General features: G+C 42.2%; 24 protein-coding genes across 33 annotated transcripts; 12 read left to right on the top strand and 12 right to left on the bottom strand.

The window, feature by feature from the left end:
* The first annotated feature begins 1,918 nt into the window (after positions 1-1,918).
* Positions 1,919-23,049, top strand: rorb (RAR-related orphan receptor B). Of its 2 annotated transcripts, none has more exons than XM_080468316.1 (10): positions 1,919-2,233; positions 17,471-17,556; positions 17,680-17,821; positions 17,974-18,405; positions 18,791-18,912; positions 19,290-19,422; positions 19,569-19,676; positions 19,909-20,019; positions 20,169-20,281; positions 20,525-23,049. In XM_080468316.1, the coding sequence occupies exons 1-10, from the start codon at positions 2,227-2,229 to the stop codon at positions 20,687-20,689; spliced, it is 1,419 nt and encodes a 472-aa protein (XP_080324442.1). In that variant the 5' UTR covers positions 1,919-2,226; the 3' UTR covers positions 20,690-23,049. The 2 variants fall into 2 exon arrangements, with proteins under 2 accessions (XP_080324442.1, XP_080324441.1); XM_080468315.1 differs by lacking the exon at positions 1,919-2,233 and adding an exon at positions 16,696-16,896.
* A 569-nt stretch (positions 23,050-23,618) lies between these two features.
* On the bottom strand, positions 23,619-43,927 carry trpm6 (transient receptor potential cation channel, subfamily M, member 6; the record flags this gene model as incomplete). The annotated part of the gene is made up of 40 exons (XM_080466579.1): positions 23,619-25,737; positions 26,519-26,631; positions 26,734-26,785; positions 26,912-27,117; positions 27,191-27,273; positions 27,836-28,134; positions 28,215-28,280; positions 28,378-28,428; positions 28,529-28,554; positions 28,640-28,704; positions 29,365-29,411; positions 29,685-29,787; positions 29,914-30,011; positions 31,397-32,093; positions 32,217-32,655; positions 33,039-33,171; positions 33,263-33,459; positions 33,539-33,653; positions 34,420-34,594; positions 34,680-34,931; positions 35,034-35,162; positions 35,317-35,472; positions 35,573-35,725; positions 36,434-36,662; positions 37,076-37,350; positions 37,428-37,550; positions 37,675-37,809; positions 37,985-38,038; positions 38,693-38,827; positions 38,953-39,053; positions 39,353-39,425; positions 39,855-39,974; positions 40,515-40,693; positions 40,779-40,950; positions 41,061-41,185; positions 41,267-41,480; positions 41,796-41,985; positions 42,519-42,557; positions 42,780-42,859; positions 43,910-43,927. 40 exons carry the CDS (start codon positions 43,925-43,927, stop codon positions 25,643-25,645), a joined length of 6,012 nt encoding a protein of 2,003 aa, XP_080322705.1. The 3' UTR covers positions 23,619-25,642.
* A 4,258-nt stretch (positions 43,928-48,185) lies between these two features.
* Positions 48,186-50,895, bottom strand: LOC308111663 (uncharacterized protein). The gene is made up of 2 exons (XM_080466641.1): positions 50,394-50,895; positions 48,186-50,165 (listed from the first exon to the last, which is right to left on the bottom strand). Exons 1-2 carry the CDS (start codon positions 50,784-50,786, stop codon positions 50,001-50,003), a joined length of 558 nt encoding a protein of 185 aa, XP_080322767.1. The 5' UTR covers positions 50,787-50,895; the 3' UTR covers positions 48,186-50,000.
* Positions 50,896-52,053: 1,158 nt separating this feature from the next.
* LOC308111618 (DNA-directed RNA polymerase III subunit RPC4-like) lies at positions 52,054-53,942 on the top strand (the record flags this gene model as incomplete). The annotated part of the gene is made up of 6 exons (XM_080466580.1): positions 52,054-52,238; positions 52,317-52,471; positions 52,587-52,711; positions 52,800-52,959; positions 53,090-53,337; positions 53,931-53,942. The coding sequence occupies 6 exons, from the start codon at positions 52,054-52,056 to the stop codon at positions 53,940-53,942; spliced, it is 885 nt and encodes a 294-aa protein (XP_080322706.1).
* Positions 53,943-54,268: 326 nt separating this feature from the next.
* carnmt1 (carnosine N-methyltransferase 1) lies at positions 54,269-58,674 on the bottom strand. The gene is made up of 8 exons (XM_080466492.1): positions 58,515-58,674; positions 58,035-58,248; positions 57,198-57,364; positions 56,826-56,966; positions 56,102-56,280; positions 55,766-55,879; positions 55,293-55,396; positions 54,269-55,197 (listed from the first exon to the last, which is right to left on the bottom strand). The coding sequence occupies exons 1-8, from the start codon at positions 58,649-58,651 to the stop codon at positions 54,955-54,957; spliced, it is 1,299 nt and encodes a 432-aa protein (XP_080322618.1). The 5' UTR covers positions 58,652-58,674; the 3' UTR covers positions 54,269-54,954.
* Positions 58,675-59,608: 934 nt separating this feature from the next.
* Positions 59,609-62,231, bottom strand: LOC308112488 (serine protease inhibitor A3K-like). Its single transcript, XM_080468045.1, has 6 exons — positions 62,145-62,231; positions 60,853-61,483; positions 60,696-60,766; positions 60,396-60,589; positions 60,143-60,290; positions 59,609-60,052 (listed from the first exon to the last, which is right to left on the bottom strand). Exons 1-6 carry the CDS (start codon positions 62,148-62,150, stop codon positions 59,855-59,857), a joined length of 1,248 nt encoding a protein of 415 aa, XP_080324171.1. The 5' UTR covers positions 62,151-62,231; the 3' UTR covers positions 59,609-59,854.
* Positions 62,232-62,427: 196 nt separating this feature from the next.
* Positions 62,428-64,191, bottom strand: LOC308112107 (dual specificity protein phosphatase 26-like). The gene is made up of 3 exons (XM_080467338.1): positions 63,745-64,191; positions 63,035-63,246; positions 62,428-62,880 (listed from the first exon to the last, which is right to left on the bottom strand). The coding sequence occupies exons 1-3, from the start codon at positions 63,921-63,923 to the stop codon at positions 62,684-62,686; spliced, it is 588 nt and encodes a 195-aa protein (XP_080323464.1). The 5' UTR covers positions 63,924-64,191; the 3' UTR covers positions 62,428-62,683.
* Positions 64,192-64,390: 199 nt separating this feature from the next.
* On the bottom strand, positions 64,391-70,240 carry bag4 (BCL2 associated athanogene 4). Its single transcript, XM_080467339.1, has 5 exons — positions 70,013-70,240; positions 68,293-68,412; positions 67,859-68,089; positions 67,439-67,708; positions 64,391-66,306 (listed from the first exon to the last, which is right to left on the bottom strand). The coding sequence occupies exons 1-5, from the start codon at positions 70,103-70,105 to the stop codon at positions 65,845-65,847; spliced, it is 1,176 nt and encodes a 391-aa protein (XP_080323465.1). The 5' UTR covers positions 70,106-70,240; the 3' UTR covers positions 64,391-65,844.
* A 59-nt stretch (positions 70,241-70,299) lies between these two features.
* Positions 70,300-75,150, top strand: lsm1 (LSM1, U6 small nuclear RNA associated). Its single transcript, XM_080467340.1, has 4 exons — positions 70,300-71,367; positions 71,484-71,552; positions 71,686-71,801; positions 73,788-75,150. Exons 1-4 carry the CDS (start codon positions 71,322-71,324, stop codon positions 73,956-73,958), a joined length of 402 nt encoding a protein of 133 aa, XP_080323466.1. The 5' UTR covers positions 70,300-71,321; the 3' UTR covers positions 73,959-75,150.
* Positions 75,151-76,969: 1,819 nt separating this feature from the next.
* On the top strand, positions 76,970-103,904 carry grk5l (G protein-coupled receptor kinase 5 like). The gene is made up of 17 exons (XM_080467788.1): positions 76,970-77,009; positions 77,356-77,455; positions 90,930-91,025; positions 91,132-91,244; positions 97,173-97,250; positions 97,504-97,601; positions 98,168-98,260; positions 99,481-99,544; positions 99,629-99,769; positions 99,848-100,038; positions 100,169-100,206; positions 100,395-100,484; positions 100,562-100,770; positions 100,880-101,017; positions 101,281-101,418; positions 101,539-101,670; positions 101,760-103,904. Exons 2-17 carry the CDS (start codon positions 77,404-77,406, stop codon positions 101,841-101,843), a joined length of 1,755 nt encoding a protein of 584 aa, XP_080323914.1. The 5' UTR covers positions 76,970-77,009; positions 77,356-77,403; the 3' UTR covers positions 101,844-103,904.
* A 9,776-nt stretch (positions 103,905-113,680) lies between these two features.
* star (steroidogenic acute regulatory protein) lies at positions 113,681-117,205 on the top strand. Its single transcript, XM_080466748.1, has 7 exons — positions 113,681-113,892; positions 114,165-114,272; positions 114,428-114,555; positions 114,762-114,920; positions 115,024-115,208; positions 115,780-115,873; positions 116,017-117,205. Exons 1-7 carry the CDS (start codon positions 113,829-113,831, stop codon positions 116,134-116,136), a joined length of 858 nt encoding a protein of 285 aa, XP_080322874.1. The 5' UTR covers positions 113,681-113,828; the 3' UTR covers positions 116,137-117,205.
* A 2,906-nt stretch (positions 117,206-120,111) lies between these two features.
* On the top strand, positions 120,112-128,613 carry elmod3 (ELMO/CED-12 domain containing 3). Of its 2 annotated transcripts, XM_080467829.1 has the most exons (13): positions 120,112-120,181; positions 121,473-122,228; positions 122,933-123,004; positions 123,104-123,178; positions 123,261-123,327; positions 123,664-123,732; positions 123,811-123,899; positions 124,340-124,463; positions 124,583-124,705; positions 124,874-125,004; positions 126,146-126,222; positions 126,336-126,463; positions 126,686-128,613. In XM_080467829.1, the coding sequence occupies exons 2-13, from the start codon at positions 122,193-122,195 to the stop codon at positions 126,934-126,936; spliced, it is 1,242 nt and encodes a 413-aa protein (XP_080323955.1). In that variant the 5' UTR covers positions 120,112-120,181; positions 121,473-122,192; the 3' UTR covers positions 126,937-128,613. The 2 variants fall into 2 exon arrangements, with proteins under 2 accessions (XP_080323955.1, XP_080323956.1); XM_080467830.1 differs by lacking the exon at positions 120,112-120,181 and having other exon boundaries at positions 124,343-124,463.
* Positions 128,614-134,965: 6,352 nt separating this feature from the next.
* Positions 134,966-149,641, top strand: aebp1b (AE binding protein 1b). The gene is made up of 22 exons (XM_080467384.1): positions 134,966-135,781; positions 137,004-137,174; positions 137,262-137,324; positions 138,117-138,530; positions 139,308-139,382; positions 139,865-139,930; positions 140,189-140,260; positions 142,213-142,284; positions 142,394-142,503; positions 142,885-143,024; positions 143,451-143,535; positions 143,620-143,764; positions 143,858-143,946; positions 144,899-145,022; positions 145,289-145,485; positions 145,600-145,776; positions 145,967-146,130; positions 146,280-146,872; positions 146,965-147,104; positions 148,302-148,401; positions 148,531-148,697; positions 148,769-149,641. The coding sequence occupies exons 1-22, from the start codon at positions 135,529-135,531 to the stop codon at positions 149,138-149,140; spliced, it is 3,789 nt and encodes a 1,262-aa protein (XP_080323510.1). The 5' UTR covers positions 134,966-135,528; the 3' UTR covers positions 149,141-149,641.
* pold2 (polymerase (DNA directed), delta 2, regulatory subunit) lies at positions 149,394-154,226 on the bottom strand. 2 transcript variants are annotated; one of them, XM_080467385.1, is made up of 11 exons: positions 153,401-153,727; positions 153,040-153,275; positions 152,371-152,492; positions 152,148-152,271; positions 151,950-152,064; positions 151,669-151,867; positions 151,483-151,563; positions 151,033-151,190; positions 150,812-150,939; positions 150,621-150,722; positions 149,394-150,007 (listed from the first exon to the last, which is right to left on the bottom strand). In XM_080467385.1, exons 2-11 carry the CDS (start codon positions 153,266-153,268, stop codon positions 149,847-149,849), a joined length of 1,419 nt encoding a protein of 472 aa, XP_080323511.1. In that variant the 5' UTR covers positions 153,269-153,275; positions 153,401-153,727; the 3' UTR covers positions 149,394-149,846. The 2 variants fall into 2 exon arrangements, with proteins under 2 accessions (XP_080323511.1, XP_080323512.1); XM_080467386.1 differs by lacking the exon at positions 153,401-153,727 and adding an exon at positions 154,085-154,226 and having other exon boundaries at positions 149,427-150,007.
* On the top strand, positions 153,752-155,482 carry LOC308112136 (non-POU domain-containing octamer-binding protein-like). The gene has a single exon (XM_080467387.1). It carries the CDS (start codon positions 153,870-153,872, stop codon positions 155,202-155,204), a length of 1,335 nt encoding a protein of 444 aa, XP_080323513.1. The 5' UTR covers positions 153,752-153,869; the 3' UTR covers positions 155,205-155,482.
* A 3,925-nt stretch (positions 155,483-159,407) lies between these two features.
* On the top strand, positions 159,408-171,338 carry npc1l1 (NPC1-like 1). Its single transcript, XM_080468329.1, has 21 exons — positions 159,408-159,603; positions 161,178-161,339; positions 162,590-163,480; positions 163,661-163,954; positions 164,043-164,266; positions 164,365-164,465; positions 164,551-164,723; positions 165,080-165,208; positions 165,501-165,683; positions 165,782-165,896; positions 166,008-166,273; positions 166,406-166,495; positions 166,580-166,770; positions 167,895-168,022; positions 168,126-168,255; positions 168,397-168,452; positions 168,569-168,719; positions 168,831-169,062; positions 169,793-169,906; positions 170,062-170,224; positions 170,323-171,338. The coding sequence occupies exons 1-21, from the start codon at positions 159,562-159,564 to the stop codon at positions 170,541-170,543; spliced, it is 4,056 nt and encodes a 1,351-aa protein (XP_080324455.1). The 5' UTR covers positions 159,408-159,561; the 3' UTR covers positions 170,544-171,338.
* A 1,097-nt stretch (positions 171,339-172,435) lies between these two features.
* Positions 172,436-193,835, bottom strand: LOC308111637 (rapamycin-insensitive companion of mTOR-like). Its single transcript, XM_080466602.1, has 37 exons — positions 193,760-193,835; positions 193,587-193,634; positions 191,747-191,844; positions 189,171-189,235; positions 188,915-189,046; positions 188,740-188,803; positions 188,033-188,159; positions 186,939-187,108; positions 186,336-186,403; positions 185,854-185,921; positions 185,675-185,757; positions 184,891-184,978; positions 184,557-184,647; positions 184,403-184,469; positions 184,111-184,191; positions 183,811-183,911; positions 183,447-183,612; positions 183,025-183,126; positions 182,899-182,945; positions 182,672-182,807; positions 182,388-182,587; positions 182,167-182,293; positions 181,389-181,553; positions 181,181-181,257; positions 180,973-181,051; positions 180,747-180,856; positions 180,570-180,657; positions 180,378-180,470; positions 180,184-180,290; positions 179,830-180,059; positions 178,599-179,694; positions 176,013-176,272; positions 175,682-175,888; positions 175,421-175,573; positions 174,518-174,641; positions 174,291-174,429; positions 172,436-174,210 (listed from the first exon to the last, which is right to left on the bottom strand). The coding sequence occupies exons 1-37, from the start codon at positions 193,806-193,808 to the stop codon at positions 174,130-174,132; spliced, it is 5,187 nt and encodes a 1,728-aa protein (XP_080322728.1). The 5' UTR covers positions 193,809-193,835; the 3' UTR covers positions 172,436-174,129.
* Positions 193,836-195,489: 1,654 nt separating this feature from the next.
* On the bottom strand, positions 195,490-198,268 carry cUnh5orf34 (chromosome Un C5orf34 homolog). Its single transcript, XM_080467665.1, has 11 exons — positions 197,994-198,268; positions 197,827-197,916; positions 197,355-197,651; positions 197,015-197,277; positions 196,845-196,937; positions 196,516-196,636; positions 196,328-196,419; positions 196,170-196,239; positions 195,994-196,091; positions 195,859-195,905; positions 195,490-195,773 (listed from the first exon to the last, which is right to left on the bottom strand). The coding sequence occupies exons 1-11, from the start codon at positions 198,195-198,197 to the stop codon at positions 195,595-195,597; spliced, it is 1,554 nt and encodes a 517-aa protein (XP_080323791.1). The 5' UTR covers positions 198,198-198,268; the 3' UTR covers positions 195,490-195,594.
* A 1,271-nt stretch (positions 198,269-199,539) lies between these two features.
* rnf34a (ring finger protein 34a) lies at positions 199,540-207,165 on the top strand. The gene is made up of 7 exons (XM_080466998.1): positions 199,540-199,707; positions 200,141-200,359; positions 201,128-201,514; positions 202,096-202,158; positions 203,248-203,449; positions 203,624-203,653; positions 205,265-207,165. Exons 1-7 carry the CDS (start codon positions 199,702-199,704, stop codon positions 205,450-205,452), a joined length of 1,095 nt encoding a protein of 364 aa, XP_080323124.1. The 5' UTR covers positions 199,540-199,701; the 3' UTR covers positions 205,453-207,165.
* Positions 207,166-208,183: 1,018 nt separating this feature from the next.
* On the bottom strand, positions 208,184-218,880 carry kdm2ba (lysine (K)-specific demethylase 2Ba). Of its 7 annotated transcripts, none has more exons than XM_080467005.1 (11): positions 218,799-218,880; positions 215,506-215,730; positions 215,238-215,381; positions 214,133-214,219; positions 213,460-213,744; positions 212,529-213,343; positions 212,213-212,376; positions 211,964-212,125; positions 211,451-211,669; positions 210,380-210,404; positions 208,184-209,350 (listed from the first exon to the last, which is right to left on the bottom strand). In XM_080467005.1, exons 1-11 carry the CDS (start codon positions 218,850-218,852, stop codon positions 209,344-209,346), a joined length of 2,187 nt encoding a protein of 728 aa, XP_080323131.1. In that variant the 5' UTR covers positions 218,853-218,880; the 3' UTR covers positions 208,184-209,343. The 7 variants fall into 7 exon arrangements, with proteins under 7 accessions (XP_080323131.1, XP_080323129.1, XP_080323130.1 ...); XM_080467003.1 differs by having other exon boundaries at positions 210,380-210,422; XM_080467004.1 differs by having other exon boundaries at positions 213,460-213,751; positions 214,131-214,219.
* A 6,781-nt stretch (positions 218,881-225,661) lies between these two features.
* LOC308112275 (calcium release-activated calcium channel protein 1-like) lies at positions 225,662-231,191 on the top strand. Its single transcript, XM_080467681.1, has 2 exons — positions 225,662-225,990; positions 228,510-231,191. The coding sequence occupies exons 1-2, from the start codon at positions 225,877-225,879 to the stop codon at positions 229,056-229,058; spliced, it is 663 nt and encodes a 220-aa protein (XP_080323807.1). The 5' UTR covers positions 225,662-225,876; the 3' UTR covers positions 229,059-231,191.
* Positions 231,192-234,041: 2,850 nt separating this feature from the next.
* On the top strand, positions 234,042-242,444 carry LOC308111619 (uncharacterized protein; the record flags this gene model as incomplete). The annotated part of the gene is made up of 13 exons (XM_080466581.1): positions 234,042-234,113; positions 234,213-234,311; positions 235,629-235,899; positions 235,986-236,098; positions 236,207-236,478; positions 239,020-239,393; positions 239,772-240,002; positions 240,375-240,809; positions 241,056-241,213; positions 241,298-241,423; positions 241,660-241,779; positions 242,020-242,157; positions 242,271-242,444. Exons 3-13 carry the CDS (start codon positions 235,719-235,721, stop codon positions 242,442-242,444), a joined length of 2,322 nt encoding a protein of 773 aa, XP_080322707.1. The 5' UTR covers positions 234,042-234,113; positions 234,213-234,311; positions 235,629-235,718.
* Positions 242,445-243,035: 591 nt separating this feature from the next.
* LOC308111969 (4-hydroxyphenylpyruvate dioxygenase-like) lies at positions 243,036-247,294 on the bottom strand. The gene is made up of 14 exons (XM_080467128.1): positions 247,024-247,294; positions 246,824-246,850; positions 246,617-246,679; positions 246,257-246,361; positions 246,021-246,063; positions 245,461-245,543; positions 245,239-245,328; positions 244,996-245,099; positions 244,806-244,883; positions 244,125-244,287; positions 243,969-244,040; positions 243,777-243,899; positions 243,449-243,565; positions 243,036-243,331 (listed from the first exon to the last, which is right to left on the bottom strand). The coding sequence occupies exons 1-14, from the start codon at positions 247,024-247,026 to the stop codon at positions 243,221-243,223; spliced, it is 1,182 nt and encodes a 393-aa protein (XP_080323254.1). The 5' UTR covers positions 247,027-247,294; the 3' UTR covers positions 243,036-243,220.
* A 9,545-nt stretch (positions 247,295-256,839) lies between these two features.
* On the bottom strand, positions 256,840-258,814 carry aplnra (apelin receptor a). The gene has a single exon (XM_080466493.1). It carries the CDS (start codon positions 258,734-258,736, stop codon positions 257,651-257,653), a length of 1,086 nt encoding a protein of 361 aa, XP_080322619.1. The 5' UTR covers positions 258,737-258,814; the 3' UTR covers positions 256,840-257,650.
* Positions 258,815-281,404: the final 22,590 nt, after the last annotated feature.

A 281,404-nucleotide genomic window follows, 5' to 3' on the forward strand; every position in this document is an offset into this window, starting at 1 on the left:
GCGACAGATGAAATGTAGGTCAGTGGAGATGTGCTTGGGGCAGTTTCTCTCTCTCTCTCTCTCTCTCTCTCTGTTTCTCTCTGTGTCTCCCCCTCTCTCTCCCTGGGCCACAGCTAAAGAGGCTAAAAGAGACCGGGGGTGAAAGTGCCTCTCTCCCACACCTGTCTCGATGCTGCTACCTCGCGCAGACTGGCAGAAGCTCAGAAGCTCAGACAGCGTTATCCCTGAGAAAACCACTCCGATGACAGAGGAGCTGAAGACTGGGCGTGATGCTAACCGCCAGTGACAGGAGTGGCTCTTTTTGACACTGACAGAACAGAAACCCTTCTGCACATTCATGGTCATATTCTACATTTTGTTGAGGTTTCATTGAACCTGCAGCGGTCGACAGGAGTCAACCTCGGTCATAAAAAAAACCAACAAACCCTGGTGGGGTGTCTTTTTTGCTTAACTCCTTTATGTTAGCAGGTGCAGTGTATTAGAATATGAACATAGACGACCAACACTGAAAATCAATACCAGTAAAATAACACTTTCAGCTCACGTGATGATCCCTAAAAATGATGTAAGCATCATAACTCACCATTTATATTGTACAACGTAAAATATATAGACTCATTGGCCTTTCAAGAACAAGCAAATTGCAACACAAACTATCCCCTCATATATCAAATGTACAGGAACACATTGGGATAAATGATATATGGTTTTACTTGACAAGTCTTCTTGAAAGTATCTGTTACAAAATGTGAAAGATATGTTGTGAAAATATGGTGAAAGATCACCACAGGAACAGAAACGAGTCAAGCAGCACACCACGGACTAGAACACAGACACATTTCAGATAAGCATATTTACAATAGGTCTGTACATTTCATCCCACGACAAAGTGATGAGTCTTTATGATTAGTTCCGATCGTACTCCATACATTTTGCCGCCACACCCTGCAGCCTGCACTGGGTCAGTCATTGTACTGTACAGTGCAGTGATGGTCCGATGTGGACCTGCTCTTTCATGTTCCAGGTCAGTATTTCAATGTTTCTCGAGAGGAAGGAACAGACCCCACCCAGAAAACCATCCTGCGGACACCTGAGACAAATGTGTTATTTGAGCTGCTCTTCTTTCTGTGACATAAGATCTATTAACCCCTATATACAGTAAGCTATATAACCTTTTTGGGACAAGTGTGAATTTATTTATTTATTTATGATTAAGTAGGTATATCTACTTAATAACTGTATCTCAGATTAAAAAGTTGTTGAGATGCATGTATGTTATGCATCTTAATCAAATGCCCATCAAAATATACTTTCAGCTTATATGCAGCGTGTACAAATAATCCATCTACTTTGATATGTTTTCTGCTTCCAATGATGGTTTTTATTATTTTTTGCATTCACAATATTCATTATTGTCCGTGTAAATCCAATACCAATAGTTAACTAATTGAAAAGAAATGTATCAAATATTGTCAGTTTGTTAAATCATGTTTTTTTTTTAATTATGCCTGGAATAAAAGAAAGAAACAACAGGCTCATGTGTGACTTTAAATCACAAAATCAATCATAAATTCTGATCACACTGAGCCGGAGGTGTCAGAAATACACACAAACAGATTTAAGCTTGACTTCTTCTCTGTTCATGCATGAATTGCACGGGACTGACTAAATGTGGAAGGTGACATAAAAAAAAAAAAAAAAAAAAAAAAAAAAACTTCCCTGAGTCTGTCTGTGTGCCGCAGCGGCAGAGTGCGCTCGGGCTGCGCGTGTGCGTCCGAGCGTGTGCGTGCAGACTCCGGGGCTGCCGGCTGAGCAAGAGAGAGTGGGAGGAGCGGAAAGTGCTCCAGTCCAATCCGGGCCCCCGGGTAAAGCCGCTCTTCCCTCCCTCAGCCCGCAGAAAACAGTGAAACCCTCCCATAGAGGTGAGAGCGCAGATGTCATGAGAAAAGCGGCCACACGACCAGAGCGCACCGACCGACGCACCGACAGACCTCAGCCCGCCGCCCTGCGCCCCGCTCTGGGATGCTTTTAGCGCAGAGACGCTTCCACTCAGGGCAGCCAGTGGACGTCGACGCAGATCAGACGCACTCTTTTCGTTCTTGTTGTTGTTTTTCACCGAGGATCTTTCCCCCAGCAACCCCCCGTTTTTAAGTGTTTATGTTTGTTTCTTCATGACTGCTGCTTTGGGAAGCGAGCCTCAGCACCAGCTCCAGCAACGCCAGCACGATGCGAGGTAAGACATCCATCACACAGCTCAAGACACCGCCGCACTTTCCCCAAAGCTTCACGTCTAACACATATGAAGAAACACACACACACGCACACACACTGCAGGTTTTCTTCTCAAATGTTGGAAATAGAAGTTTTGATCACTTTTTATGTAAGGCGGTTGGATCTCTGAAGCCTCAGGCACTTGACTTATTAAAAGTTTATTTTTAGGATGTGCATGCACGTGTGCATTAAGTTTGTAGACTACAGTTGTGCAGTGCATCAGAAGCTGGAGTTAGTGGGAATGAAGAGTGCTGCATGATGTTTGGCTTTAATGACTTGAGCTCCACACCAGCGGAAATTACAGACAACTCCACCGGATCAGATTATGTGAAGGGGGATAAAAAAAATTTTTTTTAATGAATAAAAACTTTTATTTATTAGTTTGTGTTAATAAACTTTATCGAATATGTTATGGATAGGCTGCATTTCAAGCGCTCTACTAACCCATTTCCGTTCTGTGCACCGAGCCGGGGATGTTGAAACTCAATGTCAATGTCGTACAGTGCGCGCACCGTGTGTCACACACACACACACACACACACACACACACACACACACACACACACACACACACACACACACACACACACACACACACACACACACACACACTCACACACACACACACACACACACACACACACACACACACACACACACACACACACACACACACACACAGCTCATTCTACCCTGACTAAGCCTTTCAGTGCAGTTAAATTCCTCCAAAAGGACAAAGTTTATTTTTTTTCGTTGCTCCTCGGTCATAATTTGCGGTTCCGTTAGGAGTCCGGCACAAAGGCTTTAATATTTAACCTTATTACCACCAGCTTAGTGTTGTGGGGTTTGTTTTATTTGCTGTTCTTTATGTTGTGCAATTATCGCTGACGCAAAGTTGCAACACTTCGCTCAGCTGGGAGATCTTGAACTGCGTTTTATAAATCTGCCTGTTTCACCTGGTTGGAACCCCCCAGGCTGCTCCAGGACTCGAATTAGTTTAAAAACTAAACAGGATGTCTGCTTGGCCACAAATGACATCAAATTAGAGAAAATGTTTTTTGATCCACCTGTGGAAAGTATAAACTTCCACTAAAAGGTAAATTATGTGTTGTGGAATTTAATGTTATTGTTAAAAATAAAATTAACTTGATGCCTAACACTTAATTTTTGGAATAAGATACTGACACAATTTAATATTTCCATACAAGATATTAATTCCAACCAAATTATTAGTCATTGAACCGACTATTTAATAGACATTAAAGAGATAGTCACAGTAAACCAGTTATTATAGCTCTATCTATCTATCTATCTATCTATCTATCTATCTATCTATCTATCTATCTATCTATCTATCTATCTATCTATCTATCTATCTATCTATCTATCTATCTATCTATCTATCTATCTATCTATCTATCTCTAATGTTTGAGTGGTATAAAGCTATGTGCTGCCTCAGCTTCAGGCCATTAAACCTTGAGCAAAAAAAAACATGAGAAGGCCAAACATGCCCTTCTCTCTCTCTCTCTCTCTCTCTCTCTCACTCACTCACACTCTCTCGCTCTCTGAACCTGTGGCAAACTCCTCTGTCATGCACCTTGTATTTTATCCACATTTTAATGGGCCTTGCGACCACTCTCGCGCATGCGAGGCTTTGGGGGGGGTGCACCAAAAGCTCCTGCTTTCACTTTACAGCCGTGGTTGGCAGAAGAGGCCCCTGAAGCGTCTCTCTCACCCCTCTTTCACTGTGTCTCTCTCTCTCTCCATCTTCCTCTCTCCCTCTGCACGCCCCAAAGGGTTTTGTCAGATAGAATTAAATCAGTGTGGGCCGTGCGGCCCCCACTCCCAACCTGAGTGTGTGTGTGTGTGTGTGTAGTCTCGGCTGCTCTTACATAGAAATGTGCTCACAACCACAAGGTTATAAAAAATAGAGGCCCCTCATGAGCGGTGGTAATTATCATTTAACAATAGCCACAACTCTTGAAGCCCTGGCTGAAGATGATGTCACCCCGTTGCCCGGCCTGGAAAAGCCAAGAGAAAAACACACAGAATATCATCATCAAGGCCTTTTGTGCATCTCATAAAATTGAGTTTTGTCTGTGTGTGCTTCTTTTTCAGTGTGGCTTAGTGTGGTATATGACGCTGATGGAGACTGGATAATTACTTCAGTTTTTTAGAAATCTTGATGCTGTGCTGTCAAAGGCGACAAGAACAGTTGTGTAATACAGGTATATTAGTAAAAGTTAGAAAAAATATGTTTTGGAATACAATTTTATTTTTAAGCAGCACCCGCCAACAAAATATACAAATAAATACATAGAATCGTCAAAGTGGTGATAAGCAGTTTAATTGTAGTAATCTTTTCTGATTCAATCTGATAGTTTAATAATTCTACGATGCTGGAAAAATGTCACCACACAAAACATGGTTTGTTATTGTAGACAAGCGTTTACCGGTGATCCTCATCGTCAACCTCATTAGCCTGTCTCTGTGTATGCTTTGTATCAGTGTTGTAAGTCTTTTGCGTCACATAGATGCACTTGAGTCAGACAGGTCAAAGAGTTCAGTATTGGAGGGACAAACAAGGGGAGACGAGTTCATCGCGCCATTTGATCTCCTCTGTTCGCGATGTGTGTCAATCACAATCTCCCACGACAGGATGACAGGACCCGAAAGAATGTGAGGGGGGCCGTGAAGTAGTGAGGTGATGCCGAGCGGCATCAAAAGAAGAAAAGAGGACCAGGACCCACTGAAAATGTTCAACTGGAAATCTGCGACAAATTGCCGATAATTATTTCACCTCCGACGTTATTTGCACTAACTGTCAAGATATCAAGCGGGCGCATACAAAAGCTAAAAGCACTGAGACACACACACACACACACACACACACACACACACACACACACAGCAATACTACGCATGACGGCCTCATGCCAATAGAATTAGTCCCATCCTGCTTTGCTTCAGAGGCTTGTGTGTGCATTGATTTGTCCCGTTCGAAAGCTTCCCGGGATCAATTTTTAGTCAAAGCCAACGGAAGCAGTCTGTTTAGATAAATCTATGGCACATAACTGCAACGGCTTCAGATTTAATGCTTAAATATTTGCACCTTTTACGAATTAGATCAATTCAAAGTCATGCTAGATTTCTAAATGGTTTGTAATGTTTGTTGCTCCGATTTGTTGTAATAATAGAAACAAACACTCCATAACTGTCACCATTTAGCATTTATAAGCTTTGTCAACAGCTCGTTCTTTGAGAGCTCACAAGTGCAAGCTGTTGTATAAACAGGTAATCAAGCGTAAAGCACAATTGAGAAGTTATAATTGTTGCAGCTTGTACACACCAGTAATTGTCCTTGCGTCAAAACACAACCTCAATTTACGGTGGTATTAATCATTTATTTCATGATTCATTAAAAAAATAAAATAAAAGGCTGTGAAAGTGAACACTTCAGGCTGAATATATTGCCTATTTTTAACAGCCACAGTAACACTACGCCTGATAATGCTGCCCAGTCGGACACGGCAGGTTAGCGTGCAGCTTTTCTCACTGAATCACTGTTTTCCTCTCGTCACCATAAAATCACTCTCTGCAAACTAAAGTGGGCACCTGGCCCGAGCGAACCTCTTCTCCTCACTGCCATCAGCCCGTGCATGTGTGTGTGTGTGTGTGTGTGTGTGTGTGTGTGTGTGTGTGTGTGTGTGTGTGTGTGTGTGTGTGTGTGTGTGTGTGTGTGTGTGTGTGTGTGTGTGTGTGTGTGTGTGTGTGTGTGTGTGTGTGTGTGTGTGTGTGAGAGTGTTGCTTGTTGTCGAGCACGGTGTTGTTGATTGTGTTGTTTATTGTGTGTTTGTGCTGACTAATGGCCCAGTGTTATGTAAGAAGAGAGGAGAGATTACCCCAAGCCCATGCAGGCCACACTGTTAATCCCTCAGCACAGCCCTAGTGACTGACTGAGGTCCCGGCAGAGTGCTGTTACAACACGCACATGCTCACACACACACTCACACTCACACACACCATCTTGTATTCAAGACTCACTTCCTTCTGCCTCCTCGGATACACACAGTCTCCTCCTCACCTAGTGAGTCTGCCTGACCTCTTTTTTCTGAGCCGGCTACTAAAAACATCCCACCATGCTGGGTGTGTGGCCTGGATGGCACTTCTATGGTCCCACTGAGCCGCTATCATAGCCCGTGTTTGTTTAGCATGTGCTCAGCATGCACTCCATGTTGGTTTTATCCCTCCGCGGCAGTCTAGGGGCGACAATGCGAACAGATTCCCCTCAGTCAATTTCTCCCTCTTTTTCTAAATCTTTATGCACACAAAAGCGTGGGCTATACGGCACGCTTTGGTTTGTGTCTCTACTTTATCTTAGCCGGGAGGGATTTCAGCCCGAACCACTCCTAAACTCTAAATCTGCCTTGAAGTCATAGAGTCCTCTGACAGCTCCTTCTGTTTTGTCAGTTTTACTCATCCATGAAGGCAGCGTGTCTCAGTGGACGCACAATGATATTCAATTCAATATTCACATTTTCCGACAATTTACATTGAAGTAAAAGCTGGGGGAAGAGGGTGACTGCGCTTATTAAACGTCGAAACTGATAAAATATGAACAAAAAGACTGATAACTTTGGGGGTGTAGCTTTTCTTTATGTGTATGCATCAAGAGTGAAAATTATCATATTATTATTACAAGTCTGGTTTTGTGTTTGATGGTCCAAAGTCAGGCCGTATAATCACCTGCACTTGTGCACTAAACTCTGGTTTTACATGACATGGTTATGAGGGCAACTTGGAGAACGGAGTTGAGAAAACATAAATGTAACCAATTCATCTGGTTTAGAAGTGACAGGACATTCTGATTCTTAATGTTTGTTTGTTGTTGTTTTTTCCTGCACCTGTTTGAGTATTGTGAACTGAGTTCAAAATCTAATCCTCCATTTAAATAGGAGCCAAACAGAGAGTAGAAAGGACAGACTGGGAGTGAGTGAATGAGTGAGATAAGGAAAAAGAGGGCAAGTAAAAGAGACTTAGGAGTTATATAATAGTGCAATCGCAGATGTGTGCGCATGTTTGCTTGAGCAAGAGAGGGCCTACATGAAACAATGGGGGAAAACAGTGACAAAAACTTAGCGTGCACACACACACACACACACACACACACACACACACACACACACACACACACACACACACACACACACACACACACACACACACACACACACACACACACACACACACACACACACACACACACACACACACACACACACACACACTAAAGACTTTTCTGTCCTCAGATTGCTTTGCACAGAGTATCTAGAATAAGTAATAAAGAACAGCAGCACCTGTAATAGCTGAATCCAAAGTCCACTCTTGCAAACCACCTTTTAGATCTTAGCCACTCAAAGCAGATTAGTCCATATACTGTGGGTGTGTCTGTGAAACATTCCAGCCTCTACCCATAATCATACCCAAGTGCATATAAATGCAACAACCAGAATGAATATATATATACGTATATATATCTAAAAATGTTCATTAAAGGGACTGAAAAATGCCTACTGTAATATTTTTGTCTAATCGCACACAAACTACTATATTGTTCTCACAGGGACTTTGTAAGGAAAAGGTATAATTTGCTTCCTCACTATTGCTATAAAGGTGTAAAAAAGACATCAACTTGCAAATTGCTTGCACTACCGTGAAGGTGTCCGGTGCTGGCAGGTGAATAGCACACACCAGCTACAATAAGCCTATAATATGACTTAGCCTACTGCGGCATCTTTTCTTAATGACAAAGATTAGCTTGTTTTAGTGCTTGTAATCTCATTGAAGGGACTCTTATTAGGTCTACCTTTCTTTCCCTCCACCCCCCTCCTCCTCCTCTCTCTTTTACTGTGTCCAAATCCTTAGATACCTCTCTTTACCCTGCGTGAGCATGGGTGTCTGCTCCAGTGTGTGTGTGTGTGTGTCTGTGTGAGACCTAAGTAGTAGCTGTTAATGTGAGGTCTCCCACCATTCAGAAGGAGAATGCAATTATGAAACCAAGACTGCTGCTGCTGCTAGTTCTGCACTCACATTTAATGCTCATAACGCATTCTGTTAAATCATCCCACTAGAGAGAGAGAGAGAGAGAGAGAGAGAGAGAGAGAGAGAGAGAGAGAGAGAGAGAGAGCAGGTGAAGAGCGATGCTGGCTGGGTCGAGCTGAGCTGAGCTGTGTGATAGTCTTTGTGATCAATTTGCCTCTGTGAGAGATGCCCCTGGGGCCACTTTGGGGAGAACCTTGTTAGGCTGAGTTAAATTGTTGCCCGAGGCGAGCTATTAGCGGCCATCCCTGGGAGAGGACACACACATACAATCACACATGTGCATGCTCACACACTCGCTTAAACAGACACACGTGAATTTCAAGATCTCCTTTAAAACACACATGAGCTCAACTGGGAACTCCTTCATATGCTCGCGTTCACTCTCAAGCAGACAGCCTCTTTCACTCCGAGAGACACATCAACTGGCAAGCAGCGGAGCTGGAATATTTGCTCAAGTGGTAGTAACACTGAGGAGTTGCGTTCTTGAAAGGTGCTGCATAAACAGACACAGTCGCAACTGAAAATACTGTCTTGCCAATGTATGCTGAGTATGATTTAATTTAGAAAAATAGGGAACTTCATTCGGAACAACCAAATTCAGGCGCAAGAGCATCGTAAAGGTAATGGTCTGCAAAAATATAAAGTGCATGCTAGTTTTTGACCCAAAAATAAAGTAAATGACCTGTTTGATCCTTTGAAGAAACTCAATAGAAGAATAATTACATGTGAGGGAAGTTGTTCACTTGCTCATAAAAGATCTTTCAAAAATAAATTATTGTGTTTATTTAATATCGTAAATATCAATGATAATTCAAATATTAATGGTCATTTATATTTCCATACTGTTTCAATGTGCACAGGCATAATGGTCAAACATGTTTTTCAGAGAAAGAGAACTCAATGTCAATAGATTCTGTCTGGATTAGTTGAATTACTTACCTTACACCAGATCCAGTAACAGTAACCTCAGTTATTCGATCAAAGGATGTGAAATCAATGGATCTTATATTTCATGATTTAGTCCTTATTAAGGATCTTGGATTCACAGAGTTTGTTTGGTATTAATTCTCACCACATACAAATATTTATATCATCCGACCAAAATTTCATATGTACAGTATATCGTACTGAAGAAATAAATAGGATGAATAAGTATTTACTTCTTACAGATATTGTGAAGCCTGATATGAATATTTCCTTGGTCTAGTGTCATCTGCTGATATAAGATCATAAGTTTTGTACGTAAACCTTGCAAAGTACGAACAAGTGTCATTATATGTAATGAAGTCGATGGAGGTTTGTTCTAGATAAGTACATCTATCATAAAACTGGTATTAAAAAAAATCTCAATAATTGTTCAAGGAATGAATTTTTTTTGCATGTGGAGACAGTAGAGTTTATAAATGTTTGCACGGTATAATCCAGTCTCAGCTCTTCATGTACATCGGCTTGTATAAACAATTTCTACAATATCTCATCAGGTTTGGAGGGAAACACAGACACGGTCTCGCTTATTGATTGGATTCTATTAGCGATCAACAAAAGAGCTTTTCAGTCTGATTATTGCATTAAAGTTCATTCATCCTGATAGTTTTTTTCCTCTGCTTTTATCAGACCAGCCAACAGCTATCACCGGAGAAAATGTCCCTCCAACAAAACCGAGGGAACATTTCTCTTTACCTTATGTAAGAACTGAACAGTTTTCTGTCTTTCTCTGGACGTCTCCCTCTTTCTGTTTCTCTCCACAAGAGGATAGCCACCTTTCGTCTCCCTTCCCCCTCAAAGACACACACACACACATACACACTGTCATCTACAATTAGGCTCAAGAGAAACACCATAGTAGGAGGAGCGAGTAAGGTTAAGCGAGGATGGCCACCGCCAAGGAAATGTTATTTTATTATCCCAGATATGAAACAACAGGATCTCAGTCAGCGTGAGCTCATCCCCACACTGATTCTCCTTCACCCAAACAAAGCAAGAACACTGCTCAGTGTGCAATCGCTCAATGTGCACACATGCATGTCTGCTAACAAGAGGGCAAAGGCGTGAGAGGAAATGAAAAGGAATATGAGAGACAAAGACAGTCTTAAACACTTATTGTACAAGCGTGTGTTTGTTTTCCTGTGCATGTTTGCGCGTTGGCTTCGGCAGCAGCAGCGCCTCTGTGTGTGTGTGTATGTGCGTGTGTGTGCATTCTCATGGTTGATTTCAGGACGGTAATGACCAGATGCAGGCCTCTCACACTTGGACTTGTTCCTTCCACACTGATGCACTCTCTTGGTCCTCAAGAAAAAGGTCAGAGGCCGTCAGGGTCCTACAGGTCACCTGGGGGGTTCGAGTTTGAGCGCACGCCTGCGTGTACGTGTGTGCGTACAGTGACCATGAGAGGCAGATCTGAGGGGGCAGATGGACAGACTGTGTGTGTTCAGGCAGGGGTTGGGTTTACCCTGTGGATTTTTTCCCACGCCTCCTACTTTTCTTATCTATGAGAGGACACATGCTGCACTGACGATATGTGTGTGTGTGCGTGTGTGTGCATGCGTGCGTGCGTGCGTGCGTGTGTGTGTGTGTGTGTTAAAGGTGGAATGGGGGGGTGTAGGCATAAAAAATCATTCAATAAAGAGCGTTTTTTTAAAAAAGTAGTTTGCAGTTATGCATGCACTGAAGCATGTCTGAATGTTTGCTTCTGTCTGTCTGAATATGTCTCGTGTGTGTGTGCGTGCGTGCGTGCGTGCGTGCATGTGCGCGTGCGTGCATGCCTGTGCATGTGAATCGATGCACTGGATGACAGCCAGTGGCCCCCTTCTGTTCTCTCGCCGCGACGTCCAATCAAGCCACGGCACAATATTCTATGAGCAAACCGCAGCTGATCCCAGACCTGCTATCTGAGCAATTACCCAGAGTGCTTTGGGGCCGCATGGCAAGCTGGACAAGCTCATGCCCTCTGACATACAGCATGGGGGGAGGGCAGGAACGACTGTTTTTCTGACTGTTTGTAAGTGTGAGTGTGTGTTGGCAAAACGAGGGGGGGGAGTGGGGGTGGCGATGACGATGGACTGATGGGAAAGCGGAGGCTGGGGGTGGTGGATGTATGCTCGTACAGCAACACTGTGACTGACTATATTACAGAGTGGACAAAGACAAGCTTGGCGGCAGTCGATGGAGATGGGGGAGGGGAGACGAGACCACTGCATGGCATTATGATTATTACTGTAATGCACCACACAGCAGACCGTAAAAACAAAGAGAGCCGAGGTTGGTGGTCCTCATCACATATATTGATGATACGTTTCACGTCAGTATGTCGCCCCTATGCTTCAGTTAGCTCAGGCCCAATTTAGTTTAGAGGGATTACCACCATCACTTTGACTTTGCCGCTGTTATCTAGGTCGTAAAGTTAGATTTGTTTTCACGATCAGTTTTCACATAGTCAAGTAAATATCAGAAAACAATACCGCCTGTCTATCATGTTCCCAATTGTTCAAACGCTTGAGAACAATAACTGATCGGTGGTTCACTGAAATGGTTTCTAATTATTTTTCACCAACAAGTTAATAAATACATAAATTGGGGAAGCTCCACTGATTTTGGGAAGCCGATCATTAATGCAATAAATAAACATGTGAGGTGGGCATCAGCAAAATAATGACAAAATTTAAATTTAAGAAAAACATCGCATAACCATACATCGATCCACTACACTCATTTTATCCAAGAGGGTGATGTGCAGGCATTGAATGTAATAAATGTCCGCTCAAAAAAAAAACTTTAAATCTGAGTTGTGAAAACTGTTGAATATTAAACTGAGAAACAGGCAGTAAAGACTGAAGAATGAGATGCATCACGAGGCCCCAGCTGGACTTCATGATAATGTCTTCAGCTCTTTAATCTCAAAAGCCACAGGACTTCCAAACAATGACATTTTAATACTGTATGATAGCGTTTCAATCGCAAAGAGAAGAAAAGAGGAGATATAGAATGCAAGACAGATGAAAAAGGGTAAAGTATAATTTACTTCTTTTTTTTTTTTTTTTTCATTTATTCAAGTAAAGCAGCTCGTCCACCACATTTCAATATGTACTTTTATAGACGTTTCAGACGGAAAAAAAGACAGGAAAGACAGAAAAGTATGACAGCACATAGCAGAAGTCCGTTTGAAACCGTGTGCGGTGGCAGTGTTTCATTGATTTTAATGGGACAGTATGATGTGGAAACATGACAGGAGACACAGGGGAGATAACCCAAGCAGCACTGCTATACGCTATTCCCAGCAGTGTGCATTAATCCACTCAGCGATCACGCCAACAAAAGTTTTCTCAGTGTTTTTCATCATTGGCAGAGAGAGTGGGGGTGGGGGGGTGGCTTGTTCCTCTCTTAGCTTGACGAGACAAGGAAAACAGAATTTCGCTGAGAGATGGAAATAGATCATGAAATACAGAAACAGAAATGATTTCCCAGTCACACAGCCACTTACAGCGAGGAGGAACAAATGAAAAAGTCAAACAGACTGAAGCGGAGTGGATAGCGAACATGATTCACAGTATATAGACATCTAAGACCAGCGCCTGAGTTGCTGAGTTTTAACAAGGAGTGGTGGGGGGTAAAGTGCCGATCTCTTTCATTTTTCCCAAAAGATATCTAGTTAATCGGAAAGAAGCTACAGTATATGCATATTTTTTTAATGAAGTGAAGAAACCACCCACATTCATCCCCCAACAAATCAACCCCTGGGACTACAGTAGCAGCCGTGTTTGCATTTCTGAAGTGAGTCTCACTGGCAAAAGTTATGGTAGAAAGTGATTTCAATTGTTCCGTAAACTGCGATACTACATCACCAACCTCTAATGTAAAGTGTTCCGGAATAATATTGTGTGTTGCTTTAGAGATCTTTCTGTTGTAGACTCAAGCTGTAGGCGAAATGAATGAAACATGCATGTCCAGTCTGACCCTTTAGACACACACACATCCATCATGTCTTCACCCCCAAAAAAAGCAATAAATACAATACAGGTCTTCAAACATATACACCCAAGACACGTGCACTAACTTAACATGTATAGCAACACCTAGTGGCCCTAATTTGCAGCTGCTTTGCCAGTATAGAAGGTATGAAATTACTATTTGAAAACAGCCACTTCGTTCTTGTGTATCCATGAGTGTATAACTTTCGCAACCCTGTTTGAGCTACTTATGCGCTTCAGAGTAAAGTATTGCTATATTATTAGTGCAAGACTGCTACTTTTTTTTCTGCAGTGCAATGTAGATAATTAGGACTCTATTTAGAGAAAGGGCCAGCCCAGGAAATACACAGGAGATTCTCACTTCATTAAAAATCAATTATCACAACACACGTGCCAGCGCAATACAACCCTCATGGCCACGATCGACTACGCACACAGTGTGCAACTCCCACATTACACTAACTATCTTTGCCTTGTTCTTTTGTGAAATTCATTTTGAGTTCTTTCCCTCTCAAGAGATTGTGCAGGCCTGATCCTCCTCTTAGCTGCCGAATCGCCAGCGTTGCAGTCCGGCTCTTACATAATAACCCCAGGATAACGCTCACGCTCCCGCTGGCTGGCGGCGCTGTCAGTCACTCCGCTCCGACGGGGTCAACACAACCTGGTTGCGCCCACATCTTGCGAAAGACATGACGAAGCCCAAACAAATATCACAAAAACAGATAATGAGTAGCTTTTAACATTAAAGTTTTGTTTGGGAAATGATGTTAGTTGGACATGTTGGACTCCTTTCTCTGGAGTTCTGCACCACTTCAGGATTCCACTTTTTCTGCAGCTTTTAATCTCCAAGTTTCCCTTTGGAAAGGAAAACCATGAAATCCAACACCCACAATACATTATCATAACACCTAACTTTTTCAACAATAGCAGCACAGTTGTTGTTTTTTTTTCCAATCACAGCAGATAAATGCATCTTATTGCTGCTAGATGTATAATCCACCGCTGCAGCTGCCGTGTAGACGGCAGTCGGCAGGTATTGTCGACTGGATGAGGAAGTGGGAGTCCTTTAGTAAACAATTCACAAAGCCTGCACTGCTGAGCGGGAGCGACAAGACCGTCGGTGATGATACACCAAGTTGGCTCCACACACACACACACACACACACACATGACATCACTTCCGTTAAGCATGTGACAGCTTAGCACATCATCGCTGTGACAGCCAGACGAGTGCAGCGAGTGGGTGGTCACCCTGGCAACAGCAATGCTGTCATGACCGTCTCCCTATATCCTACCTGACAGTCCCCACTGGCAAAGAACAAAACATACTCGCACACACTCAACAATGCACACACCCACACACACATACGCACACTTTATCAGGCACACATTGATATATGTGCACATACTTTATCTTTCTCTGTCTTTTTTTTTTTTTTTTTTTTAAGTGAAACATTCACTCAAATCTCCACAGAACCGCGCACAATGTACATGCCCACACGCCCATGCCCACACGCCCATGCTCTCTTGGGAATAATTACGTGATACAAAGAGAGAGTACAATCTCCCATGGAGTAAAAAAAAAAAAAAAGTCAAAATATAATGTAATTACTGTAAAGAAACTGCAAACACAAACTCCTCTAAGGTGGAAACATCTTCTATAGAACATTTATACAAATATATATCTGCATTACCCTGCAGCAGGTGTAGGCTGAACACTTTTAGATTGTCTAAACCAAGAAATTAAGTTGTTTCATGATTAACATTTAAATCAAAGGGGTTTTTTTTGAAAAAAGGGAGACTTTACTGTCACAATCCCAAAAAGTAAGGATGGTGAGAAGGAAGATGATATGATGCACAGCTGACACACAGTCGCCCTGTCATCTGTTCACTGCCTGTGTATATGTGGTCTTCAGATAGCATCCATGTCCTGGGTGCAACTGACCTGTTTTACAGACTATAAATAGGCGTTGCAGGCCACATTCATTGACAGGCTTGTGTATGGAGCCCTACGTGTAGTCCCGGACCAGCGCTCTGCTCTGACCCAGTTTGGAGGCAGCTGGTCGAGAATTGGTGGAAATGGGTCACATCTTGGGCCGCGCCACAACTCAGAGCATGAAGTAACTTAAACTTACAGTCCGACACCATGTTTCATCACCTGTCAACACGGGCCGGGTGTCACCACGCTGTCCACTTAGATTGACACAAGTATCTATTGTTGAATTTGAGATATTTATAGGTGGATTATAAATGGACATGAACTAAATAGAGACATGTTCACACTTTCTCTGACTACTATGAAGATGTGTTTGTATACCGGCTCATTAACGCATGGTCCAAGGTCATGGCATGTGAGATGTCATGTAGACAGCGCCCGCCTATCAACAGCCACCAGGGGGCAGATAGGCTAGTGTGTAAATTAAAGGTGAACAGAAATTATTTTCGAGAGTTTGGTTTTGGTTTTCAGAATAAATAGGATCACGTTATTTGTAATTTTCTACTATGTTGAAATGTGTCTCTACGAAGCACTGAGGTTAATTTAAAGGGAAAGTCTGGCCACGGGTATATCCTTTAAATATACCGCTTGACGCGTGGTTGAAGATATATGGAACAATGCTGCTCAGAAGAGCAACTTATGTCTTGTGTGGTTTTTCAAGAACAGAACATTCCAATTACAAAAAAACACATTTACACCTTGAAACAGCAAACCTGTAAATCCAGCAAACATAGAATAATATTACATTTTAATTTAAAATGCGAGTGCTCAATTATGACACAAAGTCTTGAATTTCTTGTTCGCCTCTAAAACCTGCATTGCAGGGTATAATGCAAAATCATTCCATGTTGATCTCATTTGTAATTTAGAAAAAGTCTTGCAACTGGTCATGAACAGGTCAGACTCCCTGAGGTGCAGATGGATTGTTTAGTCCATACCTGCTCGGCTGCTAGACAGACAGAACTGCTTTCATTGATCCTCAAGAGAGATTATCCAATTATGTATACTGCATACTCATTCCAGCAAAGACAGTTAAAACACACACACACACACACACACACACACACACACACACTCAAGACATGCAGACGTGCTTTTGTTTTTTAAAGTTAAACAATATGCAAAATGAAGACTAATTACGGAAAAACCTCAAGCAAACATGCACATACAGATTTGTTTGTCAGCTGTGTCTAGCCATCTCAGAATATTCATAAAACCATGCAAATTTCCCACAGGTGGAACTACGCAAGGAGATTACATGCAAATGGCTATTTCAGCTGAGGCTAAGCTAGTGCTCAGCAGAGGAGGGAACCAGCTCGTCGGGAAATAATTTAGGATTAGATAGGCTGTCTAATCTCTTTATAGACTGTGCCATCTCAGCAGCATACCTGCCTGCCTCTACATCCATGTCATATCTGTTAACAGCAACTGCAGCTTTCGCTTTCCATACATTATGGATAGTATGTTCCACGACAGGAGAAAGAAGTGCTTCTGAGAGTCGTAGTTTCTGTTGAGCCTTTCTGTGCCTTTGGTGTGACATTACATGGAGCTGCCTATACACAGTGAGTATGATGGCAACAGTAGTCATATTATGTGAGGACAAGGTTATATGCACAGCAGTGCATGCCAGTGTGTGTATACACAGAAAAGATAGGACTAACAAGTGATTGTGCTCTTTTGCTGATATAACAGCTTTTATCGTTGTACAAAATCATTCTAACCCGGGGGGGTCTCTTCTCAATGTGTATTCAGGATGTGTGTGTGTGTGTAGTGTAGAGTAGTGTTCTGTGGTGTAATGTGCACATATGCGGTACTCAATGTTCAAGTCATTACAAGATCTTTCACAAGGACATTCTGTAATGAGTGTCTGCGTGTCACTGTGCCCTTGTGAAGCTGAAGTGGAAGTCACACAAATACTGAATAAAGACATAGTGTAAGCCCATTTGTGTTGCACAGCCGAGCAGGTTAGGTAAAGTTTTTAACCTCAAATGAGACCCCCAGCTGGACACGAGCATCGTACAGGGTTTACTGCGCAAGGAGTCGTTCACAAAGCTGAAGAAGATATTTACACCGTGTTCCAAATTAAAGAAAATTGATTTGCTCACACTTTTTCTATTCTTTTTCTTTTCCTTACAGCCCAAATCGAAGTTATACCATGCAAAATCTGCGGAGACAAATCATCAGGTATCCACTACGGAGTCATTACGTGTGAAGGATGTAAGGTGAGATTCGACCGTGTGACTGAAGCATGTTTTTTTGTTTTTTTTAGTCTATGCTAAAACATGCTGGATTTAGTCTGTGCTTCGCGTATCTGAAAGCTGTATACTTTGTTGATTTATAACCAGGGTTTCTTCAGACGAAGCCAGCAGAACAATGCCTCCTACTCCTGCCCTCGTCAGAGGAACTGCCTCATCGACAGAACGAACCGCAACCGCTGCCAACACTGCCGTCTGCAGAAATGTCTCGCTCTAGGAATGTCCAGAGATGGTGAGGCCCAGCGTTCTGAACACATACACAGAGCAACTGAGTTCCTAAGATATCTTATGTTGTAGTTTAATCTTCAAAGAATGTTCATTAAACTGCAGTCTTGAATAGGAGTTGATTCTTAAATTTTTTTTTGCATTTTCTGCCCCTTGCAGCGGTAAAATTTGGCCGCATGTCCAAGAAGCAACGCGATAGCCTGTATGCAGAAGTCCAAAAGCACCAGGCTCGACTGCAGGAGCAGAGGCAACAGCAGACGGGTGAAGCAGAAGCTCTGGCGCGCGTTTACTCGTCAAGCCTCACCAACGGACTGTCCACCCTCAACCACGAGATTGGGGGCACCTATGCCAATGGCCACGTAATTGAGTTACCCAAAGGTGGCCATGGCAATGGAGGAGGAGTCCCAGGAGGATACTATGGGATGGATTCCACCCAGCCGTCTCCAGACCAGTCAGGTTTGGACATGTCGGGCATGAAGCACATTAAGCAAGAGCCAGTGTATGACCTGACGCCAGTACCCAACCTGTTCAGCTACGGAGGATACCAGGAAAGTCAGCTGGGGCCGAACAATGTCAGCATGGGAGAACTAGGTAAAGGCCACATTTCACCACATTTCTCCGATTTAAAATTTCACATGAATAATCCTAATGGAAAACTAGCGATTGAGTCAGACTCCTAATCTGAGAACAGAACAGATCAGACAGGCTTACACACCTGCCTGATAAGAGTGCCATACCACTGTATGCACAGCTCAGGCTGATACCATAACGTTTTGGTGAAATAAGTGATGAATGCATCCCAATTTAAAAAAGGAAAATCGCTTTAATTTTTTAAATGTTCACCACATGAGCTAGAGAATACACTGAGGCTTTAGTTCCCTCTAACGCTTCCACACATATGCATACACTGTTGTATGAAACTGCACAATACATAAATGAACATGGAAAGGAATAAATGACTGATCCTCTCTTTCAGACCGTATTGCTCAGAATATCATAAAGTCTCACTTGGAGACATGTCAGTACACGACGGACGAGCTGCAGCAGCTAGCCTGGCAGACACATTCCTACGAAGAGGTCAAGATGTATCAGAGCAAGGTGAGGTTTTTCTTATGACACTAGAAACTACAGAGTGTGATATTTACAGTAATAATAGCTGTCATGTGCATTTATCTTGAAATTACTTTAACAAGATACCTATGCTGTAATACATGTTTATGGCATTTGTGGCCAATAGTGTGCAAGTCTTTGTTGATATTCAGTGGATAAAACATGATTGGAAATATTTTTCTTTTTTTTTTTTTCCACTTAAGGAACTTGTTATTTAAAAACAATTTGTGTCTCACCATTTTAATTCAGTTCAACTTGCATTTTTCTCATGAAATTGGGAATAAAACATAGTTGTGGCCTCTCGGTGAATGAAGATATCTTGGAGTTTGGTGTGTTTACTCTAACCTCTGTGTCTTTGGTTGCAGCCGCGGGATGTGCTGTGGCAGCAGTGTGCCATTCAGATCACCCATGCAATCCAGTACGTGGTGGAGTTCGCCAAGCGCATCTCAGGGTTCATGGAATTGTGCCAGAATGACCAGATCCTCCTCCTAAAGTCTGGTGAGTGGACGGTACAGACATTCCCAAGATGGTCCCGTCTTTTGGTTTTAGCACGTTGCTCAGGGAAAAGAGCACGTGTCTTATTATTGCTCTGGCTCTTTCAGTCACGTATCAGCTGGAATATCCTTTCTTTGTGATTTTTCCAGGTTGTTTGGAGGTGGTCTTGGTGCGGATGTGCAGGGCATTCAACCCTCTCAACAACACTGTACTCTTTGAGGGGAAGTACGGAGGCATGCAGATGTTCAAAGCTCTCGGTAAGACAATGCTCCCTAACATATTTTGTCTTATTCAGTAGAAATGACATACATGGGCTGGAACTGAGCAAAAAAACCCCAAAAAAAACACGTCTTATCCTGAAATAATGAAAAAAAAAAAGAAAAGTCATCTTTCTCTCTAAGGTATTTTTGTTCATCAGCACATACATGACCAGAATAAGTGTAATGAAATGTTCTCTTTTTTGTCTGCCCTTCTGTGTTTCCCTCCAAGGTTGTGACGACTTAGTAAGCGCAGTGTTTGACTTTGCCAAGAGTTTGTGTTCGCTGCAGCTGACAGAAGAGGAGATCGCTCTGTTCTCAGCGGCTGTACTCATTTCCACAGGTCAGTGTAACGTGAAGGGAAAAGGCAATGTGCATCAAAATGTCATATTTCCACGTAAGAGTGCAAAAAAAAAAAGCAACATAAGACAAGCAAAATGACAATACTTTAAAGTTCTAACTCAAAGTGTGAACATGTTTGGTTTTATTTAGATCGGCCCTGGCTAATGGAGCCTCGGAAAGTCCAGAAGCTCCAGGAGAAGATCTACTTTGCTCTGCAGCACATAATGCAGAAGAACCACATGGATGAAGACGCACTGGCGAAGGTAGGTCAAGTCTTTGCAGTGAGATAAATCACATCAAGACAGCCCCTGAGGCGTGAAGTACATGAATCCTTAGAGTAAAGGAATAGATAAATCAAAGTGAGACAGCCTCAAGGAGAAGTGCAGCAGATAAACCACACAACAAAGTAAACTGTTCTACAAAACACTGACTTCTAACCTCCTCTGTTTGTAATTTATCAGTCTAAATTTTCTTGTCCTTGACCCTCTCTCCTTTCCATCTGGCAGCTCATCAGCCGAATCCCAACGTTGTCAGCCTTGTGCACGCTTCACACCGAGGAGCTCCAGGCCTTTCAGCAGCTCCACCCGGAGACAGTCAACGTCCTCTTCCCTCCACTCTACAAAGAACTCTTCAATCCAGACCCAAACTCCACCATGGCCATGCCCAAGTGACTGCCTGTGGTCCAAACGCAACAAACGGCGCCAGCAGAGGACCAAGAAAATAAGCAATCCACGTGTGACGAGACAATGGCGCCTGTGTCAACCATGTCGTCGTCGTCGTCGTGGCACCCACATATTTCCAAGCTCCCCCAGACACATTTCAGACTGGAGGGTGTGGAGTCGTCTGCTAAAAGCTCAGACTCACCGCCAACAGTACTAGGAATGTCCAGCACTTATTCCATCTCGTTCACCGATACAGTCTGAAGAATGTATATATAAATGAAACGCACCCCGAGCCACCACCCGAGCGGGGCTTCCACCTGAACTGAACTGACTGACCAGAAATGTACAGACTTTAAAACATCTAGGAACAGTTTTAAGCTGTCAAATCTTTTAAGGAAAAAAAAAAAAATGGGTAAGTTAATTTGATTTAACTTTGAAAAAAATTGTTTTGGCTTATTTCATTTGTTTTTGTTCATATGAAGACATTGTGAATTTGAAGAAGCTGGATGGGGGAGGGAATTGTGGATTTAGAGAAGCTACTGTAGATATTCTTCTAGTGGAGAGCGGATTCCAGTATTACTTCTTGTTCTGTTAAAATAAGTTAGTCCTAATTTAAATATACAGCAGTCCAGTGTGGCTGGCTATACCATGTCTATGTGTTTTTATTTTATTTGATAGTTTCTTGTGTACAGAATTTGTAAAATTGAGACTTGTAAAAGAATACTGGGTAAAAACCGGGAACTGATTTGGGTTTGTTGATATATAGAAGCCTTGTCTGGACTTTGTTCATATGTAAAGAAGGTATTGCATCCTTCTGATCAGACCTTATAGAAATGTAAAGAGAGCATATGAAGGATTTTAAAATGAAAAAAAAATAATGGCTACTACTTTTCAATGTGAAAATATATACATAAATATTCTATTTTGCAAGAAAAAGAAGAATCTGGCAGATTTGCCATCCTATCAATCATTTATTTCTCGCTGCAATAATTACGTCCAATAAAACCTGGACTGCTTTTGAACAATCAACCAGAGACAAATAATAAGAGACCAGGACCTCGCATACATCCCGACACTTCTTCCCATAATCCTCCAACCCTACCCTGTAACTCTTATGTATTAGGACCTTGAGAACAGGAATTGGCCGACAGAAGTGGATTTTAAATCACAATGAAGAAATGTTTTAATATTCCAACAACAACTTGAATTAAATTCACATAACTTGCACTTGCAAGAGTGCTTTAAACCCTCATTCATCCAATCACTATTTGCACAATCCAGTGCATGGATGTCAATATGAAGGGCCCCTTTCTCTAAAGAGCAATAACTTTCACACTGCCTTTCTGATCTTATTCCTCTCGTCTCCTCTTCCTCGGTTTCAGCTAAACAGAACAGTGTAGCAGTTAAACGACAATGCACTATATTTCCCTCCTGACCACTGATTTGGTCTGAAAATAATGAATTTCTACAGATGGTACTCATTTCATCACAGGCACTGTCGTGTTTTCGGCGCGACAAAAGCTTTGCCTTGAGAAATTTGTAACGTCACTCGGAGGTGTTACTCTATGTTAACAATTTATATAGTTAACTGCAATAGACAATCCTTTTTTGTTTTCCTTTTAATCATCAGACTGTTTCTGCTGTTGCTTTTTCTGTGACGCACATTTGGCCACTGTAAAAATAAGCAGGCACTACTGAGCATTTACATCTGGTATTATTACTATCTTTTTTTTTTTTAAATGACAAACGGTCACTTTAAATTGAGGATTTGTGTTTCATGAAATTGTGCTTGTAGCCACTAAATGTGTTCAGGAAAAGAAAAATGTCACAGAAATAATTGTTATGCTGGTCTTGCTTTATTTTGTCATTACCTATCAGCATGTCGGTCAAAATGACTTTTACCTCAACTTGGAATGTGACGACTGGTTGACACTACTGGCTGTAGTTTTATTCCAGCAGTCGGAAGAAGAATTTACTCCTGTTTATTACACAGTGGCCAAACGCTTAACTTCATACGAGGACAGTAAACACTCATAGGTTTCTTTCATGTGAAAAAAGAAAATCCATGTCAATAGTATAGCCAACCAAAAACAACTTTGAGCATTTCAAACCTTCAGCGTCCATCCGCCTAGTGCTGCTTTATTGATCAAATTACAGGCTCCTTAAAAATCCAGCATATTTCCCTCCATCCAACCCCCCCCCCCCCCCACCAACCCCCGCCCCCACCCCGACACCCAACAACAGATCAGAGGCCAGTGACTCTTACAGACAATCACTTGCTCATAAAGGCTTGATGCACTACAAAGCATCTCTCAGGGAGCAGCTCTTTTTCTGACTTTGCATTAAAAGAGGGTTTAATATTTTTGCAAATTTACAAAAAAAATAATTATTAATTATAAAGAAAACCTTTGTAGGATTAAAAAAAAAAAAAAAAAAAGTAGCATACACTGCTGCAACTGTATGCCGGAGACACAATCTGCCCAGACAAGGCTTTGATAGGTGTATATCTGTGTGTATGTGCGTACAGAGCATGAATTCACTGTCCAAATTTCTTTATAGAGCCCAGATTATATGAGAAGCACCATTATGTAGCACAGGAAGACAAAAAAAAAAGAAAAAGAAACAAAAGAACACTACAAGTCAACGTGCTCTTCTTGTCATCGTCATACACTCATGTTTACATCTTATTCTGCTGCTTTCGGGACAGTGAGGGAAGTCCACTAGTAAGCTGTGATTCAAGCACCATCACAACTGCCCTGGGACAGTGAATTTCACACTCTGAATATGAAGTTTTTGTGTATGATGTTTTTTTTTTCCCCCCTTGTTAGACTGTGAATCAGCGGGGTGGGATGGGACTGTGAGGGGGGGTATGTGCAGGCAAGAACGAGTGGCAAAACAACACTGTAAGTAAGATACTGTAGCAATAAGAACTGGAGGCATTTACTACTGTCATGTTTGCATTGTAAGATTATTTTTTATTTTATTACTATTTACTATTATTATTGTTCTTATTATGACTACTATTCTTCTATTACTATTAGCCTATTGTTGTTCTGTTCTATTTGCATGACGTTTCATTGCAATGAAACATTTGGGGCTTATTTGTGTTTTCTCTTCTCATGATAATGTTGATTTCATAGGAGCAGGTTTATTTTGGCAGGGTGGGCGACGGGTTTTAGGGCAAAGTCCACATCAATTCAGTCAGTTCAAGGCGATTTTTTTTCACAAGCTGAATTTTTAAATAAAATGCTCTAATTTATACAAAACCAATTTTAAATTTGTTGTCAGATTTGAAATCTTTTTTTTTTTTTTTTTTTAACTTTCTCAACCTCTGAATGTGTGAGTTGGTACAATCAAGTCAGCAAACAGCCCTTTCTGAACTGGCCTTATTGACCCGGATCTGAGACCCTGAAACTGCCGTGGGAGGGAACGATGTGGGGAGGGTTATCTATTCTGAATGTTATGGAGTAGCCTGTTCAGTGTGAGGGGCTGAACGCATCATGCGCCTTTACCACTCCATCAACACAGAATGACATCACAAGACCACACAATAATCATAGTCGTCAGCCTCTGCGGCGACTCAGAAGAATTGCGCAGACATTTTTAATACACTCTGGTTTGAGATGCATTTCCTACACTTAGTCAAATATACTCCGAACCTCCTTCTCCAGTTCCTAAGAAAACCTGTGTGAGCTTAAGTGTGAATGTGTGTGAGACATAAAAGAGAGTGAGACCATGTTTGCTCTACCAATGCTTTGTAAACTTTCTTGATGCAAAACACGTGTGCAATTGGAGTAGTGTTGAAAATTGTTAATTTATTCTTTAGAATGTCTTTGCGTCCCAGCAAGAGCAAATAAAACAAAATGTAGCAATCTGTAACCCCAAACCTGAAAGGTACTTGGGGAAACAGAACCTCTTTTACACAGGACTAACAAAACAAAACAGCAAAACAAAAAAAAAAAAGACAAAAAAAAAAAGTACAGGACATTTTGTTTGTTTTCAAAGTGCCATAGCTAGTGAGGAGAGGACGGATTGGCAGAGAGGGGCGTAGATGCTTTACCGTGTGAGTTTACATGAGAAACCAATCAAAAGGGGAACTCCAAGGAAAATGTGTATTTGATTACACTGACAAACAGTTTTTACATTTTATGCTTTTGTTTTTATTTTATTTTTTGGTGAGGACTCTGCCAGACTCTGAACTCTAACTCCATGTATAAATCCATGAACTCTACTTTTCATTTACACATGACAATGGAAGTGTGTGTGTGTGTGTGTGTGTGTGTGTGTGTGTGCGTGCGCATGCATACGGGCGTGCATGTGTGTGTGTATTTGCAATAACAAGAGCCACAGACACCCTCAGCTGATGGAGCAGACTGGGTTGAAGTTCAGAGCTATGCAGGGGCCTTAGTGAGTCCTCCTTTGAGATGTATATACAATGTGAAGGTCTGAAGTGATTTTTGTTAAATTCTATATTTTATCGCTTTTGTAGACATTTTGTTGTGGGAAGAAAAAAAATAAAATAAATTTTATGGGTGCATTTCTGGCTTCTTTTTCTGATTCATGCCTGCATGTAGTTCGATTTATCATGTTTCAACAAATGCTTCATTCTTATTTTAACTATACATCAAGTAATAGCTAGTTAATATTCCATAGGCTGTGGGAGTATAATTCTATGAACTATTTTAAAGCTGGCTCTAATTCAAGAATTTATTGAAATTCTTTTAATCACAGTGGGAAAATCTTCTTACTTACAACGGGCTGTATTGAGGGATTTAGCTTAAAAGCCTTTGTTGCACATTTTGAATTATTTGAATAACTTAAACTGTCCCGACACTAAACTTCCATATATTATTTCCCTTTTTGACTGCAAAGGGTCAGCGACAGTCCTGCGTCAGCACAAACACAATGTCTGTGTAAGTGAAATTGCACCTGTCCACTTGTCCCTACGTCCTCAGTCAAAGGTCACATCCTGGTTTCGTTGTCTACTTGTGCGTCTTTCCTTGACACCGGCTCTTCCTCGCCGCCGCTCTCACAGCTGTCCGGACGCTTCCTTAAATCTGAACAACAAAAAAACACCAGTTAGCGACGCGTCGCTCCAATAACACAGTCATTACCACAAGAAAGAGAATACTGACAGGCCTGGGAGGAAGTCCATGCATCCAGCATGAATAATTTGGTTTGATTTGTTGGGAAAATCTTGGAGAGGACACAAGAAGAGGAAGAGGAAACACAACGCACCTTTGAAATATCAAAACAACTGTGTCTGAATGTTTGTGTTTGTTTGCTGGGCTTGTTTGTTTTTGAGCACAGTTTCTTTCCGCGCAGTTATCCTCTAGATGCCGGTATCATGTCTACCCAGAGACATTAATTAATAGCTAATCAAAGCTAATGTCTCAGCAGCACATCGCCAGCACAAAGACATGATTAATACGTAATCAAAGGCCATGCAGCACAACGCACAAAGCAGGGCCCACCCCCATGCCTCAAACACTACTGTTGTTATAGAAATAAACGAACACTCGTGGCTTAATTAGCTGGCTGTTGGAGTGTGCTGTCTTCATTTGAAGTTGCTGGGGATTTCTCTGAGCCAAGGTGGCCTCCTGAGTGACGACACATAGGTGACATACAAATACATGCATATGCAGGCATCCACAGGAGGAAAGCATTGACACTGATGAAGAACCCCCCCCCCCCCCCCCCCCCCCTCACCACCACCAAAAAAACCCAAAAAAACAACCCTCTATATCTTATGCAAATGTGATGTTTGTCTTGCACTCAGTTAAACTAAACTCTGGCACATTCTTTTACCCCGTGTCCCTGATAACGTTAATTCCTGACCTTTGAGTCCCAGTTTGTGGCAGCGCACATTGCAATTGTGTTTCTGAAGGAAGCCATTGATCGCAGCCTCTCCAAGGTTATCAGGACCAAAGAGCATCTCACTCCTGCTGCCACTGCAACAAAGTCAGATACATCACAACATTTAAAAACCGATCCAAATGATTTCTGAAATCAGGTGTTACAAAAAATGTGTCTGGCAGAAATGATTACTGTACCTTTGGTCATCTGCCATAATAACAGTTGGATCAGTCAGCTCCTCTCCCACTCCTGACAATAACACAACAAACAACACAAACAGAAAGAAACATAAAGACAGCTGTACATGCAACGGCGTATGTTTGCAGACATACACACGCGTGCCAAAAACACACAAGAAGAAGTGGGAACATGTGCCTTGGATGTCGAGCACGAGGAGCTCTCTGCGCGAGTACTCAAAGGTCCAGTGGGAGAACGCGAGCAGCATTTCCTCCAGTGAACAGCAGGGGGTGATCTCCTCCCCTGTGTTGTTATTGTATTTTCTGAATTCTCCAGACATGTTCCTCTCAATGGTCAGCCACTGGCCATTTGAATGCCGGAGGACCAGTGACACATCCAGAAATCTAAAAAACAGACAAAAGCATATTTCAAATGCCAGAAACTACAGAGAAATGTACAGAAAACAAAAATGCACACCTTGGGGAGTGATGCATGTCATCAGGTTTGACCTGGTTAAACATCTGTATCATCTTCTGAGCCGCCCTCTGTTGCTGGATTTCCTTTTAGGAGGTGAGGGAAAGGTTTATCTAGCTTCAATTTCTTGCCCACATGCAGTTCAACCCCTCAAAGGGCATCTATATACAGTAAATAGGGTGTTATTACGATGCGTTTCACTCAGAAAGAAAACAACCATGTTTAAATGCCTCTATAATACAATGCAATTTGTGGGTAAGAGTGTAATTGCCAGTGTCATATATATGCCATTGTTTAATGATACAAATGGTATATAAGTCGATATATTTCTCTAAGGAACATTTACACTCTTAACTAGACATTCTATATGCTGTTATGTAAAAAATATTACATAAAATAATATTGTATTTATTTACTCAGCAGAAAAGTACCCTAAATATGACTGGCAAAAGCAACGCTTATATAATGTTGAGAAGAGTGAAGCAGACATGTGATGTGTTTTCATCATGCATCTTGTCATTTTTACACAAAAATCCTTCAAGGGAAATACCGATCTGAATGTTATGACTAACACATTTTTGAAAATGAGAGGAAACAAACGAGAGCAAGTTGAATATTATAATGTTAAGCTGCTATGAACGTACTCACCCTTAAACAAAGCTGCAGTGCTGTGTTGTCATGGAAATACCTTTGCCATGCACGGACCACCTCCTGCCTGAATGCTTTGACTATGTATATCAGACCAGGTTTGAGCACCTCCTGTTCTGCCCAGGTACACAGCATCCTGCAGCCCCGCCGGAGACCCCCATCCAGGGAGCCCTCTTCACTGGGGAGGGGCTGCAGCATAGCAGAAAGGCCTCGCGATGACCAGGACGTTGCAGAGCTGGATTGAGGATCAGCATCAGAAGGAACTTCCTCCAGGATGTAGACGCTCACCTCCTCGCCTCCTGCTCAGAGAGAAGTAGGGAAAGACATTTTTAAATAACTGAAACACCAGAGAAACGGCCAACTCAAATCGGGTATTTACGCAGAAGTGAAACAGGAGTGAAGGGGATGGTGTGAGCCAATCTCATCAGATTGTTTCTCTCCATCGCTGTTACAACAGAAGAAACATGTTCAAGTATTCAACAAGCACTTCTCATCTCAATCAGAATCATCCGACACATGATTTTGCCATATTATGTCAATACCTGAGTAGTGTGGGTATAAATTTTCAGTGGACTGGAAGGATGAGCTTTTGGCTGCAGACAGAAAAATAAAAGTAAATCTCAGGATAATCAACAAACTCACTCCCTTGATATATTTTATGGAATTTTGTCAAAGCTGTCAGCTGAGTGCTACCTTCGGGTGCCATTGAACTCTGTAAGCTGCCACAGCCACATAAAGAGAAATGTATCATGTAAGTTTTATTATAAAGTGTAATTGAATTCATGTTTTTTACAGAAGACTTACGAAGATCTGCGGCTCATGGATCTGGCCCAGCTGTTCCATGCTGAATGAGTTGGACTCCACATATCCTTAATGTCGATGCAACAGAAAGCAAGTCAACAACATAATATACACATAATTCATATTTCAAGTATTACTTCTAATTATACTGTTTCTAATGTTACGCCAAACGTCTGCAGCAGGGGTGCCAAACAAATAAACTCATTCTGGCCTTCAGGATGAACTCAAATGTAAACAAAAAAATTTGGTTATTTGTTTAAGAAAAATAAACACTGTTTCTGATTTAATCAGTGGTTGTTGCACAGTTAAAGTAGATGCAGTAGAAATAACATCACAATGAAATCTAAGGCCCAGGCTGAGATCAGTGACGCAGCAGTGAAAGCCAGTGACCTTTTAGTCATGAAAGTGTCCACAAAGCCATATTGTGAGGATCACTTTGTAAAAATATGCATGCTGAAGGCTGCAGAAACCATGTCTGAAGTACTGAAGATATAGATCTTTCAGTCGATTTGCCAAATAGAACATTCAGAAATTTGTTGGATCTGAATGCAACAAAATGGAAAGATAAAAAAACAAGCACAAAAGGAGGATTTAGTGAAAGGATGTTGAATCAACTGCATTGTACTGGTACTGTTAAACAATAAAACATGTAGTGTTGTCATCATTTATTTGTTGCTTTGCTAAAATTCTACTGATCCAACCCACTCAAGTTGTACCCCACAACATACCTTAGAGGGAAAAACCTGTTTCTGCAACAGATCCATGGGTTCAAAATCTGAAATAAAATTTACAATCATCAACTGTGCATAAGAAAACAAGCTGTTTGTATATTATTCATGGAATTCATTACTGCTGCACTTGTATGCTGGGGTAGTTGCATAATAAACGTGGGATATTTTAATGACATTATATTATCATATACATATTTGCCTGAAGCTACTGAGCACATACATTCAACTAGGTGATGCCTATTTACAACAGCTGAGTGAATATCCTACTTGCTGATACAGTATGTACTCTTAATATGAACATGGCCGTAGGTCCTTACTGAGCTGACTGAGGCTGGTCGAAGCTGACCAGCATGCGGGTTCTCCTCTTGACTTTTGAGGGTGTCTCCAGGAGGCATCAGACAGATGGGTTTGCATGGTAACCTATCACTCATAAGAAAGAAAGAGATGCAGATGAAGAATCACTGAATTCATAAAAAGATCATCATTCAGGGTTGAATATTCTGATCTGCAGTCAGGCTTTGAATGACAAATCTTGTCTCGCATTACAGGATCGGGACCGGTTTCCTGTATCTTCACCGTCTTCCTGTTCTGGTTTTTGCCTCGACCGTCAATAACGTGCATGAAGTCAGAGGACTTGTACCACTCTGTTGAAACACACACACACGCACGCACATACACACAAACACACAAACACACACGCACACAATCAACTACAATGATTGTGAATATGTTAAACAAAAATAAACACAGCCATAAAAAGATATAACATACAGCAGATTTACCATTGTAATCCACTCTACCTCATTTAGTTTTGAACTGATGTTATGAAATTTGAATGAATTCGGTTTGATTTCTTTTTAAATTGTGAAATACTTTGAGCTGGATTTTATGTATGAAAGCATTTCATGCAATATAAATAAAGTTGTTGTGATGATGATGATAATTATTATTATTATTATTATTATTATTATTATTATTATTATTATTATTATTATTACACCACTTTAGAGTGGAGGATGTTGAAGTTTATTTTGGAAAGGAGCAGGATGACAGGATTAAAAAATTAGTAAGTTAGAGGAGCAGATCCTGCTCTAGCCTTCAGTGGGAAAGTAAGAGAGATGAGGTCGTGACGGTTTGGTCATGTATGAAGGAGAAATGTTGGCTGTGAAGAAAAAGGATGCTGAGGATTGAGCTGCCAGACAAGAAGCGAAGAGGAAGGTCAGTTTGGTTTATGGATGCATGGAGGGATGCATGGAGGGATGCATGGAGGGATGCATGGAGGGATGCATGCAGGTTTTTGGTGTGAGGTCGTAGGATACAGGAGACACAGAATTGGAGGATGGCCCATTGTGGCAGGAAAAAATACCAAAAAGAAGACATATTTTATTTTACTAGCTGATTTATTGTTACTTTCCTTCTGATTATTAACACATTTATTGGATTATATTTTTGTAATATTGGTGCTTTTAATTGTATTTTATCATTTACCAATTTATACATTCATGCTTTTATTTTGCAATTTAATGTATTGTTTCGCATTTATTCCAACTTTTGTGGTTATGTGTTTTATTTCACATTCATAAAAAGTGAAAAAAAAAATTGGAATTTTCTGTGATACTTATGGCCTTTGGATGAACATCTGATCTTAAGCCACAAACTAGCAATATATTTTCATAAATTGTAAATACAAGTGACATGATTTCTAGGCTAAAATTACTGAGAGTTTTTAAAAAATGTCATAAGTCTAAAACACATGGAAGTTTATCTTAGTGAATACAATTATGGGAAAATGAAAAATACTGTTTAATTCTCATTACGTCTTTTGCCTAACCTAAAATTTGTCAATCATACATTTTCAATTGTATTATAATAGCAGTGTGTAATATTGTAGGAGTGACAGGGAGGGTGGGTGGATGGATGGATGGATGGATGGATGGATGGATGGATGGATGGATGGATGGATGGATGGATGGATGGATGGATGGATGGATGGATGGATGGATGGATGGATGGATGGATGGATCCATACCTTGGCTCCTGCTGCAGTGCAGTGTTGCACCATCCATAAAGCTCCTCCCACCAGACAAACTTTCTTTGTTTAACGGTTTGTTGAGAGAAGGAAACGATCCCCTCATCAGACTGACGGGGGCTCCAGAAAAAGTGATATTCTCCACACTGGATGACAGAGACCTGCAGTGTCCGTACGGGCGGTCTCTGGACACACATGCCCACCTTTGGGATTTTGTGGGTCTTCTGGAGTGGATGGAATATTTGGGCCGGGACGTTGGCTGGCTATCACCCAGAGAAAAGGCCGGATTTATCAAACCCTCTGGGATGTCTCGAGGATCAGACAGCAGGAAAGCTTTGCTGGAGGTTCTGCTTACTCTTATATTCGACTGTGGTCTCTGTGGTTCTTCCTCTTTCAGCTCTTCTGTGTCTTCACCTTCTTCATCCACCTCTTCTTCTCCCTCGTCCATAGAGGTTTCCTCCTGACTAGGATATAAATATGGATCACATGTCCATAGTTTAGGATAAGGTGACTCCAGGCCTCTGGGAGAAAGGGGTGATCCACAGCGGGATAATTCACAGGATTCACAGGGAGTATGATCCTGAACAGTGGGGTAAAGTCCAGTAGCATAAAAGTGGGAGAAGGAAGGATGGGATGTAGATCTAGAAAGCCCCATCCAGTTCTCATAGTGATGGTGTATAGTAGGAGACTGTAGATCCTATAAAAGAATAACGTGTTGAAATAGCTTAAACTGTTAGTCTTTGACAGATTACCCTCCAATTCTAAATTCATAATTGCAACATCATGATGAAATGACAAGCCTTAAATAAACAATAAGTACCTCCTTTTGTCTGTCCTCTGACTCATCAGTGTGTCCGTGTCTGCCCCCCCTGGCCCCCCGGGGTCCCACGTGAAACTCCTGTGACGGACGTCTGCTCGCTGCCAGAGTGCAGCCCTTCAGTAGAGAGGGTGGAGTGCTTTTACAAGACTTGGCCATCAGGCGGCGTGCATTAGGAACATCACTGTCTGCTCTATTTCGATGTGGGAGACTCCAGCTGTGAGGGACGACGTGCCGGGGCGGTGTGAGGACTTTACACTGAGCCAGGCGAGTGCCCTCCTGATGCAGGCTGTCGGAGGCAGAAAGCACAGTGAGGGTGTCCACGGCGAGAACAGAAAGGTCCTGAAGCTGACCCAGCTGACAGTCCAACTCCGAGAGGCTGTCCTGAATGAAGTTGACTTTCTCTGAGACCTCGACCACCATCTTGCACATCTCCTCTGCTCTGTTGGAAAAGAAATACATAAATAAACATGTGCGAAACTGAAACCTCTTTCTAAAACGACTTCACACAGCGTCACACATAGTTTTCTGCTTTGACACAAATGCTTGACCTCACATTTCTCACAATAAGAACCGGACTAAACATTCACTTTATTACACTGCATCGAAACCAATACATACATTTCTATTTAGGTTTTTTTAATTATTAGTTGTAATTACAGGGGAAACTTTTATAGTCACTTCAATCTAAGCTCAACAGTTTATGAAATCTTAAAGTCTCATACTCTGCAATGATCCAAACAAAACAGGAAAGCAGTTATTGTTAAGTCCCAGGCACATTTGTCAATCCTGCTTAATACTGATCGACAAGCTGATCAGCCCAACCTGTCAGCTGTGGCTCTGATCCTGTTGGTTTCAGTGCTGTGGAGACCTTCACTCTTCTCATGAAAGTGGGCCTCTACACATTTCTCTTCAAATTCGTGAAGCTTTTTGCGATCCTGATGGCCAAGATAGAGCTCTGGTAAAGAAATGCAACAAAAGAGAAGCACATTTATTGCCTTTTTATATTTGTGTAGATAATTGCTGAACATACAAGCCGTGGTACTCACTGAGTCCAGAACATCTCTCTTCTCTCTCAGAGTCTCCACTGAGCTTTCTGTAGATGGCCCTTAATCCGACTGTGAAGTGACTGAAGAGGATAAGAGGTGGCGGAAGCCATGGCCTCTCCAGGTAGGTCATTATGTACCGATAACGATTGTACTTCCACAGCTTGTTGGATGTTGATGCCATGTCAAAGTAGATGTTGCTGTTAATAAGAACATTAGCTCATCTCACTGTAAGTCTTCCACCAGAGAACAAAAACTACAAAGTACAAGCATGCTTACTTAAAAAAGGCAATGAGGACATTGACCATGATGATATACTGGAAGAACATGTAAACTGCCTGCAGGAACGGCGTGAGGAAAGACGCCGCGGGACATGGCTGCCCATCGTCACACGCTGTTGGCACAGACACAACGAGACATGACACAGACAAAATGCCGTCGTCGATTGCTGAGCTCCTCACTCAATTCAACTTGTAACCACCATCTCATCCTTTCCGTCATGACCCAAAGTTTATGATCATATGTGAGGGTGACTAACATCCAGCCCGTTGAATCTGCAGCCAATATCACAGTTGCACCTCAGATCACACGTGAATTCCAGTGCAAATTGTAAAGGGAAATTGGGGGATCACCTTTTTGTAAGCAATTTTCTATATACTGCATTTCATAGATCACAGGTTAGCAGAACTATTAAATAATTAGTTAATGTCTATGCAGAGAACCATAACTTTATTATGTCCTACTTGTGCTTGTACTTGGAGTCCTTTTGATACTTAAGAAGTCGTTTGGCACAAACCCAGCTTCCTCTAAATACACTATATATCAATTATCATATAGAATTGTTTCTTGTTTATTTTGCACTTGTGCATGCGTCAATGTTCGATATTGATTAGTTATCCAAGGTCTGAAAGGAAAGGTATAACCCACCTCTTCTTTATCCTGCAGTCAATAGTCAACACTGTAATACAAAGGTAATTCAAGCAAGCATCACTCACTCGGGTGAGTATGGCAAACAAAGACTGAGTGGTATTTTAACCTTGCAGCAATTTGTTAACAAACACTCCCAGTAGAAAACTCATGACAAACCCAAAGGTTGAACTCCCTGGCTTTAAACAAACATAGGTTAATAATTATGGAGGCTTTCCTATTGAGTCGCTTACGATTTATCTTTGTTGCGTACACTTCTCCATAGATCATCCAGTAGGGCTGGAACACGATGTCTCGGGCGAGACTCCAGGACGGCTCCTCATCCGGGGACAGGATGGCTTTCCTGGACACACCGAAGCTCAGCAGCACGATCGCCATCATAACCACGATGAAGAACATGTTACTAGTCTGGGTAGGAGGAGGGAGAGGAGGAGGAGAATGTTGACCAAAAATGTTGCGACTTTCTACTACAAGTCTTTCAGTCTCTACCCACCATCTTTGTGATCATGGTGAGGTAAGGGCCTGCATGCTTATTGACAGCCAGCAGGTCCATGACTCTGACAAACCAGAAGATGATGTCTAGACAGTACGCGATGCGCCCGGCTGTCAGGTAGGGATCAGCATACCAACGCATGGTCAGTCCAGCCATGAAAAGGAGGATGGCAGTGAAATCTGAGATGTTCCAGTACTCCGAGAACCAGACTTTCAACTTCTGACTCAGCTTCCTTGGTTCAGACATTAGAACCTAATTAGGAGAAAAGAAAATGTATATATATAATGTCACCTGTCATCATCTCTCATTGATTATCAACACAAAGGGAAGCAAAGGAGAAAGCATGTCTCTTGCCTCTCTGGTTTTCTCCACTGCGGTGGATAAAATGTATGCTATGACCAACCACTCCTGAATGCTGGGGTATCCCTCCATCTTCACCAGGACCACATAGGAAAATAACATCAAAAAGGCCAAGTAGGACATCTATAGTTGAGACAGAAAAGTCAGAGATAAATAACGCATGCATTTAAATACCACCTGCCAAAAATAAAACAACAAAAAACATCAGTGCAATGCATGTTGAGAAGCATGAATATTCAACATGTATTTACTAATACATCAAGATCCATCCACCTACTGTGTGAAACCAGAACTTGACGACAGGAGCCGTGTAGAAGTCATAGAGTCTTGTGAGCCAGGACAGACACTGCAGAGTGATGGAGGACATGGTCTCGGCCACAGGACCAAGATATTTGTCATGGAAGGAGGAGCCTCGCTCTGCATCCTCACCGTCCTGTGAAAGCAGAGGACCCAATGAGAGCAGTGTGATATGACGGCGATTACAATAACAGGCATAGCTTGACAATATCGTATGAAAATAACTGGCACCTAACCGTGTGATCAGTTATCTCAGTGGCTGGAGCTGACTTCACTGGGTCAAGTCCGAACAGAATGATCTCATGGGTTTGTGGGACATGGCACATTTCGGCTTTGCTTTTAAACTCAAGTAATAAGATGGCAGGAGGCAGAAGAAGGCTCAGAATGATCTGAAACATAGAGATGTGTTTTGTAAGGGTTTATACAAGTGTCTATACAAGCAACATACCACAACATATAAATTACCAATAAAAGAAATGAGGCATTACATTACAAGTTTCAGCAAAGCTGTGGTTGCTCTGTCTTTACTACTTGAGCTCTTGTTGAACCTGCTCCCTCTGTACCTCAGAGGCCCGCACTTTTACAAATGGGTTTGATGTTCATGGGCTGGATGTGTGATATCGTGCTCTATTGAGGTTGTAATGCGTATACTGGGCTTTATCTTTTCCCCACAACAACATCAAGAATGAAAAGATTTATAATTTTGAAAGCAGTGTTGGTTACCTATGTGAGTATGAGGTAATTTTAACAGAAATACATGCTGCAAATGTCGGTAGAACAAAATGTAACAAATAACACTTACAGCAGCAATAAAAGGATCTAGTCGTTAAATTGTTCTTAAATCTGGATGGATCCGTTAGATCCATGAAATGGGCTGCTATTGATATGTGCTTCACTAGTTTATGATTTTAATTTGTTTGTGGTATATAAATGGATTTCTTCATTTCCATTCAATAACTTTGATTTAGTGACAAATGTGAGGAATAATGTAAAATGTAATGGTTAATTAGACACCACTTTATAGCTGTGATCAAATTAACATTATGTGAGTATTAAGTGGGTACGCCTACATTCTCTTCAACGTCTTCCGGGTTTACCTTCAGAAAAGAGTTTTTCCTCATGTTGAGCGGACCAGTCCAGAGATCGGTGAGGAGAGTCTGTGTGCAGGAGTGTGAAACAAACGGCCTGTGACACGAGGACACGGCCATCTGCAGACAGGTGAAATGACTCCACGCCTCCATCTCTGAAGTCAACAGCTTCATGGCCATTTGCTCATTCTGGCGAAATGCACAATCCAACACATCCACCGCCAGCTGACCGAAGTCACTGAGGGTCAGAGACAAAGACAGGGGAGACGGACAGGCTGCCATGAATCAATTACATTACATTAAATATATATATTATTTAAAGAAATCTTATGACCACTCCAAATTTTTGCTGTTTGTTTCAGACCTCTGAATTTTGGAGTTAAAAAAACAAACACAAATGACTATTATAATGATTTATATTGATTTTCTGGTTGGAGAAATGTCAAAGCTGTGCAATGACTCACTTTTTCCAAGACAAGTTCCACTTTAAATATCTAGTGGTTATTCAATATTAAGCATATACAATATATACAATATAATTTTGTGATTGGAGCATTTTATTTGTGAAGACTACATCACCTTCATCTGTAGATCTTGTTTCCAGACATTTTCTTGTTACTCATCTAAATACGTCAGTGACAAGATACTCACAGGGAATAAGTCTTGAATCGCTCAGTGATGTCGTCGTCCATGCTGCTCTGCCGTGCCTTGAAGGCCATAGAGCGGTAAAGCTTGCAGGCCACAGTGGCCCGCGCCAAAGCCTCTTCGCCGTGTTGCCACAGGAAAAGTGCCATCTGCTGGCGCTGCTGAAGCACGGCCCACACAAACAGGTCGTTGAAGTTGAAAGAAACCAGGAGCGACGTATCACTCAGCACTGGACTCGACGTGGACACCTCTCCACCACCTGCTGGTGACCCATCCCGCTCCTCGGAGGAAGAGGGTGTGAACGTTAACATTCAAAGAGACACAGAAACCTGTATAAAAACAAAAAAACATGACCTACTTTGCGTTTGTACGGCTGAGCCGTCCTGAAGAACTGCAGGTCCTGCAGACTCCTGTTCCTCCTGGAGTTTATCAGCAGCCCTCGGCGGTGTTTAGAAAATGAGCCAGCACGGCCTTGTTTTCCCTTCCACAAACAACAATGAGACTGTTTGAATTCTGATGTAACTGAATGAAGACAAATCAATTTTTCAGGACATTCATGAGGAGTTACGATAAAAAATTAAAAACACACATTGATCATAACTTACTTTGTCCTGCATGCGGCTGTACGCAGCTCTGAAGTGTTTTCGTGTGTAGGTGCTGCGGTACGCTCCTCCAATGAGGCACTCTATCACGAGGCCCATATCGATGAGCGAGAGACGGTAACCTAAGGGAAGAGATGTCTACGCACACACGTAGAAACGCTCTACAGAGGGCTGCTTCAAAAAGTCAAACTATCTGAATATAATAATAAACCGAATCTGCAAAACATGAATCCATTGCAACTTTATACACTGAGTAAACTACATTATGGTCAGAGTGACGAACATGAGAGGAAATTCCCCTCTCATAACTCACCTGTTTCGCGTCTTCAACAAGGTGATGGAGGAAGTGGTGTGTCTGTCCATGAGGCTGAGGAAAGATATCTGTGTTATTATCTTGGGATTCAAAAATACATAAGAGAAAGAATATAAATCATAAAATAAGAGCAAACAAAACACAACTGGTTACTTTTCAGCACGGATGCATAATGCAGAAACAGCAGCAGTGCTGTGATTGTTAAGACTGTTTCTTAGAGGGTCTTATTTTTAAAGAGTTATGAATAAATAAACAGGCTTTAAGGGACAGAAGATGAAGGGATTGTTGAGAAAGCCAAGCGTGAATGCATGACAAAGAGTTCTGGGATTTCACAAGCATCTAAAAACAACAACTGGGAAAATATCCCGAAAGAGATTGACCACGAAGACACAGTGCCAAACACTTACAGTACATTACTGTGAATTCTATCAAAGCTACACTTTTCAAATTTGTGCTTCAAAAATGACAAACAAAAGAATTTAAATTGTCTGGTTTGTTTAGCAAAGTGAGAGTCAAGGGACAAGAAGACAGGAAACAGTGCAGCAAAACAAACAAACAAGACAAACTATCAGAAGACGCTATTATCTGAAAAAAAGAAAAATTAAATGCTTTGTTTAAAGAAAAAAATGGTTGTTTTTAAACAATGAAATCCCATCAGTGGCAGAATTTTAAACTTTAAAGCTTGGTAGTTAAATCCATGATATTAACCATGTTGTAGAGCTCCTCAAGGCGATCCACAGTGAGGAAGCGGCTCATTGTCATTCCGTTATCAATCAGCAGTTTGACAAAACTCACACGGTCCATCACCAGAGCATCCAGCATGGCTTGCTCCAAAGAGCCCACCTGTGCACAGCATATTAAATGAATCACAATCAGAATGAAAGTAAGAATGTCCCATTTTTCTCATCTGGATTAACAAGATGAAATGAGATTTTATTTTTGCAGCACCGATTGAATGTCGCAGTCACCTGCCAGTGCTGTCCATACACCAAGACGTCTTTCTGAGCGATGTCAGCCCTGTCCCAAGCCAGTGCCATACTCAGCTGCTCTGCAGGACTGGCCTTGGTCCCTGTTTTACAATTAGGCCGAAAACAAATGTGAATTTCATGCATTAAGAAACCAGTTGAATTTTTCTTAAAGAAATCATTACAAGAAAAACTTGATAATCCTTTTAATCTGTATTTATTCCAGTTAAATTACACCTTAAGAAGTTCATCATTTGAAAATCAGGCCCTCTGGGGGCCTATCTTCATGATTCCCACTGCAATTATGACTTATGATTTCCTGTTATAACATGACAAACTATGTCAAGAGAAATTTACTGTATCTATGTATCTCGAGTCAAAATCAAAAGGAGAAAACATGTACCCTTGAGAGCGGTAGTCAAAATGGCTGCATCTGGTGCCAACTGATCCTCAGACTCTGAGTCAAAGATGGTAATCTGTTGTTAAAAAACAAACTGAATGATTAGTCAGTGTCTTCTGCACTTAAAAAAATCAACTATGCCATTTTTCAGTTTACGTATCAGAAATGTGTTTGATTAACATGAGCATATTGAGTTTCTTGTTGTTAAATGGTTCATTCTAACACATGTTGTTCAGATAATATGAATAAATGGGATTCAATCTACTTAATATGAATAGATGGAAATGTGTGACATGATTAAATTCCATTAACTCAACAAATTATTTTTGTGTTTGTGGAAATGACTGAGAATTCCTTTTTTTCAGTGTGTAACAACAAGAATCAGTGGTGTCTAACCGTCATCCCCGAGAGCTGATGTCCTGCTTATCTTAGATGTATCGCTGCTTCAGAACACCTGATTACATCAGCAACACCACAAACATACAGGACAGGACGCTTCACTCACAGACTTTCTGTGATCCATGCATTGCAGCAGCAGAGTGTAGAGATGAGTGGCTTCTGTCCGCTCCACTCCAAACACATGCTCAATCCGCACCAGGAAGTCTTCTTTGATATCAGCATCCAACTGCCTAGAAATAGTTGGATGCTTTAGTAGATAAAGACACAAGATGCAAGTCCTAAAAAAAGTCGTAAACAAATCTGTAAAGAAAGTCTTTGAGATGATTGTGTTTTGGCATATTCTTTTTAATTTTATCTGTATGAGTATTTTGTTTAAATTCCCTCTGGTGATGCACTGGTTCAAGCTTTGATCTGCAGCAATAACATCCGGACAATAAACCAGTTACATCCAGGGTGGAAGTTGCAGTAACTGTTGTTACTCCTATAGAAAGGAGAAGCCGCGTAGACTCCACTATGTGAGTATTATTTGTATAAAACATATTTTTCATGTCGCTTCCCCCTACAGCTTGCAAAACCATAACTTTGTGTGTGGATTCATTTAAAATAAATTCCAGAGAGTAAATTCCTTTTCTTTTTTTACTCTAAGGTGTGTGGCTACTTCCCTGAAAGCAGGTCACTCTGATCAACTGTTATGGCCCATGAAGGTGATATTCTGGTATCGAACTCCTGCATTGTCCAGTCTGCTATAACAGAAATGTGACACAACATGCCTGTCCATAGCAGTCTGCTTGTGTAAGAAGGCCAGCAGGTCAGCAGCTCTGCCCGAGCCTTCGAAAACAAACACTGGCACCGGCGGAACGTTGCTAACATAATCCAGCACTGTGGACACAATAGCAGGACCTCCTTCCACCACCACACACACCACAGGCACTCCCTGGTTTAGTCCTGCAAACAAGGAATGAAAGGACCATGTAACTTCAGTCCGATCAAACGCATGTTTTCTACTAATACAGACACGCTCTAAACTCACGAGGATGTATTTTCTGAAGGTGGATCTGTTTCTCCAGTTTTTTCTTGAGACCGTGCTGACAGCCAGATTTTCCAAGTGTTCCGTCATCCACCAGCAGAAAGTGGGAGTGGAAACCATTGAGACAGGACCTTTTGCTCAAAGGGTTCCCCAGCGGCTGGTAGGGCCTGAACACCTGAAATCATGTGAATTTAAATCGATGGAATCAAGCAAAATTAAGTCAGATACAAACAAAACGAGGAGGAATGACATTGATACATCAAAAAAGAGGGTATTAGTACTGACATCTCGGCCTATAAGGTCCGTGTTATTGTCAATCACCCCCCATGGTGTTAGGCCAACTGTGTTTCTCTTTCTCAGGTCGTGGCCTCCAAAATTCTTGACGGCCTCACCTACATACTTGGACACACCTAGAGAGTATGTGAAAATCAGCTGAATGCAGCGCAAGATTTGATACATTAAAGAATAATAAAACATTTGAAAGTATTTACCAGTATTAATGCCATCAGTGAGTATCCACGCCCCCGTGCTGAGGGCAGCTGTCATCAGCCCTTTGCTGAACGCCTGACTGACCTTGGGGGGGAGAGTGAAGTTTTCTGAGCCTCCCTGGATCGTCAGCAGCAGCTTGGGTCTTTCCATCTGCCATTCCCTCAGCATCAGCTGTAGCAGCGCTTCAGGTTTAGAATCCACCGCAACACGGACGTACTGGGTAAAAAAAAACACAGAGCTGCTCGGAATCTGGAAGAATTTTATCAAACACTGGTGGTCTGACTGCAACACACACCTACAGCAGACCTACAGTAATATACACTAATAATCACATTTAGAGGCCATTTTGAATGACAGATTAGTCATAAATGCATGTTTTTGGATTATTGGAGAAAACATGAGAAAACCCACACCCAGGTACCCAGGTATGCTGAACACTACACCACTGTGTAGTCCCTCATTATGTCCTTCGTGTTAACTTCAACTTCGGTTGTCCTATTTTAAATTATTTTAATCGGTGATGTGACAGACCTTGGCCCGACACACACGTGTGGCAGTATCTTTGAAGTCCACAATCCCGTAGGCGTCAGTGGGACTGGCTGTGGTGTGAAGCTCAACCGACCAATCCTGCCCTCCGTCCTGACCGGGACCGGGATAGAGCGACACCGGAGGAGGAGACTCCTGCCAGGAGTGTTCCCCCACCAGACGGCCACAGCAACATCTACCACAAAAAAAAAAAAAAAAAAGTAAAGGGATCAAGCAGTAAAGGATTTTGGAGGAGTTTCTCATACAAAGCTAAAATAGTGAAGTGCTGTTTTCATCTCAGCTTTGTCAGAGTGACATCTGTGTCTGTGTGACAGTGGCGTACAGTTTTGAAAGAAAATACTCAAACATTTGCGACTTTTAGCCTGTGACAAATCTTAATTTGGTATTTCCTTTAGATTAGTTGGGAGTGATATGATCGGCTGCTACACTTATTCAGCTTCCTGTCTTTTGCTCGTTCTCCACAGCTTTCACCAGCCTTGAGTTCAGCTATCGCTTTACGGCCCACAAATTCACACCTCTACTAATTTAAACCCTTTCACTGATTATTCTATTTCAAAACATGTTAGAAGTTTTAAAAAAAAATGTCGAAAGAAGCAAAAAAACTAGAAAATGAGAGAATGTGAATTTCTTGGGGTGAAGGTGTGAAGCTGGGTTGTTATGTCGGTGTTTAACAAAGATAAAAAGATCCAAAATATCAATAAAAGGTACCTGATCAAGTTTTGGCACACTTGACAAACTGGAATACATCTGTAAGAAACAGGAAATAAAGTTTCATCAAATAAGCCACATGATTCCATTCAAGGAAGGAGAGACGGAATGCCAAATAGCTCTCAGTAAAGCAGTTTCCAGCCATTGACAACATTAACAATACAGTACATGCCTAGAAAACAAAGTGTCCACAAACAATAACATTCCAGAGAAAAGTGAAAACTTTGCAATGTAATTCCTGCATTGGGTTTTTAAGCTTACCTGTGCAAGTCCCAAGACAAGGGAATAAACTTCACACACTCTCGTTTGGAGAAGTTCTCCTCTATCCAAGGCTTTCGTGGCTGGAATAAGTAGATACAGTTTTACTTACAGTATTAAAATCCTGGATCAATCAAGTACTACATTCCCATCTTAATTAGCAGACTCCTCCTGTTGACAAACTGGAGGAGTCAAAAACAAAAAAAGAGGAGTGAGTGACCTTCTCAGTGAAGCTCATAGTAATGCCGGCAGCAGTTCACATGATGAACTAACGTGGAACTAAGTTTAGATCGCTCCTCGTCATACCCGCACTGCACTCTTCAAAACGCTTACACACTGACAGGACGTGAGTAATAATAGTCAACCCCTCATTTCCCTTCAGGAAAATATTTTCTTCAAGTTCCTCAAGTTTTTTTGTTTAGCTTTTTTTTATAGTCTGTGCTCTGTTTCCTCGCCAGTTTTAACAATGGCCTCAGCTAAAGAGAACACTGTTAGTAGGAAACATACACAACATCCCTTTCCTGAGATTAGACCACACGGCTGAGGAGCTGCTGCTCTGCCTCGCTGAGTCCGGCTGTGTAAACAACCAAACAGCACGCTGAAACACATCTGATGCTGCTCAGAGTTTATGCACATGGACCGACATGGAGTTCAGCTCTAACATATATTCCCCACATATAAATCAAGATCCTGAAACCTGTGTGGTAATTTTCAAGTATTTAAATAGTTGTGCAGAGGCTTATTTATGACTTTTACCCAAGAGCCGTTCCTGACCAGTCAACATGACGTCAGTGAGAAATTCCGAGTCAAACAAAAATTCCCATACATGATGCAATATGCATACAACACAATTTCAAGAGCACAGGAAATACTCATAGCAGGTCGTATGAATTGCTTTCAAACTTTCTTAAAGTAAACTACTACAGAGTGACGTCTTCTCTTCCAACATGGAACATTCATTATTTCTGTCTCTCTTTCTGAGAGTTAAGTTTGCACACTTTTGTTGCACATTTTTTTTCCATCTTAATCCCACCTTACAGTATGTTTGAGGATTCGATGGGCAGGGCTGTTTAATGAATACTTGATCCCCCACAACATGCTGCATATTGGTGTAGTTAGTGATCTTTCCTCACATATGTGGGGGCGCCCATGTTCTCCTGCTGTGGAGATTTCCTCCCATAGTCTAAAAATATGTACTTGACGTAATTGTTCTAAAACTAAATTCAACTCAAATAAAATAGCTTATCCCACTCAAGTGACGTACTTTTAATAAATGGGCCACTCGGCAAAAGTTATTTGCCCACTTCATTTATTGACAGATCAATGATTGCAGGCTGCATCTTTGATTTTTATTTTGTCAATACACTGCATTATCAATGCAGTGTATCATAAAAATGTTCAGGCAATGATCCTTCACTCAACATTTGTAAAAGGGACCATGTCAATTCTCAATTAAGAAATGCAGTTGGAACAATTATCGTGTTAGCTCCTCATTGATTCTCAACAAATAAACACAGATTGCGTCATATTGGTGCAGCTCACAGCACTATGATAAAAAAGAAATGTCCGGCTGCTAAAAGTTCATGTAAGAAGTGCAATAAGAAGGGGCATTGGGCTCGTGTATGCCGTTCCAAAGTCGTCAATGAAGTCAGTGAAAGCACCCAGTATCCGTTCTTAGGTGAAGTTACTGGCCCAGCTCATCTGGATAAATGGACTGTCACATTAGACATTGCCAATGTCCCCTTGACTTTCAAAATAGATACAGGGGCAGATGCAAGTGTCATCGGAGACTAAATGTTCAGTCTAGTCAACAAGAAATACAAATTGAGTCCTACAACAACACCCTTCTCGGGGCCCGGAGGTCCACTCAAGTGTTTTGGGATGTTTGAGGCCAGAACAGAATAAAAAGGTGAAAACTACTCATTTCCAGTGTATGTAATCAGAGGAAACAGATGTCTGCTCAGCCGCATAGAAGCAGTCGAGATGGGACTGGTGAGAGTAGAAGTGGTCAGTGCTGTGGTCAGAACCAGTGGCTTGTTGAAGACTGAACCTGTGGAAATCCTACTCAAAGACAATACATAGCCATATGCAGTCGATGTGGCTAGAAGAGTCCCACTCCTGTTCATGCCACTTGTTAAAAAGGAGCTACAAAGATTGGAGACTGAGGGCATCATAGAAAAAGTGACCGAGCCCACTGAGTGGTGCTCAGCAATGGTGCCAGTCCTAAAGCCCAACAAGGTGGAAGTAAGATGATGTGCGGACTAAAGAAAACTGAACAAAGCAGTGGCAAGAGAGAAATACGTGTTACCCCCAATGGAAGAAATAATGCCCAGACTCACAGGATCCAAAGTCTAAACGTCCCTGGAACCGAGTTCTACCAAATTCTGCTTCCCAAAGACAGTCGCAAACTAACCACATTCATCACTCCTTTGGGAGAAATGCCTTTTGCCGACTTCCATTTGGCCTATCGAGCACCCCGGAGATATTTCAGCACAAGATGGCGGAGACACTACAGGGGCTGGAAGGCACGGAGGTGTATATGGACAACATCCTGGTCCATGGAGACACAGAAGAGGAACATGACAAGCACTTGGAACAGGTCCTGAGAATGATCGAGGCAGCCGGTCTGAAACTGAACAAATGCAAGTGCAAATTCAAACAGAGACAGATCCGATTCCTGGAGCACATAATTGATGAAAATGGGGTGAAACCAGACCCAGCAAAAGTAGAAGGGATTGAAAATTTCCCCAGACCCCAGAATGTTGCTGCGCTAAGACACTTTATCGGTATGGTTACCTACCTCGCCAAGTTTATTCCGGAGATGTCTGCAGTTGGACAACCGTCAGTGGTCGGCGGGTTGATTGTAAGAGGAAGCCTTACAGTCATTCCCACCTCCATGAGAGCCAAGATAATAGAGAATTCACGATGGTCACCAAGGCTTAGTAAAGTGTAGAGAGCGAGCCCAGCAGTCAGTGTGGTGGCCAGGGATGTCAAAAGGCATAAAAGCCAAAGTTGCACAGTGTGATTGTTGAAACAAAAACAGACACACTCAGAATAAAGAGCCACTCGTGTCAACACTACTGCCAGATAGGCCATGGCAAAAAAGTGGGTGTAGACTTATGCAAGTACAAGAAGCAAACCTATTTGGTAGCTTCTGATTATTACTCTTGTTACCTTGAAATACTGAACTTACCAGCAGCCACAACCACTGAGGTCATTAGCAAGCGAGCAGCTACATTTGCAGGATTTGGGGTTCCAGAAGAGCTTGTTAGTGACAATGGGGCTCAGTTTACTGCCGAGAAGTTCAGGAGGTTTACAGGGAGTTTGATTTTGTCCACAATACATCCAGTTCACATTACACTCAAAGCAATGGGCATGCAGACAGAGCAGTGCAGATAGCAAAAGGTATCCTCTTATGGTTTATAGGAGTACTCCCAACGCTTCTACAGGTTTCAGCCCAGCAGAGCTGCTGATGGGCCACAAGGTCAGAACGACACTGCTCACATTGTCCACTAACCTGGATCCAAGCTGGCCAGACAGGGAGGAGATGCACTCTGTAGATGCTCCAGCTAAGCTGAAACAAGCATTCTACTCCAACCGCAGGAATGCTGTTCGAAACCTGCCACCAGGTAACCGTTCTGCCCCAAGGTCATATGCTGTGGTGACACCCAAGGGGGGCTGTTACAAACCGAAACCCAGCTACTTATTGCAAGTGCCTGCTGCTTCCACCAATCCAGCTACCAGCGGGTCACCAGAAGATCCACCAGTCCCGAGCAGTGATGTCACTCCCAGTAATAGTGCAGAAACACCACCACCAAAGACAGGGACGGTTACAGTCGCTCGTTCAGGCCGAGTGTGTAAGCCACCACCTAAGTTAGACCTGTAGTTACTAAAAGAGAAGTTCAGTTTCATGAGTTACGGTATGTTCCAGAATGAGATATTTTGAAACCTTTAGCATGCCTTATGTTTGAAGAAAAGCAGTAATGTAATGTTGTAACCTATTTAAAGTAGGGCTCTTTAGGAGCCACCTTGAAGTTACCAGTTAAATATATTGGCCATTCTGTTTTGGTATTTTGACCTACACTGGATTAGTATGTTTGCAGTGACGGGTTTGAAAAAAAACTACTAAAATCTAATGTGGACATTGCTATCTCAAAAAGAGGGGGAGATGTAATTAATGGAAATGTATTTACCCACGCTAAGTGGTCAGTAAACGCACCACTCGGTATCCTGAGATGTTCCTATGCAGCAGGGTGACACAATAAACCACCAGCTCTGGTTCAGTAAGCTTTTGCTTCGTTTTTCTGATGTCAAGGCGACATTACATTCTCTAATAAACACACTCAGCAACTTAAACTCATTGCACTAGTTGCATTATCTTGGTCATTTGCTTTGCTGAACATTACATTTACTGATAAGCTCACATGCATGGGAACATGAGTGAATAAACAAAATAAAGTCAAAACTATCATAAACAGTCCTGGACTCTTCAGTGCACAGATGCATTAGTGAGAAGTATAAAAACGTACCATTATTAGTTAAGTAACAGGTCCAAAACAGAGGTCTTCAGTCAGTCACTTCATCTTAACTCTGCTTTTATCAGCCCCTGGTCCAAAGGGCGCAGAGAGGCTCCGAAGAGCCTTGAAGAGTTCATGACCTCCTTCTTCTTCCAACAGCCGAGAAGGACTGGAGGAACACCCGTGAACCACAGCCACAGAGAGGAGGTCTGAAAACCCCACAGGACAAAAAAAAAAAAAACATGATGTGGGGACAAACATTAACAACGTCCTCGGTCAGCAGCTAAAAGACTCCATTAATGCTCACCTCCTTCCATTTATTCCTCCTCTGTACCGCTTCATCCAGTTCAGGGCGCGTCCTCGCACGTCCTGCTGTCACCGGCACCACAGTTAGGACAAAACAAGCGCCGCGCGGAGCAGGATGGATCATTTAATTACAGACTTTATAGTCTTTCTAGTTTTTCTGTAATTAAAATTCCTCATTTGTAGGTAATTTATTTTCTTTACATGAAACTGTATCTTTATTGCAAAATAAACGGTTCACGTGGAACGACATGTGTCTGGAGCCACAGAAATGAAATAATATTCAAATAAATAAACAAATAAATGAAATCATGAATATATGTATGCCCATATAACTGTAACTTAATTTAAATTGCAGTTATTACTTTTCATAATCACAATGAATGACAGACGTGTTTTTCTGGATTGAATTATTTCAATTTTTTTTAGCTTTCTTTTCCTTTTCATCTTTAACTATTTTTAGCTGTTTAACTGCTGTGTTTGTTTCTTCATAGTTTTGTCAATATTTCTAGGTTTTGTTATTTGTTGTTTTGTTTTTTAATCATTTAATCAATAGGCAATATGAGTCGTGATGGTCAGGTCTGCAAATGAAAGACTTAAGAAATAAGGTTTATTTATGAATACTTTTATGAAAGTTTCAGGGAGCTGCTACAGAAGGACTACAGAGCCACATGTGGCTGCAAGACAGAGAAACCTGCATCATACTACTCCATTTTTCTATCCTTTAATCCAACAGCATATTCTAAACAGAATAGTATAAACAGAACTGTATATTTCATGTTTGTAAAACTGACAAGAACCTGAATCTGACGAGGTCACATGGGTCATGAAATGAAAACATTTCAGGATTTGGAAATGTGTTTTATGTTAAGTGTATTTGCTGGTGGGGAATCACTTTTCAAAACAGTATCAACAGTAAACACATAATACAAATTTAATTCAACATCGCTGGCCTCACAGGAGAGCGGTGATTAGCACTCTATCAGTCCTTTACTGGTCCATATTCTACCGGTCCTTGATTTACACCCTTCTTTCTTCAATGACATGGGACAATATCCAGTTGCAGCTCTGACTTGTCTGTATGTTTGTGCATGTGTGTGTCTAAATATTCAGTCTCCCTATGAGTATTTCAAGATCCTCCATTTCTCACTTCACACACAATGGACCTCTGTCTGTTATCTCTGCTAGTGTAATCTGTCCTTCAAGGCTTAAAAGCTGAATATGTGATAAACATGTGAAAAAAACACCAATATAAATGATTGACTCTTTGTGTATTAGCAGAATCAAACTGAACTCTACTTTGATTTTAGTGTGTGAGTATATTATGTAATCTTACTTAATGTTCCGTTACATGCTTTACAACTGTGAAGTAGACAGTGTGTCCACAAAGTGCTCAGTCGTCTGTTGATAGGACAGCAGTACAGATGTGGATGTGTGTGTGTGTATACACACTAGCAAAATTAGATGTTCCTTTCTAGAGGCCTGGCTCTTTTAACCACATTGGTCCTTTGTACCATGAGACTAATGATCGATTCACTTCCCATTGATCCAACAGGCCTCACACCTCTATTCATGCACAGTGCTTGAAAACATATAACCATGGACAAATTCAAATAATGTAACAAGCATTAAGAGTCACTCCAGCATGAAGTTCAATTTCCAACAATGAAATGTGAAATAAAAACACCAATACAGCCTCCCAAAAAACTTTCAATTACGTGTATTTATCTTGTACATTCTTAACATCTACCTAAACAAGCTCTGAAAAACAACAGTGGCGCTTTGAGGCTCAGTGGGTAGAGCAGTCATCTCCTAATTGGAGGTTGTAGGTTCAACTCCCCATTTCTACATGAATGGACTGAGTGCCTTGCCCGGCTGCTGCCTCTATTTGTGTGTGAGACAGTGTTACACACTTTGCGGACTGCTCAAGCAGTTGAAAAGGGTGATACAAGTGAAGTCTGTTTACAATACTACTGCGAGTTTTCTGTGCCAGCCAAGTTAAGTCCTTAAACAGAATTGTGTACATTTGTTTGTAATAAAAACACTTGCATCAAAATACACTTATGAATTCCACTATAGGATTGTAACATGGAAATTGAACGTGAACAAAATGCAGCAGTGATGCTCTAACATTAGATTGTCCTAAACACCATTTATATCCAAGGTTCAACAACAGATCAACATTGGTTCATCAAGATCCCTAACATCTCAGAACTGTTTGAACTGCAGCTTCCTCATCAAACTGTAAGATTTGTTCTCCAACTTTAAGCTCAATAAAACATTGTGTATCTCTCCGGCAGTGTGTCATTGCATCTCCACAGATGCATTTCAAACAGTTTTCTTATATTCACAAAAACATCTCAATGTGACGTACTGCTGACCGCAGAGATTGTATCAATAATTTTCAGGTCTCCATGGCATCAGAAGAAGAGTCTTTGAGTTTTGTGCTTTTAGTTTGAGGGTCATGACTTCCTTCCTCCAGCAGAGAAAGGTCTAGCTCGGGTAAGGGCACTCTCCAGTATTGGAAGGAGTTGTAGGTGGAGTCCTCCGTGTTTGTCTCTTTATCATCCTAAGGGAAAATAAGAATCATTAGTTCAACAGAAAAGTGCAAATAAACAAATTAAAAAAAAAAAAAAAACATTTTGTAATGATAAATTGCACAAGCGTTGAGACCGCTATGAACCATGAAGCGGGTAATTGCTGACATCTAGTGGACATTTACTATCATTACACCCACTTTCACCCAATGGCCTTAGCATCGCGTAGCTCATTTCTGGTAATGCAGTCAGTAACTTACTTTATCAGCAGGCCCGTGAATATTGGTTTCTGAACTCTTGGAGTCAGTCCGAGGTCGTTTCGGAGGATTTGTGTCCAGGCCGGAGGAGATGTGTCGCTCCTGGAAACTTCCAGAAACGTGCACAGTCGCAACATCTGCATGCTTCTTGTCGTTGCAGTGCGTGGCTTTATCACGCAGCGCTGTTTTCGTTTCTGCTGGGCTGTCCGGGTCTTCGAAGTGACGCGGCCTCTTTCTGCAGTGGCTGTCCAACAAAGCGAGCACGGCCGGCGGACTCACGCCTCTGCTGGTTGCAGCCATGCTGTCCAGCGGCATATCAACACGACGTAGGCGAGCACAGCACCGCTTGGAGGGAGACTCGAAAAGCAGACAGTCCTCAGCACGTCTCTTTGTCATTAACGTCCATTCAACACGTGGCTGAGAGAAGAAAACTCTTTACTTTTCTGCGGTGTCGAGGTGCGCACTACGCAGTGATGCGTTCAGGTACAGAACACTGGGTACCGGAAACGATAGGAGTCGTAAGAACCAATCAGAGGGCAGCTACGCTATCTAACCCCGCCCTCCCCCACTGGACTTCCTGTGGCGGCATATTTACGACTGAGTTTACAATCACTTACAAAAGACTGAGTTTACAAAATTTCAAGTACTTTCATTCTTTATTCAACCACTCCGCTACACAGAATTCTTTTCATTGAATATGTTTGTTTCTGAAGTTGGTGACTAAAATATGTTGATTCATGGGGACAATACTTTTTTGTCCAAAACTACACTCCAATATTTATAACGTAGCAGCATGGTTGGTACTCTGGTCTTGGCAAGAATGTGAGTTGGAATACAGGCCTGCCTCCTGTGTGGAGTTTGCATGTTCTCTCTGCAGGCTTGAGTTCCCGCACACAGTCCAAAAACAATGCATGTGAGGCTAGTAAGGGGCTATTTTAGTAGCAAAATTATATGGGTTTTACATTTATCTGTGTGGCTTTAAAACTGGATTGTGGAAGAAACAACGGTTTAGGTATGGAGGGTCACCTTTGAGAAGCATTTTAGTATTTTTATCTTTGATTAAAGAAACGAAAAAGGTGCTATTTTTATCCACACAGAGCAGGCATACTGTAAATATACTTAAATTATGAGACATCTTTGAGTATTGTTTAAGTATCTGGGGGCTTGGCCAGGTGTCCTCCTTTAAATTTTGAAATGAAAAAATGTTCACACTAAATAAGATAATGAAATGAATTAATATTTGTTTAGGGGTTGTTGTTGTCGTATCCTCATGAAAATAAAGAGCTAGACTAGTTCATTGAATAAGTGAGGGCTGTGAACTTTATTGTCAAAATAATCACTTTGATGATTATTTCCTTGGATGGAATTATGCATTCAGTTACAAATAGTCAATAGTGCTTCAATTTCAACCTCCATGGCAAGTTTAGATAGAAGTGTTAGTTTCTGAAGTAAGCAAATAGAAAGTAAGTAAAACACGGAGGTATGGATGACACTACTGAATGTAAATAAAGATAAGGTCTATACAGATCCAACTATATGAGAATAATTCACAAAGTTTTGGGAGATTTTTTATTTTTTTTGCAATAGCAGACCTATTGACCACATCTAAAAGTTCTTAGAGTATGAACGATATGATTTATTTTTATTTTTGAAACAGTTCATGATGGCTGACTCGGGAGACTCCAGCGGCCAACGTGCTCCAAACCCTGGACTGCTGACGGGCCGGCGAAACACGGCTGGCATGGCTGCTGCCCGTCTGCCTTCAATGAGATCCAGAGATCTCACCCTGGGAGGAGTGAAGAAGGTAATGTTGTTGTTTTTTATTCTCACTACAGACATCTACAGCCAGTGTTTGAAAGAATGACACACATTTTCTTTCTTCATGTTGCATTGATTATTGACCTTTGTCACTTTCTGTCTCACCAGAGCAAAAGCTGAAAGCGATCTTAGGTCAGAGAGGAGGGATGCAGGTCGGGGTCGGGGAGCGAGAGACCGGGGACGGGGTCGAGGTCGTCCAGAGGTCATCCAGTCCAACTCTATCTTTGAACAGGGACCTGCAGAGATGATGCTGAAGAAGAAAGGTGGGGCTCCAGAGGGTTAAACATTAGTGTTATTGTTCTTCTCTCAGGCATGAACGTCGTCACTCAGACATTCTTGCCGAATCTTGGTTGAGGTGAATCTCCTTGTCTTTCACAGGTAGCTATAACAGCGAGGCTGACGCGCCGAGCGTGGGCCCTTCACCCATCATTAATATTAAAAAGGAGAAACGAGAGACTGAGGAGGAGACGAAGGAGATTCTCCGCAGTCTGGAGCGAGACAACGTGAGTCCCTCGGTCGTCAGTCATTTTCATTGAGCGGGTTTATTGTGCCGTTTCTGAAAGTTTGACTTTCCTTTTGTGTGACATTCAGTTTATAGATGACCCTTACCTCAAGAGTGAGCAGAGGAGCTGCCCTGTCCAGCTTCCCCTCGCCGTGTCCGGATGGGGCTTCAAGGAGGAGTTTTCCAAGCCTGCTATTAAAGTGGAGAAGGAAGAGGAAGATTGTGAACCCATGGAGGTCGCAGTTCAAGGTATTTTCATTATGTGACTTAGTAATTTCACAAAACACAATCGATGTATTTTCACTCCATTTCCATACAAAATAACTTACAAGTGTTTCATCTAAGTTGTTTTTTCCAATACACACCAACTTGTCTTCAGTGAAACAAGAGCCAGAAGAAGTGGAGATCAAGAAGACCGAGGCCATTTTCAGGCCTCCTCCTCTCCCCGATCCCGAGGTTCTTCCCGACCTGCTGCACCAGTGGAGTTTGAGTAAAGCCGAGGAGCTGTTCTTCATAAAGATGCCGGACTCGCTGCCTGGACAACCTCCCACCAAAGAGCACAAGCCCGTGAAAACTGAGGTGCAGTCCGAGGATGGGCAGTCTATGCTGCTGAAAACAGAGACGCAGGTAGATACACCTATTCTTTTAATTGTAGTCTGGTTGTATGGCTGTAGAAAAGTAAAAGAACGTGCCGTGAATAAGCTCTTCTGTGTATTTTTCCAAGATAACTTCAGTATCTCACCTTCTTTTTATTTTGGAATGTCCTTCATAGTGTTAGTGAAAGTTAGTCTTTTTCCAAAATGGCTCAATTTCAGCCGCACAATTTCAAACAGGGAAACCTTGTAAATTTTGGATTTCCTAAGAAAAAAAGCTGGGGGACTCTGAGGAGCAGCAACAGAAGGTGATCCAGATCGGTTGTGGCTTCTGTCTAAAGGTAATGTCGATAAGCTGTATTGTTAATATTCAGCACTGTTTTACATGTGGAATTCCATTTGTGTGTGTATGGATTTGTGCATATCTATAAGGTCCTACATTTTTCATTTGCATACAAATCACGACACAATTTTGCTACAGTAATAGCCCCATCTATCCCGTAGTCTATCTCCACATTTGCCCTATCAAAAAGATGACAATCATGTGAGAACTGACTTTCCTCTGAATCCCTTAAAGAACAAAAAAAATATGTATAAAAAACCTTCTTCCTTTTCTCTTAAACACAGCTACAAAAGTAACACTTATATTTGCCGAATAATCAAATTATTTTATACCCAAAGGTACAGGATGAAAAGAACACGTGACAAAGGGGGTTTTAAAAAATGTTTTTTTAAACATAATTCAAAAATTACTTGTTAGCATTTAACCCATTCTTCTCAGTTATCCTTAACTACACATTCGAAACAGTTGGTCGTCATACAGCCAGGATCCTGCTCAAAGAGCCACTGTGGTAACCTGTTGGCAATGAGATTCAAACATGTAAACCTCCAATCTTAAATCTGCTTCTCTAACTTCTAGGCAATCACTAAATTCTAAAAAAGTTGATTCAGTAAAACCAGAGATTGATGTTTTAAAATGAAATGTGCTGTTTTTATTCCAAAGTGTGATTAAAAAACAAACAAAAACAAAAAAAGGTGCTGGGATTAATTTTCAACTTTAAAACAAGTTTTTTCTTTTTGTCTTTAACTGAACAAGTGAAGCTGTACTAATGTGAATGAGTAAATAGATTCATTGGCAACAAAAATGAAAAGAATAGATTCCAAAGGCAAAAATATTCACAATACGCTCTCCTTCAACATGGCACACACACACTTTCATGCAGCGAGAATCGATGAAGTGTAGGTCCTCAATAGTTAAGTGAAAAACGATATCCATGGCTTACAGATCAAACAAAACCACTCAAAACAAAAGCAGCAAAAAGTGACCGATTCATCTCAAACTCACGGTTTCATCCTGGGCTGTGAAGCGTTTTTTTATCCTGACGTTACAGACAAAATATTACTGCTAAACTTCATCTTACATTCTACATTTAAGCCATTAACAGCTGTGTTTTCCATCCAACAAAGAACACGGGCTCTGTAAGTGAGAACAATGTTCCAAGAGAGCCATCGTAGAGATTTTTTGAAAAAAGAATACAACGTCCACTTTTTTCTCCTCCTGGGTCCATGTACTTGTTTTTTTGTTTTTTTGTCAAGTTCTTCACAAGTCTTGCTCTGCCAACATCAATGTTTACGTCACCGGTTCTTCTTGTCACGTAAGGCAGTCAAAATCCTCCCGCCGCGGCGACTTCGCAGCCGACGGTGAAATTTCCTGTTGGTCGTCGTCTTCGTCGTCGTCATCTTCGTCGTCGTCGTCTTCGTCGTCGTCGTCGTCTTCACCGTTTGAGAACAGCTCTGCAGGTTTTCGAGCCACGAAGAAGACGCAGTCATAAACATACCTCAGCATCGAGCGGTCGTTCTCTGTGTAGGTGGTCTGCATCGACTGCTTCTCCACCTGCAGAAAAATATGAGTTCAGCCAATAGCATGATGGCATTTTGCGAAGGAAAAAGGTCAGATGTGATAAATACCGATAAAAGTTCTTGGTTTACCTCAATGTTGAAGCCAAAGTTGATCATCGCAGTTCGAATGTCTTCGTAACTAAGCTCAATTGAGAGCTCGTTGGCCATGTTCTCAAAGTGGTACAGCAGTGGGCCTGAAGACGTTTCAGAGGTTTGAACACTGGCGTCAAGTCATGATTCACTTTAAAACACATTGTGACAATCTTTTATGTCCAGGTCAAAAGTGGAAATCTCAAGAAGAAGAAAAAAGTCTTCTGAAAAGTGACGTTTTCTGTATCTCTTTGTAACAGTTTAAAAGAAACAAGACAAATATGGAAGTAATCACAGGAAGCTTCATGCCACTCATTACCTCACTTTAACTGGACAATACTAATACTCACTATTTTGAGTTTACAAACACAAATTCCTCAAGATCTTTTAAATATTTGTAAAATATTCCAGTGAGATAAGGTAGAAATCTAACTAATAAATAAATGCATATCTCTTACGAATGCTGAACTCACCTAGGTTAATCCACACTCCCCCTGGTTTAAGAATCTTCCAGATGGTCTCCACATACTCTATGACATTATGAGCTGTATCAATAAAGAAACAGGTGGCCACACAGTCCCAGGACTCTGACGGAAATATAAACATACAGAACAATCAGGCAAAATAATATTTACTAATTTATTTAGAATTTACCGTATGTATGAGTCACTGTGTCCTTGGAAGAAGAAACTTCAGTATGCAAGTCTACTACAGTAGGAAACTGCAGTAGACGTGCAATTTCTTCAAACCAAATATTTTTCCGGCTGCATTCTGTGTGTCTTAACTGGATAAAATACATGTATATTTACCTTGCTCACTGTAGACCTCCACAAAATCCCCTGCAACCATGGAGAAGTCTGAAGTTAATGGCAAGCTCTGGGGATTAACGTCAGGGAATGTGATCGGCCGTGTTTGGTCGCAGGATTTCTTGTTGTTGCTGAACTGATGGATCCAGGGGTAGAGGGTCAAAGAGTTCACATTTTCACACCTGGATATAGAAAGCACAACGTTTCAGCAAAGATTCAACCAAAAAAGTGCTTCACATAGCGTCTGAAAATCTTATTTGCAATTTTTTTTTGCGTAACATATATGCAGATGCAAAAAGAAATTAGTTTAAACAATTTGAATGCAACCAAGCAAAAAAAACAAAAGAAAAGCAAACGCCCATATCATGTTGATGCTGTCACTCAATTTACTTGCAAGCTTTTCTTATAAAAATACGACTGTTAAAAACTCGCTTTCACAACAAATGTTTGTTTTGGTGATCTTTGTTTTATATTTTGTGTTAAAACTGTAAAGTCAGGGGAAGACGCTACTAAAATAATGAAAGATGACACATGCAAGCCTCCTTCCATTCACTCGTATTAATGTTTATATGTTCACTACAACAACAACAACAAAATATCTGGAATTGTGAACATTTGGAAGCCTGGATTAGATCTGTGTTAATGTGATTGCGGGATGTCAATGATCTAAATGTACTAGTTGAGGCAACAAGAATCACAGCAGTGTTAATGCACACGTATTCATTACCTATTAAGAACAAAGTTTGAAGAAAAGAGCATGAAGAAACTCCATTCATTGCCCTGGCATATATAACCCAGTCGAGCTATCTCCCAGGCCAGACGGCCAAGTCCGGCACCCGGGACCAGCACGCTCACCCTAGACACATCACTGACATAATAAAATGCACAGAATGCACATATCACATAGAAAACACAAAGTAAATATCACAGCAACAACAACAACAAGATTATTTGAAACCAAAGAATAACAAATGTGTATTACTATGTGGTCATACTTAATTATCTGTTATTTCTTAAAAAAAAATTAATAAAACAGGAAAAACAATACTATCTTCATACACAATGTCATGCAGGATAAATAAACATGAACGTTTCCTACTATTGGTCCCTTGGGAAGAGCCTTTGTATCTCTTGGATGATCGGCCTATAACAGGAGTCCCTCTCAGCCCGGCCTGTGTCACTCCAGTCTCTGACAAACTGCTTTATAGTGGACTTCAATTTGTCCATGTCAAATGTAGAGGATGGACGTGTCTTCTTCGAATCCTCCTGGTGAAAGAATGCAAGCCAAATAACACTGTCAAAGCATTGACAGTCAGTCAACAGTAGTATCAGTTGGGCATGTTAAAATTTAATTGTTATAAACTGACTATGCATGAATGTAGATGTAGTTTATTTTCTTTGCTGTGCACGTGACGATAAACATCTTAAATCTTGAATATAAATTATGAGTATAAATTCCACGCTGATAGTCAACTGAGTTTAGTTGTTATAATATGAATCTGATGCATGTGTTGTTACAGAGAAGTATTTATAAGGAGGAACTACTGAAACCTGAGCCTTCATGTAAACTAAAGACGATGAGTTGATGTTTTTTTACTGACTGCAGTCATTTGGTCAAAAGATACCATGAAAGAATTCAACACAGCGTAAGCAGAGCTTACCATTGTCTGAAGGCTTTTACATCTCCTTCTATTTGGCGGAAGTCACACTGAATCTACGTAAAGGTGTAGGAAACTAAGGTTGTCAGTTGCTACTGTAGCTTCATTTACCTAATGCTGCATTCATGTGTCTTCAGAGCTATTCAGAAGATAGTGCATTACAACTGAAAAACGCTTGCTTAAGAATATGCTGTGAAATGGGAATTTGCCACACTTGGAAAATGAAAATCTGAGTATCTTAATGAGGTTAAAGAGTGAAAATGTTCAGACAACTGTACCTGCTGTTCGAGCCCTACCCTCTCACTGTACTCCATGTTCTCAAACATGTGGAGGCTGTTGTGAATGATGGCCTGCAGCACCTCCTGGTTGTGTTCTGCACACTGGCTGATGCGGGCCAGGTTGGACAAAACGCTGGGCAGTAAATCCTGGTGGTGTTGTGGGAGACTGAGGAACTGGCGCTCGGCGCGCTGGACTCGCTCCTGGACATGGATCCTGGTGAGAAAGCAGACAATTGGAAGCTAAAGCTAACAAATAAACTGACGTCTGGTGAAGGAGGTAACGTGCAATTAGCTCCCGTTTTTCTACTCCTTGTGTGGTTTAACAATATGATTGACTTATCAAAGAGAAATACGCTCAACTTAAACGCTTTTAACTGCAACCATTTATCTGCTCTGAGCTATTTTCATAGACTGAAATGATCGTCAACAGACACTGTCGCTGCCGTTTACGTATTCTCATCCAAAACACGTTTCTTCAACCTGTAAAACTTGAAAGCGTTGATTATCCTCCAGAAGTGCTGCCTCTCCAGCCTGGCCTCCTCCTCTGGGCTGTATTTTATTCTTTCTTTCTGGATAAACTTTCCGGCCGGCGCTCCCTCCTCTGTTGGTTCGGCCATTTTTGAAACAATCTCCACATCAGCCAATCAGATCGCAGCATTCCCTTCTTCGTGACATTTGCTGCTTTCAGCGGCTCAAATACAACGATGCGTTTTATCGCCATCTGCAGTGTGATGTATGTACTGCAACCAGTTGCTCCAATAACGCAGAGATAAATACAATTAAATACAATTAAGAGCGCTTACGACTGCCCCAACATGCACCCCCATTGTAGATTCCATACAATTAAAATCAGAACACACATTAAAAGACAGAATATGCATTAGATCATCTGGGGTAGGAGCAGTGTATAATGTATTTGGCTTCCTGCAGAACTTTTTTTGGCTCTGTTTGCTAGCCTTTCTGCCAGTGCCCTCATAATCCTGAGTCTGACAGGAGTTACGGTGATAAAAATTGTTTGTTTTTTTAAAAAAGACATTGACGGTTGTGAGTGCAGTAAGATGTGATCTTTTTGGCTCTGTTTTCTCAGCTGAGAAAAATGGATAACATTCATTGATGAGAGAGAGAGGCGCCAATGATCTCTGAAGTGGTCCTGATGATCAGCTACAGGTTTTCCATCTCCTCTGGAGTGCAGCTGGAGAACCACACCATGCAACCACCACCCAGGTCACGTTCAGTGGGGCACCAGAAGTCGGCAAGATTCTTCTGAGGGAATCTAGATTTTCTTTGGGGCTCCAGGAAGAACAGTCTTGGCTGGATCTTTTTCACCAATCTGTAGTATTCATCCCCACATGAGGTGTCTGCAGAGACAATTCTAATCCTGCGATACATGCCTGTTACCAATGTGGCATCATTTAAAAAGGAAATATTCAGTCTTTTTAATAGTGTAAGATTGATTAACTAGAAGTATTTTTGCCAAACCAAGTAAAATAACATACAGCATTGAGGGAAAGAATTCTCAAAAAGTACTTTACAAACCGTAAATTCTTATTTATGCATGAAACTACAAAGCAAAAGATCACAAACGAAAATTTATTTAGGTGGGGATTTTTATTGCACATTGCATCATTTGTGAGTGAACACAAAGTTTTCAGTTTGAGTTAAGAAAGATGTTCACACATTCCCCAAAGTCTTGTTAACAATAGTATTTTATCAGATAATAATGTGGCTAACAGACTTGAGTTAGGTGTTCAGTCATTACTCTGTGCAATTGATGTTGTTCTTTGATAGCATCACACAAACAATGTCCCTGCCCAGATTTACTATTCAGCAGCTGGGTTCATGATCCTGCCCATGAAAAGATAGTCGCCTGCGTTGCGTTCAATGATGACCACCATAAATGGACGGTTGAACTTCAGGACGGGGATGTGCTGGAAAGACATAAGTGTGATACCAATGCCTGTGGCAGCGGTCGCTGTGGCTCCGGCCTCATCAACATCCAGGGTCGCTTGGTGAACAACCTACAGCACAATTGGTAAAGAATGAGAAGAAGATGATTAGAAAACAGTGAAGACAGTGTGGGTTCAGCCACATATGCACTTTGTTTTAACCTCTGAGACTGCCAGCTTCTGTCCCTCTGAAATGCCAGTGAGATTCGCACGATCCCCAAACATGTCTGTCATTCCCATTTGAATCAGCATGTCATTCAATGAGTAAGAAGACTTGATGGAGAACTTTGGAACAGAGATATCATATCTCCTAAAAAAAAAAGAGTAAAACAAACAAACAAACAATTAGATTTTAACTCATCATGCCAAACTTTCATATCAATAATATAGAATTTGAAAATCCAAAAATTTCAACCTTGGCCTCATCCACTTCAGCCATTTGGTGACGTGGCCTGGGCAAATAGCGTTCTCCAGTGTTGCCATGTCATCTGGCAACAGCAGAAGCATGGAGTAGGAGCTGTTGAAGGGAAGGTGGAGGACCGATGTGTTGATTGACACGTCATAATATGTTTCAAAGCTGTCTTCCATATTCATCATCTTGACTGGAACCTGAAACATGACCGTTACAACTGCTTTAATTTGAATAAAACGTTGCACAATAATTCATACGTTACGAGATTTCAATCTGTACGCAATATGTTGTGTGACTTTCAACCTTTTTGTTCTCATCCACATTGAAAATGTCCTCCTTGGTCAACTGAGGCTCAAATGGAGTGGCCCACTTTCCTATGGCACAGTGACGAGCTCATTAAATTAGAAAATATCAATGAAAACAAAAGTACAAACGTGTATTATTTCATGCAAACTTTTACCTTTGAAGTAGATGTAGCTGATGAGATACATGACAGTGTTTTGGTCCAAGCTTTCAACCAGCTTTTCAATCTTCCCGTGGGTCTTATCTGACACATACTTATTGATGGTGTTTGCACTCTCAGTGGTTTTAGTAAAGTCAACATTGAAGCCCTCTGCAAAATATGACTGTTTCAGGACATCCAGGAACTCTGCATGCGGCTTGAAGCGTTGATCCACAAACACCGCCGTCCCTTCATTGGTGTCTTCAGGAGACATCTCATTGGACCTTTCCAGGAGTGTGTGAAAAGCTCGGTCCACATCTGTTTGTGTCAGCTGGGAATTGTTGAAACCCAAACTGCTGTGAAGCTGCGTCTGGGTCTCCCCCCGTGCTCCTGCAGACAAGGCAGCCAAGGCAACAGAAACACTGCGCGGGGAGAAGAAGATGTTTTTGCCTTGGGTGTCAGCATGAGCGGACAGTTTCTTGTACAGATGGAAGGCAAACTGTTTGTTGGCTGAAATCACGGCTGGGACGCTGCTGTCAGCGGCAGTGTCTTGAGCCCCCGAGTGATGACCTTCATGATGGTCAGCGGTCCCCTCACACACCAGAGCTGATAAGATCCAGATACCCAGAGCTGCACCTAACATGGCGAACTGAGACAAAAGTCCACAATTGTGGGATTGTTTAATCAGCTTTCGCAATGTTTGTTATTACAATTACTAATGCACCAATAGCTGGAGGCTGCCATGTCACGTCGAAGGCCTTGCTGCATCTTACAATGAGCTTTTAGTTTCTATGTTATGGGTAAAATTTGCCCGAGTGAGAAGAGTTAAAAATTCAGTTTTACAGGTTATAAAAGTGGGCATGGCCACTCCGAACACGTCACAAGCTATAATGTAGCAATGAGGAGTAGGTATCAATAAAATCCGAATCCGAATTAAATTCGTGATGAAAAGATAACTGATGTCAATTGACCTGAATTTGCAGGATATAGTGATTGAGATTTCTTTTAATGTAAAAGAAAATATCTGTAGATTTGAGCTATGATTTTAAGTTCTTGATTTTAAATTCAAATAACAACTCTGAGCCTACATCAAAGAAAAGAGGCTAATTAGTAAAGCAAGTGGAAAATTTACATTTACCCTCCACAACCATGAGATCTTAAAAATAATGTTGCATACCAATCCAGTAGAATTGTTTAAGATGATTTGCATACTGCATATATTGTATATGTATTTAGATATGATATATGAATTAAATTAAACAGAAATGAAACAAGTGAATGTAGCTTAACAGATCCTTTAAGTCTCTTACCTTCATTTCACCAGCTTTTTCTTCACCTACCAGAGAGAGAACAGCACAGGCCGAACAGACAGAGGGCTCCTGTTTATAAGATTGATTGAAGCTGAACTTTGGCTTTGTTTATTCTCTGTTGCAATGTCTTATTTGCTGGGCCAATGTGTTTGTTCTGTGTAATGATTCCCTTCTCAGCACAGCAGCAAACGCAGGGAGTTCAGTGTCCATTTGAAAAGCTGCTGCTTCAGCAATTTAGTAAAATGGTTCTATAAAATAAAAAGAGCCCTAATGGATACCTGTTCAAATCAGTTCAGATATTTAATGCAGCCTCCATTTATTAAAGATTAACAAACTGGTAAATACGTTAGTTTATCCTTTTTTATTAAGAGGAACACATGAACAAATTTGATGACACACAAGTATAAAAGCTACATGCTGTCACATATCAAAATTGATGCACTGTTTGTTTTTTTGTTTTTTACTGAATCCATAATGTTTCCTCCAGATTATGGATCCCCCCCAAAAAAAGAAAGAGCAGTAAACGTCTCAGGCGGGGTTCAGGAATGTCTGCCGAAGAGCTGCCCATCCAGGGTGATAAGCTGTCGGAGGAAACCTCGATTGGGGATCACACCCCGGTGGCTTTTCACAGCACAAATAGCCTCCACAAGTGTCAGGTTCTGCTTCAGCATCAGGTAAGCCAACACCAGGGTGGCAGAACGACTCACTCCAACATGACAATGGACCAGCACTTTTCCTGGGAATCACACAGAAAGACATTTTATGATATCGGTTCCTGCCCAGGCTGTATCCGGTCTTCACCCTGGCCAGATTTGGTTCCAGCGCCACACGACTCTAAGCTGGCTCAATTGAGACACCAAAATCAAACGTTTATGTCGTCTTTCTCCTACCTCCTCTGCTCAGAGCGCTGTTGATAAAGTCAGCTGCTGCCTGGAAGTTAATGCTCATGTCAAAATTACATGAGTCATGAGCCTCTATGCCCATGTAGGTGATGTTCATTCTCTCATACAAATCTGGTCGTCCTCTGCGTTTACTGTGAGCTGCATTCAGGATGTGAGTGATACCATGGACAGACAGATCTGCCTGGTTCTCTGCACTGTGTCTGGGGAAAAAACAAAACAAAACAAACAAACACAACACTGTGTATTTACTGACACAATATGGCAATACCAAATGATATACAGTCAGAACTGCAGGTGTTCCCAGATATGTGTCGTGCATTCAACATGCGTATTTCACCCGGATGGACTTTTGACTTGGATAAACACTTCAGGCATGCGAGTTCATGCTTTTAAAAGATCTGAGACATGAAAAGGCATCTGTGGAAACTCTGGTATAGGGTAGCTACAGTTTACGCAAGTTCTCACGGTGGAATGCAGAATGCAAAGTCTCAGGTTACATATGCTGGTTTAAATCTGATTTGTTAGTTGTTCCACTTTATCTCAAAGTTGACAAACCCTAAGTCCATGTAAGTGTTTATTAATGGGGTCAACAGTGTTCACTCTGTCATTTAGCAAATATTAGTGAAGTTCTGATGTTAGGAAAGTATGGTTTACACTAGTTTCAGGTTTTCATCAAAAATAAAAAGTGGATTACTTACTGGTCACCAATGTAAAGCCTCGGCCACACTTCATCTGCATGACTAATAATGGCTTTGCCCGTGAACAAAAGCCTTTCCAACTCAAACACTGCTAATCCAGGCGAGCTGAGGTCAATTTCCACTTTGCGAGGCAGGGGCTCATCTTTCCAGGATGCTGGCAGTTTAGATCTATACGACATCGCCTTTTTTTGTTCACGTAGAAGTCCGATGAGTTTGTTGTTTTTGTACAGTGATTAAAATTGAACACAAAGCCTTCCAATTAAAAGTGCTCCTTTAGTTTGTAATCCCTGATCTTTACAGGTCTGCTGTTTGAGAAATAAATCCAAGCGGAAACTCAGCAGCGACAGGAAGAGACCAGACTGGTGAACGTGGCCTCAGATTCACTGGCCGCAGGGTGTCTCGAGTGTTGTCAGGGCATTTGACCCATGAATTAAATCCAGGCTGTGTGAGCCTCAAGCCTCTGGGGGCATGTGTTATGCTTTTGAATCAAAATAGCAATCTATTTAGAGATCTGAATGCTGCCCGGCGGTGCATTGGCAACTGAACTGCATTACTACCTACAACAAAGTAAAACAAAAACATTTGAATGAAATTGCATCCAATGTAAAAAAGGTGATTAAAATATATAAAATTCAGAGCACAGGGTAAAAAATATACTGAAATTTAATGTTTTCTTTGTTTAGTTTTTTTTTTTCTTCTCTTCAGTCAGTTGATAATTTCAGTATTTATCAGGCAAAGATTCCTATCTTGTGTTGGAAACATGCATTACATCTGAACTACACACAACCAGAAACTTAAAAGAACAAGGAAAAAAAACACATATGACAGATGATCCCCCCCCCCCCCCCCCATGCAAACCATATGATTCTATCTTTTATTTTATTCATAGAAAACCATCCTTTAAAATATGGCACTGCTTTCTTTGTTCAAAAAAATCAACTTGAGAAAATAAATGCACTACATAAGACAATGGATTGTGGTTCAAAGCTCATTCTGAATCAATAATATTTGTTCCAAGAGAAAACAAAAACAAGTTAAACTAAATTCCTCAAATTGCGGTGTCAAACATTGTCCACACTTTATATTACTTTAACGGTCCAAGTAGACCATTTTCTTTCTATACAAGTGATTAAAGAAAAAGGGAGTTAACTTCAAGTAATTCTTAAGCTTGTTCTTACCTATTTGTAATAACAGTGGTTCCTAAAGTAAAATACACGGCATTCATAAGTAGGTCTGATTCTAGGTCTGCGCTTAGGAAGCTTAATCATCCAAAGGATGGAGTAATGGGGACAGTGATCTTCTGGGGGTTCTTCACTAATTTGCTACACTCGAGGCTCAATTATGAGCCTGGAGGTGTCAAGACTTCATCGAATGCTTATCTGATATCAAAGTGCATGCGGGGCTGGGAGCACAAGTGAAAAAGAAAAGCACTGTGCCTTCGCAGAGAGAAGGAAGTGACCTATAGGAAAACTACATGTATTGAGATGATCAGGAGGAGGGAACAATGTCGAGAACATGCAAATGGCAGCAAAACGGAATCGTGGACAGCAAAGGAAGTGCACATGTTGTTAAATGTAGGGTCAGACTGAAGCCAACCCTCGATCCTGAGGGACAGAATGATGATAATCTGAGTCTCTATCACAAGTTAGAGACCGCCAGCAGTTGAAATGTGCCACCGAAACAAGTCATCTTCCAGTGACTCCGCCTGGCATTATGCTGGCAAAGGCATGACGGAAAAAAAAAAAGATATGCCGAGTAAGAGTCGCGTCGCCAACAAGTCACTCGCTGACGGTCACTTTCAATTCGTACAGCCGTCAGCCTTCACGTGTAATGCCACCATATCAGCTATACTCGCACAGTAGGACTTTAAAGACTGATTCCATGTGACAATAACTGCTCGGTCTTCCTCTTGGGTCCATGTCACTTTTATCAAGCAAGTAACAATATCATGGAGGTGGAAAAAAAAAAGACTAACTAAAAGATAACAACAGCTACAAAGAACAGGACTAAACCCTTGACATGTCCATGGAAGATCTGGAAGAAACCTTGACTTGCCCATCCACAAGCAAAAAAAAAAAAAAAAAAAAATCTAAGTCTAAATCAGAAGGCTTTTTTCTCCAGCTGGTCCAGAATGGCCTGGATTCTCTGTACTGCCTCTTTTCGAGCTTGTCGGACGACCTCTTGTCCCTGAGTCTCCACGGAGTCCAGCACCAGCAGCTCTTTGGTAAGCAGTTCTTCCAAATAACGGTAACTCTTGTCTGCTTTTTTGCCAACAAACTCATCAACGTCTTCCTGAAGCAGGAGAACTCTGCCCATGACTTGCTGAACTTTAGCTAAGCCGGGGTTATAGCTCAGGGGCTGCTGAGGTCCAGCGTGACCCGGGGCCGGAGATGGAGCGGAGGGTGAGGGATCGCCTGGCGTGGCATTGGGATCATTTCTGCCCGTTTTGATGTACATTTGGGGAGGGGAACTTATTTCAGCTGGCTTTCCATTGGGGGGGTTTGGGGATGGTGCTGGTCTTGGTCTGGGTCCCACTTGCGGGGCTCGCTGGTGCAGTTGATCCTGCGTCGACATGAAAATTAAAAAAGAAGTTGTACATCATTTCTTATTAGGCAGTCGATCGTCTCAAGAACATCATGATCCACTGTACTGACAAACAAATGCATAGTGTACTGATGCACATGTCATGTATCTGCTGTCACCTTATAACAGTATAAACACCATGTTATTTACCTTGACCAATGAAAGTTGAGCCATGAAAGGGATGTTTTCATCGGAGTGTATTTATTTGTTATGTATGTATGTATTTTACCAACTTTTCGCAAAAACGACTCACAGGGATTGCATGAAATTATCAGGGATGGTAGGTCATCATCCAATGACAAATCGATTAGATGTTGGGACGTTAACAACGAACTGTTTCTGAATAAATCTAAAAAGAAGAACTGCAAAAATAAAATCCCATACAAAGTGGATGGCAGAAGCACCTCGTGGAGGAGATCTAAGGAGAACAGCGTCTGTTGCCATGGAGACGCACCCTGCTTCACACAGTGATGTAGCTACCTGACCTACCTAGTTAGCATTGGTATGAGCTAACGGCTATCATGATGCTAACTCAGTTCTGGAAACAAATGTGGCGTTGGTGAAAGTATGCTCTCTCTCCTGACTGCCTGTTCTAGTCTATTAAAGCAATCTAAAGCAATACAGCAACAGAATATTTTTAGTTGGAACATCTTGCTATTTCTTCTAACAACCATGTTGTGCATTCAGACCAGACGTGTACAAAGATTTGATGATATAATTCACATGAACCCATTTACACTTGAAGCAGCACAAATCTCTCGTTAAGAGTTGGATCTGATGTATGTAACTTATGATTATTTTGAAAATCTGTGATCAAATACTTTGATAATATGTCCGAAAACATGAAATTATGCCAAACCCAACTAAACCCACAGAAAACAATATCTGCATTCATAATAGACACAAATTCATGTGTGAAGCTCCACTGGATTACAAGTGTGATGATTGATCCAAATATATTAATACTATTTTATTTTAAGAGGTTTAAAGCGATTGTGTTGTTTAATATCTAATTATTTCTGCTTTCTAGCAGGCTGATTTCCATTTTTCAGTCACCAAGACAAAAAAGAATTTGGAGCATAAAAACAACATATTGACTGTAGAGTCTTACCTTGGGCTGGTATGGTGGTGGTGCTCCAGTTCCTGTTCCTGGCCATGCTGGAGGATGTAGAGGACGGACAGGATTCCCGTAGTGGTTTTGTGGAGGTTGCTGACCGGGCTGCCACTGCTGCTGGGAAGGTGCGTACGGCCCAGAGTGCGCCCATGCATCCGCCTGTTGGCTGTGATGGAGAGACTGGTTGGTGGGATACGGGGGATGTTGGGGCATCGCATGTCCGCCTTCACTGTAGTGTGGGTATGGTCCAGGAGGATACCCGGGACCCTGAGAACAGAAGCAAAATGGGTACGTTTTATTAAAGAAAGCTGTTCTATGATGTGGGGGTAATTATGATTTAGACGATTATTCTTCAATGTGGAACAGGTTACGTCTCAGCTGTGACTAACTCTGGCAGCAGAACTAAAATAAACTCACTCCTTGACAGTGTGGTCCAGCATAGTGATGATGTTGGTGTTGAGAGTGTGGCTGCCCAGACGGCCCGCCGCTCTGCTCTGCTGGACAGCCCTGATTAGGATAAGAGCCTAGAGCAGGGCGCTGAGGGTCAGCACAGTAGAAAGGGTTGGACGGATGGAAACCACTCGTTGAGTATTGACTCTGTGCTGGGCTGTACACTCCATGGCCATTCGGATAACCTCCAGGCACTACCTACATAAAAGGCACAGAAGAGAAAGGTTAATGACCAGGTCTTCTGCTGAGTGGAAATGTCTCATTGTGGTGATGTAAGAGTTTCAACTATTTGAACATGCATGGGAAAGGTTAAAGCACTTAAGAGACTTAGGATAATGAGATGATTCACACCTACATCCTAGGATTAAACAGGATAGGCCATATTACATAATGAGCTGTACCTGCGGGTTGTACTGTGGCTGAACATCTGATCCCGAGGGATAGGAATTTGCATAGTGCCCTGTGGAATGAGCCTGAGGGTACCAGTAGTGTGAGGGGTAGCCTGGATACTGAGGAGTGTCCTGTGAACACAGTAAATCACAAAGGAAAGTCACATTTAATGTGGACACATCACAGTAATCCAAGGGTTGAATTTAGTTACTATGTGGCTCCAATGACTCAGAAACCTACACACCTTACATTACATTTTTACAACCGCACACACTGCGACATGCACAAACCTGCACGCCATTACATCATACAAAGGCATGCAAACAAGTATGACATAATCTCCCAATGGGTACCAAATGCTTTTGTATATAATCATCAGGTATAGCAGACATTATCTCATCCTGGAGCTGTGAGTTCACCCTGAACACAATCCAATCTGACAACTATTACCCGTTACCACCAGCAGGGCCTACCCATCATACTGCTGCATTATTGGTCAGTCCACAGCCTCTATACATAACTTCCGTTGGAGTAACAGAACAGAGCGGAGGTTAATTGGTGATGGTCTGTCTCTCCGTGTATTCCGTGTATATCTCCCCGAGTTGGACTGGCAAACTGTCCTAGTTGTACCATGGTCAAAGGCTAAAACTTGTGTTGACATTGGATGGATGTGTGAACTCTCCGTACACAAACGCTGAGACATTCAGTAACCTCTTTACACGGCATGACTGGTGTCTCCACTTTGGTCATGTCAGCTCCTGTTATGCCACATGTCCATAACCAATAATCACAATTCTATACAACTTTATTTAAATTGCGCCAAATAACACAGTCATTTCAAGGCACTTTTGCAGAGTAAACACAACAATTCCACATGAGCAAGAAAAAGTGATTTTTATAGGAAGAAACCTTTGAGGAACCAGGCTCAGAGGTGGCAGCTTTCTGCTATTCTGGTTGGGGGGAGGAGAAAGAAGGAGAGAAAAGGAGAGGACAGACAAGACAAGAGGTCCACTTGCTGCAGGAGGCTTGAGCTACACTAATATATCAACTTGTACCATGTGTTGCATCATCAACTTCTTCTGACCTATTCGGAAAGGGGGGGGGGGGGGGGGGGTATGTTTAACCTGACTGCACACAATTGTCACACAACCTGATCAAGTAGGACTCATATTTCAAAGACTTTGGCAGCTTTATCTCCTCTCAAAACCACAAATCTCCACCACATGTAATTCAGTCCCATTTATTCAGGTGTCACTCATCCCTTTTCGCCAGAATAGGAAAAGTATCCGGAGGAGTGTGAGGCCCATGCTTTCATCGGTTGTGACCCAAGTCTGAAAGAAAATGGTAAACAAAGACATTATTTGTCCCGGGTGGAACCGGTTTGTCTCGGTGCAGCAGCCCCGGTGCAGCTGAGCGGAAACGGGCCAGGCTGGCTGGACATCGCAGAGGAAGAACTCGGCGGCTGAAACATATATGATCTGACACCGCCGTGCAAAGATCAGCAGCGTTGTCACGTCAAGACAAACGTGACAAACTCGGATAAGGACTGAACTCGCAGGATCGCCGTAACTCTTACATAATGGCAGCTAGCTCCTTTAGCCGTCCGGCTAACGTGGACAGATTCACTCTCGCGAGCCGCCTCACAATGGTTCGTCTGCAAAGTTTCACAGGAATAAAACACGGAAGAAAAGAAAACAGCCCGGGGTGTGTTTCAGCGGTCTGTTCACTCACCATTGTGTTGCTCCAGTTGCCGTGGTTGTCTCCGGAGTTACACGTCGAGGGCCAGCCAGGTTTCAGGTTGGGCTGCATTTGATGATGATGCATCAGCTAAGCTCGCGCCCCGGCGGCCGCCCCGTCATCTGTCATTGTAAACAAAACGAACCGTGAACCTGCAAACGGGGAGTTTTCCGAGCCGTCCCCGGTCCCCGCCTGTTATCAACAAGAGCTGCCCTTTTCCTCAGAGACTCGAGTCGCCAGATGGGAAGCAGGAAATGAGCGAATGACGCGCAGCTCGCGCGCTCTGTCGCCGTCTCCTTAAGGAAGAGCTCGTGTCGAACTGAAGACGACTCACTTCGATAACTTTTTTTTTAAGGGTCAGCACTGAGATCTAAACCACTGTCACTGCACGTGTCATAACTGGACAAGTTAAAATGAGGAATAGAGAACTCCTCCTATTATAAAGGTATATTGGCTGAACCGCAATATTCAAATTAATACATTTTACTGTGGTCTGCAACTTAATATTTCAAGACTAATGATGTATTATAGTAGTGTAATCGGGGAAAAGCATGCATCCATCCATCCATCCATCCATAAAAGAGTAGTGGGGGTCCAGAAGTTTATTCACACAGACTGATGGTGAAGGCAGGATGCTCTGTGGGCAGACCACCAGTCCATCAAAAAAAAAAAAAAAACACCTCTGTGTTCACATGAGGAATTTACTATAGCCACTTGGCCTCAAATGTGTGTTTTTGTACTGTGACAGAAAAGTGGAGGGCATGGAGAAAACCCCACACATGCAAAGGAGAGAAAATGCAAACACCACAGAGAAAGACTCCCAGACAGACTTAAACCTGGGTTAGTCCTGCAGAGGAGAGCACTAACCACCAGATCCATGTGCGGCCCCGAATGTCACCTGACTTCAAACGCGTGTCGATTTCCTGTAGTATAGACGATCTTTGCCATTGCGCTCACGTCACGGAGCGCGATTAGCCAATGAGGAAAAACTTCATACAATTTTATTACATTTTGCAACAATGTCTAAAAACCTGATCTTGAAAAACGAAGAATATGTGGTTTCGCTTTTTATTTCGAGATGCGATGAGATTTTATTTTGTGCGGACGTTTTCCAGAAAATCCCGAACAGAAATGTCGCGAGTCAGAAGCACAACGAAGGGTTAAACACTTACAGGAAGTCGGTCCTGAGCACGTATAAAGACGCTTCCTGTGCTCCACTTGAAAGAAACATATTTTGAAACATTCATGGCTTGACGATCCACAAAAGATCAGCAACTGTAAGTAAATAAAACAGCAGCCCAAGATGAACTACGTACCAGGGACTGCAAGCCTCATCGACGACATCGATAGTGAGTTTGATGGAGGCTCGAGTCCTCAGTGTGTGAAGATCTGCCATCGTGTCGGACACATTGAAACCCGGGTGAACTTGTGATTTAACATGAATGTGTTTGGCTGCGTTCTGCAGAGAAACACCTGGTGCTGCTCCGGGATGGCAGGACTCTGATCGGTTACCTGAGAAGCATTGATCAGTTTGGTACAACTTATTTCATTTTTTTCACAGCTTGGGTTTTATTTTCTCCCTCAAAGCGGTTTTATTTGAGGGCACAGTCAATCTCCTAATCTCTATGTCTTTGTGTTTAATTGGTGTCTGCTTCTTTTCCCACCAGCCAATTTAGTTTTCCACCAGACAGTTGAGCGCATCCACGTGGGTAAAAAGTTTGGCGACATCCCCAGAGGAATCTTCATTGTGAGAGGAGAAAATGTGGTGCTGCTCGGAGAGATAGTAAGTACCACTGCCTTCATTGTATTACAAGTCGAGCTCCATCCCCTGTAATGATACTGAATCGTTGGCAGTGGCATATTGGCTCACATTAAAACATAGTGTGGGTGGCGATAATCAGTTAAGGACGCAAAGAAATTTAAAGTGTTAATGGATGGTATTTATTTTATTACTCGTTCAATTTCTTGACGTGGTCAAATAGGTGGTGGTTAACATGTAGGCCGGATCTGCTGTTAAAGATTGACTTTTTTTTTTTTTTTTTTCAGGAGAAGTTGGATGTAATAAAGTACACATACCAGTTAGTGAAGGTTATCGTTGCCTATGCTGTACTTATGGATAAATTACGACTTTTTTTTTTTTTTTTCCACAATATTTTATATCATTAAATCTCAAGTCTTTTTCATTAAGCGTCTCATCCAGATGCTCTGAGTTAGAATGGGCTTGCTGGTTATTTTGCACAGAGTTTGCATTAGATTATTTCTAAATGGTGACTCTGAAAATAAATGTGAAAACTAGTGTTTGTCTTGTGATGGACTGGTGGTCTGTTCAAGGTGAATCCTGCTTTTCCACGTAGTCAGCTGCGACTGGCTCCAGGTCCCCCTGTTGGATAAGCTACATCGCTGGATCTTTTAAGCGTTTTGGTTGTAATTCAACCTTTATCTTTCCGTGTCTGTCAGACGGATTATCGCCTTAAATAAAAGTCACAAAACTCCATTCAATAAGATGATTAGACAGATGGTTAAGGAATTGAGATTTAATTATGGAATAAAAGTACTTTTCAAAGTAGTTAAAATTCAACATTGATAAAATTTAGAATCACATTCCTTGTTTAAAAATATTTGAACTTGTTTGCTTGAAAACCAAACGTATTGTAGAGATTCTCAGCAAGGGGCCTGTGCCAAAAGTTTTATAGTGAGAGTACCTTTCAGAGCATGCAGTCTTGCCTGGCTTGAATTGAAACTGGACTCATAACTGCCCCTCCTAATTATATTGTTACATGCTTTACTAACGAGGATGCACTTTATTAATCCAGGTTTAATACTTATGGAGCGTACATGAGGATTAAAGTGACACACTGATATGATTTCCCTTGTCATAGTCCCTCTTCTCTAATGTATGCATATAAAAGTGACATATGACCTTCTTGGCGAACGTACAGAGCCATCATGACTCATGAGCCGAGACTAATCTCGCTCAATGAATATGCATAATGCATTCAGTCACAAATCTGTGCTTCAGACTGCAGTGCCGTCTCCTTCTGTTAAGATCGGCAGCATGTTGAGGGTCACAGTTTGTACACGGAGGGTTTGAGCTGTGCTGCAGACGATGACTTGAAATAATTAATGTCCGTGTTTGGCTCACTTATTTTGGTGTGGGTTTTAATCTTGATATTGTTCAGCATGCTTTGCAGCACTGTATTAAGTGTGGGTGCCAATCAGCGAGGTGAAGTCATGAAATATGTGTTAAATGCTGCAAAAATAGGTGTTTTTTTGATAAAGTGTGACGATATTGTGGCCGATTACAAATCTTTCGCCACACCGAGCTGAAGCTTATTCACATTGTTGCATTTTTTTGTTGCCAAATTCAAAGGGATAATATAGGAGTTAAATGTAAAACATACTGGGGTTTTTGTTGTTGTTTTACACTCGACTGTATTTTTACTGTGTAAAAAAAAAAAAAAAAAAAAACGTTGAAATTGCACATGTTCCAAGTTGATCAGGCTTTTGAAAAATGTCCTTTTCATCAAACAAGTTTTTCAGAATCAAGCAGTCTGTTGTACAACAAATGATGGATATGATATTCTTTTCACTTAAGATGTAAAATGCCATAATTATACTACTGTCACTTTAGATTCAAAATCTCATCAGGCAGATTTACCAAGCGCGTGTTTGTATGCGTTAAAGCCACAGGCGTTCAACTGTAAAAGGGGTAATGACGTAAATCGCATGCAACGACTTTCATCCGTTGTGCTCTTGTCTCTGTTTGTAGGACGTGGATAAACCCTGCGACACAGTCCTGCAGCAGGTTTCCATCGAGGAGATTCTGGAGGAGCAACGGTTGCAGCAGCAAGCAAAGCAGGAGACGGAGAAAGTCAAAATGCAGGTCCTGAAGGACCGAGGCCTTTCTATACCAAAAGCTGATAACTTGGATGAATACTAACTCGGCCTTTCTCTGTTTATCAGACTGTTTTATGTTGAAACACACCTGGTTTATTTTTTATTTTTTTTCCCAGAATGAAGCATCAGGCGGCGTCTACACTAGTTTACTGTATTGATTTGAATTATATGGAGAAAAACAATTGTGATCGCCTTCAGTTCTGCACTCGATGAGAGAAGAGTATTAAAGAAACATGTTTCTGAGATCACTATGATGGAAATTTAGCAGTTGTTTTACAGCAGCACTTTGTATTTTGTCACAATATTGTAGTGGGTTGTTTGATTTGGAGATGCGTGAATCTGCTATTGACAAGAAAACTGCTGCTTTGGTCCATTAAAGAGTTTAGTTTTTCACTGTGGAACGTCTGCTTGGCGAGTATATGTGGCATTGCATCATGTTGTACTCATTTTAATTAAAAGGTGAACCTGTTTGGGTTAGATGTGGACCCTTCTCTTCAGTAAGACCACTTTGCACGCTGCAGTCTGAGTCCAGACATGAGTTGTGCAGTTATTGTACCATCTGAGCGCAAAGCGCATCGTTCACAGTGGTAATTCAATTGATACAGGCTGAATATCACTACATCAGACAGCCTCATGTCCTGTTTACAGACATGGGAGGGCGTCCGGAGAAATTGATCCTATCTGCCTCCATCAGTCAATAAGCTTGTTAATTGCTTGAACTGATGCAGTGAACGTGATGTGAAACGGCTTGCTGACCTCTTTTATCAGCATTGTGGTAACGAATTTCATTGTACATGTACACAATTTTTTATTTTAACCTTGAGTAAATTCAAATCATACCTGGTTAAAATATCTATCAACCTCTCATACCAGTTATAATTGCTGGCTGGAATTTGCTTGTGTAATCTGTAAAGCAGCCAACAAGCAGAAATAAACTTCTTGAAAGTGATCAATTTTCATACTAAGATAATATCTGGTCATTCTTCAGAATATAGGTCCTCTAAATCATAATTTGCGGTTCTGCGTGCAATGGGCGTACACAGAGGCAGTCCATGTTAATAGTCTGGTGACTGAATTGGATGAATTCATTTTAAGAATAATTTTTGAAGATTTAGTCAGCTGTGTGTTTGTAAAGAAAAAACTTTGAAGGTACTTAGACAAAGAACACAAGTATTAAACTGCAATAGTTTCCTGTAATGTATAAAATATTGAATAAATGCATTGTTAGATATTTCAAACTTTAGAAGCCTTTAGGAAAAGAGTTTAGTTACACCTTTTAGGCTAATCAAACACTTTCAGTTTAGGTTTTTACAATGTTTCATGGTGCCAGACACACTCTAGTCTTCAGCTGTATCAAAAAAAAAAGGCAATAAGTACATTATTTTTCGTGGGCTGCATGGTGATCTAGTAGTTAGCACTCTGGCCTCACAGTGGAAATATCTCAGCTTAGGGCCCTTTCTTGTTTGCATGTTCTCCCTCTAAATGCATGTTTTCATTCTGTGGGAGGAAACTGGAGAAAACCCATGCACACAAAGTTAATTTAATGATTGAAATGACTCCCAACTCTATACTTGATAAACACAGATGGTAAAATGTATTTGCTTTGTGAAAATACTCTGTTTCTAAAATCTACATGGATACAAATGACCTCAAGCTTTAACACGGAGCCATGGAGTAAAGACATTTAATAGAAAAACAAGTAAACTTCATGTCGATAATAAGTGTGGCATCAAAACATGTCAATGCCTTCTGTGGCTCAGCTTTACTCGACCACTAGAGGGCGTCCCGCTGCCTTTCTGCTCGGTATTTCATCATCCTGCATGGTTATAATTTACGAGTTGCTCTAATTACGGTTCCACGAACGCAGACAGACACTTGATGCTCAACGGCAACGGACCTCTTTTTAGAAAAAACCCCGTATTGTTACAGATTTAATGAATATTCCGGTATGGCTTGGTGGAGTTGTGGTTAGACTATGACCTGATGGGGATGCTTTGCCTTCAATCAAGTCAGATGCGAATGGCTCCAACACTCAGGGACCATATGTTGGATGAAACCTGAAGATGGAGATTCTCCCTTATACAGACACTGAAACCATTAATTCATACCTGTGTTGGTGACTATAACCAACGATTAGTATACACCTTTTGCATCATTTGGTATGCATTGTTTGTATTCCTGCAAGCGTAATATTACTTTGACACAGTTTACATCTGGTCAATATGTGGTCATGTCCTTTGTCTGACTCCGTGTTCCATTTGTATATAATGGCAGGAACCATTGCAACCTAACAGAAGTCCAGTGTTCTGCCCAAAGACATTTCAACAGATGGGCAGGGTGGGATGGGGGATCAAATGCCAGCCTTTGGTTAGAGAAATGGCCACTTCAAGTCTAAGATACTTGTTGTAAAACTGAAGAATTGCTGGACTACAGCTGAAATGATCCATCAGTGGAGGACCACTGTCATGCATGGGTTGGTAGTTCCCTGCTCCAACATACAGCCACATTTCTGTCAAGTGTGAAGATGTGTGAGTGCATGGTAAACTGTTTTGGGCTGAGTCCAAGTAGGTTGGACTTTTCATATGAATGCATTTTTTCGATGCACCGAGAACCAAAAAATGTGACAATAAACCAAAAATATTTCATGTGTGGACTGTTAGTGGATAAACAACATTTTTTGGCTTCATCTCAGGTTTCTAAAGAACCAGTGGACTTTCTTCCCCATTTTCTGACATATTAAAAACAGATTGATAATTGACAAAATGCAGAGGTTAACCAATGAAGTGTGGCTGTTTTTAATCAGCAGAGGTTTATGGTTGCTTTACAAGTGCGTAAATAATTTACGATGCCTTTTATCTTGAACATTTGATGAAGGTTGTAATGTGCCATGAGTCACGACGAGAAGGAAACAAGTACGCCTGACTCTCCGCTTTTATTTTGCGGACAACTCTGCTGAACTTTAGCAGGAGTTGGTACTTGTGGCTTGACGCAGCGCTGCCCGAGAGGCCCGGCCTATTTTGATTACGCACCGACAGGGGGAGGGGGCGCGCTGATGTCCTCTCTGGTGCACCCAGCCAACCGCTGCTGTTGTAAGGTAAAAAAGCTGCTGCTACCCTGGCGTACAGTTGGAAGAAGAAGCTGGCTTGCATACATCGGAGATCCCGAATCTGTTTATATTTTTCTTTCTGCCAGTCGGGAGAGATTTCGCACAACATTTACGCATGGAATGGTTTTGGGGGGATTGGACTAGAAATGCAGCGCCGCACTTCCAGCTAATAACAAGAACCATGCCCAGCTTACACTGCAAGCAAATCTATGACATCCTGTTTCATCCTTTACGACTTTGATATGAGTGATTTTGTCTCGGTCGCCGACGAGGAGCAGAGAGCGTAAGCGCACTAGGAGTGGAAAGACGCTGATTTTTCTTTTTCTTGCTGCAGACGCTTGTGTACCGAAAACCATCTGCATTTAGGAATTCTTTTTCTTTGATGGAGCTGGAGAACATTGTAGCCAACACTGTACTGCTGAAAGCGAGAGAGGGTAAGTTGAGACATCAAGAAAAAAAAAAAAAAAGTGCAAATATTAGGCAATCCTGGCTGTGTGACATTTGGCGCTCACTATGTAGAAAAGGTGGGAATAAACGTAATGATGACGGCAGCCTGCGGCTCAGAACAGCAGGTAGACTCCACAGATGCAACAGTAAAGAGTCGACATTTAGTGTTTTAACACGCAGCATCCACACATCCGCGGAACGGCTCATCTAATAACCTTGAAGCAACCTCACGGATTATCTTATGTTCACCCAATTGTGGCAGATTGTATGCGTTTTTCCCACATATGTAGGCGAGGGTGGGGAGTGTAGGGGAGGGGGAGGGGGGGTGGGGGTCTGCCTCCCACATCCGCTTTCGCTGTCTGTGCAAATGAAAGCGCTCTTTCGCAACATTTTGCATGCTGAAGCACACACACTGAGGCTGGGAATAACTCATTTCTGCAGAGGGGATAAATGAGTGTAGGCTGGCTGGCATTTGAACAGTGATCTGATGACGTGCCTGGTGTTGAAATCTATGTAAAGGGCCTGTAAAGAGAAGGAGAGGGAGAGAGGGAGTCTTGTTATCAGTGCAGAACAGTAACCAAGAAGGCCTTATGCAGTTTGGCAATGGGATTTGAAATACGAAGGCATATAGTGTCATCAATAGCTCCTATTGTGAAATACAGGGTCGAGCTGAGGGCAGCAGGAAGGCCTGGAGGTAAACACTGTGCATTGTGACTCCATGATTGTTTCTCATCAATGGTTATCTGTGGATTAGGGGTATGAAGACACCTACCTTACAGTTTTAAAGTCTATTATTGTGCAGATTAATTGCAGCATAACTTAAGCTAGATCATTCGTCTTCTACATCAGGGCGGACTGGAACCAATCGAAGTTGAGTGTGGGAGAAGGTATATTGCAGCCTAGACGGGTCACCAGTCCGTCACAGGGCAAACAGAGACAGACAGTAAAGTACATACTCACATTCACACCTACATGGAAATTTAAAGTCACTAATTATCCTCTAAATGCATGTTTTTACACTGGGAGGAAACCGGAGCATCCGTAGAAAACCACCACATGCACAAAAAGTCCACCTCACACCAGAGTGCTCACCACTACACTACCAAGGGGCCCGCACTCCGCACAGTGAGGTTTTTCTTTTTAGTTCTGGACAAGGGAACAAAAATGTTCTGACAAATTGGTAAGACTGTCATACATACTCACATAGTGAACAAGTCACATCATTGTTTACCAGCGTTACTCTTAACTTTGAGTTGACTCAGTTTTGTGTTTGTGTTGAGTCGGCCCTCGTTCTCACAAGCGCATCCACAAGTTTGCTTGTGGGCTGCGCATGGTTTCACGTGGGAACGGTCTCTGAGATGTTTCAAGCTGATGCATGACAGAACTCTGGCCGAATCCTTTCATCGATTGTGTGGTACAAAGATGACACGATGTGGAAAAAGCACTAGATCTGTGCTGAAGAATGAGGATGTTTATTGAGATATAATGGGGGTATATATTTAACCACAAAGCTGACATGCTGTCAAAACCACCCTTGTGAAGAAGGCTGTGGGTCAGACTAGACGTTTGTTTTCTTGGAGCAGAGCACGAATGGCTCGAGCGAATCAGGCTTCATGAATTAATAAGAGCAGTTAATGACCCATGACAGATCTTGCTTGTCTCAGCTGCTCCATTGGTGCTCATCCATTCCCTGCCCTAACTGTGTGTGGGAGAAAGAAAAAGGCCTTTTACAATTATGGGATGAGATGGTTCTTTGAGTTAATAGCTGAAGCATGACTTTCTCAGCAGCTTTATCCATGTCCCTGTAAAAGCAGCCACGTGAAACTGATTTAACAATTGAATATTTGTTACAGTGGACACACCGAGACTTGTCACAGGCTGCCATGAGTGTTGTGTCTTTTAACTGCCTGAATCATTATAAGGGTTGTATTCCAGGGCCCGGTGCCAAAAGTTGAGCTGTTCTCATTTGTATGTATTGCAGAGTACGGTATACACATAGCAGAGGCTCATTTTAGGTCACATACTTGCTACAGAGGAAGAATGCGAACGGAGCAAATAAAGAGTGTTTATTCCTGTTTGTTTATGCTGGTGCATCTCGAGCAAGAGCTGAACCGAGAGGCAAGCATCCCCGGTCCAAACGCTCCCAGCTACGCACAACAGGAAGGCCCAGTTTACTCTGCAGTCTTTGAGCTGTTTATGCCAGCGTTCTCACACCTCCCAAATCAGTCAAACAGCGAGAGTGGCAGCACCACACAGAAAAAAGAAGAAGAAGAAGAAGAAGCAACTATTGATATTCCTCAGGCCAAGAGGGGCAAAGCAGGCATTGTGCAAACCTCACTCGGCTCTTTGGCTCTTCTGTGTCAGCAATGACTGCTCGGGGCTTTACTGCCAGAATCCTGCTCGCGCTCGTCATTGATTACAAGGGCCTCGAGATTACCTTGAGATTAAATCCAGCTGGACCTTGGTGAAAACTTTTGGACCAAGAGAATTTACGATCAATGTGGTCCTCTACGTTAAGAGCTGGAAAATGTAACTCATTCTGACTTCTATTGAGGGGGGGGGGGCACCTCTGACCAAATTGAACCATCTCGTTAAGTGACTGCTGTCTTACATAAAGCAAAATGGTATTATGCACTATCAGTTAGATGCAGCCCATAAGCTATTTAATCAAATTGATTGTTACATAACAAACTGAGTGGGCTACTGCCATCCGAGCTCCATCTTCCTGTGGAGCTGCTCTCCGGTCTCTGTGGAAGATACTTTATGGCTGATGAGTATGCGGTAAAATGAAACACCCCAATCTCCAGCACGGTCATCCGAGTATCATCTGACAGCTGCAGATCCGTTTACAAATTTTCCGTGTCGAAGCAGCAGGAAATGCTGATGTGCTGATCTAAAAGGCTCTGCTGTCTGTGTGGGTTCTGTCAGCCGAGGAAATCGAGAGTCGCAGCAGATCAAAAAGAAACAGAGGTGCCCGGGCCTGACACGTTTCCGTGGGATCCGATGGCTTGTGGCTCTTTAGCGTTATAGTGACTGACGCGGAGGATTAATATACCGGAGCATACTCCAGATTTATGTGTCTGTTAGTGGATGAGGGGTGTGGGGATGAATTCCTTTGTTTAAATGTAACCCGAACTTAGCCACTGTGACGCGAGCAACGTGTGTGTGTGTGTGTGTGTGTGTGTGTGTGTGTGTGTGTGTGTGTGTGTGTGTGTGTGTGTGTGTGTGTGTGTGTGTGTGTGTGTGTGTGTGTGTGTGTGTGTGTGTGTGTGTGTGTGTGTGTGTGTGTGTGTGTGTGTGTGTGTGTGTGTGTGTGTGTGTGTGTGTGTGTGTGTGTGTGTGTGTGTGTGTGTGTGTTCCCATTCACAACTCCTGCTGGCAGCAGTTGTAGATTCCAAGCCAGGCAAGAGAACGTCATCGGCTGTCGAACTGAATGAGTGGAAGGGGGAAAAACTGCATTGCTGCATCCAGATGCCTTTCTTGAATTGCGGTATCAGAGCTGGGGTATTTAGTTTGGGCGACTAGACTGAATTCCATGCTGCTGCCTGTGGGCTTTCTCATTTGGGCTGCTATGTTTTGGGATGTCACAGTTACATAAGTAAGGAAGGGGAGGAATCTATTAAAGATCACTACAAATCCAAACTTGTGGAAGTGATTTATACAGTTGAGCCTGTTTAATACAACTGATACAAACACAGAAGACTGAAGGGACGCTAGGATCTGTGTTATTTGTCACTTCCCTACACTTCATTGAAAGATAAGTCTAGAAGGGAAAATCATAATAATTCTTAGGTTTCCAGAATTTAGTTTATTTTGTGCATCGCCAAGCCAGTAATCATGCAGCATTTGATACTGTCTGCTGCTTTTCTGTGCAAAAGCACGAGTGCAACAACACAAAGGTAAACACAATCCTTGCAGGATCATTAACTGAAAATGCTTGTATCCAAATATTTGAGGTTCTCCAAACTGTAGATGGTTTGAGGATCAAATCCAGATTGCAACAAACTGACTGGCTTCGTTTTTCAGTTCTACCATGTTCTGCCCCATCGCACATTGATAAGGCCAGACATCACAGACGGACTGATTAGTCACTCTAAGGAGGTTTGCACGAGATAACAACAAGGCATGAGGTATTTGTCTTTCAAACTGATTTGTGTTGTGCACTGAGCATGCCTCCTTACCCCTGTTGGGGGTGGGGTGTGTGTGTGTGTGTGTGTGTGGGGGGGGGTGTTCAGAGTCACACGGCAAGTCGAAGCAAGCCGAAATAACTGTAGTGATTACCACAAACAGAAGTTTAGTGAAATGAGCCGGCACCCTGAACTTTCAAACACGCAGCATTGATTTCTGTTGTCCCATCCACCTGCCAGCTAATGATAATGTGAGTATAAACAAGATACAGTAGACTCTTTGTCTCCGTTGTGGCATACAAACCAGAAAACACTCGCCTGGAGTGCTCCTCCCACAGGACCCCTCTGAAAGGACAGAGCCATGGAATAATGCTGTCAACTTTTATTGGGTAGAGAGCCTTAATGGAGGGGAGAGTAAAATACTCTGGAGGGAAAGCAGAGTGCCATTTCCTCGCTGGGTTCTTTTGACAGAAAAGTCAACCTGCACTGAAGGTTTAGCACTAATAGCTGCAGGGCTGTTCATGGTTCACGCTTCCATTATTAAAGCAAAAACAGTTTCTTTAAAATTTCATTCCCCTGGATCCATGCTTCTGCAGCACTCCAACAAACCTCAAGCCACCGCATCGTTTGGCAGTCACAGTTAATACTTCTCATATAAGATAAGAGACTGAAATTCAATGTTTCTGTTTGGACCCATGTTGTGCAGACTGAAGTATTTCAACCATTGCATGGATTTCCTTAAAATGTTCTATGAACCTGATAGGATGAAGTAACCTGAGGTCTACAAGAAATCATCCATATAATTATTTTTAAGGAGTTTAGTCTGTAAAAAATACACTTTGGTTAATTTTTCAATTCACAATATAATATTGACTGCACTGTGTGGTGAAAACTATCCAATATTAGCACACTACTATGAAGCAACATTTCTCTAATATGATATAATATGCGAGTGATATTGGTAGGTATATTGGCATATTTGCTAGGTAGAGAGTTTTTACTTTTACATTTTAGTTATATGGTCAACCATCCCGATGCTCTCAAAAGCAATTTCTTTTTTTTAACCAAATTAGCAAGCAATACCCTGAATCCTCTACATTTAAAACCAACAGTATTGTTTCCTTTAGTCCAAGGCTGCTCATCATCTTTCCATCAGTTACACATGGAGATGCAAAGCGGTGGCAGAGATACCCATCGACAACACACCATAAGGCTCACTGTGTTTTGAGTAGGAGTGTGACTCATTTTATTTCTTGAGTAGAAAAATACAGCTCTCTGGCTCCTACTATCTCTATTGTTATTGCTGCCGCTACCCACACATACAGTATACGTAACTCAGCTGGATGCAACAAGTTCACGCCTGTTCTCCGGGGGTTGTCGAGTGGAATTCTGGGAAACATAGGAGGCAGTTTTCTGAAGTGGACAAGGTGGACCGAGGGGAAAAAGTGGATGCGGGGAAAAAAAAAAAAAAAAAAGCCCCTTGAATGCTTGTTATTAGAATACTCCAGGAAAGCCAGGGGAGAAGCCCGGCTGATAATATCTTTTCCCCCCATTGTCAGACGTACAGGTGACCACTCATGCAGCATTTCATTGTGTCTGGATGTGTTTCCTGTCTTCTGCACAGCTGGCGTATCTCTTTAATGGAACATACTCTGAATATTTGATGTGCATTAATCATATAATCAATACTATAACTTTTGAACCTTCCTCTCTAATGTGTCTTGTTGTGTGGGGAGATACATGCCAGACTGGATGGATGTACAGAAAAAAAAAGAAAATAAATGCACAAACACATGCATACACACGCTTCCAAGGTTAGACAGTTCATGGAGGACTTTATAGTTTTTTCATCGACGAGACACAAAGTGTTCTTTTATGTTTTCTGGTGAAGGCAACATCATGCATGTGCATCAGCGGCATTACGCCAGCTTATAGAGCATTCAATACAGCAAAATAATACTTCTCGTTGCATAGTTTTGTTTCAAGGGGTGTTGCAGTAGTGCAGACAAAAGAACACAGATTGTCAACACAGCAGCAAGACAAGAAACAAATATCTTCATGTGGCTTGTGCATGTGTGTGTGTGCATGTGTAAAAGGGAAACTGAAAACAAATAGAAAGGGCAGAGACAGTAAGAAGGGCAACATAATCACTTTAACCTGTCTTCAGGGAAGGTTTTTTCTAAAAATGTATGTACATGTATTAAAAAGTACACTCTATAATACCAGGCCACGTACAATACACCATGCACTCCATCAGTTGGATAAGCTGAAGTCTTTGTTTTTATTGCAGGCACCTTTTCCCATGTTTACTCGCTTGTGATGTAACTGCAGAGTTACATCTGCACAAAAATCTGGACCAAAAAAAGACTATCCTTTGAGGACGAGTAGAGAAATACATGGCAGTAATGTTCTCTCTATCAAAACATTTATGAAGGTGAACAAACACCACAGTGCCCTGTCAGAGCGTAGGAGCGTTCTGTTACAGCGTGCTTCATGTGGACTATGCTCTGTCCTCCTGGATCTTTATGGATGAGCAAACAGCATGTATTACCCAGCATGCCCCGCGCTGTGTGTGGTCCTTTGATCGCACGGCCTGGTTGGTTATATAATTTCAGTCTTTTTGATGTCTTTCCCCCTTTCAAATTCCATATTTTTTGTATTTATAGAACAGGAAACCTGTGGCACCTGACTGTTCCCAGACAGGATACGTACCCTGCCTTCTGCTGTTTTTGTGAGATTTCTGCCCTTTGTGTGCAGGTTTTCACACTGAGGCTCTTCCTGCACACTGCGGCGCACATGTGAGCACATACCCTCTCAGGGACACAGTTACTCTAGCGACAACTGTCACCGCTCACCAGCTCTGAGGTCACGGACCGGTTTGACCACATCGGTCTGTGTTAGTGCGCCACTGCTGCTGCCCTTGAGTTGCTCGCTATTTATAGCACTAATGTTTACAAGGACCTATAGATATGGGGAAAATGTCCCTGTGGTGTATTTTCTTCTTGAAGCTTTGTGCAGATGTATATCTATGGGCTACATGCTGCATGTTGAGATTATAGCAATCTTACAGCATGTGAGCGTGTTGCTCTCTCAGTAAATAGGACTTCATTGTTGAGATCAGATAGGGTTTGGTTGTTGTTGTCAGTGCAGCATTTTCACTGGTCAGGACACAGCTGTCTGCCAGCATCAATACAGCTGATAAGATCATACTTCATTGTCTATGACTGATTTTGAGTTTACCCCCCCCCCCCCCCCCCCCCCATTAAGTGATTTAACATGTGACCCCCCCCCACAGCAGACAGAAGAATAGTCAAGTGTTGCCAGGTAAAAGCCGCACGTCACAAATATTTGCTTTTAAGCAGCTTCGCAGATGTTACAGCGAGATCGTCCGTGTTTTTATTGCATTAATGAGAAATACGTGGACGCAGAGCGTTGTTCAGGGATGGTCAAAAGGAGGCTGGACAGAGGGACCGACATGGTGGAACAGGCCAACAAAGAGGGTCTTCCTGCTATAGTCCTTCCCGTCTGCTCAGGTCTGGGCAACGTTTCCCCCCACGGCTTCCTGTGGCACACACACACACACACACACACACACACACACACACACTGAGTGTGTGCGTGCGTGTGTCGTGGACTAACTCTTCAGTAAACTATTTTTTACACATAAGGATAATTCCATTCTGAAATAAGAGCCTAAGTTATTGATAATAATAATAATAATTAATAAATGTTATTTGCTTTGTGCTTTTCAAGGCACTCAGACACTTTACTCATATAATATCAACAAGCATAAAATGGAGAAACACCATAAAAAGAGTCATAAAAGCACATAATAAAAGAAATAGATTTGTGCTAAGCATTAAAAGGAGTTCTGAACTGGTGATGAGTTGAAGGTGTTCGGTACAGTACAGTACAGTAGGTTTAGTAAACAGTTAAATAGAAGTCAAATACAGCAAATGGGGTAAATACAAATGAGTTCCCAAAGGTCAAAAAAGAAAGTAATGTAACTTTTCGAATTGTTGAGAGCTCACAGTTTACGTCTTTGCTTTCCTTTCTGATTAAATCGTATCGGTCGGTCATAGAGAGCCTACTGACCTAATGCTGCAGGAGGAGCAATACATCAAAAGTTAGTGGGTTGTTTTTCAGTTGCATGCTCATGGATTTTATTCCCCCATGTCAAAGTGTCCTTGAGCAAGACACTGAACTCAAACTTGTTCTCAATGGAGGTTGCATGTCTTGACTAGTGTATGAATGTGTGATTGAAGGAATGCGACTCACAATGTGTAAAAGAGGTATATAAGTGGCATTCATTTCCCATTCCCATATGCTGTTCATCTTCCAGGTCAGGATTTGGCCCGGGGCTCTAGCACATGAGAGAACACTGTCTCATTTCACTTTCATCTCGACTTCTCACTGCATTATCACTGTGTCTTAGTTGGAAGCAGAAAAGTACTTTTAAAGTCAATCTTTAATGTTTCATTCATTTTTTTTTTCCTGGAGTGTAAATGTAGTGTGAAGAAAGTGTAGTAAAGAAAATTAATAAGGACTTTTCCAAGATTCTTGGCCAACTTGCAAATCATCTGACTTTTCTGCAACAATATTGCTCATGCTGTTTTGTTTAAGAAAAATGTTTTGGTTCCTCTCGTGTTACCAAGTATTCAGTCTTTCCATCTATATTTAACTCTACTTTCCTGTTCCTGTAGCTGCACAACATTCGCACACAACATGCCGTGCAACTCGCAAAAAGCGCAGCCTGAAAAGGTGTGATTTATTATCATTCAGCTGATCTTCAGCCTTTCTAACAGATGGATATGTAGCACAGTGTCATCACTGATCAAGATGTTTGTTCTGATAAATGAAAACCCGGCTAAGAATCACCGCGGGGCCCTGAGAAGCAGGAAAAGGATGACTTCATGCACAAGTGCATCGGTTCTTTCCATGAAAACCAACCCAGTTTTGTTTATCACTCACGTTTTGCATACACAAAAACACCAGCCTTCGCCTGCAACCCGCATGCAAATGCTTTTCCAGGTAATCGCACCATTGGGCATTGTGGGGGAGTTGACCGTCACCATATGTTGACCATCACGTTTTGACTCAACCGCGAGGCCAACGTTTAACGGATCAGACAAAGAAAAACTGAGAATAAGCAAGACTCTGATATTCACACACAAATAATCAGTTGTTTGTGAGCTCAGGGAGGAGATGAGTGTGAAGAGTCACAGAAACCGACAAGCATCATTGCTCAGTGAAGACGCATTCACGGCGCTTCGCTCTGCCAGCTTCTGCTCTGCCAGCTTCTGCTCTCACGTCACACCCCGGGTTACAGATGTTCCTACGTACAGTAGCTATATACCAGATGTATATCTTGGCTGTCAGGATGTGGTTTGACAGGCCGTCCTCAGGAGAACGAACCTAAAGCTCAGAGTGACGATGTAAGTGGAGAATATTTTTTTCAACCTCAGAGGCCGAGTATGTGAGCTACTAGCAGTTTAATGGTCAGGTGTGTGTGTGTGTGTGTGTGTGTGTGTGTGTGTGTGTGTGTGTGTGTGTGTGTGTGTGTGTGTGTGTGTGTGTGTGTGTGTGTGTGTGTGTGTGTGTGTGTGTGTGTGTGTCAACACTTTATGAATATAACCTCCCAGTTAAGCCGAGACGTTTTTGAATGTGTGGATTGATGAGGCCTGCAGGACGGCCCGAGTTGGTTAAATTGAGCATGAGGACATTACTAGAGAGAGGTCACAGTAGAAACACTGTGCACACACACAAATGTTTGGGATGCCGGTAACCCCCTGGTGTAGCGCCAGACGGATGTCGTTGCCTCTCTGACCTTATTTTTGCTTCACTTGACAAGCCTTTGTGATGTCAGAGCAGAAACATAAATAAAGGGTGGCGACCACACGGCCCACATGGAATGAATTAGACTGACAAGTTCCTGTGTGCAGCGGATCCACGGAGCAGTGCATATTTCAGCTCATGTGTAAGTGACAGACCTTCTGAAAGTGAGAGCTCCTCTGTGGGGAAAGAAATGAAACAAAGGGCTGAGAGCAAGATTTTATGAAGGACATTTATGGGCATAACCTTACTTTTAATAATCCAGATCTAAACAGGAGCTTTTAAAATCATTGTACTTCCTTGAACATGAGCATTTCTATTCCCTTTTTTAAACTTCCTTCAAGGCTTGGTTGATTATTTCCTCCTTTTATAGCAGTGTACTTGTACACAAAAGCGATGCAGCACAATAAGCTACTTTGAATTGATTAAAAGTGTTTTGTTTTTTTTAGGCCTTGGACACACAGACCAAAATCTCTGAGGGATTAGTATTCAAGTCAAGGACGGATAATATATGCAGAGTATTTGCATGTCTGAAGGAGTGGTTGGATGTGCTCACGGGTCTCTGCACGAAACCTTCCGGACAAATTAAATATGCTGACAAAGATGCAGGAAAGTGATTGGCTGGCACTTCTATATTTGCTGAAAAGAATAAACTGCCTGAACTTCATTATCTTTCTCTCTCGGTGGTTTTCACTCTCTGGGTCTGGAAAGCAACTCTGAACCAAACGTGAGTCATGAGACAACAGGTTAAGACTGCAGGAAAAAAGAGCCTCTCTTCTTTTATAACTATTTTAGTGGCTTTAGGCAAGTGTGGAAATAATAATGGAGCAACTGTAAGGTTTGCGTATATTCTCTGCAGGATTCAATTTAATTTACTTACATAGTGATGAAAGCCACTTCAAGAGGAGATCAGCCCAAAAAAAAAAAAAGTCTTAACAAAAACCTTTTAAACTAAACAGTAAATAAAGCAACTCATGCAATAAACTCTGAAGTCCCGCCACATTCCATTCCCCTCACATCAAATAGGTTCACGTTGAATGTTGGATTGTCAGTAGTTGACCTGTGGGCAACAAATTAAATCCCCATGTGGCTTAAATTTAATTTAAATTCCTGGTACAATACTAACCTGACTGGAACATTTCCCATTCATGGCCGGTTGAATAACTGAAACCACACCCATCTTTAAAGACTTACTTTTTAGTTTTTTGACTTTGAATACAGTTTGCCTGTAGTTTTCAAATGTTCAATTCATATTTTTTTCTCCACAAGTATCTGTACTTCTGCTTAAATGAAGAATGTGTAAGTATTTGAACCCGTCTGTCACAGAGTTGAGAAAGCCAAATACAAACTTTACTTGGAATAAAATAAAATCAAGTGAACAGCTGATATTTTTCATTTGCTTTCTGCTTGAGCTCTAAGCTCATGACCTTATTTAACCCTAAAGCAGAGGGGACTGAGGTCCCTGAAGCAGGAGCAACTCACCACGAGGTAGAGGTGATGACTAGAGCCTGACCGAGGCAAAATTATTACAATGAGCAGAATAGTATTCCGGGACAAATGAGGTGCAACAAGAAAAGAGAGTTGAATGAAGGGAGAGAAATAGAAATGTGGCGAGAGGACTGAAAATAGGACCAGAGGAAACTAGAGGAGCTAAGAGGAATATCTCAGCATTGTGTAGAAGTTGAATGCATGGGTGGAGCGCCGATGTTTGGTACAATTATCTGACATGGGTTTGACCCTTCACAGGAAATCGGTGCCATTTCATGGACGCGTCTTTCCACAAACTCCTCACAGTAGCACGAGTGCGTTCATTTTTAGCTTGGTGGCCCTGTGGGGGATGACCTTCTCCACTCGCTGCACTGTTGAGCTTTTTTGGCAGTCGCCATGTTTTTATTAAAAGAGATTGGAATATTGGACCACACAGCAAAGCAGGCCGATGTCTTGTTGGGCAGCACAACTGCGTGTTAACTGTTTCCAAAGAACAACTGGTGCTTCAGTAAGGAAGTGTGCCTGCTTATAGCTTGTTTGGTCTACGGTGATGTTGATGAGCAGCAGGTGCTGTGAGTTAATGATTCTCTCAGGATAGTCTCACTTGAGTTATTAATACGGTCATGCTTAGTGTTTGCCCATGGTGATACGACTTCCATTCTGTGTGCTTGAGCTCTGGTGACGTTCTGTCGCTTAGTTTGAAAACAGATTCTGCCTGAAGTATAATAAGGAGCCCTTGCAAGCTTTCAAAATGTTTTTTCAAAAGTATATTGCCTATTGTAATTTAGGAATTTATTCTACTTTTGTTAATCACAGGGTCAAACAAAAACAGGGTTACAACATCTAATCAATTGCCGTTCTGCCTTTTAGTGCCTTTTTTTTCTTGTCTTGTTGTTGCCTTTCTTAAATTAATGTTCCACACTTAGGATCTGAAAGCCTGCTAAATTGTTAATTAGATTTTTATGTGGTAGCTTCACCATGACCTGAAAATAATAAGGCCTGCATTCGGTCTAAACTCACGCCAACTCTTTGGCTAATCTGCGACCTTAACATTTACTCCGCAATTTGAAGTTCTCGTGTTATACGACATTACGCAAGTACGCATTGTGTATTTGATGAACAGATGTGTCTCCAACAGCAGAAGAGGAACAGATGAGGCAGTGAATCTGCAGGAATGATGGGAAAACTGCAAAAGCTTCTACTCTGTCTCCCGCATGACGTAGTGCCTCTCACATTCCTGGGTTATTACTTAAAGACGTCTGCTTGTCATTGCTTCTCCTCTGTGCTGCTTCTCACACTGGGCTCGCGATCTGGTTGCTGCAAATTTCCACCGCACAGAGCGGGGGAAGGAAATCCCTGCCGGTTCATCAGAGCCGTCAATACACATTAAGAAAGAGCTATAATGGATGACGTAGGGTTCAACATGCTGTCTGGGGGGAAAAAACACAGAAAAACAGTTTGTTTAATACCTAATAATTATCAGTAGAAGAGAGAACAAAGCATAGATTATACCACAATTTTGATATAAGTACATCATAATAGTAAATGATAAAGTGACCGTGCATAACCATTTTTTGTAAAGTGTTTATTCAAGACGTTGAGCGGGAAGCTGATTATTCAGTGCTTTGGAATCTAGTCTGGAAAAAGTCCTTCTGGTTCTGATGGGAACTGAAACGGTCAGAAGAGGCTTTTCTGCCTGTGTGGACACAAACACATGCAAACACACACATTAAACACACACTGTTACACTTTTCTGAAAAGCTACTGAGTGAGGAAGAACGTCAGTGGAGTGAGGAGAGATTTACGGAGGAAGTGAGACATAATCTATGAATTATATATACACACTGAGACTATGATTTCATTCGGGGGGGAGAGCCCACACACAAACCACTGCTTTTAGCCATTAGCCGTCCATTCTCCTCAGTGATGAAAACTGACTTTGACAACTTTATGAAGTTCTTTCATTAAAACATTTTCACCTCATGTGTTTTTTTGTTTTTTTTTGTCACCGCAGGTGGAGGAGGAAAGAGGAAAGGACGGAGCAAAAAATGGAAGGAGATCCTTCGCTTCCCCCACATAAGCCAGTGTACTGAACTGGGAAACAGCATCGGTGTGTGTTTGTGCACTCTTCGAGTGTATTTGAATATTCATGTTACCCTTGAGCTGTGTTTTCTTTTTGTTTTTAATTTGCATGTTGTTGTTTTTTATCTCTACAGAGAAGGACTATGTCAACATCTGTGAGAAACAGCCTATTGGACGGCTTCTTTTCCGTATTTACTGTGAGACCAAACCTAAACTGCAACGATGCATCCAGCTACTGGACGCAATGGTATACACACACACACACACACACACACACACGCGCACACTCATTTGCATACAGACTCACACAAACATCACAACTACTTGTTGAAAAAACTAAACTTTGTCCAACTTTGAAGGCCCAATGTAGAGGTTGAACAACAAGCAACATAACAATGCCTCAAAGTAAAGCACACATGTTCCTGATTTAATTGGCATTTACATTAATTACACACCCCACCAGTTTGACCTGTTATTGGAAACCCCTGCAGTCGGTGTTGACAAATCTTTCATATATTTGCTTTCTCATTTTCATAAAGTGGATATGCAAAGTCATTTTGGTTCCCACAACAGTAGTAAATAGATGCATACATACACCTTAAATGGGTGTGACTTTACTAGAAGTTGGCTGATGAGAATACCATACGAAAGCACAAAGTGGCATTTTTTTCCCTTGAAAAACAAATTCTATTTATTTATTTATTTTTTCATTTTTTTGTTATTGGTATTTTCATAGTTCACAAAATTCTCCACATAACATTTTGCCTTTATAGCATTCATCTGTGCATTACGGTTAAATCTCCACAACACATCCAAACCTGTATAAATAGTACATAAATGAATGATTGGTCCTTCCACCATCTTATAATTCACACTCTGACTAAAACCTTACCACTAAATAACTACACTCCATAGAACAGGGAAACATGGGTGCACACTGGTATTATTAACAAATAAATGAAGTGAACCTGGCCAGAACATGAAAAAGGAACCATACCCTGTATTATTACACAGAAGATGGCCTCACTGGTTTAATATACTTGATCCATCTTTCCCATCTTTTCAAAAACACATTTTGTTGAAGTGTTATTGCAAATGTAATTCTTTCCATCTTAAAAACATCATATATGTCATCAATCCACTCGTCCACTGTTGGTTTTTCTGGTTTCAACCACTTTCTTGTAATTGCCTTCCTGCCGGCTGCACAAAGTATCTGAAACAGATATTTATCCTTAAAGGAGAAGTTATCAGTTGGGAGGGCCCAGAGACACAGAGAAGCAAACTCGAATGGAATGTCTGTCATAAATATGCTCTGAATAATTTTTTAAACCTCCATTGATAAACAAATTCAACAGCTAATAATGAACAGGCCTCTGAAATCCATCTCTGAACACCAATTGCCCAAACAAGCTTGAGAGGAATAAACTAATCTGCGTGTTGTCATTATCATTTGCTAACATGACTACTGATAACAGTAATTATTTTTTGTGATTTACTTCCAACCAGGAATTATCAACTGTATGTTTGCCAGAATGGCCGAATATCATACAGCAGAGTATCTGCAACAGCTCTGCGCTTTCTACTTTGAATTAAGTTTATTTAAGACTTCCACAGTGTGGGCCAAATTGCCCTAAATATTTTTAATCGTACTGATTCTTTTCTTAGGTCAGAGTAAACTATTTGAATGTACAAAAGTACAAGTATATCTTCGGTAATATGTCTTCAACTTTATCTTCAGGCATCATCTTACAGTTTGTAGGTACCTGAGATATCTGAAACATGCAGCCTTAGCCTATTTTTGTAGCATTGTATATTAATTCAGTCACCATAAGCACATTTGAATCCCATTTTAGTATCAGACTCAAAACAAATAAACAAGTCAAGTTGAGTGTGAATTCAGAGTTTTATTGCTAATATTAGCTCATGCTACCGCTGACAAAATGCAGATAAGACAAGACACCCTTTATTAGTTTTACCATGTAGAAAATTGCATTGTGAAAGCAGCAAAGTTGACAGTAAGACACATAAGATAGGGATTAAAAAAGGAGCAACAAAAGAAATAATACTACAAAGGCAGTGACATTAAAGTGACAATTTAACAGTTAAAGTATACATGTAATGTGAAACTGTGTAATATATTAGTATTTGAGTGGTGTTTCTAGGGAAGAAAACATTTGGATTTGATTCAATAATGTCTGTGATCTGTCAGCTAAAGATTTTTATATGCTGTATATATTTTTTTTTTACTTTTACATGAAATCAAGGAATTTTTTTAAACGACATGGAATTTTCTCCACTGTGAACTACACGTGGTCAGTACTTTAATCGTCGGCTTGTATCCAGGTGTGAATGTTATTGAAGATTTTGTTAAATAATGGATAACCGTCGCTCGCAACACAGACCGTCCACACTTGGTCATCGTGTACTCATGTTGATTACATAGTTGCCTGAAAATACACCCGTACTGGGTCATTGCAGTCGGAGGAGACAATTAAACTGAGTAGTGATTATTCAACCAGCCAGATCCCTACAGCCTCCCGGCTTGTTGCCTCACCCTTCCACCCCTTCTCTCTTCCCTTCTCTGCGTCTAGACGAAATACCTCCCACATGACACATTTAAGTCTTTATCTATCTATGCCCAGAATATCTTTGCGGCCATGTGACGGGACAGAAAGGACAGCATTGTTTCCCTCATCACCCCTTCCAATCCCAACACCCCGCTACCCCCCACCTCTTCCTGGCCTCCTTTTAAACCACCCAGCCCTAAAAGTGACCAACACCCCCAGCAAGGGGGAAAACACTCTTTCGGCGGCCCACGTTATGAGCGCCGAGGCCACGTTCAGAAAGTTGTACACTACACTTGATAATAAAACCAGGTGAAAGGACTTTTTTTTTTTTTTTAAGGAGATAAATACATGTGAGTTCTTGCAGATATGATATATACTGGACTATTATGTTATGTATTTGTGGTATGTCTAATTGTTCAGTGGCTTCAAACGGCAAAGCACAAATGCATTGTGAGTGAATATTCAAGTAAATGAACTTCAGTATTTATTGTTTAGGCCTGTTTTTGTTGTATTTCCTCCATTTTAAAACTGGGATGTGGTTTGAGGAAACTAATTATATATGTATAGTTTATATTTTTGATTGCAGTTTAAAGTTGGTACTTTTTCATCCATCCTTCCATCTTCTATACAACTTTATCCAACTGAGGGTCACTGAGGCTGACGATTGGTGACTTGAGGATATCTTCAGTATAGGTTCTTACCAGTCAGAGCACAAAAACGTGAATTTAAAAAAAAAAGTATATATTTTTACCATTCTGGCGGTGTGTGTGCGTGTGTGTGTGCGTGTGCGTGTGTGTGTGCGTGTGCGTGTGCGCGTGCGTGCGTGCGTGTGTGTGTGTGTGTTTTAAAGGGGTGTCTCATATCCCCTTTGGCTGACCCCCCGCCGGCAAAGGGTGGGAGTCAGACAGCTCATTTACTCTGTTTGTGTGTGTGTGTGTGTAATTTCTCTGGAGCCTCCGATAACAAAGCCCGAGTTAATCAACACTTGGCACCCTTTGCAACGCTCTCTCTTCTTCCGATCGCCCTCTCTCTGTCTTTCAGTCACACTCCTTTATATTGTCATGTGTTCAGCTCCAGCCTTCTTTTTGTCTTTGAGCTGAACTGGGAGTGACGCCGTGGCTTTTTTACACCCAGATCCAACCCGAGCCCCGAGCTTTTGTGTGTATGTGCTCCGTATATACGGACGTGTGTGCATGTGTGTTTTGTAGTGGAAAGCTGGTAACGCTGGCGTGACATGCTGTGACACTCCAGGACCTCAAGGAATCCCACCGTGTTTACTGTGGGGTTGCCAGGCAACGCAGGACCATGTTGGAAAAAAACCCAGTAATAGAGTCGAGGCAGCGTGCGGCGCAGTCGCCATGTTGCTTTCCTCGCTGTTCAGAAGTTGAAAGCTCTGGCTACGAAATGCGTCACCGCGGATTTTCATGTCGCCGCTTCCTCGAGATGTCCGGCATCTCCAGTGTGCGATGGTCAAACCTTTTTGTGTCAACGACGACATACGTTCAGAACCTGGAGGCAAAAGTAGCATATGTCATTGTGAGAGCGACGGTGACGAAGAAATGCTGGGACTTTTCACCACCAAAACAGAAAATCTAGTATTTCTGATCAAATTTTGACAGAGGCGTGAAGTTGTTCTTTTACCACAGCCGGACAGTGTAGATTTGAACATTTTCTTGATGAATTGAAGAACATTCGGTTAAAATGGTTACGTCGCTGGACATGCTCACAGACATGCCATCTTATATAGGAAACCAATGCCACCTGTTCCAAGAGAATTAAAACATTTGGAGTCATGACACCTAACTATGTGAAATAAAGAATTGTTGGACAAATCCAAGCATTTGAAAAAGCAAGGATGCACATCAAAAATATAGGCCTCCAGGTTGATTTTATTTCAATTAACAAGATGCAAAGTGAAAGAACAGAAGGAAGATCAGTTTTCAGAGACCTTTTGTCCTCCAAGCAGTTTTCTTTTCGTCTCAGTACACTTGCACACAGTATTTTCGAGGACTTCTGCAGGGAGGACAGAGGAGGATATAAACCTAATGAATTTCTTTGTCTCTTCCTTGTTGGGTTTACATTACTACTTCCTGGACTCATTTATCTAATTTCAGGACTGGTGTCCTCAGTTGCAGCATATATTTGAAGCCTATAAAAAGCTTTCCTTGTGACTTTAGTTATGGCATTTTCGTACGTTTAGTAGGAAAAAAGTGCCACAAATTAAAGTGTAAATCACTTCATATGGTTGCTTAGAGGCAGCCAAACTTATCCACAAATATGATGATGAAATTCCTTTCTCCCTTTCACATTTCTGTTTTTTAAAGCCTCCATTATTAAATAGAAAGTCATGCATTTGTCACAAAACACACTCAAGTTTAGCCTCCATTAGATTTGTGTGTTTGCATATTTCATTAATAAAAATATACAAACATTTTATTTAAATTGCCCAGTTGTCATTTATTTCCAATGAGAAATTATTTAATATACATTTTATGGAAATAATAAACTTTCATAAATATTTACCTTTTGAAGCCATGGTGAACACACTACGAAAATCGCACCTTATAAATAATCCACTCAGATTCATGGGGTGAGGGATGGTGTTGGTGTCAGAATGGTGTTTTGTGGTCGAGGGTCTCAGAAAGCAAATGTTTCACAGAGCTGTTCATAACAAACATACATGATTTGACCAAATAAAACCAGCAACTTGTGTTGTATTTGCTACTTCCAGTAGGTTCACAAACAATGCCCACCATTGAAGCGGGATCAGTCATGACATAAAGGCAGATGTGACACCGTAGCCTTTATAGATGTTTCTATTGTTCTGGTAAAGAAGGTTTGACCTGCTTCATACAAAGATTCTCCTCAAATTATGCATTTTTTTTTCCCAACAAGGCAATGGCAGTTGGCAGTCGTGCAATGATGGATATTTTCAGCAGAGTTTATTCCCAAAGTGGCAGACTGCAAGCTATTTACACAGATGGAGAGACTTCAATTTCATCATCAGCCCAAGTCTGCAGAATCGGCACAGACCCTCCTGCTGTCGTCTGCGTACAGGCTGAAAAGTGTCTGACCGCGTTGAGGCATTGCAAGAGTTGTGGCTTTACGAAAAGGAAATTATGATTATGATTTATGCTGGAAGGAACTAGATAGATTTTTCACTTATTGTACAATAAAAAACGTAAGAACAGACAAAATTCATCTGGAGAAGGAAGTAAATCTGCTGTTTTGCTTGTAAGCCGCTAATAAAATGCTTTTACGACAGTTTCCCAAATGAGTGTTAATAAATGTTTTCCATATGAGGAAGAGACGTTCAGTACAAATGCAGAAAGGATTTACAACCTCGCAATGGAAATGCCAATCATACACGTTTTACATTTGAGTTAAATATTTTGTAAATTACTGATCAACCAGTGATTAAATTTTTTTTACTTCCAGTTGCGCCCACAAATATAAAAACTAAAAACACATGCGCCAAAAGGTAGATGGGGGAGAAAAAGCAAATGTTTACACGGAAAGACACTTTTTGATTTACAAGTATTCCTATTGATGATCTATGGATGAAAGGATCTGATTTTGTTAATCACACCACAATATTTCTTTTATAGGAAGACTATGAGGTGACTCCTGATGAAAAAAGAAAAAGCAGAGGAGACCAAATCCTCAAGACTTTTCTTTCAAAACAAGTAAGTTTCTTTACTTTTCTACCTTCTCTGCCTTCTGTACTACACAATTAAAGTCATATTACTAACTTTTAAATGTGATCTATGTTTAAAACAGACATTGATGTTGAGTTACTGCCCAATGGAAGCTTGCAAAGCTACTTTTAAGGGTGCAATAAATCACATGTGCAACAAAGTAATGGTTGTTCAGATAATAAAAAGTGATGTATTATTTGTGTGTGTGTCTGTGTGTGTCTGTTTATATGTGTTGATGTAGTCGCCTCAGCGTGTGGACATAGCTGAGGTTTTTGCAGACCAGTGCAGAGAGAATCTGGAGCTCAGTCCATGTAAGGAGATCTTCAGCAACTGCCGCAAGTGAGTCGATTCCTCATTCATTCACTCACTCATTCATTCATTTATTCAGTCACTCAGTCACTCACTTGCTCACTCTCTCGGTCAGTCGGTCAGTCACTCACAAGTCACTCACTTGCTCACTCTGTCGGTTCCTCACTCACTCACTCACTCACTCACTCACTCACTCACTCACTCACAAGTCATTCACTTGCTCACTCTGTCGGTCACTCACTCACTCGGTTACTCACCAAGTTGCTCACTTACTCACTTGCTCATTTGTCAGTCACTCACTTACTCATTCACTCACTCACTCGCTCGGTCAGTCACTCACTTGCTCATTCTGTCGGTCACTCACTTACTCACTCACTCACTCACTCACTCACTCACTCACTCACTCACTCACTCACTCACAAGTCACTCACTCACTAAGTTGCTTGATGACTCAGTTGCCCACTAACTCCCTCACTCGCTCATTCGATCAGTCACTCGCTGACTCACCAGTTATATTTTTGCTGTACTTTGCAAACCAAATGTTATCCTCCCTGGTGCTCTCGGCTGAGTGTGAGATGACTTGTGTGTTGGATCAGGACCGTCCACGACTACCTGAGCGGAGCTTCATTCGCAGACTACCAGAACAGCATGTACTTTGACCGCTTCCTGCAGTGGAAAATGCTCGAGAGGTGAGTTGGGATTTTTTTGGGGTGTTTGCACAATTATAAAATGTATTGTGTGGAAAGGTAAACTGGGTATTTGATGAGCCCAACCTACAACTAAAAATCTATATTATTGCTGTAGGAAATATTAGATATATTTAGCTTCATTAAAGTCTTAGCAGGATTACAATGCAATTGAAGGAGGTGAAGGAGAAGCCAATTTAACCTTTTAGGATGTGTTTTAGTTTACTTACACTATATACATCCATCTTCGATACTGCCTTATCCAATTCAGGGTCACAGGCCACCGGAGCCGATCCCAGGTAACAGTGGGTGAAGGCAGGATACACCCAGGACAGATGGACAGAAGCAGACAACCACACTGAGGCGCATTTATTAGCATTAAATGCAAGATTTTGGATGAAAATACCCATGCACACACTGAGAAATGTTTATCGCTATTCCACTGTGTAGCTCTTAGGCTGTATCATATTCTATTTTAGATTATACAGTCACCAGTCACAGCATTAGGCATACCTTGTGAGTATTGATTGAAACTCTCGCTTTGCCTTCAGAGCTGCTTTCATTCTTCTGGCAGTGATTGAACAAGGTGCTGGAAGATTTAAATACAATTTTAGATTACAACATAATACTTATGCTGTAGAGGAATATAGGCTACACATCCATAACATGCTTTATTGCAGGAGTTAAGTTTTGGCAAGTCAGACATCAGAAATCCACAACCTTTCTTAGATGTTATCTGAATTGTCTCCAGGGTAAAACGTTTGGGAATTGCTGCATGAATATTAAAACATAGTGAATGTCAAGGCAAATTTTTTTTTTCAAACTTAAGAATCCAGTTTAGATGACTCATCCTTTGTGGTGTTCAAGAGGTTCTTTACAAAAGGTGCAAAGGCATTAATGTCACATGAATTAATTGGCATATTTGAAGTTTATAGAGGAGAATAGTTTGCTGCCGACATGAGTAGGCCAACATTTTAAAGTAGTGTGATGACTCCAGACAGGAAAATATTTTATGCAAAGTGCCTATCAATAGCAGTTAGACATAAACAGCAAGCTTTCAGAGGAGCCTTAATTGGGCCCGTGTCTGGAAAGTGAAATTATGTACAGGAGGCCCTACCCTCTGTCCAGGAAGCAGAATCGAAATGGCATTGAGCTGTGCAGGTATTATCTCTGTCTTAATCAATAAACGTGTATTAATGGATCTTGTGTCTGTGTTCTGTCAGGCAACCAATCACTAAAGACACATTTAGGCAGTACCGAGTACTGGGAAAAGGAGGATTCGGGGAGGTGAGAGATGTGACGATAAGTACTGATGATGATAATGATGCTTGCCATGTAGTAATGGAGATGCAATGTCAATTTTCTCCACAGGTATGCGCCTGCCAGGTCAGAGCCACGGGGAAGATGTATGCCTGCAAGAAGCTGGAGAAGAAGAGAATCAAGAAGAGGAAAGGAGAGTCCATGGCTCTCAACGAGAAGCAGATTCTGGAGAAAGTCAACAGTAGATTTGTTGTGAGTGGATGTATGATAGATGTCTTTTTCGTACACGTCTCTGCAGTTTTCACAACTCCTAACACAGTTTTCTTGTAGGTGAGTTTAGCGTATGCGTACGAGACCAAAGACGCTCTGTGTCTGGTGCTGACCATCATGAACGGCGGGGACCTGAAGTTTCACATCTACAATATGGGCACTCCGGGCTTCGACAAAGACAGGGTCCAGTTTTACGCTGCACAAATTGGATGTGGACTTGAGCATTTGCACAGGGAATTTATAGTCTACAGGTAACATTGCTCATGTTAACATGTGTTTGAAATGTTGGTTGGGTCATGCAAATTCTGACAGAAGGGAAATTTCTGTATGACATTGCCATGACCTTTTTTTAAACACGCTCGTATGTTGTTTTATTTGTAGGGATCTGAAACCAGAGAATATCCTATTAGATGACAATGGTGAGTTTACAATCTTCAGCAGATCAGATTTCAGATATTTCTCGCACTGTGCAGCACATAGTTTGTTAAACTGCACCACCAGAGGTTCATAATCATCTGCAGGAATGTATAAAATCAGGCTCCTCAAGCAGTTTTTAAGGAAAGATAAACATGTCTTAGTCTAAACCTCACTTGCTGTTGTTCTGCAGGACACATCCGTATTTCTGACCTGGGGCTGGCCATCAAAGTGCCTGATGGGGAACTCATCAGAGGCAGGGTTGGAACAGTTGGCTACATGGGTAAGACACAGTACAATCAACATCTCAGGCAGGAAATTTTCTGCTAAAATGAAACCAATTTGTTCATTTATCTCCAGCTCCGGAGGTGATAAATAATGAAAAATACGGCATGAGTCCTGATTGGTGGGGACTGGGCTGCCTGGTTTACGAGATGACTGCAGGACGATCGCCCTTCCGTGCCCGCAAAGAACGAGTAAAACGGGAGGAAGTGGAGAGGAGAGTGCAGGAGGAAGAGGAGGAGTACAACGACAAGTTTACAGAGGACGCCAAGGCCATCTGTAGAATGGTGATGCTCAATAAAAACTTGTTTGTATGGAGGGAGCGGGGGATTGAGGGAGGGAGGGAAATGAATGATGAATAATTGAATGATTCAATCTCTGCTTCTTCTCGCCCAGCTGCTCACCAAAGACCCGAAGCAGAGGCTGGGGTGCAAGGCGGATGGAGCGGCAGGAATCAAGGCCCACTCGTTTTTCAAAAACATCAACTTCAAGAGGATGGAGGCTGGAATAGTGGACCCTCCCTTTGTGCCTGATGTGAGTAGTACACGCTGCATGTTCAAATCAGTCTCACTGCTGACAACTTGTTAAAAAAATGCTGCTAATCTTGCTGTTATCAGTATGAGTTCATTTTAATCACTGCTGCAGTAAGAATAGTCAAAAACGGATACCCCAAGGGGAAAAATTCTTTTTAAGGACAGCATGTTAGTCTCTGAAAAAGCAAAATTATATAATAAGACAAACTTGTCTCTTGTTTTGATTCTCAACTTCATTTTTTTATGGTCATTGCCCTCTCCCAGCCTCGGGCAGTGTACTGTAAGGATGTTCTGGACATAGAGCAGTTCTCCACAGTCAAGGGGGTAAATTTGGACCAAACTGACAACGATTTCTACTCCAAGTTTGCTACGGGCAGCGTTTCCATCCCATGGCAGAATGAGGCAAGTGTGTGCACTTTGACATTTTTACACCGAGCAGAGTGTATTTTCACCACCTGTAACTCCCACCTTCACCTCGTCTTACATTTCCATCTCTTTTTTTTTTCCCCCTTCTCACTTCAGATGATAGAAACTGAGTGTTTCAGAGATTTGAATGTGTTTGGGTCTCAAGGAACGAGACCTCCAGACCTGGACTGGAATCAGCCGCCCGAGCCACCTCGACGCAGCCTGCTGGACAGGATCTTCAGGAGACATGTGGGTGACGACACGGAAACGTTCATAAACCCAGACACACTTGTTCAAATCAACTCACGCCGATCTCCTTCTCTCTTCATCTCCTGCAGCACCCAGAGGTGTCCATTTCCAACAGCCGAGTGCAGTCTTCCAGTGTAAACTCTGTGGACTCCATGTCCAACTCTGCCCCCTAGTGGCACCGTTACTGTGTGGGAGCCACATACACACAAAGGGAAAGAGTGCTGAGGGGCTTCCCTGCTGCTGATTGGTCCACAGCTGGGGCCTGAGCAGCAGCCAGAGACAGTCTGTCTAAAAGCCTAAATGGTCAGCCCATGGGGAGGGAGGGGGGATGACCAGACCCTGAGACCCTGGGCATTTGAAGTTGGATGGTCAGTGTTGCAGAGATGTTTGGAAATAATGAGACAAACTTTACTTACCCTCAGGATTGTTGGACTATAGAACAGAGCCACTGATGTTGATGAAAACCGAAAAAGGATAGTAACCAAGCTAATATTCAGGGGATCCACTGTATAATAAAGACCACCACAGGGAATAGAAGATGGGGTCTTGGTGAATTTACTTTTTGTTTGTCTGTTTTTCCAGAAAAAAAAAATCTTTTTTCATTTTCAGTCTTTCTGGCCTGTATCTTGTACCAATAACTGTCCATCTGTTAACATCCCCACCTTCCAAGTGGTACCATCTGCACAACTCATACTCTTAACTTATTCTTTGTCTGTATTTCACCTCCCATACCTCAGATCACTCCTAAACATTCAGAAGACATCACCTCAACAACCTCAACACATAATGTACATTGCCTTGCGTACACTCAGGCCAAAGATTACAGTTTAGTTTTGTGATACTGTCGTCATGTTGGAGGATTCTTTTTTTTTTTGTTTGTTTTTTTGAGGTTTTTAGCTGTCCTGTAGAACCACAGGAGGGTCAGAATGTGTGATCCGTTTTATACACTTTCTCTAAATATGAGCCTGCAAACATATCATACTGCTTAAAGCTCACATGCATACAGTACATACAAAAATCTGATAGACGCACACACTCAAGAGTTGTGAGAACTGTGTCGTGTTTTCATTGCATGGACAAGTGTAAGTATGGACAGCTGTATCCCTTTTGCTTCTGCATACCTCATTCCACTGATGTTGCCATCGTATACACACTCCCTCGGTTTACAGTTTCACTTTATATTTGACATTAAGTGGAATTTTAAAATCTAATTATAAGCTGTACAGAAACACAAATCCTTTTTTTTTTGAGTGTATGTGTTCAGCTTTCTGCAAAGTCCCACGGAGTGGAAAGGAACACATGCACTCAGCCTGACTTACAAGTTGCACAATTTAAAATAATGTCATGCTGTTTTGTTACCAAATGAAAATGTTTTACCTCTGATCATTAAGGCACATTCTTGTATCGATATTGTCACATGCCGCTTGTTTTCTACATCCAAAACTAAAGTGTTCTTGTTCTCCCTTTGCCTTTTCCCTCTGAAATATTGCTGCCTCGCCATTGTTGTCTAATGTACAGATATTTTTCTGTAGTTTGCCCCGTGACACTTTACCCTTAACATGCTCTTCAAGATGCCTCACAAATCTAAAGGGTCTTCCTCTTGTTCTGTGTCCAAGCGTAATCAAAGACACGGGGTATCAGCAGCTATGAAAGGTGTAATTTTCTTTAATCCATGGGAGAGCGGAGTATGAGGGGAAGGACCCAGAGGACCCTACAAGCACCACATAAAGAAGTGGCCTTCTCGCAGCAGCACAGCCAATCAAAAGAGAAGAGCCCAGTCTCTTCTGATTGTTTTAAGAATGTGGTAGTATCCCTATATGAGATAGTGAAAGCTGGTCCATGCAGTAATTCTGATCATTCCTACTGATCTCTCGCGAGCCTGTTTTTTCTTTATCTGCATACTTGACATTTAAAAAAAAATTTATAAAAAAATTGAATCAGACTAAAGTGCCTCCTTGTTAGCATGCTCTCCCAGACAATGCCCACACAGACATCAGCACTTTGTTCATTCTCTGACTGTCATACTCTGTTTGCTTTGCCGAGGAACGCATCAGTACCAATACACAGACTTAGTATGTTAGAAATGAAGGGAAGGAGGAGAGGAGGGAGTTGATGAGGGACTTTTCCTTCTTAATGTGATGTACAGCGAAGTGCTGAGTGCATGTGAAAGCCAAACCCACTGTGTCTTTCAAGTCCCAATAAACTCTGTACTATAGTTTGAGTACTCTACTGTTTGTTTGCCTCGTTATTCCCCTGTCTGTTATTTATGTGACCAAAGACATGTTCAATATACAATACAATTTGATATTCATTTCTTTCATGAATGTATGAATATATTTTTTAGGAATAGCATTATGGATTGCTGTTTTATTGTTTGGATCAAATATCTGACGACAAATCTTATATCTTGTAATTTATTTAAAGAGATGTAACGATCCCATGCTCCAAAATATACTCCAATTCCTCAACTTGCCTGGATTTTGAAGATTACACCATTTACAGTAAAAAGGAATCAAGATCATTGAGCAATTCAGGGAATCTGGAGAATAAGTGATAAGGCCCAAAGTAAATATCACTATGATATTGGCAGCACTACATTGGAGAAGGATTCTGTAATGGAAACCATGGCATGGCCCCAGGAACCATTTAAAAATTCATATTCAGTCAAATCTTTTATGAGCAAATGCAATTCCAATTTGTTTCATGCAAAAACAATAAATGAAAGTTACTCTAATATTGTGGGCTACTTAAACATAGTAAATATACTTTAAAAAAAAAAAAAGGATATAGAGGTTTCGCACAAACATTCTAGGTGTTCCTGTCTCTCTTAGGGAAGCTGTCATAGCTTAGAAAGACAATTGTCGACCACAGACTGCATCCATCACAACAACATGCTGTAATTTCTCAGTGGAAGAGTCCAGGTGCTGGACTTTTCATCAATAAAGAACGCTTCAGTTCAATTCAGTCACTTTATTTCCCTTCTAAGGGGCAATTGAAGGCTCATTGAGCAGCAGCATGAAAACATTTGGCACGTCATCGAAATAAAACTGAAAGATTTAAAGAAGCCACAGGACTAGAATCTTGCATTGGACTGAAAGTGGACAACACTGATCACCTAAATAAAACTCTAAAACTGCTCCCCTCACCTTCCAGGCATTTACAGACTGTTGTTTGAAGAATAGAGGATATCACACAAGATCTCATCCCAACTTTTGTTGCTGTCATCATTGTCACATTCATCTAATATCTATCATGAAATAATCAGTTTCAGCTGGTTACACAACATTTTACTTAACAACTGTCTGTACAGAACAAACGTATCTAAATGTAATATTTATTACATAGAAAACCTTTACTGCATTGCCAATGGTTTGCTTTTGGCAGCAACATGGTAACTACTAGTAGACAAATTGATAATTATTGAAGTTTCAGGAGGATTGTTACTTTTGTCAAACATTAAAACTGCTTTTTTTCTCTGTTTTTTTTTTTTTTTTTTTTTAATTGACCAAAGCTGTTGTCCTAATAGTTTATGTTTGATTAACCTCATCTTCATTGGAGGCGGAGTGCCTCTTCAATACTGAATTAACTCAGTTCTCCTGGGAGCAACATGTAAGATGTTTGACTGCTAGTCACAAGGAAAGTAAACAGATGATCTGAACAGGATCAGATTCAAATCCAAAAAAGAATCATAAACAATCTGTACTGTCCAAAAAAATCCCAATAGAAACAAAACTAAAAGCCAAACTAAACAGGGAGCTCCAAACAGATGGTGCAGGCGGGGATGGGAATGAGGCGGGGATAACGACAGGGTCTACCATGAAGCCCGACTGAGACTGAGCAACTAACCAGACCAGAAACCAGGACACAAACCTGACACCTGCATGCACACATGAGGAGAAAGGGATGAACAATGCACAGATGGAAGACACTAACCTGCACATGGAAACACACCACAGACACAAAACCCGTGAAATCAGACCTAAACATCCACATTGAGATGAGTTTCACAAGCAAATATGACAACAGATAAATAACCAGGTGATGCTACAAGACTTGACCTCTCTGGATAATTGAGTGTAACTAAGAGATGAAAATGCATGCATCATGACTTTCAAGATTAACAGATCAAACACCTGCTTGTCAATATTTAAATGACATAACAAGAATAATCATCAAGGAGGGTTCGAAACAACAAGACCAGACAAGTAAGACACCCGGAACCATGTGGAAATCAAACATAAGGGAAACACACTGGGAAAACAAGTAAAATACAAAACACAACATCATGGCCATGAATATTACACTAACATGAGCCTGTATTCACAGTATTGGTGATGTACATTATAAGCAGCAAACAAGGTTAGCGCACCATGAAAGCATCTATGTTAATTTATACAGGTCTTCTTCAACATGAGAGTTGCTTTTCAAATTCTTTTTGGTTTTCAGCAACAAGTAAAGTAACAGCATCACTTTTCCCAGATCTAACATGTAGCAGTAATTGAGAACTTGTCTTGAATATCTTGCACCACATTGCATTTAAAATTCAGAAAACCACATGTAAAGCCAACCCTCCTGTTCTTTAATACACATCATCAGTTTGTAATGATTACATTATCTGGAAATCAAAAGCTACAGCACTTATAGAAAGGCACTTACATTTCTGAGTCAGTTTTATGGGATAAACTCTGTAACCTTCAGGTTGTAAGACCTTTTGCCAGCGCAGGATCCACTTTAGAGAAATGCAGTTTGTATCAGGACTGATGCTCATTAAAATATAATGCTGCTTTTTGCCAAACAGGGAGCCATTAAGAGCAGGCATATGAACCACGATGACTGATGAGTCGTTGTCTCAAAAAATAAAAAACACAGAGAATGAGAGCGAGAGAGAGAGAGAGAGAGAGAGAGAGAGAGAGAGAGAGAGAGAGAGAGATTTCCAATGTGGAGATGTGGACATGTAATTGGTCGAATAGTACTGGGCCTGTGTGTTCTCATGTTAAATGACTGAGTTCACCTTGTAGAAGGCCGGTGGGTCTGATGAATGGGTCCAGTCATCCAACCAGAGGGACACGAGGTCTCAGGTTAAGGTGACTTCAGTCTTTCTTTGGGATTTATGAACCCGTTAAGTTTCTCTGAGCTCATTCGCATTTACTAATCAGATGGCCTCATACTCTCCTGACAGGTTTCCCTTAGTGTGTGTGTGTGTGTGTGTGTGTGTGTGTGTGTGTGTGTGTGTGTGTGTGTGTGTGTGTGTGTGTGTGTGTGTGTGTGTGTGTGTGTGTGTGTGTGTGTGTGTGTGTGTGTGTGTGTGTGTGTGTGTGTGTGAGCCCGTTGAGACAATATTAATCTAAGATAGCTCAGACTTCTCTTGGATGAAGTAAGCAAGGTTCCCAAAACATGTGAGCAGCTAAACAAAACATGTTATTCGCAGATGGTGGCGTGCCATTTGACGCTCAGCCAAGCTTCCTGGAACAACTTCCATACAGAGTGTGATTCAACTGACAGAGAGGCAGAATGGTGCAGATGAAGTTATGCTGTCGGCATGATGAAATGGGATGTGTTTGACAAGTTTTAACGATGGAAAAACTGTTTCCCACTCCAAGTAACTCTATTTAACCTCATATAAGGTCAGCTTGGAGAGGGTCCTGCTTGTTTACTTTGTAACATCCTGTTTTCTGTATTATGCTTTTAATGTTTTTTTTCGTCTCTATTACAATTTGTATGGGAAAATAAATCTGTATGTCCTGAAATAGTTTAGGCTACTTAACTAAAGAAATAAACAAAACAAGCAGCGTTGGCCAGGACCTCACCCCCTGGCCCGTCGGGGTCGGCCCATTTAAATGTTATATACCTGAAAATAGAATTAAGGACATAATTTTTACATGTCCATAATTCTATTGCCAGTCTTGATGAGTGTGCCAAATTTGAGCGTGTTTAGTAGGTCAAATTTGGGCTAATAGCCGAATTTTCTGGAGTGAAAGAAAACATAAGAAGAAACGCACGAAATACAATAGGGTCCTGGCCTTTCGAGCTCAGTCCCTGAGAAAAGCTACAAGCAGCCTTGATCTGGATTTTGTACTAATCATGGCCTCATGTTATTCACCCAGTCACACACACCAATGGAGGCTGCAGGGCGCTGCCACTCCAATGGGGGTGGTTTGGGATTCAGTGTCTTGCCCAAGGACACTTTTGCACACAAGCAGGTGGAGATGGGATTTGAATCTGCAATCTACCGATTGGGAGACGACCGCTCTACTGACCCAAGCCTGGCTATCTGGACGTCATAACAACGTCCAAACCTTTAGATGACATGACACAATGGGGGGAGTGACACCACCTGGGATTGAACCCAAACCTCTTTCATGAGAGGTATGTTTCCTAACCACTAGACCAACAGTGCACATGTGCATATGTCAAATCTGACAATGCATTTGTAAACATGTCACTTATATATGACAAGCTCAAAAAAGTATTATGAATCTATGTGATCTAGGGCACACGTTTAGTCACAATACTTTTTTGACTGATTACATTTATATCAAAATAGTGATTACATTTATATAAAAGTTTAAAGAGAATCTGTTTTGTATTTGATGTGGGAGGAGAAGGGATTTGTTGGGTTTTTCTCTGTTTAAAGCACCTATAAATGACTGTTGTATTTGGTGCTTTATAAATAAAGTTGAATTGAATTGAATTAATTAAGCCATTTCTTTTTTGTGGCTTTATGATTTCATGTTTGGTGATGAAAGACTATGATGACACAATTGTACTTCAAAGACACCTTTTGATCTTTATTTCCTTTGACTTCAGTTAAATTGTCAGTTCACCTGCCAGCGGTTGTGAGACACGTCTGACCTTTTTACAGAGAGACAGACCTTTTCACCGAGAGACCCTTTCACTACTACATTGTTCGCAAAGGCTTACTTCTAGAGAGCATTATTTATTCACATCAATACTGTGAGTAGAATGAAAAAAAGGTATACGTTTTCTCCTGGAAATGCAAACCTCTAGTTTCACTTTAATTTCAGATTGACTGTCAGCTCACCTGCCAGTGGTTGTGTGAGACTTAATCCACATTGAGATTGTTCCAGACTCCATTTATTCACATCAATAATGTGAGTAGAATGAAAAAAAAGTACATTTGGTGAACTTGCATGGCTCATGAAAAGCAATTTTTTTGGGATAAAAGAAGATCATTATCGATGTGTAATTACTATGAGTGTGTTGCCGATTTTCTGTGAAATATTGACAATACATTATTAAGAATATTTGTTCCAGATTATAGTGACGAAATGGAAAACCTGACGTTACTTCCAGAAATGGACACCAACGAGGGTCAAATCCTCCACGACATGCTCCAGATTTTGAATGTAAGTTGTTGTTAAATACATTTTATAAGTCATAAGTATTTCCAGTAGAACCATGTAGTTTTGGATGTAAAAGAAATGAGAGGGAGATTGAAGACCACAATAACATTTACTAAAGTACTGTAGAAATGAAATTGATCAGGTCTAATGATTGTCTTTGCTTGTGTTTTACAGTATATTTGTGGCGCTCCCACTATAGACAGACAAATTCTGGCGACACAAGTAATGGGAGTCGCAGCAAAGAGTTTGAAAACTCTAAACAACAACAAACAGAAAATCACCTCACTCGAACAGGAGCTAAAAAACCTGAGTGAAGAAGTGAAATCTTCTGGGAAAGACATGGAGGTGGTGTGCACCTCTGATAGAGAGCAGGAGGAGGAGCAGCAGGAGGAGGAACAGCAGCTGGAGGAGCAGCTGGAGGAGAAACAGCTGTTGGAGCAGCAGCTGGAGGAGCAGCTGGTGGAGCAGCACCTGCTGGAGCAGCTGGAGGAGAAACAGCTGTTGGAGCAGCAGCTGGAGGAGAAACAGCTGGTGGAGCAGCTAGAGGAGATGCAGCTGGAGGAGGAGCAGCTGGAGGAGATGCAGCAGGAGGAGCAACAGCTGAAGGAGAAACAGCTGGTGGAGCAGCTGGAGGAGGAGGAGCAGCAGCTGGAGGAGATACAGCTGGAGGAGCAGCAGCTGGAGGAGGAGGAGCAGCAGCTGGAGGAGGAGCAGCAGCTGGAGGAGCAGCAGCTGGAGGAGATACAGCTGGAGGAGCAGCAGCTGGAGGAGGAGGAACAGCTGGAGGAGGAGCTGCTGGAGGAGATTCAGCTAGAGGAGGAGCTGCTGGAGGAGAAGCAGTTGGAGGAGGAGCCGCTGGAGGAGGAGCTACTGGAGGAGGAGCTGCTGGAAGAGCCGCTAGAGGAGCAGCTGGAGGAGGAGCAGCTGGAGGAGGAGCAGCAGGAGGAGGAGCTGCTGGAGGAGGAGCAGCTGGAGGAGGAGCAGCTGGAGGAGGAGCAGCTGGAGGAGCCGCTAGAGGAACAGCTGGAGGAGGAGCTGCTGGAAGAGCCGCTAGAGGAGCAGCTGGAGGAGGAGCTGCGAGACAAACAGCTGGAGGAGGAGCCGCTGGAGGAGGAGCTGCTGGAGGAGCCGCTAGAGAAACAGCTGGAGGAGGAGCTGCTGGAAGAGCCGCTAGAGGAGCAGCTGGAGGAGGAGCAGCTGGAGGAGGAGCAGCAGGAGGAGGAGCTGCTGGAGGAGGAGCAGCTGGAGGAGGAGCAGCTGGAGGAGCCGCTAGAGGAACAGCTGGAGAAGGAGCAGCTGGAGGAGGAGCAGCTGGAGGAGGAGCCGCTAGAGGAACAGCTGGAGAAGGAGCAGCTGGAGGAGGAGCAGCTGGAGGAGGAGCTGCTGGAGGAGCCCCTAGAGGAACAGCTGGAGGAGGAGCAGCTGGAGGAGGAGCTGCTGGAGGAGCCGCTAGAGAAACAGCTGGAGGAGGAGCAGCAGGAGGAGGAGCTGCTGGAGGAGCCGCTAAAGGAACAGCTGGAGGAGGAGAAGCTGGAGGAGGAGCAGCTGGAGGAGGAGCAGCTGGAGAAGGAGCTGCTGGAGGAGAAACAGCAGGAGGAGAAGCTGTTGGAGGAGGAGTCGCTGGAGGAGGAGCAGCTGGAGGAGGAGGAGGAGCAGCTGGAGGAGAAGCTGTTGGAGGAGGAGCCGCTGGAGGAGGAGCAGCTGGAGGAGGAGCAGCTGGAGGAGGAGGAGCAGCTGGAGGAGAAGAAGCTGGAGGATGAGCAGCTGGAGGAGGAGCAGCTGGAGAAGGAGCTGCTGGAGAAGGAGCTGCTGGAGGAGAAACAGCAGGAGGAGAAGCTGTTGGAGGAGGAGCCGCTGGAGGAGGAGCAGCTGGAGGAGGAGGAGGAGCAGCTGGAGGAGGAGGAGGAGCAGCTGGAGGAGAAGAAGCTAACCCTATCGCCAGTGAAGAGCACGGAAACCCGCAGAAACACTTGTTTCTCAGAGTGGAAGGAAAGACTGGAGAGATTCAGGAGTGAGCGATGCGAGAGACTAAAGAAGCAGGAGAAAGAGGGGAGTGAAGGAGAGAGGCGGGAGGGAGAGAGAGGAGGGAGAAAAAGGAGAGGCAGGAAGAAGAGGAGAGGGAGAGGGAAGAGAGAGGAGGAGAGAGAGAAGACGGAGAGGCAGGAAGAAGACTTGAAAAAATAAATATTCTCCTGTCAAAAATGTTCGTCCATACTGGATTTTTTGGGGGAATAAATTCTGTCTGATTTTCTTTCTGTATTTTTCTTTTGTATTCATGAATATATTAATATTTACTCATCTAGTGACACTCCTGCAGCATACATACACAGACAGCACAACTTGTGCTGAAAACAAAACAAGTCTAATACATGGTTATGCGTCACAGGGTTAAGGTTTTACATAGCACATAGCGTCAGTGGCATTTCTATATGTAAATCCTTGGTGGGGCAAGATTTTATTTCAGGTCTATTGACACCACTGGATGCCAAAGTAAAGGTGCACAACTGAATAACCAATCAAACAGAACAGCAAGACGAGACCAATAACCAGGAAGTACAGTCCTCCCTTACTTTGTTCAATTTGGGAGGAAGATTTATTCACAGACAAGGAAATATTGTTGATAATTTTAAAGAATTAACAACATCATTTGCATGCAGTCCTTTCTCATGACACCTTTCTATCAAAAGAGCCCGTTGAAGAAGATTGGAGTTTCTTCCTGGGACGAGTTTGCACTAGAAAATTTGGAGACAATCTGATACAACAGAATACCACACACTATTCATGTAGTTTATATTCAAAATTTTTTAATCATTACTTTGTTTAAATGTATGTATTGTCAAAACATGAGAAACCTGATGCTCATGGGACCAAACTGGCCCGCAAGTAAATTGAAGGTTTTTGGGATATTTCACTGACTTTTGCACTTGAAGGTTTCATCAACCTTTGATTCTGGACTGAGGAATGAAGAAGAGCTGCGCGAGCCTCTCGCCACACTCTACGTGCCACATATTGGTTTAGTTTCATCAACCCTTGAGCAGGGTTGTTGGTGAAATCTGTGCTCAAAGCCGCGTGGAGGAGCCGGCGGAATTCGGCATTCGGAACTTTGATGGCGAATTCAAAAAAAATCACTGGACTAGTCAAAAAGTTGAACATAATTATTGAGCAGTAGAGTCTCCTCTATCATCTCATAGTATTTTGAAGGCGATCCGATATTCGCCCTCAGAGGAGATAACGTTTAAACTGCGGCGAGAAGGCGAAATTTGGTGTTCGGAACTTTGATGGCGACTAAAAACAAAAAAAAATATTCGGGATTCTTGAGGAGGAGAGTCTCCTCTGTCATTTGATACGTTTTTGAAGTCCATAGATATTCGCGCTCAGAGCAGCTAGCGATTGCAAATCTTAATTTGAAAGGCAAATTGTAGACTTCCTGTCGGATTTAGGTCAGGGGTACCGAGACGTGATTTGTAGGGCTCGATGAGACGAACAATTGAGTGTTTGGTTTGATCTCGCCTCGACATTCCTACGGGCCGTGGTGGCTGTTTAAGTATTTTTGGTAGCCTTTGTAGTGTTTGTAGGTGGCGCTAGAGAGTACATTTTGGCACGCTGGGGGTTAATTTTTACATTTCCTTAATTCTATTGCCAGTCTTTATGAGCGTGCAACATTTGGTGAGTTTTTGAGCAAGTTTGCTCCAATAAAGGAATAATGATAAGAAGAAACACTACAAAAACAATAGGGTCCTGGCCTCCAGGCCCGAGCCTCGTCCTTTCTCCTCCGTCCCTAATTATTGATGCAATGATACATCTTATATTTATTTTTTTCAGTGTGAAAATAACCAGAATATAAGCACAAGTGTGATGTAATTTGAAATACCCTCTCTGTAACTAACCTTGACTTTTGCCTTCAAAATTTGCTTTTTCATTATTTCAGAGATTATAGAAAAATCAACCAATTCTTAATATTAAATTGCTTTGTTTGTTTTATTCTCCTCCTCAGCTTGTTAAAACATCACACATATTAGACACAGCATTATACTAATTAAAGTACCGCTTTGGATGTAATCTGGGTTCTTTTTTTTAAAAGGAACTATAACCTTGTCACAAGCAGAAAATTGGATTCAGAAGCAGTTTTGATGTGATAAAAGTGTATTGAAAATCTTTCTTGAGCTCTCTGAGAGTTCAGGGTCATCAGATCCCAAAACAGAACAGCAAAGTTAACGACTCGTTTCTACTCTGTTTAAAAGCTACGATAAATGTGTTGTATTAATGCTGAGAAATAAGTCATGATTGGGAACAAACAGCCCAAACTCAATGGAAAATTGTTGCCCTTAAATCTCATTGAGTTTCACGGCTCATGGAGGAGTGGATGAGTCACTCAGGGTCTCCTCATGATGCTCACTGGTATGGGAATGTTTGTTTGTGTATGTGTGTGTGTGTGGGGGGGGGGGGTGGTGCTCAGCACTGGATGTTATCTATCTTACACCGTGTTGGTGAGACTCTGAAACATACTCATGCTCATAATGTTCAGCGACCTTGGTGACATGGCCATTGGAAAAGTGAGGTGATGTGGGTGTGTGTTTATCTACGTGATGATAGCGCAGTGGCCTTGTGGGAAGTGCTCTTATATATACGCACAGTGTCGAACGTCTGCAGACCGAGGAATAATCTCTACGGCTCTCTCACCCATTTTGCCACTACTTCGCTCTCTAGATTATCTGCACCACAAGCAGAATCTGAATCTTTTGTGACTCAGTTGATTTTCTACTTTTAAGCTCCTTAAAACTTCTAGAAGGGAAAATGCTGCCTGCAACTTTTAAACTGTGTGCTGGCATCTCCTATCGACACATGAGGAATATGACAGGTGAGTGAGGAAAAACCCAGTTTTTTAAAAGTATTTCTTTATTAAAGTATTTCAGGTTTTCTCTATTATACTTTGTGTTACAAATGCTCAATTTTAATCTTCAGGTCCACAAATGTCCAGCATCAAAGCTCTAAATGACTTAAAATAGATGAATTTGATTTATTTATTTATTTTATTTTTTTAGTATCTCTCATTTGTGTTTTCTCATCGTTCTCACTGCAGAATGTGAAATGTGATGAATGATCACAGTCGTGTCTGTCCATGTTTTCCAGGTTTGAGAAGGAATGCCATGGTTGCCATTCATCATGAGCTGAGCAGACTCTCTGGTCCAGGGCCCAGCAACTGGATCAGCCAAGTCCGTCGACGCAGCTCCCTCCTCAGTGAGTTGTTGCCATTACAGAGGCAGTTTAATTCCATACAGATGCTCAGAATATAAGCGATGGACATAATAAACCGTGTGATGATTCCTTCTGAAACACAACAACATGACTGTGGGACGTTCCCATGATTTAGTAACTTGCTGTTCTCTTTTCAGGCTCTCGGATCGAAGAGAATGTGCACAGCGAGGAGGAGATGTCCTACGTGAAGCAGGGTGAGAACGCACTGCAGAAAGCCATCGGCATCCTCAGCGAGCAGGACGGCTGGACCATCGAAACTGTAGCTGTGAGTACAAACTCACACACCGGGCAGAGTGATTGTCCTCAGAGGCATTGAGTCATTTAGAAAGTCACGACTGCAGGTGCTCGAGCCGGGATGATCACAGAAGGGCGTCTTATGATTCACGGTTCCTTTGGGAACATTGGATAGCCCTTCCTGGTCTCAGATGATGTACTTTTCTGATTAGTTCCCGTTTCAACCATTTTTTGCAGCCCAATGGGGACAAAGTCCTGAGTAAGGTGCTGCCTGATGTTGGGAAGGTGTTCAAGCTGGAGGTGGTGTTGGAGCAACACCCGGACAATCTGTATGAAGAGCTGGTGGGAAACATGGAGCAAATGGGGGAATGGAATCCAAATGTGAAAGAAGTCAAAGTAAGTGCTTCAAAAATATTCCTCGTTTATATTCAAAATCCCCAATCAGCACAGCAAATGCTGACTTCTTTGTCATTAAAAATGTTTCTCTTTGATGCATCAGATTCTTCAAAAGATTGGCAAGGACACAATGGTCACCCATGAGGTGTCTGCAGAAACACCAGGTAATCTGGTGGGACCGAGGGACTTTGTCAGCGTCCGCTGCGCCAAACGTCGAGGCTCCACCTGCTTCCTGGCTGGGATGTCTACTCAGCACCCAAAAATGCCCGAACAGAAGGGCGTTGTCAGGTAAATTAATCTGTCAGTCAGGTGTGCTACATATTTTAACAGCAGTGACATGTGCATGCATGTATGTGTGGAGAGAAATTGATTTTTGTTTCAGCAGCACGTTAGAAGATTCCTGACCAAACTGCCAGATCCTCTATTGTTGCCCTGTTCGTACACTAAAGACGTACATTTTTTCCCTTCTTATATCCCATGGCTTGGAACAAACTGCGTGCCTATATAAGGCAAACAACTATATTAGATAGTTTAAGGACACAGTTATTTGAATGGCTTTTATTTTGCACATTTTTTTTATCCAAATTGTTTTGTCATTTATGCGTTATCTTCTGCCCTAATTTGGACTCCTCTGTTTTAATGTTATCTTTTAAAATGAGTTTTTATAAAATAAACTGATCCTGTCCTTTAAAGTCTTTGTCACTGTTTTGAGTGTTTTCCTATTTTATGCGGAGGATTTTGGAGTGCAGGTTGTGTAAGCATTCAATATAAATACAGATTGTTACTAGGAAAACTACTTGTGTGCAAAGAATGAATAACTATTTGTTGTCTCATGATGTTTAATTACCTCTATTTTCAGAGCGGAGAACGGGCCCACCTGTATTGTTATGAAGCATTGTGCTGACGATCCAAATAAAACCAAATTCACCTGGTTACTAAGTCTAGACCTAAAGGTAAATCAATACATATAACTTATATCTATATGTGATACCTAACTGTCATGACTGCCTTCTTTGTAATAGAATTTCAAATCAATCTCTCTGTGAAACGTATTTGAGAAAATAAAATTAACCAAACTATGATTTTGTCTCATCAGGGCTGGATCCCCAAGACAATCATAAACAAAGTGCTCTCCCAGACGCAGGTGGACTTTGCCAACCACCTCAGGCAAAGGATGGCTGATAATGTTTCTATGGGGATGGCGCCTGCTTGCTGACACACGACGTCTCCTGAGCTTTGACACTGTGCACTGAAGAGTGGCAGAAAAACAACCACTGCTCATTAAAGAAATCAAGTAAATCTGTTAAAAAAATAAAATAAAAATACTGTAATTCTGAGTGTATTCAGAAAATCAGATGAAGATTGTGCTTTTCTGAGGTTTTATACAAATTGTAGCTTCCAGAAATAGAAAATATGTCAGAAGGTGTAACATCTCTGACCAAAGCCTTGTAGTTTGATTTTTTATTTTCTAGCAATGGCCAGGATTAGATCATGTGTGTTCCTATTAAGTACCGAGACCCATATTTGCACATTTTAGAACAACAAATAAACTTTTCTGATCAAGTTTTGAAATGGCTTGTTTAGGATTTGCCTCCTTGAGTCTATAAGTAAAATCTCTTATTGGATGGATGACTCTACCTGTTCATGGATCACAGACTTAATAATCAGACAAAGTTGAATAATTTTTATATTTTGTGATTGTTTGCTGGCTTTGACAATCAGTTTTGTGTAATTCTCTGCCTCACATTCTTCATAATGGGTTCAACAACAATATAAGTAAAATGTAGGTAGACTTGATGAATTTTAATGAATTTACACAGTTGAAGGTTGTATTTTTTACACAGTCCTATTTTGTACACAGTTCAGAGTTCTAAAGGTTAATGATAGCAAACCTCTTCAAATACAGTACATGTTTTAAAGTGAATGTCTCACTGATGCCTCCTGCTGGTGAAATTAAAGGCTGCAATTTGCCAACTCATTGATGAGCTCTCTGCTCAACCTGGTCAGAAAACAGAGGGCACCACTAACTCATATTGTTTCATTGTAAAAAACGTTTGTGTTATTGTTGCTCCCTTTGCCATGAAATTGCACTTTTATTTCAATGTATTATTTATTGATATCGCATAGACGCATAACATTACAGCCACTCTACAAGACAACGGTGTTCTCTAAATATGTATGATGTATGCTTTTATTGTGGTGGTGGAAAAGTAGATTTACAGTTGAAAGAGTTGTTGTTGATGCACACGAACTTAAATAAAATGCCATTATTCTCATATTCATTTAATTGGTTGTTAACATGATTGCAAAAACAATATATTTGTGAATCTTTACCCACACGCTTGCTTTGTTGCAAAGATGTTTTTTTTCCTTGCCTTGTGCCAAAAAGAAATTTCCCTCAAGCGAAAGATAAATCAAAGATACTCCTTCACATACAAACATTGTTGTTAGGATTTTATGGCTCTTTACAAAGAAAGAAAAGAAAATTGTGCTTCACAAAAAGTGTTTTTCTGATCCATGATGAGTTTTCACACTGACATTTTGCCAGAATGAGCAGGTGTTTGGCCGTTGAGATGTGTGAGAAGCTCAGCAGCTATAGCAGCTCAGCGTGAGCCAGCAGCGCATTCCCTAAGATCGAGTAACAGTGGATTTCATCCCAAACAGGAAATCTGTCCTCTATTATTGCCAGTTGTGTAACATTTCTCCCATTTCGTGTAGTTTTGTTGGATCCAAAGAACTGTTTTGTAACAACTCATTTCCTTGGAATCAAAGCAGACTACAGGGGCTGTGCAGGATCAGTTAGGAAAACCAATAACGGTGTCACTGGCTGTCTTACATAATCAAGATATTCACTGGCACTACTTCAATACTATGCAATAATGTCTGATCAAGAAGACCTGAAGTGGGATTCTGAAGTCAATTTGAAAGTGAGCTGACCACTGAGGTAGCCATTTTTCTACTTTTTCCAGAAATAATTCCTGAGATAAAATGTGGAGTTTTGCTGATCCTGACTCATTTGTGCTTCAAAAGACATTCGTGTTCAAGTAGATTGGTTTGAAGTCCTGTTTGCGTAATGCAAAGCAAAGACTTTTTATCCCTGGAAGAATATATGAGGAAGTAATAACTGACATCTGCTCAGAAACCTTAAAATAATCTGAACATAACCAGATGTGACTTAAACTGTCTGCATTCAGAGATCTTATTCCACTCTTTGTGCGTAATGAGAGGAGACGAGAAATCCATGGCGCAGGAAAGAGACAATTATATTAAGTTGTGTAATAAGACTGGGAAGACAAAACAATGAATCCTTGGCAATGATGACAGCCTTGATTAATTTGTTTTCTCGTAAGTATTTGTTTTCATTCCCTCAATATCCATCTCTGCATCCTTGACCAGAGCTCAGCTGTAAACAAAAAGCTTTTTCTAACAGACAAGAAATGTAGACAAATCCACATTCCTGATATTAAAAGGCAACTCCAAACACTCTCAAGAGGTAAGACCCAATCTCTACAAGGGCTGAAAAGACAGTCGGTGGGTAGAAAGCTCTGTTTATTAAAGCAATAGGGAGGGCTGCTGCTGTAGTGGTGAGCATGCACCCTGCACAGCGAGAGGATCCCCAGATTGAACCCGGGTTCAGGGTCGGTGTGAACATGAACCTGAGTGACTGTCTATCTGTGTTTGTCCTGTGATGGCCTACAAACCCTGTGACCCTGCGGGATGAACTGTTTAGAAGATGTTTGGATGGATGCAAAAGAGATGTAAATGAGAGATTTAAAACAACCCAAGAAGCCAAATTGCAGCAAGGAAATGCAAAATGGAAACAAAAACATCACTGAAAATGCATAACAAAATGCAAAAATGACCACAAAGATACATGGTGGCTACAAACAGACGTGAAACCAACAGCAGACTGAAAAAGTGACACAGAGGTAGTAGTGGATCAATAGTGAATCAATCACGTTCAAAGGGATAAGAAATAAACAAAACTGTAAATAAAAGAAACATGTAAAATACTATGACGCAAAATCATAACATAGAAATGCAAATAGTGGGAACTTTAACCAATAATGACATGGAAAATAGCCAAAAGACAAAAAATTCTCATGAAAAAAATGTCAAACCCACAGAGAGGCAAAGAGCAACAAGTAAGTGTGAATGGACAAAAATGTGATGTGTCAGTAATAACATGTGCAACAGAAACAAACAAACAAAACCTGCCCCAGACAGAAGGGAAGAAGTTGATTTAAAGATAAAAAAAAAAAAAGCATCTAGAAATCAAAATCATTTCGATTAATCCAAAGAAAGAAAACAACAATACACAAAACAACCATGTTTTAACCACATAGACGTGGCCAAGGTGAGACACAAAATAACTAAAATTAGACCAAATTAGTTTTTTTAACATCATTCAAAATGACCCCAAAATGACACAAAATTATGTAAAACATTTGCAACATAGGCACTGAGTGACAAAAAATAGCTCAAGCTCATTATCATATTTTTAATGTTTCAGTCAGCCTTGATGAGATGCATAGGAAACACATACTATGTCTCTAGCCAGCGCCCCATGTTTTAAAAACAGCACCTATTAAAAAAAGAAGGCCAGAGTCTGTATCTACACTTTATTTTAATGCTGAGCGATTGAAGAGAAATTTGTCCCAGCAGTTCAGCCGTGTGTTTATACTTGAAGGCCAGAGGTCAGTCATTGTTTCTCAGCTTGAGGTAAAAATGCAACACAAAACAACCATGAGAAGAGAACCATGGTCGTCTGTGTGCAATGGGGCCAGGTTTCATATTCCACACCTGCCCTTGGAGGTTTCAGTAAAACTGGTTATTTTATTTCTAAAATGATGTTGTCATAATTCAGATTATGAAAAAGCCTGGGCTATGTCTATGGAGAATATTAACCCTAAAAGCATTTCTGTGATCAGGGCCCATGTTTCATGATTGGCACGTGTCATGAGGAGGTTAGATCAAAATATGCTATTGTTATCTATGAAATTATTAATAATATACCACATTTAATAATGTAATTCATCTCAAACCAGGAGAACTGTGGCTGTAATCGGAGCATGGTTGCGTCGATTGGGAAAAAAAAGGAGGTCGCAGTCAGGCTCCGTTGAGCGAGGGAAAAGCAATGACGTAATGAAGCTGATGTCGGACGGGAAACTACAATTCCCATGATGCACTGGGAAATTACCGTGGCCACTGGACGGGGGAAGGGAAGCTGAGATTGGAGGGAGAAACAATCAGAAACTGAGGTACTTTTTAAAAAAAGAATCAACCTACAATTCATCTTAAAACTGCCCGACAGGCCGCGGTGACGCAATGTTTCCAGCGTGTTCAGCAGGCGGCGGAGACTAAAGCTGCCTTATTGCCGCCGGATTTGAGGACAGACTCCTCCATCCCCGTTACAGTCCAGTAGAGCTCCGGTTAGCCCCGTTAGTTAGCCTGGCAGCTGGCGCCTCTCCGTCCGCCGGCTCTCCGCTACTTTCAATCACGGGCGGACTCCGTGACGTAGCTGGTTCCTGGGTGCTCGTCGCAGATTCGGTTCGGGTGGCGTCGGTTCCGTGCAGCGGTTGTGCGTTTTCCGCTGGAAGCCGCGGAGCTGCGTCTTTTGTGCCCGCGGGGCTGCTAGCTGACATGTTTGCTAAACCGTCGCCCGTTCCGGAGAGCAACGGGAGCCGCTGTCACCGCCGCGGCGTGTCCCTGTCCACGGCTGTCACCTGGAGACAATGAAAATAAAAAATAAGGAGGGTTTCGTGTAGTTTTGTCGACATTTCTCCGGACCGAGTCTGCAGCGCTTTGGCTGCGGGTTGAACTTTAAGAGTGTGCAGAGCTGCAACGTTGCGCATTGAAAATACTCAGTTACAAATAAAACTCGGAAGTGTGGTAAGTACATCGTGCATCTAATATACTATATTACACCCCCGTGCAGGCTTTAAGACCTTTTGCAGAAAAGATGGAAACATTTGTTTGCCTGTAATGTTTTAATTGGCAATCGTGGGTTCAATCTATTGTGCATATTAAACAATGTAAAGTGTTAGTAATACAGGTTTTAAATAGGGATTGTCTTCATCTGGATGACGACACACTTTATTGGGGTAGTTTTCCTAGCAATGTTGTAATCCCCTTGCATAAAGAGAAATAAAATCCAGCAAGTCATCACAGCAGAACAGTGCTGCAATAAAAGCAGCAGAAGGAATATATATATATTTGAAAATTCTAACAATAGCAAGGCAATATTATGAAGTCTGAAACATTTATATATTAAGAGGTAAGAATGTTGGTTATAAAAGAAGGTCAGTGTCCAGCTTAACATTCTGACTACAAGCATTCTTCTCTTACTTGTTATTTGCTGCTTATCAGGATAAAATGTTCCTCTAAATCGGTTTTGTCATGGTTAGACATCGGTCTTTCTTGACTTTTTTTTTTTTTTTTTTTTTAAACATTCCTGTGTATACAGTAGGTAATGGTGGATTTGTGTGTTGCTTGCAACGTGGATTTATTAACTTTGTTTTGTTGAATAATTGTTTTTGGTCTACCTTTCAGGGCCTGTGTGCTTGTGACCATCCCCCCTGAGGAGTTTGGCAATACGAGACCTCCCCCCGACCCACGTCCCTCTAAACTCTGACAATTTTTACTTTTTCTACCTGAGCTTCTGGGTTTTGTTTTTCTGTTTGGCGGGGGAAGGTGGAGGATTCAACACAGCTTTGGTGCAAGTAAAATAAAAGGATACTACCCATAGATGCACACTAGACTATTCCGGAGTGCCAAAGTAATGAAGTTTCTTGGACTAGGAGACCCCAGCCCTGAAGAGCAATGTCATTGTCCAGCTTCTGTGTACCTGTGGTGGGGTTGAGGAGTGGGGCAGATCTTTGGAGGAGAGGAAGGAGGCAGGTTTCCAGGAAACGTGTATATTGATGGATAACCCTTTACTCCAGCCAGCACTTGTGGACTGATACCTGCACGTTACCCCACGATCAAACCAGACTGCCATAAAAAAAACTACACAATCATCCGTCGCTGTTACGCAATATGAGGTGCTCTGCAGTGGTTTCCTCCAGCAGCTGATAAATGTGGACATCAAGATATCCATGTATGAGGAGAAAATGAGTCCACTATAGAGACTTTGAGTCACCACAGGTGTGTGCACAACAGAAACCATGGTGGTCCTTGCATCAGCTCTTCAACCCATCCCTGCTTATCACTTCAGAAGCCTTTAGAGGCCGGCATCAGGAACGCGCTCATTCACCGACACGCTCACATGCAATGGAGGAAGACATTGATGTCACCACCCGCATTGAGGTAACCTCAATTGATCCTTTGTTTCGTTAAATTAAAACAGATAGCGACACACTTCTGTGTTGGTCAGTCAAACAGGCGCACCATCTGACCGCTGTTGCCGTCTTGATCTCGTCACACTCGCGGGGGTAAATAGAAACCTTCCTGGTCCACACTATGTTTTAATGCTGGGCAATTAAGAGGTCATTTGTTTAAGCAGTTCTGTCACATGTGTTTACCTTAAAGTCCAAGATCAACGGTTCCTTCTCGTCTTTAGCTCTAATCTCTGATTTGGCATGTTGCTTGCGGTGGCAGCTGACGGGGTGATTCCTTTATCCCCGGCTTGATTTTCTAGCCATAACATTACCTCTCGCTCCCCAACGTTTATCCTTGTGTAATTCTTCATTTGTAAACAGCAAGCAAAGTATGTTCCTCTCCACGCTTGAGAGCAATGTGACCAGGCAAGGACATTTTCTTTTCCTCAAAGGAAATGGACTCTTAATTTCTTTTTCATATTTTCATTCTGCCTGTCTGCCAACACAAAAAAAATACTAATATACAGAAGTTTAAAGATTTAATTGAGCTTTTTTTGTACAAGTAATTTTTTTGGGGGGTGTGCAATGATATTGAAATATAATGAAGCATGTGTTTATAATGAATTACCAGTCTTGTTTCAGACACTGTGTACACGTCTTAAGCATCTTTCATGTGTCGCCTCCCTCCGCTAGGGTCTGAATGGTTTGTCCTGTGAATGCAAACCGTTTGAGGAGATCACCAATGGACACTCCAACCATAAACCTGTGAGTGCAGCTAAAGACCAATTTGTACAGATTCATTCTAGAAATTTTTTTTTTATTTATTTATTTTTATTCAGAAATTGCTTGTTTATTTCCGCGCAGGTCATGAATGGAGTAGTTATAGGTCATAATGTCAAAGACCACACCAATGGAAGTGCGCCTCTCAGATCATTGCCGGTAATTAAATAATTTTCTTGGTATCTCCCTCGGAACATTGAGGCTCTTCTTGATTGTGATTTATCGCTTGTTTCTGCTCCAGATTTCAGCACTGAAGCAGAACGGTCTCCTACAGACACTGGCAGCCGAGGACCAGCCAAAGCCTGCAGGTAAACGTACACAGCTTCTGGTTTTGTCATGCATCTACTTAGCACAGGAGTTTGGGTGTGTCTCCTGGATACAAAGCAGCAGTTGCAGGTAAAAGCTCACTCAGGAGTAAAGGTTGCCTCCTTGGAGGAGGCAGGGGCTCTTAGAGGCACTCTAGAGGATCAATCGGCCAGGAGGGATTTATGACCGAGAATGGATGAGATGGATGTCACAATTTCAGCACAGCTCATTGGTGGAGTATGTGCTCATCCCGTTTGAGTGCTACATTAAAGTTTGTGTGTGAACATCTTAGTGAATTAGATTTTTTTTTCATCTCACGTCTGTCATTTTCTTTGCAGATGAAACTGAAAATTCTGAGTTGGAAAAGGCCAGGCAGGAGTGGGACGCTTTGGAGAACATTCAACCAGGTCAGATTCGACTTGCGCGTTTGTGTAATTATGATCAAACTAAGACTTTGTCAGCATCTCGATGGTGTGTCTTCACAGTTCTGACTGAAGACTCAAACCCAACCCCGCTCATCCCCTTCAATGAGGCCCTGCAGTACTTTCAGACCACAGACCTCGGGGACTTGCTGGTAAGGAATGCAACATGGAGGAACCACAAATTAAAGCATCAAACGTTATAAGACAATGGGCTTTTAAAATGAGGAACATCTCATTGAAAGCAGAAGCACAAGCGTGAAAAAGAGAAATGGTCATTGATCCGCAGTGACATCCAGCAGCTGTGAAACTGCACATATATCTGAACAATGAACTGTAATCACAACTTTATTTTATTATTGTGCCAATAAAACACACAGTGCCATGACAAAGACATAGACCTTTGACAGAGAAGCAGAAGTTAAACTACAATTAAAATATCGACGAACAAGTAAGCTACTGAGGTAGAAAACACAAGTAAAACAGAATACTTTGGGTCATGAGTATTAATTGTGGATAAGATAATTAAAGAACAAACTGTAATGAGACGTTTAACTGTAACTTTAAAGTTGTTTTTTTTTTTTACTTTTTGTAGAAGAACATCCAGCCAACCATCCGCAGGACTGGACTGGCTGCAATCACACACTTTCTCTTCGGGCCTCCGCGGCTGCACAGGGAACTCCTGGAGGAGAGGGATCTGGTGTTTGCCATCGCACAGTGTGAGTGCGCCGTTTGTCAGTCTGTTTGTGTTCGTCCTGCCAGGTGTAAAGCTCATGACTGCCGGTAATAGAGGTTTTTTCCCCTTGAGCATATTTATGTCTGCGTGTGTCTCTTATAGGCCATGTGGACAACAGCCAACCAGTCCACATGCGTGTCCTCCAGACCATCTATAAGAGGCTGATTGGCAGCAGACTGGACTGCCCTCGCTACGGTTCACACTGGGAAAACATTGGCTTTCAGGGTGAGACGCCGACACAGTGGACTCCTGCTCTTTGAATTTAAAGACTAATATTGTGTGTGCGTGTGTGAAGGGTATTTCTCAAATGATGTCAATACGAAATCTCTTTAAAAGGAACCCATGATTTTAAGTTGTGTTCATCTTTCTTTGTGTTTGTTTTCTGCACTGCAGGTACAGATCCAGCCACTGACCTGCGTGGTACAGGTTTCCTGGGACTGATGCATACTTTGTACTTTGTGATGGACCCAGAAACTCTACCGCTGGCTAGAGACATTTACAAGTTATCACAACACCCTACACAGGTATCACTTTAAAAAAACAAAAAAAAAAACGTTTTAACTCATCAAGCATGTCTGTAGTTATATTTCTTTTGGCAGTTTGGTTCCTTTTTATATACAAGGTGGCAAAATCTCCACAGCGATGCTGGGTATCACTGCAAATGCACTTGTGGGATTATTACCAGCTGAGAGTGCACGGCAGCTTATATAATGTTTATTATTGGTAAAACAGCGGGAATTCTTTCACTGCGCACACCAGCAAAGATCGCTTGCAAGGAGAAGGCGGTTCTGGTTTTGGTCGCATCTATTGTTCGATCCATTAAAATGTTCTATGCTGCATTAATAATGCATTTTAAATGGACCACGGTTCACTTCAAGGATTCCAAAGTGGACTGAGAGTTTCTGCCCTCGAGTGGTGTACATGACATTTTTACATATGATTTATATTTACGGTGGGGTTTCTTCATTAGATTGCATCGTTGGAAAAGCGTGCAAACATAATGTTGTGCGCAAACACGTGTGAAAGCAGGTCTAATAACTCGGTTCACTGAGGATTGTGTCTGATCAATGGAAAAGTAGCACTATTGATTTGGTGTATTTTCCTATTGTATATGCATTATCAGGTATTTATACAAGAGCCCTCAAAAACTGGGAAACGCTAAAGCCAATAGATTAATTCATCATGCACAAGGTGATTTACAACACTTTGATGTTCATGATTCTGTGAATCGGCTCACTTTTATACAAACATTCTGGTGTTGATGTGTTGAAAGATATTTCCTCAGCTGAACTTCACCCGCCAACACTTCAAACTCCGTGTTATTAAACTTCACTTTGTGCTCGAGGGGAACTCCGTTTCCCATGCAAACATCCTGTGCGGATGCACGTAATAATAAGCAGAGCCCCTCATTCAGATGGTTCTTGTGCGCGTGTTTTGTCGAGCGCGCCAATACGCTTCGTTCACCTGCAAACTGCACACAAACTAAATGTGCTGTTTGCGTGATTTCAGAATCTAAGGCTTTTTGCCGGTCTTGTTTTAAATGCCTGTTTAATATGGGTCACTAAAGCTTCTCACCAACATGTGCAGCTATGAAGTGGAGTGGGACCTCTCCAAATATTGTCTCTATTTTACCTTCTTTTATTTTTTTTTGTCTTAATTTTTCAGAACTTTCCATTCAGTGTGATGTCAATCAACATGACCCGCATCGCTCTCCAAGTACTCAGAGAGGAGGCCTTGTCCAAGTGAGTCCCTCTTCAGTTCATACCTCACGGCGTCTTCCTGTTGTGTCCAGATTGCATCTCTGTCATGCAGCATCTCCCCATAACGCGTCCCTCTCTGCCTTTGGTCGTGCCAGGGAGTGCAATCGTCGTCAGCAAGTGGTTGGTGTGCTTAATGAGTTCTACGTTGCCACTTACCTGCACCTGTACCAACTGTGGAAGACCCAGCAGAAGACCATCGCTGACTCTGGTTTTGTACTAAAAGGTGGAGAAATCTTGCTCTTAATTAAGTCCAGTTTCACCATAAGCTTATAATTTTAGCCAGCAGCTAAGTATTACACTTAAATGTGTGAGTGCTGCGAGGAAACTGTATTTTCCTTAAGCAAAAATAATGTTAAAACCGAACGTTCACACTGCGGAAGCACGGTTTGATTCCAGATTGTCGTCCCGGCGTGAGTCCCACAATTTTCTGTTTCCTCTCCCTCAGAAGTGGAGCTGTTAGCCAAAAAGAACCCCAAGCAGATGCTGCGCCGACTAGAGGTCTTCCTGAAAGAGAGGCGGGCAGGTGGAATTCCCCGTGGGACGTCGCCAGACCCTCAGGCCCAGCAGCCCTCTCCCAGCCTGGGAGAGCGCGGGGCCAAAGCTGGGACGGGACAGGGAAGCAAGGGAAAGGAGATGCACTTCACAGGAGTGTGTGATCTACCGCCAGACATGGAGGGAGAGGCCAGACTCATCTAAGCTAGACTCTGTGTGTGTGTGTGTGTGTGTATGTGTGTGTCTTACTCGGAGCTAGAAGAAGAGCCCCACCAGATTTAGGACCTGCTAGCTGAACCTATTCAAACACTTCCACTCCTTCCACTGAGGCTGGGGTGCTGCACTTTGATTCAATTTAGCATGTCAATCTTTCAGAGTTATATTTGAATTTTTTATTTTTTTTTTTTTTCATTATTTATTTTTTAAACCAGTGAATTATATAAAGCCAGTAACGCAAGATGTCACAATAACAAAAGGAAATGGATACTTGCACTTTTCTGTGGATTTAGTAGCCAAATCGATAGCTGCCAAATTCAACCAGGAGCGAAGGTGTATCTCTCTCTCTCTATGTGTGTGTGTGTGTGTGTGTGTGTGTGGTGGGGGGGGGGCTTTTCAAAAGGTTTTTGCCTCTGCTCTCGTTCAGAGATGCAGCTTTATCACACGCAGTGCGACCAAGGGCAGCCTCCTTCTGCGTATTGTTGAACGCTCTGTTAATTTTATGGTGATGAGAAGAAAAATGAATGGCGCCGAAGCCCTGCTAGAGAGCAAACGGGAGCAGGTTTTCAATCGGCACGAAAGGAGAGAGCAAGAGAGGAAAAAAATCCAGAAAGTTCTGAGCAGGTGGCAGAAATGTGCAACTAGACATTGTTCTTATAAAAAAAAAGCCACACGTTGGGCTTTAAATGCAGCTTGTTTTGAAGGTCTGATCTCTTTGCCTTCTGCGTTAGTGTGGTAGAAATGTGTCAACAAAATACAGAACGGACTCTGGGTACAGATGTGTGGAGGTCCAGCCAGTTGTTTGTTTCCAGGGGTCTGATAGACTAGGTCCAGAGCTCCCCAAGTAAAGTGGGAATATATTTTAAATAACTAGAAAAAGAAAAAAAATACTATTTAGTCCTTTCTGAAGGGGGCAGCTGTCCCTTTAAGCATAACTTCTCTGTTATGACTATAAGCACTTCAGAGTTTTGTTATCAATCTTCAGGCTGACCGTGAAAAGGGGTCCACGTTGTTGAGTTTCATCCGAACGTCTACAAAGTCCGACTTTTCGTCTTTTCATGATTAAAGCGACGGAAATGCTTCATGCCGGAGCCCCGTGCGCTTGGGCGCAAGCCGAAAGTCTGGAATGAGCTTTCTCTACATTCCGTTAAAAGCATGTGATTGTAATTTTTCTTTTTTTTCTTTTTTTTTGACCAGTTAAAAAATTTATTCCTAAGTGTGTTTGTGTGTATGCGCGCTTGTGAGTGTGATTGTGTGTGTGTGTGTGTGTCTGTTAAAATAAATGAGCTGATATTGACGAAGGGTGCCTCTCCTCAGGGATGCAGGAGATGTATGGTACAGTATGCAATCCCAGCTCTTACTCTATGATAATCAAAACGCTAGTGCTGTGTGATGATAGAAATCGTTCCTAACTTCAGGGTTTGTGCACTCGTGCAAGCGAATGTGTGCGTGCGTGCGTGTGTGTGTGTGTGCGTGCGTGCGTGTGTTTCATATGACAGGAACTGACTACAGATGGGGTGCTTTCCTCTGCACACAATAAGCCAGCTTTACTAAGTACTTGATCCACCAAGCTGCAAAGACGGCACCTTTGTCCTTTTAAAAGAAATGGTACATGGCAGTGTAAGGACGATATTTAACCCAAAATGACACGTTGTTGATTTGCTTAATAAAAAGAAAGAAGAAGGAAAAAAAATAAGACCACGTGTTGGCTCTGAACACAGCTGGAGTCGGTGGTTCTGTGGCCTGGGATGGGTAGAGCTCAGCAAAGCTGGTTTCTGCTCTGTGCTCGCGTGAAACCGTCCCCCATCGTTGTAGTCTCAATCTGTAGCATGTTCAGGTAGCACTAGTACTGTAGCATCCTATAGTCTCCTCCTCCTCCTCTTCGTAAAGCTTGTTGATGTCATGTCTCAGTTACAGTCTGTAGTGTCAATGAGTGCGCAAACTGTTACTACTATAGCACATACATTTCATCGTTTTTATCGAGCCTCCGCCGGTAGACACACATTTAGGTGGCACAGTGTTTGTTTTCGGAGAGATGTGGGATTGGCTTGACGTGGTCTTGAGCTCAAACTTGTCTTCTAAGAAGGTGATAGTAAATTTGGTGCCTATGTCCAGTCGAGCCACGCGGTGTAGAGTGCTGGTTTGTCCTCTCTTCCATTTTATTATGTTTTTCTCCTCTCTTTCATTTGAGCCATCGTGCCACAGTAGACTTCCTCCATTAATGTAACGCAGTAAGCCGGGTTGACGTTACTCCCTGGAACTTGCCGGCCTGGCGAATTAGATCGCAGGCATCTTAACAAATTTTCGATGTCAACTCAGCACAGTTGTTTTTAACTGTGCCCCAACATGTAAACTTCTAAGATGAGCTGGTGTAGATTTGCCAATTGTTTGCAAGTGTTTTAATCGGTCAGGAAAATTTGCACTGTTGTAGATATTTGATAGTATGTGTGACGTATGCAAGAGGAAACGGGCCATCTTCAATAGCCATATTGTAATATTCACTATCGTCCGCCTCATTAAGAAGTCAGACCCCCTTTCCCTCCCCCCCCATTCTAAAAGACGTTGCACCGCTGATATGATCTCATTTTCTTTTCTTTTTTGTTTTATTGAATTTTAAACTGAGGAGCAGTACAGTGTATGTAAATCAGGAAGTTTGTATATAGAGAATTAATGATTGTAACTGTATGATTGTCTGTAGGGCATTATACTGAAACACATTGCTTACCTCAAAACCTGAGACAAATCTCTTCTTTCTCTCTCCTGATGTTTGTTTGGCCTCTCAGTCCGATTCTTCTCTTTACGTTCTCTTCTACCTAGGCCTTTTCTCATACTAATTGGACATATATAATGTATATTCACCCCCTGAAGCACTACGTTATAGCAAACTAACACAAAGGCTGGTCAATGTTACGTGTACTCTATTTAAAGACACATTTATAGACACTATATGGGCCCTCACATGCTCTGATGCACACCTGCAGATTAAAAACTCCTTTTCAAACTGGTCTACAATTGGCTGATGTTTACCCTGTCGAAATGAGCTGGTTTTCTTGTGGCTTCAGTGGTAGTACAGTATACTTTTGCAGTGATTAAGTGTTTGATGTCAGGAAAAACACTCAAAACAATCCTGTCTTTACAGCTCCTGTCACAAGCAAACTGTTTAATATATGATTGTAAAGATATAGGCTTGACTAGCAGTCATAATACTGTGTATGCTTTTTACCTTGGTATATAGTCAGTATCCAAACAAGGCCTGATTTATCCTGTCACATTACCAAAACTTATATTTTCAGCAGATGTAATAGATCATATTCTTATGCGTTGTTCATCGTTTGGAGTCTTCTAAGTTGAGAAACCAGAACCAAGAGAAAAATTGGATTTAAAAAAAAAAGAAAGGAAAAGAAAAACGGGTTCTTGCAGGATGTCGGATGCTCTGAGAGGTGTGGTCTGAAGTTCTGCTTCCTACAGCAGCTCGGCAAATACAATCACTTCTCTCAATATCCTGCGCTTTATATGAAGGTGTTTTACTGTTGCCGTCGTCATGTCCCTCAGAGCATTTTATGACTGTACCTTGATTGTAGAAGCCCTATTTTATACTGAGAGTTATTTCAGAATACAGTATGTGCTGTTGTACATTAAATGTATTGTATGGAGAAAGCTAAATAAATGCTGTTTAAAAACTAACCCGCTGATTCTGCCTTGACTTTTCTACATGGTGAGTGGCCTCTCTGGTATTATCCTCATAGTGGCTCCGTGAAGCTTCAACAAGATGAAGTGTAAATAAACATCAAACCACAAGAACAGACAGAAAGGAACAAAATTCAATTGTGAAATAGAAATATATGAAAACAAATCTTAGCCTTAATATCTAAGAAAAAAAGAATGGCGAAACAACTTTATGCGGTTGAAATCACCAAAAATGTCACAAAAAGCAAAAGTTGTGGCTCCAGTTTAGTTTCACTTGATGAAAAGTCTCAAAATATAATCTTGATCATAAAGGTTGTAGAGTCCCAGATTGAGCCCCCAAATGTCACAGTGCCCATCCATCCTCACACTTAGTAGTACTCTTTAATGTGTGCTTAGTGCAAACATGTCAACACATAAAGGTACTCAAAATATTCTAAGTGTTTAACGTATCTGAACACTTTCCAAAGCAGTTTTTGTTAAGTTTAATTGATGGATGATTCCTTTAGACAGCTCTCTTCTTTTTTGTAATTTGCATATCAACATGTTGATAGTGCTCAGAAATACTGTTCTGTCTGGAATAGGCGGCACAGTTGTAAATAGATTAGCTTTTCTTTAATCCAACCACTAGAGTGCACACTTTAATTGTTTCTATTGGTGCTACATATTTCTACAGCCTCATTGGGGGGGCGATGAGGCTGTAAAATAAACTACCTAAACACATAAACTTGTCAAACTAATGATTTTTGCATCAAAAGTACCACCATTAATCAATCTTTTTTTCACGATGTTTTTAAATCCCAAACAATCCTGGTTTATTGTTATCTTGGAGGTTTGCTGTTGTAGTGAAGCTAATTTCTGATAAATCTTCTGTGCAGACCATTTATATTAAACAGTTACTGTTAAAAGTCTTTTACTGACAAAATTCCAAGCTTCAGTGTTAAAAAAAAGATAATGCCCCCGGGCAGCAATTAAGGTTAAACTTCTTGTTGCTGCAATTTGCTCCTTTCCAGCACAAGGTTGGGATGTTCTTGTTGGTGGGTCAGTAAGGTTGGTGTGCCTCCAAACGACTCGTGATGCTGCCTGCTTCCACATCTGTGCTTAATCAGACCCGTGGCTCCAGTCCCACAGTGCCAGATGACTGGATATGTGGTGACCTGCTGACTCATAGCAAACACTGCATGGAAAAATTAGTTCAGCCATTTATTTTGGTTTTTTTTCCTCAATCACTGAACCGGTTCAGAATTATGGTTCCATAAGCACACTTTCAAACTTCCTAATCATCCGCCAAGCAGGCAGTCTTTACAGAGCACGACTTAAATTCTGCTTTTAGTAAGCTGCCCTTTGTTCGCTTCATGTCTCTCAGGAGCCCTTTAAAGGGTTAAAAAACGTAGCAGACAGAAATCAGCTACATATCAGATGTCCTGCTGAAGTGTGAAAACATGTGGGTGCCCTATGAGAGTGAGGGGGAGCAGAGCAGCATTACGGTCTATAAAAGCTGCTTCCATTTGTACCTAGTGAGCCTGCTGGATTACAGCACTTTTCTCTCACTTTGACGCTCTCCTTCCCTCCCCCAACTCTGTTCTTCACTCTCTCTCTCTCTCTCTCTCTCCCTCCCTCCCTCACTCTCTCCCTCTCTCTCTTTCTCTGATGTCATTGTTTCCTGCCCTGCATATCCTGATGCTCCACTCAGGGCTATGTGCACAGACACTTCACATAATGCACACTCCTCCGCTTATGCTGACGTGTGGGAATTTAAAGGCAGTGCAATGGTGTGTGTGTGTGTGTGTGTGTGTGTGTGTGTGTGTGTGTGTGTGTGTGTGTGTGTGTGTGTGTGCACGCGCGCTACCTGCAACCTGTGGGAGTGAGGGATTCCCAGGGTTGTTGAGGTTGTGCATTGTGGTGTAGTGGTTGGCACTCTCGCCTCACAGTGAGCTATTTCCAGTTTGAGTCCAGTTGGAGGCCCTTCTGTGAAGAATTGCATGTTCTTCTCATGTGTGTCTGTTTTTTCACTTGTGGTTTCCTCCTAAAGACCAAAAACATGTTTTTGAGGTTAGGTGGTGACTTTGAATTGTTCATAGTGTCTCTCAGTCTTCACCCTTTGTTCGCTGGAAGCGGGTCCAAAGCAACATGACCCTGAATTGGATAAAGTGGTGTCGAAGACAGATGAGGTCAATGTCCAGTTTAACTTTTTCATTTTCCTCAATGAATGTGAATAAACTGAACAACTCGTTGATGTCTGATCAGTTGGTTTAACATCCTCTCACTGAATTACATGTAGCTTAAAAGTTTTTACCCATTACATAGAAAATAACTTAAAAAAGTATTAATAATTATGTCAATAATCAAAAATGCAGGATTACCATAAACTACAGTAGTATTAAAACAGATGAAATTAAATATAAAACTAAATGAAGAAATAATGCAAAATAAAGTCAAATAAAATAAATTATAGATAATGTATACTGGCTGTAGTGTTTAGTATTTCAATTGATTGATATTGATATTGATATTTCAGAACTTGTCATAAGTTTAATATAATAGCCAATCATAATCATATAATAGCCATTCATAATAAAAAATATATTTTTTTTCACTTTTTTCCTCCTAAAACTAGTTAGTTTACCATCATTTCTGTATATATCTGTCTAAGCTTAATCACAATATTACTACAACTAATGATCTAAATGTATGAGTCACAAAAAAACTATTAATATGAAAATAATGCTGTTGACATCTGTGAAATTTAAAAACATAACTTATTGAAACAGTTTCTCCCACTTTGGAATTACAGATAGAGTTTACTATCAAATATTTTCCTTCTTTTCAATATACACAAAGCAAATACTGTCAACAGACATAAATTAGCAGTAAAATGTAAAGAAGTGAATGCTTAATCACACACAATGACTGGAATGGATTCAAAATAGCTTAACGTTCAGTCTTTGAGGTCATTAAACCTCCTCGTTAAGAGTGTCCTCCCTCCATCAGAAGGCAGCAGACGTTACTCATCACAAATTGGCCATTTGTCTCAGATCATTGATGTGATTCACAGTTTATTTTCCAGTGCTTTTGCTGTTGGCCTTGATGTTTTCCATGTACGCAGCTCCCCTGCGTCTGGTCTGTATCTTTTGCCAGCTGGAAAAGCCTCTGCATGACCTTACTGTATATTCAGTGATCTGCTTCCCTCCTCACAATGGTCATCATATCCTCCATAGATGCAATCCTCTTCAGTCTATTTGACCACAGTGAGCAATAGCATGCAGTGGATTGTTTTAGCAGCTTTTCATGCGCCATGTAGTGTTTGTGCCTGTGTGAGTGCGTCTGGTCGGTCTCAGCTTGAAACTCATTCAGAGGAAATTATTTTTATGGCTCGGGTTGAGGGGAGTTAATAGGACGTCAGTGGGCTGTGCAGTATTTTGATTACACTGCTTTATTTCAACATCAGACATTTCGAGATAATAAACCTCCTCGTGCTGACTTCCATGAAAAAATATTGCGAAATGAGATCATTGCTTTGTAGAATTGTCCGCCTGAGCAAGCAGAGCTAACGTATCTATCTTAGACAGCTTTTGCTTTTTTTTCTTCTTTTTTCGTTTGTCTTTATTTACATTCTTATGGCTTAGTCGAGAAATAAAGAAAAAAAATAGTAAAGCTATTTAACTTGTCGTGAAAAACTCATGAAATATTCATCTAGAGTTACATCTTCAAGTCAAAATAAATCAATCGTATCACCTTCTCTCCCGGGGGATCAGATTGGATGTTAACCTTGACCAGTCTAGAGGTGAAGTATTTAAAACATTCAGCTCTTCAGGAGCCTGACAGGTTCTCCAAACAGCAAACTGAAGAGGAGACTGGTAGGGGGAGGGCAAAGAAAACACCAAATCTGAAAAGGTTATAATTCTGTCATCTGCTCAAACAATTCTCTTGTCCTGTGTGTGTGTGTGTGTGTGTGTGTGTGTGTGTGTGTGTGTGTGTGTGTGTGTGTGTGTGTGTGTGTGTGTGTGTGTGTGTGTGTGTGTGTGTGTGTGTGTGTGTGTGTTCCCCCCACAGCCCCCCTCTGCCTGCCTAACTTTCTTTCCAGAAAGAAGAAACTGAACTATACACACAGCACCCTGGAGAAAAGTATGACCGAGGGCCACAGCGAGAAGAGGTCCAACCAAAACAAGTTCTGGAGCGAAAATGATTTTCTGTTTTACTCCTGCCTGTTTTCATTTTCTTTGACTATTAGTCCTGTTTGGTCTGGTTAAAACACACAAACCCTCGCCTCCCCCTTTTGGCCCTTATTCTCCTCCTCCTCTTCTGGAATTCAACTTCCTAGGAATCACTCCTCTCTCCTGCTGTTCAGCTCTGTGGTGAGTCTGCAGCACGACAACTTAAGGAATTGATCAGGAGGTGCACACAAGTGGAAGTTAACCCTTCTTTTTCCAATGCAAGCTGTACAGTTTGGAGCCTTACCTGCCCTCCCTCAACCTCCTGCACCCTCTAATCTCCAGTCTGAGCACTGCACCTGTTGTGACTCGTCGGCCAGGTGAAGGGGATCCTCTGGCCTCACCCTGTTTTCTCAGCTGACCGCAGCTGTGGGGCATTTGGGAGCTCGGTCTATTCATTTGAAAGGCTTGCTGCTTGGTGTTGTATCTCTCTCCTTGCCTGCCTCTCCGAACCCACCTCCTCCCTGCCTCTCCCCTACCCCCCTCCCACTGCAGCTCTGTCTCGCCCAGTCTCAGTCTGGTTGACACTGTGGCTGTGGGGACGAGTGGAGCTGCTCAGACTCAAGTCAACGTGTGGATCCCATGGAGAACACACAGTGAGACTTCAACCTTCTGGGGGATAAACTGAAAGAGAGAGAGAGCAAACTCCAAACCAAAGGATTCTGTAGTTGGAAGAGCAGCAGGTATGAAAATCCAGACTGTGAGTGTGTGTGCGTCTCTGCTGGCCCTGTGCTGCCTGCTGGTGATCCCCAAAGGAGGGCAGAGCGCTGGGGGGATCGCTGCTCTGCGACGGTCTGAAGAGAGGGAGAAGGCAGAGAATCAGCCACAACGCGAGTCTCTGGATGACCCAGAAAATGAGCAGGAGCTTGCGGTGGATGAACACCTACTACAAAGGAGCATCAAGGCCAAAAGAGACACAGAGGGAGCTGCACAAGAAGGTAAGTGCAGGAGAAGATTTCTGTTTTGAACTTTACAAATACAAACCGTTACTCAGACGTGACATTAAAGTGGTGTTATGACATTTCTCGAAAGAGCAAGTGCAGACAAAAACACAAACTTTCACATTTGGCAGCTCCAACAAGCTCGACAAAGCCCAGATGGTCACCTGTCCTCTGCTGCTTCTCCACAGCACCGACTCAATAAACCACATGCAGACGATGTAGACACCGAGTGGAGCATCTTGCACACAGATTTCTATGACACTGATCTTTTCCACTGCCTCCGTAGCCACACGCCAGCATGATTAATACTGACCCCGATGTACATTCACCCTGCAGGAATGAGTTTGAGGAGTTCTTCCAAAATGTATTACACATGAGTCCAAGTCATTAATGGATCTGCTGAGGTGAGAGTGAGATGTTTATTGGGTACCTGGACGGATTTTTTGCCATTAAGACTAAGTAGTAAATAGAGCGCAACTCATGGAAAGAGAGAGACGCGTTTTCCATGACAGTGTCTGAGGAATTCAGAACACCTCAGCAGGAAATACTGATGGACCTCAAGCAACCACTGAAATGCGTCTGGCAGATTGTCGCCGGCAGCACTGCGTTTCTGACAATGCAGGGAGGAAATAGTTGCTTAATTCAATTTTCAAAAGAATCGCTCATGAATTATACAAGCAAAGCTACAACCTAATTGGGTTTTTTAATGTGTATAAGCAGTATGAATACCAATTGATTAATAATTCAACATATATTTGGCATTTTGTGACCCCTTGACCCTGTATAGGACATATGGATAACATGATCACATTTATTGGAGAGTACAAAACAGACTGTTTTGAAAACATTTCATCTGGATTTCTATGGAAAGTTCACATTCCATTCTATACACTACTGAATGCTGCTATCTTACACTGATATCTTTTATTAGTTTGAAAATAACAACCCAAAATATAACTCAATGGACTGAACATATTGTATGTTTTGCATCACGACTATTATGTATTAGCAACTTAGGATGTATTTCTTTCATTCATTTTCTATGGATTGTTTGGAATACATTACATAGAGTATTGGAAGTAGCAGGTCTACCTGAATATTATTGGATTATTCAACAGCCAGAAGTTTAAATAGAGTCAACAGAGATCTGGTTACAATTGCTTTAACTAAATGAGGTGTGGAAAACGTCCCTCCTCTCTTGTTGTCTTGGATTTGACAGGTATTGTGGGCAGGGTGAGGAGAGCACCAGAGGAAGGCAAGAAGAAGAAGAAGAAGGACAAGAACAAAGAGCCAAAGGACCCAAATGCCACTAAAAAGCCCAAATCTGCGAAGAAGGGGAAAAAGAAGGACAAGCACACAACGACCACAACTGTTCCGCCCACCACTACACGTGAGCAGAGAACAAAGCGGCCATGTTGGTGAATGAAATGTTTGATGTTGACTGAGACATTTTGACTTTGGTTTTGAATGTTTTCAGCAATCCCAACTGAACCGCCAACTGAACAAGAATCATACACAGACTACCCATATCCTGATGTTGGTGAGTGGCAGACATATGGGAGGTTTTGTTTTTTGTTTGCGGTTGATATTTCTGTTGTGTTACGACCTGACGTTGGTCACATGCAGACTGTCAGTCAGGATGACAGACCTCTTTTCTGTCCTCACAATGACGCTCGATTCGACCTGACGAGGCCTTGCCTCATTACCAGTAGCTCAGGGCAGAGGTCTGCAACCTTTGCATCCAAACGAGACATTCCCCCCACCTACTAGAATGTGTCTGTGGGCTACAAAACATATTCAAAACAAGAATGATGCAACAAACGAGTATATAAGTGAAAAAGTTGGAAAAAAACAGCTTGTCCTAATATCTTTTGTGGCTTCAATGGAACATGGAAAGTTGAGTGTTACATGGGAAACTCTGTAGAAGCAGAGGGGAAAGACACACTGATTTATAGTTTCAGATGTCAATAAATTAATAACGACATGGTTATGAAATCTGTGTTCCATTTCAGCAGATAGATATCTTTGCTCCGGAGAACTGGAAACCAAACAGAATTGCGGCGAATAACCTTCTTTCTTTAAGTGTTGCTGTAAAGTGGTGAGAAGGTTTTAGTCCTCCTGGCTTCACTTCACTTCACTTCACTTCACTCCCACAGTCAGTTACTGAATCGTACATTTACAAAAAAGACCAGCTTGTTGTTTGCCCAGTATGAAAACAAAGCCCTGCCAAATAAAAGGGTCCATAAAAACAACCCTGGGCCTCATAAAGCCCTCTCTTGTCTAGACATCTAAGCCTGCCATCAGCGAGCCTTACCATTTGTTCTGTTGACAGACTCTGATTATTGGAAACCTGACGACGACTACTGGGAAGCCGAGGCCACCGCGTCCAGTCCTAAGGCCGAGACCTCAATCACAGATCCTCCAGACGACTACTGGAAGCCAGATGAGGAAGATCCAGCTGCTCCGGTGACAGACGGCTACGATGACTACTGGAAACCAGACGAGAAAGATCCTTCACCTTCCGCGCCCAACATTTATGATGACTACTGGAAACCAGACGAGAAGGAGCCGTCGCCCTCATCGCCCAGTGTTTATGATGACTACTGGAAACCAGAGGAGAAAGACCCATACCCCTCTGTGACCGATAACTATGACAGCTACTGGAAAGAAGCGGAGACGACACCCACCGCCCCTGAGGTTGATGGAAAGGTCGGGACAGATGACGACGATTACTGGGAGGCCACATGTATGTCTGGGTCCTTTTCTTCTCTCTGCTTTGTTTTCATTCGGGATGTTTGGGGTTGTGACAGTATATAAAACCCGATCAGGATTAAATACCAACAATCTCGGTGGGATAAACACACAAGACAAGAACAAAAATAACGATCTGACCAAAAAGACACTTTTTGAAACTTAATTGCTTCTGGTATATTTTTCACATCAGAGTGTATTTGCACCAAAGACTGATTTCAAAACAAAACAATAAGCTGAGAAAATTGACTAAATTACAATTTTTTTTTTTTTTTTTTTACTAAAGCCAGCTTCATCAATACCTCATCACAGCGTCCTTTTATTAATTTTCTGTTTCAGACCAGTGTTTTGTGCAAAAATCAATTTTCTCCTTGATTTATAGTGTTTGCAGATTATTAGTTTCAGGTAACATGTTATTTGTGTAAGAGGCTGAAATGGCTTGATAGACATACATACGCAGACCGAATGTTGAACACCTTTATTATGGTTCTGTGGCCTTTTCAGCTGAAGTCAAAGGAACTTTTTTTTTCCACGGCATTAGAAGCTGGAAACAGTGCGGCCCTGAGACACGCGCTCTCATTACTCTGTCTTTCCACCATAATGCACTACCTATACTCTTCCAGCATTTCCACTAATTTTGTCACACCGGCCTGATTTACCCTTTCTCTTACTTTCTCCTATTTCTCCATCTGTTAGTAACCTTTAAATCATATCCCACACTTTGCCTTTTTGAAAATCGTCCCACTACTTTTCCTTTTTTTTTCATCTGCAGTTGAGCTGCCAGACAACCTGCCGTTTCCTGATGGCAAAGAGGTCAGCCCTGAAATAGTAATAGAAACTCTACCAGGTAACAGCCAATCACTCAAACATGTTAGAAGTTTAACTAAAACTGATCAAACTCTCAGCCAGACGATTTTACTATACAAAAATGGGCAGAGGAGCACATGTGAAGAACATTACAGAGTCCGTGAAATAATCGGCCCTTCTTGCGTGGGTTTGCTTTACGTCACAGTCAGGAAGAACTTTCCATAGTTTTGTTGTGGCGTAAAGAAGTAACAAGCCCTGTCATCAGATCCCAGCTCGGTTGTTATTCTTATAAATGTGAACTAAATATTTAACAGTTCTATTACATGGGCAGGCGTCAGTGGAATCCAAATATATAGAGCGACTCTTGTGGTGTAATTCAGGGCAGTGCTAACGTGTAAAATTTAGCAGATTAAACCATATCATCTCATAAAGTTGTGCGTGTAATGCTAAGGCTTCTGTAAATCATTCAATGAAATGTCTAACTTGGTGTTTTGGGTTTTGTTTTTTGTTTTTTTTACACAGAGGAGCCAACCGTGGCGGCACCTTATGAGGATACGTGGTACGATGAATACGACGAATACGGAATGAGTGCGTGCACACATGGGAAACATATCCATACACAAATCTTTTCTCTTGGATTCATTTATTAAGACACAATGAATGTACACCAGCACCAGCAAAGAGCAAGTAGAACAGGATAAACAGCAGTCAGTGTAATAATTTTCAAGATTTACAAAGATCCCTTGCAGCCTTTTAACTCTTTATGAATCCTAATGCACACACGCAGTATAGTCTGGTCTATTGTTACCGCTTAAACATTATCTGTGATTTTATTGTTTTCTACAGGGAAGAAAGAGGACAAATGGATGGAGAAGGAGCGAGAAAGAGCAGCAAAAGAAAGAGAGAGGGAAGAGAAAGGTAAGAATATCCAGCTGTGGATTTTCTTGCATCACAGTATTCTGCACAATCATGTCAGATGTCATACAATACTGCAGTTGCCAAAGCAAAGAATGTGATCTGTGACCTGAGTGCAAAAGTACTGACAGATAACAGCACAGTACTCTAACATGCTCACTCCCCCTTTTCACGTTTCTCTTATAAGAGTTTGCAGATGTTGCACTCCCTCCATACAAATGTGTTGGTCTGTGGAACTTGCTCACACTTGCATGGCAGGGACAAAAGTTCATCTCATCTAAACAAAAATGAAGATTAGGGATGCAAAATATTCAGAAATCCCCTCATGAGCTGGACTGAAAAAAGAGGAGGAGGGAGAACAATCGAAAAGGATCCGTGTGCATCAGATTAGAGTGAGTGATAAGCAGAACCAGACAACAGGGGGGAGCGATCAGGCCGGGAATTTCGTAATACATAAGTCAGAGCTCTTTTTGTTTCTACCTGTCTGCTGCATGTCATGAGGTCAGCTGGTGGTCGAGGAGTCAATGATGTATGACACTGTCAGGACTGGTGTCAAAAGGTCACTTCCTGAGTGCACGGGTCACTGCAGTCAAGGTTGAAAATGAAAAGATCCTGACTTGAAGTATAAAGGAAAAGTTTTAGAGAGTCTTTCTGGGGCATATGAACAAACCTGCAGGTTCAAAAGAGGGTTGATGGATGCATGCAAAGGTGTTAGATGTGCATTCTACACCTGAGTTCAAGTTCAGCTAATAGTGTGTAAAAACTCTTCTGTTCAGCGATGTCGGCTCAAACTGTGTACTAAAAGAAGTGCCATCTCTGAAAGGCACTGTTTTAAAGACATTTTTATTGGCCCATTCCTTGAGACTGTTAACATCAAACGTCTCTCCTACGAACAGTCATAAGCGGGGGTTGTCTTGCTGTTCTGAAAGTTCAGTTTAGCCATGTCCCTCAGTTCTTAATCTCACTGACATCTCATTCAGTGTGACAGTAGTGTAGAGGTTAGCTATGAGGCTCGATAATACTTTGCTTATGTATTGCTATCGCCCACGGTCCAAAAACATGCATATGTTTAATTTATCACTTTAAAATGCCTGTAGGAGTCAGAGTGTGGGATTGTTTGCAATGGTCCCTGCTGGGATCGGCTCCAGCAGCCAACGACCCTGAGTTAGATAAAGAGGTCTAGAAGATGGATGGATGGATGGATGGATGGATGGATGGACAATAAGATACAATAAAGCATAAATGCTCCCTTCATCGAAATGAAAAATAAAGAAACAAACTAAACTACCGGAGGTATAGAAATCAGGTGTCTGTGTCAGAATTAAAGGAGAAAGTTGCTAGAAAAACTAACTTCAGGACAGTTACTACATGTGCACAGTTGGCGACTTCTCATTTGTGTGAGTGAGTGTGTGTGTGTGTGTGTGTGTATGTGTGTGTGTGTGTGTGTGTATGTGTGTGTGTGTGTGTGTGTGTGTGTGTGTGTGTGCGTGCGTGCGTGCGTGCGTGCGTGCGTGCGTGCGTGCGTGCGTGCGTGTGCGTGTGCGTGTATTGTAGACAAATGAGCTTACAACATGGTTTACAGTGTAAAACTGTCAGTAAAACATCTGGCATCTGTGCTACCAGTAATAAACTACAGTGTGTCAATTCCCCACATGGTTTATGCGTCAAAATATGAAAAAGGAATGGACCTTCGATTCTGGAGTCTTCTTCAGCTAGTAAACCTCTGAGTCAGGATGGTCTCTGTATTTTATTAGAGCTCGGTCACACTGGAGCCAATCTCAACATCTGGGCTTCTTCTGAGCTCCAATTCCTCCTGGGGTTTTCTGGCATAGAATATGTTAAAACGAGGATGTGTTCCTAGATCACTCATGGGCAGAAAGAGAAAGAAACAGAACTTTCAGCCAAGATGGAGCAGTTTTGTTTTGTATTACGACCATTTTTCTGAATTTTGACAGAGAGAGCGCAGAAGCTGAAGGAGGCAGAGGAGCGAGCCAGGAACAGGCCACGTGTCTTCAAAGAGCCAAAGAGTGAGTCAACAGCGGTTTGGATCTGGCAGACGTTCATTCAAACAATATCCATTAATGTGAATAACACCACATTTGTCATCCTTTTGCTGTGTATCTGTGTATGCGGCAGAGTGTCCTCCCCTGGGAATGGAGTCGCACAGGATTGAGTCAGACCAGCTTTCAGCCTCCTCTGTGTCTCAGTATAGATTTGCACCTCCGAGGGCGCGCCTCAACATGCAGGTACACAACAATCAGAGCAGACTGGCTTTCATTGTCAACAATTAGTTACACTGTAGCCATCACTTACCCACAGGCAGACTTTGAAATAACCACCGGCTACCGGCAACACCAGAAAACACTGCTTTTGTTCAGTCTGTCACTTCTATTAGCTTCTTTTGCAGTTTGGTACCTCATCCTATAGTCAAAGAATCTATTTTGCATTGAAATAATTTCTTCAGTAGATAAATCTGCTTTTCCACTAAACACATCTGTGTAAATGAATTCATGATAAACAGATATTTTCTTTAAACTTGTACAGAAGTATATGCGAAAGGGCGCGTTACAAATGTCAATGAATGTGAGAGGTCAAGCAGCATTTTTTAGGGTCTCTGTGGTTCCCAGGGCTCAGACGACGAGGAAAGCATGAGAGGAGGAGCGTGGTGCGCAAACGCAGAGGACAAGATCCATTGGCTGGAGTTCGATGCTCGCAAGGAGACAGAGTTCACAGGAGTCGTAACTCAAGGAAGAGACTCCCATAATGAGTGAGACACACACACACACACACACACACACACACACACACACACACACACACACACACACACACGGAGAGCAGTGTGTATGACTACGAGCCAGCCTTTCCTGTGTGGAGTTTGCATGTTCTTCGTGTATGTGTGTGTGTGTGTGTGTGTGTGTGTGTGTGTGTGTGTGTGTACTCCAGTTTCCCTCCACAATCAGAAAATATGCTTTCTGAGTTCAAATTGTGATTCTAAATCAACCATGAATGTGTTGTTGTTGTTGTTTATTTTGCTGTTTTCCCTGTGATGGACTGATGACCTCTCCATGGTGTGTGCTGCCTCTGGTATCTGCGATCAGCTTCAGCCGCCCGTAACCCTGAATTAGATAAAGTGAAAATATAAATTGGAGGAATTCAGTTCGAGATCCAACATTATGTTTTGTTGTCTCAGGAGTGACTTCGTGACGTCCTACTTCCTGGCTTTTAGCAACGACACCAGAGAATGGACCACTATTCATGATGGATACGCTGACTGGGTGAGTTCCTATAGTTGTGTCACACTATTTTATGCATCCCTTCCTGTTACTTCATGTTTCTCCCTCTAACCTCCACTTGTCTAGTTGTTTTTTGGAAACAGCGATACGGACACCCCTGTGATGAACCAGCTCGCAGAGCCTGTGCTGGCCCGCTACATGCGCATCATCCCTCAGAGCTGGAACGGCTCGCTCTGCTTGAGGATGGAGATCCTGGGCTGCCCCGTACCTGGTGAGGCCCCCACCTCCAATCACACTTAGACTGGCACAAAGTGAAGCACCTACAATTCATAATATAGTTCTCTTCTTTTTTTTTAACCCTCAGATCCTGTCAATGTCCAGTACAGACAAAATGAAGTGACTCCAGTGGATTACTTGGAGTTCAAGCACCACAGCTACTCAGAAATGGTTGCAGTGAGTATGACCATCTGCCAGTGGGTTTGGATTTAATTCCTACAAAGATGTTTGCTATTTTTCCTCCCAAAGACTAAAGCTTTCCCAGAAACAAATAAAGGCGTTCACACACAATTTGCAATATGACCGAGAAACTAAACACTGTGAACTGTAAACTATGTTTCTGTGTTATGATGAAATATGTAATTTTAGATTGTTACGACGGAGAATGGTAGCAAATTAACAAAAACAAACATTGTGTGTGTTTAAAAAAAAAAAAGGTTGTTGCGTAATTTAGTGCTTCCAAAATTCTACCGTTCCGTTGAGTTTCTCCTCCCTTTGAACTGTGCATGCTTGTGAGTTGGAGCTTTACAAACTGCAAAGACCACGGTGCTCATTTTCACAATCATACTGATTATGACTCTAACAAACATTCTGAAATATCAGCAGTCTAACCGCTGTCAAGGCTCCATATGTACTGCCTCCATCCTCTGTTATTTGCACTTATGTGTCACACTAATTTATTCGATAGAAACAGTGCTCATTAATAAAACTAAACCGTGAATGAGCAAGAAATGTTATTTAAAAAAAATAGACATACAAAAAGGGATTATAAGATTAGTGAAAATATTGAAACTGTACTCTTTCCATTTCAACTTACAGATACAGATAAAATAATACAAAAGTAAATATATCCACAGAGACCATACCGCCCAGCCTGGTTCAATACATACCCACTTTCTCTTGGCAGTGTGAGCATGAACATTATATGAGGCAGACGTACCTCTCCTGTCTATATCTCCCACTTTTGTAAGAGCTAGTTCAGCCTCACTCATTCACATTGTGCTACATGCTGCTCTTTTCTGGCATTTTATTTACAGTTCAGCTTGAAGTTTGAGTTTGCCTTGGAGATAATTGTAAAATATGCCCAGTACATCTCCCACTGACTGTTTGTTTCCTCTCACGCGTTCAGCTCATGAAGTCAGTGAATGAGGAATGTCCCAACATCACCAACATCTACAGCCTCGGGCGCAGCTCCAAGGGACGGGAGATTTTGGCCGTGGTCATTTCTGGAAACCCCACCGAACACGAAATAGGTGAGAAAGCCAACAGTGCAGATACAACGGTTTGTATTGCAACAAGACGTGTTTCCCCATTTATGAGCAATACTGGAAAAAATGTTTTTCATTCCAAACAGCTGTTTTTGCTCAAATGTTCCTGTTGTCTCAGATGTTGATCAAGTCAAACTTTGCAGAGCCTTGTTTTCCGCACTGTTGATGCCTTCGTCGAAATCCCAACACCAGATGCAACCCAGCAGATTGTAGTTAACAGCAATTACAGTCCTGCCCTGTTGTCTCTGCAGGTGAGCCCGAATTTCGCTTCACGGCCGGTCTCCATGGCAACGAGGTGGTGGGTCGGGAGATGCTCCTGCTTCTTATGCAGTACCTGTGCAAGGAGTATAAAGACCGAAATCCCAGAGCCCAACGTCTGGTGGAGGGAATCCGCATTCACCTGGTGCCCTCGCTCAACCCAGACGGACATGAAGAAGCTTTTGAAGTGGTATTTAAATTTTTTTTTAAATAAAATAAGTGAAAGAGAAGCATGCATGAAATAGTCATAGTCATAGTGAGTAATCTGTGCCAATGTGTCCTTCCTACAATTTCTCCCCTGCAGGGATCGGAGCTGAGTAGTTGGACCACAGGACACTTCACCGAGGGCGGCTTTGATATCTTCCAGAACTTCCCCGACCTGAACAGTATCCTGTGGGATGCTGAAGACAAGGGCATGGTGCCCAAACTCACCCCCAACCATCACGTACCCATACCAGAGAGCTATGAAACTAACACCTCGGTAAAGAAACAAGAGATGAAACATTAACATGATTACAGATTCTGACAATACACAGCCTTCATTAAAGGCCACCATAGTATATGCGGAATATGGAGTATGAATTTACAAGACAATTTTTCCTTTACAAACACAGTTGTGGGTTTACTTCTCTTCCGTTTGTGTGATCATGATCTTCCTTCCTTTGTTGCAGATTGCTGTGGAGACCAGGGCCATAATCTCCTGGATGAAAAGCCATCCATTTGTGTTGGGTGCAAACTTCCAGGGTGGGGAGACAATTGTGGCCTATCCTTATGACAGCTTACGTCTCAACAAGCCTGCTGACAGCCACAAACCCCACAGTCGCAAGAAGAGACAGTGAGACAGTTCATTTCTTTTTTCTGTTTGTGCTCGGCGGTTGCTACCTGGATCCTGCACTTATATACACACATTCAAATCTTTTCACATTTTTTGTGCATTTGTCAAACACAACAATATCAAAGAGGTGAAACAATCATTCTTCACAGGTATGACGAGGAGGGCTTTGATGTGGCCGAGTGGGGAAGGGGCTACCATGAGGAGCCAGAAGAAAACTGGAGGAGCAGAGGATACTCCGAGCCAGAGGAGGAGTGGCGAGGGCATGGCTACGATCAGGGTTATGACCGTGGGTACAACCCTGGCTATGACCAGGGGCACAGCCAGGGTTATGACCGCAACCAGGGCTATGAGCACGGCCAAGGGTACGACCATGGCCAGGGGTACGACCATGGCCAGGGGTACGACCACGGCCAGGGGTATGACCACGGTCAAGGGTACGACCACGGTCAAGGGTACGACCACGGCCAGGGGTACGACCACGGTCAAGGGTACGACCACGGTCAAGGGTATGGGCGCAGGGAGGAAGAGGAGGATGACAGAAGAGGTGGCGGCTACCAGTATGCAGAGCCTGAAGACGAGCCGAAAGTGATTGCAGACGAGTCGCTCTTTAGGTGGCTCGCCGTCTCCTACGCATCCACACACCTCTCCATGTCACATAACTACCTGGGCTCGTGCCACGGAGACATGACCCCTGGGGGCCAGGGGATCGTCAACAGGGCCAAATGGAAACCTGTCACAGGCAGTGAGTAGTGGCGACTGCATGGCAGCGTCCCCTGCTGGACAGTATGTGCATCACAGTGTCTGAGGTCAGTGTGCGTGTGATCCTCTTCTCAGGTATGAATGACTTCAGCTACCTGCACACCAACTGTTTTGAGCTGTCCGTGTTCCTGGGCTGTGATAAGTTTCCTCATAAGAGTGAGTTGGTGTACGAGTGGGAGAAGAACAGAGAAGCAATGCTCATCTTCATGGAGCAGGTCAGTCACACACAAACACAGAACACAACGGTTTCTGGCCGCATTGAGGGCAGAAACTGTATGGGCATCCGTCTCAACATACAGTACGAGGGACTTCTATCTGATTTAAACTCTGAGGAATTAGGAATCTGCCTGGAACTGTCATTGCAACTGTCAACGTTGCAGTTTTACAGTTTCTTTGAAAACCTTTGCAAACACATATTTTTCCCTTTTTTCCCTCATATCTATACTTCACTTTAGAAATTCTATTACATTTACTGCATAGCACACGTTTGAGGACTTCATTCCAATATTTTTTATATTATAGATTCTGTTTTCATTTGAAGATACCTGGACTTCTCCAAATGTTATCGAACGGGAAAATGACATCAAAAAGATTATTTCTTCATATATTCATCACGGATATCAATGGACAACAGACATGAAAATACTGAAATTATTAGACTGTTGAAGGGGATTACTGTGAGGTTGAATTTGTTGACAAGTCCCTGAAGATGAACCCAAATGATTCAGAACTTCAACAGAGACTGAGGTTGTTGGCATGAGGGACAGAAATTGATGTGTGACAAACTTTTTAAAGCTTTTGTCTCCAAGGCAGTTCAGAGTCTACCTTTTTCAATAAAAAGTCATTTATTTCCCCCCCTATACACTTGAAGCTATATTCATATCGATTTCAAACCGATTGCGACTACTTTGGATTCTATTTTTTTATAATTAAACAAAATCTTTTTATTCATCCATCTTTAGTAGACATTTCTTTGTATGATAGGAGGGTGCTAGTCTGGATAGAACATGCAACCTCCAGACAGGGAGGCCCTGTCTCGATCTGAACCTCTACCTTTCATGGTGTGACCGTGCTGACTAACCACTACAGAACCATTCTGCCCAGACAGCCTTTAGCAACAATCTGACTGTTGACCCCATACTGTAGTTATCTTGAATTACAAGGCAATTCCATTTACCACAAATCTCTTCCTGTTTGGGCAGAGCTGTGTAAACACAGCTGTTGTATGTAATTCTCACCTTCACAATTGTAACTGAGCGAAATATTCCTTTAAAAAATGTATTCATGAAAGAGCAGAAAGATTAATTGTACAGAACAGTTACAGACGTGCTATTTAAGCGCAGCAACATGAGGCTTTTTTGATTATATAGGTGGTTGGCTCCTTCACTAATTCTCTGACACCTGCTCTTCAGGTACATCGTGGCATTAGAGGGGTTGTGAAGGACCAGCAGGGGAACGCCATCGCAAACGCCACCATATCTGTGGAGGGGATAAACCACGACGTCACCACAGGTCAGCCTCCTGCTCAAAACACAAATCAATTCTTTTCTTCTTCTTCGGCTGCTCCTTTCAGCGTTCACCACGGTCGACTGTCTGCCTCCTGTGATTTAACAACACCCATCTCCTTTTGCTTTATTGAAGCACCTACAGGGGATTACTGGCGTCTGCTGAACCCGGGGGAGTACCGTGTGACAGCTCGGGCTGAGGGCTTCTCCTCCGTGACTAAACTGTGTGTGGTGGGTTATCAGGCAGGAGCGACTGCGTGCAGCTTTAACCTGGCCAAGTCCAACTGGGACCGCATCAAACAGGTGAGACCGTCCTCCCCTCATTTCACACTGGACCAACAGTACTTGATTAAAGTGTCATAATTCCTCTGCAGATAATGGCTCTCCATGGAAACAAGCCAATTCGACTCAGCTACGGTAACAACAGAGCACAACATCCTGCAGGAGGCAATGGCCAGAGACGTGTGGTCGACAACAGAAATGGGTATTCCCCAAATCCACAGCCCAGTGCCGAAAGGCAGAGGAGGCTCAGGATCGCTCGTCTCCGCCGCCTTCGGCAGCTGAAATTAATGAGGCTAAGATCCACGACGACATTACCCCCGACGACCACGATTCCCACAACACCAGAGACCACGACGGCCTGGTACGACTCGTGGATCATAGGGGAGGGACAGTCCTCAACGCCTGGTGGGTTCACAGAGTCCTTCCTGGATTATAACTACGAATACAAGATTGATGACTATTAACACAAACACACACGACTTGTTTCACTTAAAAACCACCCTCTCCCTATAGTACTTCTCATTACCAGGTTGTACCTTCAACTGTTTTAGCAGTCAAACAAACCGTCATTGTATGGCATAAACAATGAGAATGTAGGAAATTAACTCCATTAAAGATAGTCTGTTACTTAACACTTCACATTGAGACCTCTTTACAGGAAAAGACCCAAATAACAAAGAGGTTCTCAGTTTGAGATTTCACACTGCACGTTTCTGTCTCTATCAGTCTTTTAATGAATGCTGTCTGTTTGGCTTCATGAAAAGTTGTTTATTGTGGATAAAGAAACAGCTGGATTATTTACAGTCCTCATTCACGGTAGAAATGTTTTTACAGTATCTGTCACGGAAAATGTGTGAAAACAGGTCACGGTTGGTAACAGACAGAGAGGAAGAGTTTTCTGTCATGTTTCCTCAGACACAGCTGAGGTAGAAGAGTTATTTTTCGAATAAAGGCTTGTTAATACACACGTGTCTCTTCCTGCTTTTTTCACAACACCTGGTGTCTACTAGGGATAAATATGTGCCGTTACAGCAGGAGCAACTCTTAACAGTGATTTCAATAAAAACACCGACATCACACTTGCATCCATTTCGCAGCGATTATATTTCTTGCTTAAAAAAATTGATGTGATGAGTTTGTGATCGGAGATGTCAACACGTTGGAGGACTTTCAGTGGCTGATGTTCATCTCACTTTCCTCGTCTTCTCCGGCGGAGAACGCCGAGAACCTGACTGGCTTACATTCAAGGGTGCGTAAATTGACCAGGCACGCCGTCTGAGTGCTGCTGAACTCCGGAACAGTGACCAGGAGCACTTCCTGACCATCAGCACCTGCCATAGGGAAAACAAATACACTCAGCACACTTTGATGGCAATAAAAACACGATAACTGACAGTAATTAGATAATTATGACGATCGCTTCTGACTGTGGTAATAGAAGAACCTAAAATGTTTCGGTCGTTCGTTCGGATATTAAAATCACACAGAGATTAAAAATCTGTTATTTTCTAAATATTGGGTCTTACCATTTGTTTTGAGGGAATTCAATGCTCCAATTTAGAAATAGTAAAGTGTATTGCTTTTTGCTGTTTACATGAGCACAAGAATAATCTGATAACTACAAAAATCCACTCACTTTGTGCATCTTGAGCCACAGGAAATCTTTGTTTTCTTTCTACATGTTACTCTTTTATATTAAAGCTGGGGACTTGGAGCTGTGTGGTGTTCAGCTGTATTCATAAAACAGCTTTGATGTATTATTGTCATCAGAAATTAGGTTAAGAATGAATATCCTCGAATTAAGTGAGAAAAGAAACCATTGAAATACACCTTACAGAATACTTTTGCTCTTGACTCATTATTCAAATATCGTGTGGAATCTGGTGGACTGTGGGATACTCTGTTATGTGGATGTGCACACTTCACCAATATCAACACACTCACCTTTAATGAGTTTGGACTCAAACGTCGGGGCATTGCCACTGAAGTAAACATGGGGACACTCTTCCAAGATGAAAGGATCTTTTAGGTAAAACGGGTAACAACCTGGTTGAGAAAAAGTTCTCTAATGTGAATACACTTGCATTAGGCTCAGAGCTGATGGAGACCTTGTTTTATGCTCTGCAGAAACTCACCAAGAGTATCAGGTGCAGTGGGAGCGAGGTGTCTGAGCCGCAGCGTTTCCTCCAATATATCCAGGTGGCTGTCCAAACTGCTGTACTTCTGAATATCACACACATTTTGACCCGATGTGCCCAAAAACCTTTGTTGGAAGACACACAAAAAAAAAACATTGTTGTGAACGTATCAATATTTGATGGAACATGACCCGAGTGACGGGCGTGTGACTGTGTACCTCACTCCATCGATGTCAGCCTGATATGGATTGGAGACGAGTTGTAGTGTTGGGTAGGCAGAGGACAGGGGAAACATACACCGGTGAAGAGGCTGCTGTGGCAGGGTGAAGTTGGAGGGATCATACTGGCCCGGCATCACATCCACAGGAACAGAAGCCTTCATCACACAGAAAACATCACATAATCATGTCAGTGGTTTGGTGGCAAAAACCTAAAGAGATGCTTTTGCAGATGATCTAGCTTTAGATTACAAAGAAAAAAAGAAGAAAAAAAAAAAAAGGAGTTTCACTAACCTAAAGGTCACTTAAGTCGACCTGACATGATATAAACAATGTGTCTGATAAACTTCACTAATCCAAGTATCTCAACTTTGCTTCGTAAAGACTAATTCTGTCTATATGTAGTAAAAAAAAACAAAAAAAACAATTCTTGCATATGGACAGACTCACCACCAGCTGAAGCAGCAGCTCATCCAACATACGAATAGCATCCACACTGCCAGCCTGAGTCTTCTTTGTGAGATATTTGGCCTGTAAACAAACAAACGAACAAACCAAAGTGTGATTGTCCAGAAACAGTTGAATTAAAGTATCAATAAGGAATTGTGTGTTAAGTTAATGTCTTCCTCTTCGTACCTTCGTAGAGGCATCCTTCTCCTGGGTGCTTTGGCTCAGGAGGTTTCCTGCCAGCAGGACCCTGGAAATGGTTGCTGCGCCGCTCTGCTCACCGAGGTCACCAAGCTGACCGGTTATCATGTCAACCAGCAACTGTAGCCCCAACATGCTGTCTGCACTACTGCTTCCCAGGCCGAGGCCAGACGCAAGAAGCACAAACCTGAAGAGAAACAAAGTAAATTCATTCTGTTATCATTAAAAACCTGGGCTCTAATCTGTGCATGCCGGGGGCCCGTGTTTACCCGTCAGTGCAGAGCTCAGGTCTCTCAGTCTGCAACGGGAGGTCCGCCGTGCAAAAGTCCTCAACTGTGAATTTTCCGTTATTCCTTTCAGCTCCGTATATTGCGATAACACTCCCTGAGTTTGGATGAAAGAAATGCCTTTAAATTCTCAACATGTGTTGACAGACATGCCAGTGACGTCCAAAAACAAATACTAACCTGTGACACACTTGTCTTTGTCAATTTTTCCTTCTAGTTTGATTCTCTGCAGTTCATCCTCCAGAATAAGCTCATCTGTGTCTGTGATGTATTTGGATGGTGTAGGCTGGGGCAAGAGGTTGTGCTGACAAGAGGGAAAGCAAAAAATTATATTGTCCATGTCGAGATTTTTTTATTTTATCCATTGTGAATGCAGTGAGTTGAATTCAGGGTGCTCGCCAACCTCCTCGCTGATTTCTTTGAGAATAGATGGCTGCAACTCCATTCGCTTAAACAGAGTCCCCACGATGCAACACTGCTCCCCTGTTTCTAGATCACACAACTTCCTGATGCACACATCAGACCCTGGAGGAGGAAAACAAAACATCGGAAAATATAATCATGACTGGATTATGACACAATGGCATATTGTGCATAAACAATTAAAACAGTTAAATAAAAAGTCATCACATGCAATCTGCCTCTCCCTTGAAAGATCACTTTTTTAGAACTGCTTTTATCCCATTCACATCACCTGACAGATCATCACAGTCATTCTTCAAGGTTTTTTCTATTGTCTTTCAGAAAACGTCAAGGGTACGTGGCCCTTCTGAGCCAAACATTAAGTTGTTTGGCATTTCTGCTGACTTTGTACCACATTTGTGATTCTATACGTTATTAATCCAGCTGTTATTGTGTTCTCACATAATCGTGGTTCTATTATACACTTTTGCATAGCAATATGTGTCACGTTTAAGACATTATGTGTCTTTGAGGGAGTCTGTTTCTGAGTATATCCATTCATCCTCTGTGCCACTTTATAAGCCCAGTGGACCTCTTCTGTAATCTACCCTTAAATATACTGTACAGTAAACTAAACATTGCATCTGTTGGACACCATGGCTGTTCTCACCCCACTTCTGCTGGGCTCTCTCTGACAGCAGCGGCCTCATCTGCATGAGCCGGGCGGCGTAGATATGGGCGTACTGGCGATTGAAGCTCCGCTCCCCGACTTTGTAGCGCTCGGCGCAGGATGTATAGGCCAGCGACACCCTCTCAAACACCGCCGGAGCCTGGTCCTCGGAGGGAGGGTAGGACAGCAGAGAGGAGCCATCCTTCTGGGCGCTCAGGTCGGAGAACATGCCTGTCCTGATGCAGATACAAAGGAAAGAGTAGAGATGAGCCTGGTGGGTTTATCGATCCACTGTCAGTGCTCCTACCAAACATTACGTCACAGACGATCAAGGCCAGAGTAACATGCGTAACGACCTCACCTTGGTTGGGTGTAGTTACACACTTTAAACCTGGTTTTAAGTTATCCTTGGATTTTGCTGCAGCCCACCGGAGAGCAACAGAAACTGTTCCCGCGAAATCACCCTCCTGACGTCACCGCGTTGTTTATGTCGAGACGAATTATCGCGAGAACCTTTTCGAAAAACAATATAAAGCACAATGTTTAGTTCACGCAAGAAAGACAGTGACTGACGTCCAGGGATACCTAAACTACACGGTTCACGCCTAAATGAGAGGTAGTTTTGGTAAAATAGGGGCATAAACGCGTCTCGAGGTGTCGCACATATTTTACGTCACTTATTCAAAAAGAAAAGTCGCACGGAGATGAGGTCACAATAGCGTCGCGGCCGTGTCGCCATTTTCGCTTCTCTTTGTGCGCACGGTCGGCTCAGAGTTAGCCTGATTTTAACGAGTTATTTCTGCATCGTGTTTTAATTCTGTGACGGTGAAATGCAAGGTAACAGAGGCCCCCAGCACAACCACGGCCCCAACCGCCCGGGGGAGCAGAAGAAGCCCGGAGGGATGGACACGAACGGTCAGCAGCCGGATCCCTGCGACCCGACCAACCCGAACGAGGCCTTAACCCTGGACCTGCAGAGCTTTAGGAAGCCCGGCGAGAAGACCTTCACCCAGCGGAGCAGGCTGTTCGTGGGGAACCTGCCTACCGGGATGAGCGAGGAGGAGCTGGAGAAGCTGTTCGCCAAGTACGGTAAAGCGAGCGAGATCTTCATCAACAAGGATCGAGGCTTCGGGTTCATCCGTCTGGAGACGCGGATCATCGCAGAGATCGCCCGAGCCGAGCTGGATGACACCCCCTTCAGGGGCAGGCCAATACGTGTGAGGTTTGCAACACACGGAGCCGCTTTGACTGTTAAGAATCTGCCCGATTTTGTGTCCAATGAGCTGCTGGAGGAGGCCTTCGCCGTGTTCGGTCAGATAGAAAGAGCAGTGGTTATAGTGGATGACCGAGGGAGGCCCACGGGGAAGGGGATCGTGGAGTACACCTCCAAACCAGCTGCAAGGAAGGCTCTGGATAAGTGTGCTGATGGTGCCTATCTTCTCACAGCCTTCCCTCGACCCATCATAGTGGAGCCCATGGACCAGTATGATGAGGACGAAGGGCTGCCTGAAAAGCTAATAAACAAAAACCAGCAGTTCCACAAAGAGCGAGAGCAGCCACCTCGATTCGCCCAGCCAGGCTCCTTCGAGTACGAGTACGCCATGCGTTGGAAGGCCCTGATGGAGATGGAGAAGCAGCAGTACGACATGGTCGACCGCAACATGAAAGAGGCCCAGGAGAAGCTGGAAGCCGAGATGGAGGCTGCCCGACACGAGCATCAGGTGATGCTGATGAGGCAGGACCTGCTGAGGCGGCAGGAGGAGCTGCGGAGGATGGAGGAGCTCCACAGCCAGGAGGTGCAGAAGAGGAAACTGGCCGAGCAGCGGCAGGAGGAGGAGCGCCGGAGGAGAGAGGAGGAGATGAGGATGCGGAACGAGGAGATGATGAAGAGGCAGCAGGAGGGCTTCAGAGGCAACTTCCCAGAGAACAGAGAGCAAGACATAAGGATGCATATGGGCGGCCACGGGATTCCCATGAACAGAAACTCACTGGGTGGCAATTCCGGTCCCGCTGCTGCAGCGAGCTTGAATGCAGAGAATACCCCAATGATGGCCGGGTCAGGAAACAACAACAACAACAACATGCCTGGAGGAGGCCAGGGTGGCTTCCCCAGAGGCCTCCCTGGAGCCGGAGACTATGGACCCAATAAGCAGCGCAGATTTTGAAAAAGATGTCTAGTTTTTTCCTCCCTTTTCATACTCACTGTATTCATTTCATGTAGTGAGAGTTACTTTTGAACTGCGGTAACGGCATGTATTTTTTATTTTTTTTTTTTTTGTACTTTTTTTTTTTTTTTTTGTACTTGCAAAATATGTTTTAAAACTAAAATGTCAACGAGCCATGTGTTTTACTTAATTTCTCACAGCAATGTAATTTTTTTTCCCATAGGGATAGAAAATGTTTTTGTCCTAAACATGTCAACTTTTCTGGAATAAATCCATGATTCCCTATCGGTGCAGTTTTCTTCAGACACTCAAGATCTCTCAAAGTTTTTAAAAGCACAGCTCAAACTTACAGAAAACATTGAACCAAACATTGTCATTTTTATAGAGCTGTAATTGATAAGTTCATCAAATATGGAATGAACAAAATGCGATGGAAACATATTGATTGATTTCAGGCACAATATAGTGAAAAGGTTATGAATGCATTGAACATGCAACACATAACTGAATTATTGAATGAATGGAGATGTCCAGACTCCACACTTTCTGATGTGAGTTTCTTAACAGATGCAATTACTTGAACTGAGCCGGTTAAGAGCATTTTTTTGCAGAGGCCCAGCTGACCACACAGTGATGTCAAGCAGCAGTAAGAATATAAATTCCCACTTTTTAGCAGGAAAAGCGCACCTGTAAATAATACAGTAATCACAGTAAAGGAGGGCTGCATCCATTCATTTAACTTCTGCACCAGTAGGTGGAGTCATTGTTAATGTTATTCACAACAGCGCTGTCCTTTCCAGATTATCCTTTTAAAGTTTTGTGTCCAAACATGCAGTAACAACCACAGTAAGGCTTCCAGCTGCACACTGTTCAATAGGAATGACACATTTCCCTGCACTACATTTAGGGAGATTCAATAAATGGTACTTAATATAACAGAAATACTTGCAGGGGGAAAATCTTTTCAAGCATCCCTCCACACTAAATAGAAAAATTTGATATTGAATAAACATGGTACTAGTTAACATAAGAAAAGGGTGAAGGGTAAGGGCTCTATTCTAAATCATCTGTTTCACAAACTATCAAAGCTGACAGAGACTTCTTAAGTAAATCAATTCCTGCAGCTTCCCCTCTGAGAGAATCTTAACCACAACACTCTGAAGCCACCCTGGAGGGAGGTGGTTATCGAGGCCTATTTGAGCTCTTCATCTTGGTTTAAAGTAGATTCAGAGTGTCTGTGAACAACAGAAAGGCCACCATGGGGATGTGGAATCAATGACATGCTGCACCTGACCCTTTGAAGCCCTTCTTCCTCAACACCACCTCACATTAGTATATTAGTACAAGAATTTGTCTCTAAAGTGGTTTATAACAGGACCTGTTTGAGTCATTCAAGTCAATCCTATGCGACTTCATGAGAATACTAAAGTGTTTGTTGCCAAACTACCGACACTTCACTAAAGAACAGTCAGCAACTTTGGCAAATTAATCTGTCAACCTGCTGCAGTGCAAAATGTCATACTCATCTTTGCCTTACAGCCTAGATGGCAGAAGGAGAGTGCTATAAATGATGGCTGATAAAGCGACAACTGTAAAGAGGGTGAAACTGCATGTTGTCTTGGTTTGACATCAGACGTTTATGATGATATCTTGACTGTATCTCGCCAAACAGCTTCTCGGTTCATTTAGATCATAAATGTGATCCCTTCCAAACTCCACCTGTGAAATTCACACTGATTTACGTACATGATTATGAACACATAATTGTTAAACCTTCAAAAACATTTGAACAATTAAATTAGGGTAAAATACCTTTGGCTATATTATGTTGGAACGTGTGTAGTCGTCATTCAGTGTAAAAACGAATTGAGTGCAACAGAACCCCCGTTAAAGGAAGCACATGTTTTCACGTGATTCTTTCAGTTATTCTACATTTTATGTAGACCAAGAATAAATGATACAATTATTGCATACACATGGAAATTGATCTGTTTGTAGAAGTTGCTGCTAATGTGTCAAAATCAAACAAGAAAACTGTAAAAATAAGAATAAGAATAAAATCAAACTGCTTTTCAAAACAAGCAGTGTTCTAGTAGCAAAGTGACAGATTTCATTTGGATAATAAATTATATATACACAGAGAGCTGAGTCTTCCACTCATTTAGACTGTCAATACTTTTTATTTTAATCTATGTGGATTTATTAGGATATCTTTGGGGAGCTACACTACAGCACCCAGGGAGACTTGCTGGGTTAAGGGCCTCGTTGGGGGGCCCACAGTGTCAACCAGTCAGCAGTAAGAGTTGAACCCCAACTCTCTAGTCAAACACCCACCAAGTCCATGTTTGTGGAACTTGTTGCACTCGCAGTAAGTTGACTTTTAGTTCTATCTCTCATCTACTTGTAAACTGAAACGATGCAAACACTCTAATGTGTAATCAAGGGGGTTTCCTCTGCCTTACAGGCCCTCTTGCTCTGCAGGTCCCCTTCACATTGAAGCGTAATGAGGAGAGATTTAAGATTGACCGCATAATCATTTGTTTAATGCTGCCCATTGATATTGACACAGACGTGGATGGAGGCATTCTTTATGTAATGGTTGCAGCCCTTTACGTTGCTCAATTCCTGTTATCATGAGCCGGTTATCACCATCGTGATATCGCGAGCTGCACTGACCACTTTCTATATGTTGTGCCTGTGAGGGACGTCTCAATACTTAGGATTGTTAAAAGGCCATCTTGATCACTGAAGGTTTTGGGCTTTTGTGTGTGTGTGTGTGTGTGTGTGTGTGTGTGTGTGTGTGTGTGTGTGTGTGTGTGTGTGTGTGTGTGTACGCTCGTAGACGAGATGTCAAAGAAGGAGCTGCAGTGGATATAACCCTAACCCAAGAGACGCATGCGGTGGATCATGATCCCGACAACAGTTCACAGCAGCACCACAGAGTCTGATGACGGTAGAAATAAACAACCTGCCACCAAATCATCCATCAAGATGACCCAACAAGAAATCTGCTACAGTGAATTCAGGGTTTTCTGGTCACTGATGTCATCAGTGTGCTCAATAAAGTGAATGTATATTGAATACGTCCCATCTTAACCTGAATTTAACTGAGCTGTATGTATTTGTCTGGGATTTTGCCAGTGAACTTGCTATCTGCAGTGAATTGATATTGTAAATATGGAGTTACACTTGTTTCAAATTACAAGCTGTGAATGTACACAACAAGGAAGAATTAAATAAACTTGCGTAATGTGACTTACTGGAGTCACTGCAGACTAAAGGTGAGGATGCACTGGTTCTGACAAAAATGGCCCAGGTGTGTCGTAGTATTTCACATAACTGAAAAAGTTACAAAATCTTGACGTGACTTATCAGCGTACGACCGTGCAAGGAACAACATCATATCTGCCCCATTTTTTTCTTGTCGTTTTTTTACCATCTTAGTTTATGGCAAATTTTGATCCGTGTGCACCTTCACCCTGATATCTCAGACGATGTCGCTCAGTTGCAAGCTTTATCTCTGTTTCTGACCTTGACATGTGATAAGAGCATTAATGACACTGTTGATATAGAAGCCGTGGGATGTGACGCGGTAAGATGATAAGTCTGGGTTTCCTCGTGTGGCTTCTTACTACTGTCTGCTGGCCGTCGCTGTGGAGATGTTCTGAAACTGTAGCAACAGTAAAAAGTATACTGTGTTGGAACAAAGCGCATCAGAGGCATCAGCTAATATAAAGTCCTCTCCGCACCTCAAAGGTCAAATAACCGGCATACAGCATTGTTAACTGTGGTCCAGAGGTCACATCCAAGATCACTGCTTGTCGTATGTTTGCAGCTCAGAGAGCCATAATTACAATAGAAGGGGTATAACTGCTGCCACAAATCATCGTTGTGATTCATATGAACCATCATTCACTATGTAGATCTGTTGTCAACATAAACAACAGAGGTTCCAAAGGCCACGGTGTATAATCAGACACCTGTAGGAGAGGAACTGGGTGTGGTCATCATATTGGATTCCCCCTCATAGTTTCTCCCTCTCGGTTTGATCAGACCACTGACTCAATCAGTCCCTCCCATGCAAACAGTGGAATTGCCGTTCCATGGCTCTGATTGGACAGCAGTCACATCAGGCCAGATAAGACCGAAATGCTTACGTAGGACATGTCTTCATGCTTTTCCAACACCAGCTCTGACGCTATCAGACGGACAGACGGACAAACAGACAGACGACAGGAGGAAGAGGAGACTCAGACGAAACTGTCTTCGTCTGAGGAATCTTCCAGGAAAACAGTGACCATTATACACTCCAATTTACTGTATGTGAGGACTTTGACTCGTCTGTTGCTCAGGAATCATGATTCGTGTTTCAGCTCTCATCACTTTTCTGACTTGTGTGGTAAGTTGGCCTTTAAATGAGTGATTATTTCACAGTAGTGTTCTGTTATATACAGCTACGCCAATACTGTCCACTTGTTTTGATATAACAATAACTTGCAACAGTTTCGTCGCAAAGTCCATCATTACAAGTCAACAGTTTTTACCAGGATCTACGAGCTGAGCCTGAATAATCCGTAAAATTGTTTGGGAACTGCTTGTCAAATAATACTTACATTCGCTCCTGATCAGTTTAAGATCAAACTTCATGATCTAGCAAATGTTCCAGCCTTGATGAAACGTGTCTCATCAAGTTCATTTCATTTTGTTTATTTGTGATTATGATTAATTTGTGTTGGGAGCATTTGGTAAAATATATATCTTTGTATCACAAATGTGAAAACAGACATGATATTCCAACATGTCAAGACTTATTTCCACCCAAAACTGAGATTAGAGAAGAGTTTATGGAAGCAGCAGAGATTCAATTAGTTACATAGATAAATGGGGAAAAAAATAAACATTTTCTGAGGGTTTTAGCAGTGATTTTGAGAATATGGATTTGATACTAATTCAAAATTCTAAAATATTATAAAAATGACTTAAAGGTAACACAGAAGTAAAGTGTTGGACAACACATTTGTGACTGTATATTTTTTTTTCTGTGATTTGTGTCTATAAAGTTTTTAACATATTGAATACTTTTAGAAGACCTGATAAAAATGAACTTATGAATAAATATTGATAGTCTTTATAAATACTCTCTCAATAACATATTGTGTAATTGAGACAACCATTAGAAAAATACCACACTAGTTTTAGTTCGATCGTAAAGAAAAGAAATCACGTATAGTATGTCATAACATACATGAACTCACATTTTTGATTTTATATAGTTATAACCATATATATATATATATATATGAGAATTTGTCTTCTCTTCTCTTACCAGAGGTAATATTAAACAACCTTGGACATATCAAGCTTACTTTATTACTTTCTACTTTATTGTTCCTCCAAGGTGCCACTGAGTAGCGCATTGGGTGGGACTACATGTCACCATGATATTCATAGATTGTTTCTGATAGCAGACATGATAAACTTATCAATGAACGAACCAAGGTTGATCTTGTTCTTTGTTTACAGTAGTCATTATGAAAAATATTTACTAATGAATCCCGTTTTGTAAGACATGAAAAGTGACTTGCTGACTAAATACAAACGAAGTATGCGAATTTTGTCCTTTTATTTAATACTCTTAAAAAGAAGCTAATACATGAAAACAACAATCACGATAGCGTGCTGTTGCTGTCTGTGTCTTGCTGTAGGGACTGAAGTGAGTTAAGCAAATTCTGATGAGCCCACTATCAAGAGGAACTGGTGAGGTTAGGCAGAGGTTAGGTGAAGAACTCATCAACCAACCTTATGGGCACATGCTTTACCACAGAGGAAGAAGAGAATAAAATCAAATAGCAGAAGTGGTGATAGCCATATTTTAGAAGCAGCACCTAAGGTATGAGTTCAAAGTGCATTTCAAACAGAGTTTTTCCACACTGTCATGTGCCATGTTTGTGACCCATTCTGTTTTCCACACAGGTGCTCTCTGAGGCGCAGCACGAGGCCGGCTACTGTTCTTTCTATGACGAGTGCGGTCGTAACCCTTTGATAGAGGACTCCTTCATCGTTCCCATCGTCCCATGTTTGAATTACAGCAGGGCCCGACTTCTCGCTGGTGAACACTACAAGAAGCTCAAACAGGTCTGTAGATTCGGCTCAGTGTCTCACAAGAGACACGAGTTCCTTAGAACCAAAACTGCTGCACAGCAGGGGGTTGCTTTTTATATAGAGTGAGCACTAAGTTCCAGTAAATTCTGCTCCATTTTAATGTACACCATTATTATTCAAAAAGACGAAAAAAGCAGACGGATTTGAAAAGCTACTTGCTTTGCATCAGGCAAAGTTTTGTATTTCTTTACGTCTCTTGTCTTTTGGAATAAGAGTGATTCACATTGCAATTTTTCAATACACGAGAAAAGATACAAAACCCAGAGCTTGAAATAAACTGGAACAATATGAATGTCACCTTCATAAGAGCAGCAAAGCTGTTGGAATGCATGCATCGGATACATTATCATTGATACTCCTTTTTATTTTTGTCATTGTTGTTTTTTTGTTTTATGATTCCCATTGGGTGACAGCTGTTCTTCCTGGGGTTTTACAAAATTATAGATTCAATACACAATACTCATAGATCTCGGAAAATACCATAAGAGCCTACAGCATGAACAACACACACGAACAGTACAAAACATTGTACCAGAACAGACACATTCACAGGATAATCAACCAAACCAGGACACACTTTTGTTCATAGTCCCACTCCCAGAATTTACACTCACTTTTCTCCACTGGCTGATCTGGTTCCCGCAACACCTTTTAGTTTCAAACAAAGATCAAAATAGATGCAACTTAACTTCCTTATTCACAGCTGTTTCATTAATTTTCTTTTTATAATAATATAATAATAATGATAATACATCAAACCTATAAAGCGCATTTTTCACACTAAAAGAGGCTTAAAGATGCTTAAAGACGTTTTTTGACAACTGCTTTCGTGCTCACCAGTGATATTTGTGGTGGTCCACTCTCAGTGTTTGGTACTATGTATAACTACACTGGGCATCAATTAGGGAAATAGGCAGATGGCTTTCTGGAGACTATAAATGCTACTTAGTTGTAGGAAAAGGCTGCATTCTCGTCTTTCATGCATCCTTGTTACTCCAAACAGTGCAATGAAGTGCAGGTTTAGCAGGCAGCAGCCATTTTGGGACGAGACTAATGACTGGATAACATCCACACCTTAATATTGCAAGATAACGCATGATAAAACTGACCATAGTTCTCACTCTTTGCCTGTTGACAATATCTTAGAAGCCTCTCCTCAGTTCAAGAATTGAGCATGCGCTTCAACTGGTCACTTCATGGAATAACCCCTGTCCCTGCTTCAGGTGTGCCCCATTTTGGACCATGGAGAAGGCCAAACTCTTGCCTGCTGTTCCTACCAACAGCTGCGGTCTCTGGAAACCAGCTTGACCCTGTCCAAGGCCGTATTGAACCGCTGCCCCTCATGCGCTGAAAACTTTGCCCACTTGCACTGCATCAACACCTGCAGCCCCGATCAGAGCCAGAAGATCAACATCACCAAGGTCATGAATGTGACCAACTTGGGCAGGACCAGGGAGGCCGTGGTGGGTTACCAGTCATACATCACCACCGACTTCGCAAATGCAGCCTTCGACTCCTGTAAAAATGTCAGGATTCCCGCAACGGGAGGTTTTGCGATTGCCACTATGTGCGGCCGCTATGGCGCCAAACTGTGCACCCCTCAACGCTGGTATGACTTTCAAGGAGACTCCAGTAACGGCTTGGCTCCACTCGACCTCGACTTCAAGCTTTTGAAAGAGGGAGACACTTCAGGAGTGCCAGAGGGTGTGATCCCCTACGATGGAAAAGCTCTGAGCTGTAACGAGACAACACCTTCAGGGGGTCAGGGCTGCTCCTGCCAAGACTGCCAGGAGGCGTGTCCCAGTATGCCCAACCCACCGCTACCCGCTGAACCCTTCAGAATCCTGGGCGCTGACGGTTTTCTGGTGATTTCTATCATCTTATTCTGTCTCCTGATAATCGCCCTCCTGCTTTACCTGACTGTCTCGTACGCCATATCTGGAAAGATGAAAGGAAACACAAAGCAGAAAAACCAGAATGTTAATGTTGTAAATGAGAGGATCATCCAGCCAGAAGAGGTGACCTGTCTTGATAGAAACAGCTTGGCTGCTCAAGCTTTCCTGAGCTCACAGTTTCGGTTCTGGGGAACAACGATGGCCACTTATCCTCTCATCGTGAGTATTTTTTAAGTATCAGAATGAATCTTTTCTGTTTTGTAATCATTAGTTTAAAAGACGCCACAGACTTATCGTGGCTCTCCGGACCGATTAGATTGAACAATTCTGAAGATCTTAGTGAAAGCAACAGAAGGTATTATTTGTAACATAATAAAGAATTTCTTATCCTTATACAAGGTACTCCTGGCGTCAGCAGTCATCGTGGCTGTTTTAGCCGCTGGCCTGAAGTCCATCGAGCTCACCACTGATCCGGTTGAGCTGTGGTCTGCTCCCAACAGCCGTGCACGTCAAGAGAAAGACTTCCACGACACGCACTTTGACCCTTTCTTCAGGACTAACCAGCTGATTTTGACAGCACCTGACAGAAACGGCCACATTTACGACTCGTTGCTGTTTGGCCAGCAGAACTTCAGCGGCATTGTATCCAAAGAGCTCATCATTGAGCTTCTTGAGCTCCAGCAAAAAATAGTGGTACAGAAACAGTCAAAGATGACATTTGAGAGTGTTTGTAAATTACTGCTTGACTCACTAGTGCTTTTTTTTTCTTTGCCATTTTCAGAACATCTCGTTCTGGTCAGACGACCTGAACAGAACAGCGACTCTGAAGGATGTGTGTTTCGCACCACTAAACCCATCCAATGCGTCCTTAAGTGACTGTGCAGTCAACAGCATAACGCAGTACTTCCAGAATAGTCTGGACAACATTAATGCAAAGGTGAACATGACCGAGCTGGGAGTGACCAGAGAGGTGGATTGGAGAGACCATCTGATCTACTGCCTTGGGTGAGTATTCGTCCAGTAAATGGCATTTTCATGGATTTATTTATTTTTTTTAATCATCAAACTTGGAACCTCACTTTCTCTCTCTGTCCCGTCTGCAGCTCTCCGCTGTCGTTCAAAGACATCACGGATTTAGGCATGAGCTGTATGGCTGATTACGGAGCTCCAGTCTTTCCATTTCTGGCAGTAGGAGGCTATAATAGTGAGTGACTTCGGGCACCATGTTCGCACAAAAGCCACGGTTTCTAAACTCCGAATTAACCCCTTGTGTGTCTTGTGTTTTCCAGATGATGACTATACAAACGCAGAAGCTTTCATCCTGACCTTCTCGCTCAACAACTACGCTCGGAACAACACCAAGTTCAAAGTGGCTTTGCAGTGGGAGACAGAGTTTCTGAAAATTGTCCAGGACTACCAGAAAAACCCAGAAGCCAACTTTACCTTTGCATACATGGCTGAGGTATAGTACATCAGGGGATCTTAGAAGAGAGCTTGTTTACCTTTTTTTAATTGCATTGCCTCAGGAGACTTTTATTGCAGTAGTGTTTGAAAGTTATTTGGCCCTGTGGCATGATGATGGAATCTGGGGCCATTTTTATGTATTTCATATATATTATTGCTTCTCTTTTTTTTTAATCTTGTTAAGGAAAAGTCATTAGACAGAAGACAGCAAACAAAGTAATCAGCAGTTTCACCCATAAAAGACTCGCTGCTTCAGCTTTTCAGGGGGTGCCCTGAGGTCTTACCTCAGGTAAGGTTCTGTCATCTCACTATCTGACAGAAAATAACTAATGCTTCTCTTCTCTGCCCCTGCAGAGATCTCTTGAGGACGAGATTAATCGAACGACAGCAGAGGATATTCCAATCTTCATGATCAGCTATGCTGTGATCTTCATCTACATCGCTGTGGCACTGGGAGAATATTCTTCATTTTCACGCATACTGGTAAAGCTATGCCTTTTTTTTAATTACAAATTGTTCATATTTTGCTTTAAAAACACAAGTATAGCATTCAGCTGCTATAGTACAGATACTTATCACTGCACATGATAAGGGCATGTTGTCATAATGTGGCTGTCAGCTATACAGTCCTTATCTTTACAGTAAAGCAGATAGATTAATGCCTGGGAAGTTATACAAGACAGAAAAGCACAAAACAGCAAAAAGATAAGAAACCGACAAAAAAGGTAGAGTTTAATTGGGCTGGATTCCTTATTTTTTTGTTGTTGTCCTGCAGGTGGATTCCAAGTTTCTGGTGGGTCTGGGTGGGATCCTGGTGGTCGGTTGTTCTGTCCTGGCCTCCATGGGCTTCTACTCATGGATCGGCATCCCCTCTTCGCTGGTGATTCTGCAAGTCGTACCCTTCTTGGTGCTCGCCGTTGGAGCTGACAACATCTTCATTTTCGTTTTAGAGTACCAGGTGTGTAACCATGTGTACCCTGAATGTGTACAATTGCTGACGAGCTAAAACATTTTCTCTAATTGCGTAATAATACGATCGTCCCCTCGCCCCGACAGAGAGATGTTCGGAGGCCTGGAGAAAAGCGGGAGGAGCAGATTGGTCGTGTGCTGGGAAACGTGGCTCCCAGCATGCTCCTGTGCAGTCTTTCCGAATCTATTTGCTTCTTTTTAGGTAAAATCTTTGATATTTTTAACATGACAAGAAAAACACAAAGTGCCATTGTGGAAGAAATAAAAGTTGGCCCAACAGTTTGTTAGAGTGTTTCTCTGGCTTTCCTTCCAGGGGGCCTGTCAACCATGCCAGCAGTGAAGTCCTTTGCCCTGTATGCAGCTCTGGCTGTGCTCATGGACTTTATTCTGCAGATGACAGCGTTTGTAGCGCTGCTGTCCTTAGACGCCCGGCGCCAAGACAGCAACCGCTGTGAACTGGTCTGCTGTGTGAAAGTGTCAAAAGAGCGCTCAAACAAGCCCAATGAGGGCTTCCTGCTGCCCGTCATGAGGAAATACTATGCTCCTTTTCTACTGCACAGCTACACCAGGGTCACAGTGGTAAAGCGACTAACCTCACACACCTCACACTCACACTATTCTTTACATTTCACCACCGAGCCTGTAACGAAAAATGGGATTTAATCTGATCTGGCTATTTGTTAAATACACTTTATTCTGTGTTGCTTTCAGATGCTGGTTTTCATCTTCATGTTTTGTGCGTCTATATTCCTCATGCTGAATGTGACAGTCGGTCTGGATCAGGAGCTGGCGATGCCGCAGGTCAATAAGCGAGGCTGTTTAAACAAGAATGAAAGCCAACACTTTCTGTGCAATCTAACTGAAGTTACTCTGTTTGCTGTGCAGGGCTCCTACATGCTGGACTATTTCCAGTACCTGTACAAATACTTTGAAGTCGGAGTCCCTGTTTACTTTGTTACAAAAAGAGGCTACAACTTCTCCACCGTGGAGGGCATGAATGGCGTCTGCTCCAGCGTGGGCTGCGATCAGTTCTCAATGACCCAGAAGATCCAGTATGCTGCCAACTATCCTAACCTGTGAGTCAAGGTCTTTTTATTCATATTATTAAATTTAAGTTTTTAGATAACTTGCACATTGTTCCTGCTCAGTTCTGCTTATTCATCATAAAGTGTCTTCTCCTGTTGGGTCTTTATATCATCGTCCTTCACTGAGAGCCTTGAACCTGCTGTTATCACTGAAGCAGCCTCAAACACGATAGCCCTTTGGATAAGATAATGATGAGCTTTAGTCGCTGAGCACTAAAAGATGCCTCCGGCTGATTATTCCACGCAAGAAAAGCACAAATAGAAATAATAAGAAATGGATTATTTCGATCTTTTTAATAGATGAGAAATGTGGAGGTGTCATTCAATCAAACAAGATATACATTTCAGAAGTTAAAAGTATTCATTTTTGCCATATAGCATCCAACCAGATTAATTCCAAATGAGTATGTGCATAAATCATACCCCACTGCTTTGTTTTTTTAATTTTGTGCTCATACAAGTTTTATTTCAATTTATCACTGGCACTAACGGTTGGCAAACAGCAAACCTCTTCTATTAAGGGGGATAATAACATTACAGATAAGGATTAATTAAAATATACCGAGAGGGTTTCTTCCTTTAAATGTGTTTGTAAACACAACAGCAATCTATCACAGAAAACCTGCACGCAGCAGAGCTTTTCCTTTTTTGTTTTTTACACTTCTGCGTTTCCCCGTGTACTAATCTGATTTAATACAGTGATTACAGATCGTTCAGATTTTTAGTGGATCTCTTTTAATATGGCAGGCTGTTTAACTAATATTATATCAATCTTTAGACTATCATTTAGTAGAGGTAGATTTAAAGTCAGACAGTAGGTATATCTTTGAGGTTCTTGCAGAGATAGAGTCAAATTGTAACTTACCTAGATTAAAAAGAGGTTCCTTATCAGTTTTATTAAGATATGCAAGTCTTGTTTTGATAAGAGTATCACAGATACACGTGATCTCTGGTTACTCTTGAAGGATGTTTCCTAAAATGAATCAAAAGGAAGGGACTATTAGAGCTCTGTGGAGTCATTTGGTACAGGAAATCAATGAAACCTTCAAAAACACATTTGCTTTCAGATATTTTTTAATTTTTTTTTATTCGCTATGTATCCTTGTGATTTATAGATCTTATGTGGGCATTCCTGCAAACTCATGGGTGGACGACTTTGTGGACTGGTTGAATCCTGGATCCACTTGTTGTCGCATTTACACCTCCGGTCCAAATAAAGGAAAATTCTGTCCCGCAAGTGAAAGTGAGGATCACTGCTGAGAAAACAACATGTACTCACCCATTCTCTCTCAGCTGTGAATTCATTGACTTTAATCACTCCTTCCATTACTCCCACGTCTCTATAGATGCTCTTCGCTGCCTTAAGAAGTGTATGGAAAGACCCACAGATGGAGTTCTCAGGCCTGATGAGGAAAACTTTGCCCGCTTCCTCCCTGATTTCCTGGGTAACAGGCCCGACCTGCAGTGTCCCAAAGGGTGAGTTATTGTTGGGCCATACAGCCACATGAAAACATCACCAACCAACCCATCACATCATGCTGTGACATCTGAGATTCAAACACTCTGGGATTCATTCATTCATTGACAGTCTTGCTTTCTGCCGTTCTTTCTAACCAGTGGTCTTGGAGCTTATGACACGGCTGTGGTGAGAGATGAGAACGGAGAAATAATAGGTAAGTCACCTGAACTCATCAGACAAAGTCCAGCGATGACGGATTGGTTTGAACTGAAATGATTTGAGTGGATGATTTATTTTGAAAAAAAATTTTTACGTACGTGTGCCCTTCAGCCTCACGTTTCATGGCCTACCACACACCGCTGGTCAACTCTCAGGAGTTCACCGCTGCGCTCCAAAAGTCCAGAGAGCTGGCTTACAATATAACCTTGGGCATGAGACAAGTAAACGACACCTCATCTGACTTTGAAGTATTTCCTTACACGTATGTACTCTTGTCCTCTCCAGTTCTGTGGAATGACCCTTCAAAATAACCACTGATTGTCAAGACGTCTGTACGTTTCCGACCGTTGCTTTGCTCATCTGCATCTTCCAGGGTAACTAATGTGTTCTACGAGCAGTACCTGACCATCGTGTCAGAGGGACTCTTTAACATCTCGCTGTGTCTGCTGCCGACCTTCGTGGTGTGCTGCCTGCTGCTGGGCTTGGACCTGCGCTCGGGCCTGCTCAACCTCCTCACCATCATCATGATCACAGTGGACACCGTGGGAGTCATGACTCTGTGGAGCATCGATTATAATGCGGTGGCCCTCATCAACCTGGTGACGGTGAGAACGTCTCTGTGAAGAGAGACACTCCTCACCTCTCTGGATGCTGACAGCAGGATGATCTTTAACCGCGTTTCACTCACTCAGATTGTCAGACATTGAAAAGTATAATGTAAATAATCAAATGTCATTCAAGACTTTTGAAATTTCTGATATTTTAAGCTAAATGCATTAATCAGATCCAACCAAGCAATAACTGGGAGATGCTGCAGCTTTGCAAAGCAAAGCCACTAGTGAGAGCAGTAATAATAATAATATAAGCAGTGTGAAGCGTAAGTACCTTTTACACAATTTCTAGAAATCCCACACAAGGCAACACCTACAGCCCAAGTACTTGTGAAAAGGATTCATATCTATTTTAATCTCTTTAATCATAAAATGTCTTGTGTGTTTAATAAATGTTTGTATTGTTCACTTGAATTTCCCCTATGTCCTTCAGACGCTGAACATTGCTCAATATACTTTCAATTTCTAATGAATAAATGACCAATTCTAGATAACAATCCACATCATCAGCTTAATGTTCAGTGTTTTTATTGTGATTTTATTTCTATTACTGGGTACAAATTTGTTTACTATGTTATCGCTCAATTTCTGATGCCAGTTTTTAAAAGACCATGAAGCAAATCCTGACAGGAACATTCATTTCTCTCAATTCATTTTTTGACTTGATTGATATAATAACAGATTTCTTTCACTTGCTAATGTACATTTTCAATGCTATTTGCAGGCGGTGGGCATCTCGGTGGAGTTTGTGTCCCATATAACACGATCCTTTGCTCTCAGCACGAGGCCCACGCATGTGGAAAGAGCAAAGGAAGCTGCGGCCAATATGGGAAGTGCGGTGAGTGGACTAAAGGGCAATCTGGAGGTGCCCGTTTTTATAAAACCAAAACGTCAAGTACTGTTTACATTAGGGGTGTCAAGAGACGCAAAGCTAATCCGGTGAAATTCCAGCTCAAAACAGCACATAGTAAGAATTTACTTTGTGTTCTGAAGGTGCTTGCTGGTGTTGCCATGACGAACCTGCCAGGCATCCTCGTGCTGGCGTTCGCCAAAGCGCAGCTCATCCAGATCTTCTTCTTCCGGTTGAACCTGATTATTACTCTCCTGGGGATGGTTCACGGACTTGTGTTCCTCCCTGTGCTGCTCAGCTATTTTGGTATGTGCTGTTTGTTTTGTTTTGTTTGTTCCCCTGCAACAGAGAGCACAACTGGCACCCGGAGTCGGCGCTGACTGTCTGTGCCTTCTTTGTTCCAGGCCCCGGTGTAAATAAGGCATTGCTGCTGCAGCTCCAACAGGCCAGGGCGAAGGAGAGCCAGGAGCAGGAGATGAAGAGACAAGTGTATGATAACTTAAGCTACCAAGGGAATGAGCATAAGCAGGACCCGAGCTCACACACCACAAACGGTCCCACTGAACCCAGCAGCCCTTCTAAAATGGCAGGATACACAGGGGAGGTGAGGATCGACAGGCTCTGAGCGCCGACCATGAAAACTGTTTTCACGCTCCGATGAGGAAATGAATGAATGTGTAACACACCAAGCGAGGAAGAGGACAGAAAAATACGCACGGCAAACAAGAGGACATGTTTTGGGCTTCACGTGGAAATCACTGACTTATCTATGAACCTCAATCAAAAAGTGACCGGCGGGACGGCGGATAACGAAACACACTTGTGCAATATTTTGTGGCCTTCTGCAATGGATTCACCTTTCCTGTCTCGTGAGAAAACTACAGCTGCGGGAATATCTGACAGGAGTTTACAGAGGTTCCTCGAATAGTTTTTTTTATTTGCATTGCATGTAATTGTTTTGTGTTTGTGTGGAAGCTTCACAGTGGCACTGGTTAGGGTAATCTGAATTCACCGATGCACACACTCCAGCCCTTCACTGTGCAGTTTCGTGATTTAGCTGTGTGCAGTCAGTAAAGAAAAAGAAATTATCCAATAACATAAAACCTCACAGTTGCCATAAGATTGATAACAGACAATTATAAGCTATTGATATGGATTAGTCTTTAGGACAGTTTTCAAATATTTTGTTTTTATTTAATACATATTTTTGCCTGCTTATTTTAACAAAGCTGTTGTCATTTTAAAATTGTTCTTTTAACATTTAGAAAATGCTTTTTTCAAATGTAAGTCTGTGCAATGTGAAACAATGAGACCAATTTGGGACTTGTCTGTATTTTTTTTTTTCTAACTTCATGAGATGGTTAAAGACATAAATAAAGGGAGCTTTCCTTTACACGGTTGTGAGTCAATGTAAATGATGAAAATATTGTTGTATATGTTTGTTTTTTCCTGGATCCTCTGCCAACTTCACACACCACCTGATTTCAATCTATAAATCATCAGTTTTATTCAGGGTTACACAGCGCTGTAATGCATGTGAGGTCCTGAATTGGCCGTCAGTATGAATTTGCCTTATGATTGGCTGGTGGCCTGTCCAGACCTGTCCAGACCTATCCAGACCTGTCCAGACCTGTCCAGACCTGTCCCCCGGAGTTGTTTTTCAAGAACGGTCTGCAAATAACAAATTTAACTGTTACTTTAAAAAAAAGAAAGTTATTATCAAATTACCCAAAATGAGAAAACTTGATGTGTCCATGAAGAATCTCTGTCGTCCAGGTCGCGGTCTGGTCAGGTCTGCACACATGCCGAAGTGTCCTTGGGCAAGACACCGAACCCCAAATTGCTCCCATTGGAATGGTGGCGCCTTGCATGACCGCAGCCTCCATTGGTGTGTGAATGTGTGTGTATGGGTGAATGTGATTAACGATGTAAAGCGCGTTGGGGTTGCTCACACAGTTGAACAAGCCTATAGAAGTGAAATCAATTGACCCTTCAGAGATCTTGTCAAAAAGGAAACTGGACTTGCTTGAAATTTCAAAGATGTTTCAGTTCTCAGCTATAAGTTTTTGTCAGTCGTGAACTGAGTAGTCTAGTATTTATGTCAAGTGTCTGTGTGTTGCTCAGGTTAACAAAAGAACCAGATATCAACTACTACCACAGGAATTAAACAGTATAAATGTTGGACCCTCGCTTGAGGGTCTTTTAAGCAAATGTGACTCCTGTTGACAGGATTTGCCACAGCAGTGAATAATAATTATTGACTTCATTTACAAAGTGCTTCCAATCTTTAAAATTAAAATTTAAGGAAAAGCAGACAAAAAGTAAAAAATGACCAATACAGCCCAATAAGTCGCGGTTAAAGTGAGACGTTCTCTAATTAAGAGTTTGGGCTTGGGAGCTTTTCAGAGTGGAGACGGCGTCTGCGTTGAGTTTCTGTTCCAGCTTCCTTCCATACCCTGAAAACAGGTTAATTGTTGACTCGGAAAATAAATTTTAAATGCAGACCATGTTAGGTATTTCAAATTTTCTTTTATTAACAATGCATCCCTTTGATAGGATCGTATGTTTCTTCAGGTCATCAATGCCCCCCAAAACATACTGTACACATTATACAAGGGTAACCACGATTCAGGCAAAAACAAAAAAAAAAAAAAAAAAAAAAAAAAACTTTTTAAATTATAATACAGTCTTGAGGAAAAAATATAAATAACTTTTTCTTCTCTGGTTGAGCTCACTCTATGGTACAGACATATAATAAATAGATCGGATCTGAAGTCTCTCAGCTGATCTATGAATCATCTCTCTATGAGTCCATTTGTGTAGCAGCATTATAGCAAAAACAAGCCAATGGAAACGGAGATCTCCGTTTCCCTGGAAACCTATTACAAATCCTTAAGTCATCGCAGCCCCTCAAATCCCCTCCGTCTCTCCCAATGACAGACAGTGATATTGCATTGTGGAAACAGCTCCAGGGATAATTGTATTCCTACAATGTAATGGCAGCATGTAATGGCAACCTATAATTTTTTTCTCTTCTTTGCTTTAAAAAAAAAAAAAAAAAAAAGTTTTACAAGCTAGAAACACGCTAAGATGACGTTACAACTCTGCCATGCTCGTTTGACATGCAGTGGAGGTGAAGCACAGAGGTAAGAAGGCATAGTGACAGGCAGCCGCTGAGTTTCTGCAGGATCTGAAAGCAGAGTTTGGTGCTAAATCTGTAATGAATCAATCTACAGATAACGGTGCAACTGAGCATCTTTCCACAGACCAACACGCCTCCTGAGAAGCTCACTAAGAATGCATTGGCTGAAAAAAAACAAACATTGAAGGTCCCACACAGGTAAAGAATGGCATTAACTTGCATTAAATCACATGCTATTCTCCTTAGGTACTGTGTACGGGTGGTAGATATAATTAGAAAATACCATACTACTGATGTTTGATTGTCTGAGATACAAGAAATAGAAAAGTAATTGGCTGTTTGTGCTGAAAAGAGGCTACAGGTTGTAGGAAGTGGTGAGGCAAGAGAAGCAAAAAGCACATATCTGGCTAGAACAGATCACAGGTCGGGGGGGGGGGGGGGGGGGGGAGCAGGGAAGGTCCAGAATTTCTTTCTTTTTTGTTTAAAAAACAGCAGGATTCCCTGTGTAGTGTTTTGTCAGAGAGAAGAACACAAACAATCCGAGGAATCACTGGGTAGACACGACAACATGCCTTATTCATTACAGAAAAACATCACCTCTTGAAAAAGAGATAAAATGATCCAATTTTTCTTAAAACACAAACTCCAGTCTTTTGTCTTAATGATCCAGCTCGTCCTTTAGCAGTATGTCGATGTATTATTGAGTGTTGCCAACCCATCTGAAAACAGTATTTGGTTAAACTGCTGCCCCTTTATCCTGTTACAAAACAAAACAAAACAAAACAAAAAAAAAAAAAATTTATTCCGAAACAGTAACAGGCGTGTTGGGTTACTTTTGTTTACAGATACTGAGGTCCTTCGTTTCCAGCTCGTACTTGCTAGAAGGAAGGTGAGTGACGACCAAGCCCTCCTGCTCCTCGGCTAAGGGACTCTTTATTTTTTGAGCAACATAAATGGACCAAATATTTCCTCATCCATAAGATGTACTTGTATTATTTCAGTCTTTACATGATTGCAAGGAGCCAGGGCCGCGACTGTGCATTGAACACGAGTGGAGAAAAGAAAAGGATCAGGATTCTGCCGGAGGGTCAACGTCCGCTTCAACGGGTTTTGGTAACTTCGTCAGAATTGCCTCTGCTTCGTCGTACATCTGAAATAAAAGGAGAGAATATTATATGACGTGTCGTCCAGGTTCCAGACGGGGGGGGGGGGACTTGTTTCAGTTCTTACTGGCAAAAATTGCACGTCCTGGAAGAGTTCCTGTATGAAGCGTCTCGAGGTCAGCCGGAACATACAGTGAGCCAGCAGGTGGGAAACCTCGGAGTACAGGCAAATGTCGTCAAACGCGTAAGGAAACTTCTCCTTTATCCTGAAGAGAGGAGGCGTTTTACAGACGTTAGGAAAACACCTCTACTGTTAATTACTGGTCATTATTAAAGACAAAGAGAGGCCGTTACGTCAGCAGTCCGGTTTCGTGGCCTTTGGTTCCGACAGAGGAGCTCAGGTTGATGATGAGACGGAGCACCTCCTTCCTCAACAACACTCGAGAGGCGGGGCCATCTTCTGATATCGCTTTACCGCCTGAAAGACACACAAGAGTGTGTGATAGTCACTGTAATGCTATTCTGTTGCAAGTAAGTCTTTATTTAACCAAGACACACTCATTGAGATTGAATATCTTTTGTTTCCCCCAAAGGCCTGGTCCAGACAGCAACAACACAGCACACCAATCATAAAACAATAAAACAAACACATTGAAACACAAAAACCATGAACATAAAAGGTTGGACTGATACACCATCAAACACAATCATGTGAAAGACTGATCGAGATACCAGCAATCTCAGTGTTTTCACAAGTGTCCCAGACGTACAAGACGTTTTAGCTGAAGATCAGTGTGAAGTTTCCATGAATTTGTTGCAGCACAAAATATTCTTATTCATAATATGTCTTATTTAAAAACAAGTATTTTTCCCGTCTTTCCAGTGAATTTTTTATTTTTTTTTACCTTATCTTTGATAGCTGATAGTTAGAGACATAAAGTCGTAAATCATACTATGAACTCTGCCAGTTTGGAATATACCCAAAAGGTCATGGCAGATAAACTCATTAATCCTGCAACCATTGAATTAATCTGGATCACAGCAACTTCTACAGCACCTTTGACATTTTAAATTAATTCCTCTAAACTGACCCTATAGAGCTTTGCATACCAAGAAATATGATGGCACTCTTAAAATGTCCTCGATACGTCCACATAATGAACTCCTCAGACGCTCCAGAATGAAGTGAAGCACCAAAAAGGAGACTGTGCTGATGTTCAATTAACAAGAAACCTGGGATGAGACTTTTATTTTTACCGATGACGATGTCCCCGGGTGTGGGCGTGCTGCAGATTGAGCTTTGTGACACAGCAGCGTCGCTGCAGCCCGACACGCCGGAAAACTTGGACTGAGGCATCACTTCGAGACGATGCCCGCTCTGTCCTCCCCATGACGGGAAGTCAACATAATCTGGCAGGATGAAAAATAAATCAATAAAAAAAAGTCACTTTGTGTATTTTATTAAGCAAATTGTGCATCTGAATCCAAACGGGTGAACGTCATCAGGTGTCAGCTCACCTGTTCGGGGATGCGTGCTGTTGATCGGTGGCTGTGTGGGGTAACCGAGGACCGAGGAGCCGACGCAGTACAGGCAGTTTTCTTCCGTGTGTTCCTGCAGGCCCGTCTCTTCCGACCCGATCACGTGGTTCGGGTTGTCTCCGCGGCAAACGATCAGCTCGGAGATACTAAACTGTTGTTTTAGCACGGGGACAGCGGGGCGATCGCCTACAGGGAGCGGGGGGAAAGAAACCAAAAAAACCAACATACATTGAATTGAGAATCATTTCTTGTCCAGAGTTTGAAATATTCTATCATAATATAATATAATCAGGCATGAAGCTGCTTTTACCGTCTCCGTCACCGAAAAGGAAGCGTTTGCGCTCTTCTGAGGGTGGGCTGATTCTCTGCTGAAAGTAGGCCGAGTCTCTGATGTGGAACATGTCATTGATGTCCATTGGCAGCGCGAGGCCAATGTAGTCGTCGTTACACCCGAAGGTGGCGCTAGAGACCATGGAGCGAACTGAAGAGCAGCGATGCAAGGTGCTTTGGTTGATGGGACTGAGGAGCTCCTCTTTGTCCAGGGAGGCGAAGCTAAGAGCTTTCAGAAACCTAGGGAGGGCAAGAGGAGAGGTGCGTGAGAGGATCCGGGGAGAGAGACTGGGACAGAAAAGGAGCACAGGGAGCGAATAAAAAAAAGAAAAGAAATGTTGGACAGAAGCACAGAGAAAGGGCAAATTAATGGGATCTAAAGATTGATAAGGAATAGCAGCAGTACCAACTAAAAACCAAACTGAAATACTAACAATGTGGAGGCAGACCTTTAAAGAAACACTGTTTTCTTCAAACGTCAAGGTTCACAAAATGTTTATTTCAGTTGGTCCAGGCGCAGCATCTAATGCAGTGTGAACGAAACCACCAGGATGAGAAGCAACCGCCTCGCTTCCTCCACAAGCCGAGTTCGAACGGTATCCAGCCAGATGAGCTACGCTTAAGATTCTCAAACTGTGGTACCCAATCACCAGTGGTACGTGAGCTCCCTCTAGTGGTAAATAAAATTTACTTTACTTTACAAAATAGTACAAAACATAGAATTAATTATTTTTTTTTTTAAATCTGATTAAATTTTGTATTTGAAATTAGTACATAGATACAAGGTAAGCCTTCACTACTGTATGTTCAGTTCAGCCAGAATGGTGGAGAGATCCATAGATCCTCAGGTGGAACAAACTGAGGTTTGAGAACTACTTTTGTAGAATGAGTGACAGTGTTAAAATGTGACAGTTTTAAAATGTGTGACAGTTTTAGAATTTGACAGAATGTGTGAGTTTTAAAATGCTTGAGACCTTTAGAACTGTGATTGTCAAACTACGGTACACGGCAAGTCATAAATATGTATTTAATCAAATTGATTTGGAAATATATAAAATTATAACACCTAGAATAAAAAAATATTTAAGTATTCTTACTACCTAAATATGAAAAATACCTAATATTACCTGGTGTGCGACACCTAATATCTACCTGGGTAATTGAGTACATTCAAACTAGCCCAGCATTGCACTGTGCATACTGTTTATATGCGGGTTTTTTTTTTATTCTCTTGATTCTCAATCACACTGGATTAATTTGTTTTTTGATGAGAAAACACTCCAGACAGAAATATCCAGGACAGATTTGAAACCACAACCTTCTCGCTGTAAAGCCAGAGCACTAACCTCTGCTCTACCGTACGGCTCTATACCAACTATAATTTGTGTGAAAGCACCGTGTTCAAAAACTGAACAAAAACATTTTGTGTTTTCCTGCATGTGTCACTTTCAAAACAACAATCTTAGAGAATTGACTTTTATTTTTGCCGCCCGCAAATGTAATGAAACTCTACTAAACTGCTGTGCATTATTCTGCTTGGTAAGATTAAAGTTAGTACCAATGCCTCACTAATGAGATTAGATTTGACAGACGGTACATAGGGAACAGAATTAGGAGATTCTATGATTTGACTTTAGAGATTGAGGATATTCTGGAACAGTCCTCACACTCACACTCAATCTCACATTGTTGCATCCTGCTTTCTGCAGCATTTACACCAGGGGTGTCAAACTCAGATCCTCGTGGGCCGCAGCCCTGCACGTTTTCAATGTCTCCCTCCCCTGAATGTCCTGATGGTTCATCATCACATTCAGCACAAAGCCAGATAACGAGCTGCTCATTGCAATCAGCTGTGTTGAAGCTGGGAGACATGCAAAACGTGCAGGGCTGCGGCCCTCGAGGCCTGGAGTTCGACACGTGTGATTTACACAGTCGATTCCACCAACTGTTGTATTTACATGTATCAGTGACTAAACCACCAAAATCCAGTGGAGAACCAGAACAAACAGTACAGTTACATTTACAACACAGCACCTGCCTCACACCTGTGCGAGGTTTATAATTTCTTGAAAAGGCTCCAGGAAGCGACGAGACAGTGAGATCTACGAGGGATTTTCTCAAACTACAAATCAAAGCAGAGACAGACTAATTGATGGAGAGGAGCCACAGCTACTCTAATAAGTGTGTCTGAATTGGATCTAGACGCTACATCTCTACAGGAGGAGGACTCTGGCTGGTCCACCCACCGCGGTACAAGTGTTCTGGACAGCCTGCGATGTGGACTTATGGTGTTGGCTTCTGGACAGGTACACCTCCTATCTGATATCCTGACAGACAGCAGAAGGCACACGTGTGATTATCAAACAAACTAAAGCCAAATCCAGGCAGGGAGCTGCCGTGGATACAACAGCATGTTCGTTTGGAAGGTCTCTTCTCCTTGGTGTTATCTTTTCCTTCATTCATTAACAAACATGAATTGAAAAACATAAAAATTACGTTGATGTTACACACACACGCGCTGCAACGTCTACCGTCTATATGAAGGGTCTGCAGCGATGGCTCTTACCTGCGAGGAGTTAACCGGGAGTCTAGGCTGCCAGTTTTCATGGTGATGGTGTCGGTGAACAGCACATCTTTGGCAGGTGACGCCAGCGCCTCACTGTGAGACAACGACGGGTGTATCCTCTGCTGCTGCAGCCTCTTTAAAGTAGCATAACCCAGAGCGTCTCTTGGGCTGGTGTACATGAAGCTGCAGTCAGCCAGGCTTTTGATGGTGGTTACCGAGGGGGACTTGAGGGACTGAGCTCGGCGGGGCAGAGTGTGCGAGGAGCCGGGCGGTACCAGAGAGACCGTGGAGGACTTCGACGTGGACATGTGGTTGGTCTGAGCCTGCGGGGTGAGGGAGGAAAGTGTCTTTACAGTCTTGGCGGACACCACCGTGTTGAGGCTGACACAGTCAGAAGAGTCCGGTTCAGGGTCTGGATGCTCGGGGTTTCCAACGGTCTCCCGCGACGGGCTGGAGCTCATGGAGCTGATGCCGCTGGTTGTGGTGTCCGTGTTAAAGCTTTGACTGCGGCTTTTAAATTGAGTACCTCCGCCGCTGCCCACGTTTCCTCCACCCGAGGAGGAGCCACCGTCTCCCGCCAGGCGTTCTCGGCTGGTCTGTTCCCGCTCTCGGGGGTGGTGCTCCACATTCCCGTGGCCTCCCAGACCACTGAGTCCAAGACCTGAGCCTCCTCCTCCCCGGGCCAGCCTGCCATCCACAAGCTGCTCCTCTGAGCCCCCCCTGGTGCCCACAAAGGACGTTTCCAGGCTGACTGTGGGACTTTTTGGCATTCCTCTGCCATTAAACACGGGGGTGAAGACGTCCCCCTGGTTGGGGCTGTAGATGGAGGGCTCCGTCACTGTCCTGTTCCGCCTCATACTCCCAATCTTGAGCTCAGTCGGAGTGCGCGAGCCTGACGGAGTCTTAGGGTCACTGGTGGAGCGCACTTTCTTGCTCGGCAAGGAGAGGGAGTTGAGGAAGCGAGCGCGAACGAAGCGTGTGGAAGCCAGGATTGTGAAGGGGCTGCGGTCTTTAACTGGTTTGGAGTGTAGATATATTGAAGGCTCATCTGACTGGTCCAGAATGTCACGATTGTCATCGTCCAGGATGTACATGTCTAAGAGCACAGAGACAAAATCTCAATCTCAATGTGGACCAAAAGAGAGCTATGGCCAGAAAAGCCAAACACATTACGAACTACTAGATTACATTAGCTGTGTAAAATAATAGTGACTGTCAAGGTGCAACATACTTGGTTGAGACTCGCTCTCACTGTTGTGGCGGGAGCTGGTGGATTCCGAGTTCAGACTGAGCGTGCTGGGTACAGACGAAAGTTCAGCGGTCAGCTGTGTGTCCACCTCGTCGGGAGTGACAGGCCACAGCGTCCTGCGACTGTGTCTGACTGCGTCCCAACCGTACTGCTTCAGCACCTCGCAGCCCTGCCTGGTCTTGGAGATCACGCCCAGCACATAGATACACGTTCTGTGGATGGAAGGCGACCGCAGCGTTAAACTCGCTCAGTCCAAACGATCCTTCAATGGAGCAGAGGGTTTTTTTTTTCTCCAAAAAGGACATAGTTTGCCAAAACTGAAAGAAAACAACTTACCCTCGCACTGACAACACCTCACAGTGCTGAGCCAACGCTAGGATGTCAGGAATCACATTCTCCTCCTGCAGGAGATTCAGACCCCAGTTGGAGGAGCCAATGTTCCCCTAAAAGACAAAAAAATTCAATGCCATTTCTGGGTTCACTTTTTTTTTTTTTTTAAGAGCCACAGTGAAATAAATAGTGTTACTGACTAGCGCCCAGAGAGCAGCCTTCAGCTGTTTAATGCCCTCCCAGGTGTCCAGCATCGGGGAGCGAACTGTGTAGCTGAGGTCAGGAACTACGCTCTGAAGACAGAAGAAAAAACACACAGGAGAGAGAACGTAAGTAATAAAAAACATTTTGTAAAACAGCTCAGAAAAAGGTTGCATAAATAATTCCTTTACCTGAGCCTCTAAAAGATGACAGCCTGTTTTATCATGGACTAGTTGGCCGTACAAGTGCACAGGGAGATAGACATTTGGTCTTTGTAACCTGAAAACACAATTGTAGAAATTATACACACTGAAAAATTATTTCACTTCAGTGACTCATCGATTTCAAAAAGCAAACTCCCATTTCACCTTTGGTTGCTACGTCTGACGTAGTTGTCTCCATCAACAGGTTTGCGGTAAGTCGTGAGAGCCTCGTTGAGCTGCTCCTCTATCAGATCCACATACTTCAGGTTGTACTCCTACGATAAAGAATAGAGGGACACTTCTTTTAGGATGTGATCAAATTATAGTCAAATCAAGGGAACTGCATGAGGTGCTTTTTGTTTTGTATTGTCCTCCGATATCTTAACAATACCTTCTGCCATTTATCCAGCTGTTTGCTGACATAACCTCTCTCATTGAGGTAGGAGAACCCTTTAGGAATGGACAAGAACCTAAACAGGACAGACAAAAAGCAAGTGTCTTCAAAAAAGCATATAACACGAGAAGTGCTTGACTTCACAGACAGAAATATCAAATGTGACAGATTCCTGTGAAAGAGTACTGCTGTGTAAAACCCCCACCTAAGAAGCAGCAGCAGGCCTTTGTCTCCCAGGTGGGACACGGCCGGTTTCAGTTGGATAAGAGCGTGAAGATTGGCCTGTGAAACAGCACAATCAATATACAGTCAGAAGAGCGAGCAGCTTAATTTATCAAACACGTTCCGATTCAATATGCGCCTCATCCTGTAACTACAGCAATCCAACCAAATCGTGTTTTTCCATTGCTCACCTTGTCTTCACAGGCCTCATCCAGTATGTCCAGGGCCTCCATGGACACAGCCTTGCTGTGGTCGTGAAGCTGAGTGACCAGCAGCTCCATGCCCCAACTGCTGAAGAACTCCACGCCAGCACGCAGCAGCACGCGGAGGTGCTTGGTAGCATATAGCCTGCAAATCTGCTCAGAAGAGAAGTATTGTGTGATAAGGAGAGGGGAGTCATAGAATTACGTTTAGGTGCAAAGAATAGGCGTTTACTAAGTGATGGGATAAAAATCTTAATGCAATGAAAAATATTCCCATAGTTTTTGTATTTTGCCGAAAATCAGTTAACTCAGGATCTGTGTGTGTCAAATAATCATCACAATATTTAATATCATATTTTTAACCATCAATCCTTCAAACCAGACTCATTCCCATAATCATGTCTCTCTCCTTTTCATCTTGGGTTCAGGGTGTCCTATTTTTGAGGCTGCAATTAAAATGTAGTTCAGTGGTTCCCAGTGCTGCTCAAGGACCGCTGCCCTGCCCGTTTTAGATGTTTCCTGCTCCAACACACCTGACTCAAATGAATTGCTCAATATGAGGTGCCTGCAAAGCTTGATGAAAAGTGTGTTGTAGCAGAGAGGCATCTAGAACATGTAGGACAGTGGTCCTTGAGACGCAGCGTTAGGAACAGCTGATGTAGTTAATTTAAAAAATGTTTTAAAAATAATCCTCCAAAGACGATGGCTTCACCATTCTACACATTTTATGCATGAAGCTTTCCAGCGCCTGTGTTGGCAGTCTTACGTCAGTAGCAGCAGTGAGGATCTTGGAGAGGATCACTCTGGCCAGACCATCTCTGCTGTAGTCCAGTGTGGACACAGCGAGTTTCAGCACAGCGTCCTGGTTCTTTACAGAGCAAAGATTCAGCAGGCTGCAAACAGAGGCAAATATGAGCAGGTTTCATTTTGAGCCGTTTCCAGAATCAGCCATCAAACAAACATGGGTGACTGGCGGTCCTTTCTCACCACTGAAACAGGCCACATTTTTCAAGCAGTTTGACTCCCTGTGGATGTGCAGAGAGAGTCCCTAAGAAGAGGAAGTAGTGCTGGCTGAGTGTGGTGAGCAGGCCGTTACTCTGCAGGCAGCGTTCAGGCTTCAGCCCCGAAGAGGAGGAGAGCCACAACACCATGTCCTTCACGAGGTCCTCCAGGTAACCGTGGCCATCCTGGTGAGAGCAAAGGAAATAGCAGAAAAATGCTGAGACATGTACAAAACAAGAAACAGTCTGGTTTGTGTAACCTTCTCTAACCTCATCCGAGTCCATGAGAAACTCCACAAACTGACAGCCAACCACAGTGAGTTGTCGGGCCTTCAGGTGATCCAACGCAAGCCCAGCATACAATTTACTACTCGGCTTGTAGAAGTACAGCAATCTCCGAACGAACCTACGTTACAAAAGGAATAAATATTTAATACAAGAAAATTCACAAAAGCAACTCCAACCGTTTAAAATATTGCAGTGGTGTGTGGGCGTACCTGTGCATCTGTTCATCTTTGTTGTTCCTGAGGTTTACATGTGGCCACTGGAGGAGACAAGTTGCATTTTACGAAAAACAAAACCAGAAGAATGAAATATGTGCTGCGGCAGGAGGTCAGTCTGACCTTGAGGATGGTGGCAATGAGCAACCAGTTCCACTCCAGGTTCTGCTTGTGGTTGAGGATGTGACTGTCTCTCAGGTTCATCATCAGTGCTTCTTCTGTGTCCTGAACATGCAAACAAGACATTTTAGATACTTCGAAATAAATATGGACCGTAAACATCAGAAATGATCACAGATCCTAAAACAATGATGAATTTGCATGTGCTTCAGTTTGTTTATCAAAACTACTCCTCAAAAGAGCTCACATGGAGCGACATTAAACACAGAGCAAACCTTCAAAGTGACCACACAGACGCAGTTTACATCAACTTGAGTGAAAAAAACAACATGTTTTTCTAATTGAATTTCTTAAAACTTGATATGTTGAGTCACAAAAGAAGATGAAATTCATATCCAGATTGTGAAAAGCCCACAAGCGTTTACCTTTATGACATAGATGTCCCTGTGGGAGCGCGAGTGTGACTCTCTGCGGTTATGCGACGTCCCGGCCTTGCGAATGATGTGGTCCAGGTAAAGACTGTGTGGTTTCAAGCCTTTCTTCTTCTTCTCGTGGAAACGTTTCAGATTGGTGACTGCTGCACTTGCCCGACTAGACATAACAATACAGATGTGATTGATTGTTAAACCAATTTGAATTCTAACACAAATTCATTCTGCCACATGATCTGTTGAACCAGTACTGCTGAACCAGCCACTCGTCCCGACAAGAAAGAAAATACAGTTCTCAGGGATTTGTTTTTGTAATAACAAAAACATTTTCCTGATGTGTGTGTCAGACTGAACTCACAGTCGTTTCTCCTGGGGGATGTCGAAGGAGGCTGCCATGTTGATGAGGGTGGGAAGGCAGTGCAGGTGGTGGCTGTGAGAATGAGGAAGTATGGTGTTTGCCTATGAGGAAGAGAGATTGTTGAAGATGTAAATAAAACTGACCACAGTCAATACATCCATTTCATCATTCATCTCATTCTTCTTAACAGTGACAAAAAAAAGGGTTTATTTCTACTTTAGTGCTGTATGTCAACGTAGCAAACAATATTTCTTTAAAGTACTTAAAAAAAACCTCATAATCTGTCGAATTGTATTTTACCATGTGCAGAAGTTCTCCCAAAAGGATGGTGGCTCTCACAGCAAGCGTGGCATCGCTACTGGTCACAACTTCAACAAGACCCTGCAGCCACAAGAATGAGGGCAGAAAGGCAGATATGGCCTGTGAGAAGGCTGCGAAAACACAATTCTGGCTGGTTCTTTGAAAAAGAAAATCGTTTCAGTAGTCTGCACAAACGATAGGCAATGTGCATTCATGTCTGAATATATCAGCCATAAAAGTTCCAAAAATGTTTTTGGAATAAAATCTGAACAATCCTTCAGCATTAGTTCACCTCTAGCAGCCCACTGGTGATGAAGGCAGAAAGAACAAATGCCAGGTAGTTGTCCATCAGGTCAGGTCTAAGTGAGCAAAAAAACATTTCATGGGTTATTGAAGTAAAGAAGTGGTTCTCTTATCATTTCTCTACACTGTCAATAATGTCTCACCTCGAGCGAGCCCGGTGGGGCAGAACGACTTTGGCCTCAGCAGCAATAAACCCATCAGAGAGTCTCCAAGTGTCCTGAAACCGGGCAGCGTCTAAAGGACACCACAGTGAAGATTAGACTCCATCCTCAGCATAAAATAAACAAGCTTTGTTTTCTTAGAAGGAGGAGACGCCTTAATGTGAAACACACAGATACGCTTCAGTCTTGAGATGATGAGATCAATCAATTGGATGAATAAGCTGTATGGATGGATGGTCAACAACAAATCACTGGATATAACAGGATTTCAAAAAAGTTTTTAAGTTGCATACAGAATATAAAGACATGTTCTTACCAACACTTAAAAGAGCTTCCGTGAAGTCTTGAGTTACAATGGGCACAGGGAGCCTGAATATCTCATATAGCACCTCTAACAAGCCTTTCTGCAGAGCAAATGATAACAACAACAAAAAGTCAGAAAGAAACCTGGATGTGGCAAAAGTTAAACGCTGCTGAAACAGGAACACATCTAATGCTGTACGGTTAGTGCACTGAAAGAGAAAGACATATGTGCTAAAACTGCTTATATAAGGCAGTTTATAGGTAAACTGTTGCAGAGTAATACACATGAGCTTTTATACGGGTAACAATGTTGTGTTTTACATTTCATTCATCAACTTCATGCTCATTTTAGATAGTCTGCAGCGGGGTTGAGCCTGTCTGCGTTATAATTAAAAGGTGCCTCTAATAGCCTGCCTCACTTGTGTACGTTGAAAACATCAACAACCTATTAGTATCTGGGAGACAGACATTATAACAGGGGTGTTAAATAGCGCACAGTTGCTGGAGGATCACTGTCCTGCATGTTTGCAACATGTTCTTAGACCAAGTTTCTTCACCAAGGTCTGCAGAAAGACTGATGAAGTGTGTTGGACCAGGAAATGATCAAAAACATGCAGGACTGTGGCCCCCAAGGACCAGTGTGCAGCACATCTGCAATGTGCCAGGACATGCCAAATCCCTCTATACTTTAAAACTTCAAAAAGACTCCAGACAAAAGACAGGGTGTTGAGTGTATTTTGCAGTTTCAAGAACAAAAACTTTAGACTAAAGCAGTAAGTAGCCACCAAAATACTCACCCTCACTTCCATATTTGGTATGCAAAGTAAGCCAATTAAAGACTGGATACCAGAATTTCCAGCTTTGCATAAGTTGATGATCCCTAAGATTAAAAAGGAGAAGAAAGAAGATATTGAACTCCATGTCTCCACCAGTAAACACACTTTAATTTACAGTCAAATTGCATCAATGTCCTCACCGGACCACGAACGGAAGGCAGCCACTATGGCCATTCTGCTCGACAGGAAACGAGACTCTCTGTCCTCCCTGTGAACATGACAAGACAACCAAGACCTGAAATACTGAACACCTGGTTCCTCACACACACACACGACATATTTGTGATCTCTGTAAAAGAACTTCATACTATACAACAAAACTTTGAGTGGACAACACAATCAAAATATAGTAGAATAAAGGAGAATCAACAAAAAACCTTTGAAGATAAAGTAAATCTGAGTTTGGGCATTAAAAAGCTTCATTCAAAATTCTCCAGCCAGGTTTTCTGCAGTCGGGCAGCCCTGATAACAAAAACTCCACACAAGCCGTCAACTTTCTCAAGAAATTATGTTTCCAATATTGGAACACAGCAAACAGTTTACAAAAGGGTAAATGTCAGACACTCAATCTTTTTGTTTTTACTGTAACAGACGCCCTTTATGCTGCCCCACACACACTCACTTGAGTTGCCCTTCAGCCGTGTCTGCATTGTGACGATAGTGAAAATCTGTGAAAGGCGCGAGGATTTGCTGGAGGACAGAACACAAGGCACACAAGAGATGGAAACGTACAAATAAAAATCACAACAGACTTTAGGGCATGTCATTACCATTGATAAATGCGAAATGAAGCATAAATGCCGACACTTAAAATATCCTCTCCCAACGTAACTGCAGCTTTAATTAACCTGTTATGGATCTCATATGACACCCTTGTGGATATTATGGCTGGGGTGATGAGGTGCTTCCGTCCAAGGTGTCGGTTTAGGGACAATGAGGCTTTAGAGAAGTGTTGTAACCGATTACTGTAAGCTCCATGGGAGAGAGAGGCAACCTCAGGCTGCTAATCCTGATTGGAGTGGCTCCCAGCACACCGACTGGTTTAGAAACATCAGTTCCCTTTCATTATGCGTGTGTGTGTGTGTGTGTGTGTGTGTGTGTGTGTGTGTGTGTGTGTGTGTGTGTGTGTGTGTGTGTGTGTGTGTGTGTGTGTGTGTGTGTGTGTGTGTGTGTGTGTGTGTGTGTGTGTGTGTGTGTGTGTGTGTGTGTATTCACGTCTGTGTACCTCCAGCTCGACGTCAACACGCACATACTGTCGGGTACGTGGGTGGTTGAGCAGATGAAGGACGGTGGTGATCAGTGCTTCGTTGATGCGGCTCAGCTGACAGTCAATCACATTCTTGAGGATTGTACTGAGGCCTCCTCGTTTGGCGACTACCTCTGGGTTCTTCAAGGCTTCAAAAAAAACACAATAAAATATAGAGTTTTACTTCATGCACTAAAAAATTTATTTATATAGAAGCCTCGACTTTTGTTTGAATAAAATTTGAACTTCTTTTTTTAACTCATGCTAATCAAAGATAATTAATAAAAGTCTTCAAATAGTCCCTTTATGATCCAACAGCAAAGATTATATTGATTTCCAAGCTGTTGTGTTGGTTGTGACACAAAGAAGCCTTCACATTGGCCTAGAGTTGATGGTGAATTAATTTATGAAAAATTAAATGTTGATTTAAAATTTCGTTTTTAAATTCTCATAAAAATTAATTGTGAAAGGATTTGCAGCTTTTCATGTGATTTTTACAACAAAATGCCGGAAACTACTAAATTTACAAGTTGTGGACTTGAAGGAAGAATATAAAAACAGCAGCGAACCACCTTGCAAATTATGGGTTCAATTACTGTAAAAAAAAACAACAACCTGTGATCGCCACATTTCAGGAAAGAATTAATCACAAGAAACGTTATGAAACTGCAATCACCTGATTTTTTTTTTTTTTACCGTTTTTGTAACACTGCATTTTTGAAGTAATCATATTTTTAAAAAATCAAGTATTAACCAACATCAGTTATGAATAACTCCTTTGATTGGAAACAGCATGCAGTGAGAAAATAAACCAAGTGGCTAAAACAAACAGTACAGTACCTAAAATATGTCCAACTAAATTATCTTTTAACTGGACTGACAATATCGTTTGTATTTGAACATTGTTCACTATCACAACAACGTTCAGAATCAGATTATCCATGAGATATTCCATGCATACGGTTTATTTCTTCACATCAGGTGTCTGGATACAACAGTGAGTTATTGTGTCTTCACCACATGGAAATGAGATGGTTCTTGCGTATCGCCACCTCAACAAGGCAGGTCCTCACCTAGCTCACACACGATGGCAATGGCAGCACGAACCATGCGGTCCCTCTCCTGCAGTCCATCGGTCCCCACAGCAATGAGAGAGTTCGCAATAGAGGTGGGGAAAAGCATCGCATTGACAGTGATAATCTACAGAGAGAGGGAGGGAGGGAGGGAGGGAGGGAGAGAGAGAGAGAGAGAGAGAGAGAAGCGAAACATGAGTCACCAAACAAGTCTGGACAAACAAGAAGCAAAAAATAACTACAGGTTTTTAGTTTTTTTTTTTAAATGGCGACTTTTTCTAGGACTCCAAAGAAAATAGATCAACTTTTGAAATGTAAAAATAGAGACCGATTGTGTTTTGTATTATATTTTCCCAAATTATAAATCATCATGATAATGCCTATTTAGTCAATAGTCTGTTTGTTAAACCACAGCCTGACTCTCTGTTTAGTGTGTGTGTGTGTGTGCGCGTGTGTGTGTGACAGAGAGAAGGAAGTTTACAGTAAACTACAGAATGAGCTATAAATAACTGTGCCTGCAGACTCGTGCAAACCATCTCCACTGATACTGCTGCTAACCCAGAGATCTTTTTGTTGGCACAGTGCTGACTACGAGGCTGCTGAGCCATGAGGGCAAATTCCTTCAGTGACATGACACTGACTCTGTAAATGCTCAGACAGAGCAAAATTATATATAAAAAAAAAAAACAAACAACATGTTATTTTACCTTCCGGACGAGTCGCAGGGCCTGAGTTCTCTCCCCCTCATTGCTCTGCTGGATGTCAATGCACCTGAAACAACCCACACCAGTATTTAGGACCTAAATTCTCTTCTATATAGGGGCAGGAGAAATTAAGCATCTGTCAAATTATTAAATGATTTCGTCCACAACGTGAACTTACCTGGCTATCAAGTAATCCACCTGGAGTCTGAGGACCTTCTGCAGCACGGGGGTGTCTCTAATGAGATAGCGCAGCGCCCGCAACCCTGCAGCGCGAACTTCCTTGGCCTCATTTAGTAGAGCTAGTCGTAGACTGAGGTTGGAAGAAATAACACACTCATGACAAATTACAGATATTTACATGAGCCGGATCGTGACCAAGAAAGAAAATGAATGTTCAAAATGAACTCTTTCACCAACTGAATGCTGTAACTTACCAAACAATGATTTCTTCATATGTAAACCCAAAGTTATCCTCACAGTGCCCACTGCTGCACAGCAACTACAACAGAGAAAATACTTTCGATTAGTTTCATGCCTGCATTAGAACACCTCTGAATAAAGATAAGCCACGCTAACCAGATGCTTCTCCAGTTGTTTTTAAGCGAGTTCATCTTCTTGAATGAACTGACTATACAATTATCAAACAGCTCGACACACTTTTGCAGGTGGCTGCAGGAGCCAAGCAAGGGTGTGTTTGGAGTCGGTCTGCAATGGATAAATGATGGCGTGATTTGACTGGACACGAGTGGATCCACCTGTATGAACATACTGGCGTGTGGCGTGACCCATGAAAACAAAGATGACAAAACGTCTTCAATGTTTCGATTGACTTTACGTTCACACATGTTGAGTAGTTTGTTTTTCCAAACAGACAGATGACCAAGAGATGTGAAGACACGGTGTCATGTGAAAGTAACTTCATAAAGACAACAATACTGTGTGCTGGGCTGAATGCACCGGTGATGTTGAGGCAATTGTCACCAGTTGAGAACCGCTTGTGAAATGAGAAGTGAAAACAGCAGTAGAAAATTTTAAGTTGCACTTAACAACAAAGATCGAGCGCGAGAAGTGGCGCCCCATCGGACCAAACCAGAGTCCGTTTAAAGTGGACAACTGTCGTCTTTTCATGGTTGTTTGGCGTGAACACATCTTATTCATGTCAGATTCTCCTGTCTACATCTCGGCTGTTTCACAACGGTCTCGACTAGGGTTGGATGATATGAGGAGCAAATACCCTGTCGAGTAATAACAATATGATCAGCGCTAAATGCAAACACTTATGCAGGTTGTGTTCAAGTCTTTGGACTGTGAGATCTGTTCTTCCAAAATAACACTTGTCTTTCTCTTTCCCCTAATCCACACCATCTGCGTGACTTTTATTTTTTCCCCCTATTTGCTTTATATTTCCCGACTCCAGAGTTAGTTTTCCTTTGTAGTCTTTGAATTTTCCAACGCTGGATTTTCTGTTAACAATAAGATGAAGAAGTGGCATTGAAAGTGTCTTGAATGTAAACACTTGGCCTCTATAAATCATTTATGTCTGTTTCCAGCATAAACGCCTACATTTCCTTGGTCCTCTGCCACCAGCGGGACACACATGCACATCCACTGGTGTCAAAACCAAAGACAGCACTGTTGAAAGCACAGTCTACAAACACACCACCGGGGATGCGACTATTCTGGAGCTGATACCTTTATCATAAGCACCCAGAAGCAACCTGGTACCCCTAATAACTTAATATTACCCCCATCAGTGTCACTCAGTCCACAACCTACTGATCCTGACGCTTCTAGCTGAGTTGATTTAAAGAAGTATTTTTAAATTGTCCCTCAAAAGCGGGGCTTCGTTCTCCTTCACCCAACACCATATAGCAGAGCGGGAGATGAGCCGAAGCAAGATGGAATGGGTGATTCTAAACCAGCTGTGATGTCAGAGCCCAAGCAGGCGGGAGGAGGGAAGAGGAGATGAGGAAGGGGGCATGTGACGCTCTCCTGAGGAGGGGGAGTTAGGTCACCCTCACTGTCCTGGAACCCTTATAAGGCATCAGAGTCACGGAGCTCAAACAGACGTACGCTCACACACAAACACGCGTCACGGCTATTACCCTCCAGTCAGTTGTAAACAAGCGAGTTAGGTGTGAGGATTACAGACGCACACGCAGCCAAAAGTCAGGATGCTTCCAGTGTGAGCAGCACAGTTATTGGAAAACCAACAAACTGACACAGCCACCAACAATTGTTTGCAATATGTCCGTGACAGACAGTCGGAGTAGTTCAGGGTGACGAGCAGCTCAACAGACACCAACAAATGTCTCAATGGCAGCGGTAGTTCGAGTCGAGTGCTGCTGAATTAGACAGTTGTACGAATGGCTCTGACATTTCTCAGTGAGGTGACAATGAACAAAAGCAGTGAGGACAAATATGCACGGTTTTTTTCTTTCTTCTCTCTATGCAGAGAAGAGGACAAACAACCTCATTTTCGTCACTAGCCTCCCCTTTTAAACACATCTTCTGATGCCTGCCCACAATAACGCTTCGTTCTTCAGATCATTGGAATACGCACAAATGTCCCATCAATACAATTTGCATGTACATAAAGCAGTATGTGCTAGAAAACCTGGGGGGGGAGGTTAGGATTAACCCAGGCTTATAACTCAATAATTACACATTAATAATCTCTGGTTTCAAAGCCACACTGCTGTTCTTGATGCACATTAGATCCAAGTGCTTTCCCATCCCCAGAGCTCCCGATACGTTCACTGTCAGCATCACAATGTCGAGCGGAGCTCAGCCTGCTGGCAGCAGCACCCAGGAGGAGAGGCTCAAGGAGAGGTCAGCAGTGACACTCCAGCAAAGGGGAGGCTAATCAATCTTCCCAGACATCTGAACCGAGTCAGACCACCGGAAACACAATCTGTTGTGCTTTCACTAAATTCAAACTTCGTTTCTGCTTACGTGAATAACGAAATGAAAATAATGGGGTAAAAAGATCATCATGTGACCGCGTTACCTTGATGAAGTTGTTCAGGTGGCCCAGTTTGCGCATGTTACTGACTCCATGCGATTTGGCCACATTTTGCAGGATTTCACGGAAGTTTTCTGACGGTTCTGCGGGACAAGCAAAGGGAAATACAATGTAACCAACGGAAGCATTAAGTGTATTGCCAAAATAGCAGTCAATGAACCATATTTGATGTGTTGCAGGAAGGAAGTTAGGTTTTCAGGTCTAACTAATTTCATGTGTACAGTAAAAACAAGGTCTAGACAGTAGAACGCAAGAAAGACTTGAGCAGAGAAGTGGTTTTGTTGTTGGTACCTGTCCACCATCAATTGTGAAGATATAGATTTTGAAGTGAGGCAGCTTTAAATCGAGTAGTCAAGTGGATCGTGGCAGTCAAAGGTAGGGCGATGAAACGCATTCATTATTTTTTGTGCCCAGAGCACACAGAGAAACCTTGATGTACGAGTGCTGCATGAATTAGAATTAAGAGCTTGCTATTCATTTTGCATAACCATACGTCATTGTGAGATGAATGTTCTACAAATAACATCTTTATGAATTGTACAGACCATTTTCTCTATGAAACTTTTAATGTTTAGGAAGTTTCAGCCAATGCCACAAAGCAGGGTTCACAATCTCTGAGTCTGACACTGAACGTCACCTTAAAACATAAAACTTTGCATTTTGGAGATCAGATTAGTTGATTTGGGTCAGTTCATTTAACTGTGAATATATTCACTATTAACAAAGCCACCAACAGTGGTGTTCCAAAAACACTATTCACATAACTGACAAGATGTTTTCCGTGTTTCCATACTTTTGAAGTTAATTTCAAATAGAACAAGCAACAGACGATGGAGCGACAGCTTGGCAATGAAGAAAATTACAGTTTCATTGGATGTACAGATTTTAATGACTTATTTCACAAAACACGCTGACAAGTGATGGAATAATATTGAATGAGATCGACTTTTCATTCAGTTTCCGATCACATACATTGAACGCATCTGGGCACAAATTAAAGCGAAAAAGACTTAGAAGGGTGTTCAAAGAGGTTGCACATATTTTTATTCGATTTGTAGACTCATGGTTTTCACAAAAACCCTCAAAAGAATAAGACACAAGGAGTTTTAGTTAAATCCGTTTCGACTGCTTTTGTTTTTGTGGATGTCACTAGTGATCTGTTGTGTCGTGACAGCTTTCAGCACTGCGTGCCCCTTCTGTGGAAGAGAACAAGTGACCTCAACCCAAACCGCTCAGACTTTGAGGGGCACGGGATGCCTCATGAACCGAGAGATAGAATTGTGCCATTCATACGCCTGGTCGACAGAGCTGTAATGAAACCAGCAGAGATCCGAGCGGCGCCGATCCGAGTAAACAAACTGGAATGCGGCGATGTTGCTGGAGAAGAGAACCTGACCGAGCGAAACCCCTCGGCTGGACCAGCCCGCACTGCCGACATACTGCACCGCCAAAACGGCCTCGATAGCGACATTTGGCAAGCAAAAACGATGCGCGGCCACTCCGGCCGCAGCAGTCTGGTTTAGTAACCGGCTGAGATGCCCACTCACACGGATCAAAACAACAGAGCGTCGTCATGGCTGGTTAGCAGCGGCAGCTAGCCGCCGCTAACCCCGCTAGTGAGTTAGCTCGCCGCCGCCTGCGGTCTCGAGAACAACGTTATTCACATTAAAACACTGAACAGGGGAGAGGCGGCGAGGTCACGGCGCGGGAGTTGCACCGAGCGTGTGGATTTCCACTGTGTCGGACTAGTGTTTGCAAAGGAATTGCCTCCATCCATTTTGAAGAATAATGGCTTTGAGGGTGATGTGATGAAGCCTCTGCTTACCTCTGGTCAGATCCAGCGGGACGTTTTCTTCCCCGCTGTCATTCCGACCTGTGAAAAACACACACCGGGGACAGGTTCCGGGATCACTGCGGGATCCACGCGTGCTCCAGAAAGTCTATTTCTGCAATATGCTGTCGGTGCGGTCGCCGGTGTGTCGAGTTTTACACGCTTACCTCGCATCCGAAGACTCCGGATAGGACGGCCGCGGAAGCTGGCCGCCATGTTTCCAGGAACATACACAACACCGGAAACTTCGCGGCTTCTCGCGAGATAACAGGGAGCCGGGTTTGTCGCAGCAGGAGCGGCTCCGCAGCAGCAGACCAACTGATCACTCACCAAGATAACTTTAGTTTATCATTTAACCATTTATATCTCTGGATATTTCAACACTTCTGCGTAAAACTCCCCTCTGTCCTATTCACACACCCATAATAAAGTTTTACAAGGACAACGTCAGAAAGTGTTTACTATTCCAGCTAATAATTCAATACATTGCCTAATTTTATTTTCTAGATTTTGTTGTGAAAAACAAGAATATTCAAAGCAACATTACAAAATGTTGAGTGAAACAAACTCAAACCAATCCTAAGGTTGATGGAGAAACCCCCTATCGATAAGAGAGCTTAACTAGTCTTCTGTCAATGTTACCACCTTCTGTAAGTGGAATGCAACTATTCCACTATTCAACTATAAAATGCGTTTAATGTTAATGCATGTTAGTACCATCTGTATTATTGTTTGAATAACTGCAAATGAACAGCCACTTTACCATTATATAGTTGAATTTGGATTAAAGCATCGTACAATCTAACGATCAATGCAAATACATATACTTTATCAATACAAACTCTGGAGAATAGTTCATTTGAAAAACCAAAATGGAAGCAAATCATTGCAGCAGCAATTCATTTTCTCGCCACTAGGCATCACTCCTTCATAACTAAACATTTTGTACGTGTGGCCTTAACGTGATTTCAGCTTCACTGTAAGAAATAATTACTGAAACACTGCAGGACTGTTCAAAGGAAATCTTTCGCATAGGTATACCTTGGTTGAATTTGGTTTGAATTAATAAACACCCCATTCAGAAAGGAATTTGTGGAATGATCACAAAGCATCATTTCAAAAAAAGATGCTAGTGTAACTTGCAAGTAATTTGTCATAATTTCAATATAGTGTGAACTCTTACAAGTAGAACTAAAGAAAATCACATACTAGGACAGGGCAGCTAACTAAAACACTGCTTACAATGCAAAATGCAGATGTTTAAGAGTATCATTCCTGGACGTGTTATGGTTTGGAGAATTTGAACAAAAGTACGTCATAAAGACAGCAGGCCAATTAGAAATCTAAAAAAAAAAAAAAAAAAAGAATTCTCTTAATAATTACCTCACACTTGTAAATCTCTGCGTAAAACACAGTATTAGGCTTGTCCACCCCCCCCCCCCCCCCCCCCCCCCTCCCCGTTTGTGTTATTTCCATACCACACATTAAACATTTTCTAAATATGATTAAATAATGTGAAGGATGATTTTTGCCCATTTGGACAGCATGTTGAGAGGCAACCTGCTACAAGGTAATGTTATTGGACTATCACAGTGTAATATTGAAAACAGTGCCACCCAGAGGTTTTAAAAAAAAAGATTGCACTAGGCCAAGTGGACATTCACCTCCTAAGTGTACTGTACTCTTTTATCTGGATGAGTAATAGTTTGTACACAAAGATTTCCCTCTGGGATTACTAAAGTACTTTCAGTTCTATTGATATATTAAAAAGGTCTCTTCCTGTCGGGAAGGGGCGGTTTTGAAATAAATCCTGCAAATGTGAAGAATTTGAATTATGCACATTTCCACCCCTGTATGTGCACATTTGTAAAGCCAGAGCAAACAAAACAGAAAGTTAAGTTCCACCATCACATCAGAAACTTTTATTTCAGTTCAAATTCTTACAAAGCAGCCTTAGTTTTATACATATAAAAAATGTATCTTCTAAAAACTGAGGACAAGTTCAAGTCATTTTGGCAGCAAATATGACAGCGTCGATGTCTTGAATAGCTTTTGAGGTCCTTTGAAGAGCTTCAGTGATGCAGTTTTCATTCAATGGTTGAGGAATGACGTCTGCAGAGTTCCCTTCCAGGTCTGCACAGCCTTTCTCTACGCCAAGCACACGACTGTTCTCCAGCAGAACTGGGCGCATGTAGTTAAAGTTTGCATAATGTCATCCTTAATACATTCATGACTATGGTTCTACTATATAAGAATCGAAGGATACAATTAAATCGCTTTATTTTCTCCAGTTCTGCAGCGACAAGCTCTGACCTGAAAGGAACAGAAGACAGAGTTAAACTCTTACCACAGTATTATATTTTCTGTAGGAACACCGACTGAGAGAAAAGAAGTAACTCACCGACTCTCTGCACTTTGTTTGATACTCATGTCTTGGTCAACAGGTAAAGCATCTGCCTGTTTTTCTTCAAACAGTTTTGTCTTAAAAAAATGATTCTCCTGTAAATAAGACGGTACATTATGACTCATTTACAGATGCTGCAGATTTTAGCACAGATGTTAGTATAAACAGGCAACCTCTTGTAAGCAGCTTGGCGTCACACTGAACTTCAATAACTGCAGGGTCTGGTTGTGGCAATCAAGGATCCTGTAAAACAGGTACGCAATGGGAAAAAGACCTAAATAAATAAAAATGCTAATGCAGGTAAAGCGACTTTATTCAATCAGTGGCTTACCTACTAGCCCGACCCACAATGGAGGATACAGAGTAAGGCTGCCCAGGAACATCAGGTGGAAGACTGCTCACGTGATAAGTTACCTCTTTCACCTGTACGGTAAACACAAACATTTGATAACAATAAACAAGCTCACTTATATAATATTGGACTTTTTAGATTATTTGTGGTGTCGAAATCAGATATACCTGTTTTGAGTGAAGCTCTGGTTTGTGATGGGTAAAATACGAGTTCAGGACGCCATTAGACTGGATGACTGATCCGTCTCCAGGGGAAATCTCCATGACTGACACGTCACCACTCACAAGTCTACATAGCAGAGATTAGACAATGGAAAATAAAAATTGCAATAATGAAGAAAGGAAGGGGAAATTATACACTTTAATAATTGATCCAACAGTATTGTAAAGTAACCAGAATTAGTTTGTTCTGAAGAGTTACTTCCTCTCCTCCCAAAGAATTAACATACCATTACAGTGTTTAGTCACTTGTTAAACAAGAAGACTTCCATATTTACCTGTAAGTGACACCTTGACACCACATTACTTTTACCAGCTCTGATGGAAGGTCTGTGGGTTCTTCTTTGGCCAGGGGATTTTTAGCTACCCACCTTAAACGCATAAGTTAAGTCAGCTATAATCATTCACTGAACTCAGCTACCAAGATGCCTCCTATTAATCTGCAGACCTGTGCCGATGAGGTGACGGACATGTTAGAGGCAGCGCCTGAGGAAGTTGAGACCTCCTTTCTTCATTGGGTGTATTCGACGTGCTTTCGCCACTATCGGCCTGGCGAGAACTGCCTGTTTTCTCAGTTTCAGCATTGTTACACTCAGAGAAGTGAGTTTTCCAGTGACGGCAAGCCAAGGAGAGAGGGTAGACCCACATTGGAGGCACAGCAGAGCAGGAGTGATGTTGAATCACTGTGACTGACTGATACATCTGTTCAGGCTGGGGGGAAAAGGGGGAAGTCAAATTTGCCATCAAAACTAAGTACACATGATGAATACTATAAAGAAACACATTACCTTTAAGTGTTCAGAGCAAATCATCTGAGGAGAACAAGATCTTGATCTAGTCGATTCTTTCGTCTTGCTTATGGTTCCATGTTGATCACTGCTGGTATCAGGATCTCTGTGGGGCTGCTTTTGAGCCTGACTGACGAGGCACAGGAACTTGACCGAGAACTCCCCGCCTGATGGCGACAGCACCAACTCAGCTCGCCCCTCCTCTGAAGTGATTCTGGTCTCCCCCGCTGGTGTGAGGTTGGCTCCGCTGGCTGACCACTCAGGCCACTGCACACCCGAATCAATGCTGAAAAAAGGCTGCAAGAGCAAATGCAGAAACTGACATCCGTGCAAACATTCTCTTTACCAATGGCTTGCAAAGTGGGAGATGAAGCATGAGGTGGTGCACATAAAAAATGTAGAGGTCTTCCTATTTGTGGAAACAGTGCCTACCACATCAGCACTGTCAACAACAGCCGAGGGGTAATATTACCTTCTTCTGGTCTGCAGGGATGAGTTCCTCTGGTAGGTAGGGTCGACTGGCGTATTTATTTCTAAAAGTCAATGCAGACACCATCAGCTCCTGGAAGAGAACGGGAGACAGTGCGGTGGCGTGAAATCACCTTGGACCAAAGTGAAGCCTAATCTTGATGTTTGTACCTTGTACGTGCTGATGGTGAACCTGGTCCTCTGTCGGACTCTCTCGGTGGGCTGCAGCGGATGACTGCGGGGGTCCGCGGCTTTCACCAGCACGAACTCACTGCCACATGGGGACAGCTGTAACTGCGCTCCGTTACTGTAACGGACATCCACCGACTCGTCCTCGTACATGATCATCAAACTCACTCCTGCGTTGGCTTCCATGGCGGAACAGCGTCGACTTTATCATGAACGGTTGCCGCGTCGCAACTCAAAACACGGAAATTGGGTCCACTGCGTAATGACGTCACCAATTACTTGTTTGTGATTGGCTGAGAGGTCGGGAGGTGGAAGCCACAGGAACGGTCTCATTATTTTATTTTATTTTATTTTATTTTATTTTATTTTATTTTATTTATATCAGCAACGTTCCCCTGCCAATGGTCAGTTGCCACCTTGAATGACAGATTTTTCACTGATAATTTATGTATTTACTTCGCCGGCTCTTTGTATTTCATTCTTCTTTGCCTTATACCACTTTACACTTATTGTTCAGTCTCATGGCTATTTTTATATTTCCTGTGCCTGCCTTAGTGGCAGGACGCAAAGTTTACTATACTAGGCGGCTATTTCACTTTGCTATTGTCATTCTTATTATTTTTCTACTGTTCTTCTGCGAGTAACTAGTCCGGCACCGTTGGGAGCACGGACACACAAAGCACATCAAAATGTTCGGGAATATGTTGCTATGACGTTTATTAATGATTTGGCTAACCGTTTCCAAAGAAATCTCAACAAAACAGTGAAAAAACGTATCATACAGGCGGATGGGACAGGAACCTCATGGAAGAGATGAAAGTAGATCAGAGGGGATCAGTGTCTGTTGCCAGGGAGATGCTGAGATAAAACGAGAGGCAGGCACACTAAAGTTTCCCTGGAATTTCTTTCAAAGTTACATGTAACATCCTTTTTCTATTTCATTGATCATATCAGTAGTTAATTTACCCACCAGTATGATTATGGTTACCATGATCCATCTATCATCCATCTATACCGGTCACAAGGCACTTGAGCTGATCCCAGCTGACTTGGTGAAGGCAGGATACACCCTGGACAGGTGATGAGTCCATCGAAGTGTCAATAAAGGGAAATACACACAATCACAAACATTCACATTTACATTTAGGTTCATGTTAGTGTCACCAATTAACCCACATGCATGTCTTTGGACTGTAGGAGGAAACCAACACACAGAGGGAGAACTTGCAATGCCCACACAGAAATGCCTGGCCGGTATATAAACCAGCATTCAACTTAACATTTTTGTTGTTTCAACACATACAGGCAAACCAACATTGTTTGCAGTGAAAGCAAGCGAGACGGCCCATGTTTATTTTCTTTCAAGACTTTTTTTGTTTTTATATATAAGTTTATTTCGATTGAATCATAGTTATCTTATCAAGAGGTACATTTGGAAACTTAACATTTCTACAGGAGTCAGTGCGCTGCTGCCGGTAACACCGGTAGGGGGCGCGCGAGCTCCGCCTGCTGGTGATTCGTCATGCGCAGAAGAAGCAGCAGCAGTGGGAGTCAGACGATGCTGTGAGCTCGGTCGCAGGTCTCGTCGCACCTTCACGCATCCCCACACTTCAGCTGGCTAAGAGACGCCACTCACCGCAATGGTGACCCCGCGGAGCTGCTCTTTCCCAGAAGACACCCCGGAGCTGCAATGAAGGTGCGTGTTTCTGTCTCCATTGAGCTGCTCTCCGGACTGGAGCTAGCAGCTAACCTTAGCTCCCGATCTAGCTCCTCCAGCTTCATGTTATTCTGTGACAACTTGTCAGTTAACATCGACTGAACAATGATCAGAAGCGTCACATTATTCCGCCTAGGGCTCTTTACAAAAGTGCATATTTTGTTAATTTGTGCTGCAGGAACATTGCATGCACATTGATTTATATTTGCAGGTTTTTCTACATGTTCCTTTTGTATAACCAGCTGTTTTATTATTTCTGATCTAATTCTTCTATAATTGGCAGAGAGATGTGGCTTCTATACAACCTGTGGAGCTTGTTTCTGTGATAGCTATGGTGCATCTTATCCATCTTGATAGCGATCGTCATTACTAATATGAAGATACTGGAGTAAAGCTGCTTTGTAATTTGCAGGCAGGGGCATCGTCCATGTGGGCTTCATGTTGTGGTCTGCTGAATGAAGTCATGGGTACTGGGGCAGTCAGAGGCCAGCAGCCAGGGTTTGGGGCCGGTGCTGGACCCTTCAGATTTGCCCCCAGTGCGGGATACTCCACGTATCCGCCCACCAGCTCAGGGAGTCCCAGTCTTGTATGCAAGGCCTGTGGCCAGGCCTTCTCAGTCTTCAGGAGGAAGGTGGGTATCTGGATGATCTGTGTGTGAATCCAGAAATGGTTTGTTAACTCGCCTTATCTCGAAATGACACCAAAACTTAGCATGCTTAGAGGCTCGGTTAATATGTCTTTACTTCTAAAGAAATGCTGTCATGAACATCCCATCTTAATTCTAAAACTAATGATATACACACAGTATCTATAATCAAGAAGAAGGTTGAAACTGCATCAGCGTGAGTGATCAGTAAGTGAAGCAGGATGTGTTCAAATTGGTTGAAGATAGATGAAGCAACACTCTGCTACTTCAATATCGTCTTTGAACGCTCATGTTCTTGTATGGCTCTCTGTGTCTCGCTCTCTCTGAACCCCGTTCTTCACTCGCTCACCGTGAGCAGTCTAAATCCCACGTTATGCATTTATTACTGTTTGATGTTTGTCACTTAAAAGAAAGTGCCTCCTGCTTCTGTGCCTTGAGAGGTAGAACATATGTGAGTGATTGGAAAAAAATACAAGGTCTTCTGGCACTGATATGCCTTTCAGTGATCTCCTAAATGATGTGTCTATATTTAATGATTTGTCTCTCATTTCTATGAAATAATCATTAATTTCACATAACCTCAAAGATAAAAAAAAAAAAGAGAGATCACAGTAAAAAAAAAAAATTTTTTGTGAATAGCACCAGATCCTGTCTTAAGGGGCTTTGGGCCCTAACACATGGTAGAGGGTGGGATGAAATTAACTAATTGCCTAATTTCCATCGCCTTGCCTTTTCACTCTGTTTCTCCCCCAGTATATTTGCTGCGACTGCAAGAAGAGCTTCTGCTCTTTGTGCTCGGTACTTCAGGAGAATCTACGCATTTGTGCCACATGCCACTTGCTGAAGGCCACGGCCTTTCAGCGGCCGCGGCTAATGCGTTTGCGAGTGCGGGACCTGCGCCAATACTTGCTGCTGCGTAACATCCCCACCGACACCTGCAGGGAAAAGGAAGACCTGGTGGACCTGGTGCTGTGTCACCAGGGCATCGAAGAGGAGGAGGACCCCGAAACGGCCAGTCTCCACTCGCGCTCCCTGTATTCGCCGACCCCTTCTACCACACAGTCTGCCTCGGAGCTGTCTGCCTTGGCTGCTTCCCACGAGGAGCAGCTCAGCAGGAGCGATAGCTCTGATACCAACCAGGTGAGGACCAGCAGTGATGCATACTGGAACCGCTCTTATCAGCCTCTCTCCTGTAATTATACCCCGAGGCACTGAGCCATAACTCTTCATTTAGTTTTGTCATTACATGGACCTTCTTGTTTGTTTCCAAAAAATGAATTAGCAGTTAAGGTTATTAAGAAATTAGGATTTTTTTTTTGTGTGTGTGTAATTGTGGCCTGGAGGCATGAATGTTACATTTTTGAAGAATCTACATCAGTATTCTGGTAATGGGTGTAGGACATCCGCTTGAAATGCCACGATAGCCAAAGTATAAACAAATGTTAGAGAGATCCAGATTTTACCTAAAAGAAGGGAATAAAAGACATGCCTGCTACCTAAAAAGTAGCTCAGTAGTTCCAAGCAACTGCTATAAATACTTGTACCTTGTACTCGGCCCGCTTTTGGAGCAGTAATCTTTCCTATGAATGGAAGGAGCTCGGCATTGTTGTTTCCAGTGGCATCAATGGGCTGGTTTAAGAGCGTCTAATCCTAATCCTCAGTGGACTAGTATGACACTCACATGTACTGTACACTGACGTTGTGTTTCTTTTGCTGTACAGGATATGGGCGATGCCACGTCAGTCTCTCTCCTCAACTTAGATCCCAGTGAACACACTCCTGAGGTGACTTTCGTACTCATATTAATCTTTATCAAAACACGTTTTATGTGGATCGTTATTATGTGGTGCAGTGTTTACAGCGTATTGTTAATTTAGGAACAATGTGAATTTATAAAATGTGTTTTAATGACATGGCAGTGCAAGTAAGCAAATATTGTGAAAAGAAATTAGATGTTAGTGCTTGCAATTTTTTCAAGATGAGATTTTTTTTTGCCGATCTACTGATCATTTACAGCTTGTTTATTCAATAGTCATATTTTATTCTTGGTTCTACCTTATTTTGGACACTGTAGTAAAAATCGTACCTCCCCTATAATCGAAGTGTTTTAGTGATTTCTCTCTCAATGGTGCACTCATGCAATACACACGTATTTTTTACGACTGCTTTCATCCATACTACAGCTAATCCCGGTTTACATTGGTCAGATTGCAGGTTAACTCTGGACATGTTGCCAGCCCACCACAGCACTCCTCACAGAGAGACAGGCACACATGCATAATCCCATTTATGGCCAGTTTAAAGTCATCAGTTAACTTAACAGATGTGTCTTTTAACTAGAGAAATCTACAGAACACACCCACACCCGCACACGCACACGCACACGCACACGCACACGCACACGCACACGCACACACACACACACACACACACACACACACACACACACACACACACACACACACACACACACTCTCTCTCCACATAAAGACTAGAAATGAGGCTTGATGTTTGCACTGTGAGTTGATAGTGCTGAACTAGAACACTGAGCCATGCGGGAGAGGGGCAGTACTATTAATGTCATATATAGCCAGTTTTGTGGCATTTTCTTAAATCAAGCATTTTGACACCTGAACTACTCATCAGTTTTACGGAAATGTTCAATCTGAGTTGTTACTAATACTCATTTTACAGATTATGTGGAGTGATGTGCTGACAGTGTTGTGAATTCCATGATTGCAGCACTATTTTTGTGTTTGGATTCACACTACCTTGTGCACAGATCAAGCTGTTTTAAATGGCATCATATTGTCGAATGAGCTAAAAAAAAGAAGAAGAAATGAGGTTATTGAGAACTGGTTCCCCTCCTGTAGGTGAGTCCTCAGACGCGACGTCGGGCCCGGGCATCCCTCTCGGACATCTCCAGTTTGAGGGACATCGAGGGTCTGTCCGTGAGGCAGCTGAAGGAGATTCTGGCCAGGAATTTTGTGAACTATTCAGGGTGCTGTGAGAAGTGGGAGCTGGTGGAGCGTGTCGGCAGACTGTACAGAGAGACGGAGGAGAACAGGAAGTCGTGTGGGTATTAACTTCCCTACTCTTGAATAATGCAATGTGTTTCTCTTTCATAAGCTCCTTACTCTGATACGTCCCGATTCACTCAGTTCGCCACTGACGCCACCTGGTGAACACATCTGTAGACTGTAGTCTAAGATAACCTGCCGTAGTAAATTTGATTTGTTTTTCTTGCAGTGGAGAATGTGAGCAGAACTGTCGCCACAGGTAAGCCATCACTCAGTCTATGCACTGTCTTAGATAGCTCTGCTAGATTACCACTTCCTGTTTTGAACCACAGAAACCAACCGCTGCTTCTTTCAATATCATAATGTTTAGTCGGTCAGAATTAGTTCCTCCTTTAGAATCAAAGTAAAATGTCCCATGCTTGCTTTGCTCCTCCCGCACCAAAGTGATGGCCTTCCCCCCCCCTCCAATCTGCAACGGTGCTATCGGAGGTAAGGCTGGTAGGTTCTTCGACATCATCGCTCGCGTCTCCTCCCTCTGTGACTCTCGCCTCCCATCATGTGATCCCACGCTCATTTCCACCACGTCTGTATCCACCGTGAGCTCGATGTCATTTGCTTTCCAGCCCATTTCTTTGCAACGTCCCCGAATGTGGCGTTTTCCCGTGTCGTGGCGTTCACTGCGAGGTTGAAAATGAATGCTCATTTATTTCATCTTGGAACATACATTTACATATTCCATTTCCCCTGCTCAAGAAGCCTTCATCCACCATGAGATCAGCTTCCCTCCTTCATCTATTCATGTGTTGAACATGTGATGGTAATTATAGGGAGACTTGTGGCGTGTTAGCCCCGCCATATTCATTCTCTCAGCTGCACGCCTCCCGTCCTAACGACTGTGTGGTTGTCATAGAAACCTCTTGACTCAGCCATAATAGACATTGACATTTTGCTGGGGATTGTGAGCATGACCTTACACTGAGAAGGTGCACTAGATCAGATGAGACGCTTCAGTAAGCTGTTGAGTTGTTTTTTTGTTTTTTCTCTGCAATACCTCAGAGCACGATACACCAGTCAGCCAGAATATTATTACCACCTACCTAATATTGTATTAGCTGCCAAAATCACAGTGCACGACCGACACATTCACTCCTCTGAACCTCTCGGGTTGTAAACGGCAGGTCTTGAGTTTGAGGCCTTGCTTGTCGCGCACATCCAACAGATGCTCAAATGGATTGAGATCTGTGGGCCAAGTCACCACTTAAAATCCATTGTGATTCTTGAATACTTTGTGGTGTGTGGGAGTGCCTGATCCTGCTGAAACCAGGCACTGCCATCAGAAAATATTACTTTCATAATACCCATACATAGTCTTCAACGAAGCTTAAATAGGTGGTACTCATCGAAGTACCATACACATGGACTGAAGGTTTCCCTGAAGCATCATAGCGCCTGGACCCGACCATGCAGTCTTTTTCTGGAACAAACTTTGATGCAGTGTCATTTTAAAAATGTTTCTATTCGAGTCAGCTTTAACTTCTGCAGCAGTTTGAGTCTGTTGGATTGGACCACATGGGGTGAGCCTTTACTTCCCTCCTGAATCAATAAGTTGCTTGGAGATGATTAGTCCCTAATAAAACTTGCTCAAGTCCTTACCTGCTCCGAGCACATCTACTTTGAGGACAAAATATTCAATAGCTGTCTAAATATCCGTCCCACAAACTTATAGTTCTATTTCAAAATCTCATTGAGAGACATGTTCTTATTCAGAAGAAGCATGGCTGATCGATGTATGATTGTTTTCAGTTTAATCTTCCAAGGTATTTCAACATTGCCAATCACCGTCTTTCAATCTGCATCTTCCACCTCGCAGATGGCGAGAACTGCCCGCTGACGATTCACGACGACAACCTCTGCAGGATCTGCATGGACGCCATGATTGACTGCGTCCTCCTGGAGTGCGGTCACATGGTCACCTGCACCAAGTGCGGGAAGCGGATGAACGAATGCCCAATCTGCAGGCAGTATGTCGTGAGGGCCGTGCATGTCTTCAAATCCTAACGCACCACCGCACCTGCATCAGACTGAGACTGTACCTTCAACTCAACAATGCAGCTCACGACCCTCGACTCCCCAAAAGACTTATTTTGTGGATGTTTGTACTCCATGAAATTACACATTATTTGCACATTCAAATTAGAGATTTTTTTAATAGTTTTTTTTTTTTTTTTTTTACTTGGACTAATTCAGTTACACCACTTGGCTGGATGAAACTTTACCATCCTTACTTAAGTCATTCCTTAAGTAAACATGTCGTATTCATTTTTAAGTGCATTTTTAATTATTTTTAATGACAATATCTCAAAGCAAAGAATGTGTGGCACAAGCCACGTGCAGTTTTGTTGGACACAACACATCACCCTCAGTTCTGCCTCTAAACTGTAGCTGGCACCTTCAGAGCGCCTCCTCACAAGTGCTGCAAGTGACGACAAATCTTAGTAACGACGACGAGGACAGACACACACACTGAACCTCGGTGCAGGAGAGAGGGAGAGGAGGTGAGGTAACCAGGTGCCAAATAACGGGAGGGTCACGCCCTCGACGCTTCTCACCCGTTTATTCCTCCTCATCTGTCGGGGAGGGCCTGTGTGTGCCTGTTGATTCTCAGCATGGTAGATAAGAAAGCACTTTGTTCACACTGTGTTTTAATGCACCACTTCTCACGACACACTGCAAACTAACCAGTAGTGGTGACTAGAGTCACCTGGACTAACTATTGAATGCTTGTTTTGCTGCTTCTTCTTTTTTTTTTTTTTTTTTTAAAGGCCACAAGTAGAGAGAAAAGCAGCTTAATTGAAGGTTTCTCGAAGTTTCTGGTGATTTTAATACATTATTACTTTTACTAACTTATTTTGCTCGGTCAGCACTTATGCATTAGAGGATCATGTAGAGTCTGTCATTACAGCAATAGCGAACGTCGGCTGTCACCTCTGACCTGTCTCGACACTCCACTGGAGATGAGACCAAAACCGGTGCTAAGTTATCCATCCTCCCATCTTCCCCCTTTTCCATCTGAACTGTGGATGTGAAACTGAATGTTTTTAGGGTTTTGTTTTTCTTGTCACATATCGTCGGGAGTGGAATGAAGTGTCTTAATGCTTTTTGGTTGAATTTCTAACGTAGGAGTAACGTATTGAACAAACTACTCAAATATTTACAGTAGCTCTGAGTTTACTGACCTGTGGTATAAAAAAAAAAAAAAGTATATAGAAATGACTTGCTAATGTACATTTGCATATATTGATCCATATGAGATATATATATCTATATTTTTTTCCATTTGATTTAAATTGTGTAATAGATAATTGAATTGTCCCTGGGATTGGGTGGTTGAATTATTACAGGGATTTTTTTTTCTTTTTTCTTTTTTCAAATGTGCTCGATCTGCGTTAGTTTGCTCGAACTGTTTTCCCACATCAACCAGAGCATGACGAGAAGCTTTACGACACTGGTTATGTTACAACCCCGTCCTTAACTCAACTGTTGAACCATTTCCCTGCCCCCCACCCACCGACCCCGTCCACAAAGTCAACAATGCTGCTATTACAGAAGAGATGTCCCCTACAATCATGAACCACGGTGGAGCAGACGGCACTTTTCCTTTCGAGAGAGGGTGTTATTGTGTGCAAGGTTTGGTCTTTGTATTTGGGAATGTTGAACTTTTTATTTTGGTAATTAAAGATTTTAATTAAAGTCTGTTTTTGTATAATCCCACATCACAAGCTGTGTCCCTGTACTGTTTTGGGTAAATGAAGGATTTCCGGGGGGTTGGGTGTAGTGCTTGGGATATAAATATTTTTGTAAGATGTTGCTTAGTGTTTGTTGACAGAATCCGATAAAGCTGAAGTTTTTACTAACAAATCACCTTCTACATATAGCCCAGGTAAATAACGTTTTAATTATATGATCCTGTACATCGTATTTACGGTGTTTTGGACAGTCTTTCACTTCAATATTCAGCCATAATTTCAACATAAAGATGTACTTAATCGGTCAGTATTTAAGGAATAATTGCATAATAATGGCTCCTCTAACTCTTGACATTTCTGTCTTGCTTGGTGTGAAATAGTGATTTTATATTAATTTCTGTAAATTGTTCTTGTATACCAGTGAGGCTCTGGGCTTTCAGTGCCACAGTTTGCATCCAAATATGCTCAACAGTAGATATTCTGAGATGTTTAACATCCTTAAGTAGCAAAAAAAAGAGGAAAACTTAAGTTTTAGCCACGTGAAACCTGAAGGCTTATGGCAGTGAACAAAATGTGAGTTTAAACTGAAGTGGACCAACTTTACAGTAAATGAAAGATTCATTGTTTTCTCAATTCTTGATAGATATCAAGTGTTCAAGCATTTAAAAAAAAAACTGGGGAAATGATGCACCTTTAAGAAAAAAATATTTCACTGTTTAAGAAAAGAGCTTTTCCATTATATTCAGATTTTTGTTTTAATAGTGTCCATCTCTGAAGTGGGTAAAGCAGCATAGACAACATAAATGGGTCGGTCAATCATCCACTAGGGGCTCTAATGACAAAGCTTCAATCACAGTGAGAAAGTTAATCTTCACCCTCCAATGGTTGACACTTCAACCACAAAGGTATGCGAGGATTGTTGATGTGTAGAAAGACCCGGGGAAAATGTTTCAGGTGCTTCGTGCCAGTGGTCCTTATTGGCCCGAAAATGAGATTTTTTTTTTGCCACCCTGTACGTTAAAGAGACTTGACAAGACTCAATCAATGGTACAAATGAATTTCTTTTAATGCATATTAGCACTTCATTTTCAGATTTACAAATATAAACATCACATTCACCTGAGGTGATCGATTACAGCACAACACCCAAATACAACACCGACTGTATGGAGTATATTTTCAAATGTAAGAAAATGAGTCATTTGCATGGGTCATAATTTTGCTGCTTATATAAAGCGGTATAGAGAAACCAGACGTGTGGGGTGGACTTCTGACGCCAGTCATGATTGCTACCGACTTTTAGAGTGCTGAACCCAAACCAATGGAGTGCTGCGAAAAGGCTCAATCCACCCTGATAAATTATTTGCACACATTTGACGTAGCTGCGTGAGACATCCAAGTCAAGTTGCTGAATAAATGAATAAATACAAAACTAATAATAAAAACAATCAATAAATTAATGTTGAAATATTGATGAAAAACCCCATCAAATAAAACACTCCACAAAGTATCAACCTAAACAAAATGCAGGAAGGTGTAACAGGAGTATGTAATCACTTAACTATTTCATCATCCAAATACATTCTAAATATTTATCATCGTTAAATCAGATATTACTGTACATGCATTTTCTCCCCGATATTGAAGTGACTTTATTGTCAGATCTTGGCACAGACACTGTTGTATGAAGGCAAACTGAAAGGAGGGATTTTCAGTTCACATGCTGTACAGTCTCTCTGCGACGTTTAGCTCCTGAGACACTGTAAACTCGTGAAATGATGCTGGTATAAAAATACTGTTTTACAATATTTCAAAGAATAAAAATAACCCAACAATAACAAGCACATCTTTATAAAAAAAAAAAAAAAAGAAGAAAGAAAAAAGTAAAAGCCTCAACAGAAATGCATGCATGCCATTATGTGTCCAGTGAACATTTATCATCTCCATCCAGAGACTCATCACAGGACCGGTTGTTCCAATAAGTGCAAAGACATCGCTTCAATCCTCTTTGTTTTGTCCTGCTAGGAACTAGCTGGCCTTCTGCAGCAGTTTGTCCTCTTTCAGTCTGAAAGGCACGCTCACAGACATCTCTGCGATGAACCTTTCGCAGGCCGTCTTGGTCACCTGCTTGCAGAAGCGAAGGTCGATCTGACAGATGCTTCCGCAGCGCTTGAAAAAGTTCAGGGAATGATCTGTGACTCGGTTACAAACTGAAAGCAAAAAAGGAGAAACAGATTCAGGAAGACAATTCTGCTGAGACACGTTTCTCTCCTATTTTTTTCCTTCTTAATTGTGAAGCCTACAGATTCCAGGAAGCACATTCATTACGGGAATTGTCAGTAATCGTCAAAATCCCGTCATAATTTGTATTATCTCCAATCTGAGTCATACACCAAAGTATAGCTAATCCCACAAACCAGTAAATCACACTGATGATCTAAATAATTGTGTTAGTCCGAATACAAGACAAGCTTTTTTTTTCCCCCCTGAAAAATACGGTCTGAAAAAGTGGGGTCCTCTTATGTTTGGGGTCTTAACTTCAGCTCCAGCATGAAAGCCTCAGAAATAAGAAGAACATGTTGGAGGAAATCTGTAAACGACGGGGAGTGTGTCTCTGGAGAAAACATCAGAGTTGCACTGGTGAGCACATCCCATCAACTGGTATGTAGAAATATCTATGAAAACATTTTGTCTGCAAAACATCTACTAAAACACGAGCCCTATAATCAGGGATCGTCTTCTATTTGGACCAATACAGTGTAAACCTATACTATCTGTTCTCTCTGTGGGTGTGTACAGACATTCACCTCCACTGACCGCACTCCCAACACAAATACTTGTTGCACTCGCTTGTCAAGAGGAGTAACATTTTTACTCCCTAATTTCTTTTGGGTGGAGCTCTGTCATCATTACATAAGTCCCCAAATAAAATAGAGAAGTGAACAGAAGTCTAATCTGACTGATGTTTTATCCACTCGTGCGTTACAGAGTGTGTTTGCTCCTATTTCAGTGCGTCTAATAACTCGGATCAATGAAGTGCAGCCCGCAGCCTTTAAGTAATTTGCCATCAGATTTGACAGATCTTCATTGAAAGCATTGCATTAAGGTAAAAATACTACATCCACTTCCTCTGTGGTTACTACAACTCTACGTTGGGAAAGCACAGATTGAATACATTTGACAGTCATTTCAATGCATTTATCTACAGTGCACAGCAAGAATAAATGTAAAGGCATAACCTTAGATGGCCTCTTCTTCCTGCAGCTGCAAATAGATAACCAACTGTGAAACAGCAAAAACTGTGATAGTGGTTGTTTCATGTAATAAAAATAGAGATCTTTTCCATGAAAGACAATGTATACACATTTGGCCCCGTCAAACTGAAGCACAATTTGGTGTTATTTGCACCAGTATTGTGGATTTTGGCTCGTTGTTGCATATCAGGCTTCCTCATGATCCTCACAGCTATTAGTAACACCGGTGCGTTTCCAGGGTCTGTTTTAACGTTTGGTAAAAGAAGAAAAAACAGGCAGTCTGCTCCTAATCCAGTAGCCTAACAGAGCAGCTACGAGTAGCAAATGATTTGCATCTGCCTCAGTTGTAAACATTAAACAGAAGATTATTTATATAGATTACTTGCTGTTTTACTAAGCAAAACTTGAACTGATATATACTCAAGTCCATTTTCATTATGAACACGCCTGCAGTTTAATGTGAACTTAGAAAAAACTGATAATTCTGGCAGGGGAAGGGAAGTAATTGATCAATGACAAAAACTTAATTGTACAACAACACTGTTATTTTTCTTCTTCCTTTTTTAAATGCCATGAATCAATACAAGCCCTTGGGGTGAGCCTAAGAGCAGTAGAGCACAGTAGAACTTTGATTCTACTCCTATTACATTGATCAGAATACAATATGACCCCAATCATAAGACAATCTCGCCTTTTCAGACATATTTCCAGGAAGAAACCTGCCTTGAATTTAGACCAATAAAGTATATTCTATAATCCTTCAGAAGTTCAAGTTATTACTACTGCAAAATTCAAGTACTTTGAGTCTTAGATATGAGTTATAAGTTAAAACTGCACATTATACACATTGAAAGGGCAGCATTTACAGTGAGGGGAGTGGTCTGCCTCAAACAACTGTGTTGGGCCACTCCTACCTAAAGCATGTGACAACTGTGCCACAAGTAAATTCAGGGCGGTCCCACACTCCCACACCCCCACCCCCCCACTTAAATCTCGGTCTCCTGTACTTGAGCCAATGTCTTCCTACCATGCAGCTTCGCAGGTCCGAGTTCTCACCTGATAGGTTGATTTCTGTGAGCGAGTCTCTGGTGGTGGTGCCGGCTGCGGTCAGCAGGTTGACGGACTGGTCGTTGATATGGTTGCAGTAACTCAGGTCCAGCCTGGACAGCAGAGGCATCTGTCGACTGATGAGACGAAGAGATGTGTCGGTGATGTCCAGCCCCGCCAGGCGCAGGTCTTCCACGTTTCGCAACTTGCAGCGATTATCTAACTGACCTGTTAGTTGGACAATAGAAGAAGAAGAAAAAAGAGAACAAAAATCACAAATTGGCACTTTGGCAACAGGTAATAATAGTAAAGACTGCAACACACAATGACTAATTCACCTGCAGGAATCTCACACAGTCTAGTTCACAATAGTTTACATCAAGAGATATGTAATCACTATGACATATTATGAGATTAATCAGCAATTGACACGTGTATGATGCTTTAACTGAACAATTCAGACACTTTAACATGGCATGTAACGATTTAAAAATGTAATTCGTGGCACCGCTCGTGTTTCACCTGGCCTGTTGTCTGTCGTCGGTGAGAGGAGGTCCCTCATCTGTGGGTCTTTCAACCCCTCCACCCACTGGACGTCCAGGGTACGCAGCAGAGGGCAGCTCGAGGTGCAGAGCGCCGATACAGCCGCCCACGAACACCCTGACAACTTTAACACCCGCAGGCCTGAAAGACACAAACGCACTTTAAAAAAAAAACTGATACAGAATGACAGAGACGGAGAAATAGATCAGCTTTACGTTAGTGAAATACCTGGTAACCGATTGATAAGCCAGCTTAATTGTTTCTTGGAAATGTTGGTCCAGCTGAGGTCCAGACACACCGGCTGCCGTCTGATGATCCCACTGAGCATCAGCGGAGTGATCGAGATGCAGCGGTTCAGATCGATTCTTGTCCAAAGTCTCTTATCACAACACCTGTAGGGAGGAAGTTTGTTATGGTCCAGTCACGTCTTGGAGAACACTCAGAAGGAAGCTCTAATTGCTCCTTCACACTTCAGTGGTTTGTTTCTCTGCAGCAACATAAGAGTGTAAACATGCTGCTTTGTGTGTGTTTGCTGTCTATTTACCATCTGTTCCACGTCTTGCAGACTCTCATGCAGACACAGAGATCCTGGTGTGGGAGATGGTGAAATATCGTCATCCAGACTTCTCGCTGTAGGATGTGTGTTTTCCCGTCTTTCAGAGGCAGCCTGTCAGGCGGGGGGCTTATCGGAGGAGGCCGGATGACGTGCCGCTCCATTTGGACACATTTGGGTGGAGAGCGAGGCGGCACCGGTCGAGTGGTCGGGGTGCTCCGGTTGAAGCCCAGCGGGGTGATTGGACTCGGGTAGAAGTGGCGCAGCTCCCACGGCGTCCCGTTCATCTCTTTGGTCTTGAGATGGGGCCTCTGCTCGCCGAGTTCATTGCCATTGCGGAACAGCCTCTTGGGTTCTTCGTTCTCCGTCTCGGGCTCCACCTTCACGGGCTGACGGTTCTCGTTGGCCAGGCAGTCTTCCGTCTTCTGGATCTCCTGGTTCAGTGCTTTGCTGAGCTCTCGGCTCAGCTCTCGGTTCGGTAAACGCCGCTTACGGCGGGTTTTTTGGCGCGGGCCTTTTTCCTGCGTCTCGCTGCCGCCCTCGCTGCTGGGGCCGGCCTGTGGAGAGCTGCAGAGCGACTGGTCGCTGTCTGCAACCGGCGTCTTAATGCAGATGTTTAAAGGGTCGATCTTCGAGTCCCTGTAATCGTCTTCCTCTGTGTCTCCGAAGCGACCCCTCTTCTCTGCACCAGAGCGGGAATGAGGCTCCCTCACCTCGTCACCGTCGTCCTCATAACCATCTTCATCCTCTTCTTCTGTCTTGATATGGTGCAGGAGTTTGGAAAAATAAGGATCATCTGACTTTTCCTGCAGGAAATCATATAGAAATTAGGATCACTACTCTGATTCTGGAAACGGTAAATTATCTCTAAACTGTTTTTTTTTAATCTACACCGTTTACATTAAGTCACATTATAACTTACACAAATCTTCTTCCTCGCACTCAGGTCATCGTCGTCATCATCCTCAAAGAGCTTCCGCTTCTTCCTCAGTTTGTCTTCAGGCCGGGGCCGTGGCAGGCTGCTGGGCGAGAGCAGTGGTGGCTGTCGGTGCAGAGAGTCCTCAGGTCTGTATCGGGGCGTCTCCTCTCTGTCCGGTCTTTTCTTGGGCGCAGAAGAAACATCTCCCTCCTCCCTCACTGGCTTCTGTTCCCTCAGCAACGAGCCAGGGAGGTTGGAAGCGTATTTGAACCCTGGACCCCTTTTTTGCTTCAGTACCAAAAGGGACAAACGTTGCAAGACAACTTTATACCTTCAGCTTATCGGAACAATGGTAACAAACAGTATCTGGTGCACCGACACTTTAAAACTTTTCTCACTCTGACCAAAACATAACAGGTTTCATACCACTAGTTTCCTGCTTCCAACACTAATACAGTCACATGGCAAAGCCTTATATAAACAAGCAAAGCACAAACAGGAAGTGGCAAACTGATCAAGACGCAAAGAGAAAAACCTACAAATGAGGAAAGAGAGTCATGCAAAAACTCCCCAATTCCATTTATTATTTATGCATTTTTCCAAAACACTTACAATAGACATGCACTTAGTGAGCTGGCTAACACAAATCATTTGACTCTCATACATTTCTACTCACTTTTCCACTTTTGCCTGCGTGGTTGCATTTGGGGCACTCCCAGCAGTTTGGAAGCTCATCATTCACCACTCCAGAGGCATCGCTCACCTGACAAATCCAAAGGAAAATGAGCTGAACAAGCTTTAACTTAGTCTTGTCCACTCTACACCGACTACAGAGGAGAGGAGGGAAGTGAAAGTGACTGTTGTAATGACTGCTTGTTGTTGGGCAGGTCAGCACAGTTCAACATTAAATGCACAGTTTTACTTCGAGGGAAAAATGAAATGTTAAAGATAAACACTTAAAGCACAAATGGCTGGAATGCATTTTGCAGCATGACAATAGCCAAAGGACTCAAGGAAACAGATTACAAGCCTCACAATAACCCATTTTCAATATTTAGGTTGTCCCAAAATCAAGAAGAAAGAAAAGTGTGGACGGTTTCCAAACCGCATGGAAAACTTAACAACCTCCAAGTGCTATACACAAATGTACCACGACAGAAGTAGTATTTAAGGAAAAGAGTGGCCACACAGACTACGGAGTAGATCATATTTTCTTATTCTCGAAAGAAGAAGTATTAAAAACAACACAACAACAGTCATAGTGTTATCCTTAACGTCTGAGGCAGGCAAAACAACTAGACAGAGCATGTTTAAAAAAAACTGGTTGGACCAATCCTTTCCTGAAAACCACACGCTGTGTTTTTGACACAACAATTACAAACAGGGTGTGTGCTGCTTCACCCTTTCGTCCTCATTGACGAAAACATACTCAGCATTTTAACTCGCAAAGTCACACATGATACCTTTTGTGGCCACGTTCAGTGTGTATTCGTCTCTGGTGACTCTTTATGCCGACTGTTTAGTGAAAGTCCATTCCATAAACACGATGGTATCACGGCTGAGTCACAAAAAAACTGTGGTCCCGCGGAAGACTGACGTGTGCTTCTTGTTACATAAACAATGTGATTTCCCCCATCCAATTAACTTCAGCGAGTATAGTCCAACGGTCTGAGTCACTCCCTTCATGTTACAATGACCTGGCATTCCTGACAAACCGAGTCACCATGGGAATGATTCGACTGAGGTGGGAGCAGTACTAATGTTCACTGGTGTCTCTGTACCTTGAGGCAGTTGGGATGGACGATCTCGTTGCAGATAGAGCACTCCATGAGCATGAAGTTAAACTTGTCCTCCTCGTCCTCCAATGTGTCTTCCTTCCCTGCTTCTTTACACACCACACACACGGCTGTGTGAGGCAGGACTGGCTGTATGGATCACAGACGAGGAGAACAAAAACAATAAACAAACTGGCATTAGATTTAATCCATTCTAATCAGTAAAACACACAGAGTACTTCATTACTGTCACACTGATTACGTTCAGACTCACCGCTATGCATTGCCTCATAATGCACGACTGCTTCATGCGCCCCGGACCGCCAAATTTCTTCATGTCCTTACAGAAGTGACACTCTCCACACTCGGTCCGCATGCAGGCCTCACACTTCCGGCACCGTGTCCTCCTGCGCCGGGCCCCGGACGAGCTGCGGTTGGACGGCAGCTTGACAGCGGAGGTCGTCCCCATCTTGGGCTTCGGCCGGTTGGCTGCCCGCTGCTGGAAAACAAACGGCGAAAGCAGCGGAAGTAACTATTTGGCCAGGGTGATGATTTCCAGCTTAATTGTACAACACTGCCGAAACAGGCAGACATGACTTCAAGGCTGGCATCACAATCATTTACTTTCTTGAAAGACAAAAGGCTCGTCATACGGACAATTCGTTTTTATAATAGGAGCCGCCTACTATATAAATTTCCAAGACCGGAATGACGTCTCCATTCACCAACAGGTGAAACCGGTAGTGACAAACAACATTTAAACTGTTCTGTCAAGCTATAGAGTAACAACTGTCCCTGAGTGCAAATAAAATATCTGCTGCTTCTCAAACCTAAAGGTTGTTTGGTATAAATCCACGTAAACATATAGACCAAATAAATATATATGAGGTCATATTTTAGAAACGTAAAAAGTCAAATGTTGACTATTTTGCATAAAAATTACTAAATAAAAGCTTTTATTATCAGAGGTTTCTTTAGCTTGACAATCGGCTAATTAACTTGTTGGATGTAACTTAGACTCTATTAACAACTCCACTGTCAGTAGAAACCTTAACTAATTTGGTTATTTTGCTTACTGCATTGTATTCACCTTCTCTGTGAAACAAGGCTCATTTCTACTTCCCCCCAAAAAATCTCACAGATGCTACATCTGTGAGATTTTTTTTATTTTTTTAATTGTCACAACAAACATAGAAGGATCTGCATGAAATCAATTGGATATGAACAAATAGGGTTGCAAATGCCAAGTCCAGAGCTTCAAGGATCATTTAAATGGCAAATCAATCATTTATTTGCATCCCTGTCAAGTAACCAATAAACTCAACTCACTACATCCACGATAGTGAATTTCTCGTGTTTCCATGGTGTCATCCCTGCTGCCTTGGCAGAACTACAAAGCGCGATGGAAATAAGACAAATCAGAGACCATTGCTGTGCTTCTTGTTCCAGCAGGAGACGTTACCTTGGCAACACATTTGCCTTGCTGGTGGCAACTGTTTGAATAGGGGACTGCAAGAGATGGATAAAAATAAGCTCACAGGAGGAGGTTATGATTTACAGTGAGGCTGCAAGGAATTAACCGATGCCGTTTATTTCATCACTGATAACTGCACGTGGCCCACATGCGACACATGAACGTAGCCCTTTGAGTAATTAGAACTCATATTCATGACAACAGTAGCATTTAATCAATGTGAGATTTAATGTGGATTTTCTTTTTTTTTTTTTTTATCCTCTGCAACACAAAGCTGGAGCGTGGTGTGCTAGTCAGACAGGTAGAACAAGATGGAAAAAAGAACAAGCCATGCCAGGCCAACAACAATCCCATCAAATGCTTCCTGAATAACAAAGAGGAGAAACCAGTCCTGTTTGTGTCAGCTGTAACAAAGAACAGGGCAATCAAAAATAGCAATCTCCACCACACGTTGGTTCATGTACAAGTCATATTTACTCAATTCATGCTTTCATACAACTGAAATCAAACTATTTATTTTGTTTTCCCCGATTGAGGAGTTGGTGCTGTACAGAGTTTAGGCAAAACAGGTCTTTTCTCTACTTTCCATAAACCTGACTACTGTCAGACGATGGGAAGGACATTCTCAAAAGAAAGGAGGTGTCTTTCACTGTCACTATCACACACTGTCTAGGCTCATCTTTACTTTCTTGACCTTATCTGACACAAAATGTCTCAGCCATTCATTTCATCAATAAACATATTTGACCTTTATCCCTCTTACATGCGAGTAGTGCATATAATCACGGTGGCTAAAAAAAGCTTTGAAAAGCTTGGTCCTGAACACAACTATCAGCTGACTCGTCTTTACTGTAACTCTTGTGCAATAATATGTCAGGAATTTGGGATTGGTTGCTCGGGCATGTGAACAAAAACATGGCCTATATTCCTCAGCCGGGTCTTCTGACTCAGCTCCTCAGTGGGTTTCAAGTGGGAGGAAGTCACAAGGCTCGTCATCTGCTGCTGCCTGTGTCCAGTGGTCCTCAATACAAATAAAACCATGTGTTACAACAAGATCACCACCTTCAGTGATTGCATTATTGCACTGCATGTGCCTGTTGTGGGTGTAAACATTGTGCAAGCACAAAGACGAAGCTCTCAAATCAATACGTCTCAGATTTCACCCTGAATCATACATGTCAGCTTTCTAATGGAGGCTCCTGCAGAATATCTCCCATTAGAAGGGCTGAGCGATGCACTGCAGACCAAAACTTTGTTTAAGTTAATGAACCACACGAGGCTTCAGTGCGAAGTTGGTGTTGCACACAGTTAAAAGATAACACCGAGGAAGAGCAATGTTTAACAGGAGGTCACGGAGGGTCAATTTAAGGAACCACTGGACCACCGAGCCACAGCAGCATAAGAGCCTCTGCATTGTTCCCTCTCCCCATCCCCCCTCCGCCCCCCCTGTTCCTCGGTCCCTGCCCCGACAACCCTCTGCCCCCGAAGCCTCCTTAAAGGCGCAGGCCGGTGGGAACAACTTTTAGGAAGTGCGGGGGAAATCAATCAGTGTGGAGGAAAGTCTGTTCAATGTGGCGGGTTCCGTGTGGCAGCGGAACCCCGCGCAGATGTGGTCGGCGTGAAGGTAAATACCGAGGATCGGCTCCCAGCCACCGGTTCGTATTTTGACTGGAGGAAGCGGTCGTGTTAAAGAGGTGGTCAGCGGCACAAAATGGGTCAGTTTGTGGTGAACAATGATACCCAGAGGGAGAGGACCACAGGCGTGTTGTCGCAAACTGTTACGGGGAGTTCGCTCAGTCACATCCCCTCTCCACAACGTGTTCGCCTCTATAACCCAGAGGTGACTCGAAGAAAAAGCTCCCGGGAAAAAAACCCAAAACACACCTTTCTCCTTTTCGCCCCAGAGGAGAGGAGCGGGTGAGGACCCAACGTTAACCCGAAGCAACCGACGGTAAAAACCGCTCACATATCGGGCTTCAATCTTCACACCACATGTTGGCAAAACGCGCGCAGGCAGAAACCGGAGCTGGTGTGGAAAATGAAGTATGTGTGTGGGGGATTAAAAAAAAAAAAGAAAAAGAATAAGCTCGTACCTGCTCAGACTCTGAATCATATTCCTCATCGTCTCCGCTCAATGACAAGGCCATGACTCCTCTCTCTCATCGTCTGTAGAACAGCTCAGAAAACTAACATGGCTGAACAAGCCTGCAGCTCCTCCCCCTCCTCCTCCCCTCGCGCGCAGCTGCTGGCTCCGGTTCACACTGCTGCCTTCACCGACCCTGGAAAACGCGGTCTTTCGTGGTTACTCAACACTCCAGCGGCATGCATCTCCAAAATAATCTGCCACGACTGGATGTAAAAACAATACTTAACGTATTTTAAACATGAAAATCTGAAAAATCTCAATTAAATTTCCTTCCAAATGAACGCATTGTTACACGTATAGATTACTAACGTATATCCTGAAGGCATCACAGGAGTAACAGAGAGCAAAGACGCGCAGGTAGAACAAGAGGAGTCACTCCCACGCCAGTGCGTGTTCGCTTTCTGCTGCTTCACGAGGGCCGCATGAGTCACTGCGGGTAGATTAAATTCTTCAAAGGTTGATTAAATTTATCTAACGTTTTAATCCCCAAGGGTTTAGCAGGGGACCAATGGTCTCAAAATACGCAGCTATGTCGTTGACACAGTTTGCTTGACATTTTGTGTAATGCTTATTCATGTCTTTGAACGCAGCAGCCTGGTGCTGATCAGGTGTTTCACCTTCTGAGGGGCAAACTGAAGGTGATAACTCCCCCAGATGTGTAAAGAAATGCAGAGTGGAAACTATCAAGCGCTTATTGAATCAATCATTTCAATTTTAGTAAACTTAAAAATGAGGACTCTGTAGAACCTGGTAATTAATCTGAATTATATTGTTAAATATTGCATCCCCCCCTCCCACACACACACAAATCACATCTGGTAGATATTTATATTTACACACATTTCAAACCAGCCACCTAAATTTCAAAATGCTGATATTTGTCTCATAGCCATGGACTATGACTTCCCTTGAAAAGAGACTCAGCACAAGCAGAAACGTGTCAGTGGCTTATCCAGTTTGAGAACATATTATATAATTCTGGTGATAGAACAGTAAGTTGTGTAAAGCCACTGGTGCGTATTTGAAAATGGTTTACTCTGGCGCCACCCAGCGTGTAGAGCAAGCTGCATGCCCTGCTGGTCAAAGCTGCATTTCTTTCCTTGTTGTGAAGAAAGTTAGTCAGTAAAAGCACCACGAATCTCTGTTCAAAATGAATATGTCTATATCAGATGAGCTCGTAATGCCTGCAGTTTTACCTAAACAGTATATTTATCACCTTGATGATATCATTAACTATTCATTTGAAAACTTGAGTGACGTCTTGATAAACATAGGTAATCTGAAACAGCTGTTATGGATAGTACACATAAACCTGCATTTTGTCATCCATCATTTTGCTCTGTTAATCAAATTCCATAAAACAAAGAGAACTTCACATCTCTGGTTTTGTCTGAAGGGTTATTATTCTGCTCTATCATTGAGGGACAAACTGAAAAACTCCATTTACTTCGACCCCTCCACCATCTACAAATTTGCTGTTTCAGATGCAATGATGTGTGCAGTTTATTTCTGTACCGTTGGAGCATAATAACTACAACCCAGGATATCTGCATATCCTAGTTTGAGCTGATGTGTGATAATGTTAGTGTTAAACATCCTCACTAAAATCTCAACATGAGATATGAAGATGTGAACAAAAACCACAGATTTGCTGCAGTACACCAGACTTTATTGAATGATCGCAATCCTGGCCAAAAACCCGTCTCTTTTTGTATTTTAGTATAACTCCTATACATCTAAAGTTGCCTTGCATGTTCAGCAAAATAGACTTTATGATTTTAAATCTGAAACAAGTACATTTAGGACACCCCCATCACAAAATGTCCACTACCTTTAAAATCACAAGTTGACAGAATGTAAGCACACACCCAGTTGATCTATATGTTTTCTTTTTTGCAACAATATGTTTGTCATTTTTGCCAGAGAAATGTTCTGTTTTTTTTACCCACAAAGGTTTACAAAACAAATTCAATACAGTAATTTGTATCCAATCTTTTGTTTGATTAATATAGATATTCTGGATGAGAACATTGGCTTGAAGGCTTACTATTGAGATGGCATGTAAATGGTGTTGAAGACTATCAAATATTTGAGTAGTTTTGAGGAGAGTAAATTAACAAAATACTAATACTTAATAATAATGTATTAGAATGTACATTATAACAGTGTGTATATAAGTAGAAGTATTCGGTTGCTGCTCTTCCCACCCCTGTAAAACGGCAATTGCCACAAGTGCAATGAAATAAAACTCCACAACACTCTGAATTTTGATGCTATTGTAACTGTAATTACAGCACGTATTAGACTGTTGGGGGGTTAAATTTATTACTTAAGTTATTCTGTGAAGCAGCTTTGAGTTCCCACACTCTTCGCCTGTGGAACAAACTTCCTGCTGACGCACTCATTTCTGTTAAATCAGGCTTTGAAATGTTATTTGCTCATGCGTTCCATTAAACACTATACTTTTCTTATTTCACTACCTAATTAAGCTTTTACTTTATTTATTGCTCTTTTTATGCCTTTCTTAGCTGCCTAATTTGACAGTTTTTCATAATTTGAATCATTTAGGATAAGATTCCTTAATCGACTTGTTTTAATGCGGTTCCTTTATTTTCCTGTAAAACACCATGAATTGCCTCGTGTCTGAATGGTGAATTGGGTTTTATTATTCAAGTTTATATATATATGAATGAGGAAAATAAAATTATTCATCAAAGATAAATAGATAAACAAATATGGGTAGACCAGTGGTGAATAGTGCACATAAACAGTATTTACGAGGCAATGTGGCGGGGTGTATTTTTCTCAGCTCAGCAGGCGAACAGCCTGAAGGACGAATCTCCTCCTCATCCTCTCGATGGCTCTGGTTGTGATGGTGCTCCGCCAAGCAGCCCACCTTCCTCAGGGCCAAGACGTCCTGCTGGATGCTGCTGCTGCCCATCTAGGTGATGATACTCCAGCCAAGACACTCTCAATGGGCCAGGTGTAAAAGTCTCTGAGCACCTTGAGAGGGAGTTCGAAGTCCCTCAGACGTCTGAGGTGGAGGAGACGCTGTTGAGCTTCTTCACCAGGGATGTGGCAGGACCACGTCAGGTCCTGTGTGATGTTGACACCCAGGTACTTGAAGCTCTCCACTCTCTCCACCTTGCTCCCGTTGATTCTAAGTGGGTGGTATTTCCTCTGGTGCTTCTTGCTGTAATCCACAATCAGCCTCATCATGAACATCAACAAGACCAAGGAGCTGTTGTCTCTGCACCAGTCCACCAGGTGGCTGACCTCCATCAGGTACTCCTTCTCGTTGTTGTTGGAGATCAAACCCACCACTACTGTGTCCCCAGCAAACTTGACGGTGGTGTCATAAGGGTACAGTGAGTCCAGCAGAGGGCTCAACACACAGCCCTGGGGGGGCTCCGATGTTCAGGGTGTGTGAGTGGGACAGGTGATTTCCCACTCGAACCACCTGTTACCTGCAGGTCAGAAAGCTGCAGACCCACTTGCACAGGGAGGAGGTGAGTCCGATGTCCTGCAGCTTAAGCATGGCACACACTAGGGGATTCTTAAAATCTTCACAGATTTAGAGACCAAACACTTGATGATCACAAAAGACAGATCGCACAAGATCTTCCTCCTCTGATCTGACAGTGTGTGGTGTGACGATGGAGCTCACCACACACCAACCGATTCTTCAGCAGAGTATAAGGTTCTGCACCATAGACTTCTATAAAACTATATACAGTATATATACAGAGTTTAGTGTAAAATGCGACATGTAGATGTAAACTAACATGTTGCCACAAATCAACTGCGGGCCTATCTTATGACTCAGGATTTTCTTCTATCAAGATAATTTCAGGATTAACCCTGGGATGTCCGTACTGGGAAGCGGACTCGCCACTTACTGGGATAAAGCACTCTAGTAAATAAACAAACACAGAGGGTTTTATCTCTGTTGATAATATTTTCTGATTGTAATTCTGAGTAGAGGAGATCTTTCTCTGAGGAGGAGGACTGTTCAGCCATGGAGCGCAGCAGGGTGGAGTTATGTGATGCACATGAACGCATCACCCATGAATTATCGGCATGAAGCTCGTTTACTAGTGGAAATCTATAAATTAGCCACATTGTTTAAGCTGCTGGTTTCAGAGCGTGTGAGAAAAGTCGCGGCTTATAGTCCGGAAATTACGGAAAGTTCCGGTATGCGGAATCTGCTGGACAATGTTTAAAATAACCCCTGCATGGAGCAGTGAGACGTGGCGAGACTCTGTTCTGCCTGATAATGCAGGTTTCATGTGCGTCAGGAAATGTTGGACTGTTTTTACCTTCACCAACAACCGCTGGGGCGAAGGTTGTGTTTTTGTCCACGTGTATCTATTCATTGGCTTGCATGTATATATTTTGCCAACTTCACATAAAAACTCCTGACACGGAAATTGTAAAATGTGTACATCTAAGTCACATAATGATAATAACATGAAGCGATTCAATCGGCCATGACCAGTCACGCCTTTTTCAACCACGACTCTCTGTGTTTGTCTTGTGGCCCCAACATATGCTGGGTTCATCTTGTTGACAGAGTTGTGCAAGTAATGTCTTACCAAACACTGTTGACTGATGACTTTGACAAGTGTTGAGACACAAATTGGGTCAAAGAGAAGGAGTCGACACTCCTAAAATGTGAGATTGACTCAGATAGGGAAAAACTATTTGCCCCTTTCTCAAATCCTTTTTTGTGGTGCATATTTTCCCCATTTCAATGTTTAAAATCATCAAAAAAATCTAAATATCAGACAAAGACAACTAAAGTAAATACAAAATACACTTTTTAAAAGTAATTGGCCTTAAACCTAATAACCAATCCAACTTTATTTATAAAGCACATCCAAGACACCACAGTGGACCAAAGAACCGCACAAAGAATAATAAAGATGTAAAAGTCTTTAGTTCACACGTTTACATAAATCAGATAAAAGATACAGACAACACAATAAACTAACAGTAAAACAAAGTGAAATGAATTAAAACCTGGGTAAAGTAAAAGACATTAAGATATGAGTAAAAACCTTATAGAATAAAAAATCAACAGCTCACGTGGCGTCGAAGGCTGAAGAGAAAAGGTGGGTTGTAAGGCTTGACTGGTCGTGCCGCCCTCAGCAGCAACAGCTGAAATCAAACGTTTTCTATAACTGGCAATGAGTCTCTCACTTCTCTGGAGATATTGTGGCCCACTCTTCTTGGTAGAATTGTTTCAATTCAGTAACACTGGAGGGTTTTAGAGCACAAACTGTCTTTTTAAGGTCATATTGTGGCACTTTGATCAGATTCAAGTCCGGACTTTACCAAAGCTGCTCCAAAAACCTTCATTTAGTTTTTTAAGCTCCATAGCCTCCAGCAGTTTCTGCATGGAGGAATCTCGCGACCGAGAAAGAAACGTTCTACGTTGGGAGCTGGTATGAAAACTTTATGGATGCAATGGATCCGCACACCGGTGTCGTGTAAACAGACCCTCCAAAAGTGAAGATAGTTTTGCAGATACGCTCGTATTCATTGTCGTGTAAACGGGACCTGAATCAAGATGAAGCGTCTGAATTCCTCTGGGGACGAAGAGAAATGGCGACATCTGCTGGACAATGTTAAACATAACACCTGCATGGAGCAGTGAGACGTGGTGGGACTCTGTTCTGCTTGATAATGAAGGTTCCATGTGCATCAGGAAATGTTGGACTGTTTTTACCTTCACCAACAACCGCTGGGGCGAAGGTTATGTGTTTGTCCACGTGTATCTATTTATTGGTTTGTTTGTATTGTGTATTGTATTGTGAATTGCCAACTTTACACAAAAACTCCTGACCGAAATTGCATGAAAGTTTCAGGGATGATTTGTCTTTTGGGCCGCATGGTGGTTAGCGCTCGCCTCACGAGAAAGTCGTGGGTTCAAGTATGACACAGGGACTTGTGTGAAGTTTGCATGTTCTCCCCATGTGTGGGTGGGTATACTCAGGGTACTCCGGCTTCCTCCAACGTTCCAAAAACATGCATGTGAGGTCAATTGGCAATGCTAAATTGCCCCAAGGTGTGAGTGTGAGTGTTCCCTATCCATTAATATGCCACATGATGCAGTGACATCATTATCCTGGTGAGAAGCTGGGGGTCAAATGTCAGGGCGGGTCATATAGAAATTGTAATATGTGTATACAGCTCTGTCAAACAGTGATAACATAAAGCAATTCAAACAACCATGACAAATAAAAGAAGTGGTGTGGTGAATCAAATAGCTTTCTAATCATTGGTTTCCATGGTGCCCGTTCTCGTTGTTCTTTATTTCAATTAAAAAACAGTGTGCTGACATGGTTGTGCCATCGTGAAACACTGCATGTCATTGGGAAATGGTTTGACAAGATTGATGGAAATAGTTTTCACAATTGGAAGAAGAAAATTAGTTTTGTTGAGTAACGAATGAAGACTCTGTCAGCAGTACTATATACTCATGGAATAGGCAAAAAAAAAAATAATCATAAATAAAGAATCACACAAATCAGCCAGGAAGAAGTGGAGAACGCCCACATTCAGGAAATGAAGGTTGCACTGTTTTGTTTTTTTCCAGCAATATTCTCCTCTCTGAAAACCAGTCTTATTCTTCAGATTCTAAACTTTTTGCTTTGCATAAAGAAGTTGCACGGAAAGATTGCTGCAGAGTGTGCATTCATGGTGACATAAAAAGTGAAGTCAGTGTGTAAGAGGCTGCAGAGTCCGTACAGAGCAGACAGAGTGGAGCACGGGATTGTGGGTATCTTGTGTTTCCTCCTGGGCTGTGACAGTCAGTCAGCTGTTGCGGCGAACTTTTGACATACTTTTAACAGCTCTGTTTATCCGCTGCGTTTGGATGGTGGATCACACCGGAAACACATTTTCTGCGTTTTCACCGGTCACCGAGCGCCGTCCCGTGAAGCTGCACGGGTCTGTGAGGTAATAGCGATATACTTTAGGGTGGAAAAGAAGAAGAAGAAAAGAAGCCCAGCGCTGTCGGAATGAGTCTGAACGAGCACTCCCTTCAGGCTCTGTCGTGGAGAAAACTCTACTTGAGTCGAGCCAAGTTAAAAGCCACCAGTCGCACCTCCGCGCTCCTGTCGGGCTTCGCCATGGTGAGTTTTGACTTTATTGAGTGTTTCCTGCGCGAGGACGCGTTCGCGTTCGCGCTCAGGGCCGCCGCCGCCGCCGCCGCCGTGCAGCGCACAAAGTGACGCAGATGATTGTTTCCCAGCAGAGGCGAGAGCGTATCGTTTTACAGGCCTGCAACACGGCTACTGTACACGTCTCTGCTCCGTAAAGCAGCGTTAAAAACAGGGTAAAGTGCAATAGAACTCAACTAGAAGGACAGCAAGTGAGAATTAAATCCACCGGACGTGCGCGTGGGAGATTCTAAACTTTCACTGTGCGTAAAAACACTCAAGTTAACTTCAGTGTTCTGAAGAAACCACAGAGCAGCACCAAATAACACACCAGGGCTGGGAGGAGTTATACGTTTGGGAACTTTCTCTTTAATGGCTGTTGGGTAAAAGGTGCCTGTCATATGGTTTCTTTTATTACGTACATTTCCCATTTACTTTATGGGGTTTTCATGTTATTGTTTTTAAATTCCCTTTTTATACACACATTTTATATAAACCAGTCAATAACTACACGGTCTGACAACATTTTCCCTCGCTATACTTGGCAGGATGTTTGGAGTAAGAGACATTATTAACAGTAGGGGTGAAAGTAATGGATTACAATAGTTAACTTGTATGTTTGTGTATTTGAAGTGATGAGTGGGCAGGTCTTTCACGTCCTTTCTCGAGATTATTTACTTGCCTGGGTTTTCTCATCATTTAGAGTCGTATGGAAATTATTTCTCTTAAATCTTGAATTGTTCTTGAAATTAATTGATACTGTAAAATCACAACGGGTAAAACAGAAAGATTACAGTTTTTCAGATGACTGTATTTATAAGTCGCATGTTTGGGAAATTGTATCATTAATATTAATGATAATTTGTGAGAAGAGAAGTCTTTCACTGTCCAGCCTTTTCTTTTACAGCTTACACCATGCATTACTTCTTCATTAACATGACTTAATACCCATAGTTTATTGATTTCTACACACAAGTATCTTTACTACTAGCTCATGTTAATTTGTGCCACCTCTGTTGTCAAGCACATATTGTGCACATCTTGACAACACGTTTATTTATAATTAACAGGGACAAGACACGTTAAGGTTTGATTAAAATGAGACAAACTATAACTCGTTTTTTTTTGTTTTTTTTAATAATTTTCTTAAATCTTTCTCATAATACAAAGTGTCTGTGCTACTGTGCAACTGCTCCTCATCAACACTATGCAGTGAAAAGACGATTACCAGTGGGGTTAGAATGACTGGCAGTAATATGATTACAAATAATCATATTACTGTAGTGTGGAAGTCGCAAAAGATGAGAGAGACGGAGGAGCCGAGTCTTTCATTACATCCATCCATCCATTTTCTCCCCCTTACCTGTTTCCGGGTTGCGGGGGTGACAGTCTGAGCACCGTCACCCAGATCACATTGCACCATTAAGAACCTTCCTGCAGGTGGTGAGCCCACAGGAAGGTGGCGCCCGGCGTGGGACACGAACCCTCTACCTAGAGATTATGAGTCTCATGCTCTACCAACTGAGCTCGCCGGGGGATTCCTTCATTACATTCAACCAGTTTCTCTGTACAACACATCCACCCTGTGCTCCTACTTCCTAATTTACCCGTTCTACTAACTCCGCCCCCTTACCACCATTCGGATGTGGGGTTAATCCTTTTAACTGTACACAGTAGTATGTTATGCTACTGGTACTTGTATTACTATGTTGTGAAATATGTAATTTTACTACTTTTACTTTAATTTACATCATGTCACCGACTTAACCTTTAATATTCCTAAGACACATCTACATTTTTTTTTTTTTTTTACAAAATATTTACCATGGTCATATTGTTTATGTACTTTGATAGTCTGAGAAATGTACTTTGAAATATATTTGATACAAACAAATTGACTCAAATGTCCGTTAAACATGCAATTAAATGGGGGTGAAAAGCCACTAATACTCTGTAGCTCTACAAGAGGTTACTTGTTCTTTCACTTGAATATTTATTTACCCAGGGTACCTTTATTTCTAATTCTGTGAATTTTAAGTGTACTAGTTGTACTCGAGTGTAAATTGGCGCTCATTCAACTTTAGACCGATGCACTTACCAGTTCCTACAAATATAAAACGTATTATCCAATAGTGGAACCAGATATTTTTAGCACTCCCTGGCAAAATTGTTTGCTGTTGTGAGGAACCAAGTCAAATACATTTAGTACTACTACAACAACAACAACAACTAACCCCTCTACTACTACTGCTAATACTAATACGTGTATTGTTAAATCTCCTTTCATAAAAGGCGTCTCCGGTCAGCCTTGAAAGCAGCACCACATGTAGCAGAGTCATAGAAACTTGATATGTACTGTATAACCATGTTACTGATGCTTCCAGTGAAATGAGCTTTAAAATTGTGACATATAATACCGCTCTTATCTGTAACTGAGTTTCACAACCTTGTTACAATATTAAAAAAAATCTACTGTTTGATTTTTTTCCCAGGTTGCCATGGTGGAGGTGCAGCTGGAGCCGGAACATCAGTATCCTCCGGGCCTGCTCATAGCGTTCAGTGCCTGCACCACCGTTCTGGTTGCAGTGCACCTCTTTGCCCTCATGATCAGCACATGCATCCTCCCCAACCTGGAAGCTGTGAGCAACGTGCACAACCTCAACTCTGTCAACGAGTCCCCCCACGAGCGCATGCACCGCCACATAGAACTGGCCTGGGCTTTCTCCACGGTGATTGGCACGCTGCTCTTCCTGACGGAGGTGATGCTGTTATGCTGGGTGAAGTTCCTGCCGCTCGACAACAAGTCGGACAAAAACAACGGCACCATAAGCTCCGGCGAGGCAGCTGCCATCGCTTCCACATGCATCATGGTGCCGTTTGGAATAGTTTTTATCGTCTTTGCCGTCCACTTTTACCGCACGCTCGTCAGTCACAAAACGGACCGGCAGATCCGAGAGCTGGAGCAGGTCATTCGGCTCCAGAACCAGCTGGACCACAGACCAGAAAATGACGACCTGAAGGCTGTTGTCCATTTTCCCTGATTGGAGCCAACGGTCGTACACAAGCAAGAGACATTCAGCAGTGCCCTCAGTATGAAAAACCATTTTAAAAGCTTTATTTCATATGTCTTTCTTCTGAAATTGCAAGCTGGGTCTGTTCATTGTTGTGCATTTTGGCTCAGTCCTCTTTTGGATGTTGAATGTTTGAAACCTTTGACATTATTTATATTAGTTAAACCATCAAGATTGTCTGAAGGTCCTTTGTTTTCTGGAGTTACCAGTTCTGTGACTTGAAGAATGAAATGTCAAAATCCTCATCCTCATCAGTGTCAGACTGATCCTATTAAGGCTGCATGCTGGTGTAGTGGTTAACCCTCTGGCCTCACAGCCAGACGATCCTTGGTTTGAATCCATCTGGTGGATTTCTGTTTGAAGTCGGTACGTTTCCCCACATGCGTGGCTTTTCTTTTAGTGTGCCAGTTTTTTTCCCCCACAGTCCAAAGAAAATCATACGTTTGAGGTCACTGGTCACTAAAATGCCTCTTAAGATGATGAATGTGAGAGTGTGTGTTCGTCTGCCTCTCTGTGTTTTCCCTGTGATGGACTATTGAGCCGTCCAGGGTGGAACCTGCCGTCGACCAGTTGACTGGGATTGGCTGGTCTGCTTGGCTTTACATGAAGTGTTGTATAGAGGTGACACCAAAGATTTCTTATCAACTCCGATGTTTATAATGAAAACATTATATTGTCAGGCTACTTTTTTTTAGTCTGACAGGTTTGTTACACAGTCTCGTCTACTGCCTGCACAACTCCTCATATTCGTTTTTTTTGCCTTATCAGCTTTTCTGGTTCTGTTTACTCATTTTCGTCATCACGTTTGATATTTTCATGATTCTCTTTTGAGAAACTTTAAAACCTCTATGCATAGGGAAAGATGCTCAAATGAAGTCTGTGGTTAAACAAAAAGCTAAAATTCTGCAGGATCGGTGTTTGCAAAAGAATACCAAAGGATAAATACAAATACTTTTATCCAAAGTTTGTTCTTACGTCACTTACAAAAAGGGTCAAAGTGAATCCAAAAAGGTATTAAGGGCATCATATCAATACCTTGTTTGCATTTAACACTTGTGTCTTATCTGGTTATAAAATTCATTTTACTTAGTGATTTGACTTTTTTTTTTCTTTGTCATTTGATCTTCACTTTTATTATTTAAATTCACTGGAAAACCCTACAAAGAATGGTGACCCCTTTTGAAGACACGTTGTTGAATGTTCAACAACAAAGCACCAACATTTTGAATGATGTTTTGCTACTTTTCATAGTTTACATTGTGGAGCATGTTCACACTCTGGTGTTAAGTTATAGATTTATGAGTGGAATCTGTGATGTGGTTCTGTTTGTCTTGTGGCACGTCACTCAATTATTTTCTTGTTTTTGGACATTTTCTTCTCTTTACTGTAACATTGGTACATACAACACATATGACATGCTTCATTTTTATGTTGTTTAATGATACCCGAAAACATTTACCCCCCCCCCCCCCCAACAATTTTATATTTTCATTTTAGGTTCTGAATTAAATATCATTACTTAATGTTCCTAGGTCAAAGTAATGCTGTGAAGTTATTGCAGTACCACTCTTCTGTACTTTATACTGATTCATGGTAATGCAATACTTTCTGTAGACTAAATTTGCATTCATATTGTTTGGACCACATGATAAACATCCCTGAGACACACTGCAGAAACAAAGAGCTGAAACAGCTTGGTGGTTGGCATACGATGTACTAAAATGGTCATTACTCCATTGACAATGTTATTTTTAGACTTTTCACAGTCGGGGGGGAAAAAAGGACTGAAGTTGATTCAGGTTGACTGCACAGTCTGAAACACTTCTGATTGGAATTATCATGCATGCATTCTTACATAAAAATTAGCCGAACAATACAAGTGAAGGCATTTTACTTTGGTTCATTTTGTGGTGTATTTATTTTACCAAATGTATCTTACTGTATATAAAGTGTCAGTGGACTGCTTTAAACTGATTTTTCAGTTAAAGCTGTATTTTGTTTTTCTTTGCTATGTATATTGTTGGTGCCAAATTGTCGACCTGGTCAGAGTCACCATGGCTTTTTGTGCTGCTTGTTTTGGGAATAAAAATAAATGTAACTGGATTTGTGTTTCTTATCTTTAGAACTGCTTTGGTTTTTTTTTAACGTTAGGGAGAACAGAAAAACACACACACACAAGGAAATGGTGTAGCTACATAATCTGCATTTCATGCCACGCCAAGTAATATCCAGGAAATGCCTGGCTGTGAAGTTTCAGTCCGTGAGTATGCATCGTAACAAGACACACACACACACACACACACACACCACTGACTTCTTCCTGTACTGCTCACTGCGATTAACAGTTGTTTTTCTTTCGCTCTCTGAATAAATAGTCTACATTTCCCCTTTGCTTGGTGGAATATTCAAAGTACAGAGCAGCAATAATATTAATAGATGTTGCACTCTGTCAGAATACAGTTTTCATGAAACATCTGAAAAAATGTCATAAAAATGTGTTGCATAGATAGAAAGTAAGACTGAGTATCGCTATGAATACTACAGGGAGAGCAATCATGACCAAAGGAGTTGATTTACTCCAAACCTGGTCCCAGTGGTCGCCTTTGCTGAACTCGTTGACGGAATCATTAAATTCGTGTTTGTTGAAACAGGGAGACATCTAAAACATGCAGGACAGGGGCCCTCCAGCTACATAAGAAAAGCCAACTCTATATTCAAATGTATGTATTTGAATATGGTGTCAATAAAATAATGTTAGTCTGCCAGTCAGGTGTCTGGATCTTTCGATGTGCAAGAGAATCACTGATCTGATGACCTCAATTTTCAGGATCTTGTTTATGTGAAGGTCTGATTTTCACCAAAAAAAACAGGATGGGCACCCTGTCACATAAAACTGGACTTAAAAGTACCACAACACTGTGAATGCAATAGTATTGTGAAGTTTTTGGAACTTAAAAATAATCCTTTTGAACATATACAAATGTAGTCACATTTTAAGAGAACTAAGTAGCAAATGGTTATGAACACAATTTAATGGAAACATTATGAATACTTGAAGAACAGATGAGAACATTTTAACTGACAACCATTTCTTGAACTACTTTGATAAAGGAAATGGAGTAAGATAATGGCGCATGTAGTTATATTGTGGAGAAATTACAAGAAATGCTCAATCTTGGACAACCTTTTTTTAGTAAGTTGATTTTAAAAAGCACAATACCAGATCTACATGTCACCTGCAAGGTTTCGTCCCCTTGTTAATCATAGTCTTGCAATATGTCTCTCAAGCCTCATAGTAAGAACCGAGCTTCACAGTGTCTCTCGTACCTCCAGAAAAACTCCTTTGGTGTAAACTGTGAGCTGTGCAGGCTTTTCCACGTTTCCAAGAATAGCACATCTAAATTCCTCTTGTTGGCTGGACTTTTCTCTGCATCACACGCTCTTTACTGGGTCATGTTTAATCAGGAGACGGATGGGGAAGGATGGTCTCTGTGACTGCTTGTCTCAGTAGTGTGTATATACACTGCAGATATAAGGCAGAGATCGACTGGAAATGCTTTCACAAATGTACACTCAATTGGCCCTGGCCGTCTGTACAGTATCAAGGATGTAATGGTATGACTAGATATATGGGTTTGGGACTACTCTACTAGACTTTGAAATACACATATTAATAGTTCCACCGTCCCCTACAACAGACAAATTTACAATACTGTATGCTGTTACATACACCTATATATATACTGTAAACGCTCAGCTTATTGTCCCCTTGAAGTGTTTATAGACCAGGTTGACCAAAGTCATTGTAGTTCAGGGGCCACATACAGCCCAATTTCATCTTGAGAGGACCAAACTGATATTATAGTGACATAATAACCTTTTTCTTTTCATAAACAAATAATTAATACAGAAAATTGCTATAATGACTAGAAACTTACTATTTATTACTATAATTGCAAAATAAAGTTTAATGATTTTAATGTCCATAAATCTTCTCCTTTAATTAATACAATTTGCAGCGTTTAGAATGTTGGCATTGAGGCTAGTTTGGGTCTCAGTGTTGTAATGTGTTCAATGTTCTACATAAAAAATTAAACTGTTAAAAAGTCGATGTTTTCTGGTGTCAATTATTTATAATTATGAAGATGAGGATGAGGATGAGGATGAGAATGAGAATGAGAATGAGAATTAGAATGAGAATATGAATGAGAATGAGGATGATGATGAGGATGATTGTTGCGCCTACCCTAGTGACGAGGCGCAAAGATTACCAACTTAGGGGGTCATTTGATTTTCTAATCATTATTATTTTTCTGCCATTTTTTTTCTCTGAGTAACCAAGCCTGTATCGGTGGGAGCATGGACACAAGAATCACATTATTATTATTATTATTATTATTATTATTATTATTATTATTATTATTATTATTATTATTATTATTATTATTATTATTATTATTATGACAACAGAAGCGTCTAGTCTGCGTTAATTGCCTCTCACCTGTTGTGTCCTTCCGCCTCGCCCTGAGGATCTATGTTCTGCCTCCGTCTGTTAGCGGATGAATCTATTTTCCAACCGGGGCGACGAACTGTAAAGGAAAAAAACAAAAAAAACAACAAAAAAAAAACAAGACACCGTCATTCTCAACATCTTTTCCACAATGTTGCTCCTTCGAAGGATAAAACTTCGGTACAGGTAGGCGAGAAGCAAACTTGACTGTGAGTTTGTTTTACGCGAGAAGCTGTTGCGTTTTAGGAGGAGTCCTCCGGCACAGGTGATGGATGGAGAGCATCACCTGTCGGGGTGTGTTTAGCCTCCAGTCTGCTCGCTAACAGACTCATGTTTGTCTCATCACATTGACGCGTTTCCAGGTTTTGATGACTGTAATGGAAAGCGAAACACGAAGTTCTGAGAGAGAGACCCCGCGTCACACCTGGAGCAGCTGGAAACTGATTATTGACCCCGCGCTGACGAACGGACTGTACAAAGTGTATCGTTATGACGGACAACATTTCAACCTGCCCGTGAGAATCTCACCTACTTTATCCCCTTATTCTCTCTCACCTTGCTTTCTAAGCACTTCAGAAGTATATTTTTTAATGATCTTTCTTTACCAGGTGGAGGATTTAGGTCTGTTTCCTGTAGACACGGTCAGAGATCCTCGCATCTGCCGCCTGTGGAGTCGATCCAGAAACACTGAGCTGGTCCTCCCCAAGTTCAAGGTAATGGTCAACATCCCCATCAGAACAATAACAAAGAATAATATGAGGACAGCAGTAATTCAATGTTACTGAGTGTTATTAATATATAATCTGCAGAGGTTTTGTAAATAAAGGATGCCAGTAGTAAGTAGGAATGTTAGGGAGCAGTATCTCTCAGGAGCACGATAGTAAAACTAAGAAGTGTCATCAGTTGTTTTACAGGTATTTCACAATAATAAACCAGTGTGTAACTGTATGTGTGGCTGGACTCGAGGCCAGGGCCGCAAATCTCCTGTCGGCACAGCCAGGACAGAGCATTTCTACCAATATAGTGTATGGGCGCAAACCGATTGAGTTTAGTTTAATTTAGTTTAGTTTATTTATGTCATTCATTGTGAAAATAAAAAACAACAACAAAACAATTCAGTACAATACATCACAAAAGTTTCCAAATTAGTGATGAAACGGAGTAGAAAGAAGATTAACTTAAATACTGTGCCCCTTTATTCCAATGAATCCTTTCCGTTGAAAATTAAAAGCAAATATCAAACAAAATGAGGATAAAGTCTGAATGGCCTACATAGCGACTCTCACTTATACTGGAGTTATATTTCTCAAAACCCCCCGAAAAAACACCCCATAATCAAACATATGCAAGCATAAGATGAGACGAGATAAAATAGAAGATATTTCCTAATTTGTTCAACAGTGGGAACATTTGCATCATCATAGCATCAATTGGACGATGATAGAAGAGAAGCAAATGCAAAGAATCCTAACAATAAATAACAACATATATAAAACAATAACAATGATAGTCAAATTGTGTTTCCCCTTAAAATGCATCCGGTGACACAGTATTTACAGAGTTTTTTTTTTTTTCTTGGTTCAAATACGGTTGAAATGACCAACTTTCCCTTTCACCTATTGAGTTACAATTTATTTATTTATATTCATTTTTTAAAAATTGCTGTCCGACTGCAAAAATAGGCACAGAAGGTGCCAGTTCGGGGTTAAAATCCCTCTGAGGGTTGTGTCAGGAAGAGCAGCTGGCATAAACCCGGTGCCAAGTAAAACATGTAGACCACAATCTCCCTTGGCGATCCCAGATCAGGAGCAGGTGAAAGACGATCATCATAGCTGTGTTACTGTGATTGCACATTCACACATGTAGTTATAGGCTGTGCATCATGCTATATCTGCCATCTATTGCATCGTCTCTTGTTCTGCATTGCTGAATAAATCACCTGCCACAGGGTCCAATTCAGCCGGTGGGATGACCTTCAAAATGCAGAAATGACAATTCAACGTAATTAGAATTTGCTGATATTTTTCCAGGTTGATGAATGGTATGTCGGCCCTATTCCTCCCAAAGAAGTGACCTTCTCCCGGCTCAACGACAATGTTAAAGAGGCGTTCCTGACAGATATGTGCCAAAAATATGGGAACGTTGATGAAGTGGAAATATTTTACAATCCCAAGAACAAAAAGCATTTGGGAATCGCAAAGGTCATCTTTGACACAGTGAAGGCCGCAAAGGAAGCTGTGCAGCACCTCCATCAGACATCAGTGATGGGAAATGTTATCCATGTAGAAATCGATCCTAAAGGTAGCCCTTTAATTTCTACTTCTTCAATAGGTATGTTGACATTTCTGAATTTGTTGATTATTTGCTGGTGACCTGCTACTTCTCAGGTGAAAACAGAGCACGGTATCTCCAGCTTCTCCAAAATGGCCTGTACACTCCCTGGACGCTGCCGGTGGGCAGCAGCGAGCAAGCTCTTCAAAGCCTAATTGACAATTTGCTGGTAAACAATTAAAGCTGTTTATTACTGTTTTAACATTTAAGCTGTTGTATATTTCTTGTATACGATTTAGATTTTGAATAAGATTACTCATTCGTGTTTCTTTTACAGAGTAATGCAGCAATACAGAGACTGGGCATTGCTTCCAGCCCTGCCAGCATGACTACACCCCGCTCTCTAGACACAGCCTTTTCCAGTATTTGGCAGGATACACCTTGCAGCTTTGGACTTACGCCCCGTTCTCTGGGAACTCCTCACACTCCCTGTTTGACCGCAACTCCGCTTTCACAGGACTCCTGCTACTCCAGCCTTCAGGCGACACCCGTCCTCCAGGGGGAGCCATTCACCCACAGTGTTCACAAACCTTCAAGACAGGAGCTCTGGCAGCTCAAACCTGCCAGACCCTACAGGGGATCTGGGACAAGAATTGATTTGATCTTAAAGCATTGCCAACAACAAACACCACAGCTATTGTCCGATCGAATGAGACCTGACAGCAAACAGCTTGCAGTGTGGAATGGAGATTCACTGTCCCCTGTCCATGATACCAGAAAGCCTTCTTTTTATCTAGCCTCACCTTTTGAAGAATGTGGACATACACCTAACGCAAATTCTTCAGCTTTACACAAGAACTGCAGCTCTTTCAGGACCCTGAGCATAAATGCCACACCTGACCCTCAAACCACAGCGGCTGTTCCCCCTGACGACGACCAGCCAGAGATAGAGAGTTTAGACTCACGCATCGAGAATTTGCTGACAAACATCCGGATCATTGACCAGTCATACATTGACGGAGAGTCTTCAGATGTTGATGGACATTGTCAGGGCAGTCCAGCTCCACCATCCTCAGCTCTTGATCCAACAGTTGTAGATGAACGCAACATTTGCAGTCAGGCTTCTAACAGGTCCTCCTCAAGCAGCCGCCAGCGGCCATCCACTGAAGTGGTGGATGTCAGTCCATCACAGCCTTTTGAAAATGAAGACAACGAAACACTCGAAGCCGTTTCGTTTCTCACGAAAAGCTTAGAGTGTCACGCTCTCTCAGCATCGTCACATTTTGAAAGGAGGAAAACCGAAGCAGTCAGGTTCCCGTCACAACGCCTTAAGGTAATCCTGCACACACGCTATGATGACTATAAAAGTTGCAAATGCCACATTGTTAGAATTTTATTGTGCCGATTTCATTTTTTTTGTCTTACACAGGACAATCATTCAGCACGCAAGGATAAGGAGCACTGCAATCACAGACAATCTGGAGTTTTCCAGAAATCGTCAGTTTCTTCCAACAGCAGCACCACTCAACACATTACTCCCAAAGCTCCCCCTGCTGTCACACTGCAAAGCTCCCGTCCATCAGGAGCCCCCTTTTCCTTCCCCATACCTCCATTTCCCCTGTCTGTTCCACCTGTCCCACCTCGCCTGCCAAATGGATCTATCCCCATCCCACCTCCAGGGTGGGCTCCTCGTCCGAGCCGTCACACTACCATCCCCATTCCTCCTCCTCCGATCCCACCTCCTCCTTCAGTTGCTCCCCCACCAACTTTTTTGATGCCTCCACCACCTTTGATGCTTCCACCTTCTGTTACCCCTCTTGTGCACAGCAGTGCACCTTCATCATTTCCCCACCCGCGCTGGCCTGCCCCACCTTTTCCCGCCTTTCATCCTCATGTACCACCACCAGATTATGTGCCTTTGCAGGAAAACCCACATCGGATCACCGCGGATAAAGTTTTAGAAGTCCTCGTGAATGAACTGAAGTTTATCATTAAGAAGGACATTACACGTCGAACGATCGAATGCGTTGCTTTTAAGTCATTTGAGGACTGGTGGGACTGTCAGGAGAGGAAAACAAAGGTACATGCCTCACTTTTTTTTAATCTCAAAGTTGTTAAATCATGTCACAACACAAGCTTTTTTCATTTCTTTTGATTGACGCTAACACGTGTTTCGATGATTCGATTTTATTTTTCATTCAAGGTTCAGTCTTCGTCTTTCAAAAGTTCAGCAACATGTAATAAGGCGAGGTGCAAATTTATCAACACCCTCAGTCGAGTTGGTGAGCAGTTCAAAAAAACTCCCCTCCCTTCTTTCAAGGTAAACTATTCTTTGCACTGTTATTTTAAACACACCAGCATGTGTCTGCCGAGCGATGCCTGTCCTCATGGCTATCCTTTTTATTCAGGTGAAAAAAAAAAGATCAGAAGAAGTGGAAAATCAGGCATCTTCTGATAAAGAAACAGCTGGTCAGTGCTTAGTCTTATTCTTACTGTATATTACATTATTTTAACGCTGTAAAATGATACAATCTAACCAATTGTGTTACTGCCTTTCTATATGGCTTAATGTGAATATGCAGCTGATGAAGATAATAATGAGAGAGCCAAACGCAGACATGCCAGACCACTGGAGCTTGACAGTGATGATGATGATGATGACAATGAAGGGAAAGAGGAAGGCAAGGCCCTTCCAGAGGACGAAACAGTATCACAGAAAGAGGACTCTATTGTGCCAGTTCACGATGATCATCAAATCCTGGTAAAAAAAAAAACGATTTACTTGAAAGATTAAATTACAAAACAGATTTCCATGCATTAACATAAATAAGCTGTTATTAACCGTTTTCAGTATTAAATGAACAAACTGTTACATTTGAACTTTTTGAAAAAGAAATTGTTGCTCTCATTAGCCTGACAGGAATGATTCTGAAGATGATGATGAAGGCAGCCATGAGGCAGAGGTTGAAAGCAAGTTGTCTCAGAAACAGATGGATGATAAAACTACTCTCACTGCTGATGACTTGCAAAGCTCAGATAGTGGTATGTCAATTTTCACAAACTGAAGAACACAAACACTGAAAGCATAAAAACACAAATCACTAAATAGTTCTGTTTCTTTTGAATGTCAGAGAATCTTTCCGGGAGCAGCTCGTTGGAGGAAAGCCCGTTGGAGTCGTCAGAATTTGATTCCTCCGATTCGTTCTCCTCAGAGAGCTTTGAAGACTCGTTCTCTGACCTCAGCACTGATGATGAAGACACGGGGGACAACAGCAAAAGCGAGGACTGTATATTGATATGGTCAGATGAAGAGCCAATGGAGCTTGAGCCCCCTCACACACCCGCAGCCCCGCTGACCCCAGACCCTGGTCTGCAGGACTGGTCAGACCTGCTGCAGAGGGAGCAAAGCGAAGAAGACCAGGATACGTCTTGTCAACAAGACACCTGCGACGTGAAAGCTTTGATGGGGCTTCAAAGAAGTGACCCACTGGCTCTACAGCCCCCATCACCCATAGGACTCGCAGGTTATACGTCTTTCATGTTTTTAATGATTTACATGAATGCTGGTTAATATTAGTTTAACTTTGTTATCTTGGATTTTCAGTCCAATTCCATCTTAATTTCAGAGTCAGAACACAGGTAAAGGTAACCGCCCCAACATATTAGTACACTATGCGAATAAAAAGAGCAAACTATAAATTTCAAATGCAAAAATTAAAGTGACAGTTCTATCAGTGTCAGATCAATAATAAGGTCAAATCTTTCAGTCAGTTTTATTCATGGAGGCCTGCAGCTCGAAATGTTGATTGTGATATTTTCAATCTTTTTAAATGATCCTATCGCTTAGATTATGTAAGAAGATTGATCATCTTGAGCTTCTCATTCTTTTTGTGACTCTGCAGGTGTGGAGTCTTGCTGTGACATGGAGATGAAGAGCCCTGAATGGTCATTAGAGTTTCAGGACAGCGTCGTCAACTTGAGGCCCCTCACTCCGACGGGCTGCTTGGTGGACACGGACTCCGATCTCCTGATTAAAAGCAAACCAACTTCTCCAGCCGAGGAGGAGGCAGAACGACCACAAACACCAGGCAAAGGCATAGTGAGCGATTTGGAAAGCGAGGACTCGGATGAAAGTAATGATGTCCGCTCACAAACAAGCAGTGAACGCATTCTTCCAACTTCTAATGTACTGGCTGCCACGCACCCATTATGCCAGAAGAGGCCCAGGACCCCTGGCAGTGAGGAAACGTTCGTTTGGACAAATTACAGCTCGCTAAGAGCTCCTGCAACACCTGGCAGAGACACCCTGGCGTCAGAGGGAAGCCCTGTGCTCCCACGACTTGGGAGTCCTCCAGCTGTTTTAACCCAATCCACCAATCCTTACATCACAGCACCAAAGACTCCAGGGAGAGACATTAAATTACCTCAACGCACCATTGCCCACAAGAGGAAAATACAAACAGTGAACATCTCTCAGCCTTGGGTATTCAACCGATTTGGTCCAGGTTCTCCCGTCACAGTGTCCTCTCCATGCAGCCTCTCGGAATCTTCATGTGATCTTGCTGAGGAGCGTGGCGCATGGATGAGTTCGGGTGTGAGAACAAGGCCCTTGCAAGGACTCGAGAACATGCCAGGCATTTTCAGTGAGGGTAAATATGCACTGAGGCGAAGACAGTGGCTGAGGAGACGAAGAAGAGCTCGTCATCGGCACAGATCACATAAAAGATTGACAGATTCAATCTCCCTGGGCAGCCGTCCTCACTGGTGGCGTTCACGATGTCAGGAGAGGAGAATCCTTCACTATATTTGGAAGGACGGCCTTGATGAGGAAGATGCCAGGCTTCTGAAATGTTCTTATGAGAGGCTGCAGGAGCAGGATCACGGCTTAGGGTGGCTGAGTGAAGTCCGTTGGTTACCTCACCCTCATATCCTTTCTATCAGTTTCAACTTTAAATGAAATTATGTCAACTCGAGTTTTGAGTCCAAAGAACGAAAAGGGTAGTGAATCAGTATGATGAGAATAATGCACACTGTTACTGGGATTGTGTTTACTGTCATATAAAGAAACAGTGAGTGGGCTATTTAAGATACATTTGGACATAAAGTCTGAATTTTGAGAACTCAACATGCCTATTTGATTGACACACATCATTTATATATCCTTAACTGTTTCTCACTGACTAAAGTCTCGACAGAAAACAGTGAGGAAGCAACATCCTGGCAGCCAAGACACAAGACGGGCTGTGCTCGCAGTGAAGGTTTCTATAAAATCAGCAGGAAAGATAAAATGAGCTACCTCAACACTGTAAGGTCACCGACCAATCTTCCATCCACAAGTGCTCAGGTATCAAAGAAGACAAATTGTGATGTGATTATCTCAAGGTCCAGCTTGAAGTAATCTTTATTAACACTGTTTGTTTTTCATCAGGGCGCATGCATCCCGGCCCAACAATCCACCTCACTGCGTGCTGGATCTGACTTTAGGTCTGAACAGCGCCGCCTGCTGTCGTCTTTCAGTTGTGACAGTGATCTGGTCAAGTTCAACCAACTGAAGGTAAGCAACATGTTCGGAAGACCTGACTCATCATGGCTATGACACAAATAGAACACAGGCTATCCAAAGAAAATATTTCAGCTTGAAGCTCAATTTTAGTTTATATACATAAAAGTTATGTTCTAAAAATATTTGCATGTACCATTTATGTATTGATTAGAGTATATCAGTCTTTTTCACGCCTGTGTTAACATATGAAATAACTCTCATTTTGTCATAAAATCTTTTTGTGTCAGTTCCGGAAGAAGAGGATTTGTTTCAGCCGGAGTCACATCCATGAGTGGGGCCTGTTTGCTATGGAGCCAATAGCAGCAGATGAGATGGTGATTGAGTATGTGGGTCAAATCATCAGACAGGTAAAGCAAACTAAAAACAATGACCATCAAAAATAAAACAAAAAACCCAACAACATAATTTAACCTCCTCCAGCTAGAAATGCCTTAAAGATGCTTTTAAACTAACTACTCTTCCTTAATTGTTTCTCTGAATCCACCCAGCGCTCCTCTCTGGCCCTCTGGTTATTCTGGGTGGTTTCCAGGAGTGCAGTTGTTGTTAGAGAGACAATCAACACTTTGATGTGTTTCTCATCTCCTCAGGTCATTGCTGACATGAGGGAACAAAGGTATGAAGAGGAGGGCATTGGAAGCAGCTACTTGTTTCGGGTGGATGATGACACCATTATAGACGCCACTAAGCTTGGGAACCTCGCCAGGTTCATCAACCACAGCTGCAATGTGAGTAAGAACCAGTGCTGCTGCATTTGGGCTCTACAGTAATGTTTAATAAAATACATCCATCATTTTTAATGCTGCATTAGATTCTTATTAAAATGTTTTATGTCTTTCAGCCGAACTGTTATGCAAAGATCATCACTGTGGAGTCGGAGAAAAAGATAGTTATTTACTCCCGGCAGCCAATCGGCATTAATGAAGAGATCACCTATGACTACAAGTTTCCAATTGAGGAAACCAAGATCCCTTGCGTGTGTGGTGAATATAACTGCAGAGGCTCATTGAACTAATGTCTAAATGAAAGGCTCAGTGCAGCTCTGAGCAAGAACACAGACACTCAAGGAGGTGCAGCAGTCATGTGGCGATGTTCAGCCAATAATGACTGAGGAAACTGTTGCAAACAGCAGATAAACCAGGAATGAGACCAACACTTGAAACTTTATTGTATCATTGGGTGTGTGGTGTGGAGAGATAATGCACGACACGTTACATAGTACAAAAGTGAATAACTGATCGATGACAGTTTAACAGTTTGAAGACATTTTAACAGCAATGTAAAAGCCTTTGTATTTAATGCCTCAGGAAGAATGTCATGTAAAGAGTGTATAGTTAAATGTTTTCATTCACGAGAGCTCAATTTATGTTTCGCTTGAGTCAAGCTTGTATCACGAATAACATATTTTTGCTGCAAAGTGTTTCATGAACAACAAACAATGCCTTTGCATCATGAATTTGAGGTTGTGGTGTGTACTCTTGACATTTGATTCAAACTCTGAATATTGTGTTTAATGAACATCAAGAGTGCTAATAACACTTCAAAACCATGATCAGTTTCAAGAGAACATGCAATATACGGTACCTGTACATTCATACACACACACAAAAATTAAAGAGTATCATCAATTCATGTGATTTGTGTTTTTTTTTTTTTTCCTGTGTATCTTACAACACCACATATTATCAGTTTACTTGTAAATAGACAGAACTCTCAGCAGATACTGTAGTTTCATAGCAGACTGATGGTTAACGAGTGTTGTCGGGCTTTTATAGTGACTACAACTCAGGTTCACACAGTCTTAGAAACTCCATTTGGCGTCAGGATGGTCAGATTTCCTCGAGCGTGCTGGTCGGCTTCAATTGCTTCAAAAAGAGACTTGAAGTTTCCAGCACCAAAGCCCTGCGGATGAAACGTGAATGTAAGTTACTAAAATGGAAACCAGAGGAAGCCAGATGCTACCATATAGTGAATATACAATATATTTAGTTTTTTTTTCCTGTCCGGTGCTGCTCTCACCTGATGATTGTGTCTCTGAATGACTTCCAGGAATACTGTGGGACGATCCTGAACAGGCTTGGTGAAGATCTGCAGTAAGTACCCGTTGTCATCGTGGTCCACCAAAATCTTTAGCTCCTGGGTACGAGTGAAGTCACAGGAAAAAAATTGTTTCCGTTCGGAAATTTGTCTTCTAGCAGTGCTGCAGCATCACTGTACACTCACTGCCTTGTATCTTGTCATTGATACTTTCTATTCCATATCAAACCTAGCTGTGGTATCTGGGTTAAACTAGGCGCTGTTGTAAATCAGTCCACCAGGTTTGTTGAAATGCAGCCACAGTTCTGACCTGCAGGACGTCCAGGTCCTCAACAACTTTGACCTTTGAGTGCTTCAAATTCTCCCGCAGCTGGTCGTAGTATGTGTCTGGAACAGCCATGAACTCCAATCCACGCTCCTTCAGGTTACGGATCTGCAAGCAAGGTATTCATTTAGATGATCCATCTCCTCACATAAACCACAAACACACAATAATACCTACTGCTGTAATGATGTCTGACGTGTTCATGGCAATGTGCTGCACTCCCGGACCTCCGTAATACTCCACATACTCCTGTCAATCAACAAAACAGTTGTTTATTTACTCCGGTGTCTTTCCTTTGTGTTGCAGACTACTAATCAGACGTGAGGAACATGCCTGAATCTGGGACTTTCTCTTCCCAATGGCAGGCTCGTTGATGGGCATCTTCACAGTCTCCTCAAAGTTTGCCACGACGATGGAGCGCAGGGCACTAAATTCTGTCTGAAGCTGCTTGTCGTCCACTGACCAGAAGCGGTGAAAGAGAAGATTCCTTCGATACCTGGTAAATTACAAACACACAGATCAAGAGTTGCAGGGGATGGAATGCGAACATAATGGAGGTCAAGCATTTCTAAAGTCTTGTTTGATTTGCATTAATCATGTTTGACATTTGTGCTGTGAGATCAAATGATTGAATTTTGAGAAGTGATGAAGGGGGCCCGCAAAACTTGACAGACATTGCAGACATTCCATCAAAATTCCTCACAACTAAAAAACCTTCAGCCAGTGTTACACCCCCTTTTTCTTAGAATAACCAATGAGCTCGCTCATTTAGGGAACGGCCTTACTCGCCTCTGTAATGGGTCCAAAACAAGAACCAGATGTGGACAAAGACTGGAAACATACTTAAGAAAATGCAAAGTCACGCTGATGCTCCACTACTGCCAAAAGACTTGCGTGAAATTAGATTCAGATGGTGTATAACTCCTCCTGTCGTACCCCCATTGACAGGGTCGTTGTTGAGCCACATTGATAGTGCGCAAAGTCTTTAGAAGCATAACTGAAGGAGTCTGTTACCATTCAACCACAGGTACCATCTCATCATCTGGCTGATTTCCTACAATGTGATCAATGAAGTTCAGTTTTCCACTTGGTCTGCAGGAAAGAATGAGAGCAAAAACAAAACAAAAAGGGATAATTTGGCCTGGGTGTCATTAAGACCTAAACAAAAATGCAAGCAAATATATTATGAGTGACTGAACCTCACAGTTTAGCAAGTGAAGGGTCCTTGAACAGAGGGGGATGGAAACCAGGCAGGAACAGGCCACTGAATCCAATCCTCTCCACAAATGTGTGTGTGGTGTCTCCATACTGCACCAAACAAAAATAAAAACCATAACGCTGGCTCTGCTGACATGTTCATATTGCATGAAAATAAAAGGGACTAAAATATTATGTTCACTTTCATTTAGTTGAATTTTTTATTTTATTTTATGGTTGTTTCTTTTACCGTTTGCAGTACAGCCAGCCTAACTTTGCCATGTTTGTCCTCCACAGTGTGGGGCTCCTTCACAATAACCGCCCCTCGCTCTCGAGCTTTCTGTGAGAGGAGAAAATACATTATGGCATGATGAGAGCAAAAGCCTTCATGTGAGAAGTATTTGCAACGTTCAACTCTTTTCTTCCAATACTGGTCAATAATCCACACGTGAAACATAAAATGTTGCATTACCTGAACCAGAAAGTCACAATCCTCCACTGTAAAAGCTATATCCTTCACACCATCGCCATGCTTGACCAGGTGATCTCCCATCTCTAACGGAAAGGATGTGAGGAGACGTTTTCTTTAACAACAGAGACATATTTACTATCTGACAGATTCTATTTGCATGCTATGAGATATCGTAGGAAATTCAGGTTCTGCCCAAAGATTCCCTCATCTTGAAATGTCATGGATGCTCTAAAATACATTTGTATGAGCATATCTGAGCCTACAAGCTGTTTTGCTTGGGACACTTCATGATTTTCATTTACATTTTACATTTCATGAATTCATCCTATGTATGCATGCAAAATTCAGTAAATAAGTTTTGAATGTGTGCAGTAAAGTAAAATTATATTTTGACTAAAGGTCAACATATCTTATTTTTTCCCCCAGTTTTTAACAATATATTTTCAAAGCTTCAAATTAACTTATTGATCAATGGCAAATAATTGTTTGGTTATTCAAAACAAAATCTGTTAAAAATGAAGTGTCAATGGGTGTCATCTATATTCAGAGCAGTGCCGTACCTTTGTTTCCAGGATTGAGGGCAGATGAGAATACATAAACGATCTGTGAAATACAAAATAGGAGCATTAAGTTGTTGAAAACATCTCCCATCTTTAAAATATTCATCATGTACAAAGCTAAAATTCAAAACTGATTCAATGAATACTTGTGAACCAAATTTAGCTCAGTTCATATGGAAAGGATGTCGTATGTTCATGTTATTTTCTTTTGCGTTCAGTTACAGGCAGCCCTTTACCTTGCCTTGTTTGACTACATGGGACACCACTTCCCGACTGCCCGTCTCCAGACCTCGGTAAGCCAGGGGCTCAAATCCCAGCTTGTTACAGTAATACGATGCAGCCTGTTGTCAAGACAGGGAGATATGGTTACATTAGGTTGGTTTTTAAGCGTGTAGTAGCACCATCTCCTGGCCATAGGTTCACATTCAGTTTATTCTTGAGGAGGTGCATCCATGTAGTAGTATGGTATGTTACATGCTGTATCCCCTCCACCCCTCTGGAGAACCAATAGCATTCAGAGTATGGACTTCCCTGGCTGTGAGAAAAGGCTCTGTGACCAAGAAGAGAACACAGTGAGCAGTTATAGGTTCGCTTACCTGCTTTGCATTTCCAACCCAGAATGTTAAGTGATCGAAGCAAAGGAACCTGCCCTGCTCGTGCTGGAGACGAAGAGAAAGAACAAAAATTAATCTCTGATTGACATTTTTTTTTTCCATAGGCCTAAAACTCACCATCTGCAGCCTCATTTACAATTCAGAAATCCTGCATCATGACAACCTGTTTGCAGTCATATTGCAACTTACCTTTTCGCCCTTGTCTGTGTAGGTTGTCTACAAACAAACAAACAAACAAACAAACAAGAAAAAACACATGAGAAGTTATTATACTGCAAAGATAATAAAGAGCAGCTCCAGTGAAATACAATTACAAACCATATTCCTGTGCAGCAGGTAACAGAAGAAAGAAGCTATGCAAAGCTTCTCTTGAGAGACTGATAACTCACCATGTTATTCCCGGTGGCCTGACCTGACTGTCGGAATGGAATCAGTCAAACACCGGACGCCTGAATTTAAAGCAGGGCGAGAGGTTTCTGAATCCACTCCCACCAATGAGGAGCTGGTATGGGAGGAGAAGAGAGTATTGATGCTTGGTGCGCTTTTGCTGTTACACAATGATTACTAAGGAAAACATGTCAAAATTTCACAAGTCAAATTAAACCTCAGCATCACTGTGTTACAAAGCTTGCACTACTCACTATTGTTCTCACAATAAATGTACCATTTTCACTGAGGATACAGTTTAGTTTGCTAATTGTGTGCAAAACACTTGAGTAACTTTAAGTAAGTTTTTCTATATATTTTTGATCCATCATTGATAATCCTTCTTCTTTTTTTTTCTCAATCTAAGCTTTTTTGCAAATTTTTACTTAAAATGTCTTGTCCACATGGGTTTAGAATTACAGCTGTGTTGTGGTGGAGGACGAGGCCCATATGTTAGTGTTTAGCTTCAAGAGGAGGCTCAGTCATACGTGACTCTCATTGGCTCTCGGGCGAGTTGGAGTGAACCCTCACGTGACTCAAAGATGGCCCGCTCATCAATCCTCCATCACCGGCAGCATTTCAGTCACTCCGAAGCTCCAAAAACAAAAATCCAACTTATTGTCGTTTATCGGTTCTTCTGCTGTAAATCACAACATACAGACTTTGAGTCACAAAGTTTTTACGCTTCTTATCACTGGTTTGTAATTTGTACTGCATCGATATGAATGTCTCTCATATCATCACAGGATTCTTTTTTTTAATTGTCATTGTATGTAGCACGTTATAAAATGTGTTTGTCTCTCACATGATTGAAATTCTTACATTCATTCTTCCCACAGCGTACAGTCACACATTGAAGGGTACTGTAAAAAAATATATTATTCGGTGGAAGATGGATTTAGGGTAGTGCAACTAGGAGATAAAGTGCAAAGTGTCAAAAATCAATAAATATACATATAAAAGTCTGCAATTTTAGGGATGAGCCATTTTTTTAATAAAGAACATAGCACCACAAAGATGGTGAATTATGTTCATGACAACTTTAATCAGTAACACTGTCCAAACATGTCACAGCTTCTCTCATATGACGCGATACTTCATGTCAAATACACTATAATAGTACATCATCTTGATGATACTGCAACTGGTTTCAACTGTGAGTACATATCTCTGTGAAAGATATTGCATTACCTTTAAAAGTAAGGTTTCTCTTGTTGCTATTACATGCAGGAGCATCTAACTCGTCATTTATCTCCAATAAATACTTCTCAGCTTACTATAATAACATGCTCATAGTTTTCTATTAACCCAATAACCGAACTATTTGCTCTTTAGGACAAAGCTCAAAATCAACTAATTTGATTATGAAATGATGCCTCATGTTTATTTAGCCAAACCATTAAAAAGTGGTTTGTTATCTGTGTGTTATATCCACATAATTACTGTAACAGTTCATAGATTACTAATGAGAGTTTAAAGCCAACTCCCCCGAGCTCCGACTGCGACTGTCCCTGAGGATCGTTGTTTTTTCTGCCGTTACCACGGCGCTCACGGTTGTCATGGGCTGCAGCTACACACCTCCAGAAACACAACATGCTTTGGTTCAGTGATCAATGTCGTTTTACTCAGCTTTATTTATTAGATGTTTTAGTGATTGAGTAGCATTAAAACTACTTTCAAATTCACCCTTTTTTTTTTTTTTAAATACTTCAAAGTATCTAGATTTCTATTATGTTTATTTGATAAAGCCCTGGAGTTCTATGTATTTGATCAGATTTCTAGTTTAGTCTTCACTGTTACCTCATTATCATTGTTTTGAGTATGATCTCACACATCATGCTGCATTACACTGCAGGCCTAAAAGCCCCAGGCGTTCAGCATCTCTGCGGACAAACACCTCGGTCAATTATGTCCTTCCCACATGAGCGCGCTTCACATAATTGTAGTTGCTCAGTTCAACAGAGCCAAGCAAGCGTGCAGACGTGAATCAAAGATGAGTGCAGCAAGTCCACAAATACTGGTGAATGGTGCAGAACGGGAGCAACGAGGGGACCTCGCTGCCAAAGAGGAAGAGTGCGTCGCCTCCGTGAGTCCGGAGGGTGGGTGTTCGGAGGACGGCGTCGCGGCAGAGAGAGAGGCGCCGCTAAAGATGCAGGCTGTGTTCCAGCAGGTACGTAAGCAGCTCAGATCACAAGTGAGTGAGAAAGCCCCGAAGATCAGCATACTGCAGCTCGTGCAAAAGATCAAGGACAAAGATGTGGAGGTTGCACAGGTGAGCAGTGAACCTGGAGGCGACGATGTCGGCGGTGACGAGGAAGAACAAGCGGAAGCGTTGATAGATGAGTGCAAAGAAGAGATGCATCCAGTGGAGAAAGAGTGGTGTGCAGTTTTTGAGGAAAAGCTTGAGGTGAGAGAAAAAGCCCTAAAGGAGGAGTTTCAAGCTCAGATTTCTCAGGTACGTAAGGAAATGCAGGCCTACACTGACCAGGCCCTGAGAGACTTGGAGAGCAAGATGCAGAACAGGCAGTCATACAATAGGCAACCGGCACATGTTAACGAACAAGAGGGCAACGTTCAGGACAGGAAGCAGAAGAATGCAGCAGCTCCTTCTCTGGCGTCCAGAAGAGGAAGGGTCCTGACTCGGACCATGACCACCATCATCCCCAAGACCTGTCCTCCTGTTATCATTGGCCCGCGGGCCAAGTCAGAAACGCTGAGCTCTTCCAAAGTTGAAAGCTCTCGATTTCTACCACGGGACCCAATGTTCCCCGTCCAAGGAAACAAGCTTCACCAAAGCCGCAAACCTCTCCTCTCTGCTCACCCTCCGCTGCATCAGCGCAAAAAATCTGTTGAGGCAAAGACTAAAACAGGAGCCCGTCTGGCAGACAAAGGAACATCCATGCAACTGGCTTGATTGCAGGAAGCATTCAGGTTACATTTATGACAAAACCTCTGCTACTGCTTGGTGCTGGAAATAAAATGAAGTGCTTGGAAATTGTATTCATAATGAGAATTATAATAAAGGATTCTATCAGCAGATTTCACACTTATTTGCTTTATTTGGCAGCGATGTGGTTAAGCTGGGGAGTCCATTCTTTTCAAGATTTCCTTCAAAGTAAGCTATACGATACATTCAACATAGAAGTCCCTGTCATACTTTACTTTTTAAAATCACATTTACACCTTTAGATTAACGCTGAAACGGAGAATTGAAGAATCGAGAAACAGTGGGCTTTATTATGGCTGACATTCTGACAAAGAAAAGCTCAGATCAAATCATTAAATAGACGCTGGTGCACTTGGTATTAATGTAGGTGTCACCATATGCATCGTAGATGATAGTTTAATTTACTATTAAATCATCAGATAGTTCAAATTGTTTCAACATCATTGACTCAACATCATTCCTTATTTTTTTGTAAAGGTTTTTGAGTGATCACAGACAAAAGTGTGATGATATTTATCTAATTGCATACAGCGTTGTCACAAACAGCGATCACAGAGGCAAGAATTTACTACTAGTTGTTATCCAACGATGGTTAAATTCCCAATGGGGGCGTTTACTCTGTACACGGTGTAATTGTCCTAATCCTTGAGGAATAAATCTATTTTGGTAATTGCACGATTTGGCCAACAGGTGGCAGTAGCTACTGTCTTTAAACTCACGAGTCCCATCCAGATTAAGAAAACCAGTGTCACCTTCTCAGCACAGAGTGTGATGAAGCAGTTGTAGAAAAGAAGAGCTGCTGTAGCAGCTCTGGGGTGATGAAATATCCCACTACGCTTTTCTTTTTTTTCTTTTTTAAATTTGGAAGAAAATTGAAAAGACGTAACAGTAAATTTCTCTTTTATAAAAACCTGCTTCCTCCTGCTGCTCCCCAGTGGCCCAATGACAGAGGGCCGCTTAGACAATCTCCCAGAAAAAAGGACAGGTGTGTTTACAAATGCAACTATACTCTTGTGAGAAAGATTTAAGAGGAATTCATGCAGAAAAAGCAGAAAAAAACACGTTATCAATCTTACAACCATTTACGCATCCCAGCAAATACAAAGCTTGCATGAGGCATGAATAGGTTTTGATATATAGCCCTTTATTTAATGATAATCTTCTACTGTATGTCACTTTGTAGCATCTGATAATAGTCAGATATGCTAAAAAGATCAAAACTTGCATGAAGTTGTTATCCTTCCATTCATCTTCTGCATTGCTTTGTCCAGTTCAAGGTCAGTCGCTGCTGAACGCGGGTAAAGACAAGATACAACCGGATCCATCACAGGGCAAACACAGTTACAGTCACTCACACATTCACACCGACATGCAATTCAGTGTCACCTCCATGTATGACCCTCAGTCATACAGCGACGACCTGGGTTCTTTTTCACAGATGTTTTAATGCTCCGTCAAGCAAACCAAACTCCAAACACCGTAGAACACTTTGGCCTGTGTATGGCTAAGGCTGGGATTACATTATTTTCTTTTTTTTCCTTCCTTAACAGTCCCCGCTAGATTATGTTTCCTCTCAAATCCCAAATGCCGTTTTCATTCATTACTAAACCTGGAAATATAAATACCAAGGCGAGCGGACACGCCCACATTACACCAAAAACCAACACAACCAGCACATTCTTAATCAAACAAAATACTTTTGTTACCAAAACAAAGAAATTACATTTGTAACATCGTACAAGAAATAAGAAATGTGTTAAAGGAAAAGTAAATTAAATACTTCAAATTTAATCTTGATGCAACAGTGCCATCTATTGGCATGAACGAAGGTTGCGCAACATGACGTCCTTCACAGTCACCAATTAATATCGAGTGCAGGAGATTTGAGAGGAAACCACAGAAAATCTACACATGTACAGAGAGAATATACAAACTTCACAGAAAATCCCAAAGCCTGGTCTCAAACTTTGGAAATTTTGTTGTTGTGAAGTGAGAGTGCGGACACTTAAATCACTATGCAGCTGTCCAACAAGGATTTGTATTCTAATTCGGTGTAACTTTGGCACAGAAGGTGATATGAAGCCTTGTTTGCGATGAGGTTATGAGCTTTGATATTTTCTTGTATCATTATTATTATTATTCCCAATAATTCTTCTTCTTGTGGTGACCTGAAGCACCTGAGTGCCCCCCAAGCAGCTGAACTGGCACTGCGACCGGCCAGTGACAGGAGATGTATTTAGCCCCCGAAGCAGCCTCAGGAGCCGTGTGCCCTAAAGCAGGCCTTTCACAATGGGTGGGATAGAGAAGGATGTGAAGAGGAGCTTTGTGTCTCAGGGCCGACGGAGCCTGAGCGACCATATCCGGAGTGGGTGAGGGTCCAGCACATTCAGGTCTGGCCAAGCCACGCTGCCTTCGGAAGCAGCATCTCCCGCCTAACGATGTGTCCACCAGCCGCAGGCCTCATTACCATGCAGCACGCAGCAGCGCCCCGCGCTTTCCTACAATATCCATCAATGGATATTACATTTTTAGATGTTATGCTTGCTATTTTGATAGATAGGTAGGTAATGCAGACGTGACCCTTAAGCAACAGTGAATGAAAATGGCAGTGGAGGGGAAGTGCCGAAAAAGATCATTTTGAAAGCCATAAATTCCCTAATCACTTGTTGAAATGTGCCAAAAGATAACAAGATTACCACTAAAAACAATGAGCTCATGTAATTGCTGTGTTTTTTCTTCTGGGCCGTTGTTCTCTAGCTGCGGACAATTACAGCGAGGGGCCACTTCCAGGTTCAACTAAAACAGATTACTGAGACAAGCTGATTTCAATAGTAATGTGGTAGCAATTTACATTCATCATATGTGGGAAAAAGACTGAGCGACTGCAGAGTTGTTGTGTATTGTGGGTACTTGAGTGTGTGTGGCATGTTTAGACATGTTACACCCCATTATTTTCAAGGTCTTATTGATAAGATTTGTAGTTATTTCACTTTTTGTTTTTCCCATGAGGTCTGCAGATATCCAGTCAGCACTGCACACACTCAAATGAGGGGGGAAAAGGACATGGAGATAAACTCGGCTGTGAATGCAGATTGGGAAAAAAACAAGAGCTTTTATTTTTTTCTTTTACCTTCAGAAGCCCAAAGTTCAAAGTCCTCAGCCTCACAGTATGTGGGATGATGAGCCCTGATGAGGCAACATGACGTGTTATTGGCCTTGATGCTGAACAGTGTTTGAATGGGATGTGATACACAAATGAAAGACGAAGAAGAGATATGTACTGCAAACAAGCCCTAATACATGGCGTTAGTGGGAGTGGATGAGGGAGGGGAGAGTCAGGTTTGGCAAAAAGAAACTGTAATATTCCAGATTTCTGAGTGTCAGGTTGAACTGATTTGTTTTGGTGGCTCAAAGGCTCTGCTGTCTAGACTGGAGGTGGGCTCATACTCCGACTCAGACACTTTATGTTATTAACAGTACAGAGTAAGCCTTAATCCTTCAGATGTTTTTGGGTTTTTTTTGGGTCACAGAGCTGTCAATCCTTCACTGGGCAGGAAAACAAGTTGTCTTCTTCCAAACTCCTACCTGTTGCTCTTGTTCTTTTCTCTACTATATTGCTGGTCTTATCTTAATAAAAAAAAAAAATGGATGTCTGATTATCCGGTTGCTAATGAATTACACAAACAAAAGATTCAAGAATGTAACAAGTAATTAAAGCAGAAATAAGCTGAACAACTCTCCTGATTGCACTCAGGAGAAAATACAACCCAGACCGGACCATGTTTTTGTCATTCAGGAGAATATTTGTGCAAATTCACACTTATAGTCGAGCAGGAGAAAGCAGACAAATCTTTAACTTTAAAAACAAACTGGCACTCTCACTTACACTATGTATTGTGTGTGCGTGTGTGTGTGTGTGTGTGTGTGTGTGTGTGTGTGTGTGTGTGTGTGTGTGTGTGTGTGTGTGTGTGTGTGTGTGTGTGTGTGTGTGTGTGTGTGTGTGTGTGCGCGCGCGTTGTAACAGGTGGACCGCTGCCACAAAGAAAGTAGGGTTTACATTGACAACTCATGGAATTTGTCAGGTCTTTGTTTACATGTTCATATGAACACACACACACACACACACACACACACACACACACACACACACACACACACACACACACACACACACACACACACACACACACACACACACACACACACACACACACACACACACACACCGCTATAGGGTACATTTGTTGCTGCCTGGGTGGGATTGAACAGCAGGGAGATCTGAGGGAAGCAGAGCAGTTGTGTTTTGGTTCAGATGTCCCATTTGGGCGTGGCAACTCGCGCTGACGACAGCAACTCGAATGGAGCACCTGTGTGGGCTGTTGAGTGTTTCACTTCAGACTTCATTGCAGGCTGATGGTGTAACCAGTGAGATTACAGATTATATCTGCACGTTTGTCACGGCCAACAATAAATCTGAAATCGACAGAATACTGATCCTGCTTTGAATATTGTCTGAGTTGACTGCATGTCACAGTGGGACCCCATCATTCTCCTGAAATACACATCTATGAACCACACCATTAAATTTAAAGTTTATTTGAAGTATAAATGTTGTCCTGCTACTAAAATTTCATGCTGACAGTAAACGTGCAGCTGCTTATTGTGTGTTAAAATACAGCATTTACTCCTTTTTTAATGACATTTCCAGTGTCAAGCGGCCTAATGAAAGTCTTCAGACTTTGTAATGAGAGCAACAGACCGTTGAGGTTTTGTATTTACAAGGGACGTGCAAATAAAATACATGTTTCCCATCATAACAAGATTTTCTGCAATGTAATTTATGTAGAAATGTGGAGGGGCTCATTCTGTGCAGTCGAGATGCTGTTAATTTCAAGTTATATTAACATATCGAAGAATAGAATGGATTTTCTTTGTACAGTAAATAACAGTATTTTTGAACTGGAGCGTGCAGCAGATAATATTGTTCACAACAATTCAAAATAATGAATTCATGGGAAACTTTATTCTCCGCTGCCCCGGCCAGTGGGTCTAAAAAGGGTCGACATGGTTGAGCTGCCTGTAAGAATGCTCAAGGTGCCCACTGTAAAGCCGACACCCAAACATCCATGCACACAAACAGGTCAAACAGGCCACACACAATGCACAGACAACATTTATGTGCATTCAGAGGCCGATGCAACTGTTGTTTTTGTGTTGGCCGTGTCCCTCGTGTCGCCCCGCTTTGGTCAGCCGGTATTCTGGGTGAGTTATCCCAAAGTGGACTTGTGGGCTAACTGCATCAGACAAGCTGTCAGGCCAGTTTATCTCAATAACAACAACACGTCTGCTCGGTCCAGCATGCATGATTGACTCCACCCGGTTTTTACTGTCTCACTGTGACACTTGTAACATGTAAATATGAAGGAGTTAATATTCATTTCTCATATAATAGTCAATTAGTTGAAATGTTAAGGTAAAAAAACAAAAAAGACTTGTGCTATGTCTTTGATTTTCTTTGATTACCATGCGTTTAACTCACATTTCTCAACTTTACTGATACTTCTCCACTTATTAACTCCTTCCAAATGGCATCTGACTGAATTATATGAAAAATAACTGCTTGTCTGAGCAATTCAGTTTACAACTACGTGAGTGATGAGTGAGGTGAAGCTCTCATATAGTTCAAAATGACCATCCTGTGATCCACCGCAAGCTCCAGTCTGCTTCATTTTTACCAGGTCTGGACAATAAGTAACATATGATCCCTCACACATCAACGGACGATGAATCACGAAGCTTCAAATTTTCACACATGTTGTTACTTTAGGAAGGTGCAGTAAGACGACCTTGTATAGCTTTGATTTCCACACCTCAGACGCCATTTATCTTTTTTATTCTTCCCTCGCAGCAGCAGTTAAGTGTTAATGCTGCATTCAGATCCCCCCAACCCCCCCACCCCCACTCAAGACCGAAACCCCGCCCTGCACCCCAACAACTGCTCCAACTGCAATCTCCGATGAGTGGGGACAAATATTGACTTGTTTGGAGGCCTGACTCCTGCCAGGATTAGAGAGACCCCCTTCCTCTCACACGCACACACACACACACACACACACACACACACACACACACACACACACACACACACACACACACACACACACACACACACACACACACACACACACACACACACACACACACACACACACACACACATACACATACACCCAACTCATCAAAGCATCCCTCAGAATAGACCCTCATGTGTAACGACTCTATTCACTGAACATGTTATTGATAGATAATAAGCCATTATTGCAATTTTATGCATATTTAAGATATCTCCAAATGTATTTAGTTGTTTGTTTGAATACAAAATGCTTAGGATGTTGTTGGATGCCTGTTCTTGCTGGTTCTGAATAAATATATGAACGTAAACTTTTATAATCCAAAAGTTTTGATGGTACATCACAAAATCACAGGGCTGTTATGAAATAGTTACGGTACCTCCTCTGATTGAAGTCGCGTCTGAAAATTGAATACACACTCTCAGAATGGCTGCTCCTTTGCATAAGGCAATTACAGTCTGGATACTGGCTGTGAATCAACAGAGATTAGAGATCTATTAGTCTGAAGGTGTGAACCAAATGCAAGGCTATTCATAACAAAGCTTTAACCCTCTGGAGATAGCAGCCCCTGCAATAAGAGGGTGGTGTAATGAAAATAATGTGAAACTGTGTGTTTAAGTTTCGCATTCAGCATAAGGTTTTAAATTTGCGCGCTCACACACACATAGAAACACACACACTGAATGAAGAGATCTGGTACATAGCACAAATCTTTAATACAGTAGTTAGTTACAGTGATTTCAAAAAAAATAAAACATATATGTCAATTTGGAACATTTATAAAGTTCCTTTGTCCCCTTTAGTGCTGTGACAGCACTGCAGTACCCCTCCAACCTACCCCACCCCGCTCCTGTTCCTCAACATTTGTCAACTGCCATCTGCCTGTCTGCCCCCCTGTCTACCCTCCACAAACTATATAATTAAGCCGCAACACCTTTTCTCCTCTTACACCTCCCTCCCTCCCTCCCGCAGCCCAGACCTCTACTCTCACAAACATCAAGCTTTTAAGAGGACACAGCTCTGTTTGATTTCCCTGCTCACACATTTTTTTTTTAACAAGTGCTTCTAAAACAAAACAGCAATAAATCAAAAATGGTATGAAAATATCGTATAGCTATATGCCTCATCCAGTGTAAACAGATGTCCACGCAGTTCACGATTCAAAAGTCCCCTCTTTTGTGATATAAGTGTCAACTCTTGTGAAGGCAGGACAAAACACAAAAATATAGACTTTTTCTCTGAGAATTTGAGGAACAAAGCAGCCGAGGAGCTCAGCCAGCTGGCTCCTGCTTCTGAAGTCCACACGGCACCAGAGCACCGACCTCTCTCGCTCGCTGTACATTAGGGAGAACACGTAATGGATTTCATGACTGTAGGCAGTGACAATTTAAAGTTCATCATCTCCTCTTACCAGCTTTCAACAATGGACACAAAAGTCTGTATTTTTACAAGTGTTCCAGTGGTTGGAGCCGGGACCGTCCTGCGGCTCGGCTTCAATTCTCTTTTTACCTTCTAAACCTTAGTCGCCAGAGACTGAACCTCTGATTTCTGAGTCTGGGCGCTGAGAGTGGACGACATGGAGCTCATCTGACCATGCATAGCCTTCTTCAGGTTGAGCAGGCACAGGCACTGGGAACGAAAGCGCAGGTCAAAGAAGGCATACAGGAACGGGTTGAGGCAGCTGTTGACATAGGCCAAGCATGTGGCGTAAGGGTGAGCCAGAAGCAGGAAACGCAGGAAGCCACAGGAGCTGGGAGCCAGGTTCAGATAGGAGAGGGCATCCATGCTCTTCAGCACGTGGAACGGAGTCCAGCAGATGGCAAACACCACCACCAGTGTGGTGATGATCTTCAGCAGGCGCTTCTTCTTCTGGTCCTCCTTGCGCAGGTTGTTGAAGTGGCGCGTCACGGTGCAGCCGATGAAGCAGTAGAAAATGGTCATAGCCAGGAAAGGCAGGAGAAAGCCCAAGGCGGAGGAGGAGAGGCTGAGCCCTGCAATCCAGAGGTACTCGTGCCTCTGGTTCATGGTCACAAGGCTGAAGTCCATGGCGCACATTGTCCGGTTGCTGTTCTGGTCATTCACTGTGGTGCGGAAGAGCAGCGTGGGCACAGCCAGGAGGCCGGAGAGGAACCAAATGGCCCCCAGGGACGCCAGCATGGTCCCCCGCGAGCGCAACCTGCTGCTGGACAGCGAATGCACGATGGCCAGGTAGCGGTCAAAACTCAGGCACGTGAGGCAGAAGACGCTGGCATACATGTTGACCAGGACCACGTAGCTGCTGATCTTGCACAAAGCCACACCAAAGGGCCAGTGGTAGCCCAGAGCTGTGTACACGGCCCACAGAGGTAGAGTCACAACAAAGGTGAGGTCAGCAAGGGCCAGGTTTCCGATGTAGACGTCTGCAGCCCGACGTTTAGATTTGGATCTCCAGACGGTGAAGATGACCACGCCGTTACCCGACAGGCCCAGGATGAAGATGAGCATGTAGAGGACGGGGATGAGGGAGTAAGATGGCTCCCACTCTGAAAAGTCACAGGCAGTCTCATTGTCATCATAATACTCATAGTTGTCAGAATATTCCCCAGTGGTGCTCTCCATGCTGAAGTGGGAGGGGAGAAAAAAAGAATCCTTTCTTTAGATTGAAATAATAAATACAGTCCAGTGAAGTTCCAGCCCAACAAAACAAAACAGAATCTGAGGAGCTGCAGGGTCTGCTGCTGCTGCTGAAGGACAACTTGTGTGTGAGAGTGAGTGGCTGTTGGCGCTGTCTGCCTTTTTAAACTCGGCCCTCCACACCCCTGGTTCCCTCCCAGGACGACCTCCCCCCTCCTCCTACCCCAGTAAAACATCCCCCAGCTGTCTCTCCCCCCTCCTCCTCTGGCAGGGCCCATCCCTCTGCCCTGAACAAGACGAGCCCTGCATTAGAGACAGATAGGCCAAACATTCTCACCTTTTATTCATAACTTTGTCAAATTAATCAATTAATTAATCAATCCAATCAACAAAAAACCAACAATCCATTGCATTGTTGTATTTTCAAAATATCTAAATTTGCGCATTTTAGAAGTGCAAATTTATATATTTTTTTATTTGATACGGTAGAGATGCATCAACAATAATAATAATCTAGTTGTAATATTTAAAACTGCTTTCCACCGTTGTTAGCAAACAATCAATAAACAGTCAATGCGCCACAATTGCCTCATTCTCATTTTTCATTGTGTCTTTAATTGATTAGAAAACTGACCTTATTTCCTTCTCACGTCACCAACGTCTGTTCCTGTGCAGAACACGTCCGGACATCTCAGCTCCTCTTACTTTGCATCACAATCCTCAAAAACTGCTAAATGTGCGAAAATGTTACCCAATGAATAATGTCACCAGTTTTAATCCTGGAAAAAATTCAATCAGAGCGTCCTTAATGGTGACGTAATTAGAGTAACATTGCAAAATGTTGGAAATTAGATTTAATATAGTAACTGAAAGGCGTGTGCGTGTGTGTGCGCGCGCGCGCCTACGGATTAATTTCCATATTAAAGGAACAAGCAAACACATCGATTTGAAACACAAACACAAGGAAACTATGCATTGATGTTTCCTTGATGATAAAAAAAAAAGTGTAGCTGTCATGACAAGCTCATGCAACTTCTTTCACCAGCGTCAAAAAGTGATCCATGCACTACAGATTCAATTGTAGGAAATGAGTAATGTACGTTGCAAAGACCATTTGTTTACAGTCAGCTATTTTAACTTACAAGAAACAAACTAGACTCAACTAGTCAGCACAAATTTAACTATTTCAACATTTAAGGAACAAAAATATTTCCAAAACCTTACAATTTATGAAATCCACCCACAAATTATGTTAATTGTTTATTGCAACCATGAAAACCAAAAGAATGCATGAAAAAAGGTGACAAACCCGAGGTTAAGTTTGGATTATCTGCTCACAGAAAACAGGCCGCCTAGTGGTGATAACAAGCAGCAGTTACATGACTCCTCGGTGGATTATCGTTACCAGCTTTGAGAAATGTCTGATGAGAGGAGTAGCCCTCTGAACCACATCTTATCAGCACGCAGTGAATGACTGGTGATTGTACTGTACGTGGCGCCTTCAGAGCCGGGAGACAGGACTTGAACACCCGGCGCCTTCAGTCTGGGAAGCTTCACTTAGCTCACACGTTCGAAATTTTAAAGTCACGACTGTATAAAGTCACTGGACTGTGAGAGGATACTGCACCCATGCACGCACAAGGAGAACCTGCAAACGCCGAGAAGGGAACTTCTCACTGAACGTATCAACGATTTCAGGTTTGATTTTACTGTGAAAGTTGTTTACATCCTGCAGTTTCCTCTCCGATCCTCTAATAAAGCTCGCAATGCTCACGCTGCCCTTTCCTGCACTTTGACCACAGAAACCCAAACTCAAGGGCTCAAACAAACCTTCCCACAACACACACACACACACACACACACACACACACACACACACACACACACACACACACACACACACACACACACACACACACACACACACCAGGTGTGTCCCACCTCGGCCTCATTCCTCCTGGGAGGGGATTGGTGCCTGCTGCTCGCAGGCCCGCTATCCCTTACACAAATAAATTAGCAAATTTAAAAAATAAAGGGGAGCAGATAAGAAACAGATGGTCAGATTAGACCGTCAGTGTGGATGTCTACGGAGGACCTCCTCACTTGTTAATCATAGCTTTTATAGGTGCTAAGATAAAGCCCCGGTTCAGATCCTGAGGTGGGAGGATGGTAGTCGCCTTCAAGTGTCACACTCTGCTGCACTTCTTTCCAAATAGAATATATACAACCTGTACAAACTGTCATTTTAGACCCCAAAATCATCAAAGCTGTGCTTTCTTTTTGCCACCTTGCCACTCAGCGTAGCTGCAGTGTGTCCCCGAGGTTTTCTGTCTTCAGGCCTGGACCACACATGTGTCGCCGCCACAGCTGGAGCTGCTTTTGATCTGCTGCTGAAATGACCGGGCTGCTGTCGATATGGCGGCTGCAGTCGCACGGCGACCGTCCTGCTGTCTGCTGTGGGGAGGAAAACAAAATGTGGCAGTAAATAGTCTGAGTTTAGTACAAACCCGAACAGGGAAAAGTGTGTGATATTAAGACGTGGAGTGAGAGGAGATGGAGCAGGACAGTGTGGACACACGTCAGCTCCAGTCTGGGGGAGATAAGGGGCTGAAGGTGTAATCTGTGACCCGAGGTTTGTTTGAAGTGTAAAAAGTTTGAGGCGGCTCACCGGTTCCCCACCTCGCCTTGATTTGTGGCCAATACAGCAGACGTCAGGCGGCCACAAATCATGATGAGGGATCATTGGCCCACGGCTGCGAGGAGACCCGGGGTCACGGAGTAGTGCAATTTCAGAGATAAGTTTGGTCCTGTAAGTACACATGCTCTCTGCTGGAAGCACTTTGATTGAAATAAAGATTTACAAAAAAAAAAAGTTCATAAGTATTAATCTCCCCTAGTTAAATGTAATAACTAACTGTGAGGCACAGACTTTTTCACATCCGAACGCTAAATGCCGGCTCTGCCGTGTCAGACGACGTCGCACTCCTGTGCCGCAGAGCCAGTGCCACACCCTCAGATGTGCGAGGGCACGACTCCTGCTGAGGTGACTGGCATTAATAAAACATTTTGCTGTGTGTCACTCCGGCCAAATCTATGGCTGCCTGCATGTGTGTGTATGCCTGCACATACTTAGACAGCAAAATGACAAACTAGAAGAGCAAAACAGAATATAAGAAACATTCTTCTTGTGTGAAATGATGAATTCTGTAAATCCCAGAGAGCAAAGCGCTTTACAGTTTTATTAAACTCCTGTGCTAAGAAATCACAAGCGGATATCTTTTCCCAACATGTGCAGACTCTTGACCTCAACATTGAACTGCATGGAGCGACCTCCACCCATCATAAGAAATGGTGGTGCAGATAAGGACGCCCTATTGTTTCATTATTGTCGCTCTAAGCACTTTTCTCCTAATGAGCAACGCACCTGTTGAGTGTTTCATTAGAATTTCAATGCGCTTCCTGGATTAAATTGAAACAGCGGATGCAAAAGGGTCTTTCTGTTTTGTGATTTCATGAACTGTTTTTGATCCAGAAAAAATGCTTATATCAAATAAAGTCATTTCTCTGCATAAATAAAGAACAGAGTGCTCTTCTCTCTATATACTGGAGGTCTCATTCTGACAAGGATTTTTAATTTTTTTTTACTGTATTAGTTTTGTTGCTTTCTTTTTTAAAAATGTGTGTGAAGGATAGCGCCTGTAAAATGTGTCCTGATGTTGTTTTTCTCATTGACGGTGCAATGAGCTCATATATACATCAAATCATTGAAACAAGCTCTCTCAGATTTGAGACTCTGAGCTGTTCGGTTGTTTTCTTTAGTTAAACACCGAAGACTTCACTGTTTCCATCCATCCTTTTGAAAAACAAATGAACATTTTATCCTTCAGTATAATTTTTACTCTGGCATTTTGTCCATGAAATTATAACCAGAATCAGTGTCCGTGTTCAACTGTCTGTGGATTCAAACTTTTGTAATTTAACTTCAGAAACATGTCTTGCTGAGTAAAGCAAAGGTACGTTTCACCTGCTGACTGTGCTGAAGGGATTTATATGAATGCTTCAGTTCAAAGTCTTTGGTTGCTGGACAATATCACGCAACATGCGAAGCTGAATTAATCTTAATTAGATGTCCACTGAATCGTGGCCACGTAAATATCTGCAAAAGCATTTCAGGAATTTCCTTGTAAGACTGGAAACAAAGACGAAACCATCTCAGATCTCTGAAGTTTAGCTGGAAAAGGAAAGTTTTGAGGTTCATGAAACGATTGACTTTCAGCGAAACAAAATCTTATTAACAAAAATGAAAGTGAAAGTGTGTGCAAGTGTCCTATTTATTGTTGTCTCTATGCAATTTTATTTTAAATAAATTTTTAATTGGGCCTCATGTTGTAGTGTTTAGTGGTCTTGCATCACAGGATGAGTATCCCTGGTTCAAGTCCCGATGGGGGTTTTTGTGTGTGGAGATTTGACATTCTCCTGTGTGGTATTTCTACTCAGACGTCCAAAAAACATACATTTCAGGTTAATTGATGACTTTAAATTGTTGGTATAGGTGTGAATATGAAAATGTTTGAATGTGTGTTGACCATAATTAGGTGTGAATACTGGTATAGAAGATAGAATGATTCTATTTTTTCCGTGGATTCGGTAAAGTTTCTGAAAATGTGCTTAGAAAATTGAATTTCGCGGTCCACATTTCCTTCTTGGAGCTTTCAGACTGTCAGTGAGCTGTGCGGGAAAAATGTGTATCAATTGAAAGTTTTCTTTGGATGGGTGGCGGGGGGGCGGGGGGGGGGGGGGGGGGGGGGGGGCTGAGGAGTTTATCTGCTGCAGAAGTCCTGCCGTCAGTGCCTGGGAGACAGTTGGCTCTGACATCCATATCAAAACCCAAACATGGTGCAGCCGGAGCCAAACTGCAGCCCTGTTCGCAGGCCGATTGTTGTTGTTGCCACGAGGAACAAAATCTTCACTGTTTATTTGCTCCTTATCTGCCTTCCCCGAAGTGCGTCTGCCAAGAAGTGAACGCACACGGTGGTGTTTTCATCCCCTGCACCAACCACAGCCATGACGAACACTCACTTAATAGTAATCCTCCTGCTAAAGCTCACCTTCAATCAACTGATAATAATAATAAACCCTGATGGTTTCCTTATGCTGGCTTACATGCAGTGAATATCCAGTTATTACCCAGACATTAAGGGTTCATGTAAGTTCAGTCAAAGTAAAAGTTGAAATGTACATAATTTTTTTCATTTGCATTCACAGAGGAGGATGTTATTGACACTTAACAAACACAGCAGATTTAACCAGGTCATGGTGTGAAAACACACACACACACACACACATACACACACACAGACACACAAACACACACACACACACACACACACACACACACGCTAACACACTCGGCAGCTGTCCAGAGGTCTGCAGCACTGCTCTTCCATCCTTGTTGACTCTGCACCTCCAGTAGCTTGGTCAGGAACAAGCGGGTCACAAGGTGTTTCCCCCTCTTCCTTCATGGGACGGTGGACCACCCTCGCATCCATCCTCTGAGTCCCCACCACACCGTGTAAATATATCTGTGTGGATGTTTATGTGTGTGTGTCTGTGTGTGTGTGTGTGTGTGTGTGTGTGTGTGTGTGTGTGTGTGTGTGTGTGTGTGTGTGTGTGTGTGTGTGTGTGTGTGTCAGTGTACAAAACAGCATGTACCACAGGATATGCTATATTAGGAGTTTTTTTCTGAGATACATGCCCTTTGTTTAATATCAGCTTAGGTTGAACTATTTTATTTGATAGATCGCATGATTGAAAAATTATATATTTCTTTGTCTCAACATATACGTCCCCACACAGCTGACAATAATTATGAAAGTAGGTCAAAGCAGTAGATTTTATATTCAGACAAGATTTTAATATCTTGGCAGAGTTATCCTAAATGTTTAAGAGGCTTCAGATTTATGTTTCACCCGCAAATCAGGAAGGAAACCTTGCAGACAACGGAGAAAAACAATAGCCCCGGAGAAAATAAAAGAAGTGGGAGATGAGCCTAATGAAAGAGGGGATGTAGGAGAAAAACTAAAGGGACAAAGGACAAGCTTGATGAGAGGGTCGTGGTTGGCAGGCAGGCCGGTTTTCTCTCCGCAGCAGAGTTAATGACAGGGATTAGGAGCCGGGGGGACTGCTGGGATCTGCAGGCTCTGCTAGACTCCAGCCCTGCCCTCCCATCATCCCAGGAGATCTGCGGGAATCTGACTCCATTTGGCCTAAAATCTCCTGACAAAACAAGGACCCTGCGGCTCAATTAGGAGGAAATTAGTCTCTTTTACCCCCTCTGTTAGAACAGCTCCTCTGTTTCTTCCCCGCATGCTCCTTCTGAAACGAGTGTCATTAATATGATATTCAGAATCAATTACCTGGGCTGCGTGTGATATTGCCTGCCTGTTACTTTAAAGTTGATTAGTAATCTTTGGTCTCGGAGAGTCTGATCTGTTGTAAAATGACAGGTCTTACTTTTGTAATCAACAAGCAGTTTGAGCTTTTTCATGTTAAAACATGATCATTGCCTGTTTTCTTTTAAAACTAGACAAACAGAAACCTGAAGCTCGTCCGTGTTATGAGACGAAAACCTCAACGGTGACCCGTATAAAAACGTTCCCCCCACCAAAGTCTGAGCAAAACTTTTGTGTGTAATGCGATAATTGCCTTTAGGACTTATAGTGAAAGAGCCATTGCAGACCCGACTGGCACTGAGAGAGAGCAGAGTGTTATCCTGACACAAATGCTTTTTCTTAACATTTTCCCTTTAAATAACACGTTTATAATGATTTATTGGCCCCAAAATTCAATGTCTGCAGCAGGGCACATAAAGCTGGCTCCTGGATGTAAAACAGTAAAGGCTGAAAGTGGAATTCAAACCTGGAGCTTCTCCAAGAGAAACCTAAAGGACTCTTATATAAAAACACTCAAATAAGCAGCATGTTGTTTCCTCCTCGACGAACATACCGAGAATACTGTAAATCATTTATGACAAATATTCAATTTGGGACTTTTAATAGTTTAGAAAAGATTTGCAGACATTTGCAAACTAAATCTGGGAGATTGAGGTTGAACAAATGCAGGATTATAATCTACTCTGGTAAACGCAGAGGTGGAAGTAACAAACTCTAAATATTTACATCACTGCTCGCTAATTTAGCTGTTTGTTCTTTTGTATGAGGATTTTCTCAAGTATGCAATTTTATGCACACATAAGTTCAATTTACAGCATGAAACCTATTTCATTCTGATAAAATCACAACTCGCGACGGAGAAAATTCAAACTTTCTGGTCTATTTTTTTGTAGTCAACAAGTTTTATTAGTTTTACAAACAAGATTCCTGTTTTACGTCAACATTTGTTTGCATTTGTTTATTTAGTGCTTGTGTATTTATGTTTATGTTCTTGTTTCCTTTAAAAATATGCTTTAATCACATATTTTACAAAAACGTAAATCAAAAGGCTATTAATGCAATAGAGTACGGTATTGATTTACACTATATACTTTCACAAACACAAATACAGTGTCAAAAATATATAAATAAAGCCAATGTAACTAAAAGTGGTTAAATAAGTAATACTTTGGGTAATATTTGAGACGAGTACGATGCAATTCCACTTCACTGTTTTTTAACAGCTGTACTTTTGCTTGTAATTTAATCAGTGATCATTTAGTTTTTTTTATATCACATTTCACCCAATAAAATAAAACTTTAACTGCTTTATTAACAATTGGCCAAACCAGCATACATACCTTCACAGATATACTGCATGTATGAGTGAACATGTATACAAATAACACATAAAAACACATAGGCACATGGAAATATCCAGAGTAATATTAAGTAAAACCAAACAAAATGTAAAACATTTGAATGTACAAGTAGACATTTTCTGATTTTAATCAAACTCCACTGAGTGGTTTCATTGGCCGTCGTAGGAGGAAAACTATAAAACGTATGCGCTGCTGTTACTGCTTTATGGCAGCCGTTAACCTTCCCTTCAAAATGAAGGAGCAGGGTTCGGCATTCTTGCCACCGGTGAAACTGCGAAGCATCTAAGAAGTGGCGACAGTGTGTCGGGGGCTGCTGCTTCCCCCCCATCTGTCAGCTGTTTGACAGACAGCAACAAACTGTAAATCAGTCACCTCTAAGATCAGCCCCCCCCCCCGACTCAGAGCAAACAAACTGCAGGGTGTGTGTGTGTGTGTGTGTGTGTGAGTGTGTGTGTGTCACAGGTGAGCCAACTAGGGCAAAAATGTAGGAAGAATATCGAACTTATTATGTTTCAATTCTTTTTGAGATCCAAGTTAACAAATTTGGCTTCAACCAAAACATTAATGAAACAAATATTTACATTTTTATTTATTTATTTTTTCACCTTCTTTCAACAAAGCCAAACCTCTAAATATTTGAATATGACTCAATAAAGGAACGTCAATCACAAACTCTAAGAAAATAAGCCTTGTGTTTCTAGCAACAAGTGAGTGTTGAGGCTGTTTGGTTTCACAGTTTGTGCCGCGGCGAGAAACCGCCGACGGCTTTAAGAAGTCAAACAATAAAGTCGACTTTTACACTCTGTTGACAACTTTGATGTGCAATCACAAGGCGAGAGGAGGAGCGAGGGGGCAGAGTGGGAGTGAAAACATCCTCCGACTCACCCTAATTGTTTCAGCATCTGTTCTGCCGCTGCTATCACCCAGACGGGCCGAAAACAACTGAAAACACACATTCAAAAAGTTTCCACTCAGTCCATTTCCTTTAATCAAGCTGCCCTCGCGGTGACTGATTGCCAGACCAGACCTTGGCCTTGCCTCGCCTGTCGCTCCATCTCTGCTGACTGTACCACTCATTTCAAAGTCTACAGTACAAGGGTTTCCCCTTAATAACACGATTCTTTTTTCCCCGACAGTACCGCCTACACCAACACATTGCGACTAATGATTATCATCATGCGATGTGACTGCGGGAGGAAGCGGAGCATGTGTGCTGGGTCGGATTGGGTCCAGCAGGAACAGGTTGTGTTTGAATAAGGGTCCCAGGCCGGGGTCTGCAAATGAAACGAGACCAACTGGTTGTGGAACGTGGCGTTCCCATTATACGCGTACTTCAGGTTTCTAAAAGAGGAAGCGGGACACTGTTTAAACACAAAAGGCCCAGATGTGAGGCCCCCCCCCCCCCCTTGGAACACATCTCACTGTCTGCCCCGTGTTGAATGCTGACAAATTGGCCTTTAACGGTCCCATAACAGGCTTAAAGTCAATGTCAAAGCCATGTGTCACTCTTCTTGAACCCGGCGGGGGACGGCCAACTGCCTCCAAAAAGAAGCAGGGACACTAAGAAAATATTTGGACAAAGCCCTGCACTATTTCAGCTCCCAAAATGGGTCCAGCCACATATTCTGCACTCAGCACATGTTGTTGCACTTCATCTCTCCAGAAGATTGAGGGCTTTGAGACACAGCTGAGGGATTTTTGAAAGATTTCTTGCAGTATTATTGAAAAAGTCCAAGCTTTTGAACTTGAGGAACAGGTAAGACTGGTACAAAAACATTCTACATCCTTTGATGGGAATGTCCAATCAGCTGCTTTCTTCAGGGGTCGCAACAGGAAGTCATTACAACTTGACATAAGTAAGTCCTAACTAGTAATAATTTGGCTCTACCCTCGTAATAAATGTTTAATGCAAAGGGCAACAATCATGTTCCTGGATGTCGGGGAAGCCATGATGCAAACATATGTGTTGGCTGGCAGATCGATCCCTCATGAAGCTAAAACTTCACACTCAATTAGTCATGATGAGACAGCTGCAGACCACACCTTCCCACCTCCACACCCACGCTTCTTTAATAAGGGCTCACCGCCAACGAAGGAAATCACCTCTTCAGTTTCAAACAAATCCAATATATTCGACATACACGGGCAGATTTGAAGATAAAAGCTTTGCATAATGAATCGAAGCGTGTCTCAAGCTGGATATCAAACAGGATTTGGTCTCATGGCTCCTGAGAAACCTGCGCATCTACGTCATCGTATGCATGGCATCCATATGTTCAGAATGCTGCAGAACAATCTGGAAGAGCCATTTCGAAATCCAAGGTCCTCAGTCCTACTTTAACAACCGCCACTTTTACCAAATAGTTTGTCGATGCTGTAAGCGTCAGTGTTTTTCTTGTTGATTAGTGGCGTTGGGTTGCCCATTTGTGTGTGTGTGGCTGTAAGAAAGATGGATGTACTACATTGAAGTATTGCTGAAAAATCCAGGCATCAGATTACTACAGTTTTCTGATAACATATATGATATTATAATGTTTGAATGAATAACCTGATAACTTCAGAAACTACAACAAACAGTGTGCATGTAAACAGGGTTATTTTTTTAAAACAGGATTACCGCTGAAGTTAACATGGAGGACATAAGCGTTGAAGGTATTGGAGGCATTAAAAAGCACAATAAGTTGTTGGCCAGTATCTCCCAGCCAGTTTCCTGTTGTCTGTCATTTTGACTGATGGACTCACCATGAACCACCTCGGGTCACCCTGGCAGCAAGACAGCGGACATCAAGACTCCGAACTCAGGAAGGCTGGAGTGTGTGCAGGAGAACATGAGGACTTCTAGAGGTAATCTATTGCTTATAGGAAGGCTGATGTTAGATAATGCTTCAACAATTAGGAAGGAGGAGAAGCGATCAGGAGAGACGTAAAACATTGGAGCAGTCAAACAAAGGCAAAATCATAATGGCTGACTTGTGGACGACAATATATGTACGTATATTATATATTAGATGTAATACGTGAAAGTAGGGCAGCATGAAAGGGGCCTCTCTGTCTCAACCATCTAATATTGCTCACAGCTCGACTTTCTTTACCTTTTAATACAAGAATAATAAACTAATCAACCGTGTAGATTCTCACCATTAACTGATTCGCAGTGAAGACTTCTCCATCCTATTTCTAACTAACTATTCGTCATAAGAACAAAGCCCGTGCCAAAGGCGCGCCTGACTTACAAAGCAGCCGCTTACAGCTCTGTAGTTACACTTTTACCTTTTGATGTCTGAAGATCGACACCGGGGCCGTGAATTGCAAGTGTTTACACGGTACTGCAGCAGAGGGAATCGCTTGAGAGCCGATTCTAAACAGGAAAAACAGTCTGCGCTACCCATCACACTCGACGGACGCTCCGCGCGTTCGATGGATGCTGAGGCTTGGCCTGGGTGTAGGGTTCGCCGGCTCAGCCCTTCCTGCCTTTGTTGGTCTTTGTTTAGGATGGTACGCCTTCATCAAACAGGGATGCCACCGTGTGTGACCCTTGCTCTACAGGCCTGTTGTGTATTTATTTGTAAATTTAGCCGAGCTTTAAGGAGATACCTGCTTTGACAGGTATCATAGAAACCAAATGTTTTTTTTTCTTCAGAGAAGGTGAGATGGGTACAACCCCAAGGCCCTGGAGGATCCAGGGTTGAGGGAGCAGGTTGAAACCTGCTCGTTTACCTTTCAAACTACGTGAATGAATCGTAGCGTGACGACCACAGAATCCACAACACAGGTTGGGAACATACATGCACACATATCTGAACGAGTGAATTGTGTCATTACAACAGTCATGCCGCAAGCTTTTGATCGTAGTTATATGCTGAAACGTCTCTAATTAAAGCAGAGGAGGTCCTCCCCATCACATCTGTGTGACTGTGACTTCATGGGTCCATGCAGAGGGCAGCAGGCTGCTTGACAGAAAGATCAAGTTCAGAGAGTTTGTGAAGAGGGAAGAGGAAAGAGCCTCTCTTTATGGATAATCTCTGCGACTAAAACACAGAGTGACATGCTTTCACGTGCCCAAAAGACAAACAGAGCGCCGCATTCCAGCTCTGCAGACACACAGGGGTCTTTTCATACGAATGGCGACTCATCCTGCCGCGCTCATCCTGACATGCTGAGGGGGATTGTGGGGATGGAGGAGAGGAAGCCTCACCTGTCGAAGGTTGAAAAGCCCTTAGGCCACGACACAACATGCAGAACAGACTCTGACAGGACAGATGTTTTCTATAAACACACACAAAGACGAGGGTCTTTGGAGGAAAAAACTCTCCTTGCCTATCTTGCTCAGGTGATAGTTTTGTGACATGAGCCTGTGAACTGTAAGAGAAACTGATTCTAAACACTCTCACTAATCTACACTCATTTAGAATTAGATCTCTCTCCGAGTTACGATTGGTGTATCATTGCATGAGCTCTATCAGGTTTAAACAAATATGCAAACAAAAGTGCTTGATCATATATCAGTGACCACTTTCTTATCACTGTCATATCAGTAACATCAGCAAATAGAAGCAAACGGGGTTAAACAGCTTTGTTATCTTTGTTCAAAGACTGAAAAGTCTCCCAGCGAGTCCCATTAATCACAATGGCATTACAAAGCAGGCATGAGACAATTTTTGAAGATATTCAATGAGAATGTTATTAAATTTAAACAAGATTAAACTATAAGTCGTGAAATATAATGTCATTGTGGTCAGTTTTACATTTTGCAACATATTTATTGTAAATAAATAGCATTTACTTGTGTGTGGCTTTTTTTTTTTACAATAACCAAGTGTTGAAATTATCTGTCCCATGAAGGATGAAATATTTAGGATTTTGAATTAATATAGCATTGAATTGTCTAAAGACTCACTGAAGAGAGCAACAAAAAAATAAAAAAGGTGAAATAATGTTGTCATTGTACGCCCACACCCCTAAACTAATTGCCCAGAGTCCTCTTTTGATTAAAATAAATTTTTTGCTCTTGATGATGTGGCTTTTGCAAATAAATCAGCCTCCATCTTCACTGGAAGAGATAATGTAGTTTAATCAATAAAAGGTTTCTTCTATTTAGCTTAAATCATACATTATGACTATTAAATAATAATAATAATAATAATAATAATAATATTTGATTCATTTAAAAGTTAATCTCAAACTACTTAAGTTATCAATCAAAGACAAAACAACTCTGAAGTTCTTCGCTTTTGACCAAAATATTCGATGTTTGCGCCTCTTTTCTATATCAATCAAATCAGAGTGTATTTATAAGAAAGTGAAGTCACTTCATATATGAAAATGTTACGCCCTCGCTTTAAAAATCATTTGAACAACTGTGAGAAGTCAACAAATCATGTTTTCCCAAAATAATTTTTTGGCCGATGTTTTCAAAGCAATCAAGCTCTCCACTCCGGTATTGTTCGGAGAGGTCATTTGGCTGCTGCTCTGTAAATCATAATATTCTGCTTAGCAATGAGGAGCCGGCCTGCTGACTTTCTTTTTTTTTTTTTGCAGAAAATGAGAGAGAATCCAATTGTTTTCCGCCTCCCTCCCCCTGTCCCTCCGCGGCTATCAGCGGGTCTCTGGAGAAGTGCTGGTTTCCGTGAACGTGATGGGGAGATGTTTCCTGTGGCAGGTCTGTCTGCTGCTGATTAGAGCCCATCCATCAGCCGGACCTCCTTGGAGCAGATTGGAGGGCACTGGCCAGATCTGTCTTCCAGTCCAGATCGGCCCCTCCACAGTGAGAACAAGGTGACAACAGATCCTCGTTGAGACCCTCCACCCTGAATAGCACCGTCCCATAAATCCCTCTATCGGCGCTTTTTTTGAGGCAAGATGAGTCACAAACTCAAATCTAGACACAATAAACAATATGGGAACCAAAGCCAGAAGAGGTCTTGCTAAGTATGATTTGACATATTGCCAAGTGAGTCTTATCTCTTCTCATAATCTGTATATTCATCATTCTCAGCTCCTCGGCTCAGACACAATAACACAATATGCAGTGAAATATTCACACATGCGTTTGCGTGTGCTGAATGTTTTACAGTCTGAAGTGGCTGCCTGGAGCTTGAAAGAGGTCAGAGAGGCTTTTGTTCCTCCTTTGCAGACATGATCCCTCATCAGCTCTGGCCTAGAGGCGCTGATTGCTCTGAGAAGCAGTGCAGTGATTTGTCTCCCTCTCTGGACGTCTATTCCACTCCTGGGTATAAAGCACCCACAATAGCAGGATGACAGCCGTCTAAAAACAGGCCGCCATATGCGTGCCTCCTGCAGCGTTGGAGGCATTCTCTCCATCACTTTCTTCGGCCCTCGGTGTGAAGCATAAACAGGAGGTAGTGAAGTCTCCTCCCTGGCTGGGCAGAGGAAGCCACACATGGTCCGGAGACTGAACCCTCCTGCGGTCAGCTGGTCAACTGGAAGCAGCGCCGTGAACTGTTGAGTCTGAGAAAGTGCGTTACGCCTCAGTTCTATTGTGTTATACGGATAGATGTCCAAAACAGTGTGACCTTGCTTGAGAAAGAAATCTTCTCCCGTGTTGGCACGCCTCAGGTGCCCCAAACAGGAAAGATTTCATTTTACCAGAGCACGCTGATGTCTCAGCTGGTCGGGCCGTCAGCCCGGCTGGTCCCGGGACAGGAGGAGCCACTCTTCCTAATAAAATTAATCCCAGAAGGGCTAAATTGTGTTTGCACACAAAAGAAAACCCCTGTGCTTTCCTTTTATGTTTATTCTAGCCACACCGCATGAATCATAAAATGATATTAATCATCAATACAAACAAAGGTTACTTACGGTAAAGCCTCCTTTAACACGGGTTCCTTTTGTTGCACAAGGACATAATTGCCGCGCAAAAAAAAGGAATCCAGCTAAATTTATGCCACACTTTGACTTTAAGATGCTGTAGCTTTTACGGGCCCCTCGCAGGCGTGCGTTTGTACAAACGTAGCATTCCTGACGGAGCACCACTGACCGTACTCCCCTCAACCTGTCAGCCTACTGAACCTGAGGCTGCCTCAGACAATGCCCGGGTCAACAGGTCTCCGCTTAAATCACTGCAGGCAGCAGGCTGCATTACTCAGGTAAGACCTCTGACATTTCAAGAGCTGTCAGAGCGGGGGCAATCAAAAAGGTCGAAACAACAGCAACACATCAGTCAAGAGCAGTTTAGCGGAAAATGTTCAATTGATCGGACAAAAATGTGATTGAAAGTAACTAAAGTCTTTTATTGTTCCAAATACACAAAAATGAAGTGTGACGTTTGTGCTTACCTATACTACTTGATTTAACTATAAATAGCATCTTTCAAGTTATGGACACTTATCTAGACTGTTGGACAACAAAGTTTTTCTACTTAAATGAAAGCAAACAATTCTCAGTTATTCAGGCCGCGTTACTGAGGATCACATCAGGAAGCGGCTTGACATTTTTAATACATTTAGCCTCCAATACAAAACACTTCTTCAGTTCTGATGAGAGTCTAGTTCACTGTTATCACTTGATTACACTTAATTAAATTACTTAAACCGTTTTCTAGTCATTGTTTAAGTTAAAAACCATTTATCTATTTCATTTGACGGAAACAGTGGCAAGACTGTTTCCAGAAAACATATTATATTACAAACAAAACTACAAACCTAAACTGAGTTAATGAGTTGAAAAAACACAAAATTCCATTCAGCAATTTTGTTGAACGTATTTGGACACAGGTAGTTATACTTTTGTAAATCTATAGAAAAGTATGATAAAGACTGAAATATGTTTGTATGTCATATGATCAAATCAGCAGTTGTGTTGTTTATTGGTTGTTCAGGTGTGTGTATTTCACAATATTTCTTAAAACAAAGACACATGAAGCAAACTCATGTGGTAATTGCAATAATCAATCAATCAATAGTTAATTTGGCTGAACTGATAGTCACAGTACTTAAAGGTTCATACTAATACAATTTGATTATCAGGAAATGTTATTATTGCAGAATATGTCATATTCAACACATTGCGTTGGGTTCAGGTAAGTCTGCCAGATGTTGGCATAAGAATTTAAAAGGTCTTTTATCGTGTGCCAAGTGGTTTTTTTCCCCCTACATGGTAGCTGATCTGCAAGGCTGTACTTTAGATGTAAAGATAGAAGTTAATAACAATTTAAACTGTGATAATCCATCAACTGGATTCTTAAAGCTTCCTTGAGTTAAATGAAGCGTTGATGTCACTGGAAAAGCCAGAAGATTACCCAGGTCCCTGCATGTCTCTCTCTCTCTGTGTTATGAACATCTGCTCTAATTTGAAGGAAATCTTCAAAAAGTTGGATACAGAGCTGCATTACTATTAAAGTCAGAGGATTACTGAAGTCCTCTGGGGATCGAAGCTGTCTGTTGCATATTTAACGGAAAGCCATCTAACAGTTGCTGAGGTATTTCGGGCCCGACCAAAGTGGTTAACGGGCCGATCTGCCCTGCCGTCCCAGGAGCCTCGCTGCTATCGTGTCTGAAATTTCTGTGGAATGTCCTCTGTGCAGGATTACGTGTTATCAGACTCAAAGCCCAAGTTAATTTCCTTCTGTGAGTGCATGACAGGGCCGAAGCTCGCCAGATTTGCATCACCAGCAGCCTCTTGATTAGACCTCGCCTTCTGGTAGAGCACAAACAGAATATGGGTCAAAAGTGTGGCCCGGCACAGAGGAGGAAGTCGGCCTTTTTGGACCTGGAGTTATTAAGCGGCAGAATACTGACATCTTGCTGCTCTGGCAGAGGAAAAAGGGGACGGGGGGGACTCAGGTCTTCACAGCTGCATGGCTGAAGAGGGAAATGAGAGGTTCCCTCGGAAAGATTTATGGGCCTCATAATAAATTTCCCAGGAAGGATTACACCATTACATTGTAAGTGTGGCTGCAGTAAAGGAGGAGCAGCACCAGCCAGGGACAGTTCTGTTAATAGCCTGGCCACCGTTGCTGTTATTGTTCACAGTGTGGACTTCACTTAAGTTCAGATGCAAGTCTCGCATGCAGACACCGAGATTTCCTCTTTGCCATCCAGCTGCTGCTTCTCATGGCCGAGAGCCTCTGAAGTTACAGCCAGCTGCCCCTGCAGATCAACCCACTAAATTCACACTATAACATTTTGAACAGCGTTTTTCAATGACTTTTTTTTTTTTAATGAAATGTATAAGTTCCTTCTTCCTTTGCAGGCTGTCTGGAAGATGTGCCAACAAATACAGCACACAGAACCTCGGTCATATCCTCAGGTTGCACACTCACATTTCTTCTCCCTGGATTTACACTTTTCATGCATAACTCTGCTGAGATTTTCCACATGTCTCTCATTCCATTTCAGCATCTACCTGACCTGGACAGTCTGTGGACAGGCGCATCAAATTCCACCACTAACAGGCACTACGGGGCGAGACGACGGGAGGCTCATCGACTTTTAATAGAGGAACATCTTATCGTCTTATCAGACAGAATACCACTGACATGTAACTGACCACAAGATTAATTTATTCAGTCAACAAATACTAACTTATAGAATCACAAAACTCTAATTACTCATCCGACTGTCACGGTTCAACGACACCGTACGTGCACAGAATGGCCACTGTCTCAGCCCTCTTCTTTTCTTTTGTTGCTCAGGCGTGGGTTGTCAGATCGCATGTACTCGGCCGTGGCACATTGTGTGAGAGGACGGCAGGCTGCTAAAAAGCTGCAGAAGCCAGTGGTGTGACCTGACGCTGGCCCCTGCCCTGCGCCCAATGGGAGCGAAGCTCAGTGGCAGGGCGCCAAGGATGACATGACAGCTCCTGCTGGGAGGCGAACAGACAAGGCGCAGCTCACTTCTAATCCCCACCAGTCCCGGTCTTTCCCGAGCCGGTACCCTGTCTGCTGTGCTGCACGTCCCATAAGCCCACTGCCTGCCTGAAAGCAAAGCGACCCCTTCCCTGTGTGGTGGACAATGTCTAACTAGTGAAAAATGTCCGTGCAGGCATAGAGATATTTGCTCATACTTTGCGAGTGCGTTGGTAATTTGGTCATGTGTGCAAGACCCGACATGCTCCAGATAGCATGGCGTGTACACCGAACCTAAGATGTTGCCTTTGGGGCACAATGCCCAAAGCAAATACTGCTGATCTCCGAAGAGTTGAAGAAACAAGAAAAAGGCATTCAGGGGCTCCCTGTAAGCAATTATAGTGCCTCACACACAGACACACACACACACACACAGTCAGTCAGTGCTGAACGGCTTGACTCCGCAGGCTCTACTTCTTCAAACACACCCTTTTCCTGTTTTCATAGGGAGAAAACAGGAGCCGCACCAGAGAGGAAGAGAGGAGAGGCTCAGCAGGGTGAAGGTGAGACAGAGGTATCGATACTCTGCAGTCAGGCAGAGGCCAGAAACCTGCACTCGTCACTGCATCTGTCCTAAGTGCAGTCGACAGAAACGTTATATAACGCATCCAATGTCAAAAGGTTTTAGAGCGTGATCAATTGTTTGAGTCATTTCTAAAAGAACAAAGTCAAACACACTCTGGATCCAACTTCTATAGGTGCACTGTTTACTTTGTTTTTGTTTTTATTCACTTTAGGCATTACAAATGCTTGCCTATCATTTCAGGAACATTATAGTTGGACCTTTGTCTTGTAATTTGTTGATAGGTGAAACCATGATGCCTCCATGATGTTAGGTGGTGACATGTATTCTTTCAGTGTGGAGTTATTGGCCCAGTTGGTCTACAATGCAACAGAAAAACAACAATAACCAATAGTGAGCCAGAAAGTTACCATCGTTGTCTCTGTATCAGTAAAAAAAAAAAAAAACTCCACCAGGTTGAGCTCCTTGAGTACCTTTGTACCTGCCGTTTCGCCTCATTACAGTACGCATAGTCTGCATACATGCAAGACGAGGTTAATCTAAATCAATTTGCCTTTGAAAACTTGAAAAACCAGTCAAGGTGACATGTTTACACATACTTTTAAAATCCCGTTTTAGTCTGACAGTCCGTGACGTTAAGTTGGATAACACCCATATAGACGATAGATCATGTTGAAGATGCAAAAATACCTCAAGGAAAAGTGGAAACAAGAGAATGGACGTGTGACTGATGAGTATGTGAGTGTGCATTGACAGGATGATAGAGGCCGTGAGGAAATCACCAAACATACCATGTCTGAGTAATGTTCCCAATACACTCAATACACGGTTTGGATGTTGCACATCATGGTTTTCCCACATTAAAGGAAAAAAAAAAAGAAAAGAAAAGAAAGAGAAACCACCTCTGGCTTTTATCCACCGGCTTGTATCCACAGGCTGAAGGTGCGCAGAGAGCACGTCAGCGAGGTGGAGGATTTTACAAAGGAGAAGGGGAAATACCGGGAGTTAATTGCGTCAACATGAAAAGCTCTGTATGCTGAAGTGTTCGTATAACGGGGGATACAGTGAGTGGGTTTACTGTCCCGCAGTGTGGGAAGAGAAAGGAGGAAGACTTCAAAAGACCTTAACGCTGCACTGCGTCTTCATGTTGCCGGTCTCTCAGGAAAAGTAGTTTTGAAGATTATTAGCTGCTCTCATGAAAAACAGTAGATTAGTCACGGTGTGAAACAGAGGATCCTCGCAGTCTCTTCCTGGACCTTGAGAATGTTCACTCCGGTTTTCTCAGTTGTGTGTGAATAACAGCACTTACTTTTTAGTGAGGGGGAAATCCTGCCCACAGGAGGCTGCTCGAATGTAAAACTGTAAATTGGATACTGAGCATGGCAGCAATCAGCAGAGTACAGTACTGCATTCAGCAGTTTGAACAGTGTTCGGGCTGGCGAGGCTCCTCCTGTCATCACAGGACTTTTAATGTGACTTCCTGAGGGGCCCCTGGATCCTTCACAACCAGTCATAATTACACTCACAGCATGAAAAGAGTGCAGGAGGACAGACAGCAGCAGCTCATATCAACTAATGAGTGTGGAGATTTTCCTTACAGCTCGCCGAGAAAGTCCTCATTAAATTACTGAGCTTAAAGAATGAATAAGTTTCATCATCTCTCAGTTTGAACGGTGCTGAACGACTGAATTCGAAGGCAGGGCTAAAACTGAAAAGTCTGTGGGGATATTGATTTTTCTCCCCCAATATCTGCACTGGGCAACATCCTCTCACTCCTGCTCTGAGGTGAGGATGGCCTCCTGGTCTGACCGCAGCAACCTCTCCCATGACATCAGAAGGATATCTGAAGCACGCAGACCAGGAGAGGGGAGAGCTGGAGCCCCAGCTGGGCCACTTCCACCTGGCCAGCTGCGTCCAGGCCTCCTTACAAAGAACCAACACACGTGTGCAGCACAGATCCGTGAAACCAACACTGGATTATTCATACTTGAATGAGCTACTGTATTTTACACATTCTAGCCCATATATGACTGCAGAACAAGAGCTGACTGATGTGATTTGGCTAAACAGGTCAGAGGTCATGTTGATGTAATTCTAAGTGGGATTTACAATAGTTAAAGTATACTTAACTGTGGCCGAGATAGAAAATCCCCTCAGGTATCAGATAGAACACAGCTAGATATAATAGCTTTTTTTTCCTTTATTCTGTAGGGAATCTTTAGTAAGTGAACATGGATCTTGTGTTCCTCTGACAGAGTGAATAGTGGAAGAAGCTTTGTATGGAAGGAGAAAACTATCTGATCATATTAGTTTCAAGACAGATTGTTCCCACCAGACTAGGTTTAACATCCAGAATGTCCCAAAAAACAAACTAACAATTAAAAGTCTTGTTGATATATATTCCAAAGATACCATTTATACATCAGATGGCAAAATCATGAACAATCCAAACACCTCAAAACAAAGCATCTGAAAGAGCTGAATGAATCAGAGAGGAGATCCAATATGTAAGGGATCCTCATGAAAACAGGGGCTGAAGATAGCTAATGTAGGATTTTTTGTTCAACATGACTTTGTTGACTTCCTGAAACTAACAAATCAATACTTTAAAGCAGGGGTGTCCAAACTCGGTCCTGGAGGGCCGGCGTCCTGCATGTTTTAGCTCTCTCCCAGTTGTAATACATCTGATTGCAATGAAGGGCTCGTTATGGGGCTTTTTCACAACCTTGGTGATGACGTCATCATTAGATTCAGGTAAGCTGAAGCAGGGAGAGAACTAAAACATGCGGGACAGGGGCCCTCCAGGACCGAGTTTGGACACCCCTGCTTTAAAGCATATCAAAATAAAGTAAAACCTGAGTGGCTCTATTTGAATGACGAGGTCTACGTTTCCACTCTTCTGCTGAAATATTTTCAAAACAGCCAGATTAAATCGACCTTTCCTTAACAGCGACCAAAACTCCTTTGTTAACAGACAATCTATATAGGTGGAAACAGTAGAGTTGCAAAATCTTGTGATCGATTCACAAGTAAAACTCACCAAAATAAACTGACATTCCACATATATTTTGCCTCAAGACTTATCTTTATATAGAGAGTTCATTTGATGTTTGTAATATGTATTTATTAAATTCATTCGATACTAAGTTATATGAAGTGTGTTAGTCTAAAAAAAAAAAAAAAAAAATGTAAATTTTAAACTCAAGTTATTTTCTTTTAATCAGAATTATTTTTACAAGATGTGCAAAATTAAAAAAATGCTTTAAAAATCCTTGTTGGGATATGTAAAGCATATCAGGAAAAATGCCTCTCAGCCACAACCATTGGCTATAAAACATATTTATGATATGATACTTTTAGGGTAAAATATTCCTCCAGCTGATGATATGAGGTAAGATGCAAGGCTTTCTGTGTAAAATCAAGCTTGTTCACTGATATTCTGAACAATCCACTTTAATACACCTGGCTGTTTTCCCTCTATTCTCAAAAGATCTTTGAGTTGGACATCTTTCTACCAGCACAGCTTCGCTTGGGTGGCAACGTTTCTCTAAGATATAATTATTCACAGCAGGGTTAGTTTTATGTCTTTAAGATGTATGTCACCTGTTGTTCACACAACCAAACATCTATACTGGGCCTGTTTCTCCCCCTACTCTTCCTGTGCCAACGTCTTTGATCAATAATTCTGCGGCCGCCCATCAGCCACCAGTGTGCGCACCAGAGAGAGGCCCATTGTCATCTAATTACAGGCCGACTGCTCGATGGCCGAGCCAGCGCCTTGGTGGCTCTGATTAAAAGTCAGCTGGGGCACGCTTTGGTTCCTCGGGGCTCTTTCAATTGGAACCAACAGCTTGCAAACGCAACGCAGCCAAACAAAGCTTTCTTCAGCATGCTCTGGCTGGGAATGAGCTTATTCTTCTTCTTTTTTTTTTTTACATTATTGGTGCCGGCGCTGTGCTCAGATGAGGGTTTATAGAAGTTAGAAGTTGCTGCTAATTTGTGATGAAATTGAGAGCACCTGTGGCATCTGGAGGGACTGGAACAGAAACACATGAGTTCATCTTTGGACTGAAAGGAAGCCGACATGGAGCCAACATCATCACATGATTGGAACCTCCAAAAAATGTGTTAGAACACAAAAAAAAAAGTTTTTTAAAGCTTAGATTTATATTTCAGCTTCCTGTGCCACCATGTAATCATGACCTACCAAGAACTGGGCCATGAGCCCTCTAACTAGTACTGCTACTGGAAACACCACAAGCCTGAAGTCAATTAACTTATCACAGGGAAGCCAGATGACTTACTTCAACAACAAAGTGATCCAAACCTAACCACAAGGAGATGAAACAACTGCAGAGACTCAAAAATAACCACAGATATTCCAAATCATTTACAGGCACATTAACCAGGGAAGGGGAAAAAAAGTCACAAAGTTCCACTAGAAGATGCAAA

The sequence above is a fragment of the Lipophrys pholis genome (genome assembly GCF_963383615.2).
Source record: "Lipophrys pholis genome assembly, chromosome: 7".
NCBI classification, from domain to species: Eukaryota; Metazoa; Chordata; class Actinopteri; order Blenniiformes; family Blenniidae; genus Lipophrys; species Lipophrys pholis.

What these genes read in the sequence shown, in the direction of transcription:
- rorb (XM_080468315.1), top strand. An exon ending in GATCCTCCTCCTAAAGTCTG is followed by an intron (nt 19,423 to 19,568) that starts GTGAGTGGACGG and finishes TGATTTTTCCAG; the next exon opens with GTTGTTTGGAGGTGGTCTTG. An exon ending in GGCTGTACTCATTTCCACAG is followed by an intron (nt 20,020 to 20,168) that starts GTCAGTGTAACG and finishes GGTTTTATTTAG; the next exon opens with ATCGGCCCTGGCTAATGGAG.
- LOC308111663 (XM_080466641.1), bottom strand. Translation starts at nt 50,786, where the DNA reads ATGACAAAGAGACGTGCTGAGGACTGTCTGCTTTTCGAGTCTCCCTCC. An exon ending in TTCACGGGCCTGCTGATAAA is followed by an intron (nt 50,166 to 50,393) that starts GTAAGTTACTGA and finishes ATTTTCCCTTAG; the next exon opens with GATGATAAAGAGACAAACAC.
- carnmt1 (XM_080466492.1), bottom strand. Translation starts at nt 58,651, where the DNA reads ATGGCCGAACCAACAGAGGAGGGAGCGCCGGCCGGAAAGTTTATCCAG. An exon ending in AACGCTTTCAAGTTTTACAG is followed by an intron (nt 58,249 to 58,514) that starts GTTGAAGAAACG and finishes CTTTCTCACCAG; the next exon opens with GATCCATGTCCAGGAGCGAG. An exon ending in CTCTTCCCAAGGGACCAATA is followed by an intron (nt 56,967 to 57,197) that starts GTAGGAAACGTT and finishes TTATTATGTCAG; the next exon opens with TGATGTGTCTAGGGTGAGCG.
- LOC308112488 (XM_080468045.1), bottom strand. An exon ending in CAGCTACATCTACTTCAAAG is followed by an intron (nt 60,767 to 60,852) that starts GTAAAAGTTTGC and finishes ACTGTGCCATAG; the next exon opens with GAAAGTGGGCCACTCCATTT. An exon ending in ATGTGGATGAGAACAAAAAG is followed by an intron (nt 60,590 to 60,695) that starts GTTGAAAGTCAC and finishes GTCATGTTTCAG; the next exon opens with GTTCCAGTCAAGATGATGAA.
- LOC308112107 (XM_080467338.1), bottom strand. Translation starts at nt 63,923, where the DNA reads ATGTCGTATAGATCTAAACTGCCAGCATCCTGGAAAGATGAGCCCCTG. An exon ending in AGGCTTTACATTGGTGACCA is followed by an intron (nt 63,247 to 63,744) that starts GTAAGTAATCCA and finishes TTTTTTCCCCAG; the next exon opens with ACACAGTGCAGAGAACCAGG. An exon ending in CAGCGCTCTGAGCAGAGGAG is followed by an intron (nt 62,881 to 63,034) that starts GTAGGAGAAAGA and finishes TGTGATTCCCAG; the next exon opens with GAAAAGTGCTGGTCCATTGT.
- bag4 (XM_080467339.1), bottom strand. Translation starts at nt 70,105, where the DNA reads ATGCATCATCATCAAATGCAGCCCAACCTGAAACCTGGCTGGCCCTCG. An exon ending in GCAACTGGAGCAACACAATG is followed by an intron (nt 68,413 to 70,012) that starts GTGAGTGAACAG and finishes CTGTGTTCACAG; the next exon opens with GACACTCCTCAGTATCCAGG. An exon ending in CTGGACCACACTGTCAAGGA is followed by an intron (nt 67,709 to 67,858) that starts GTGAGTTTATTT and finishes TTCTGTTCTCAG; the next exon opens with GGTCCCGGGTATCCTCCTGG.
- lsm1 (XM_080467340.1), top strand. Translation starts at nt 71,322, where the DNA reads ATGAACTACGTACCAGGGACTGCAAGCCTCATCGACGACATCGATA. An exon ending in GAGAAGCATTGATCAGTTTG is followed by an intron (nt 71,553 to 71,685) that starts GTACAACTTATT and finishes TTTTCCCACCAG; the next exon opens with CCAATTTAGTTTTCCACCAG. An exon ending in TGGTGCTGCTCGGAGAGATA is followed by an intron (nt 71,802 to 73,787) that starts GTAAGTACCACT and finishes CTCTGTTTGTAG; the next exon opens with GACGTGGATAAACCCTGCGA.
- grk5l (XM_080467788.1), top strand. Translation starts at nt 77,404, where the DNA reads ATGGAGCTGGAGAACATTGTAGCCAACACTGTACTGCTGAAAGCGAGA. An exon ending in TCCAGCTACTGGACGCAATG is followed by an intron (nt 91,245 to 97,172) that starts GTATACACACAC and finishes TTTCTTTTATAG; the next exon opens with GAAGACTATGAGGTGACTCC. An exon ending in TATCCTATTAGATGACAATG is followed by an intron (nt 100,207 to 100,394) that starts GTGAGTTTACAA and finishes GTTGTTCTGCAG; the next exon opens with GACACATCCGTATTTCTGAC.
- star (XM_080466748.1), top strand. Translation starts at nt 113,829, where the DNA reads ATGCTGCCTGCAACTTTTAAACTGTGTGCTGGCATCTCCTATCGACAC. An exon ending in ACACATGAGGAATATGACAG is followed by an intron (nt 113,893 to 114,164) that starts GTGAGTGAGGAA and finishes CATGTTTTCCAG; the next exon opens with GTTTGAGAAGGAATGCCATG. An exon ending in GGACCATCGAAACTGTAGCT is followed by an intron (nt 114,556 to 114,761) that starts GTGAGTACAAAC and finishes CATTTTTTGCAG; the next exon opens with CCCAATGGGGACAAAGTCCT.
- elmod3 (XM_080467829.1), top strand. Translation starts at nt 122,193, where the DNA reads ATGGAGGAAGACATTGATGTCACCACCCGCATTGAG. An exon ending in ATGTCACCACCCGCATTGAG is followed by an intron (nt 122,229 to 122,932) that starts GTAACCTCAATT and finishes TCCCTCCGCTAG; the next exon opens with GGTCTGAATGGTTTGTCCTG. An exon ending in CAGACCTCGGGGACTTGCTG is followed by an intron (nt 123,900 to 124,339) that starts GTAAGGAATGCA and finishes TACTTTTTGTAG; the next exon opens with AAGAACATCCAGCCAACCAT.
- aebp1b (XM_080467384.1), top strand. Translation starts at nt 135,529, where the DNA reads ATGAAAATCCAGACTGTGAGTGTGTGTGCGTCTCTGCTGGCCCTGTGC. An exon ending in CGATTACTGGGAGGCCACAT is followed by an intron (nt 138,531 to 139,307) that starts GTATGTCTGGGT and finishes TTTCATCTGCAG; the next exon opens with TTGAGCTGCCAGACAACCTG. An exon ending in ATACGACGAATACGGAATGA is followed by an intron (nt 139,931 to 140,188) that starts GTGCGTGCACAC and finishes TGTTTTCTACAG; the next exon opens with GGAAGAAAGAGGACAAATGG.
- pold2 (XM_080467385.1), bottom strand. Translation starts at nt 153,268, where the DNA reads ATGTTCTCCGACCTGAGCGCCCAGAAGGATGGCTCCTCTCTGCTGTCC. An exon ending in CAAAGACAAGTGTGTCACAG is followed by an intron (nt 152,065 to 152,147) that starts GTTAGTATTTGT and finishes ATCCAAACTCAG; the next exon opens with GGAGTGTTATCGCAATATAC. An exon ending in TGAGTCCAAACTCATTAAAG is followed by an intron (nt 150,008 to 150,620) that starts GTGAGTGTGTTG and finishes TCCCTATGGCAG; the next exon opens with GTGCTGATGGTCAGGAAGTG.
- LOC308112136 (XM_080467387.1), top strand. Translation starts at nt 153,870, where the DNA reads ATGCAAGGTAACAGAGGCCCCCAGCACAACCACGGCCCCAACCGCCCG.
- npc1l1 (XM_080468329.1), top strand. Translation starts at nt 159,562, where the DNA reads ATGATTCGTGTTTCAGCTCTCATCACTTTTCTGACTTGTGTG. An exon ending in AGCTCCAGCAAAAAATAGTG is followed by an intron (nt 163,955 to 164,042) that starts GTACAGAAACAG and finishes TGCCATTTTCAG; the next exon opens with AACATCTCGTTCTGGTCAGA. An exon ending in CATCTGATCTACTGCCTTGG is followed by an intron (nt 164,267 to 164,364) that starts GTGAGTATTCGT and finishes TCCCGTCTGCAG; the next exon opens with CTCTCCGCTGTCGTTCAAAG.
- LOC308111637 (XM_080466602.1), bottom strand. Translation starts at nt 193,808, where the DNA reads ATGGCGGCCAGCTTCCGCGGCCGTCCTATCCGGAGTCTTCGGATGCGA. An exon ending in ACGGCTGAAGGGCAACTCAA is followed by an intron (nt 185,922 to 186,335) that starts GTGAGTGTGTGT and finishes TCATGTTCACAG; the next exon opens with GGAGGACAGAGAGTCTCGTT. An exon ending in ACCCGGGGACATCGTCATCG is followed by an intron (nt 174,642 to 175,420) that starts GTAAAAATAAAA and finishes TGTGTCTTTCAG; the next exon opens with GCGGTAAAGCGATATCAGAA.
- cUnh5orf34 (XM_080467665.1), bottom strand. Translation starts at nt 198,197, where the DNA reads ATGGAAGCCAACGCAGGAGTGAGTTTGATGATCATGTACGAGGACGAG. An exon ending in TCACCATCAGCACGTACAAG is followed by an intron (nt 197,917 to 197,993) that starts GTACAAACATCA and finishes GTTCTCTTCCAG; the next exon opens with GAGCTGATGGTGTCTGCATT. An exon ending in CCGTCACCTCATCGGCACAG is followed by an intron (nt 196,938 to 197,014) that starts GTCTGCAGATTA and finishes TATGCGTTTAAG; the next exon opens with GTGGGTAGCTAAAAATCCCC.
- rnf34a (XM_080466998.1), top strand. An exon ending in CCAGTGAACACACTCCTGAG is followed by an intron (nt 202,159 to 203,247) that starts GTGACTTTCGTA and finishes CCCCTCCTGTAG; the next exon opens with GTGAGTCCTCAGACGCGACG. An exon ending in GAGCAGAACTGTCGCCACAG is followed by an intron (nt 203,654 to 205,264) that starts GTAAGCCATCAC and finishes TCCACCTCGCAG; the next exon opens with ATGGCGAGAACTGCCCGCTG.
- kdm2ba (XM_080466999.1), bottom strand. Translation starts at nt 218,852, where the DNA reads ATGGCCTTGTCATTGAGCGGAGACGATGAGGAATATGATTCAGAGTCT. An exon ending in TCCATCCCAACTGCCTCAAG is followed by an intron (nt 214,220 to 215,237) that starts GTACAGAGACAC and finishes TGGATTTGTCAG; the next exon opens with GTGAGCGATGCCTCTGGAGT. An exon ending in TGCAAGACGTGGAACAGATG is followed by an intron (nt 212,377 to 212,528) that starts GTAAATAGACAG and finishes TCCTCCCTACAG; the next exon opens with GTGTTGTGATAAGAGACTTT.
- LOC308112275 (XM_080467681.1), top strand. Translation starts at nt 225,877, where the DNA reads ATGAGTCTGAACGAGCACTCCCTTCAGGCTCTGTCGTGGAGAAAACTC. An exon ending in TCCTGTCGGGCTTCGCCATG is followed by an intron (nt 225,991 to 228,509) that starts GTGAGTTTTGAC and finishes TTTTTTTCCCAG; the next exon opens with GTTGCCATGGTGGAGGTGCA.
- LOC308111969 (XM_080467128.1), bottom strand. An exon ending in GGCTGGCTGTACTGCAAACG is followed by an intron (nt 245,100 to 245,238) that starts GTAAAAGAAACA and finishes TGTTTGGTGCAG; the next exon opens with TATGGAGACACCACACACAC. An exon ending in TTCAGAGACACAATCATCAG is followed by an intron (nt 243,332 to 243,448) that starts GTGAGAGCAGCA and finishes TTTCATCCGCAG; the next exon opens with GGCTTTGGTGCTGGAAACTT.
- aplnra (XM_080466493.1), bottom strand. Translation starts at nt 258,736, where the DNA reads ATGGAGAGCACCACTGGGGAATATTCTGACAACTATGAGTATTATGAT.